The sequence below is a fragment of the Bos javanicus genome, chromosome 17, assembly GCF_032452875.1.
Source record: "Bos javanicus breed banteng chromosome 17, ARS-OSU_banteng_1.0, whole genome shotgun sequence".
NCBI lineage: Eukaryota > Metazoa > Chordata > Mammalia > Artiodactyla > Bovidae > Bos > Bos javanicus.
The window spans coordinates 71,872,373-72,110,500 of NC_083884.1; the positions used below are offsets into that span (position 1 = coordinate 71,872,373).

A 238,128-nucleotide genomic window follows, 5' to 3' on the forward strand; every position below is an offset into this window, starting at 1 on the left:
GCTCCTGGCGGCTGTTCAGAGCGTGGCCCAGTGATGCGTTAGCGCTCCCCCCAACCTGTCCCAAGGTTCGGCTTAGCCCAAAGGTCCAGCCTTCATGCAGCACGTATCTACAGCGTGCCAGGGACAGAGCTGGGCTTGAGGTGGACAGTGGTGAGAAAAGCACAGAAGCCCTGCCCTCCCGGTACCCCCCGGAGGTCTTGGAAGAGATGGGGTGCAGGCTTTAAAATAAGCACAGCATTAACCGTTCTAAGTCTAGACAGTGTCTTCCCATATCATTTTTACAGAGTTATATGTTTGCAGGAAAGTGTTCATGTTTTCAAAACCATTGGCGTAAAGTTGTTCACGTAATTCTCTGGTGGTTTTTATTAATATAAATCTTTGTTCCTTTTTTGCTTCTGAATAAATTTCTAATACATTCACATGTTTAAAAGTTCAGAAAGCGCCTTCTCCACCCCAACTCCCTTGCTGTAGTTGCTCTTCCCAGCTGCAACTAACTGCATTGAGTTTCTTGATACCCTCCTAAAAAAATTTTATGAATATAAGCAAATATCCAAAATAACCAGATTGGTTATTTTGATTCTCTCTTTATATATACCACAAATGGTAGTCTACTATGGGCTTCCCTGATGGCCTACTTTACATGATGATCTGTACCTTTTTAAAAAAAAATCGGAATAGCCATGACGGTTTAATAGCCTGGAGATAATCCAACATGTGGGTAGGACTTGACTCATGGTCCTCATCACCAGACAGCCTGGGTTTAAATCCTGGCTTCCTCACTTTCGAACCATTTGTCTTTGCATTTCAGTTTCTTAATCTACAAAATGGGAGCTGTTACGGGTTTTGGGGATTAAGTGGGATAATGCATGAAGGGAGCTTGGTGTGCAGCCAGCAAATGCCTGGTGACCATGAAGAACATTCGCGTTGCATCCGTTTTGGCCTTTACAGTTCAAACAGGTCTCAACATCATTTAGACCTAATGCCAGCCCTGTAAGAACTGCACAGAGGAGGACAATCTAATATAAAAGACTAATATATTAGACTGTAGTTCACTTCATGGGAAACAGAGGGGGAAACAGTGGGAACAGTGTCAGACTTTATTTTCTTGGGCTCCAAAATCACTGCAGATGGTGACTGCAGCCATGAAATTAAAAGACGCTTACCCCTTGGAAGAAAAGGTATTACCAACCTAGATAGCATATTGAAAAGCAGAGACATTCCTTTGCCAACAAAGGTCCGTCTAGTCAAGGCTATGGTTTTTCCTGTGGTCATGCATGGATGTGAGAATTGGACTGTGAAGAAAGCTGAGCGCCAAAGAATTGATGCTTTTGAACTGTGGTGTTGGAGAAGACTCTTGAGAGTCCCTTGGACTGCAAGGAGATCCAACCAGTCCATTCTAAAGGAGATCAACCCTGGGTGTTCTTTGGAAGGAATGATGCTGAAGCTGAAACTCCAGTACTTTGGCCAACTCATGCGAAGAGTTGACTCATTGGAAAAGACTCTGATGCTGGGAGGGATTGGGGGCAGGAGGAGAAGGGGACGACAGAGGATGAGATGGCTGGATGGCATCGCCAACTTGATGGATGTGAGTTTGAGTAAACTCTGGGAGATGGTGATGGACAGGGAGGCCTGGCGTGCTGCAATTCATGGGGTCACAAAGAGTCGGACACGACTGAGCGACGGAACTGAACTGAATATAAACGTATGCAAAATAAGCATACGAATCAATGAAATAGAAAAATCTGAAGGTCAGGAAAAAGAACTGGAGCTGTTTGCCAAGTCTCCCCTCTCCCTTGCCAACACTGCAACTTCCCCAAGGGTCACCACATTCTGACCTCTAACTTAGGGTGAATATGGGCCAATTTTGAACTTTAAACATGCGAAATTCTATCGTATTGATTTCCAAGGGCCGCAGTAACAAGTTACCACAAGCTGGGTGGCTTACAACTACAGGAACATATCATCTCACAGTTCTGGAGGCGGCAAGTACCAACCCCTAGGAGTCAGCAGCTCTGAGTCTCCTTGGAAGGTCCTTGTATCCTCTGCCTTCTGCCGGCGGCCTACATTTCTTGATGCTCCTTCGCTTGTCGCTGCTTCGTTCCGACCTCTGCCTTGGGCTGAGGTCTTTGCTGTGTTTGTGTGAGACCTCCCTTTGATTTTAGGTAAGACACTCATCCTGGTGTTTAGGGCCCAGCCAGATAGTCCGGGATAAACCCCCCGTCTCATGATCCTTAATCTAGCACATCTTCAAAGACCCTTCCAAATAAGCTAACATTTACAGGTCCCAGGGAAGCTCTGGGTATCTTCAGGGGACAGTGTTCAGCCTGTAGCAAGTATCCTCCTGTGTCACTCTGATTCAACATTAAGTCTGCAGGACGCATCCGTCTTGTTGCATGCATCTGTGGCATGCAAAATGAGTATCACTGCCCTGTATGGTTTATCTATTCTATCGATGGACATTTGGGTTGTCTCCAGTTGTGAGCTATTTGTGGAATGAACACTGAGCTAAGCAAAAAAACCATTCCTGGTGTCGCCAATAGGAAGCTATATGCATCCTTGGTACACACCCTTAGGTTATCTGGTTCTGAGTTCTGGGGTTTCTGGGCCTTATGGCTTCCCTGGTGGCTCAGGTGGTAAAGAATCTGCCTGCAGTGCAGGAGATCTGGGTTCAATCCAGTGCAGGATATCTGGGTTTGATCCCTGAGTCTGGAAGACACCCTGGAGAAGGGAATGGCTACCAAATGCAATATTCTTGCCTGGAGAATTCCACGGACAGAGGAGCCAGGAGGGCTACAGTCCTTGGAATTGCAAAGAGTCAGGCAGGACTGAGCCACTAACATTTTCTCGCTTTTTCACTTCCTGGGCCTTGTATTGTCTTTGAGCTCCTTTGCAATATAGAAGATTGATAGCAATGCAAATAATTCTCGTCCTGGGACAACCCTCCCCCACAGTGGAAAAACCAGTTTTGCCTCCAAGTTCATTTCAACATTTCTATTCCGTAAATGTGTCTGACCTTGTGTCTCCTTTCAACTGATGGTAACATCTTGCCGGTTCCCTCACTTAATGAATGAGTTCAGTAGACTCTTTGATATATGTTTATTTTATATTTGTATAAGAGTCACGATTTTACTTTTTTAAAAAATTACTCGTTAACATTAGGAATCAAGTTCCCATGAACCTTCTGATACACAGCAAATTACTTTTCATGAGTCAAAACCACGAAGTTAGATTTTCTGCCGTTGAAATTCCAAAGTAAAAGGGGCTGCTGACGTTTTCTGAGTAGCAACCAGGTCTGCACACCTGTGCAGGGCGTGGGAGGGCGTGAGAGAGGGCTTTGGCCAGGTCCCTAGTCTCCAACAGCCTTCTCCGGATAGGCAGCCGTGTAACTTGGTCCCGAATCAGGTGAGATGGGGCTCAGGTGTCCTGGAGGCATGAGCAGGGTTCCAGGAGGAGATGGCAACTGAGGAGGATCTGAGGCAGAGAACGCTTCCTGCGCTAGATCTCGAACTTGGCTTCTGTATTGTGGACAGAAGCCGGTAACTGCAGCTTTGGGACTGGGAAGTGACATGCGGTGAGATCGTCTTCAGGAAGACTGGGAGGCAGGCCCTGAGAGCCTGGGGACCTGGAGAGGCCGGGAGGCCTGGCGGGGCGCTGGGGTCAGAGGAGAGGTCACAGGTCTGCGGGTGGGGTGCACAGACCTGGCCAGACTTCACCCTGGCCTGTGGCTGGGCCTCACCACACCTTGTCCCCTCCTCCTCCTCGGCTCACCAGGAATGGAGTGGGCAGAAAGAGCAGGCAACTTGGGCCGCTGCTGGCCAGCAGCACGGGCTGTCCAGAACATCTGTCACCATGGGAACCCCTCCCAGGGCCCAGCCTCCACTGCCCCCAACCACCAAGTGGCGGGATCTGGGACGCTGTGACGACCAGCCTCAGAGGCGGACATTGCTCCCTGGTCAGGCCCTGTCGACCCTGCAGCTGAGATGGGCGGAGCTCTGCGACCTGGAACGCCCTTGAGCCCTGTGCTCTAGTTTCCCCGCTGACCACGCGGCTCCCCCAGACGCCCACCCTACTGGGGCCCAGCTGCTCCCTCTACTCCACAGCTGGAGGGGCCAACAGGCAGGGCCCACAGGCCAAGTTTTCATCAGAAAACAGGTGTCCCTAGCAGTTAGCAAATCGTCGGCTCCTAGCATGCCAGGACAGCAAGCCCGGAATTCTGCTCATGCCTCTCCAGAAGCCAGGGGTGCTCTGCGTCCCAGGAAATGTGCAGCTGTCAGCAGAGCGAAGAAGTGTCTGCAGACCGAGACGGGCTGCCTGGCCTCCGCAGCTGCATTGTTGGCCCTGGAAGGGACTCACGTACCGGCGGCCACACTCTGAAGCCTGGTGGGGAGGGGCGGGGGGCAGTCCAGAGGAGACACAGGAGGGACACCGACTCAGGACAAGGTGGCCACCCTTCCTCATGGCCCACAAAGATCAGAGAACATGAAACCCTCTTAGGGACTTCCCTGCTGGTCCAGAGGGTAAGACTCCACGCTTCCAGCACAGGGTGCCTGAGTTTGATCCCTGCTCAGGGAACTAGATCCCCCACGCCGCAACGAAAGGTCCTCCACGTGGCAGCGAAGATACCCCAAGTGTTCCCACTGAGACCCAGCGCAGCCAGAAAAAGAAAGAGGCCCCTTACTTCACAGTCAGGGAGACTGATGCCAGCAAGAAGGGGGCCTATGTAACAGCTCTGCTGGCCCCCAGACTTGAGCCCAAACTCTGGCCGGGACAGCTTTGTGACCTCGAGCATGGCCCTCAACCTCTCTGCACCTCCAGTTCTTTTCTGAAGAATACTGGTATTCCCACACCGGTCAGGGATGTTGGAGAACTAAATAATAGGTCCCCATCTCAAAAAGCACCCCCTGCACACTGTGTTTCTCTGCACACGCAGTCACACGGCTAGTAAATAGTAATGTCTGCGGCCCTGGAGACAGAGAGCGTCCCACGGGCAGAACCTGGCACACACCAGGGCTCCGAAAATGCTTCCTTTATGCCAGCAAACATGGAAACCTCAGCAGTGGCCACAGGGCTAGGAAAGATCAGTTTTCATTCCAATCCCAGAGAAAGGCAATCCCAAAGAATGCTCAAACTACCGCACAATTGCATTCATCTCACACACTAGCAAAGTAATGCTCCAAATTCTCCAAGTCAGGCTTCAATAGTACACGAACTGAGAACTTCCAGATGTTCAAGCTGGATTTAGAAAAGGCAGACAAACCAGAGATCAAATTGCCAACATCTGCTGGATCTTCAAAAAAGCAAGAGAGTTCCAGAAAAACATCTATTTCTGCTTTATTGACTACACCAAAGTCTTTGACTATGTGGATCACAACAAACTGGAAAATTCTTAAAGAGATGTCCTCCCTCCTGAGAAATCTGTATGCAGGTTAAGAAGCAACAGTTAGAACTGGACATGGAACAACAGACTGGTTCCAAATAGGAAAAGGAGTACGTCAAGGCTGTATATTGTCACCCTGCTTATTTAACTTCTATGCAAAGTACATCATGAGAAACGCTGGGCTGGAAGAAGCACAAGCTGGAATCAAGATTGCTGAGAGAAATATCAATAATCTCATATATGCAGATGACACCACCCTTATGGCAGAATGCGAAGAAGAACTAAAGAGCCTCTTGATGAAGGTGAAAAAGGAGAGTGAAAAAGTTGGCTTAAAGCTCAACATTCAGAAAACTAAGATCATGGTATCTGGTCCCATCAATTCATGGCAAATAGATGGGGAAACAATGGAAACAGTGAGAGACTTTATTTGGGGGGCTCCATAATCAATACAGATGGTGACTGCAGCCATGAAATTAAAAGACGCATGCTTGCTTCTTGGGAGAAAAGCTATGACCAACCTAGAGAGCATATTAAAAAGCAGAGACATTACTTTACCAACAAAAGTCCATCTAGTCAAGGCTATGGTTTTTCCAGTAGTCATGTATGGATGTGAGAGTTGGACTATGAAGAAAGCTGAGCGCCAAAGAATTGATACTTTTGCACTGTGGTGTTGGAGAAGACTCTTGAGAGTCCCTTGGACTGCAAGGAGATCCAATCAGTCCATCCTAAAGGAGATCAGTCCTGGGTGTTCACTGAAGGACTGATGCTATGAAGCTCCAATACTTTGGCCACTTGATGTGAAGAACTGGCTCATCGGAAAAGACCCTGATGCTGGGAAAGATTGAAGGTAGGAGAAGAAGGGGACGACAGAGGATGAGATGGCTGGATGGCATCACCGATGCCTGAGTTTGACTGAACTCCGTGTGTTGGTGATGGACAGGGAGGGCTGGCGTGCTGCAGTCCATGGGATCGCAAAGAGCCAGACACGACTGAGCGACTGAACTGAACTGACTGCCCGAAGCTTTGGGTCCCGGTCCACAGGAAGCACTCACTCTGGTCCAGCCTCCCGTTCCACCTCCACGAGGACCCCGAGAAACAACAACACGGAAGGGGCGGAGGGATATTGAACCGCATCAAGGGATTCCGTCGAAACGGGCCTGAGCCTCCACTCCTGTTCCTCCGCCTGAGGCCCTCTCCCGTGCCAAAGTGTCTGATTAAATCCCGATTTTACAGGTGAGGAGGGAGCTCCCTGGCGGTCCAGTGGTCAGGATTCGGCACGTTCCCTGCGAGGGTCTGGGTTTAACTCCTGGTTGGGGAACTAAGATCCCACAAGCCACCACGCGGCCAAAAAAACCCCAAAACAAATCCGCTTTGCGGGTGAGGAGAGTGGGGCCCAAGGACCTATGTGAGTGGCCCCCGCCGCGGCCTGTGGGCCCCGGAGCCCCTCCCTCAGCCGCCAGGGCCCGCCTTGCAAACTAGCCTCCCAACAAGCCTGTACACACCCCAAGGCTCCCAACACACCCGTGTCTCCTCTTTGAGAATCAATCTCGAGGCTCGCAGGCCTTTTTTTGAAAAATTCTCCCTGCGAGGGTAGCTTTCAATTTGGGGAGATGTTAAGCAAAGGGGTGAAGAGGGCGGACCTAAGAGTAAGAGCCCCTTACACCGCGTGGAACCCAAAGCACGGCTCTGTGTAAACACGCCGGGGTTGCAGGAAGCCCTGAAGGTGGTTCCGAGGAGTTCTGGAAAGACCCAGAGGAAGGACCAGCCTGTTGAGGAGACATAAGGCACCCTGGGGGGCTCATTTAACACTGGGTCAGCAGGCCCACCTGTAGCCACAAGAGGGGCCGGGAGTGGGTTGGCTTAGCCGCGAGAGGCCCGGGGTTCCAGCCAGAACCAGGCTGGCCTGGGCCTGGTGAGGGAAGTGGGCCGTGGCGGCGAGGGGCTGGGGGAGCAGCGGGCTTGGCCATGAGGCTCGCTGGCCTGGCCCAGGCCTGGGGTGGGGGTGAGCACTGCCCGAGCTCAGTTCGGTCACTTGCCCACCCTGGGGCCCGGTGAGACGGCCGTGCTCCCGGTGCGGCACGGGGAGGACACGGGTCCCAGGCTTGGGTCCGCAGCCAGGGGTCAGAACAGCCAAAGGCCTCCGGCCGGTGGGCCCGGGCAGACCCGGGCGGCCGTGACAGTGAGAACCGCGGCCAGGGGCTCGCGCAGCCGGCACGGGTGTCCCATGGATCTGGAGCCTAGGGTCAGAGTGCCGTCGAGGTTGGTTCCTCCCCCGGCATCTCTTCCTGGCTTGCGACTTCTCTCGTGTCCTCACACGGCCTTTCCTCTGAGCAGCGGAGAGAGAGCTCTGGTCTCTCACGCTCTTTTTCTCCCCCCGAGCCATGCCTCATGGCTTATGGGGTCTTAGTTCCCCAACCAGGGATCGAACCTGGGCCCTCAGCACTGAAAGTCCCACCAGTGGACGGCCAGGCAGCCCTCTCTCGTCCTCTTCTTATGAAGCCATCAGGTCTGTGGATCAGGGCTTCACCCTTAACCTCTGCTGGGCCTTAGGGCTTCAGCACTTGAAGCTGGGAGCACAGCTCCATCTGTAACCACCTGGAGCGGTGGAGTCTGGAACTCCCGGGGTGGGGTGCAGGGTTGGGGCGGGTGTCGGAGGCGGGGTTACACCAGGTGGCCTGAGACTCAAACGGGCCAGAGGCCAGCCTGCCTGGTGGATAGGCTCCTGTGGCTGCCGCCCACCGACCATGAGCCCCCGGAGTCTCTTCCTGGTGGTCACTGTAAAGCACCCTGCGTGGGGAGTGCCCCTCAGGGGTGCATTATCTTAACGGGGGAACACAGACAAAAGTCAGGTGTCACAGCTTCACACCCCCGAGTCCTGGGGAGGCCCCAGGTCTGGGCCGACCACCATCCAGGCACCCCCCCCACCACCCCGTCCCCGGGGGTGGGGGTGGGCTGCTCCTTTGTAAACCCCGCCCCTCAGGCCCCTTCCTCTGCCAGAATCCCATCTGAATCTACCCTTCCCCAGCAGCTGCGCTTCTTAGCTGGTGTTCCTGGTAAAAGAATCCGCCTGCCAACGCAGGAGATGCAAGAGATGCAAGTTCGATCCCTGGGCTGGGAAGAGGCCCTGGAGGAGGATGTGGCAACCCACTGCAGCAGCCTTGCCTGGAGAATCCCCGTGGACGAAGGGACTTGAAAATCCCAAGGAAGAGTTTCCGGTCAGGTCCGCCACAGGAGGGGAACGGAAGGGAGCCGGTGCGCAGATCGAGCTCTCAGTGGTCTGGCTGAACAGGCCAGAGAGGCTCCCAGAAGGTCTGTCCCAAGACACGTGGCCTGTGATACCGGGACACACGGAGGAGCAGCCCTGCCCCCGCCGCCCACAAGCAGTCTCCCTTCCCAGCCTGGGACATCTCAGATGCAGCAGGGCCCCGTCTTACGGGACCATGACTGTGGCCGCCTGCCGGCCACGCTTTGCCTGCTGTGGGCTCCCCGCCCCGGGGTGATGCACGGCCCCCATCCTGCCCGCTGACCCAGGGCATTCGCTCCGGGAGGCCGTCTGGGCCTCAAGAGCCGCTGTGTCTGTCGCCCCTCGCTTTTTCTATTTATCTTTTCAGAGCTGTTGGGAACAGCCCATCATTTGCTCCATCATGGAAATAATTCCTTTTAAGGCCACTGGGGCCTTCTTTTCTTTTTTGGGGGGCTGAGGGGTATACAGGCTCTCCTGAGGTCTCTACACAAAATACTGCCCGTCTTCATCAGCCCGGGGTACGTGCGTGACACCAGGCCTTGGCTCGAGGCCAGCACGGTTGACCACGTCTAGCGTCTAGACGGAGAGAGGGAGCTGGCCTGTGGGGAACATGGAGACATCGCGTCCCCAGCCTGTCTCTGCTCTTCAAACAGCAGAGACAGCGGCGGGGGGCCTCCGTGCAACCTCCGTTTACCCACCTACCAAGCAAAGGGATCGACTCCGAGGGTCTTTGAGGTCTAAGGCCTGACCCCACAGCAGCGAACGGTCCCACTCCCTGGCCGTGCCACGGGCCTGGGCCGGGCTGGACAAAGCCCCTGCTCTCAGCAACAATGGGGAACCATCAGCTTGTCCCCAGATCGATTCCTCGTGAGAGAGAGGTGTTGGAGCTTTTCATCAAAGGTTTTTGAATAGGACCCGGAAGGCAGGAGTAGAGAGATACAACTAGACTTTCGGGAAGACTCCCCTGAGGGAGGGAATGGCAAACCACTCCAGTATTCTTGCGTGGAGAATCTCGCGGACAGAGGGGCTGGGCCTGGCGGGCTACAGGCCAGGGGGTCCCAAAGAGTCAGACACAGCTGAGCACGCACGCACACACAGAGCTGCCTTTCGGGGGCCAGGTCCGAGGTGGGGGCCCGCGGTAGCCCTTTCCTTGTCAGCAGGCGTCAGGAGAGCAGCAGCACAGCGTCCACGCAGCTCTGCAGACGCCAACCCTCACGCCTCAAGGAAGGCGCCCCGGAGGAGCCTCGGGGTGACGTTGGCAGACGTCAAGGACGGCGATGCAGGTCCCCGTGGCTGTGGCCGTGTGTCCCCACCTGGCATGCCCATCTCCACGGGGGCACGGCTGCCCTGGACACTGGGTCGCTTTTTCTGAAGGCAAGGCTGGCGGCAGCTAAGGGGCCCCACGCCCCGCGGCCAACAACCCAAAGGCTGGGCCCGGGAGCACCAGTGGAACCCAGAGGCTGAGGGGCTCGGGCAGGGCTGGGCTGGGCGAGGCTGGACGCCCGCCCCCGGCACTGGGCAATGCCCGTGTCCCTGCAGCTGTTCACCCCGAACCAAAGGCCCCGCGCTCGGCAGGGGGGCCTCCTGGCTGCCTGCCTGTCCACTCCACCCGCTGCTGCTTCCAGCCGCAAGGCCCACCCCCGCCCTGACCCATCGGCCCGTCGGGGTGCTCCAGGAGCCCCTGGTCCCCGCGTTTCTGTAGCAGGCACCACCACAGACACAAATTGCCTCAAGGAACTTTAATGAAAGTGTCAGCAGTCTTTCCCTCCCCACCCCCAGTGGCGGGAGAGACGGCCGAGCTGGAGCTCAGACACGCGGCTGCCTAGAGACCCACCACCAGCCCCAGCGTGTGGCCGGGCTCCAGATGCAGGGCCCGGGCAGCGAGGTGGAGTCCGGCCACTGAGCCTCGTGTAAGGTCACATCCGGCCCCCAGGCGGTCACCCGCCCGCCAGCTTCGCTGACCCTCAGGGCCGGAACGTCAGACGGGCGACGGGGATGCCGGGGGACTCAGAGCGACCGCCACCACGGTGGGCCGGTGAAGGAGCGCCTTGACGGCCGTGGAAGAAACAACAGTCATCCCGCCATGCGACGGCGCGCATCCTAAGTAAAGAAAAAGCTCGAAGAGGGGAAAGAGGTGCAGCAGGGAACCGGAATTGGCACAGACGCTGAGAGACCGCTTTCCAGTTTCAACGCGATGGATGCAGATCACGAAGGCTCCGGGGGAACAGAGACCAGGCCAGGGCTTTCCAGGCAGAGCGCGTTCCCCCCACCCCCCCGCAGGGCTGGACGGGATGGGAAGCCAGGGTAGAAGAGGTCGGGGGCTGGAGGCTGGGAGACCCACCGAGTCCAGAGAACATTCGGGGACAGAGGACACCCCCCGACATCCGCTACACCCTCATCCCCAGGGGGACCACGGCTCTCCCCACGAGACCAAAGTACAACTAAAATACAGGACGAGGACGTCCCCCGTGTCAGCAGGTCCGCGAGCAGACAGGAGGGGCATGCGGCCCCACGTGCCTGGAGCTCCTGCCCAACAACACGATGGGGGAGAGCCTCCCGCCCCACAGGGCACACGGGCCGGGGCCCGGGCAGTGCCCCGCGTGACTGGTCTAATCGCATGACAAGCAAACGCCTTTTCCTGAGTCGTGCCTCCGCTTCCCTCCTCTGTTCGGCGCATCCTCTCTTCCACAAGTCCAGCCTGGAAGCTTTGCCTGTTTCTTTTCTCCTTGCCCCCGACCTTCTTAGAAAGGAGCGATGCAATTCTTCACAGACGCGCGTGTTCAAAATACCTAGAGGTGCCCCCAGTTCTGTCTCCTCTAAGTCAGATGGTCGGGAGGGTAACCAGCCACGTGCTGGCTTCAGCACAGGGGCGTGGAGTGTGTGAGCAGGGCGGGGTCGGTCCCTCTACCTGCTCTGGGGCGGGCGCCCCCACCTTCAGCCTGTTCCCAACCTCCCCCCCAATTCCGGGTGCCCAGGAGACTTCCGGAGCAGCTCCCGATGGAAAGAGGGCTGGCGCGCGGAGGAAGACGAGATGCCGCTGTGGACACCGCTTGTCCACAGAGTACATTCTAACATCTTAGTGGGTATCTGAATCTTCTTAGGAAAAAAAAAATTAGAAACTGTATAAAACTTAAAAATATTCAAGTATCAAAAAGCTATCCGGATCAAAGTTTAAAACAAGCTGTCGGCAAGTTGCCACCGCCACCAAGAGAGGAAAACCTTTACAAGAGTCTGTGGGGCGCGTGTGGCGAGGGGGCGCAGCCCATCTGGGTGTCAGGGGCTTGGGGGGGCCGGGGCGTGATCAGGGGAACGGGAGGGCAGGGGGCAGACGCGCCACGGGTCGGAGGCGGCCGGCCTTCTGAGCCGACGGCGACTGTGCGTCCCACGGGGCGGGGCGGTCTTCTGGACGGTGGGCGGGCCCGCCCTCCCCCGACGAGCGGCGGTGAAGTGCGCAGCCCGGGGGCTCCCCTCCCCTGGTGTCCGGGCCCTGCGCGCGACACGGGTCGGTGGGCGGCTGCCCACGAGATGGGAGGAGACAAAGCAACGGAGGACCGAGCAGGAGGGAGACCCGTGTCTGCCGCAGAGCCTTCTGCAGAGAAACAGGAGCCAGCAGGTGAACGGGGTCAGGCGCTGCACGGTGCAGGCTCGGCTCCGCCAACCCGGTTACAAAACAGGCGTCAGGCGTTCTGATCTGGGAAACCGACACGCTCCCACCGCACCGGAGGCCTGGCCGCCGGGCGTGAAGCGGCGGCGGCGTTTATTCAGGTCGACGACTCGCGGGTCAGGGAGTCCGCTCCTGCCTGCTCGCTTCGCCGCGAGATGCGCAGGTGACCCAGGGGAAGTCTTTCAACGCTCCCAAGTTAGGTTTCGTAACCACCGCGTCCTCCGCCTGGTCCCGCCCAGGCCCGCGACGGGCGACGCGCTGGCTCGGGGCGCCCTCTGGCGGTGGCGCGGACAGTCTGAGGCCGGCGCGGCGCCCGCGCGGGCGGGGGCGGGACTGCCGCGGCCGCTTCCGCCAGGGGTCGCTGTCTCGCGGCAGCAGCGTGGGCCCGCGGTGGGGGGGCCCAGCGACTCCTCCAGGAGGCGCAGCTCCCGCTCTGTGGCTGGAGGGCCCGTGTCCCTGGCAGGGTCCCGGGCCGTCCTCTGCTCTCTCGGGGCGGGCCGGGGGCCTCTAGACTTCGGTGGAGAAGAGGACGCTCTGCCTCCTGCTGTCCGGGGCGGGGATGGCCTCGAGCTGCAGGAAGTACAGCAGCACCTGGACCTGCGGGCGGCGCGGGAGGGGCCGGCGGCTCAGAGCGGGGAGCCCCCACCCCGGCGGGACCCGGGCCCTCACAGCAGGAGGACCGCCAGGTGGGGCAGGTCCCGGGAGCCCCAGCCAGGAGCAGAGGGCGGAGCCGCGGCCCTGTCCGCAGACCTCGGCCACCTCCCCTGCGCGGCTCGGTGGGAGCCACTGCCAGGACACGGGGGTTCGGGGCCGGCAGGCAGGGGCCACCGTACCTGGGACATGACCTCCAGGGACCAGCTGTCGGTCATGGAGATGGCCTGGCTGGGGTTGGCGGGCGGCTTGTTCTCCTTCTCCGAGGGCCGGAGCAGCGTGGGGCCGAACACCGTGGCGAGGTTGTGCAGGGACATCTTATTCACCGTCTCCTTTTCCGCCACCCTGTGGGGGGGTGGGGGGAGAACTGCCGTGACACCGCCGGGGGGATGGGGGCGTGGAGGTGGGCGGGGACTCCTCCCCAGCTGACGCACCCTAGCCGGGATGCAGAGGGCTGGCGGCCCGCAGGGGGGAGGCAGGGTGCGGAGGGGACACCCGAGCCGCGGCTGGACACGGCGCAGGGGGACGCGGATGACGGTGGTGCTGCTACCCGGAGGGGCACCCACAGATGGGGGAGCACCACAGAGGGAAGGCCCCGGGTGCCGGGGAGTCTGACGGGTGCAGGCGACCCACCAGAGCCCTGAGCACCCCGGAGGAGGGGGGCTACGGGCTACCTTTTCAGGTGTTCCAGGAGGAAGAGGAAGGTGAGCAGATTGGCTTCCGGGAGTGACAGCAGCAGGTTAAGCATGCAGCTCTCCTTCGCCACGGGGTCCGAGAGCGCTGCGGGGGGCGGGGGGTGGGTTACTTCTCACAGTCATGACCCGGGGCTGGAAGGCGCCCCCAGGGCCCGGGCCAGTCACCGTTCCGCCTCCCATGCTGGCCCCCGGTGAGGGCCCTGGGTGCGAGCCTGGCCACCCTGGACGCCTTTTCTGAACCTCAGAGTGGCGGATGGCACCACAGGGACCAGTGGCGAGGGTGCCGGGCACAGCTGCCCTCCCGGCCCCTCGGCCCTTCCCACGTCCTGCTCAGGGGAAGCGGGGGCCACAGACCCCCCATCACATGAGCCTCTGCACCTGGGTGGGGGTGGGTGAGGGCAGGTCCTCTGCTGAGCGGCCCTGGGGCGGGGGGCGGGTGCGGAGGCTGCAGCCACCCCGAGTGCCAGCGCCCCCCACCCTCCAGGTGGGCCTGGGGTCAGCGTGTACTCGAAGGCCCTGACCGAAAAGCCAGCGTCTGGGGCCAGTGAGGAGGACAGCGGCCTCCAGACCCCACACTGGCGTGTCCACAGCGGCAGCCCCCCTCTCGGCGACCTCCAGGGAAGAGTGCGGAGGTCAGCCTGTGGAGGGCTCCCAGGGCGGCTGGGTTCCTGGTCCCCCACCACTCGCAGAGTTTCTGCTGAAACTCGGGTTTCCTCCCACCAAAGGCGGACAGGAAGGGGGACGGGAGACGCCCCGCGCTCACCGATGCCCTCGGCGAAGTTGGGGTAGAACTCGTCGGTGAAGAGGGGCTCGGGCAGCTCGCGGAAGTACAGCTTGAGCGTCCCGGCGATGGCGTTCACATCCATCTCGCTCATCATCACCGACACGTCCTTGTTGTCTGGGGAAGAGCGTGGAAGTGGAGCGGAGCCCGCCAGGGACCCCGAGTCGGCTCCACCCTCTGAGCCCCAGCCGGCCCGTGCGGGTCACCTGACGGCAGCTGTAACTACGGTGGCGGTGACTCCCACCCCGCGCCACACCTCCAGGGCAGCAGGCCCCCGCGGAGGGAGGAGCAATCCACCGAGGACAACCCTGGGGTCCCCCCCCACATCTGGCAATCGGGGCCTTTCCACCAGCTTCTTGGCACCAGACTAGCTGACCCCTGGGCTTGGGTCACACCCACCCCCGGGGCGGGGGTCAAGCTGAGCCTCCGGGGGTAGAGCAGGGGGCCGCCCCACGGAAGCCCCTGGTCCGACTTGGCAGGAGCCACGCGCGTGGTCAGGACGGGTTAGGAACAGGCTTCTGCGGAACCGCCCTCCCCAGCTGCGCACGCACCGCGCCCACCCGCTGAGACACTCACTGACGTCAAAGGCCGCCTTCAGGGCCTGGATGTCCGTGGCCACTCCGGACACGCGGTAGATGCCCACCTCCTCCATGCCCCGGCGCTCGATCTCCTCGACACACTGGCGCACGATGTAGGGTACCTTGGACCGCTCCCTCCTGCGGGGGAGGGGGGGGAGGGGGGCCTCAGCGTGCGGCAGCCCCGCCCCCTCGCCCCTCAGCACGGGAGCCTGCCCTGTGTCCCCCTGGGCTCTGCGGTCTCACGATCGGCACTGCCTCCATCTCATCAGGGTCTTTCCAACAGTCCCGGTGGGCTGGACACCCTCCGAGCACACCCGCCCTGGGGGCTTGGTCGGGAGGCCTTTCTGAGCGAGGTCGGCTACCGGAGGTCAGTCCGGACTCCCCGGGCCCTGGGTTAACGGGCAACGGACAGCAAGGGTCCTGGGAAGCGGTCTGGTCTCTGAGTTGGGCGGGGGTGGGGGGACCCCTCCAGGCCTCAGGCAGAGGTGAGCCCAGCGCCCGGCAGGCAGCCGGGCCAGAGGACGGAGTCCACGGGACCGCCTTGCCCCTGCGCTCAGCTTGGAATCCTGTGAAGCTACCCCTCTCTCTTCCGCGTCCTAACGGGACAATTCTAGCCCCTGAAGGCAGGACGCCAGAGTAAGAACTCTTTAACTCTTCAGAGTAAGAACTCTGTCTGGAGGGTTGGTTTAGTCTAGTTTAGCAACTGGATCCAGGACCCAGCAGAGTCCTGTCCCCAGCCCCTCTCATGAGTGGTACTCATTCGGGGGTCCCTGCTCCCGCCCAGAGCCTCCCGGAGGAGCTGGGGGGACGGCTGGGGTGTAGCCGGGGGCCAGGCTGTAGTCAGGTGTCCTGCCTGACCACCAGTGAGGTCAGGGCCAGGCCAGGCTCCAAACCGGGGAAAGTGGATTCCGGAGGAAGCGGCTGTGTCCCCAAGGCCCGCCCTGAACCTGCACACAAGTGTCTCCTGACGACTGACCCATGACGCGCCGGGGGCAGGACAGGAGCTCGGATCCTGAGAAATTCCAAGGCAGGGAAGGGAACCCTGGCGAGCCCGGCTCTGGGGGCAGCACAGGCAGGGGGCTGGACAGCCCCGAGCTGCTGGGGACTCGTCCGTGGTCAGCTCGGGAGGCAGCCACGCACAGAGTGCTCCACAGGCCTGTGAGGGGCGACCGCGCACAGAGAGGGAGACCCATACCAGGTCCGTCCTGCACAGACACGCGGGGAGGGAGCACCCTCCGCCCCCGGGGATGAGACGTGGGCGCCCAGGCCACTCACTTGGTGACCACGGCGATCCTGACTCCGAAGACGCCTGTCTGTTTGCGGGAAGGCATCCTCTTCAAGCTGAGTTCCCTGCTGGTGAACTTGATTGACAGCTTCACTTCGATCTGCAGGGGAGGCAGGGGGCACGACCCTCTCAGCCTTCTGGTCCTCAGAGCCAGCTCCCAGGGCCCCGCAGGCTAGGGTCCAGGTTGGGGGCGGGCCCTGGTCCAACTCAGTGGCAGCCGGGCACAGCGAGGGCCGTCTGAGGACCCGCTTCTGCACAACCTCCCCCCAGGACCCTGTGGCTTCTGCTTCTCATTTAATCCTGATTAAAAAGAACGATGAGACTCCGTGTTGCATGGCAGCCTGGATGGGAGGGGAGTTTGGCGGAGAATGGATCCATGTATCCATGTATGTATCCACCGACTCAATGGACATGAGTTTGAGCCAACTCCGGGAGTTGGTGATGGACAGGGAGGCCTGGTGTGCTGCAGTCCATGGGGTCACAGAGAGTTGGACACGACTGAGCGACTGGACTGAAATGGACATACACATGCGTGTGGCTGAGTCCCTTCTGTGTTCACCTGAAACCATCACAAAACTGTCAGCTGGCTACATCCCCAGACAAAATAAAAAGCCAAAAAAAAGACACTAGAGAAAATGTATAGAGAAGGTAACAAGACGCCACCGATCGCCTATCAGATGTGGCACTGTGTCCTGCATGCTAACTCGCCTCAGTCGTGTCCGACTGTGCGACCCCAGGGACTGCGGCCCGCCAGGCTCCTCTGTCCATGGGGCTCTCCAGACAAGGCTATAGGGGTGGGTTGCCACGGCCTCCTCCAGGTATGCCCTACGCGCCCAGAGCTCTTCTGGTGAGCGGCGGGGCTTTTTCTTAAGGTCTCATTCTTACGGGGCACTGGAGTCTAGTCAGGGGTCTCAGTCTCTATGGGCAAACCCCAGGGTCCAGGCCCCCTCCATCCCCATGATGCCCCTGAACCCCCACTTGAGGAGGGACGCCCAGTGCCTGGCAGGTGACCCGCACTCCAGCCACAAGACTCTGGCCTGCGTGGACTCGGGCCCGCACGCTGTGGTTTCTCTGCCTCCTCCAGCCCCGAGGGTCTCAGCAAGGACTGGCACCCCCCCAGCCCTCTGCAGGAAGCGGGAGCCAGCACAGCGCGGGGGCACGTACCCCGTTCATGGCGATGGCGGTCCGCTGCCAGTCTCTGTCCTGCAGGGTCTGAGGGTCCAGCTGAAAGCAAGGCGTCGTGATTACCGGGAGCCCTGGGCGTCCGGTAGGGCCTGGCCGGGCAGCGAGCCCAAGCCCGCGACTCCCCCACGTCCAAGCAGAATCAGCGGCAGGCCTCGGCTGGCACTTCTCCAGGGGCCAAGCGGGGTCCCGGTGGAGGGCCCGCTAGAAAAGTCCTGGAGCCTCAGAGCCCTCCTGCCCCCAGAGCCTCGCGGCCTGCAGCCCAGGCTCAGGTGGGGGGCAAGTCAGCGACCACTCAGGCCCTGCACCCTGCTCCCCCGGGAACCCTCCCTTCCCAGTGGGGCTCACGCCCGCCCTGGCAGCCTTGGGGGCTGGGAGCTGTTCTGCTCCCCCACCTCCCAGCATTACAGGGGGCTTCACACAGCTTGGAGAAGACTGCCCAGTCATGTAGGCGACACTTTGGGAAGCCTGGTTTCAACAGCATCTTCTTCTTGGGGGTGGGAAGGTGTGCTGTGTCATCTAAGAGCTGGGGACCCTGTCTTCCCCTTAGTGTGGCCCTCTGGCGTGGGGGCCTGTGCAGGCAGGGTCTTTAGACCAGGCCAGGCCACCCACGGCGGGGCCTCCCCTTTCTGGGAGGTTCTTGGGGCCATGCTCTGGGGCGGTGGGGACCCTGGCCTGTGGGGCGGGTGTGCGAGCAGAGAGCCGGCACAGACCACTGGCCCGTAGGGCTTCCCCGCCCCCAGCTATGGTCACACCCCCTTGGAGGCACCTGCGGGCAGGGGCAGGAGGGCACTCAGGGCCCTCGCAGCTCGGGGGCGAGTGGAGCTCCCGGGTCCCAACCAGGCCAGGTGTGGCGGGAGCAGGGAGGTGCCGGTGTCCTGGCCACCCAGGAAGCCAGGGGGCAGGCTCAGTGCCCCCTGCTCCTAAGGAAAGGGACAGGGTCCCTCCACTGAGGCAGTTTTATTATTTTAATTAAAACAGAAACTTGTCTAGCCGTGTTGTGTAGCGTTTGGATCTTAGTTCCTTGCTTAGGATCGAAGCCTTGCCCTCTGCAGTGAAGCGTGGCATCCGAACCACTGGACCTGCCGGGGCATCCCTACGGGCAGCTTTAAAAGGGGAGACAGAGCAGCAGAAAGACGCCCTTTCTGGTTCCCTCCAGAAGCCGGCGACCCCTGGGCCCTTCTCCCCATCCCTCCCCTCCCCTCCTCTTCCAGAACTGAGACCAGCACAGCCAGCAGGGGGACAGGGTTGGGAGGCGGGGCGACAGAGCCCGGACCCTGCCTGGTGCCGCCCACCCCAGGGATCCCCGGCCCCCGCAGGCCCACCTTGCCTTTGCGCACGAGGCTTCGGATGTGGGTCCACAGGGCGGTGCCGCAAGCACACACGTGCTCCTCCACCGAGGCCGCCCGGCTGCGGCCCGCCAGGCCAGGGTGGAGGTGCCGCAGGAGGGTCTGCAGGGCAGCCATGCCCGGCGTCTCCCGCATCCTGGGCCCTGCTGCCCGAGGGGCTGGCGGCGAGGCAGCGGCGCGGTGGGTGGGACAGCGGCCGGGCAGCAGCATTGGGCTGGAGTGTGCCGGGCTCCCGCCCCGCAGCCTTTTGACCCGGTTCTCAGGAAGCCCCGCCCCCGCAGGCTTGCCCAGTCCCATCGCGAGGGTTCTCCGTTTTGTTTGCGTGGGAAAAACACCCCCACGGGCGGCCCGTTGGTTATGGGAATCCCGATGCGTCACACTTTCCCTCCAGAGCCCAGAAAAGCCACGCTTCCTTCTCAAGTGGCCGGTTTCCTGCCGGGCAGTTTGGAGACGCTGAGTAACCCGTGTCTGCCCGGCCAGCCCTCCGCACGGATGGACGGGCCCCCCGCTCCTAGGTCCTGCGAGAGCCACAGCCGCGACCGCATCCATCCCTGCCGGGGCCGGACTCGGGTGGGAGAACGCCCACAGCCCCCAGAACTGGCCGCTTGGCCCAGGGACCGGGGGCTCAGCGCCGCCGTCCACCCCTCCACCTGCCTGCCCTCTGCCCCGGGGGTGGGGGGCAGACAGTCCATAGGCTGGCCCGGCTCCAACAAACAGAGCGGGCGGAAGCCACGTGAGGACGCCCCCCGCGGCCGGGCTCCGTCCACAAACAGCGCTCGCGGCGGACGTGCTCCCGCCTGGGCTATTTACAGTACAGGGAGGTAAACAAGCGGGGAGCCCGGGCTGGGAACGGAGCGCTCTGGGGGAGGACCAGGAAAGGGCCAGCGCCTTCGGGAAAGCCCAGGGCGCGTGGGGTCCCGGGAGGAATGCGCCAGCCGCTCAGGACAACGGGGCCGGGCAGGCGGGGTGCCTCCCCAGACGGAGGTCAGCGTCTCCACTCGCCTCCCCCAGGGCTGGGCACGGGGCACCCCCAGGGAACAAGGGTGGGTGGCAGGCCTGGTGGACGGCTGCCCCCAGCGCTGCCTGGAAGGCCGAGGCAGCCTGGCGGTCAGGGATGGACGGCCTGACGGACACTCTCAGAGCATTCTCTTGTTCACCTCCCCGGGCAGAGGCAGGACCAAGACAGGGCAAGTGCTCCCTCCTCACCCGCCTTCTTGGAGACTGCGGCTTCCTCCGGGATGTGCTCAGCACCCAGGACGGGCCAGCAGGGCCTCCCCGGCCCTCCAGACCGAGCCCCACATGTCTCACCCTGTAACCTGCTCCCAGGAGTGGTCCCAAGAGGGGACCAGAGATGCCCCCGCCCCCAGAAGGGGACACGGCCCTCCAGCCTCTGTCTCTCTAGTGCATTCCTGGAGCTCTGACCTCTGTGTCCTTAACTCCTTCCTGCCCTCCCCCGACCCCAACCACACTCCAGCATCACCCCAAGACCCAGAGGACAGCTCTGATCAAAAAAAAGACAGGGGACCTCCCCGGGCAGTACCATGGTTGAGAATCCGCCAGGCAAGGTAGGGGATGCGGGTTCGAGCCCTGGTTTGGGAACTAAGCCCTCAAGCCACACCTAGGGAGTCCACGTGCGGCGATGCAAGAGCCTGCATGACGTGGCGGGGACCCCAAGTGTCACTGCAAAGACCCGACGCACCCCAATAAATAAGAAGCAAACAGTAACGGGCTTGTCAAGGATGCTGAGAAACAGGAGCCCTCGGGCACCTCCACGGGGACGTGAACTGCTGCAGCTGCTCGGGAAGAGCAGGTCAACAGCTCAGAGCGCCAACCTTGGCGGCGACCCAGCGACTCCCCCCCGGCTCTCCACACAGGAAGGAGGAAGCCGTCTGTTATCACGCCGACCATGCCACACTCGCAAGGTGCTCACCGTCACGGCCACGAATGGGAAGCGGCCCAGGTGCCCCCCAACTGGAGAACAGACAGAGGAGCTAAACGTGCCGTGTGGACACATGCGTGAGGCAGGGCCCAGCCAAAAAAGGGAGTGTGGTGAACGCACCATGAGCGCGTGACCCTCAGAAATGTTTTGCTAAGTGGGGGAAGCCAGTCACGGAAACCACGTCACAGAGCGCGTGTGTTTACACAGAACACGCAGCGTGAGCAATCGTTGAGTCAATATGTCGTGTGCGCCTCTTCGCGAGCCCATGGACTGTAGCCCGCCAGGCTCTCTGTCCGTGGGATTCTCCAGACAAGAATGCTGCAGTGGGTTGCCATGCCCTCCTCCAGGGCATCTCCCCTCCCCAGGGATCGAACCTGCATGTCCTGCACTGCAGGTTGGTTCTTTAGACTGAGCACATCCATACACAAAAAGCACATCAGCCTGGGCCCGGGGGTGGGAACAGGGAAACCGCTTTGAGAGGACAGAAATATTCTCAAACGCGATTGTTGTTAACGGTCGTAAAACACTGTAAATTACTAAGATCACTGATTATCTCCCTGGTGGCTCAGACAGTAAAGAATCTGCCGGCAATGCAGGAGACCTGGGTTTGATCCCTGGTTCGGGAAGCCTGGCAGGCTACAGTCCAAGGGGCCCCAAAGAGCCGGACACGACTGAGTGAGTAACACTCTCACTTTTCACTGGCTGCTTCTCTACTTGAAAGGGAAGCGGTGGATGTCAGTCAGTGAAGAAAAGATGCAGAGTCCCACACGGGACCGCAACTGGAGCAAGGAGGGCCCAGGCCTCGCCGCACCGCTCCTCGCGGCGGCAGAGGCTCTGGGAAGCTGAGTCCCCGAAGGGCTCTGTGGCTCCACACCACTTCTACAGCCTAAAACCGGCCTCAAATGGTTAACAACCATCTGCACCCCTCACGTTCATGGGGCCGGAGACCCCGCAGACCTGCCCACTCCAAGGGGCTGTCACCGTTGATGCCCTGAGACACGTTCGCACCTCATCCATCTCTGACCACCCCCCAGCACCCCCCGACTTCCCAGCACCCACGTGGCCCTGGCACGTGAATGACCATGGGGAACAGATCGTGGCCAGCCCTGAGATAACCCTGATGGCAGGTGGGCCTGGGGACTCTGTGGCACTTATCTGATGCCCACTGCCCATCTTCCTCCTGCCCAATGCGTCTCCAGGGCTTCCACCCGCACTCTGGCTGGCTGGGGTTAGAGGAGAATGCAAGTGCCCCAAGGACCGAACGACAGCAATGTAAAGTCACCCTCTGAGCAGAAGAGACGAACACTGCACACAGAGGCGAGAGAAGGAAAACGGAAGGAAGGGATTCGCGACGCCTCGAGGCTCCACCTTCCCTGGGCTCTGCCGACCCTGCGACGCCCCCTGCTCCCAGGCCAGTGGTTCCTGAACCCAAGACTCCCCAACACAGTCTGGGGGATCGGGTGGATCCAGAACCCTGACCTGGGGGGCGAGGACCCAGCTCCCCGGACGACTGTGACGCCTCCGGGCCTGACAGCGTGTTCGGTTTCCGCCCCTGGCCCCTTGGGGCCCGCTGACCTGGGCTGGCTCCAGGTTCTCCCCACGCCCCCCTCGGACACTGCGGGGTGCTGTGCCCGCCCTCTGCTCATGGGAAGGGCTTTGCACTCAGCTTCTGAGTTGAGGTGTGTGTGACGGAGGGGGAGAGGACTCGGGGGGTGGGGGTGTGTGGTGTAGCCACCCCTCCCCCACAGCAGGACAGGCAGGGCCACCCGCCCCTCGCACGTGGCCGGGCTGGGAGACCACCTGGAATTGCTGGGAAAGCCCCCATTTAGGCAGGCTGGGCCCGGGAGTCACCGACAGCCTCCCCGAGGTGCCCCCACAGAGATACGCGTCCACAGGGGAGGGGGGCGGCTGGCTGGGGTCCCGGGCTGTCGTCAGCATGACCGGCCTCCCCTGACTGCCTTCCTTCCTCCTGCTGAGGATCCAGACTCGTAAACAAGCCCGGCCGCCCCCAGCCTGAGTCACAGACCCCCTCCCGCCCCTCCCGGACGTCCCCGGGACTGATGACAGCTCTGAGTCACCCCAGGTCCCAGGAGGGAGCGGGGCTGGGGGACCCGAGTCTGCAGGCCCCTCTGACCCGCTTTCCAGCTGCAGACAAGCCCTCGTTTTCTGTGCTCCGCCATTCGCGCTTTCACAAGCTGAAGGTCTGGGGCAACGCTGCGTTGTCAGACGCTGGTTGGCACTTCTCAGGAATGAAGTCTTGTTTTTTTCACTAAGGCACCTACACTGCTTTTTCCAGGCGTGATGCTATTGCACACTCTGACCTCAGTACAGTGTCGACACACCCTTTACACGCACTGGGAAACTGGAAACCTCACGTGACCTGCTTCCCTGCGGCACCTCTGAGGTATGCCTGCAGGTCTTGTCCCCAGGAGACGGGTTTTAGCAAGAACCCTGCTAAGACAGAGTCGGACGTGACTGAGCCACTGAACTGAACCGCTAAGTCAGTGAAGAAAAATCCCCTGCCCTGGGGACTTCCCTGGCGGTCCGGTGGTTGAGAGTCCGCCCTGCCGTGCCGGGGGTCGTGGGTTCAAACCCTGGTTGGAGAACTAGGATCCCCAAGGGCCACAACACAAAGTCCAGGCCCTGAATGAGAGCTCTTCTGTGCCGCAACTAAGGCCCCACGCAGCCAAATAAACAGAGGGTAAAAATTTAAGAAAAAATTAAAACAAACAAACAAACAACCCACTGTCAATATTTAACCATCCTCAACCTGTGACCACGCTGTTCGTCCCCGCCTTCCTGGTGACGTCCGAATGACCCGGGCCTGTCTTCAGCAAGAATCCCACTAGAACAGCGCAGCCAGAAACCCCCTCAGTCCCGCTGTTATCTGACTACCACCGCTCTCTCCTGCTGGTTCAGACGGTAAAGAATCTGCCCCCACGCAGAGACCCCGGTTCGATCTCTCTTTCCAGAGAGAGCTTGACTCCATAAAGGAGGAAGACGACTGTTCCCTTTCCTGTCTGAGACCCCCGGTTACCCAGCAGCAGTGCTCGGAGGCCGCGGTTCAGATCCCGCCACCCCCAGGACCCCAGTCCTGCAGGAGGACGCAGAGGAACCAAAGTCAAGAAAAGGAATCGGGCGCCCAGCCTGCCAGCTCACCATGGGCTGGGCAAGGCGTAGGCAGAGCCTGGGTGTGGGGGCGGACGCTGGGGCAGGGGTACAAAGAAGGCCAGTGGTCCTCGAGCGCGGAGGCGATGGCGGAGGCCCCGAGCGATGACCAGCGCGAGGCAGCTGCCTGAACACCACCGCGCTCAGAGGCGTCCGGCTCGGGACGCCCACGGAACAGCCCTGCCTGGGCAATGCCCTGCCGTCCATCAAGGCCACCGAGGCGGCCTCCTGCCAGGGCGGGAGACACAGGTTCAATCCCTGGTCCGAGAAGACCCCACTTGCTGTGGAGGAACGTGTTGCGTGCTAGCGGCTCACGACCACCAAGCTTGTGTTCTAGAGCCCGGGGGACTGCAGCCGCTGAAGCCCCCGCGAGAGTCCGCGCTGCTCCGAGACGAGAGGAGCTGCGGCGGCGGGGAGTCCGTGCCCTGCAGCCACCGTAGCCCCTGCTCACTGCCACCAGAGAGGAGCCCGAGCTGAGACGGAGACCCAGTGAAGCAAACGATATGTACGTATATATAATAGTAACAAATTAAATAAATGTTTTTTAAGTAACCACTTAGAAGAAAACAAAAACGGGATGGTCAGCAGTGAGGTTGGAATCCCTGGGATTCCACGCAGAGTCACAGCCACCCTGGGCTGCCCCTGCCCGAGGAGCACCCAGCCCCAGGCGCCGTCAGCTTCCTGTCCTTGGGTCTCGGCTCGGCGCAGCCAGGACTGTCCGTGCCAACCCCCCACCTCCCCCAGAGCCCTTGCCCTGTGGTGCCAGTCCCAAGGCACAGGGGTTCCTGGAGGCCACAAGCTGGCCAGTTCCCTAAGCAGCTTCTCAGGCACCGTGCCCCTCCCAGGAAGCCAGCCAGACAGCCGTGGCAGGGACGGAGCCCCCTGCCAGGCGAGGACTCCCCAGGGTCGCAGCGAGACGAGGAACTCGCGGAGTGTGAGTCACCTTCTCTGCCTGGAGGTTTTCACTTCCTGCACCGGGGAAGGGAGCCCTGTCCTCCCACGGCTACCTGGCACGTCCAGCCACTCCCCCAGGAGGCCTCATGGCGGGGGGCTTCCCAGGGCACTGGGGGAGCAGTCAGGGCCCACCTCCAGGGCGGGGCAGGCAGGAGCCCCCTTAGCTGGGTCTGGTCAGCTGCCCCGTAAGGAAAGAGGGTGCTGGGGCTTCCTTCTGGGGTGCAGAGCCGTGCAGGTGAGGCTGTGAGAAGGACAAGGCGGGTGGTTCTGCAAGAGCTGGGGGGCACGTCCTGTCCTTGGAAGGCTGAGGGCCCAGAGGGCTTGGACCTGGGGACCCCTCCCCAGTCCTCTGTGAGACTTCCTCCTGACCCACCAGGGGCTCCTCTGCCAGCTCCGGGGGGCTGGTGGGGGGACCGGCGCCCGCCCACAGAGGGAGGCGGCTGCAGGCCTGGAAGTGGGGTCTACACGCCAAAGAGGGGGCGCCAGGCGGGGAGACTCAGAGTCTCAGGTTTTTCCAATTAGAGGTGGCTCCTGACTGCCAAGGGCAACCCTGCAGGGCGCCACCTCAGGCTCTCCAGAGGCCAGGGTGGCACAAGGCATCCTGGAAAAACAGGTAGAGCTGGAATTCCTTTGGGGACAAGACGCTGAGTGACAGACAGGCTGGGGCGGAAAGGGACCCACGACGGCGCCAGCCCAGGTCTCCCATGCCGACGATTCAGAGCCGGGACTGCCTCACTGTGTCCCCCATCCCCCGCCTTGGTGTCTCCGGGCGTCAAACAGGAAGAGCACAGAGCACCCGGAGGCGGGGAGCCCACGGGGAGCGGAGGGGCCACCTCACCTGTGCCTGGCCCTTGCCCACAATCCGGTCCGTGCTCTCCCCACCGTCCTCCTTGGCGAGCCTGGTCTTGTGGTAACACTTCTCGTAGCACAGGATCCTCAGGGTCTGCGAGCCTTCCAGCTCGATCTCAAACTCCTGCGCCCCGAGAGAGGAGGAAAGCCCCCAGGTTACTGGGCAGGCCCCACGGAGGGGCGGCCAGCGCTGCTGGCCAAAGGGGCCTCTGAACAGCAGCCCCTTCCCGCACAGACAGCTCCCCTGAGGCCCCGCGGCGAGACCCTCCCCACTGTCGCCCCACAGTGCAGACCCTCAGCAGCCGGTGCCCCGTGAACATCACACCACCGGCTAGTCTGGGAGCTTCCGGAAGCTCTGGGCGCCTCTCATGCCTAACCCAAGCTCCGGGAGCCGGCATCTCGCACAGGGTGGTCCCCGAACCACCTGCAGCAGAGGCCCCGGGGCGGGGTGTGGGAGTGGGGGGGGTGGCTGGTTACAAACGCAGACCCGCTGTGGGCTCTGGGGGCCCACTGATCACGACCAGCGCCCTCCAGGTGGGTTGACACCTGGGGGCCAGGGTCGGCGGGCAGGGGAGCGCTCTGTCCTTTGCGCTCAGCTTTGCTGAGCTGCTCCGAGGACAGTCTATTTGAAGGGAAAAAATAAACATCGACCCAGGGAGGCGACCCAGGCGAGGCGAAAGAGGGACCCGGGAGGAGGGCTCTCCTGCAGGCTCTCGGTGTGTCTGCCGTGGGTGCGTGGGGCCTGCTTCCTCCTCCATCATCCCCACGGCACCTCGGGAACTCCAGTGCTTCCCAGCAGGGTTTCACCGGCATGGGTTCTTGGTGGGGAGACGGGGGTCGGGGGTTGGGAGAGCAGGTATTTCTGAGTCTGAATTGGGGGGAGGAACGGTGCGTGTGCCGGGAACCTGCGAGGACCTAGACAGCCCACACGTGCAGCCAGGGTGGTGGGCCGCCCAGAAGCCCCTCAGCCCAAGCTCGGTCTCTGCAGCCCCTCGGTGGTGTCCAGAGCCCGGCATGCGCTGCCTCTGCAGGGTCACGCCCTCCTGCATGGGTCCGCCTGGCTCCGACACCCCCTGCCCCACCCCGGACAGCCCTGGCGCCCGGTGTTCTCACGACCAGGCAGGTCCGCCGGCTCCCCAGGCCCGCGCTCTGAGGGCGGCGTGTGGCACGTCTAATGATCACAGAGACCAGGGTCCTCTCCAGCCCAGCGAGGCAACCCCCACCCCAGGAGCAGAGCTCCGGCTTCCGGGCCTCGAGTGTCACGGCGCCCAAGGCTCATTCCAATTTCCAAGCAAAAACACCATGGAAACCTTCCAGATAAACACTCGGCAATAATAGGGGCCTTAATGCTAAGAAGCCCTTCGAAGCTCTTTTTCCAGATGCTCTGCCAGCAAAACAAGTGTCTCCGTCACTGGCGGTGGGGGGAAGAGGGGTGTGTGTGTGCAGGCGAATTCTCAGGAACACGGAGATAAAATCTCCTGGCCCGCCTGCTCCCTCGGGAGATTCCGGGAACGGCTGCTGGCACAGAGGCCGGCAGGGAAGCCCTCAGGGTCAGAGCCCGTGGACGGAGCACCTCGTTTGCCGGGAAGTGGGGCCTCACCTCGTTCCAATTGGGCTCGGCTGTGTCCCTGTAGACGCGTGTCTTGGCTTTATTTACAAAGTAGCCGAAGGAATCCACCTCCAGGGTGCAGTACAGACCTAGGGGGCACACGGAGAGCGGGACTGACCACATGGCCCTTTGTCAGCCATCTCTCTCAGAAAAGCAGGTGTTATTTTCTAAATCATAAAGAAAAAAAGTGTCTTGGGTTTTTTTGGTAGCGCTCTGACGTCTGCGGGATCTTGGGACCCCAACCCAGGATGGAAGCGGTGCCCCACATGCCCTGCAGTGGAAGCGCGAGACCACCTGGAGAGTTCTCGGTTTTCTTTCTAAAACAAGACACCAAAATGGTGCCATCAAGACAGCCTCACGTCACACGGGTGCAGCCAGAAGCCAGCACCCGTCACGACACTCGCTCCCCTGCTCACGGACAGCAGCTCGGCGCTGGGAGGGAAGTGGGGTAGGGCCGTGGACGGGGGCTCGGTTCATTGGGGTATTAATGAAGTTCTCCAGGCAAGAGTACTGGAGTGGATAGCCCTTCCCTTCTCCAGCAGATCTTTCCTGACCCAGGGATGGAACCTGGGTCTCCTGCATCGCAGGCAGATTCTTTACCGTCTGAGCCCCAGAGAAGCCCTATTAATAAAGTTACTATAGGGCAAAGCGAAAATGTGTATTTGAATAAGTATTCAGGCTTATTCAAATCTAGTTATAGTTTTAACTTATCCACCAGAAGTTGTGTTGCTTCCTTTAACGAATGGCTCTACTGAGGTATGAACGACTGTACCTTCACACTCACCCACTGTGAGCGTCCAGTGGGTGCTCTTGGGTGAGTTTACGGAGTTCTGCAGGCGTCACCGCCTTCAGTTTTAGTGCACTTCCATCACTCCTAAAAAGACCTCTTCCCATTTTTCCCATTCAACCACAAATCTATAAATCTGCTTTTTCCGTCTATCCAAATCTTTTGTTCATTTTTAAAAGGCTGGGCTGTCTCAGGCATCGCACTGTAAGCCTTCTCGATAGATCCTGGATACAAAGCCCTGATCATATCCACCCGGCCTGGAAACAGCTTCTCTTCTGGGGCTCGTCAGGCACGTCTGGTTCGGTTTTGTAGTGACGATGGCACGGTCAGAAGGGTGCCTGCCCCGCGTCCTCCTCCACGGGGCCCTAAGAGCTCGGGGGTCAGGCTGGCAGGCGAGTGTGTGCCGAGCCTGCGCCGCAGCGTGACCAACCCTCACCGCTCCCGAGTGGCTGGGACAGATGGCCCCGAGGGGAGGGATTAAAAGGGTACCCCTTTGGCACATCAGAGCAGCAAAATCTCTCCAGCACCAGGGTCAGGGTGCCAGCCCTCAGCCTCCTGGAGACCTAGGCTGCATTGTGTTGATGTTCAAGTCGCTCAGTCATGTCCAACTCTTTGCAACCCCATGGACTACAGCACACCAGGCCTCCCTGTCCATCACCGACTCCCCGAGTTCACTCAAACTCATGTCCACTGAGTCGGTGATGCCATCCAACCACCTCATCCTCTGTCACCCCCTTCTCCTCCTGCCCTCAATCTTTCCCAGCATCAGAGTCTTTTCCAATGAGTCAGCTCTTCGCATCAGGTGGCCAAAGTATTGGAGTTTCAGCTTCAGCATCAGTCCTTCCGAGGAACACTCAGGACTGATTTCCTTGTCTGTCGCGAAACCTGACCTCTACAATTGCACGACCTGCCTGCAGGGGGCAGCTCCCAGCTCCCAGAATCTGAAGAGCCAGAAGCAGGCAGAGGCAAGGTCCACCCTGGAAAGCAACCCCACTCCCAGCGGGCGTGAGCGAGCACCACACCTCCGGGCGGTCAGCCACCTCCCGGGTCCCCGCGCCCTCCGGCTCAGGGTCCGGCCACCTTACTCCCCACACCAGCCACCTACTTGAACTCTGCTTAAAGCCGCTGGCAGAGTGGACGATGACATTCAGGAACCCGTAGAGCCCAGGAGATTCGTCATCTGTGCAAGAGACCAGAGAGGTGAGCGCCCGTCCTCCTGGGAGGGGCAGGCAGGAGCTGGGCTCTGCTTCAGGGACCCTCTCGGGGCTGGGGGGGGGGCACCGCGTGACTGTCACTCGGTTAGCGGGGGACCAGGCGACAACGTGAGCAGAAACACATCTGCTGTGGCCTCCACTCGGCCTTAGGATCGAGTGCTACGTTCACAACGTGGGCAAACCAGGGACGGAGACGAGACGTGACGGGCTCTCGGGACAGGAGAGGGGCTGGGGAGCACGTCACGTGGATGAGGCGCAGTGTGCAGAGCACGATCTTGTGTGCAAGCGCGTGTGCACGAGTGTAACAGTGAATGCAGGTGCGGCACGACCACACGTGGGGGGATGGGGAGCAGGGCCAGACCGGAGCACAGAGGGTCTGAGGAGCCGCTCGGGACTCAGGACCAAGTCTCCGGTCCCCTGGGTCACCCCAGCTTGTCCTGTCCACTCCAGGGAGAAGCCGACAGGAGCACACACAAGCCCAGGCATGGAGGTCCCCGGCCCCAGGGCAGCTCCAACAGCAGTAAGGAACGGCGGCCTGGAGGGTGTGGGGTGGGGCAGCCCACCTTCCTTGTTGATGGTCAGCGGGATGCTGTGGACAGTTTGCAGTTTGACACACGAGTTCGTCAGCATCTGCAGCTCCACGGACGTCAGCGAGAAGCTCTTGAAACCTGAGATGGGGGCACAGGGGTGCCAGCCAGTGAGTCCACCCGGCTCCTCAGAACCCCGGGACCCCCTGGAGCATTTTTTCCAGCTACCCTCGCAGCGGGCCCTCAGCACACCCCGGTGAGGAGGCCCACAGCGTCCACGTGCTCCCAGGGAGGAGCCGCTAAGGGATGGGGAGGCGTGGCCCGGGGGGTGTGGAGGGAATCTTAGCAAGATGCTCACACAGGGTCGCCTGCCACCTCGGCTTGGCCGTATGGCAGTCGTGAGGGGCGACCCGGGGCAGCTTCCTGTGGGGTCTCCCCAGACACCCAGTGCAGCTCTATCCGCTGCGCCCCCGTCTCTCCACCAGGTGGGGGAACAGAGCTCACTTTTGAGCAGAGGACAGACGCTGTAAGTGGTCTGGACCTCTGGTTACAACTGGACACCCGTGATGGGAACATGGGCCGGGTCCAGGCACCAGCTGTCAGAGCTGCCAGGAGCACCCCGTCCCCAGAGACGGTGCCCTGCGAGGGACAGGGCAGAGGCGTGTGGAGCCCCCCGCCTACCCGGGATGCAGGGCTCAGCCTGGCTGCCCCTGCAAGAGGCACAGGTGGGAAGCTCTCAGCCAGAATGGCTCAGGAGTCCCGAGTCACGGGGTGGGGGGCGGCGGGGAGCAGAGGAGGGAAGCAGGCGGCCGCAGCCCCAGGTCCCGGGCAGGGCCTGCCCTCCAGCCCTGAAGGCAGCCAGGCAGCATGGGACAGCTGTGAGCTGAGCAGAAGAGACCCGCTAATACACAGGGAAGCGCCCAGAGAAGGGCCCGTCCTGGCTCGGGCTGGGCGCCCCGGCCCGACAGCGGTCAAGCACAGGGGAGCAGGGCCAGCAGGGTGTGGCCGCCCAGCGGGCATCTGCGGGGTGGGGGGCAGGTGAGGCGGGGGTGGGGGAGCCCCAGGTGCAGGCAGGGTTCACAGGTCAGAGGGCAGGCTGGCGGTGGGCAGTCATGGAGAGCACGGGGTCCTTTCAGGACAGCCCCTCCTCAACCATCTCGTGTGTCAGGGCTCCAAGGCACACCTCACTTGGATGAGTCCCACGGCCCAGCCCGCTGGGGAAAACGAGGTCAGAGACCACAGTGCCAAAGTCCTGAACCCACACCTGGAGCCCACAGCCCGGCCCGGGGGCCACTCACATTTCTTCTGCTGCTCCCGGATGTTCTCTCTCCACTCGGCCCGCTCGTAGTCGGAGGAGATCAGGAACGTGTAACTCTGGGGGCAGCAGGAGAGCACACCCCAGTTATCGCCACCTCGCTGACCGGGCACCCAGGGACCGGGCTCCGTCCCGGCCATCACGTGCAGCCGGCAGCGAACCCACTAGGGGCGCCCACAGCCCCGCGCTGCCGGCGTCAGAGCTGGGGGGTAGTGGGGTGCACTTGCAGCCCTGCTCCTGCACGCCCTGCCCGCCTGGGTCAGGGCGACGCATCGCAGCACAGGGCCACCGGGTCCCCAGGATGGATGTGCCGAGGGGAGGGCTGATGCCCACCAGCCCGGGCCCTGACGCGGAGGCAGCGGCCCCCGCAGAGCCCCTGGGCAGGCGCGTGATGCCCACAGAGAAAAGCCCTCAGGGTAGAAGTGAAGCGTCCCTTCAGGCCCACGGGCTCCCAGACTGCATCCTTGCGCTGAGAGCCTGTGAGCCCCCAACGCTATGGAGACGCCCCTGGAGCCCCCGCCATCTCCCAGCTGTGGGGGTCCGTGTGCCAGGCCACACAAGCTTCTGGGGCCGAAGAGGGACCACAGGCAACCGGAGGGGTGGGGCGTGGGTGTGGCTGGCGAGTCGGGCGTGGTCTGTAGGTGGGGCGTGGCCTACAGGGTGTGATCGGCAGGTAGGGCTGAGACTGGCGGGTAGGGGCTTGGCCTGTGGGCGTGACCGGTAGTGGGGGGGCGCGGCCTGTGGGCGTGACCTGGCTGTCATATGGGCGTGGCCTGTGGGCAGGGCGCGGCCTGTGAGGGGCATGGTCCGCAGAGTGTGGCCGGTGGTCACTCACCTTCCCGTTGCGGCTGTGCACGCGGAAGGCCATATTCGGGGACATGAGGAGCAGCAGCGACTCCTGCTCCGAGAGCTTCTTCCTCAGCCTCTCGATGGCCTTGCTGCCCTTGTTTGCTCTCTGTGGGGAGAGGATGCGGCCACGTGTCCAGCCCCGACCCAGCGCTGTGCGCTCCTGCTCAGCCTGCCCAGGGGCCTGGACCCTCGGTCCGCAGAGGACAGAAGCCCGTGGACAGGGCCTCGGCCGCACTGTCCAGGCCGGGCCCGGGCTGCCAGACGTGCTCAGTGCATGCTCCTTGAGGGTTACAGGCCTTCCCCTCACGGACCTCCCTTCTGTCACTTTGCCCAAACTTAGGACAACATCCAGGGGCCCGTCGTGATCCTGAGGGCCCCTCCCTGCTCCCGGGTCTGCACATTTTGACGTCACGTCCCCTGGGAGTGAGGGGCCTGTGCAGGGCGAGACGTGTCCCCAGGACCTGCCAGGGAAAACCCTCTCTTCTCCCAGCCGTGCACCGCCCTCCTGAAGCCTCCAACCCAGGGGCACAGCCTGGATACGCGCAGCAATGGACGGGGCTTGACAGCCCTTGGGACACTCTGCCCCGGCCAGACAAACAGACAACCCAGAGTTCACGCCAGCCTGGAGCTCCGGGGACCCCCCATCCCCTGGGGTTTGTGGTGCAGCAGGGCGGGCAGGGGCGGGCTGCGAAGGACGCCTGTCCCGCTGCACCCACCGCAGCAGCTGGTGTCCCTGGACATCAACCTTCTGGGGACCCACCCCGTCCTTGGCTGCCACACAGTGCCTACAGACCGACCCTACAGGTTGGGGGCTCGCCCTCGCTGTTCCTTCAGAACACTGCTCCTCTCCAGAAACAACCAGGGGTCTGCCGGGTACGGGTCAGACCCTCCGGAGGGGCCGTATCCCGCACCTGGGACTCGCTCCCCATCGGGGCAGTTGTAACAGGGACAGTGGGGCGACCGCCCCCCGCCCCCCACCCGATCCTGGACGGCTCCACGTCTGATGGGATGCCTGGTGCTCTGAATGCTCTCGGGGCCCCAGCAGGTCCCAGAGACCCGCAGTGGGTCAGAGGCCCAGCAGAACTCGCCCGCTGGGAGGTGCTGCTGCCCCTGGAGCTGCAGAGCCAGCCTAGTGCCCACCCCCCGCCCCACGCACCTTTTCTCTCTGGATGTCACTCTTGATCTGGGAGATCTTGACCTTCATGGCATCCAGCTCCTCGTCCAGCACCAGGGGGATGCTGGGCGCAGCCTCCGACTCGTCCACCGTCTGGAAGCTGAGGTCCGTGAGCGGGATGTACCACTTACAGTCGTACTGCTGGGCTTTGCTGGGTGTGGGGTGGGGGGGGCGGGCACGTGAACAGGCTGCCCACCTTCCTCCGCTTAAGTCACTGTTTCCAGTCTGGGAGCCCTGAGGTCACGGCCATGACATCTACCTGACCTTCAAACCCTGCCCGTGGTCCCCGAGACAAGCGGACACTGGCGACCGGGCCCCGGTGCCCCTGTGCTGGGGCACTGCTCGCGTGGGACCCAGGCCCAGGGTCTGCCACGCCTCATCCACTGTATCCTGACGCGGTAGACCTTCCAGGCCCCCAGTGACAGTCAGGACAGGACTGCAGACGCCCCCAGGGCTGCAGTTTGAGGGGCTGCAAATCCACCCAGTATAAGCCCCCTCTCGACAGACAAGACAGGGAAGGTGAAGCTCTCTTCTGATTGAACCCACCCAGCACAGCGACAGCAGGGGGGCTGAAGAGCCCAGCTGAGTGACTGGTCTCTTCCCCCGTTGCTGCCCCTGCACAGGCCACCGCGTTCTCGGCCATCAGCTGGTGATGTCTGCCAAGGGCCGGGGCGGGGCAGGCACCATGCATGCCCCACCTACAGCAGACCCTGCACCCCCAGACCTCTCTGGGTCACGACCTGACAGCCCCCCTGAGGTCACAGTCAGGCTCCCCTGTTCCTGTTAAGAGTCAACAGCCCAGTCACTCACGCTGACCCAGGACATCTGCTAATGATGACCTCTGACCATGAGCCTGGCACCGCGTTCCAGGTGGAAACAGACTGTAGCTTAACGACAGTGGCCTGGCCCACAGGGGGATGACCTCTGCAAGCTGACTGGCAAGAACACCCAGTTTCCTTCTGTAGAAACCGCCCCGGGTGCCCTGGACCCTCCGCCGGGCCAGGGGGCCACACGGTCACTCACCCCCCGCTCTGCTTCTTGAGCTTGGTGCAGAGCAGCAGGTCTGTGAAGAGGAAGACGTGCCGCAGCTTGCGGGCCCCCTCCACCAGCTCCACCATGAAGCTGTCCTTGAGCAGCTGCCGGTGCTGTGGGCAGGGCGAGAGGGGCATGGTCAGGGCGAGGGGGCGTGGGCAGGGCAGGGGTCGGGGCTTCCGACCCCCACCTCCACCCCCCAGCGCCCCCTCCACCTGCAAACACCTCAAACCCCTTGCCCTCTGTCCATTAAAGTCCCCAAGCGCCCGGGGCACACGGCCTGTGGGGGAGGGTGCGTGGACAGGGTCTCGGCCGCCGGCGTAGAGGCTGGAGGGCACGGCGCAGCCCGGGGGTTGGAGAGCCCGTCTGAGCAAGGGCGGCCCGGGCCTCCCTCCCCAGAACAGCCCTGGACACCTGGGCGGGAGGCAGGCCAGAAGAGGGGACAATCTCGTGTGGGGGACCAGCAAGAAGGGCCCGTTGCTGAGGGCGGACAGCCGCCTGGTGAGTGGGGTGGGGCAGGGCCGGGAGGACTCAGAGAGGGGGGCGGTCACGCTCAAGGCCAGGCCCGGATTTGCGGGCATCAGAAGGCCGGGCAGGGGTCCCCCAGTTGGGACCCTGCATTCCAGTCCTTCTCAGGTCACAGCCCGCTGATGTACAGAAGCCCACACAGGGGTCACGTGTCTAATGCAGGCCCCGAGCCCCAAGGAGGCCTTGAACAGCAGGCGGACTCGAGGCACCGGTGCCCCGGCAAGCCCTGCGCCTCTGCCCCGGCGGCTTCCCTGAAACAGAGGGGCGGGTGTCCCTAGCTCGCACAGGTCCAGGGCGTGGGGTGGTAGGTCGGTCGCCAGCCGACAACCAGCGGCCACCACCTCGTCACCTGGACCAAGGCTGTGCCGTGCCGAGGACAGGCGGAGAGGCTGCCCCACCACACCCTGGGGGAGGGTCCTTGTGCCCATTTTACAGACAGGGAGCTCCGCCACCCACCCCCGCCAGTGCAGAAAGCAAGCAGGGACTCAGGGCTCTGTGCCCAGGGGGAGAGGGACCCTGCTCACCCAGCCTCAGGGAAGGCCCCTCAGAAAGCACAACGCCTCCCCCCAAGTCTGCAATGGCTGGGGCGGGTGTGGGGCGGTGCAGAGTGTCAGGCCCGCTCATCATGCAGAACTCCAGAGCCGCCTCACCACAGCCCCCCAGCAGGTCCGGGCACCCGAACCCTAGATTCTTCTTGGGGAGGCTGTGCCTCTCTGAACCCCCTGCCAACGCTCAGCCAGAGCCCCCCCAGAAGCGAGTGCAGCCTGGGCTGGCCCCCCCCCCCCAACACCCATGTCACCATCACGTTCGGGTGGGCTCACAGCAGCCCGCCAGGCCCTGGCACAGAGCGCGGATGGTTCACACGGGCACTGCCCATGCCGACCGCACCGTATGTGCAAGGGCGGGAGGGCTGCCTGCGAGCCAAGCCACGACATGGGGTCACCGCCCTCCGCCCACCTGTGCCCCCGGGGGGTGTGGGGGTGTGGGCATCTGACGGCGGGGTGTGTGCAGGTCCCAGATGCTGAAGTCCTCGAGGGACAAACGGGGCGATGTCCCCTCGGCAGGGACTCGGCAGAAGGTTCTCCAGCCCAGGAGGCAAGACTGGGGGACCTTCTGTGAGTTGGAGGGGGACCTGAACGGGCTCAGCTACTGGACGTCGCCAGCAGAGGGCGCCCAACCTCCAGCTGAGAGGCGGACCGTCCCCCAGCCGTGGTCCCCGCGGAAGGAGGCCGTGACTGGAGACCCAGGAACAAGGGCCAGACTGCCGGCTGCAGGCGACACCTGACCAAAGGCAGCTGCTTCCAGCGATCGAAGGAGCAGGAAGGCTCGTCTCCTCGGGGATGCCCGCTGCAGCGGGAGGCACGGCACAGACTCGACGTACCCTGAAGCCGCTTCCCGGGAGGGGAGACAGCCATGGCAAGGCTGTCTTGGCGGAAGCAACTCTCATGTCTGCTGAGGTCACGTGAACTTGTGACCAGGGAGGCTGGGCACGCATGCACGACTTCCCCCAGAGATTAGGAGCTTCGGGCCGAGAGCCACTTGCTGGCTGCCCCGAGTGCCCGGTGGGTCAGACTGGGCACCACCGAGCCTGGGGGACTCAAAGGAGCAGGAAGGGGAGGAAGCGGCTCCCAGCAGTGGCGACGGTCAGGTTCACCGCCCGGCCCACATGCCCCGTCCCTGCCTGCTCCCACCCCGGCACATGTCCAGCAAAGGGTGCTCACGCTGGACGCCACCCCCTGACTGGCACACCTCTGCCATCTTACTGCAAGCTGCCTGGCATGGGCAGGCCCCTCCTGGGAAGGGTGGAGGCAGCCAGGGCGGCACCTGGCCCCTCTGCGCCACACTCTCGCCTCCAGGGACAACGGAGGGCAAGAGGGGCTCTCGGTGTGGCGGGGGGAGAGGAGGGGAAGGGGAACCCCCCAGAGGACGTCAACCCCGTTCTCAGCTACGAACATACCACGCCCCGCTCCCTTTCTTGCCCGGGAAGTCCTTAAACCCGCTGTCAACCGTCTCATTGTGAAAGAACACCCAGGGGAGCACGGAGCGGTCTCCAGGCAGACAAATGCCATCTGCCTTCTGGCCCACCTCTGGGACCCCGATCCAGCAGAAGTGTGGGGGGCTCTGGACACAACCCCCGCAGCAAGGCCACCACATCCCTGCAACCCCACCTGGACGCCCCGCCCGCCGGCCGGGGTCCACCCTGCCAGGGTCAAGGGCCCCCAGGGTCAGGCGTCTCTGCTGTGCTGAGCTGCAGGGACACAGTGGGGCCCGGTGTCCCCCGCCGGGGCAGTGGCCACTGCACTCACCTCTCCCTTCTTCACGGTCATGGACTGCCGGCGGGGCGTGATCTCCTCGTTGATGCTGGACAGGAAGTTCTGCGAGATGCGGAGGGCGTCCTGCAGCAGCGGGTGGTCAGGGTGGCTGGGGGGCGTGTGTTTCAGCAAGTCCTGCATCGGGGGAAGGGTCGAGTCAGAGCCGCTGGGTCCATTGGCCGTGCGAGCTGCAGACACTCTGGGGCTGGGTGGGGGGGGGACCCGGGGCCACCCTTCTGACAGCCGGGGCCGCGTGGTGGAGCACCACCCCTAGGGGAGGTCCCGAGCGGAGCCCACAAGCCAATGCTGTTTGCACGCTGCTGAGAGAGGCTCCACACTGCGGCTCTGGGGCAGGTTTCTGCAGCCAGGGCCAGGAAACTCTGGGTGGGGGCGGCCCCATGCCCTGCAGGAGACTGGCACCATCACTGGCCTCTGCCCACTCGATGCCAGTGGTGCCCCCTCGTGTGTGGTGGCGTCAAGCGAAACCGCCTCTGGATGTGTTTCGTGTCCACCGAGACCACCCGGGGGGCGCTGGCCTGTGTGAGGTCAGCAGAAAGCCCCCAACCTTCCCGACTCCTGCTCTCTTAGATCAGAGCCTGGGAATTCCTCTCCATGGGGGATGCCCATAATCTGAGCTCAAAAGTCAACGGCTCTCTGGTCCAGAGACACAGAACCCTCTTGGCTCCCAAATCCTATGGCAACAAGAGCCTGGGGAGACGAGACAAGTCAGGGGAGACTCCGGCGTGGGGGTCCCAGGCCAGCCCCTCCGCCAGGCCTGAGCTCATCGCTGCCAGGGGGTCAAAGGAAGGGCCTCCAGGGCTCCAGCGCCAGAGCCTGGCAAACGTGTGCAAACCGCCAATCTCAGCTCGTCTGCCTCCATCCACGAAGTCTCTGAGACGTAAGACATTACGAAACGAGCAGTGCGTGGGAAACCGCGCAGCTCGGAGAAGAACGAGGCAGAGCTGCCTGGGGCGCCACCGGCCTGACGCAGCACACGGGGGCCGACAGCAGGCACGGAACGGCGGGCCCAGCACGTCTCCGAGCGATTAAAATACGTCACGTGTGTCAGCATTAAGGACCCTCCGGTGGTGGGTTCATTGTGGGCAGGGAGCAGGAAAGGAAACGCACACTTTTATAGGCTTCTGCGAGCTGGTCGTCCATTTTTTAAAAAATGCGTGCGTAAGACTTGCTCTAAAGACCTATGGATAGGGTCGCCGGGCAGTAGGGCTGGGGGCCTTCTTTCCTCTGCTTTTGTTTCTCGGTATTAAGATGACCAGGCTGCCCAGGCGGCGCGAGTGTTAAAGAGCCCACCTGCCAACACAGGAGATGTAAGAGACGTGGGTTCGATCCCTGGGTCGGGAAGATCCCCTGGAGGAGGGCACAGCAACCCACTCCAGTATCCTTGCCTGGAGAATCCCACGGACAGAGGAGCCTTGCAGGCTACCGTCCAGAGGGTCGAAAAGAGTTGGACATGACTGAGCACGCACACACTGAATGACGGTCACTTAACAACGTGTGAGTGACTCCCCGCTGTCCTCAGGAGCAGCCCTGCTGGGCGGGCCCCCTCACGCACTGTCCATCTGGTGGAGGGTGTGGTCCGACCGCAGCCCAGGCGCGCACCTGGCATCCGTGCCCTGCCCCCTCCCTCGGGAGAGCGTCTCCATTCTCGAGCCCCTCCCCACCTGTGCCTGCTCTGATGAGGCACCGGGAGCCCCGGACCACCCCCACCCCAGGAGCCCGGGAAAGGAGAGGCGCCTCACTCCTGCATGCTCAGTACAGCTGCAGGGCAGGAAAGAGGGCAGGTGAGCAGAGCTGACCAACAGCGGCTCCAGCCCCAAGACAGCAGAAGCCAAGAGCCCTGGGGCACAGAGGCCCCGGGCCCCGGGGACTCACGTGCAGGACCAGCGTGCTCCGGGTCACCCGGTCCACGGGCTTGTACAGCAGGGCTGTGGGGAGACAGGCAGGGGATGAGAGGTCGCATGTGCAGGAGGCCGACCGCCCGCCCTGGCTGCAAGGGTGGAGGAGGGGGTGGCCCCCAGCCCACATCCCCAGGGTACCCCACCTCCCCTCTGCCTGGGGACCGGTGGGGAACCTGGCGCCTTGGAAGGCTGGGGATGTCACTGTGGGCTTTCGGTCCGTGACGTCAGCGCCGGGTCTGGGGCTGATCCGGGACCCAAGCCTGAGAGGCTGCCTCGGCAGCAAGCACTCAAAGGCGGGGGTCAGGGAGCCAGGCGGCTCCCTGGGAGGATGGGCCAGCGCAGGTCCCTGGGAGGATGGGCTGGCGTGAGTCCCTGTGGGCAGAACAGCCAGCTGGTCTCCACGCGGACCCAGGCCTGGCGCTGAGACACAGCTCCCGGTTGAACCGGTGGGTCAGCTCATTTGCTTTCTAGTATTCACGCGTGCAGACTGTGCCGGCCTTGGCCGAGCGAGCAGCATCTTCAGCTGCCTTACGGGCATTTTTGGACCCCTGGACGCAGCGGCCTGGAGCCCCAGTGGTCGGGCTGCCCCCTCTGCTCCGTGGCTGGCATGGCCCGTTGCGGGCACGGGACTCGCTGTGTTTTCCTGTGTCGGGGGCACCTCTGCCCGTGACCCCCTCGGGCAGCGCAAGCTGTGCACTCACCCCATTTCACAGACGTGGGGGAGACCGGCTCGGAGCGGGGTGGAGCTCTGGCCCGGCTCCTATCACACGTGCTGTGCTCTGTGAGTGAACATCCTCCCGAGACCCTAACAGCCAGGAGTGAGGAGGACCTTCTCATTCCTGAGCCCACTCTGCCCAGAGGGAGGAGGGCAAACACCGGCCTGGGGGCCTTGCCGCTCGGCTCTGACCCCTGCCCAGCCACTCGGGACCCGCCCTCTACACGGGTCCTTCTATCCTAAACCCGCTGCGTCATCTGGAAGAAGGGACAATACGGTCCCCCACAAGGTTGCTGGACGACACCATGGCGCTGAGAGGCCCGGGGGGCGTCCCGCGTGATCCCTGGCGGCGGCCACAGGTCCTGCCCACTCCCTGCTCCCTTCCTCGTGACTGGAGGTCTGCAGCAGCACAGGGGGGCCCGGCTGGGCGCCCTGTCCCCTCGCAGCAGCCACCCCCCACAACTCCCCCAGGGAGCACGCAGGGGCCTCGGCACTGAGAACTCACTTTCCAGAGAGTTCTTGGTCGTCTGGTCCTTGGCCTCCTTGTTGCTCCTGGCTCGCAGGTTCTGCAGAGAGAAGAGCGCGTTTTCATGCGGGGTGAACAGAGCGGCCTTGATGGTGGCAGCGAGCTCATCCCCAGGAACCTCGGGCAGAAACCTCAGCATCCTTTCAGCCACAAACCTCAGGGGTGTGTCTGGGTCACAGCATGAGGGGCGAGGCCGACTTCAGGATCGGAAAGTCTCTTTGTGAGACGCCCTGGAGGCTGAACAGCCCCCCTCCTGCTGGGACGTCCCCAGGCGTTGCTAGGCGTCCCCAGGGGACACAGTCGGCCCTGGCCAAGGCCTCTGGCGCAGAGTGTCTTGCAAACCCAGACCAAAGGCAGCACCTGTCCTGGGAGCGCGGACCGGCTTCCTCGCCTCAGTTAACAGCGTGCTTGGACGCAGGGGCCGGGGCAAGGGCGGTCAGAGCACTCCGCCTCGGGGCAGTCACCAGCAGGCAGGCTGCCTCCATCCCTCTCCAGACTTTGCAAACGTCCTTGCCCAGGAAGCAAGCACAGCTTTTTTAACGGGTGGGTCATTTTTCAACTTAACTGCGTTCACAGGAGCTGCCGATTCGGTCCGAGGTACCAAGAGAAAGGGAATGAAAGGGCCCTGTGTGCCTGAAATCGTCCCTGAAAAGACGCTGTGGTTAATCCCAGGGCGAGGACTGGGAGCAAGAGAAACCCCAGCTGGAGACTGCGTTCCTAACCTCTCGGGCCACAGGAAACCTCCAGGGCCAGCCGCCCGATAAGCCCTGGTGCCCCTCCTGGGCGTTTAGTTCTCCGCAGGGGCTCCTCCATCACCTGTCTCAGCAGCTCCCAGAGGGCAGGGGAAGGGGAGTGGGGAGCGTGCGTGAGAGCTCAAATCTGCAAAATTCAGGTGCTGCTCCGGTGAGCCGGGGCAGCAGCCCACGCTTGGCGCCCCTGGAAGGCACGATGCATGTGGGCCCCTTCATCGTCTGGGAGCTCGGTGGGGGGAGCGGGGGGAGTTTAAGTTTCCTTAAGGAAACTTACAAGTTTGGTTTAACCCCGCATCTCCCAAACCAACTACAGACCCCAGAAGCCCTTTGCACTTGATTCCCGTTACCTATTTATCAGGGGCTTCCCTGGTAGTTCAGATGGTAAATGCAATGCAAGAGACCTGGGTTTCATCCCTGGGTCGGAAGATCCCCCTGGAGAAGGGAATGGCTACTCGCCTGAGGAATTTCACGGACAGAGGAGCCTGGCGGACTACAATCAATCCACGGGGGTCACAAAGAGTCGGACAAGACTGAGTGACTAACGTTTTCACTTTTTCCCCTTGTCACACTGGTTTATTATCCGGGGAGCTCGGGCTCATGGAACCCAGGCGGGCAACTCCGGTCTGACCGGACGATGACGAACACGGATTTCTCAGGCTGGTCCCGGGAGAGATGAAGGACCACTGCTGCATGTCCTTGGAGGTGGAGCTCCCGTCCCCACGGCCGAGCTCTGACCCCCAGCCCTGAATGCACCCCTACACCTGTGGCCTGCTCCTTCCGTGTCCCTGTGGCTCATTCCACGTTCCGTGTGGTTCTAGTTTCTCTGGGCCTGTTTTTCTGCTGTTTGTTATCTGGCTCAGTTGCAGCACACAGATCTTCATTGCGGCGTGTGGGATCTAGTTCCCTGGCCAGGGATCGAACCCTGCATTGGGAGCACAGAGTCTCAGCCACTGGACCCCCAGGGAAGTCCCTCTCTGGGTCTTTTTTGAAACAGGGATGGAGAACCCGAGTGGACACTGCCCGATGGTAGAAAACTTCACGGCAGCCTGGCCGCTGGCTGCCCCCGAGCGCAGTCCTGTTTCCTGTGCCCGGGTGGGGCTTGGATCCCCTCCTGCACGTGGTCGGTGGGACCCCGTGAGCCCCGGGTGGTGTCCACCATCACTTCCTCCTGTTTCTGTAGAAACCTGTCTGGGTGGATGTGAACGCGGCCCCATTTAAGTGCAGCCGATCTTAAAACGTTACGACTCTTAATTTGTCAAGGTCACCTAGGGACTCAGCGCCCGCACCCCAGCTGTTGGGGGCGTGAGGGCTGCTAGTTTAATGAGTGAACGAGAGAACAGACCCAACGCTCCAGGCCAACTGGGGCAGCTGTGGAGGGCAGCGTGGAGCCAGCCTGCGGCCCTGCGTGCGGGCTGCATCTGCGTGACCAGCACCACCATGTTTCTGGCTTCCGTTTCTCTTCCTAAAGCTGAGTTCTTGGGGCTTCCTTGGGGGTCCACTGGTTAAGACTCCACGCTACCAATGCAGGGGACACGGGTTCGATCCCTGGTCGGGGAACTAAGATCCCACAAGCAGGCAAAAGGTAAGAAATTGGAAAAAAAAAAAAAAAGGGCAGCCGAGTTCTCACTCAGAGGTCTTCCCACGCAGAATCCTTGCTTGGCGGAGCAGGCAGGTCAGGGCTCTGAGGAAGATGAACCCCAGGAAGAGGAAGGTATCCCCCCACTGCAGGGAAGAGCAGGATGGGCAGGGCGGGGAGGACCCAGCACGGTCACCAGCAGCCCCTGGTGACTGGTCTCCTGCCTCCGGGGGCTCTTCCAAGGCCCCTCCTTGTACTGAGACTCCAGGGATTGAGGTTTCAGAGCTGCTGGGCTGGTGAGGCTGGCAGCGTGCAGCTTCCCCCGTTGTGGGTGGGCAGCCCACCCCGCGCTGGCTGTAAGCCCCAGAGGAGCAGAGCATGAGGCCCCCACCTGCTCTCCACCTGCAAGGTGCAATGTCGGCCTCTGGCTTGGGTGTCGAAACCCTCTGTTCCTGGGGACCTCACAGACAAGCGCAAGACAGCATCCGTCCAGGCTGCCCAGACGGACCCCCGAGCCGGGCCCTCGCGGCTGGGAGGGCAGGGAGCGTCCGAGGCTGCTCAGGACTGCAACCCCACCCCGGCTGGGGCTGACAGGGCCCACCCGCAGGCATCCGGAAACAGAGGTTCACGACCAGACCTCGGTGTGCAGTGCGTGTTCTCTGGGGTCACGGCGTGCCCACGATCGCCCACGGCGCTCCACCCCCCCGGCCCCACCCAGGGAGGTGCAGGGGCACACCTCTCTGAACAGCATCACGCGTACCTCAGAGATCTCTGCAAACTGAGCACTGGCTTGACAGCACTTCTCCGCTGTTTCCATGGCAACTTCATAGTTGTCCACAAAGGCCCGGTACACACCCAGCTGGCTGGCCTGCGGGGAGGAAGGGAGAGACAGCGGGACGGGTGCCGGGCAGGAGCGGGGCAGGTGGTCTCCGACCCTCAGTGCTGGGCTCCCCTAAGCCCAGGTGCAGCAGCTGGTGCGGGGCTGCAGGGACCTCAGCTCCCCGCGCGCTCACCGCCGCCCACCCGCTTCCCCTGCCCACGCGCTGAGCGCACTTCTGCTTCCAATGTGACATGTGGGGAGGTGACTCACAGCCCCAGGCAGGTAGGGGCTCTCTTCCCAGCAACCTCCTCCTCCCACCCTGTTCGTTTAAACTGGGCCACCAGCAAACGGCTGGTGTTCCAGGATGTCAGTGAACAAAGATGAGCGTCTCCAGCAGGTGGGAGGGGGCGGCCCCTGCTCGTCCCAGCTGCAGACGCCTCGGCGGGACCCATCCCTGGCCCGACGGGCTGCACTGCTGCTGCTGCCGTTCAGTCGCTCAGTCATGTCCGACTCTTTGCGACCCCATGGACTGCAGCATGCCAGGCCTCCCTGTCCATCACCAACTCCTACAGTTTGCTCAAACTCATGTCCATTGAGTCGGTGATGCCATCCAACCACCTCATCCTCTGTCGTCCCCTTCTCCTCCCACCTTCAATCTTTCCCAGCATCAGGGTCTTTTCCAATGAGTCAGCTTTTCTCATCAGGTGGCTAGAGTATTTGAGCTTCAGCTTCAGCATCAGTCCTTCCAATGAATATTCAGAGTTAATTTCCTTTAGGATTGACTGGTTTGATCTCCTTGGGTCATAAAGAAGGCTGAGCACCAAAGAATTGATGCTTTTGAACCGTGGTATTGGAGAAGACTCCTGAGGGTCCCTTGGACTGCAGGGAGATCCAACCAGCAAGGAGGGGCTACACAGCTCTGCTACTCTACAACCTCTTCAGACATGTGAGAAATGCGCAGTTTAGCTGCCCACGGAGAAGACGGGCTCCCACTGCCCAGTTATGAGCTCCATCCAGACCTGCGACGGGGCTGAGGTGTCACTCGGCACCCTGGCAGGCGGGAGGACTCCGCTGCCAGCTGCAAAGCAGGGGCGCTGTCCTGCTCTCGGCCAAAGGCGTTAACAGGAGGTCTCCTGCCCCAGCTCTCAGCTGAGTCAAGACTTCCAAGGTCGGGGCAGGTTTGTCTGCGGCCACCACCATCACCAGGGCCTGGGTCACCTCCAGAGGCAGGAGGGAAAGCCCAGCCTGGGCAGGTGAGGGCAGACCCCGTGACCGGCTGGGTGGGTCTCCTCCACTGCAGCCCACCGGGAGCCGGAGGCCCAAGACTTCTGCTGATCCTGGCGTTTGCTCTGCATCGAACCTAAATTTTATTTCCACGTGCATTTGCATTTGTATTGAATTTTAGGTTTCTTCAGATGGCAAGGCCAGATGCCCTCCGCACTGATCTTCTGGCCCTGCTCCCTGTGGGGGTTGCACCGAGGGTCTGGGGGCACGTAAGAAAAACAGCAGCTGGAGGAGGCCCCGCTCGGCCCTGGCCACAGCGTTCACCTGGACAAGTCGCTGCGTCCAAGACCCCAGGTCCCCCGCCACACGGTGGGACCCAGAGCCCTTTCTCCCCCGACTGCCCCGCTCACTGAGGGTCTCCCACCCAAACAAAGGCCCTGCTTCAGGCACTGTCACCACCAATCATTCAGACAGTGCGTGTGGCCGGCTAGCAGAGCACACGATAAATAAGTCAAGAAACGCGTAATGACAGGTGGCTGAAGGCAGAGCAGGGGAGAAGAGCAGGGCTACAGTAGATACTGTGGCCGGGGTGACCTCTGGAAGAGGCCACGGCTCAGCCTAGTCCCGAGGGGATGTTACTACTGAAGTGTGTCCCCTTGGAATCCCTAAGTCGAAGCCCTGAGCACGGAGAAAGTGACTGTAGCTGGAGATGGGCCTAAAGAGGTGATGGGGAGAAAATGACGCCGTCACGGGACTTCCCGGGTGGTCCAGTGGTTAAAACTTCACCTTCCAGGGCAGACGGTTCACCCTCTGGTCAGGGAGCCAAGATCCTACGTGCCTCGAGGCCAAAAACCCAAAACATAAAAGCAAGAGGGTAACAAATTCCATAAAGAATGTAAGAACGGTCCACATCAAAAACAATGTTTTAAAAACCACGAGGCTGTTCGAATGGGCCTGATCCAATCTGACAAGGGTCTTTAGGTGAAGAAAAGATTAGGACACAGAAACAGCGGGACGACCACGTGAGGACACAGGGAAATAACAGCCATTGACACGTCGAGGAGAGGCCGTGGGAGAAACCAGCCCTGCCAGCGCCTGGATCTGACTACCAGCCTCCAGAAATGGGAGGAGATAGACCTCTGTTGTTTGAACCACCTGGGCGGTAGCAGCCTAAATACATCAACACAGAGCCGCTTGTTGGTTACTTCTGCCCGCTCTTCCAGGAGCTCACATCTCCCACGTGGCTTTAGAGAGGTTTAGGCAACTCATGCACCAATCAGAATCCGAGCTGCACGGATAACCAGACAGATGGAGATCAGGTGCACCAATCAAAACCTGAGCTGCATGTAACCAGGTGCACCAATCAGAACCCGAGCTGCACGGGTAACTGGACAGATGGAGACCAGGTGCCCGCCGTGCACCATGTGAGGCCCTAACAGGACACAGTGGTTAAACACAGAACCTGAATCTCTTCTGGAAAAAAATCCGACCCAAACTGGTGTACCCTTAAGAAAAATGTCAAGGTTGTGGGAGACCAGCACAGGTCAAGCAAGCGGTGCAGATGGTAAGAAACTACAGAGACCTGACGACCACATCCGGACTCAGAGGAAAACGGCCACAAAGAACAGGGCACCTAACCTGGAAGAGATCCGTAGGATCGCGTATTAATTAGCAGTACCACATCAGCATGAGCCGCCCCTGATGGAGCACTGTCCTGTGGGCTGTGGAGGAGCATGTCCTCAGCAAATACACGATGATGTACTTAGAGATAGAAGGCAGGATCAGCACTTTTCTCTCAAACTATTCACCGTGTGTGTGTGTGTGTGTGTGTGTGTGTGTGTGTGTGTGTGTACAAAGGAGAGGGAAAAAGAGAAAGATAAAGCAAAAGAGAAAGAAAGATAAAGCAAAATGTTACAAGTGGTGCAGCCGGCACAGAGACTTCTTTGTGCGATTCTTGCAACAATTCAGGAAGTTTGAAGTGATTAGGAACCAAAAAAACTGAGCTAATAAAAATTCAGCCAGAAACAAAGCCCCAGTTGGGTAGTGATTAACCCACAGGAAGGGAGTCAAGGCAGCGGCAGGAAGGGGCTTCCCAGCAACGAGGTGTGGCTCCTGAGTTCCTGGGGAGCGGTGGTACCAGGGCTGGGGCATTGTGGGCTCCTGGGGGGGTCCCGAGACCCTCCCAGCTGGGGAGCCCAACCCCACTGTGCTAATCTGAAAGTGGTGGGGACGGGGACCCGTCCACCTGTCTGTGGGGATGCCCAGCGCCCGGCCCCGGGGGCACACAGGTGAACACACGGCACAGAGCTCCCCAGCCTCCCATGGCGGCTCCTCTTCCGTAGGGCCGCGCCTTCCCTGTCTGCCTGTTGCAGCACCTCATGCACGAAGGTAGCTCCAGGACACCAGGGAGACCAGAGCAAATGCTGCAAATTCCCGTGTTTGTCAGACTATTAAACTTTTTTAAGTTTCTGCGTGACTTAAGTGTTATTTGGGGAAGAGAGTGGTTGCGGTTTCTGCCCACAACCTGGGTCTTCAAAGATGGGGGTTTTGAGGATGGGCAGTACCGGTCTCCCTGCTCTCTGGCCCTGGGAAAGGGGTCCCAGGCGGGGAAATCTGAACCAAAGAAGCATTCCTCCCCTTCCTGAAGCCCCGAGCAGTGGAGGGAGGGAACAGCTCACAGGAAAGCCACACCCGAGCGGAACGCCAGGGTCTGGCATGAGCTGAAGCAGGCCAGCTGGGCATCCGGGCGGCCCAGAAGGGCCGGGGACTGGTGCTTGGTCTCCGTGCACTCTGGGCACTTAGAAGGGGGCCCAGTGACCTCAGCCGCCCCGGCCCACAAGGTCGGGTTCCCTCTCAGGGAAAGGGCACACATACAGGGGGCCGGGCAACCCGGGAGCTGGGATTTCAGGTCCCTGCAGGGGGAACTCCGGTCACATGGGCCAGCCCGGCACCTGCCTTCGAGGAGTCCCGGGGCGAGGACTCGCAGCGCTGGGAGGCCGCCTCTCTGCCGGGCCGGCCACACACAAACCAGCCCTGCTGCCTCCCCACCCCGTCCACGGGATGTGCCGCGTCTCCAGGGCGCTGCGACCACCGTCCCTAACGGTAAATACGGCTCCAGGTCCTAAAACGGCTGCCACGGGAGCTGGGGCCACACAGGAGCTCTGTCCTCACCACGTCCTCAGTCAGGGATCCCCCTGGGGACCAGAGGGCTCCTCGCCCATGACCAACCTTCCCTCCCCAAACTGCCTTTCTCTCGTTCTTTAAGAAATCCTCGACTAACCCTTTAACTCAAGAGAAGTGCAGACACGCAACGAAGCTCGAGGAGCCCCGCTGTCCCACTTGCAGGGGCGGCTCCCGGCTCCCCGCCCCGTGCCCGTAACCTCGGTCTTGCTGCCCGGTCCGCAGCCTCTTTGTGGTCCAAAGAGGGCCCCGTCTGGAGCCTGGGAACCCTGAGCGGAACTCGGGCGGAGCCGGAAAGGACCAGAGATGTACGCGGGGTGGGCCCCGGGGAGAGAGCCTGGCTTGGCGTCCTCGCCTGGGGTTTGCTGCACAGCGCCCACTCCGCGCGGCCCGCCCTGGGCGTCTGGGGCGTAAGATGCGCCTGGACTCCCCCTCCCCACCACGCCTCTGGCAGGGGGTGGGCGTCAGGCTCAGGGAGAGGCCGGGCCCTGCCGCCCTCCACCCCGTCACCCCCGAGGCCCCCGGGTTCCTCACCAGCTTCTGGAAGAGGTCGCCCACGCGCTGCTGGCGGCTCCACTGCTGCACGCGGGGCAGGAGCCCGTCGTAGAAGTCCTTGTGGATCTCGTAGAGCTCAGGCACTTTGAAGAAGATGGTCTCGATCTGCTGGCTCGTCAGCACGGGCTGAGAGGTGGTGGCAGCCGCCTTCAGAGGCTTCATGGGCTGGAAGAGGGCACAGGTGGCGGGTGGTGGGGGGTGGCAGGGGACGGGGCTCGCCACGTGCCAGGTGTGCGGCGGTCACGTGAACGCACACACGCTTCGGTTTTTAAATTTCAGCAGCCACAAAAACGTGAAGCCGGCTCGGCTGGGCACCGTGCCTCATGAGTGCACCCACCGCCCCCTCCCCCGGGGAGGGCCGACCTCGGCCGAGGCCGTGTCCCGCCCTCCTGCGGGTGTTGGCGGGGATTCCAGGGGGCAGGAGGGGCTGCTCCCAGGCCTCCATGGCAGCACTGCCTGCCCGCCCGGCACCCCTCTGCCCCCTCACCAGCAGCAGCGCCTCCAGATGGCTCAGGTAAGTCTCCTCGCTAGCCAGGATGCCAGACAGGACCCATTTTCTCATCTCTGAGCCCTTTTCCAAGTCCAGCTCACTCTGCAGGACAAAAGGACAAACGTCAGGCCCGAGGGGGCGGGTGGGGGTGGCGGGGAGAGCTGTCGAGGTGGAGGAAGCCGGAGAGTGGCCCTGAAGATCAGCTTCCCGAGAAGGTTCTGGGTGGGATGAGACTTGGGAGGCCTGGGGCCCCCTGGCAGGTCAGCCCCTGGTTTCCGGTCCTTGCAACGTCTGGCCAGTCATCCAGCAAAGCCGGGGGCCACGCTTGGCCTTGACGCCAGGCAACGGGCAGTGGGGAGCTGGGCAGAGCGGCAGGCGAAGCCCTCCTACGAACCTTGAGCCCGTGAGCAGAGGAGTTGAGCCCAGGGGGTGGGGGGGAGGGGCATCGGGCCCAGCACACAGCCGCCGCGGCCTCTCCGCCACAATACTCCCTGGCCCGGCACCTGCCCAGCCAGCCTCACTGGACCTCTGGACCGGCCAGGGCTGGGCAGCCCGCCTCGTGCCCAGTCACAGGGCGAGGCTGGGCTGACGCCACCTGCCCAAGGGAAACCCCATCTCCTGGGTCCAGGGCCTTTGTCCCTTAAACCTGCTGTTCGGAGCCTGCTTTCTAGACGCTGGGACCCACATACCTGTAGGCTACAGCAAGGACCCCCTCCTCCCCACTCTGAGGTCTTTGCCTCGAACACAGAGCTGGCAGGGCCCTGGATGCAGACAAGGGGGGCCGGGTTTGGAGGCTGCAAGATGACACTGCCGCACTGGGTGTGACGGTGTCACGCCAGGGATGTGTCCCCGGCGCCCCAGAACGCGACTGTCCTCGGAGATAAGGGTCTTTAGAGACGTAATCAAGTTAACACGAGGTCAGTGGGCTGGGTCCTAGTCCAAAACGGCTGGTACGCCCTTCTAAGAAGAGATCAGGTGATCAAAAGGCACAAACTTCCAGGAACGAGCCAAGCAAGTCTTGGGGATGTATGGAACAGCTCGGTGACCGTGTGTTGCCGCTCGGGTGTGGCCGACTCTGCGACCCCAGGGACTGCAGCCCACCAGGCTCCTCTGCCCGTGGACCTCCCCTCTGAGCGGGTTGCCACAGTCAGTACCATGTCGTACACGTGAAAGGTGCTCAAAGAACAGATCTTAAGAGTTCTTAGCACACAAAACATTTATAACCAGGCGTGGTGATGGATGTTATAACCAGGCGTGGGGATGGATGTTGAGTCATGGCCAGCAACCGTTTTACAATATACACATATACCCAACCACTGCCTCGTACACCTAGGATAAACACCAAGTTATAAATCGATGCCTCGAGAAGACGAGGAGGAGGGGATTAGGACACGGACATACCCGGCCGGAAAGACGCAGGGGGAAGACGGGCATCTCTGAGCTGAGGAGAGAGGTCCCGGGAGAAACCAGCCCCCGACACCTTCACCTCAGACGTCCCGCCTCCAGAACGGGCAGAAATCAGTCTCTCTTGTTTAAGCCACACAGTCTGTAGTGGTTTATTACAGATGCCCGGAAACTGACACGGAGCATGATTCCCAAGGCAACCAAACTGCTTCTTCATCAACTTCCGGGCTGAGGTCCTCTGCCTGCTCCCTGACCGGCAGTGAGGCAGTCTGGGGTCAGGGTGGCTGTGCCCAAGGCCTGCGCCCCACCTGGCTGGGGTTTTCCTCCCTACGTCCAGCCTGTGCTGGCCGGCCCCACTGCAGCCCGAGGGTGGTGCCAGGGGCCTGAGGCCCTGTGTCGCTGTGTCCAGAGAAGAGGACACAGCCCTGCCCTTTCCGCCACTGGCTCCCCAGCCTGCAGGTGAGCAGAGACAGCCCTGTCCTTGGGTGTGGAAGCGGAGCACTGGCCGTTGGTCACTCGGGGGGACGTGACGGACGGGGCAGGTCCCAGCCTTGGCCCCGCTGACATCTGGGGCTGCAGGGTTCTCTGCTGGGTGCCAGGGGGGCACCCTGTGCCACACTGAGCGTCAGGCGGCACTTCTGGGCTCCGTTCACTTCACCAGCAGCAAGACCCCTGCCCCCGGTTACGACAGGGCAAACGTCCGTGGGCGTCGTCACCCATCATCCCACGCCAGCGCAGGCCTCCTGGCACTCCCGTCGTTGTTCAGGCGTGTCCAGCTCTTTGTGACCCCACGGACTGCAGCACGCCAGGCCTCCCTGTCTGTCACCAAATCCTGGAGCTTACTCAAACTCATGTCCATCGAGTCGGTGATGCCATCCAACCATCTCATCCTCTGTTGTCCCCTTCTCCTCCTGCCCGTAATCTTTCCCAGCATCAGGGTCTTTTCCAGTGAGTCAGTTCTTCGCATCAGGTGGCCAAGGTACTGGGGCTTCCGCTTCAGCATCAGTCCTTCCAGTGAACATTCAGGGCTGATTTCCTTTTGGATGGATTGGTTTGATCTCCTTTTTCTGTTGTTATAATTTCACTTGTTCATTTATTCCTGGCTGTGCTGGGTCTTCGTTGCTGTGTGGGCTCTTCTCTAGCTGTCGCGAGCAGGGGCTCCGAGTCTCTAGTTGTGCTCGGCCTTCTCATGGCAGTGGCTTCTCTTGTCGCCGAGCAGGGGCTTCAGGAGCCGCAGTCATGAGCTCAGCAGTTCTGGCTCCCGGGCTCCAGAGCACACGCTCCACACTTGTGGTGCCAGGGCTTAGCTGCTTCGAGGCATGAGGGATCTTCGTGGATCAGGGATGAAACCCATGTCTCCAATGTTGGCACGCAGTTCCTTTATCACTGACACGCCAGGAGAGCCTGGTTTGATCTTCCTGCTGTCCAAGGGACTCTCGAGTCTTCTCCAGTACCACAATTTGAAAGCAGCAATTTTTCAATGCTCAGCCATCTTTAGGATCCAACTCTCACCATCTGTACGTGACTACTGGAAAAACCATAGCTTGGACTATACGGGCCTTTGTTGGCAAAGTAACGTCTCTGCTTTTTAATATGCTGTCTAGGTTGGTCACAGCTTCTCTTCCAAGGAACAAGGGTCTTTTAATTTCATAGCTGCAGTCACCATCTGCAGTGATTTTGGAGCCCAAGAAATAAAGTGTCTATTTGCACTGTTTCCCCATTGATTTGCCATGAAGTGATGGGACCACATGCCATGATGTTAGTTTTCTGCATGACGAGTTTTAAGCCAGCTTTTTCACTCTCCTCTCACCTTCAGCAAGAGGCTCTTTAGTTCCTCTTCACTTTCTGCCAGAGGTGGTGTCATCTACGTATCTGAGATTACTGGTATTTTTCCCAATAGTCTTCATTCCAGCTTGTGCTTCTTCCGGCCCAGCGGTTCTCATGATGTACTCTGCATAGAAGTTTAATAAGCAGGGTGACAATAAATAGCCTTGACGTACTCCTTTCCAATTTGGAACCAGTCTGTTGTTCCATGTCCAGTTCTAATTGTTGCTTCCAGACCTGCATACAGATTTCTCAGGAGGCAGGTCAGGTGGTCTGGTATTCCCATCTCTTTATGAATTTTCCAGTGTGTGTGATCCACACAGTCAAAGGCTTTAGCGTAGCCCATAAAGTAGTATGTTTTTCTGGAACTCCCTTGCTTTTTCTATGATCCGACGGATGCTGGCAGTTTGATCTCTGGTTCCTCCACCTTTCCTAGATCCAGGCTGAGCATCTGGGAGTTCTCAGTTCACCCACTGTTGGGACTTGAAGGATTTTGAGCATCGTCTTGGTGGCCTGTGAGATGAGCGCCATTGTGTGTTCCCATAATACCTGGAACAGGACCTCCCAGGGCAGCCCCTCTGTACCCCCAGCCCCACTGGCCCTTCCCACCTGCCTGGCCTGGCGGGAGGGAGGTACTTCGTGGTGGAGAAATGGCAGATCTGACAGGAAGCACCGGGGCTGAGCCACGGGGTGGGGGTGCGGCCATCAGCCAGGCCCACCCCGTGAGCCCCACTGTCTCAGGCCCCTGCCCTCCTGCCCTGAGCCTTGGCTGCCCAGGTGCGAACTGGAGAAAAGGAGCCCAGCTCCCACTTGCCTCCGTGTCTGCTTTCTGCATCCTTGGGATTTACAGCGCATCCTGGCTGCCCGCTGGGACCACCCAGAAAGGCTGCCTGGACCACCACTCTGCTCTGGGCATCGCTGTGTGTGCACAAGCCAGGTGCTCGTGTGTGTGTGTCTCGTGCGTACACGCACGTGTGTGCTTGTGTATGTACACGTGTGCTCAAGCATGCATGTGCGTGCTTGTGTATGTACACGTGTGCTCAAGCATGCATGTGCGTGCTTGTGTGTATATGCACACGTGCGCTCCCGTGTACATGCACATGTGTGTGTGCGCGTGCGCTCATGCGTGTGTGCACGTCTGCGCTCATGTGTGTGTTCATGCGTGCGCGCACATATACGTCTCCCCCAGGTGCCTCCTGAAAGCCCGCGTGCCCATGCGTGTTCCTGTCTGTGTCTGTGTACACGTATGGGGGGTAGCCATCGGATTCTTGGCTTTCAGCCACTCTGGGGAAAGGACACCCAGGCCCCACACCACAGCCCTGTCCAGGCCATGCTGGGCAGCGGGAGCCTCCGGGCCAGGGCGCCCAGAGCCCCAGGTTCTCCACCAAGATCCACGGAATAAACCGACCAGCGAGAGGACCCAGAACCGCGGGCCGGGCCCTGGCGTGGCCACACCTTCACGAAGGTGCAAAGGTCCCTCCAGGGAACCCTCGTCCATCAGATGAGCAGGTCCCGGGGTCCAGGACCATCCGGGCAGCCGGCTCCGGGGCCCCCAGCACCATCAGCAGAGATGTGCAGGTGGGGGGGCCCAGCCACCCCCTCTCCTCTCAGACCACGGAGGTCACGTCTCGAATGGAGGCACCCTGGGGAAGCTGCTCCCAGGGGACCCTGCTCGCACCTCCCGCCATGGCCGGGGTGAAGGCTTGTGTGCCCGGGGGAGCTGCTCCCCAGCCCTGCGGCCTGGAGAGCCGGGTGGAAAAGGACGGCGCCCCGTCCTGCTCTCTGCTCCCAGGGGCCTGGCCGGGTAAAGGAACGTGTGAGCGAGGCCCAGGGCTAGACTAGAACCTTCTCCTGAGCCTCAGAGGGGCTAGGGGCAGCAGACAGGGGCCTGGGTCCCGGCTACCCCACCCAGAGGCGAGAGGGCGGAGGGGACAGGCGGAGGGGGCAAAGGGCAGGGCGGGACTGCGGTGTTGACACCTGCTCTGCACATGCGCAGGCTCTGGGAAGGGTGTGTGCAGGCGCCCGGGACGCGGAGAGGGCAGGAGGAAGCTGGAGGAAAGAGGCCTCCACTGCCCGGGAGCGGGAGGGGAAGACAACACAAGCCCTGGGGCCAAGAAAGCGAAAAAAATAAAACCCCCGGTGTGACAACAAGGTCGGAGAGCGGAGGGAGGGAGCCAGGGGAGCAGAGGGGCAGCCCGCCAGCCAGCTGCCAGGCCCAGAGCTGCAGGGCCCCCACCCCAACCCCGGGGCAGTCACGGCCTGCTGGCCAGCGCGGCTGCAGAACAAAGGCTACCCCCTCCCAGGACAGCAGCTGGGGTGACGCCTGGACGCTCGTCTGCACCCCCGACGCGCTGGCCGGAGGCCCTGGTCCGGGCTCCCCGGGAGCCTGCTTGAGCGGCTGACGAACGCGTAACCTCGCTGTCCCTCGCAGAGACGAGGGACGTGTGTCCACTGGCACTCACCCGGGCCTTGGGTCCCCAGCTGGCACTGCACAGTCGTCGTTCCAGGGGAACGCAGACACGCCCAGCGGCCCCTCTGAGGACGAGCGCCAGGAGGGAGGTGCTCACTGATGCTCCGCGCCGGGACAGCCTCCTCGGGTCACAGGACCCACCCTACTGCCCACCTGGCTCCTCCCCCAGTGCCCCGGGCAACTCCCCGGGAACCCCTACTCACCCTGCGGGCATGTGTTCCTGGAGCTGACCTGCACCCCCAGTAGGCCAGCGAACCCCCGCATTGCCATGGGGTCCCCAGGAAGGTCCTCCTGACCCCCCACCACCCGCCACCCTGAAAGGGCCCAGGCTCGGCGGCCCCCACCCTGGAGGGGCGGGATTGAGGGGAACAGGCAGGCAACCCGGCCCTGGCGGATGGGGGATCGGGCGGCCATGACCGCAAGACCACAGTGCTTCCTGTGGGCGCCAGGAAGCCCCAGCCGCATCGTCCTCAGACCCACAATCAGAGACGAAAGAGGGATGTGTCCCTGCATGGCCGACGGGGCCCCAGAAAGCCAGAGCTCTCTGCCGGTCTCCAGGGCCTCGAGCCCTGGACCACGGGGCTTCTGGAACAAAACCATGCATGCCTCATCCGGTCCCGTCCCCGTCTCCCCCAGGTGCCTCCTGAAAGCCCCCTGGGCCAGGTGCCCGCTTGGGGCTGGAGCCCCCAGGCCCGACAAGCAGGTGCAGCCCTCTCGCCGCGCGTGTAAGGCGAGACGAGTCTGAGGGCTCCTGGTCTGGACAGGCTCCCCAGCAGGTGGGCCCCCAACTGGGGGTAAATGGTGGGGGGGCACAACCCCAAGTCAGCGTGCCGGGGGCCTGAGGGCAGGGGCCCGGGCAGGGGCGGGAGGTCATGTGCCAGGGGAAGACAGCCCTCAGGGACCACAGACAGACAGGGAGGACCGTCCCGAGTCCAGGGATCGGCCGTTAGGATGCTCGTCTGTCCCAAGTCACACCCGCAAGGCAAGGTGAGAGAGGAGACCTCACGAAGGGCAGGGCAGGGGCCGAATGGCTGAGCTGAGGGCGGGGAAGGCTTCAGAGCCGCCACGGTATGGCCTCGAGTAAGTCACTCTGCCCCTCTGAACCTCGGTCTCTTCGTCTACGGAACGCCGGGGCTGGCCGTGTGGGTAAGCCGCACCAGGCAGGCATGTGTTCACACGGGCGCCCACCTACCGCCCCCGTTTCAGGGGGAGAAGCCTGCCCGGCAGGGGGAAAGCCAAAGTGTCAGTGGCTCAATCACGTCTGGACTCTTTTGCAACCCCACGGACCGCAGTCCGCCAGACTCCCCCACCTGTGGGATTCTCCAGGCAAGAATCCTGGAACGCGTGGCCATTTCCCGTCTCCAGGGGAAGCTTCCCGACCCAGGGACTGAACCCAGGTCTCCTGCACTGCAGGCAGATGTTTTTACCGTCTAGGCCAGCAGGGAAGCCAGAAATCACAGAAGCCAAAGGAAAACGGCAGTCCTGAGTGAAGGCGCCGGCCCCACGGGGGGGCCGCGTGGTGAGGAGATGTGGTTCCAGCCACGGGGGAAACCTCAGCCCTCGCTCTCATTGCTAAATCCGGGGTGGAGACGCCCCAGAAACAAGCTGAGTGGGAGGAGGGAGGTATCGGTCATCGGGGGCAACACCCGCGCTCAGCCCAGCAGGGCGGGCCTGGGAGGTCAAGCGGGTGCCCGGCCGGGCCCTGACGCCCCTCGGGGGCACCGGCCTGAGGGGTGAGGCCACGAGGACCAGGAGTCAGGCCTTCACGGCCACTGCCCGCGAGGGAGGGCACTAGGGTGGTGCCAGCTTCCACTCGCCACGGATCTCGGGGCCTCAGTTCCATCGCAGAGCAGAGGGGATGGCGGGAGGGTCACTAAAGACGGGCAGGCCCCCAGAGAAAGACCCCAGAGAGCGGGTGAGCCATCTCAGCAGCTCCTTGGGCAAGAGGGGGGGCTAGTGTGCTGGGGGGGGGCCTGGACCCGACCCGCCGTGCACCCTGCCGGCCGAGACAGAGCCCCGGGACCCCCGCGTCCGCCCTCCGCCCCCCGGGAACCCCGCGTCCGCCCTCCACGCCCGCCCCCCCGCCCCATGCACCCAGATCCGGGACGAGGGCCTCAGGGAGACTGGACCCTCGGCGGCCCCCTCTCCCACCCTCCCGCCCCGACTCACCGCTCTGCTGGGCTCTGCCGCGTCCCTGCCACCCCGGGCCTTGCTGCTGAGGTGGGGTGAGGAGGCGGGCGAGTCGTCGATGTAGGGCAGCCCGTCCTGGGGCCGGCGCGGCTCCTCCGCCCGATCCGAGGCACAGCCGAACCCCGGTGGCGTCCCGAACAACGCATCTGCAAGTGCAGGAAGCAGGGGCGTCAGAGGCAGGGAGGGGCCGAGGGCTGCCAGCCTGGGGGGTGGCACCCCACCTGTCCCCTGCGGCCTGGAACAGGGGCCTCGTAGAGCCGGACCTCACCTTCACAGCTGACTCTGCAGGTGGGCGGGGTGGGGCGCTCCCCACACAGCGTGAGGCTGGGCCTTTGATCCCCAGGTGGGGCAGTGGGGCCTGAAGGGTGGACCCCAAACGCTAGAGTCCTGCTGTCCAGGGATGTCTTTCAGCCCCATCTGGGGGGATCCTAAGTGAACCCACCGACCCAGGTGCAAGGCCAGGAGACAGGCTGTGCCCCCCTGCCCCCCAGCTGAGAGTCCCCACGAGCAGAGCATGGCTTGTCCTACAGCAAGCTCTCTCCCCAAACTGGGGAGGGGGCGGTACCTGACCACAGAGCCGACACCCTGTTCCTTCAGGCGCCAGTCAGCGCTCCCCACACCCCGCCCCCACAGATCACAGGCCACATGGGCTCCAGAGCCCGCTTCCCAGAGCCGTTCTTACCGAGCGGACTCCCTGGCTGGGCCATCAGCCCGCAAGGGCCCGGCCCGTTCCAGCCTCACGTCACGGCCGCCCGTCCACTCCTCCTTTCAAAGGGCGCCCGGGCCTTCCAAGAGGTCATCCCAACGGGGCTCGGTCACGTCACCGTGACGCGCCCGCTGGCAGCCCAAGGTGACGGCACAGGCGGCCTCCGGGGCGGTCAGCCCCCAGGTGGCGACACCTTCCGGCACCAAACGTTCTGCGTGCTGGCGGCACCCAGACCGACCCGGCCAGGTGGGGCCCAGTGCCTGGCACCGGCTTTCCGGAGCCTATTAGAGCAGAGGACAGGCCTCACTGCCTTCCACGGGCGCCGCGGGGACGAGCTGCAGGCCGAGACGGGCCACCGAGCTGCGGGCGCCTGCAGGCCAAAGTCCCCACTCCCTGCCCCGCCCCTGCCTCGCCCCACCCCTCCAGCTCCGCTCCCGGAAGGTCACCATCCTCCAACAGAGGCCCTCAGCCCTGGCTACCCGCCAGCGTCACCCAGGGGCTCAGAAAGCGTACCCCAGGCGGGCCCCACACCTACTGACCGAGTCAGGGGGTGGCCTGGGCCCTGGTGGCTGCGAAGGACCCCCGGGGGCTCCAGCCAGGGCAGAGAGCCTGCCCCGCCGCCCCCCGGCCCGGCGCTGTGCCTGGGGCCCTGGGGTCTGCACTCGGGGGCCCGTCACCAGGGCCAGGCTGGGCTCTGCCTGTGGGTCCACAGGAGGGTCCCGGTCCTCAGGCCGCTTCTGGGGCGAGAGCCGCAGAGGACGCTGCGGGCTGCACCAAGGCACCCTGGGCCTCTTAATCCACCATCTGAGGGGCTTCAGGGACCAAGATCACTGCGCTGGGTGTCACCCTCCGGCCCTTGGACTTTAGGGTCTCAATTTTTATTATTTTTGGCCGCACATCACAGCATGTGGGATCGTAGTTCAGCGACCGGGGATGGAACCCACGCCTCCTGCACTGGGAGATGGGAGTCTTAACCACGAGGCCACCAGGGAAGCCCCTGGACGGTGGGTTCTGTACCGTCCTGAGGGGGCAGCCCGAGGCCATAGTCAAGCACTGCCTCCTGAGAAGACCCAAAGGCCCAGCTAGCTCTCACTCAGCGTTCCTGAGGACGGGGCGGGGCGGGGGCAGGGGGCACAGAACCCTGGTCCACACCCACCCCCCAAACAAGTCTGATCCTGCGTTCCTCTTCTTTCTGGAATCACATTTTTTTTTTTTTTAAGGAAAATAAATGTCCTCCAGCGGGGGGGCGGGGAGGAAGGTCGCAGACTCGAGAGGCTCCGGTTCCACCCAGGTGGCAACACAGCTGAGACAGCGCCGGTCACCCAAGCCATCCGCGTCTCAGGTTTGCTGACTTGAAACTGGGCCCAGAAACTAGACCACGGACAGAGCCTGCCTGGCGCTGAAACGTCCCTGTCGCCCAGCCCTCCCCGCTAGCGCAGAATGGCCAGCGTCCACACGTCCCAAGAAACCTTCAGCTTTTCTTTTTTTTTTTTAATAACCATGTTGTAAAAAGTTACCATATTCTTCCTTTTGTGGAAGAACATGACCCAAGCGCGTCACCTGATTTCCAGGCCTGTGAACGCACTGAGCTCACGTCCCAGGTCAAGTCAACACGGAATCCCCAGTGAGAACCTCGGGATATCAGGGTCAGGCTTGGGACCCCAGGGCTCACCCTCAAGAACCGCAAGTGTTCACATGTGTGACTTCCTCACGTGCTGGTTCCACAACAGCATCAGGGCTAAAGCCCGGTGTAAACCGAAGTCCTCGGTGAGGGGCCGCTGGCCCGTGTCAAGAGGGGCTGGCTGTCGGTGCTGCCGTGGAAGCTTTGCCCGGCCAGGCCAGTCCGAGGGGCCAGGTCTGCAGCCAGACGCCAGGGGTCACAAGGTGGTGCCCTGGAAACTGAAAACCCAGCCGTCTCCCCACTCTGCACACATCTCCCCAGTGGACACTGGTTAAGGGAAGCAGTGCCATCAAGCCTCGGTCGTGGCCAGCCGGCCACCCCTTGTGTCCTCAGCCAAGGGCTCAGTCTGCCGCCCTGCTCATCTGGACTTGACACCCCTCATTTTGATGACTGCCCCTCCCCACCCCGTCCCAGGCTGTTCTGATGCAAGCGTATCACAGGAGGAAAGCCCCTCGCCCCCGCCTCCTGCTTCTAAGCAACACGCGGGACCTGTCTTCCTCTCGCTCTGCAGCTTCCACACCCGACATCCCCCCGTCTTGAGTGTAAGGCACGATTTGGGATGAGAAAGGCCGCTGTCTGCCCAGAACCACAGCAGAGCGAGAGGCAAGGCATGCCCTCCACTCCTCTGACTCCTGCGATCCCCTGGACTGTAACTCGCCAGGCTCCTCTGTTCATGGGGTTTCCAGACAAGAATAACTGCAGTGGGTTGTCATTCCCTCTTCCAGGGGGATCTTCCCGACCCAGGGATCGAACCGAACGAACCGGTGTCTCCTGCATTGACAGGCGGATTCTTTACTGCTGAGCCACCAGGCAAGAGAGGAGGCTCAGCTGAACAGCTCACAGTGGGGAGGGGAGGAGGAGGGACGGAGTGGGGCTGAGTCACAGCTCCGGCTGAGTGTGGAAAAGCTGAGTGTGGAAAAGCGTTTACACAGTGAAACCTGAAACCTCCTCTGCAGGCAAGCAGCCCAGCACTCTGCGAATCTACAATCCATTCTGACACCTGGAGAAAAGGCAGCCTCCCTCCCCACCCCACAGAAAAGGCAAAGGAGTAAGTCCGGGGGGTGCCAAGTTCACGTCCCCTTCTTACACCTGAAGGGCAACACTGGTTTTTTAAAAAAAAAAAAAAAAAAGAGTCCTTCAAAACGTCACACACAGAACACCTACAGGATCTAGCAACCCCACTTCCGGGTATGGACTAGGAGGAATTCAAAGGAGGGTCACGCCCAGGTATCTGCAGGCCCACATTCACAGCGGCCAAACGGGCGGGAGCACACGCCTGCCCGCTGAGGGACGACAGACACAGGATTCAAAGCGGACACCGCTCGGCCTTAGAAAGGAAGGCTGTCCAGCGCCGGCAGCAACGCGGCTGAGTAACCCCGGCCAGGCCCGGAAAGGCAGGTTTACCCTCTGACCGCATTGCTCTTGTTCAGTCGCTCAGTCGTGTCTGACTCTTCGGGACCCCGTGAACTGCAGCGTCTGTTAATTTCATGGCTGCCGTCCACGGGGTCGCAAAGAGTCGGACACGACTGAGCGACTGAACTAACAGGCTGAACTGCAGCACACCAGGCCTCCCTGTCCTTCACCATCTCCCAGAGCTTGCTCAAACTCATGTCCATTGAGTCGGTGATGCCATCCAGCCATCTCATCCTCTGTCGTCCCCTTCTCCTCCCGCCTTCAATCTTTCCCAGCATCAGAGTCTTTTCCAATGAGTCAGCTCTCTGCATCAGGTGGCCAAAGTATTGGAGTTTCAGCTTCAGCATCAGTCCTTCCAATGAACACCCAGGACTGATCTCCTTTAGGATGAACTGGTTGGATCTCCTTGCAGTCCAAGGGACTCTCAAGAGTCTTCTCCAACACCACAGTTCAAAAGCATCAATTCTTCAGTGCTCACTCTATGAGGTCCCCAAACAAACTTGTATACACAGAACAAGGAACAGGGGTTACCAGGGCGGCAGTTAGAAGGGAATGGAGCGATATAGTTTAACAGGGTGAAGTCTGGTTCAGGAAGAAGACGACTCCTGGAGCTGGACAGCGGGGACGGCTGCACAGCGATGAGAACGTGCCTCGTGCCTCCGTGCTGGACACGCACAAGCACTCAAACGGCACACTTGACTGTAGGCACACACTCCTGGGGCCCCTCCTGCCAGTGGAGGAGACGCGAGACCCGGGTTCCAGCCCCGGGTGGGGAAGATCCCCTGGAGGAGGAGATGGCAACCCACTCCAGTGTTCTTGCCGTGAAAATTCCATGGACGGAGGAGCCTGTGAGGCTACATGCAGTCCACGGGGTGCAAAGAGTCGGACACGACCGAGCGCACACACAGATACACACGTGCCTAAGGGCCCTGCCGCCCTGCCCATCCCCCTGGCGATGTCGGGGGAGCGGACGAGAGGGGCCTCATCTCTAGCAGCCCCTCGGCAATCACAGCCAAAACTAGCACGGAACGGGGGGTGAAGTCAGTCAGAAAGAGAGAAACAAGTATCGCAGACACATGGAATCTAGAAAAAGGGCACAGATTAAGTTCTTGGCAAAGCAGAAATAAGAGTTACAGACGTTTACAGAACAAACCTGTGGTTACCAAGGAGGCGGGGGGCAGGCTGGGAGACTGGGACTGACATATACACGCCATGGCTTCTTAGACACAAAACCCACAAGGCCCTCCTCGACAGCACAGAGAACCCTACCCAGGAGTCTGTGATGACCTACGTGGGGAGAGAATCTAAAAAACAGCGGATATTTATGTAGAACTGATTCACTTTGCTGGGCAGCAGGAACCTAACAGTGTAACGCAGCCGCACTACAGTAAAAACTAAAAAGAAATCAGCAGAAAATGAGCACAGAATCGAAACATCCAAGGGGGTGCTGCCTGAGCGGCGGAGAGAGGCCTGGGTGAGGGACATCGGGGCTCCAGGACACCCCCAACCTGTGAGCTCCTTCAGCAATAAAGACGATGAAGGGAAGGCTGGGCCTTCTCTGTAGAGCAGATCCGGGCGTCACACAGCCCCACTGTCTCCGCTGGGCTTGCATGCCCCCCGCCCACGCGCACACCCCCCACCTGGGCTGGGTGCGATCCCCGCGCGAGGGCAGGACCTGGTCCATCGCAGACCACTCCCGGGAACCGCCCAGCACGTGCCTGCAGCCCTCAGATGCTGCGCCCCCTGGCCTGAGACAGCCTGGCCACAGCTGCCCGGGAAGCACCAGCAGCCCCAGGAACTTCGACATGCCCCTCCCCATTTCCACATGGAGCGAGACCCCCTCTGAAGCCTCTGCCCGGCCCCCTGGGAACCCCGCCGCAGGGTTCCGTGGGAACATGTGCAAAACGGAGCTCGGAGCTCGGACCATGGCCGTTCGTGTCCTGGGGGCGGACGAGCAAGGCGGGGGGCCTCCTGGACCCGACGTGCCTGGAGTGTCCCCAGCTCCAGCCTGGGTCGCCTGGCGGCCTCCGGATCCCAGCCTAGGTCCCGCCGTCAGGCCAACGCGCCACCGGGGGCGAGTCCGCAGGTGGGCGGCCCTCGGTTGGGGGAGCAAAGGTCCGTGGCCTTCCTGCCCAGAACACACCAGGGAAGGACAGAGTGCGGGGAGCGGCCCAGCTGATAAGACACGCCCCCGGGCTCAGGAAGACACAAGGGCTGGGGTGTGCAGCAGGAAGACCCCAGCCAGGACGTGTTTATTTACGAAGGTAAAAGCACCCCAGACGGCCGCTTCCTTCCGGCGGTCAGCTCAGAGAACCGCTCCACCAGGCCCCTCAGGCTTCCGCCCTCCCCGCCCAGCCCCACACCCCGCGGTCCTGGCCCCTGGCCCAGCCCGGCGCTGGCGGTGCTGGGCTGGGTACTCTCGACGCTCGTATTCCCGGTGGCTAGCGGTGGGGCGGGGGCCCTGCAAGGTCGGCTCGCTCCTCTGAGAGAGGCTCAGAACGCTGGGGTGTGGGGGGGTCAGGGGCCCACAGTCCCCACGGGACACAGCTGGCCCTGGACCCACAGTCATCCTCTGCTTTGAGCCCTCCTGGGGGCTCGGTGGTCAGGAACCCGCCTGCAGTGCAGGAGACTCGGGTTCCATCCCTGGGTGGGGGAGCTCCTCTAGAGGAGGGAATGGCTCCCCTACTCCAGTGTTCTTGCCTGGGAAAGCCCACGGACAGAGCAGCCTGGCGGGCTACAGCCAGCCCCTGGGGTCGCAGAGTCAGACACGACTGACCGACTCAGCAGCAGCAGCAACCCGCTGTCCCATGCGCTGAGAGCAGATTCGGGGTCCAGGCTGGCTCCTGTACTTGCGGCAGCGCCTGGAGCACAGTCAGGGAATGCCTGTGCTGCTCAGGAAAGTAAGTTTTCCAAACAGTGGAAAACTCTCACATCTTTGATGTAACAAGTGGGTATTTTTGCAAAATTCCCGCTGACCTTTGCCCTACACTGCCTCTGGGCCAAGCACAGGGCTGGCCACTCATATCAGCTCCTTGAACCCCCCCCACCTCCGTCCCCTTAGGAGGCAGGAACTTCCAGACGCCTGTTTTTCAGACGGGGACACTGAGTCCCAGAGAGAGAGGAACTGCGTCCGGGTCTGCCTGTGTGAGCTGCCCAGTTCAGTCAACTTACAAACACTTCAAAGCAAAGGCATTTTTCAAAAGCCAAAGTGGCAGCCACGTGACTCCGCGATTCTCGTCCTGGGCATGTGTAACGTCCTGGGTATGTGTAACTCAGGTGAAAGCAGGCACCCAAACCGAAACTTACTACCAGAACGTGCACCCGGTCTTTCGCAACATTTCCAGAACAATCAGAATGTAAAACAACACAGGCATCCATCAGCGGATGAACGGGTCAGGAAGGACCAGTCAGAAGCCTGGGGCGTGCGCGCGCACCCTCTGCCTTATGAGATGGAGACCACCGAGACGCTGTAGAGCACAGACTCGACTCAATGTTCTGGAGATCACCGAGACCTGCTGTAGAGCACAGACTCGACCCAATGTTCCGTGACAAGCTGGACGAGCAAAGGACCCGAAAGAGTACACAGGGACGTCCCGAGTGGGAAAGAACCCGCCTGCCAACGCAGCAGACGCGGGTTTGAGCCCTGACCCAGGAGAGCCCACAGGCCTCAGAGCAGCCACGCCCGTGGGTCACAACCACAGGGCCGTGCCCTGTGACGAGAAGCTGCCGCAAGGAGAAGGCTGCGCGCCAGAGGAGCCCGGCTCACCCCACCAGAGAAGAGCTCACGCTCGGCAACGAAGCCCCAGCACCGCCAGAGCAAAGGACGGATTCGATTATAAACCAGAATAAACAAGTACAAGCTCAGCCGAGTCGCCTCTGTGGTACGCCCGGGACTGACACGACCTCGTAAATCGACGACGTGAGAGCGCCAGTCGCTCCGTCGCCGCTGACTCTTCCCGACCCAGGGGGCTGCAGCCCGCCAGGCTCCTCTGTCCATGCGATTCTCCAGGCAAGAATTCTGGACTGGGTTGCCATTTCCTTCTCCAGGGGATCTTCCCGACCCAGGGATCAAACCCACGTCGCAGGCAGATTCTGTACCGTCTGCCATCTTCACTTTAAATCTATCATACTCTTGTAAAAACAAAACAAAAAAACCCTGACTTGTTGATAAATACATGGACATACCAAAGGGGTATCCATAGAAAGGAAGATTATTGGCTTAGGAAGACCACAGCGTGGACGAACCTCCCAGCTTTATGGCAGGAAGTGAAGTGAAGGTCGCTCAGTCGTGTCTGGCTCTTTGGGAGCCTGTGCCCTGTACAGTCCATGGCACTCTCCAGGCCAGACCACTGGAGTGGGTAGCCTCTCCCTTCCCCAGAGGATCCTCCCAACCCAGGGACTGAGCCCAGGTCTCCCGCATTGCAGGCGGATTCTTTACCTGCTGAGCCACCAAGGAAGCCCAAGAATACTGGAGTAGGTAGCCTTTCCCTCCTCCAGAGGATCTTCCCAACCCAGGGATCAAACTGAGGTCTCCCGCACTGCACGCGGATTCACCAGCTGAGCCCCAGTGAGGGCAGCCCCCAAACGCCAGGCAGCGGCCTGACCCCATGTACACGAAACGTCCACAACAGGCCGGTCCACAGAGGCAGAGAGCAGGTGCCCGGGGGGTGTGGGGCTTCCTTGGGGTGATGAAACTGGGAAGTGGACAGGGGAGGCGGCTGGCTGCCCAACACTGCACCCCTGAGCCGTTCACGTGAAAACCTTTCCTCTTCTGTTACATAATCTCATCTCCAACGTACAAAACGGAAAAACTGTTTTTGTCTCTTAAACCAGGAACCTGGGAACATAATCCAGCTGTTTCCTGACGAGCTAGAGCGTCGTTCCGGACAGACGTCAGGACGGCCTGGCACCGGGACCCCGAGCGACCGCGGGCAGAGAGCCGGGGCCGCGCGTTCTGACGTGGCTGGGTGGTTCCTCTGTTTTGCCTTCTTCCACCGGCAGGCTGGCAGCTGTCCCTTCCTGCAGCCACACCACACGGGTCAACATCCTTTTCCAGAGAGATGGCCCCTGTCCAGTCGGCCCCTGCAGCCCAGCGGGGTTCTGTGGGAGGAGGAGGGGCAGAGAGGGCACCCCAGGAGCCAGCCCTGCCAGCCCTCAGGCAGCCACCCAGACTGTGAACCAGCCTGGCAAGTCCCTGCCAGGCACAGAAGGCCCCAGGCTGGCTATGGACCACCCCCAGGCCAGAAAATGCAGTTGGGAGGGGCCTGAGCTTGCCCCACCCTCCAGGCAGCCCCAGGTGCCCTGAGCCAGGCTGAGCTCTTGAGGGTGAGGCCACAACAGCTTGTCCCACCCAGCTGGGTGGAGACCAAATTATCAGGTCAACTTGGCTAGCCTTCCAGCACCAAAGCCCACATGCCCCGAACAGCACCCACCACATCATCAGAGGACTTTCCTCTGTCTCTGAGGACCCACCCAACTGTGCCTTTGGCTCCCAGATCCCCTGGGGGGTGGGAGGTGGAAGGTCACCGATGCTTCGGGCCCAGACAGAGGCTGCAGGACCAGCTGGGAGCAGCCGCAGCCCTCGGCCGAGCCGTGACCCGGACTCTGCATAGACTGACTCTGTGACACTGCGCAGTCTGGCTCCAGACAATCAAACTAACATTTATTGAGCAGCCCGTCCCTCGGGCCGGCACAGTGCCGGACGCAGGATGGCAGGGGCACCCAGCCCCAGCCCTGAGAGCCGCAGAACCCCAGGAATCGTGTGACGAGGCCACCGACGAGGGGCGGCCGGACCCCCTAGGCGGGCAGCAGAGAAGGAAGTCTCCCCCAGGAAGTAACCACGGGGTGAGGGGGCAGATGCCAGGTCCCCTGGGAAGGACAGAGGAGGAGGAGGCCAAGTGAAAACAGGGGCTGAGACTGGGAGGGTGAGGCCACAAGCCAAGGGGTGCACAGGGCCACCCGGAGCTGGGCGTGGAGGAAGGACTTTCTCGGAGCCTCCAGAGGGCCTGGCCCTGCCCTGCCTCTGTTCCAGAACTGGAGACGATTCACATCTGTCGTCTGAGCCACAGCCTGCGGTCGTTCTGTTTGGGCACCCACAGGAGGCTGAGCAGACACAGCCTGTGGCCTGGAAGAGGTGCCGCAGAGCCAGCGGAGAGAGGGCTGCCGAGGAGACCGGAGGGCTTTCCAGGGGTGAGGGCCGGGTGGGACAGAGGAACCAGCAGGGACACCCCCACGGAAGGAGGGGTCGGAGCCTCAGGGGACCCACGCTCGGGTAGGGTGACGTGCCGGAACACAGCAGGGGGCCGCAGTCCTGCTGGGAGAGCCGGGGGCTGCGGAGGTCGTGAGGGTGGGCCCAGGGGCAGGCGACGCTGGCGGCACGTCTGGGTGAGGAGCTGGACTGCGGCCGGCTTGTGACGGTCACTCCAGGGGAGCGGGTACAGGGCCCGGCTTCAGGGAGAAGTGACACTGACAGGCAACAGGAACTGGCCGACGGCTCGGACACGGGAGGAAGGGCCAAGAGGACAGCGCATCCCCACTGCTGGCGTCTTGGGCCCGGCCACGGGGAACCAGCCACCGGGCTGTGGTCTGGGCGCCCAGCCAGGAGCTGCGAACCTGCTTTGAGACCCCGCTGGGTCTGCAGGCCCCGCTGGACCCTCTCCCGCAGCAGCCGCCCAGGGCTCGTCTCCTCTTCCTCCGCAGCCCTGGAGTGGGGCCTGGCCCTGCCTTTCCCAGGGGCAGAGGCCCTGGCGCCTGGCCCCAGGCCGCCCAGAGCGAGTGCCCGGGTGCCCTTATCTCAGCTGCCGGCCCAGTTCAGAGGAAGCCCGTGGCCTGTACGGGCCGCTCGGGCACAGACTGCACAACAGGAAGACATGTGGGTGCGGAGCCCTGGGCACCTGCCGCCTCGCAGTCACTCCTGCGCTGGGCACCACCCGCCCCGGGGTCCCCAGGACGCTCCTACCCAGGCTGCCTCCGAGCGGGCATCAGCCCTGCTGACCTGGTTACCTGTCTGCAGGGCTCTCGGGAGACTGCGGGTGGCGGCTGGCAGCCCATGGGGTGGATGCTGCTCTTCCTGGGCTCAGCTTCACCTCTGGCTCTGGCAGGATCGGGCATCCCTGACTCTGAGCCACCCTGTGATCGGCAGGGTGGGCAGAGGCTGCGAGGGGGCCCACCTGCCCACCTGCCATGGTGCTGGGTCTGCCCAGGGATGACCCTTTCACTCATCGGGGTGGGAGGGTCCCCTCGCCCCGGTGATGAGCCCAGGGCAGGGGGCTGAAGCCCAGCCCTCGCTGGTCCTCTGGGCATCCGTGCGTGGAGACGGTGCCCTCGGAGACTGGGCATCAGGGGGCCGGCAGCCTGGCTGCCTGCAGCGGGCCCAAGGTCAGCTCCCCCGAGCCACATGTGGAGCAGTGAGGGAAAGCAGCTTTCCCCAAGTCTCAGGCACCCTCCTTCCGTGCACACACGGGGGACATGTGACCGTGAAGGGCCTGGACCAAAGGTGGGCTGGGAGCCCAGAGCAACACACACGCGTGTTACTTGGGGCTTCTTCTCTGTGCACCTCCGGGCTCCACCCACTCGGTGGACACCCCCCTACCCTGCTTCTCTGACCAGGCCGGCAGCCGGCTGGCCACGACCCCCGCCAGGTCAAAGGTCAGACTCCAGGGCCCCAGCTCCCAGGTCTCACGCCAGGGACTCAGGGGCATGGTCTGAGCGCCTTCCTGCCCGTCTGTGCTGGTGGCTGATCGGGGCTTTCCCTTGGGGGGGCATCCCTAGGAGTCTGTGAGGCAGCCAGGGGGACCCAGGGTCCTCATTTTCAGCCTCTACGGTCTCCTGCTCCAGCCAATCGGAGGGTTGGGGGAGAACCCTTGTCTCAAGGAGGCCAGGGTGTGCGACTGCCAGCCGCCCGGTCATCCTGCACCCCAGCTGCCCCCGCCCCCGACAGCAGCGGGCATGCGGGTCGCGTCCACCTTCCCAGGCTCTGCCATCAGGAAGCCTGGGGGACCGTCGGTGCGGCTGGTGCACCCCAAGGGCCTGAGACCCTCCTCGGGCCTTCACGGTTCCCCGCCGTGGTCTTGGTTCACGCCACGCCAGTTCTGACGGCTGCCCCAGAGCCCTCTGGAACCAGGCAAGCAAGGCCGACACAAACACAGCCTCCACCCAGGCTGGCAGGCTCCTGGCCCACATCCTGCTCTCCTTCTTTGGGACCTGGAGGCCCCGCTGCAGTGGGGCCCCTCCCCGGGCGGGGCAGGGCGCGGCGTCTCCTGAGAAACCCTGCAAGCCGCCTCCTCAGGCTCCGTGATTCACTTCCTTCAGGCGCCCCGTGTGCTGTTTTCCAGCACAATCTCTCCTTACGTATGAATCAAGATCCTGGATCAGGCCTTGTGCTGCCATGACTGACGTGAATTTTCCCTTTAGAAAACGTTCTTCCCACAGGACCCAGACGTTCTCCCATCGAGAGTGAGTGCACGTGAGGCCGCGGACGTCTCTGTCTCATGGCGTGTCTCCTGTGTCAGTGCGTTCTTGGCAGAGATGAAGAGGCGACCAAGCCGTGTGACAAATTCCTCGGTCTATGGTGACGGCAAGGAACAGCCAGGTTATGAAACTGAGGAGAGGAAGGTGGCGCCCCTCCTGGTTACTGGGGCCAGGGTCAGCAAGCTACAGCTTGGTCCGGCCCATGGCTTGCTTTTTTGTAAATAAAGTTTTATTGGAACGCGGCACTCTCCGCAAGAGGGACAGGTGCTTTCAATCTGGGCTGGTGAGGCTGAGAAGCTGCAACAGACACCACCTGGCTTGCAGAGCTGAAAATGTTTAACAGCTGGCTCTTTGCAGAAACAAGGTGTCCGACCCCCCCACACCCTGTTCAGGATATAAAGCAGAGGTGCAGAGGCCCCAGCAGAATGGCTGTACGTACAGGATGGGCAGTTTTATCTTTCGAGTTAGGTTTACCATGAAAATGCCAGCACCCTCACTTCCACCTGAAAGGGGCCAGAAAGAGTGAGTCCGGAGACCCAGGTCTGGCGGAAGTGACGTTAGACCTGCCTGGAGACCAGGCGCAGGTCCGGCGGGTGGTGACCGGAGGCGGCCCTGCATACGCCTGAGCGACAGGACACTCTGAGCAAGGAGCGGCCTGCTGTGTACACATCTTCACCTTGAGCTTGGAAAAGTCCCCTCGAAGCCAAAAGCCACGCAGTCCCGGAGCTGCCTGAACATGCCGAGCGCCTCAAGGGGCAGAGAGCAGGGCCTGGCAGAACGCACTGGAGATGCGGCTTTGGACAGCGTGCGTGCAGACTGGGACTGAAGGTGCCTCTCGCTGCCGGTGTCCACCCGGCAAAGCAACGGGCGCTGTCTTCAGGCGGAGGCGGGGAGGGAGCCGCCGGGGGTGCGTCGCCCTGGGGTCCAGCCTCGCAGAGAGGATGGGGCATGAGCAAGCATCTGAGCTGCCCAGGGGCCAGAAGGAAGGACATCTTGACTGCGAGCTTGCTGAAACGTGGACGAGCTGTCAGGGAGCGGGACACAGTCGCATCCAGGGAGGCTCTGCGAGGAGAAGCCGCTTTCACGTGCGTCCTCAGTGCTGGGTCTTCGGCTGCCTCATCATTAGTGCTGGCCTCGTCGGCTCCCCCACCCAGAAGAAAACCTCTCCCCCTTTTGATTCAGCATCTCGCTCTCTCCTGAGATGCCCCCAGATCGATGGCTGGTCAAATCCCAGGAGCATGGAGCCCCTTGAGAACGTCCAAGGTCCTGAGTTATTGCAGGTTTGGTCTCTGGGATGGCTTTTATTTTTGGCTGCACTGGGTCTTCACTGCCACACACAGGCTCTCTCCTGGTTGCATCGAGCGGGGAGTACTCTCTAGTCGCTGGGCATGGGCTTCTAATTGCAGTGGCTTCCCCTGATGCAGAGCAGGGGCTCAGCACAGGCAGGCTTCAGCAGCTGAGGCAAGTGCACTCAGCGGGTGTGGTTCCGGGGCTTAGCCCTCCGGGGCCTGTGGGATCGTTCTGGATCAGGAATCAAACCTGTCTCCTGCATCGGCAGGTGGATCCTTTACCCCTGCACCACCAAGGAGGCCCCGGAACAGTCCTTGAACTGAAGGCTCTCTGCAGAGGCGGAACCATCTCACAGGGTCCAAGCGCTGTGCTGAGACCCTTGCTAGGTCAGCTCAGCCCCTGGCGGCCTTGTCAGCCTGGGAGTGGGGTGGGGTGGGGTGGGGGTCCCAGCAGGTCCCGTTGACAGGAAACCAGACTCTGCCCATCGATGGTAACAAACGTCCCACCCGCATGGTGGGGGGCTGTGCCCGTGTGGGGGCATGCGGGAAACCTCCGGACCTTCTTCTCAAAGCGAAGCCGAAACTATTCTAAGAGAAAGTTTAAAAAACAAAAGAAAACAGACACTCCCCACCCCGACCAAAGAAGTCACTGCCAGGATGTCCCTCAGGTCGTGAGATCCCTATCCCGCCCTCCGGGCCCATCTGCCTTCTGGACCCCTGGACGAGCCCCCTGCACGCGCGCTGTGCAGAAAGCACGGCCGTGGGGAGTGGGGAAGGGCGGCGGGCGTTCACACCTCTGCCCAGGAATCTCCCACGTGTGACAGTGCTCCCGGTATTCCCGCCCCACACCTTCCGAGGGTGCTGGTGACTCCGCCGCCCCAACTCTCCAGTGGCTTCTCCTGCGGGAGCCCCCGAGCCTGGCCCAGCTGACTGCTATGGGCCGGCCCTTGGGGAGCCCCAGGGCCCCGACAACTCAGTGTCCAGCTCGCGATGCCGGGGAGCACCTCCCTGCTGCCCTGGGCCATGCCCTCCCCGCTCAGCCTCGTCTTTGCCCCATTGAGGCCTCCTCTATGGATTCTGCCGTCCCAGCAGGGCAGCCACAGCTGCACGTTAAATTCCTGCCCGCATTTCTGGGGTGGGGGGAAGGCTTTGGGCTCCCCAAACGTGGACATCTTTGCCAACACGCGGATTCCTGGGGCTGGAGGATCCCAGAAGCTGCCCCACGTGCCAGACCCGCCTTCCCGGTCGCCTGGAGAGCCCCACCGCCAGCTGTCACCCACCCCGCACAGCAGGAATCCGGCAGGAACGTGCCCCGCGCCCTTCCCTGGATACCAGGGCACATGCCCCTAGTGGTGTGGGGCTCCTGCCTCTCCGCAGTGGGGGCCGTGGGTGGGTGGGTGGTGGGGGCAGAGGGTCTGGGACCAGCAGACGGGGCAGCGGAGGGCGTCAGGAGCCGACCGTTCCCCTCTGTGTTCTCGTTTGTCAGCTGGGAGTGACTCGAGGAATCTGTAGGGCTGGGCTGGGACCCACAGTTAGGGCCGTAACAGCCGGTACGTGGCAGGCACCTCGCAGAGGAGGGCCTTTGCATCTGACTTGATCCGCCCCCTCCCGTCCGCAGAAGGCTGGGCCATGCACCCTGGACAGGGCAGCCGGGTCGGGAGGGGTGTGTGTGTGGGGGGTCCGTCCCGGGGGCTAAGCTAAGCTGACTGTGCCCGCCCCGCCCCGCCCGTGGCCGTGGGAGCAAGCCTGGAATCCAGCACCCTGCGTCCCTCCCTGGACACCGAGGAGCGTGCGGGCTCGCCAGTCACGCCCCGCCTACGCCTGCTCCCACGTCTCTGCTCCGGTTTCAGAAGGGGAGCCGGACACCAGGCTAGAGTGGCGGGAGGAGGGGGCTGGTGGGGGAGGAAGTCCCAGGAGAGGAAGTCTTTGGGGTCTTCCCCGTCCCTCTGGGATGCCCCCAGCCTGTCCGAAGGCCGTTCGTCCCCTGCACGCCGCCCTGCCTGTCTCCTCCAGCCTCCTCTCCCGGGGACCTGCTCGCCACCCACCGGCCCATACCTCAGCGTGACGTGACCCCTAGTTTCCTGTCACTCTCCGGCAGCTAGGAGCCAGGGGAAACAGGGCTCAGCCCAGGCTGGCATCTGCAGATCCCACAGGCCCGGGGCAGGCGCCTTCTGGATGCTGCTTTGCCAAGCATAGGGCCTCGCACCTCCTCCTCAGGACTTGTGGCCAGCAGACCGGCTGAGTCCTCTTTCTAGCAATGAGAAGCCTGGGGCCCAGTGAGACACAATCAACAGCCCAGGTCACCCAGCTGGGCGATGGCGGGGCCTGGCACGTTGAGTTCTGCACCAAGCCAGACGCTCAGGTGCCACTCAGGTGCCATCCTGCCAGCCGGAGAGGCTGGGACCTTGGGGCGGACAGGGCCTGACCTGGCTGGGGGCTGCCAGTCATCTCTGGGACTCTCTGGCTGGTCAGCAAGCCCACCTGATGGGTTCCAGCCTGTCTCGGCCTCAAGGGGAGACACCGGACTAGGGGGACACAGCGCCACCGTACTGTGGGAATGTCTGTGCCTGGATGGCACTGGTACCCAGCCCGTCACCTCCTGCGTCCAGGTGCCCCCATGGGCCGGGGGTCACCCGTGTGGGTGTGGCGTGTTTCTTCTGATCCGGCCCTGGGTTGGAGGGGTGGGATGGTGCCTGCAAGGCCCGTGTCCCACCGGTCGGTGGCCGGAGCGGGGAGAGGACTTGCATGTGGGTTCTGGCATCTGGAGGCAGGTTGGGAAGCAGGTGGAAGGCCAGGGGGCTCTTAGGCACAGAGGGTGGGAGAAAATCCAGCAGAGGGCCTCCTTTCGGGTTGGGGGCGGGGGTGTCAGATTTTTCAGGGAGGGGCATCTCAGAGTGCCTCCCCCATCAAGGCTGAGGGGTGGTCCTGCAGCTGACTCCCCAGGACCGAAGCGGGCAGTGGCAAGGGGCTGGCACGTCACCCGGCTCTGAGGCGCCCCGTGACACTTCGCTGGACACTGGCCAGCCCAGGTGCTGGCCAGGTTCTAACCCGTCCCCCCCGAGAAAGGCTGGTCCCATCACACGAGATCCTCAAGCCACTGTCTGGCTCCACGCGGCTCAGGGCTCGGCCGTCTCCCCGCCAGGATGCACCGTGGCCGGGTAGCTAGCAGGCCAGGGGCTGCCCATCTGCACTGCCCATGCAGCCTCTCTGGGGGGGCCTGCTGGCCTGAGTTCAGCCGCTCAGATCGGGCCGCTTCCCCATTAGACCGCCCTGGGGGACGTGCCCTGGTCTCAGCCGGGAGCAGGTGCGTCTCAGGCTGGAGCGAGGTGAGACCCAGAAACGGCTGGGGCTGACTCTGGGCCTTGGAGACGCTTTACAAAGTGTTCGATGTGGGAAGGGTCTTTTTGCTGGCAGGGTACTGGAGAACGTGGTCGGGTTCCTTCCTGGAGGAAGTGGCTGGAAAGGGCCTGACACATGGAGGCCTGCGGCGGGTACCAGGCCACTGTGCGGGTGGGTGACCTGGATGGTCTCCACCCCCACTCCCGGCAGGGAGTTCGCAGTGCCCGGTCGGGAGGGACAGAGACCTCGGGGTCGGCAACCTGAGGTCCAGGAATCGGGCTTGTCTTCTCCAGGCCTGTCTGGCAAGTCCGAGCCCAGATCCCGTGGCTTTAAAACAGGACCCTAGGAACTGCGAGCCTGCGGCATGCGTGATCTGGGTGAGCCGGGCTGGGATTCCACCACGCGGGGCGTTTCTGGAAGATGTCCTAGGTACAGCACTGGGGTCAGGCACCCCTGGGAGCACCTCCAATTGCCGTGTCCTCCTGATTCTTGCGAGAAGGGCCTCCTCCTGGTGGGCCCGGGACCTCCTGCGGCGTGGGGGTCCACTCTGCCCATGTCCATGGGCTGAGTTTCTCTGCAGGACTCGTCTCTCCCCAAAAGTGTTCAGAACTGATGCCCCAGACCCCCGTGGGGACCTGCTCTCCAGGCTGGCCTGCAGGTGGGCCCCCCGCCTGAGTCAGGGTCTGGCAGCTGTGCCTGTCGTGGGCATGGCCAGGCGGGCTGCAGAAGCAGGATCAGCGCCCAGCTAGACTGGGGACTGAGCCGCAGGGCCAGGGCAGGCTGGCGCTCGCGATGACAACTGGGATTATCACCGGAGGCAGTAATTCCCACGTTGACAGTTTCAAGTTTCAGGTCAAGAGCTGAGGCCAGTCCTCCCATGGCCTTTGGATGAGAGCCTCGCGGCTTGTTTCCCGCCTGCTTCCTCAGCTGCTTTTGAGACCCCGAGCCCCAGGGGGTGGGGAAGCCCCTCTTGGGTCTGGGACGGTGTGTGGGAGAGCCACGCCTTCCTGGTGGGAAGCTCTGAGACCAGGGTTGGTGGGGGGGATGCGCGTTCAGCCTTCAGGGTGGACCAGAGGGACGGGATCGCCAGGCCAGGGTCCCCCCCAGACTCACGGAGGCCTGACGGGTGCCACGGGCCTGCGGCCATGTGACCCCAGCCCCCAACACGGGGACGACACTTCCCAGCACTGCCCGCCCCCCCCAGCGAGTGGCCCCCACCCTGTCCCCCAGAGCAGAGCCTGCTGCCTGGCATGGACGCGGAGGGTGGCACTGAGGGTCCTGGGCAAGCTGGGCTGGGGCGGGGTGCATGGTGCGGATCTCGGGGACACGGAGCCGGCAGCCCTCATGGGCTGCACCACGTGAACAGCTGAGGCGTCGGATAATTATGAGCAACGATGCCTGTGCTTCTTGACGCTTCCTGCTCTGGCAGGGGAACCCCCACGGCCTGCTAGTCACCCCCAGGGTGTGCGTGTGGGGTGTCATTATCCCCACTTCACTGGTGGGAATGGGGAGATGGGAAGCCAGCCGCCCGGCCCGCGGGGACCCCAGCTTGTCCGCTGTCTCTCTGTTCCGCAGGGATGACTGGAGGAGCCCCCTGGGACGGGAGTGTCAGGGGCTAGGAACGGGGCATCACACTTCCTGCTCTGAATGTGCAGGTCCAGGTGGGCGAGCTCCTGGGCCTCTCGGGACTCAGGGGGCACAGAACGCTTTCCCAAGTGGAGACAAGACTTCAGCCCTGACTTCTGCTCAGGTGGAAAACGCCTCAAATTCTGCTGTCAAATACCAGGTATCAGCACCCCCCCCACCCACCCCCAGCCCACTCTGAGTTCAGTCCCAGGGCGTCTGAAACTGGTCCAGCTCAGGGTGTGGCTTTGGACCCGTGAGGCTCTCCAGGAGCTAGCCTCGGCCGGGCAGACCTGCCGGCGTGAACCCCACTTTTGCAACTCGACTTACCAGCTCTGGGGCTCACGACACGGGGGCTTCCCCTCGGAAACTTTCAGCTTCTAAGAACAAGGTGCCTACAGTTCCGCTGAAGACACGAGGACCAGAGGAAGTACACCTGGCCAGCACCTGCTGCCACTGCTGGGTGCCGCCTCGAGGATGAACCCCCGCCCCCCAAGGGGCCGAGCATGTGCTGTCTCAGGATTTCAGGAGCCCCAGGCCTCAAGGATGAACCCCCCCCAAGCGCAGGGCCAGGCACGTGCTGTCTTGGGATCTCAGGGGTCCCAACCCTCAAGGATGAACCCCCTCAAACGCGGGGCCAGGCACGCCCTGTCTCGGGATCTCAGGGGCCCCAGGTCTCGAGGATGAATCCCCGCCATGCACAGGGCCGGGCACGTGCTGTCTCAGGATCTCAGGGGCACGGGAGGGAGTCAGTGCCCTCATCTCCGAGATGAGGCTCAGAGACACCCGTGCGGACGGGCTGGGGCAGACACACACGTTCACGCGGACGTGCACACGTCAGGACCCGCGCGTGGTCGAGCCCTGCTCCCGCTGCTAGGGGATCCACGTACCCCTGCTCGACACAGACCTGCCGCCCAGACACCCAGGGGGACCAGGGCCAGGGCGGGAATCCCACCCACCCAGGTCCCCGCCCCACCTCTGCCCAAGGCTCAGGCTCGTGAACCCAGCGTCCCGGCCCGACAACCTGGCTTGGGCCTGTCTGTCCTGCTCACGCGATGTCGTTGGCCCGGTCGGGGACACGAGCAGCCCCCTTCCACCCGGGCCACATGTCCTCGCGCCCTTCACCCTTCCTTCGCCCCATCCCACCTCCCCTACCCTGCTCCAGGAGACCCCCACCCCCGGCCAGCGCCGGAACAAACCCCTGCTCCCAGCTTTCCCGGCACGTGGCAACCTCTGAGCTTTCCGGGCACTCAGCACCCGCGCGGTTCACGGCACTCGGCACCCGCGCGCTTTACGGCTGTCCACAGGCCCGTCCCGCCGTCTGCAGAGAGCCGCCCTGTTACACGTCCTTTTTACCTTCCAGGGTTGGAGTCTCCGCCTCCCACTCAGGCTGGAGACAGCCCGTCTCAAACTTGCCCAGGGCCTCACTGAGCCGTGGAGGTGGCCTGGGACGAGGTGGGCGGGTCTCCTTTCCTCCAGCAAATGTTAACTGAGCACCTACTATGTTAACTGAGCACCCCAAGTCACTCCAGGGGATGGGGACACAGGAGTGACCACGGCAGGCAGTGACCACAGGCCTCGGGGAGCACAGAGTGGACGGACGGGTGCGGGGGACCCTGGACAAGGGTCCCTAGTCATCCTAAAGAGGACTCTACCACCCACGAGGCTGCCACGGACGGCAGAACATGCAGCGATCTCAACCAGGAAGAGGAGGACCCCGTCTGCCACCACCTGGAGGGTGTCTGTCCTGAGTCTGAAGAAATGAAGTGCTCTTCACCTTGGAAGTGAGACCCTCCTTAAGAAGCACTGGGTAGGGGCGTCCCTGGGGGTCCAGCGGTTAAGAACCCGCCTGCCAACGCAGGGGACACAGGTTCGATCCCCGGTCTGGCAGCTAAGCCCGGGAGCCGCAGCTGCTGAAGACTGCATCCTCCGCATGGGGCAAACCCACCGCAGAGAGAAGCCCACAGCCACAGCCAACGGCAACCCCTACTCGTCGCAAGGAGAGGAAGACCACGCGGAGACCCAGCCCGGCTAGCGATCAGCACACAGACACCCCGAGCAGCGCGGGAGCCTCAGCCGGCCTCCGTCTGGGGCACGTGGACGGCTGCGAGCGGGTCTCTGCTCCCCGCCCCGCCTACAGCAGCCCCTGGGCCCCTCGCTCTGGACCTGGCACCCAGAACTCCTCCCAGGAGGACCTCACCCACCCGCCCTGGGTGGGGGCACGGGCAGAAGCAGGAGGCCCCCCGCTCAGAGGGGCTGGGGCCGGGCTCTCCATCGGCAGGCTCTGGGTGTCTGGCCGCACCCGCCCCGGCCGGCGGGCGGCATGGGAACGCCCTTCCTCCCCACAGCCAAGCACCCCACGTGGAGGTGCAGCGCAGTTTCCCGGGTAGTTATTTGCTTAACTTTTAATTCTGAAACAATTTCAAACTCACAGGAAAAAAAGCCTGTGAGCAAAGTACAGAGAGCCCTGTGTTTAGGACAGCGACGACCTAGAAGAGGGAGCCCGGAGGACAGCCGACCAGACAGCACTGTCCTCAGACACCAGGCGCCCGCGACAAGTACACGCGGGGCCCACGCCTGCCTCCCAGAGGTGGTCGACCGAAGCCTCCAACGGCCCAGGCCCCTCTGTGCGGTCCATCCACCCTCTGCCAGCTGACACGGCACCCAGCGCCGGAGGGCGGCCACGTGCTTTCTTCTTCCCAGAGTCCAGGCCCCAGCGTGCTGCACCAGCGAAGCCTGTTCACTGAAAAGACAGAAGGGTTGGGCCCCCACCCCGTCAGTCTCAAGTCAGGCGCCCCACGGTCAGCATGAAGAAAACTTTTATTTTAAACCTATGCCATAAACACGGCAGCGGTGAAACTCTAAAGACGACTTGCCCGTGTCCTCACCTCGGTGACCCATCGCCGAGGTTCGTTTCCCCAAGATCCCAGAAGTTCCTCCCTGTGATCACGTCGGGAAAACCCCAGAGAAGGCAGTACCAGTGGGGCACCGGGAGTCACACCCGCCCGGGCCCACACCCCCTGCCAGGGGGAAGCTGCCTGCCCCTCCCGTCGAAGGACAAGCATCCGGTTCTGGTTCTCCACCACCCTGGGGCCTGCGACCGACGCGGCGGAGGTGACGACTGAGAGCTCCATGGCCCAGACCTCAAGAGGCCTCGCTGCCTCAGCCTGTGTCCGCGGACCCCAGCCTCCCGCCGTGTGAAGGTACCCGGGCTGGACCACGGAATGAGGGGCTGACCCAGAGGTCCCCACCGAGTGACGGCCGACAGAAGAATCGCCCGCCAACACGGAGTCAGAAGAGAGAAACTGTGCTGTTCTAAACCGCTCAGCGTGGGGACGGCTTGTTACGCGGCAAAAGACAGATACAAACCCTGAGACGCTCGGCTCCACACGTCCCTCCTCCTCACCTAGGAGCCTGGACCCCGCGTCCCTCCTCCTCACCTAGGAGCCTGGACCCCGCGTCTCTCCTCCTCACCTAGGAGCTTGGACCCCACGTCTACAGAATTTTCACTGTCGCCACGAGCTGATTATATCGCAGTCCAGCCAGCCCATGTAACCCCTTTCCTACTGGGAGACTAGGTTAGTTTCTTTCCAGCTTTCCACTGTTACGGATACAATGAATCAGCTTGTACAATAATATCAAAAGGAAAAGGGAAAAAAAAAGTCCTATTTCCTTAGGAAAATCTAGGGTGGGATTCCTGGATCTGAGTTTATAAACACTGCTAATGACTCCTGAACAATGTGGACGCTGAGAACTCAAGAGAAAGGGGCTGGGAGTCAACCAGGCTCTGCAGAAACCAGGCGTCCGTGTTCTGAAGCCAGGCCAGGCCGGCCAGACTTCCTGAAGCTGGCAAAACTCAATGGACTCTGGTTAGTCTAGAAAAGGAGCCAGGTTTCCAGGAAAGGGCAGACGCCCGGAGTCTCAGTCTCTGCCTGCTTTCGAGACTCCTGGTCCCTCAGTCCCCTCACACATCCCTGTCGGCCAGCTCCCACCCCGATTCCCGACCTGCTGACTGAGGGGCAGGACCCCAGTCCACTCCAGGGCCAGGTTCAGCGCCTGCCAGCGCTGGTGGCAGGAGGGCACCCACCCACCCTGCTCCCCTCGGGAAGCAGAGTGTCAAAAACACACAGGCGCCGGAGTGCCGGCCCACCTCGACGCCGGCTTCATCGCTGACTTGAACAGGTGGCTCACCCAGAAAACCACCCCACCACCTCCCGGGGACCTGATCGGAGGTTTGCCACATCCAGGAGCGCCTGGCTCAAGTTTTCTTGGCAGGCAGAGAAGGTGGCTGGCGACACTCACGGGATGCGCCATCGGAAACACGGCTTTCCAAGGACCCCTGCCTCTCATTAGCCCCCTGCTCCACCCCCAGAGGGCTGTGCCCAGCCCCATCTCTCATCCACGGCCGCCGCGTGGTGCTGGGCACTCCCGCAGGGGTACCAGGTTGCAAGGGCTCAAGCAGAAACATGTTCCAGCCATGTTCACAGCAGCCAAAGCGGGAAACAGCACGCTGATGGACGCATGGGTAAGCAAAACGCGGCCTCTCCACACATCCTTCAGTCCTAAGAAGGAAGGACGTTCTGACGCCTGCCACAGAGTGGACCAACCCCGAAGCCACGATGCTGAGCAAAATAAGCCAACACGAGAGGACAAACGCGGCAGGGTCTGTGTGGCACCTGGAGCGGTCAACCCAGAGACACACAGTGGAGGCGGGGGTTCCAGCGCTGTCAGCATTTCCTGGGGACAGAGTTTAAGGAGGCAGGTGGTGACGACCGCAGGACAGTGTGAACGTACGCGCGCGCTAAGCTGTCACTTAATTCTTCGTCATAATTTTAAACGAAAAGAAAAAAAAAAAAACCAAAACCAAAAAGTTTCGTGACAACCAGAAACCTTGCCTTTAAGCCCTCGCACATGCAGGTTCGGACCCCCCCACACACACACACGCAGACCCAGGTTCCCAGCCGGCGCGCCCCCTCAGCCCACCCCACGCCTGCCGACAAAGAGCTGGGCGTTCTGGAAGGCAGGTCTGTGTCTCGGCCCCGAGGAGGAAGCTGTACCAGGCTCCCTGCCCAGCTGACTTCTCCCTGGAGAAGACGCAGGAGCCCGACCTCCAGGGATGGCTGCCCCCAGCCTGTCCCCAGGACAGCACACACCTGGATCCTCCATGCTGGTGGGAGGTGGATGGCCCGGGAGGGCGGGAGGCTGGGCGGGGCAGGGCCCGGGACGCTCTTCAGCTCTTTCGTGTACCGAGGCGTCACCTAAAATGTCATTTGAAAAGAAGGGCTGTGCTCCTAGAACAAAGCAGACCGTCTGCTGACCCTGCCCGGTGGTCTGGCAGTTAGGACTTTGCCTTCCCATGCCAGGGGTGGTGGGGGGGGAATGCAGGTTCAGTGCCTGGTCCCAGAGGTAAGATCCCACAAGATACCAAAACATGAAACAGAAGCAATATAATAACGAGTTCAATGAAAGGCTTTAAAGATAGTATCCCTGAACACACACACACCCCAACCCTGAAATATCATAAAAAAAAAGAAAATCACTGCTTGGAAACAGGACCCTGGGTGTTTCTGACTCTGATGGGAAACGGCGGCTTCTCAGCTTCCGCCGTGGCCCCCGTAAAATGTCCAGCCGGCCAACGCGGCCGATGTCCTCCCTGCTGTCCGTCCAGACTGCGACGCGCCCCGCCAGAAGAGCCGGGCTTCCGAGGTGCCAGGCGCACATGCCAGCAGGCAGGCCGTGAGCGCATCTTCCCCAGTGCTGCCTCCCCGGGGCTCCACGCCAGCCACCCAGCTCACACACGGGGAGACCCTCCTCCTTGGATTTGCAGGCAGAGGTCTCTTGCCCCTTTCAACAGGACCGAAGGGGGCATCTCTCACTCCTCCCTGACTCAATGATGCTAAGTGGCGCGCAGCCCTCGGTCGCTCCCTCTCTGCGGCTGCCACCGCCAAGCAGGTGCGGGGTGAACACAGTGGGTGGTGATGGGTGTCCCCGGCTCTGTGTCTCTCCAGGGAGGGGCTCTCCACACCCCTCAGCCCAGGGCCACATGGGTCGGGGCACCGCCTCCAGGACACCCGGGCCCCACCAGGGCAACAGGCAGATAAGCCCATGCGTGAGAGGGTCCCACGGGGGCCCCCCACCCCACCCAGGATGCCGCTCCCCCCAAGAGAGCATCCTGCCTCCTCGTACCTTCTGTGGTCCCCAGCCTCCCGGCGACAGAGAGAAAGCGTCTGCCCTCACGTCATCACCAAGTCCCTCTGTAGACATGACTCTGATCTAGGACCCGAGGCTCCATCCTGCGGTCTGGGTAAGGCTCAGCACAAGGCAGCCAGCCTGCAGCTGCTCCGGCTGAGAGCAGGGGCCTCCACTTTGCTCTTCAAAGGAGGGGATCAGCCCAGGCACGGAGCCATAAGCACCCCCCGCGTCCATCAGAATCAGAGCCTGTGGGGGTTGGCAGGGGGCAGGGAGCGCGGATGCTCAGAGGACGGCACGACCCCTGCACGCGTGTCTACACTGCCGCCTTGGCTCCAGAAGCCCCTACCCTCCCAGAGGAAGGACGGAGCTGCCGCTGGAGAGAGCGGCGTCGGGGGCTCACCCGAGGCTGGCAGCCCGGGAGGCCTGGAGCACCCGCGGCCACAGCCCTGGCTGGTTTCTGGAAGCCGGACCCCGGACAGTGGGCGTCCCGACAGGCGCCAAATGCCACAGCGGCTCCCAGACACACAGGTCAGCTGTCCAGGCCGAGAGCCGTGGGCAGCAGTGGGATCCGACTGTGGCCACAGCCCACCCGGCCCGTCTTCAGCCTGCCCGGCCGTGCGTCTGCCAAACCCGACCACGGTCGGCCCCCGGCCCGGCCCAGGCTCCGCTGGGGACCTTCCTCCCAGGGCTGGCTATTCCAGCAGCCACAGTGACAAAGGGACCCGGCGGCCGGACTCACAGGGGAGGGGGCACTGCAGGGCCCGGGCCCCTTGAGGAGGCCACAGAGTCCAGCCTCTCAGGCGCCCGCCCCCCGCCGCCTTGGGAGGCAGGACAGCAGGGCCCCCCGTCATGGAGGAGGGGGGCCAGGAAAGGGGCTTGCTGCCTGGTCCCCGGTGGGGAGCGGCCCCCAACCCAGGGAGCAGGGCGCCGGGTGGGGAGGAGCTGGGGACACACGACAAGGAGAAGCTCCTCACCCTCACCCCCACCCCCGGCCAGGAAGCGGGGCGGCCTGGCGACAGGCCTTCCAGAAGAAACCAGGAAACGGGGCCGCGTCCACCCGGAGCCACAAAACCGCGGGCCTCACTCGTGCGCAAGGTGCAGAAAAGGCCACACAGAGAAAGCGTGCGGACGAGCCGCGCCGGGCTGGGGGCGGGGCGGGGCCGCCGGGGCTGCGGGGTCGAGGCTGTGGGGTGAGCGCACGCTGGACGCTGCTTCCCTCGGTCGGTGGACCTAGAAAGGCCACGGGACACGGGCAACGTGGGGACCGGGCGGAACGCAAGGGTCTCGGGAGAGCGGCAGAGCAGAACGGGAGGGGAGACGACCGCGTCCCCCGCCCGCGTCCCCCGCCCGCGACGGGCCGAGACGAGCGGTGACAGACACAACCGCTCCACTGGACGCGCTGCCCGCCACCCGCCCCGCGCCCCAGCCCGGAGCGCAAGGAGCTGGACCCAGCAGGCCCCGCGCTGCAGGCTTCCAGCTACTGCACGCCCGGGAAGGAGGAGACCCAGCACGCGCGGCAGTGCGGCCGGGGCTGCAGGCTGCGGCGGGGACACGGGCCGGAAGCCTGGGGGTGGGATGGCGGTTTATGGGACGACAGGCCTGCTGCACACCTCAACTGTGGCAACGCCACCCTCATCACTCCCGGAGCAGGGCCCGAGGGGCGCATTCTATGCCTCCGAAACCGCATTTCAACGCACATGCACCTCTGCTGAATCTTTAAAGGGATAGCTTACACGTGCTTTTCTTAACCTCTGACTCAAATCTTCACTTTCCTAACGTGGACAAAAATTCCTCTAATTGGAAATCTGTTAAACGAGAATAGGAAATTGGTTGGAAACCAGAGGCAAAAATAAATAAACACATGTTAACGACGTGTGGAGAGGATGTTAAGAAAACTTTACTGCAGTGACCATTATGCAATACATACATATTAACAAACTGTTAACTCGGGGCAGCTGGAAATGAATACAATGTTAAATATCAACTGGGTCGCTGTTCAGTCACTAAGTCATGTCACACTCTTGCCGCCTCACAGACTGTAGCCTGCCAGGCTCCTCTGTCCACGGGGATTCTCCAGGCAAGAAGACGGGAGTGGGTTACCATTCCCTTCTCCAGGGGATCGTCCCAAGCCAGGGATCGAACCCAGGTCTCCCGCATTGCAGGCGGATTCTTTACCAGCTGAGCCACCAGGGGAAACCCTAAATGTAAATTACATTCTGATAAAAATGAGTAAGGGCTACAGTTCACAGGGTCGTTGAGAGTTGAAAACAACTCAGCAACTAAACCACCACCAAAAATGAATAAACAAATCAGACAGCTGAGGGAGGAGGCAAACAAAGGTAGGATTCAGATGTTACAATAAAAAGACCGCTGAGCTGGGAGGCTCGTTCACGGCGGCAAAAGCGGAGCCAACCCAAGCGTCCAGCCACAGATAACGGATGAACAGAAGGTGATCCATCCACACAAGGGAACACACGAAATTCCGCCTTAAAAACGAAGGGCATCCTGACACCCACTGCGACACAGACGAGCCCTGGGGACACAAAGACAAATACCGCAGGAGTCCACTTACAAGAGGCCCCTGGAGGCGCCAGAGGCACAGACCCTGAGAGGGGCCGGGCCAGGGTACAGGGGAGGCGGGCACTGGGGTTTAGCGGGGCCAGAGCTTCCATGCGGGAAGATGCAAAGTTCTGGAGGCGGACGGCGGAGTCGACGGCTCAACGCTGAACGCACTCGATGCCCGAGTCGTGCGCTCAGAAATTTAAAGATGGTCAATTTTATGCAGCGTGTATGTTACCACAGCTAAACAAACAACCCCCGGGACTCTTTCCCACAGTCCTAAGTGACCACGCACCCTGGGGCAGGCGGGGTGCTGACATCGTGGCCCAGGTCCCGGGCTTCACGCAGCCACAGACCCGCCGCACCATGGGAACACACGCTGCATGGACTCGGCCCCCAACAGGGAAGGGGCCTGGAGGGGCAAGGGCTGCTGTCTCTGCCCTTCCAGCCACGGATCTGTGGACAGCCACTCCACCGGGGCCCGGAAGAACCAAGGAAAGCACTGAAGTCCACCCACGCCGACGCGCAGCATGTCTGTCCTGCAGGCGGGACACCACCCCATCCAGACAGATGCTTGCCAACAGGGGTCCCTGAGTCAAGAAGCCAGAGCCAAGGTCAGCACCAGGAGGCCACATGCTGAGGCCGAGCCAGGCTGGCAGCCACCCAGTGGGGAGGAGTTCTGTGCAGAAGGGGCCCCAGAACCCACAGAAGCCTGGCTGGGACACCAAGCAGGGCCGAGAGCTGCAGCCTCGCTCTCCCACCCCCTCGCGCCCCCCACCCCCGCCCTCCATTCAGGCATCGCCGGGGCTTCCTCTGGCTGGGGGCGGGGGGCACACCAGACCTCCCCACTCCAGCTGTCCCGAGCCCCACTGCTCCACCTGGAACATCCTCGGCCGCCACAGTGGCCTGACACGCTCCGTCTCTGTGGGGTCCATTCAAGACCCGGCCAGGGGGCCGTCCTCCTCCCTGCGAGCTTCCTCGAGCTAACCTGGCAGTCACCGCTTCTTGGTGCCCACCTGGTACTGACTCCACTTATCAATGTCTGTGGGCTCCTTGGGGTCAAGGACTGTGTCGAGGCCTAAGCACAGAGCTTGGACCCCAGCAGGTAAGTGTTACATAAACCTCAGATGAATAGATAGCCAGGTGGCTGAATCACGAACGGATGGAGGGACGGAGGGGGGCTGAAGGGACAGAGGATGATGGAGGGATGAACAGACAGTGCATGGATGGGTGGATGGATGGATGGAGGGGTGCATGGTGGATGGCGTGGCTCAAGTGCGGCTTGGCTTTCCCAGAACATCTGCTACCAAGGAACAGATGAGTAAGACTTGACTCACACATATTTGGAGCTTGAGAAAGAGTCAGGATTCCAACATCCTGCTCTCCCAAGGTGAAGGGATTCTCTCTGATAACTGTGAGCGATAAGTGACTATTTTCTTAACCTTTTATTAGGGGAAATTTCAAGCACACACGAAATCCACAGCACAGTGTCACATTCCGGTCGCCCCACTTCAGCCACTGTGAGCCCGCAGGCAGCCTGGCTCCAGGGGACAGACATCTGGGAGCAGGAAGATGGGCGGGGGGAGACAGGAGCTGTTGGTGACCACTCCCCACCCCTGCGACATTCTGGGGGAAGCAGGCCTCCCAGGGACAGGAGGACCAACCCTACCTGCCTCCCGGGTTCTGTGAGGAAAGCTCACAAGGGCTCCCAAGCACGGAGGAGGGACACCCACACGCAGCACCGTCATCTTATTTCGCATCGGCAGCCAGGACCTGGACACACCGCAGTGGGAGACGGCCCGCCAACAAGGGGGCCTCTCGCCCTCTCCTTTCCGCCCCGAGCCTGTCACACCTCGCTGCCCGACTCCCAGAGGTGGCCTTGGGGCACATATCTTCTCCGACCTAGCCTACAGGACCACACGACCTACACACTCTTGAGTCCTCAGAGGTGTTTGACCCAACAACCCCAGCAGCATCCTGCTGCCTGAGCGGAGCCCTGTAAAGCGGGGAAGAAAAGAAAACTTCCCTTAACGCTTGCTTTCCTGAAAAGTGAAAGTGAAGGTTGCTCAGTTGCTTCTGACTCTTTGCAACCCCATGGACTATACAGTCCATGGGATTCTCCAGGCCAGAATACTGGTACGGGTAGCCTTTCCCTTCTCTAGAGGATCTTCCTAACTCAGGGATCAAACCCAGGTCTCGCACACTGCGGGCAGATTCTTTAGCAGCTAAGCCACCAGAGAAACCCAAGAACACTGGAGTGGGTAGCCTACCCCTGCTCCAGAGGATCTTCCCAACCCAGGGAGCCAACCCAGGGCTCCTGCACTGCAGGTGGATTCTTCACCAGCTGAGCCACCAGGAAGCCCTGTTTCCCTGAAGCTTCCAACAATTAATATCAGATCAGCCTCCCAGCTATGACCCTAAAGAAACCCATTCCCCCTTCCACACAGCAACCGTTCAAGACCCACAGCCAGGGCTCGTGGATTCTGCAGGTGGACAGTTCTCGGGCTGCATAGGAGACGGCTCAAGGAGACCTCCAGAAAGCCAGGCTGGCTCAGAGGAGATCAGTCTTCTGTGCGGAAAGTGCTTTATGAAGGCGGGAGGCCTCTGGGAGCCGTCGACGGACAGCAAGAAAACAGGGGTGTTCCCCTACAAACCACCAGAAACTGATTCTGCCAACAAGCTGGGCTGTGCAGTCCCAGAAGGGGACGACCCTCTGGGAGACCCTGAGCAGAAGACCCGGTTGAGTCAGTCAGCCCCGGACAGCTGACCCACGGAAACTGATACAAATTACAAACAGAAGGACCTCAGAAAGCAGACTCGCTGGGAGTGACGAGGCAGGGGCGGCTGTGTGATTTTCCCAACCACGGTAGAGGCGGTCCCCGAGGCAGCCGGGACACAGGGGCAGCCTCCAGTCTCCGCCAGGCCCGAAGCCCCGGTTCTGGCTGAGTCCTCGGGCCCAGCGGCACCACACCGAATAAAAGCTAAAGCCTGGACGTGTCTGCGGACGCCAGGCAGGACTTGGACAACTAGATGTCACGTGCCACCCTGCTGACCCACAGGAGGCCCCAGTCAGATGAACCTGCAGACCCTCCCCACCTGAAGCCCAGCCCCGCCCAGCCTTCAGAAAGCCCCCCTGGAAGCAGCCGTCAAAGGGGACCTCCGAGGGACCATACGTGGGTCCTGACCCCCTGGTCCCACCTGGTCTGCACACCCGGAGCCCCGTGGGGACAGCGTGGGCGTCAGTGCACCCCACTGACAAAGGGCGCGCCCAAGGAAAGCCCTGCCTAGCCCTGTGATGCCCAAGGTCTTTTTACGGTCATGCCCCGTCACGCTCGCCTTAGAACTCAGTGGACAGAGAGTGACCCTCCTCCCTTAGGACAGGCTCTGATCCACTCATGGGCTCAGGGAGCACAGTGCTCTGGGGCCAGGGAGGCAGGAGAGGGATGGGGGGAGACAGAGGAAAAGAGGGTGGAGAAACAGCCACGGCCTGCTCTTCTCCCAGAGGTCCCGCTCGCTCTCAGGGAGACCGGCGAGGCACTGGGGCTCTGGCAGCCACGCCCTTCCTGCTGCCCCCCGTCAGCCCGCTGGGATGGCCCCCCGCCCGCTGCCTGGGGGAGCTGCATCCCAGCCCAGCGCCTGGGACGGGCTGCCTCTCCCAGGCGGCCGAGTCTCAGCCCGCTGACCTCCTTGCTTCCCTGCTGGGGTTCCTGCACCCAAAACCGCACACGTGGCAGAGATGAGCAGCCGCACGGGGCCCGCGGGCCGGGAGAAGCCGGGCAGTGGTGGGCAGGGCTGGGACTGGGTCTCCCAGGCCCCCCCGGGGTCTCAGGGGCCCCTCCGCAGAGAAGAGTCGGCTCTGCGGCAGGGAGTCGCGCCATGTGGCTGCTGACAAAGACCGCAGGAGGGCAACCCGCACCGACGTGCGTCATCACAGCCCGGCTGCTTCAGAGCCGAAGGGGACCAGGGGGCTGTCAGGCAGCCCCCTCGACAAGATGCTGGCCCTCCTGGCGGCTGCCCAGAGGCATGGGGGTCCTGGATCCAGACCCTCCCCGCCACGTGGCAGGGCCCCGAAGCAGACAGTTTCACCCTTTCGTGTTCCTAGGGGAGAAAGTGCAAAGCTTTCTGCAGTGGACTTTCATGAAGGAGTTATACTTTCCGTTTTGAGATCGGAGCAGACATGAACCCGGCTGTTTGCACACACTAGGCCCAGAGGCTGAGCCGCCGTGCTGAGCGCCACCGAAGACGGTTCACAGGTTGGGTCGCCGGGGCTTCCGGCCAAGAGGACAGCGGCAGGGCTCTGAGGCCGGTTCAGGGACCCCGCGCCTCGGGGTGGATGGGCGACGGGGGCACGGGCCTGGCTGGCCCACCGGTGCGTCCCCAGCCACAGCCACAGCTACCCCGTGACACTGGGAACGGGGGGGTGAACGTCACCCCATCTCTTCCACCAGGAGTCTGAGGGTACCCCCCAGAGCCTCCTCAGGGGCAACAGGGGGCAGATAAAACGAGTGCATGGCCCCGAGTGCCCTGGGCAGAGGGAAAAGCCCAGCAAATACAGCAGCTGGCTTTCCTCTGAGGCCACAGGGCAGAAAAATACACACAGGAGGCACCTTTCACACCTGGAACGGCTGAGCCCAGGACACAGTGAGAGAGACGGGGGGCCCGCAGGCCCCGGCCCCGGAGCCGCGCCCAACGGGTGAAAAGGCCTGTACCGGCCTTAAAATCGCTCACCACGGGGCGTTCAGTAGACTGACGCCAGCTGCCTGAGGGGGCGGCTCTGTGAGACCACAGAGGGGGCCACTGTCCTGGGCACTCAGAACCCCCCCAGGCCCCAAGACGGGGGCATCCTCGCCGGCCGACAGAGCCCAGTTCCTGCACCACAGGCCACACGCAGGGCCTCGGGCGCGTCCAGGTCTCCAGCCTTCAGGGTCTGCGTTCTTCCCGCGGACCAGGTGGACATCCATTCCAGAAGGCTGCCCTTGCTCCACGCAAGGGTGCGTCATGTACGTCACCTGCAGAGCGACTCTCTCCCCCCCGCGCAGACCAGCTGACCTTGCAGCATTCTTTCAAGGGAGGTCAGGCCTGTAAAAACGAACCTTCAAAGGCCCTTCTGACGCCAACAGAGGCACCTGTGAGGAGCACCCCCCAGGCTGCCCGTCCCCCGCCCTTGTGGAAGCGGCAAGGACATGACAGAGCGCCCCGCTCCCTGCAGAGTCCACATGCCAGTCTCTCGGCCAGAGACGGGGCCTTCCTGGCGCCCCCTGGGCCGTGTGCTGACCCTGCCTGTGCACACGGCCGAGCGCCTTGGTCACCTCCTCCCAGCCAGGCCCTGCCCAGAGCTGGCCAGCGTCACGACCCCTCCCCAGCTGGATGGACAGGGCGGATGGGTGGGCAGCGTCGCCCCAACACGCCTGTCCTCTCGGGCCCTCTGCTGCCCAACCTGCGGCGGAATCTGAGCCGGGTGCCCCAGGAGGACGGACGGTTTCAGGATATTTTGCAGCAGATGTTTTGTTTGTTTGCTTCCGTCATGACTCATCGGGTCCCCCCAACCCTAGTGGAAGGGTCCTTCACTCGGGGCCCACTCTCATGAGCCAGGAACACTCACCAGCCAAGGAGAGTGCCCGGCGCCAGGCCCCTGCACCGACCACGTGATCTTGGGCGGGGGTATGGGTCCCACGCCCCCGCAGAGCCAGCCTGACGAACAGCATGTAATTACGATAATAACTGCACTCCAGCTGCTGCACAAGAATGTTCCGAGGGCACATGAAACAGCCTCCTCCAAAGCCAGGTTTTCACTTCCCAGGTTGGGCCTCGCGGTCCCTGCCCGCACCCCAGGCACCAGCCACCGCCCCATCCACGCTGGGGGGGATTTGGGAAGCTCTTAGGATTGAGCAAGACGAGCCCCAGCGTCAGCAAAGAAGCAGAAAAGGCCTCGGAGGTCACCTTCAAAGCCAACAAGCTCCCTTTCTGGGGTACCTGTGCTGTCGGGCCCCCCAAATCAGTGCCAATTATCAGAAGGGGGGGTGGTGAGCCCGGTGGGGTCAGAACACGGAGGGCCTGAGCAAACAGGATCCTCAGAGACGGAGGGGCAGGGTCGCGCTCCACCCGGGACCCCCAGACACCGCGGCACCTGAGGTACAGACGCCACAGCAGGTCTCTGTCTTAAGGACGCGCCACGCGGAAGGAGGAAGCCACGCAGAGGCAGGACTAGTGGGAAACCGCGGCGAGCGCGTGGGTAAGGGAAGACGCGTGGCCGCGGAAGGCGAGGAAGGGTCACAAGGTTCTGTCTGCCCCGCTTCTCAAAGACAAGGTGCAGCGGGAGCAGCCTTCCCACAAACCTGTGGATACAGACACCAGAGGCTTTCCGGGGGGCGGAGGCGGGCAGTGGGCAGATGCCCAACAAACCCCTCTGTGGGTCCAACCGGGGAGAGGTGGCTGCTGTGGTAGAGGGAACGCAGGTGCAAACGGGCATAGACAAGAAAGACCTACAACGCTGTGTTCATCAATTTAGAGGAAAAAAATCTCAAGCGACTTCTCTGGTGGCCCAGTGGTTAGGAGTTGGGGCTTTTTTTTTTTACTGCCGTGGACACCCAGGTTCAATCCCTGGTTGGGGAACTAAGATCCTGCAAGCAGCAAGGCCAAAAAAAGAAAAGAAAAAAAAAAGAATGGAAAGAAAAGATCTTTTAGCAAAGACAGGGTCCAACCCCTAACTTCTAGATGAGGAAAGAGATGCGGCCAGCCCACGGTCCCAGCCTCAGTGGGCCGCTCAACGCCTCACCATGAATTCCTCCTAAAACCCGGGGGCGAGGCTGCTCACGCACCAACTCTCTGCTGTCTGATCAGGGACTCGCTGAGTGCTGGGGACCAACCTGAGTCCCTCCGCCCCCAAAACTCACACACCGAGGGCCTAGCCTCCAGCATCTCAGCAAGTGGGAGGCAGGCTTCTCGTGAGGTGATTAAGTTCAGGGTCATCAGGGTGGGGCCCTAAGCCAATTAAGCCAATGTGGCTGTGTCCTTATAAGCAGGTTTCAGAGATACACAGAGCCATCCGGGTCCATGGGCACAGAGGGCCCACCCTGTGGAAGGGCATCAAGGGCCGCCCAGCTGCCAGCCAAGGAGAGGTCCCCGAGGAAGCTGTGCCCGCTGGCAGCTTCATCCTGGACTTGCAGACTCCAGGGGTGAAGGGAAAATAGGTCTCTGCTGTTGAAGGACCCCAGTCCGTGGCAGTCTGCCCCGAGGACACGAACACACGTGGGGGTGAAAGTCAAGGAAACACGGCCACCACCCCCAGGGGTTCCCTGAAGAGACACGCCCATGAAGGAGCAGAGCTGGCGCGTGCAGGGCGAGGGCACTACGCAGCAACATCAAGACCCCACTGAGGGAGACCAGGGAGACCCCAAGGACGAGCATTCCGTGATTCCACTCGCAGGAGGCACGGGGACAAGTAAATCCACAGAAACGGCCGGGGAGCCCCGTGGCGGGGCCAGGGGCTGGGGGTGGGGGCGCGGCGAGCGCCTGCGCCGGGAGCGGCTTCCGGCTGGAACGACGGGAGCGCTGGAGATACGGACGGTTACACGACAGCGTGAGCCGCCGAGTGCCACCGAGCTGGACGCTGGAAAAGGAAACACGCCAGATTCTCTTACGTAGATTTTGCCAGGATGGGCTTCCGAGGTGGTGGCTCAGTGGTAAAGAATCTGCCTGCAAGGCGGGAGACGCGGGTTCCGTCCCTGGGTCAGAAGATCCCCTGGAGAAGGAAATGGCAACCCACTCCAGTATTCTCGCCTGGAGAATCCCATGACAGAGGAGCCTGGCGGGCTACAGTCCGTGGGGTCGCAAGAGAGTCAGACACCACTTAAAGACTAAACAACGTTTTCTAGGAGAAAGAAAAACCTGTTCCGTGTCACATAAGTAACTCATTTTAATTAAAGTTACTACTTTTTTTTTTGTCAGAAAGAAGGAAAAAAAAAAAATCCAACGTGAACCACAGGAGCTCTAATTCTAGTCGGCGTCCAGACCCCCAAAGGGCTCCTAGTTTATTAAATCCTCCACCACCTCTTGAGCCTTCATCTAAAAAGCAGACTCAGCCAAAACTCAGGCCTATTGTCCGGCAACTTGAGAAGAGGCCTGTCCATTCGCCGTGAACCTGGAACCTTCTAAAAGCAGGGGGTGGGCTGGACCACAGGACTCGTGGCCAGGGAGGGGAGGCCACACTGAAGCCATAACAGGGAGGAATGAGGGGCGCTGAGTCCTGGACCCACAGGGTCTACAGATTTGTAGACCCACAAATCTACACCTCAGCTCCTTCCTTGGGGAAAGGTCCAGAATGCTGCCTTCTGTTCCCCAAACCAGAAGGCCATCCTTTCCGAGCTAGAGAACCCTGGTACAAGTCCATCGAGACCTCCTTTCCAGCCTGTCGATCAATGACTTCCATGGTCTCAGACTCTGCCTCCGTCCCCGGGAAGAAGGCCGCACTCAGGCTCAACTTGGAGGCGCACACAGGCTCTGTCTGGTCTGTGAAGCTGGTGGAGGCCTGGCCAGGCCCGAGACCCTTTTCTGCCAGACAGTTACTCAGGCAGGTCACCAGTTCACTCAACAACCCAAGTGAACAACAAAGCCATGATCGCTCTGACGATAACATGTCACCAGGATCCAAAGGGCAAATTCACCGCTTAGTAGAAACAGGAGAAAACAGAGCAGCTGCCGACCGGAGCCCAGGGAGAAACACAGACCTGGGCTCCCCGCTCATGGGGGACGCGCGGGGCGGGGGCGCCTCGGATCTCCGGAGGAAAGGCCCTGGCTGAGCGGCCTTTCTCAGGAAGGGGCGGCCGGAGTCCCCGAGAGGAATTTAAAGGACGAGGGTGGGCACAGCCGCCTTCCCACCCTCCCGACCCTGCCCTGGGCTGTGTGCGTTCCTGTCTCCCGCTGCCTTTTTAAGCTCCCAAGCGGGGGCAAGGACCGCGCTCCCTCCTTCCACTCAGCTTGCACGGTGGGAGGGGCGGGCTTGCACACAGCGGGGCTCACAGCCCGAAGGACCCCGGGACCTACCCGGCCCCGTTTCTCGGGGGTGTGAAGGGCAGCAGAAAGCAACAGGGGTCTGCGTCCCCGAGGCCCGGAGGCCCCTCTGCCACTTCCTGGCGGGATCCTTATCTGCAGATTGGGGGGAGGGGAGTGAGGCCGAGCTCCCGGGGGACACGCGTGTCAGGGCATAGTCACCGTTCAGGCTGCTTCCCTCCCCTCAGACACAGAAGCTGCCGCAGCAGGGAATAAGGTGAGGTCCCCTCCGTCCACACTGGGACCTTCCCCACTGTCCCACGTCAGAGGCTCGGGCCCTGGCCGGGGGCGTCCAGGGAACGCGGGCAAACTATTGGGAAGGAGACACATGGCCTGGCCCCGGCGGTCCCACAGTCGCCTCCAGCCACACGCCTCAGAGAGCCCTGAGAAGCGGGCTGGGCAGGCTCCCAGAGCTGAAACTGCCAGGAGCTTCAAAGCCCAACAGGAGATACCAGGTGGGACCCTGGAGGGCTTTCAGAGCAGGATTCACCGAGGGCCAAAGGGGCGGGGGTGGGCCAAGATGTCAGATGACCTCCTTGGCTGGGAGCCCACCCTGCGTCACCCACAGAGCAGAGGCTGAAGGCAGGCGAGGGGCTGCGATCTCCGGAGACGGCCTGCGGGGAAGCCCCCCAAACACAACCAACGGGGCCCTACTCGCTGGAAACTCCCACCTCCCCCAGCAAGAGAACACAGTTTCAGACGACAGGTCTCCACGAGAAGCTCTCCTTTTCTCCTTTGTTGACAATGTTCACACGCTCCCTTGCGGGTGCTGAGGGCCAATCCAAGCTGGCTCGCCTGGCTGACAGCTAGCCAGACGGGACTGGTGCCTGGCGACCACAGGGCAATCCTCCAGAGCCCAGAGGAGCTGACCTGCCTGCAAAGCGGTCTTCTCAATAGTACCGGCTTCCCCGCACACGAGGGGCCTGGGGGATGGAGGCTGGGCCCCGCCACAGGTCCCAGCAACACAACACAGACAGAACCAACAACGAAGTGAGCCCAAAACAAACAGGAGGGAGCGCGGATGGCAGAGAGGCCCTCCACAGAGCCAAAAATAGCCTCCCTTGTCTCAAGAGGGCTCTGACCAACCAAGAACACGCAACTCCATCGGCAGAAAAAGTCAATGGAGCGGAAAACCACATCAGCTCAGCAGGGCCCAGGACTCTGAGAGGCTCCCAACTGCCTCACCTGCTACAACCCCAAATCCCTGTCCTGACTGCCATCACAAACTGCGCCCGGCTCTCGAAACACAGTCCTGTTAGCCCGGCGCCACAGGGCGTCTGTCCATAGATGTGCATACACATTACACCCATTGTCCCGCGGGCTTAATCTCGGGGCCAGGAGCCGGACCGTGTGACTAGGAGCCGAACATAAGCGTGGGTGGGCAAGGGGCACGATGGAGCAGGGTGAGATGCCCAGCGGTGAGGTCTCCCATCCAAACCGGACAGATCAGCACGGGTGTGGCCCTCCTTCAGCCCCGCACAGAGCTCCTCAGCCCCGGCTCTTCGGTGGCCCACTGAGTCAGAACTGCCTGTGGCCTCCCTTCCTCCCGGTTTGTATTTTTCACCTGCTCTGACTTGCGCTGGGGCTGCCGGCCAGAGAGCGAACCCGACACTCCTCCGGCCTGGGAGCAGCTGGCATCCCGTGGATGCCCCGGATGTGTCGGGCACTCTCCCAGGGCAGGTGGCGGCGACTGCCCAAGACATGGATCAATCAGTCCCTGCTGAAGCATCCACCCAGAGAGCAGAGGTGACCAAGGCAGCCAAGGCGCTCCTGGCCCCGACCCACAGAGAGGAAGCACTCTCGCGAGAAAGCACAGGCTCCAGACCCAAAGGAAGGAGCCACCTCCACCATCCCGACACACCACCCCTCCCACCCGAATCCCACTCCAGACGCTGGGAATCTGCATTCAGGAGGAAAGCAGGGATGGAATTTGTTCAGCTGGGGGAACGGGCGCGAATCGTTCCAGCCCACCACTGGCGCTTGAGAACCACTCCACAAAGTACCTACCTGCCCCTGCACCCCCAACCTCGCAGGTGTCCCCACCAGGCTGGCAGAGGCACTTACCTGCGTCTGCGTGTAAGGCGCCATCCTGAGACAGTTTGCCGGACAAGCTGTCCCCATCGCTAGGCCAGATCTGCCCCGTCTTGCGGACGCCCACGATGGTGGCCTCGGACACCACGACGGGGCCCTGACGGTGCCGCTTCTGGCACTGGGGCGTCGGGGGGCTACTGCTGTCGAAGGACTGCTGGGAGTTCTGCGAGGGCGAGCGGCTCTTGTCCCGGAAGGGCCGGTAGGTGGTGGGGCTCGGGGACACGCGGCTGGACTGGCCGGAGGAGAAGTCCTCCTCGCTGGACGTGAGGTTCTCGTTGGAGCTGCAGTCCGGCGTGTAGCCGCCTCCGCTGTCCTCGAAGCTCCGCGGGGAATAGGACCTCCGCGGCCAGGTAAGGCGCTTCTCCTGCTCCGAGGTGCTCTGGCTGCGCTGCAGCGAGCCCTTGGCCTCCCCTTCCACCATCATGCCCCCGACGTAGATGCTCTGGTAGGGCTGGTACTCCAGGGGCGGCCAGGGGGGCCTGCCGCTGCCGTTGGCGTTGATCAGGTTGTCCTTCAGGAAGCGCGGGTTCAGCTCAACGTCCTCATAGTCGCCATCGAGGCCGCCGCAGCCGCTGCCCTCGGAGGCGCGCCCGCGATATGAAGGCCTAGGAGTGTCTGCGGGGCCCGGCCCGGCGCCCTGCTGCTGCGACTTCTTGCGCTCCATCTGCATGGCCTGGCTGCCCAGGGAGCTGATGCGGTCCGACACGTCTTTGTCGTTGACCTTCACCAGGCCACGCTCGTGGTGGAACTCGACGTTCACGTAGAAGGGCTTCTCGGCGTCCGCCGCCGCCGCAGGCTGGCCGGGGCCCTTGCGGATCCTCTCGAAGTTGGAGCGCAGCGCCGCCACGCTGGTGGGGGGCCCGCGGTCGTCTCGCTCGGCGGCGGCGGCGGCTGCGGGCCCGGGCCTGCGCGCGGCCGCGGGCCTGGCCTTGCCGGGGGAGCCCTCCCCGTCGGGCCGGGCCTCGGGCTCGTCGGCGGCCGGCAGATCGGCGCCCTCAGCGGGCGCGGGCTGCGCGCGCGGCGCACGGGGCTCGGCCGCGCCGTCAGGGGGCTGTGCGGCGCGCCGGAAGCCCCAGCGCTGCCGGTCGTAGCTCTTCTTCTCCTTGGCCAGCAGAGTCTGCAGGTAAATCATGCGGAAGCGCTCCTGGTTCACCTCCTGCTCCAGGCGCCGGATGGAGGCCTTGCAGCGCTCCAGCTCCTGCTCGATGTCGCCCACCGAGCGCAGCTCCATGCGCGGAGGCTCCGAGTCCGGGAACTGCGCCTTCCACGCCTCGGCGAAGCCCACTGGGTCCACCATGGCGCGGCCGCGGCTCCTCACCTGCGCAGCCTGGCTGCGCGCGCCAGCGGGGCCGGCTTCAGCGACGGCGCGGCGGCCTCACCAGGCCCGGCCCGGGACGCCGGGCGGCCCCCATGCCCACGGCGGGGCGGCGGCGGCGGCGGCGCGCGAACAATGCCCGCCCCCTCCCGGGCGGCAGGTGAGGCCGCGGCCGGGCGGCCGGCGCGCGGGGCGGGGCGCGGGGCGGGGCGCGCGCGGGGGAAGGGCGCGGGGCCGCGCGCCCGCTATTGTGTGCGGGGCTCCCGGCGCGCGCGCGCGCGCGCGCGGGGCGGGGCAGGCGCTGCCTCCGCTCGGCCGGCCGGCTAGCCCATGGCCGCCGCCCGCGCGCCGCTGTCCTCGGGCTCCCGCGCCGCCGTCCGGCTACCCGCGCTGCGCTCAGCCCGCCCGCTCCCGCCGCTCTGTCGCGCGCCGCCCGCGCTCGGCGCCGCAGGAAGGGGCGGGGCGGGGCGGGGCGGTGGGCGGGGCCTCGGCGCGGCTGATGGAGCGGTGGGGGGGCGTCTTAAAGAGGCCTCTCCCCGCGCGGCGGTCGGACCGCCCGCTCCCACCGCTCTCTTGCGCGCCGCCCGCGGTCAGCGCCGCAGGAAGGGGCGGGGTGGAGGGCGGGGCCGCGGCGCTGATGGAGCGGGGCGGGGCCTCTTAAAGGGGCCGCCACCCCTCCCCCCGCCCCCCCCCCGCCCCCTCCGCTGCGGCCCTGCGGGCGGCCCCCGCGCCTGGGGAAACTGAGGCCGAGACGGCGACTTCTGCACTCCCGGGAACAGGTGCCCTGGATCCCGGCGAGCCGGATGGCCCCTCGCTCCCGTCACTGGCTGAGCGCGCTCCCCAGCGGACAGGTCGCCCGGCGTTCGCCAACGGGCCTCCGGGCGCTGGGGTCCCGGCGTGACGGCTGAAGCATCACGTAGAGGGTCCAGAGGAATGTCTCCCCGCCGGGCCTTTCAGCACACACGTCTCCCTTCCTGCAGCCCTGACTGGGAACTTATCTGTCATCTGCCTCCGAGGGGGGCCCCGGCCTCCACGGCCGGGGGGACAGTGAAACGGAGTCTGTTTTTGGTCCGCCGGAGAAGCCCGGAGATCTCAGACGCACAGCGGAGTGGACCCCGGGGGTGCGGTGGGGGTGGGGGGACCCGAAGGCCGAGAAGACCCCGACCAGCCTGCTGGGTGGCGTGAAAGGAAATGGGATGTGTCAGCCGGAGACCCCGGCTAGAAGCCAGGCGCCTCTGGGTCGCTCGCGCCTGCTTCCCCGGGCGTTAACAGGAGAACCAGAATGCACACACACGCCGGCCCCCGCCTCGTGAGGGTTCTCTTACCCGCCCACCCCCCAACTCCGGTGCCGCCCTAAGCGGATGCCCGGGCGTCTCATCTAGAGGGAACGGAGCCCAGGGCGGCCTGGCTGGGCTTCAGGTCTCTCCCCCCGCGGCTTGTGTGACCTTGGCAGTTCCCTTTCCCTCCTCTCTGAGCCGGCTTTTCGTCCTCACGTGGAACAGTGTTGGGGGCACCGTGGGAAGCTGCCCCAAGGGGACAACCATAAAACCTGTGCTGTTCTTCCCGTGGTCGCCTTTCACGCTGGTGCCCTGGGAGCCTGGCAGGAAAAGCCCTGGGGCTGTGGGGGGTGGGGAGGGGGACTGGCAGACGCTTCCAGGCACGGCTCCCTGCAGGTGCTCCGCTGTGTCCACCCTCGCACTCCTCTGCCAGCGGACAAGGCCCCGACAGTAAAAAAAAAAAAAAAGCCTGTTTTGTATCTGAGGAAGGAGAGCTTGAGGTCCTGACTTGGCGGCCGGCAGAGCTAGGCAGGAACCCCAGCAGCGTTTACATCCTGAACACCTCTTCAAGTCGGGAGTAACAAACCCTGACCTCCCAGCCTATGGCACATGGCAGCTCACCATCTGCATTAGTGCCTTCCTCCGGCAACCCTACCAGTGGATCTGGCAGAACCAGAACCCAGTGCCTCTGGAGCCCCATTCCCTGACCGTCAGCAGGGAGAATCCCAAAAGCATAAACTGGTTTTTTCCCCCCTGCTAACAGGGTCCCTGAGTTTCCAGCGGGTACTTGTGGGTTCATCTGGGACAGTATCATTAAGCACCGGGAGGAGAATACTTTGGGGGGCGGGGAGCTGCTGCATCTATCAGTGAGGTGTTTCTCCCTGGTTTGCAGGCCCCCAACTTGGCCCCACCTTCAATTTGTGTGCATTGGAAACTGACACTGCAGTTTGGGTTTGTACGCCCTGTTCTCTTGGCAGAGCAAGTGGCTTGCTGGGCACAAGGACACTGCAAGATAGTGGCTATCTCCCCGTGGGACAGTTTCTTCTGGCCCCAAGGACATTCCTCTCCTCCCCGGAGTCTCCCCCGGAAGCACCCTCGCCCTGGGTCTCTGCTCCTTCCCCATGAGCTTTCTTATCATCCCTCCCTCCAGAGAAAGGGAGGGCTGAGGAGGAACATGGGATCCATATCCATTAGCAGTCTGCGCTCCCCACTCAGTGTGTGTTCCCAGCTAGATCTAAACTTCCGAGGACAGAAATCTGTCTGTCTTTTTCCCCAGTGAACTCTGAGTGCTTAGGACAAAACAGGTGCTCAGTCAGTCCCGCCCGGGGGGAAGAGGCAGTGGTGAGCACACAGGAGGGAGGAAGCAGTGAGGCAGGCAGAGCCAGGCCGCGGCAGGCACAGGAGCTGTGTGAGTGGGCATCCCAGAGGATGCAGAGGTCTGGGGAAGGCTGGCTGGCGGGGGCGATGTCTGAGCTGGTCCTGGAGATGTGGAAATGCGGACGGACAGGCAACGATGGGGAGAGTTCAGAGGTCCAGGTGTGTTTGAGGAACAGCTGGGTTAGGGGCCAGGCTGGTGTGGACTGCAGGTCAGATCTGGGGTTTCACTCACGAAAACCATCACCACCGTCAGTTAACAAGCATTTCCATCGCTCCTGACAGATTTTTCCACCCCAAAACTAAAATGGGACAGCAAAGTGGGATTGTCGGTGATATTTCCCTGTTACCACTTCCATCATTTTCCGGGGCAAGGCTCTGTAATTCATTTCAAAATCTCAAAATCTCTCTCTCTCACACACACACATACACACACACACCCTCATGTACCCTCAGCAGCAGCCCTAGGGGTTCTTGAACCCAGGACCTCGTTCGGGCAAGCCCCTCCCCAAAGGCTACCTGGTCCCTTTGCTGCAATGAGCCGCTGGGACTCAACAGCCCCCTCTGCTGGACAAAACTCAGAACTTCCGATGCCTCAGAACCCGGGGGGATGGAAACCTGACGCTGGAATATTATTTGACCATCAAAGAAAATGCAGTCCCAGTGCATGCTGAATATCCACGAACCTTGAAAGCATTATGCCAAGTGGAAGAAACCAGGCATAACAGACCACATATTGTGTGACTCCGTTTACATGAAATGTCCAGAACAGACCAAGCCTATGGGGACAGAAAGTTGGCTGGTGGTCGCCTGGGGACGGGGATGGGAGGCGTGGGGAGTGACTGCTGATGGTCTCACACAGCAGGAAGGGGGACTGTGTTTCGCTGCTTCTCTGCTGTGTGCGCCTTCATCCCCACCAGCTTTGGGGGCCAGAGGAGGGCTCCCTTCACGTGGGGATGTGGCCTCATGACCCCCCAGCTGTCATCCATCATCCTTCAACCCCAGGGAGCTGCAGGCAAAACCGGAAAACGGGGTGATCGATACAGCTGTGCTGTAGCCCTGCTCGTGGCGCTGTGCCGGAGGGCGCCTGGCGGGGCGCCTGCTGCAGGCCCCCAGCCCCGGCCCACAGTGGGGAGCAGGGCCTCTGCAGGGCTTCGCTGGCCCCGGGCTCCGAGCGAGCGAGCCGTGGACCTTTTCTCCTCTCTTGGCTGGACTCCCCCGCCTTCTGCAGAATCAATTATTGATGAGGCCCTGCAGTGGAGGGTGGGGGTGCAGATCCCTGTGAGTGCCTCAGCTGCGTTTTCAGCCTCACAGAGAGTGCAGGGGCCTGGACAAGATGGGCTGGGTCCTGAAGGCCCGGCCAGCGACACGGTGCGGGCTGTGGCTTCCTGTGGTCAGAGACTCAGGGCAACCTCAGGCAGGGGTGGGGGGATGCCACCCTTCCGTTGGGGACCAGGGGGCGGCGGGAAGGGCCTGTGAAGAGCAGCCTGTGGACAGGAGCCCCCGCCCTGCTTCCTCCTGGGGGTGCAGGCTCAGACAGGTGGCCAGGGGCCCAGAATGCCAGGGTGGGGGTGTGTCTGGATGAGGGATGGAGGCCTGGGAGGAGGCCACGGGACCCCATGCTACTCCCCATCGGCTTGACACACGGGCAGTGGGAGGGAGGCCGCAGCAGATGGCAGGGGAGCCCGGGGCTGCTGGGCAGGTATCGTGTCATCTTGGGGCCCCCAGGTCCTCTGCCCCGTCTCCAGGAAAACGGAAGGCTCAGAGGACGAGGGTCCTCTCTGAGCTGTGGCTGCTTCTGAAAGCTCCCATGCCCCATACCCGCTCTTGTCTCTGCCCCAGGCCTCCTGGGTCCCGAGCACCCTCAGCTGCTCACAGGCCAGGAAGGCCCGTCCCCGCTCCCCACCGGGCCCGCTCAGATTTCTATCTGCGTGACTGTGAGCAGAGCGGGCCCCCCGCCCATCGCCACGTCCCCTTACCTCCATCTCAGGCGACCTCAGGCGTCCGGCTCACGCGCCCAAGGCCCTCAGGAGCCTGTGGCCCCTCGGGAGAGGCCTGTGTCCCGTTGCCAGGCTGAAGGGGGCTCTGGATGCGTCCGAGGCCCCCGTTTCCTCCAGACGCCTCGGAAGTGCTTGCACACGGCCCTGCGTCGGCCCCCAGACACGTCACTGTCTCTGTGGACTTGTGGGATCAGTGGGCCCACGGCCGCTTCAGAAGAGACGCCGTAACAGCCGGACACACACGGGGGGCCACAGGAGGGGGGTTTCCCACAGGGCAGCTTAGAGGGCTGGGTGCACACGAGACAATGGTCCTGGCTCAGGGGCCAGTGACAGCCGGACACAGTCCCCAGAGTGGGGCAGGGAGCCGGGAGGGTGCCAGCCCACCTGAGCAGACTCACCCGTCCCGATGCTGTCTCTCGTGTGCCCCAAACCCGGGCCTGGCGCAGCCGAGGCTGGGTCTGGTGGGCCAGCCCACCGGAGGCCCAGCTAGATCTCTGCGGGGAATCCCGAGTGCGGAAAACTGCCGCTGTGAGGACGGTCATCTCAGTGAAAAGAAGTAAAAAGCCGACTGTCCCAGGTCCGGGCGGCCTGAACGGACTCTGGCCCATCTGCAGGAAGTCAAATCTGCAGCCCTGAAGGGACACGCAGGCTCAACCAGCCTGGGAGGAAGAAGGCCGCCCGGTGGGCCAGGGAGAGGTCATGCCGGTTTCACAGCAAACAAGGAGCAGGAGGCCTGCGCTGCTTATGTCGGCCCATGGGGGGCGCCTCCCTCCCGTGCGGGAGTGCTTTATTCAAAGGAGTACCCTCCATCTACGAAAAGGAGAGCTGAAGACATGGGGAAGGCGGGCCAAACAGAAGACGCGGCATCCCCCGGCCGCTGCCCACCGGCTGCCCGAGAAACGCTCGCGGTCCCCAGGGACGGAGGCTAGACATGCGCCCGCCCGTGGCCGTGGGGTGGGGGCTCAGGAGGCCCCGTGGAGGAGCCCCACGGCAGCCTGGACTGGGCCAAGCACTCTGGGCGGGAGCTGGGGTGGGGAGGCCGGGGCACCCGCCTGTTCCAGGGGTCAGGAGGGCCATGGAGCCGGGGAGCCTGCCTGCAGGTGCTGGAGCACCTCCGGTGTGCTGCAGACACGTGGGCCATCACGGGGGTCCCCGGAGACCTGCACGCGGCACCTTCTCATCCCCAGGGGTGGGTGGGGGTGTCCGTGGCCTGTTCTGCCCATCCTCAGCCCGACCCAGGGGGCAGGATGTCACGGGTCACGATGGAGCCAGAGGTGGCCCCTCGGTGGCCAGAGAGGGGACACACAAGTCCGTGGTGGAGGGACGGTGGACGGTGAGGCCCAGCCCTGCTCATAGAAGAGTCAGGGCTGGGAGAGAAACCCGGCTTTCCTTGGGCTTCTGCTGACGTCGGCGAGTCCCACTCTCCTGGGCCCCTGAGATGAGGGGGACTCCAAGGCCAACCCAGGAAGGCTGGGGAGGGGCCTGGGGAGCCCTGACTGTGCCCGGGGTCTGGGACCCGGGAGACAGGTGCCATGCCTGCAGTCACGAGCCTCTGTGGCTGGGCTGATGGGCAACTCTGTAGGTGCGACTGGCCTTCCAGCACGGGGCCCTGGGTGGCAGTGGGGGCCTCCTCTGGCTCCCGCCCCGCTACGGAGAAGAGGAGGCGGGGGGCCCTGGAGCTCAGCACAGTGGGCGCTCCGCGTCCCCCTCCATGTCACGGAGGCACCACCGGCATGCCTCGTGGAGGGTGGGGAGGCCTCTGCCGCAGGCCTGGCTAACAACAACTCGGGCCAGAGGGCCTCCTGCTGTCCGGGGTCTCGGGTTGACGTCCCTCCATCCCTGCAGCAAGGGGAGAAGTCACCTGGCGTCAACTGGGCACCTGAGCTGGCCGGCAGGCAGGGGGCCTGCAGCCGGAGGTCAGCGGGATGGGAGAGGGGCCCAGACAAGCCTGGCAGACGGTCGAGTCCCAGCAGAGGGTGGTGGATGCAGATGTCGGGCGTGAGTCCCTCCCCAGCCCGGGGGCCCTGCACTTACGGATGATGTCCCCGCCGCCGACCTGCAGCGGGCTGCTGCTCCTCCGCTCCAAGTCCTGCAGTACCGAGCGCTCGAAAGCCAGGGCGGCCACGCGGCTGAAAAACGCCTTCACATTCTCTCCTGCGGGCAAGGGACAGTCGTGACCCCCGCCTGCAGGCATCCTGTCGGGGGCGGGGGGAGCCGGTGGGGCAGGAGGCAGGACGCTCCCCTCCCTGTGCAGGGGACAGGCTCCCAGCCCGGCCATTAGCCCTGGCCACTCCTGACAACCTCTGAGCCTTGGTTTCCAGGCATCTAGTCTTTCAGTTGGGTTTTCCAGGTGGCGCTAGAAGTAAAGAACCTGCCTGCCAGTGCAGAGACTTGAGTCCTGGGTTCAGTCCCTGGGTCGGGAAGATCCCCTGGAGGAGGGGCAGACAACATACTCCAGTATTCTTGTCTGGAGAATCCCATGGACAGAGGAGCCTGGTGGGCTGCAGTCCATGGGGTCACAAAGAGTCAGACGTGCCTGAAGCGACTTAGCATGCACTGTTTCAATCAATCGCAGCTGAACGCCCGCAGGCCAGGTGCTGGGCTGCACAGAGATCGCAAGTGAGCCTGCTTTCTTGTCACCTTTTTGCATCTGTGCAGCCACCAGGGTTAGCGCCCCTGGCGCCCACGTGGAGCCTTTTGTGCCTCCTCCTCCAGGAGGACAAGGCCACCCATTGGGCACAGGGCCAGGTGAAGCCCTCGACACACACACTGCATTTGTGCAGTTAACAACCTATACAACCGCACAAGGCGGTCCTGCTTGGTCCATAAGAAGCTCTCTGGGAATGGGCTGTTACTCCAACAAGAGGGTGGGTTCTCACAGACTTGGGGGTGCCCTCAGGAAGGGGCAGAGGGAACTGGGCACGGCGACCACTTTGTGCTGGGCCAGAGGAGGTGGTGCTTCCACCTGCACCCCGGGCAGGCATCCGCAGCGGCCCCTCCCCTGGGGTGAGGACTCCGAGGTGTATTCCTGAGTCCCCACAGCCTTGGCGCCCGCGGTGCGCCAGCCACTGCGAGTTATTTCATTCCATCCCAACAACCTGTTTGCAAAGTCTGTTCTTTGCTTCTGTGCGTCTGCTCGTTTTTCTTCAGTGAATCCTGTGTCTTTTATCATAAAAAGCGTGTTTTGTATTAAAAATAAAAGACTGACGGCATCGCCCCACTTCCCGGGTGAGGATGCCGAGGCTCAGAGATGTTGGGAGCTGCGGTAAGCGGTGCCCGTGGGTGCGGTCAGCTCGGGGGCCGGGGAACCAGTGAGGCCGGGCAGACTGGGAGGGGTGTGGGTGAGAGCCGGCGGGGGCGTGGCCGCTGTCTCCGCCTTCTCTGAAGACGGCTGGGGAAGGGAGGGACCTTCCAGTGCGCATCTGTCCAGCGGGCAGAGCTTGGCCTGCGGACGCTCAGCCGCGATTGGTTGAGACCGTGCGTGCTACGCCCGCCTCGGGTAGGGGGCGGGACGACGCTGCGGCTGCCCCTGCCTCCCTGAGACTCCGGCCAGGACCGCGGGGACCTGCCCCCACGCGCAGGAGTAGGGGTCTCAGTCCTCCCACCCACGGGCCGGGCCCCGCCCCCGATCGCCAGCCGCGGCGGCAGCCCCGCGCCCACTCACCGGTCACTCCTCCCACCCACGGGCCGGGCCCCGCCCCCGATGGCCAGCCGCGGCGGCAGCCCCGCGCCCACTCACCGGTCACTCCTCCCACCCACGGGCCGGGCCCCGCCCCCGATCGCCGGCCGCGGCGGCAGCCCCGCGCCCACTCACCGGTCTTGGCCGACACGGACCAGTACTCAGCGCGCATCTCGTTGGCCAGGCGCACAGCCTCCGCCTCCGCCTGCTCGCACGCGGCCCCTGACTGGGGGAAGCGGCCCTGCTGACCCAGCACCCTCGTCCTCCCCGGCCCCCCGCGGGGACACCCAGCCTGGGCACCCGCCTGGAGGTGATCCTGGGCGGGTCTGAGCTCCAGCGTCCCTCCCTGACTTGACGGGGATCGGGGACCCGAGAGCTCCTGCCTAGGCCCTGGGGGTCACCCTCTGCTCCGCGTCCCCCGAGGCCGCCTGGCCCGCCTGGCTCCGCTCACCAGCAGGTCCTTCTTGGTCCCCACGAGGAACACGAAGCAGGCGCCTGGCTCGTTCTCCCTCAGCGCGTCCTCCAGCCACTGCCTGGAAGGCGGGCGACAGGCTGGGATGGACCCACCCCACCCCCAGCGGTCGAGGGAGCCCAGGGCCCCCCAGGGCCGGGGGTGCCAGGAGGGGATGTGGACCGTGCTGCCCACGGGCGTCTCCAGTGGGCGGGGACGCAGGAGCGTCAGGGAGTCAAGGAGCCCCGAGGCGTCCCGCACCCTGGGTCCATCCCACGCTGCCACCAAAGGGACTGACCAGCCCGGCTCCCCTCACGGGGCTGCAGACGCGGCTGTGAACGCCCCAAACCAAAGTCAGGGGCAGGGGGCTCTGGCCCATCAGCCAACGACCCCCGGCTCTCGCCCAGATCTCTGCCCGAGAGAGCAGGTGCCCAGTGCTGTCCCCACGCCTGGGGCCCAGGAGTGGTGAGGACGCCAGGCCCTTCCCCCCAAAACTAGTAAGGCTTTCGAGCTGAGCCCTGAAGTCAATGCAGGCCGCTCTGAACTGGCCGATGGATAGAACGGCAGCCGCACCGCCACTGGCCCGTGGGCAGCTGGTACTGACCGGCCAGCCTGGTCTCCTGCACGCACCGTCGGGCTCCAGCTCGTGGCCCAGGGTCAGGGAGTCCTCCAGGCAGCCTCCCAGCCCAGGGAGCCCACGGTGGCCACTGAACCCAGACTTGCCTGCTGTGCTCCAGGGTTTGCACGTCAGTGAGGTCAAAGGCCGTGATGATCACTGCGGGCACGGGGGAAGCCAGGGGAAGCTGGTGAGCAACAGGGAGGCAAAGACAGCGAGACAAGGGGGCTCCCACACAGCTGTCCCAGGGGCCCCTCAGGCATGCAGCCCTGGACCGGTGACATGGGGACCCAGTCCCCACCCCTCTGATCCGCACCCAGCAGCCCAGCCGCAGTGGGGTCCAGGGAGGCAAGGTGAGCTCCCTGCCTCAAAGTTTCTCTGCCTCTGACGGCTGTGGGGCGCACGGGGGAGGCTGGACCGCTGAGAGATCAAGCGGCCTCCCCAGCTGTGACCCGGTGGGGACCGACCACGGCCACCTTGGGCCCTCAGGGTGGCCGAGGGGATTAAGCTGGAGCAGCGGTGGGAGAGCTCTGGGACCGACTTCCCACACTGGCGCCTGGGGCCCAGCGGCCACGAGCACCAAGCAGCTTCGGGGCCCGTTGCGGAGAGGCAGGCTCGGGGCGTGGGGGACCTGGCAGTGCAGCTCCCTGCCCTCGACTCCTCCATCACTGCCCTGCCTGCTCCCTCGTGCCCTGGGTGGCCGCACACGGAGATCAATCCAGAAGGGCAGGACACAGGCCGCCCCCTGCCCAACCCCGGCTAGGGGCCAGCGTGAAGGAGCACGCTGGTGATGGTAGTAACCAAGGCCGGGCGGCTGCCTGACGGGCTTATTCCCGGGGGGAGGGCGCACACCAGCCCCCCACCCCGAGAAGAGGCCACAGTGGGCGTGGCAGAGCTGTTACTCCAGGCCACGGCTTCCTGGTTTTGCTCTTCTCCAGCCTTCGTGAAAACGCGACTTCTGACAGCAGCAGAGTGGACGCGGCTGTGCCTCATCGCCTGAGTCTAGATAGGACGCCTGCGACCCGGGGCCCCCACCTCCCACGGGAACCCCTCTCCCTTGTCTTCCTGGTCTCGGTAGGGGGCTATGCTGCCACCGTCTGCCACCCAGGAGGCCTGCCCAGTGCTGGGGTGCCCTCAGCATGGAGGCAGTGGGCAAGGAGTCTGGTCTCCACGGTGTGCGTGGGGGTGACGGGCACCCCCTCTCCTCCCCTCCGGCCAAGCCCTGGCCCCTGCTTTTGAGCCGACCCGCTCTTCTCTGTGGGGTCTCTGCCCAAACACTCCCCACCCTGAGCATCTTTCTGAGCTGAAACGGGCTGAGACCTTCAGTGGCGGAGCACATGCCACCCAGGGCCCCCTAGAGTGTGTGGCGGGTGAGGCCCACCCAGGCCCGGCTGGAAGGCCAGGACTGGGCGCCCCGTGCTTCCTCCGTGTCTCTTGGAGGACTCGGCTTCTCAGGGTAAGCCTGCGGGGAATTCACGGGGGACCCCCAGCTGCACGTGGTTGAGGCCCCGCCGGTGGCATCAGCCGGCCACTCACCCTGGGCACCCCGGTAGTAGGCAGATGCGATGCACTTGAACTTCTCCTGCCCTGCTGTGTCCCAGCTGTGCCGTGGCCAAAAGAGACAGGAGACCAAGAGGTGGCAGGTTTAGCTATGCTCGTGGGGTCTCAGCCAGCAGGCTCGTGGGACCCCCTGGTGGGAGACCCAGAGCCCTTCCCAGCGGCATGGGCATCGGGAAGTGCCTGCTGCCAGCCCCCACCTGCTCCTGATCCCTTCCTAGGGTGTGCCCCCGGTGGGGCAGGGAGAAGAAAGACAGACAGACAGATGGAGAGAGGCAGGGGGAGGTGAGCAAGGGCGGGGGTAGGGGGATGTCCAGCCCCAGGAAGGCCTGGGGGCCACGTGACCTCTGCTCGAGCCTCGCACGCAGAGACTAGTTTTGGCCCCGTTTTCCAGGCGCGAACAGCGGCTCAGAGGCCTGAACTGACTTGCTGGAAGCCATGCCCAGACCCGGTGCATGGGATCAGAGGGACACGAGGCGCATGGGGTAGGGGGTGTGGGTGTGCCTGGGGCCTGGGTCTGCAGAAACGGGGAGCCCAGCCTCACACAGCTGGCCAAGGCCCCCTGCTCCCTTGCTGGGACCTTCCCCGGGGTCTCCACAAAGCCCGTCCATGACCATCGGGAGACGCTCAGGCGGCCGCCAGCAACTTACATCTGGAGACTGAAGGGGGTCCCAGCGACCTCAAACCGCTCAATCTCGAAGTCCACCCCGATGGTGGCCTTGTAGTCATGGTCGAAGACATTCTTGCAGAACCTGTGGGACCCGGGAAGCTGTCAGAGGCCACGTGTGGGGCTGCAGGCCACGGGAAGTCCGCCCGCGTGGGGAGGCCACGTGGCAGTGGCCACGGAACCGGGCCATGGGGACAGGCCACATGCGGACGGAGCCTCCAGCGAGAGCTCCATGGGCAGAGGCTGCCGCAGCCAGAGGCCACAAGTGGGGGTCAGGGCAGGGAGAGGCCCCGTGCCCACCAGCAGGGGGGCGGTGGGGACCACCTGACCATCGCCAGGCTCCCGGGAGGCCACACTCTCTGCACGCCTGCCACCTCCCTGATTTCCTGCATCCCCTCCCAGTGGCCACATGGTCTCCGCTGTGACCTGGGACTGGGCCTCCCGGGCGGGCCTGACAGCGCTGCTGGGAGGGGCGGCCGGCCGCCCACCTGTGGATGAGGCTGGTCTTGCCCACGTAGAGATCGCCGACCACCACCACCTTGGAGAGTCTGAGCCTGAGAGGGGCAAGGCGTGGTCTTGCAGGCGTGGTCACGAGGGCATCCTCACGCACACAGGCCCCTCCTCCCCTGTGGTCCCCACTTGTGACGGGGACAGGCCACCTGTGAGACGCTCTGTGGTGTGTGACCCCGTCGCTGGCCCAGGGGAGGGGCAGAGGGCCTGCCTTTGTTCTGGGGCCATCGTACCCCTGACCCCACCAGGCCCTCGTCCCTGTGGTGAGAATCAGAAATGTGCACCACGGGAAGCAGAGTCTTGGGCTGAGGGGCAGGCGTGGTGGGGACTCAGAGGCGGCCCCGGGGCCCGACACTAAGGCTGAAGCCCGAGGGAGCAGCCGCACTCAGACCTCAGGCACCGGCCTCCCCAAGGGCAGAGATGTTCCTGCGGCAGGTGAGGCGGGATGACTGGCCCAATGGTCCCCGGGCCGGCCGGGGTGGCACCCGCGCGGTCTGCTGTCCGAGGTGCGCATCTGCCTCCATACACTCAGGCGTGCGCTGGGCTCTCCCCACCCTCCCCCGCGGAGACAGCGCTCACCCCACAGTCCCCGTGTTCCCGCGCTGGCAGGCAGTGCTGACCTGCCCGTGGAAGTGCTCCCGGAGCTGCAGGCAGGCGGCGGGTGTGTACCACTGCAGAAAGACAGACAGGCGGGCATGTCCCCCTGCGGAGCTCCCGGGCAGGAGCTGGTGGCTTACTTCCCAGGGTCCCCTCCCTCCCCTTCCAAGCCTCCCTCCTTGTCAGCACCTCACAGGCTCCAAGGCTCTAACGTGCCAGGAAGCCCAGGCGGGGACCCAGAGAGCTGGGTCTTGTTGGGGGAGGGAAGCTGGGCCCTTGCTGTGGGTGCGCCACACCTCTGTCCCCTCTGGTGAGAGGAGGGGTGGGCTGTAAGGACACTTTTAGCACCAAGACCCTCCTATGCTTTCTACTACGAATCTCTGATGCTGCTTTCGTTTTTTAAAAATATGTATATTAGTGCATGGAAAATGTCCTAGAAAGCACTTGCTTCGTCCACATTTTTCGCAAGGCAGGACCGCATAGTGGCCCGAGAGCACGGACCCTCAGGTGCTGTGTGACCCTGGGCAGTTGCCTCACGTCTCTGAACTTCAGTTTCTGCATCTGGAAACCCTTCGAGACTTGGGGGCGTGAATGAGGTCGTGTTTGTAAAACCGCCAGCGCAGAGCCGGCCTGGCATATGCATGCTGGGTGCTCAGCAAAGACGCCCTGACACTCGGGGAATGCAAGTTTGTTCTATAGGCTGAAAAAAAAAAATCATATTCAACAAACAAAGTGAAAGTCGCTCAGTCGTCTCCGACCCTTTGCGACCCCATGGACTGTAGTCCCCCAGGCTCCTCTGTCCGTGGAATTCTCCAGGCAAGAATAGCCATTCCTTTCCTCCAGGAGATCTTCCTGACCCAGGGATCGAAGCCGGTTTCCCGCATTGCAGGCAGATTGCCTACCCGCTAAGCCACTCGGGAAGCCCAAACAAACGCAACGTGACTATTAGGTTTTGCGGTCAGATTGGCCGAGGTTAAGCGTGGGGCGTGGCCGGGGCATGGGAGGAGCCTCGCTGCAGACGGCGGCTGCGCTTTGCGGTCCGATTGGCCGAGGCTACGTGGGGCGTGGCCGGGGCATGGGCGGAGCCTCGCCGCGTTCCGCAGCTGCGCTCTGCCGTGTCCCCAGCCACCTTCTTGGCCTGTGCCCGGCGGCTCTCTGCCCTGGCCCACCTGCCCTTTCGGCCCCGTGTGACTGCACCAGGGCAGCGAGGAGAGTGAAGCAGCTTTGCAGAGGGCGAATGCGGGGCCTCATGGCGCCCATGTCCTCAGCTGTGAGGTGGGGGCACTCTCACCGCGCCTCTTGGTCTGCGGGCTGCAGGGGCAAACGGGCAGCTCAGGCAGGCGCTCAGCCCAGGGCCACGGTCACGCGGCCGTGGGTGGGCCCTCTTTTCGGGAAGGCTGGCTGCTTTTCTGTCCGCTTCTCTCCCTGTCGGCATCAAGTCGCGGGAGGAGCGGGGTGAGGGATGCGGCGCGACCAAGACACGGCCCACCACTAGTCCAAAAGCAATGAGGAATCTGGCCGTGCAGTGCGGCAGGAAGGAAGGCAGCCGAAACCCGACACAAAAAGTGTAGCTCAACTGGTGACGGTAATAAGCCAATGGAAGGACACAGCCTGGTGCCGGCCAAGAAGAGGAAAATGGCAGAAATGTTGGGGACAGAAAGAAGAGGGGAAAAGAACAAAATAAGAACGATGCAGTGGATCCCAGATTCTTCCTAAGAGAAAAACTTTCAAATGTACTGTTTCTGTTGTCCTGAGTAAAAGCTAGGAATTTCTTCTTTTCAAGAAAACGTACAGCTTAAAAATCACTTTCATGTGTTTCTTTTTTAAAACAGTGGTAAAACTTTGTGATAGGCAATATTAATTCTATATCACGTTGATATATAGTAGGTTGATGCATAATATGGGCTTCCTAGATGGCTCAGTGCTAAAAAATACACCTGTCAAGGCAGGCGATGCAGGTTTGATCCCTGGGTCGGAAAGATCCCCTGGAATAGGAAATGGCAACCCACTCCAGTATTCTTGCTGGAAAATTGCATGGATGGAGGAGCCTGGCAGGCTACAGTCCATGGGGCCTCATAAAGTTAGACATGACTGAGCGACTGAGCACACACTGCACCACTTGGGATACAGATTAGAGAAGTGTGCTAAAGGAGGCTGGTGGGCTGCACATGGAGCCCGGACATGTGGGATGAAGGAAGGACCTGCCCGCCTGACTGCAAACTGCTCAGGCCTGAAGTGCTGCGGCCCCCAGGGTGCAGGATAAACCTGGCCACAAGCAGATGGCAGAGAATCTCACCTTCTGTGGGAGCAGGGGTGACCCAGGCTGCCTCCCAGGGCGGGGGACAGTCAGAGCTCGGAGTCAACCATGGTCGGTTCAAGTCTGGGCTCCCCCACGCACAGCTGTGTGACCTCCGGCAGGCAGCCCTCCCTACCTCTCTGAGCCTTGCTGTCACGCTCTGTAATTGAGGTCCTTCGTCCCATGAGACCTGTGCCAGTCACCCCTCCCTTCCTTCAGCTCTTCAACCCCTTCATCCCCGGTCACCACTGACAAGGGAAGCAGTTGCTGGGCCTCTGATGAGATGGAAAGTCTTTCGCCTGCCTCCACCAGTCAGAGGCACCGAGGCTTTCTCTGTGCGAGCTGGAGACAGAACTCAGAAGGGAGGAAGCAGAAGACAGGGAGGAAGAATCACTGCAGACTCCAAACACCCACAGTCTACCCTCCTTCGCCCCCTGGCCTGAGCACAGATTTCAAGACTCTTTAAAAGGGAGGCTTTCTCCCGCACACAGGGCAGCGACCACAGATGGCAGGGTCTCAAGCGTGCTTCCAGATACTCTGCATGTAGAAGCAAACACGCGTGTGGAAGTGTTTCTTTTCTGCACCTTTTCTCACATCTGGCGCTCAAGCACTTACTTTGGCCCTCATCATCACGCATCAGCCCGAGAGGTGCTCGTTTCTCCTGCGCCTGTGTCGGGAAGCAGCATCTGCTGTCTAAGTGGTCCCCTCTCGAGGACATCGTGTTGTGTCTGACCTTCTGTGTTACAAATTGCTGCAGAACCTGGCCCTGAGCGGCGGCGAGCAGAGGGTAGGTGGACCTTCTGCAGGGCTGGGAGACACTGGTCCTCCCACCCACTTCAGGTAGTATGGATTTGTGTCCCCTGCTGTGATTAAGGATGGATTTTAAGACAGCTGTGAGTTTTTAGTAAGGACAGAAGGGTAAGGGGTGAGAACCTTCGATTTGGTCCCAGGAAACTGGAGGTACTGTTTGATAATGTAATAATAATTTTACAATATTGATTGATTTTTGGCTGGGTTGGGTCTTAGGTGCAGGCAGGATCATTGTGGCTTCACAATGGGCTTAGTTGCCCCAAGGCATATGGGATCTTAGTTCCCGGGCCAGGGATCAAACCCATGTACCCCTGCATTGGAAGGTGGATTCTTAACTACTGGATCACCAGGGAAGCCCTGATAATGTAATAATTGTAATGAGAAAAGCAGCAACCACCACCTGGGCAAGGGAGCTCCCGTTCACCATGAACCAGGCGTCCAGCGTGAGCAGAGCTATCCTTGTGGGCCAGCAGCTCTGAGAGGTCGAGTACCTTGTCCAGGGTCACACAGCTTAATGGCACGCAGGACTCACACCGCCGTCTTACTACAAAGTCTGTGCCCTTAACCTCCACGTCACACTGCCTTCCAGTGTCACCTTTTGCCTGCCAGCCCACCCTGGGCAAGTCAATGCCAAGCTTCTCAACAAGTCTGCTGAGTCCCTGGGGTCTCTCTGCGAGGGACTGGCCTCCCGATTCACCTGCCTTGTTTCCAGTGGTGAGCGAGGTGGGGAAGGCTGGATGTGGGCATGCTGTCACTGGAGCAGTGCACACATCAAGGGTTGGCCTAAGGCCTCCCTACCTTAGGGAAGCTGCTGATGACACGGTCCCGGCTCACAGAGGGCCCCAAAGGTGTCAGGGAGGACCTCATCCTTCCAGGAATCCTGTGCCCCCAACAGGGGAAAAAGAGGGTTAGGGAGTCCCTGGGGATTCCCCAGAGTTGAGCTGAACATGGCTTTTGCTCTGAAAACAGTCCAAGCCTCCTTCTCCGTGGGGAATGTCAGGGGCCATCTCCCCCGTCTGCAGGCAGTGTGTGCAGGGCTGCGGGTGCAGGCCTGCGGCCCGGCCTGGGAGAGCTGGAGAGCAGGGTCTCCTGCCGGGTGTCCTGCCAGGAGTGGCCCCTCCCTGAGCTCAGCGCTGGGCTCTGAGTGACTGTGGCACAGCAGGGACCCAGAGTCCTGGCAGAGGAAGTGGAGTAGCGAGGGGGACCCTGCTCCTGGCCTCAAGGGATGAAGGCTCTGGGTGCGCCGGCCCTTAGGGTGCAGCCCACAACCCTTTCCCAGAAGCACCCCACCCGGCGCTGGGCCCCTCCCGCCGATATCCACAGGCCCGGGTCTCCTCCTCCCAGTCAGCGCCCTCCCCACTGAGTGCCCTCGATCGAGGCCTGTGGTCCTCCGCATCGGATCTTCCCTCTCCGGACCAGCACCTGGGGGCCGGGGTGGGCGGTCAGGAAATGGGGAGGCCCGGGGGCCCTGGCCGCGTTCAGATCGTGAGGTGGGAGGGTATCACGCGGGCTGGCGAGGGTGACACCCAAGGGGAGTCTGACTGACCTGCGGCCGCTGACACAGTTCCTGGCGCTGCCTAGTCCCGGAGGGTCGAGGCCGCGATCACCATGGCAACGAGCACCCCGCGGGACCCGCCTGCTTCCGACCAATCCTGTACGCTGGGGGCGGGGCTCACGGCCAGAAGAGTCCCGCCGGCGCCCTGCGCCGCCATCACCATAGCAACCAGAGCCTCGCAGGAGACTCCGGGACGCCGACCCAAAGCGGCAATCACCATGGCAACGAGGGCGGGGGAGCTGATGGGCGTGGTCAGGACAGCCCAGGGGTGGGGCCTGGGCGGGGCTGACGGTGGAGAGACTTGCGCACCTGACTTCCTGACGTCACCATGGTAGGGGAGAGGATTAAGTGTTTATTTTCATAGTATGTCAAATATGAATTGTTTCTGGTTATCTAAATATTTCGTGTTTTGCTTTATATCTGGTATGAGATCCCTTGACTCCTTCCCGTCACATCCCATGTCTGATCTATCAGTAAATCCTGTAGGTTCTACCCTGGAAAATTGACCAGTATCTTCTCTCTCCGTCTCACTTTCATTGGGCTCGCGGTGGTCCCAACCATCATCGTCTTCTCTCCCCTTAACTGGCCTCCCCACCTTCCATCCTTGGTCCTACCCTCTTCCTAGTTCAGCAGTCCCCAGGGACCCCTCGTTAAGACACAGATCAGATTATGTCAGTCCTCGGCTGCAAACCCTCCAGCGCCTTCTCATCGTCCTCAGAGTAATAAAGTCTTTCCAGTAGCCCAAGAGGCCCCACGTGATTTGCCCGTTTCTTCTCTTAGCTCGCCCCCTACTGCTTCCCGCCTCCCCACCCCACCCCCCACAGGCTCCATTGGCATCCTTGCTGTTCAACACGCCAAGCACCGGGGATGCTTGCTCTGCCTGTCTCCTCGGCCTGGAATGCCCTGCCCCAGACAGCCACGTTGCTCAGATGTCACCTCTAGATGAGACATCCTATTTACAAAAGCTGCATCCTTCCAGCCCCTTCTTCTGCTCTATTTCTCCCAGGCACTTCCTATTTTCTAAGAGATTATATAACTTCCTGTTCGTGCGGACTGTCTGTGTCCCTCCACTGAGCTCAGTGAGAGCAGGGGTTCAGCCCCTCAATTGACTGCATTGGCAAAATGCCTGCACAGAAGCAGCATGGAGTGAGTGTTACATGAGTGAAGGAATATTGCACTTAAAAAAGGAAGGTGGAGAACACTGTTTGAAGTATGCTGCCATTACCTTAAAAGGCAAATAAATTGTATTTACTTGTATCAGTGTAGTGCATCGCTGGAAAGACTCCAGTGGGTCCTACAGATGAGGACAATCCATTGGCTGGGGGCCAAGGAGGGAAGGAGACATACTCTCATACTTTCAGGATTTTACTCTGCGTGCATATACCATCTATTTGGGAAATAAATGAAAAGAAACATTTGGAACTCAGAGAATACAGTAACAGCCTCCATCTGGGCCCTTCGGGGTCAGCCGCCTTTCCCAGACACCTCCTCCTCGCTGTAATCGTGGCTAAGACAGGACTCTCGCTGTAGTGCTGCAGCCAACTGCCCTGCAGTCACAAGGGGTGGACACGCCTCCCATTTCCTGACCTTCATTTGCACAGCTCTGAATCTAATGATGCCTGAATATCATAGGCTGCCTTCCAGAGCTCATGCTACAAAATTAATTTCCATAATTAATGGCTGTGTAAAGGCTGACCTGAGTCACGGAGCTTCTGTGAGCTAGTTTCTGTTTGCAGAGAGAGGCAGGCGCGGCTCGATGCCTGGCGCGATGGCCTCCAGAGGCGTTTGTGAGATGCTAATCACAGAAACGAGACGGTAGCTTTGGAGAGAAGCACAAAGGAGGGGACGAGGGTACTGACGATGTTCTCACGGTGAATTCACAGGCACCTGTTATATTTTTGGTCTCATAGGTGAACATATATGCTACATAGAATGCTGTGTATGCTTTCAAAGATAAGAAAAAGGAGATTGGAAAACAGAAAATGGAAGGACAATTTTACAAAAAGACTCTGTAACGGAGCCCTGAGAGATGTGGAGTTCCCAGCTTTGAGAACCTACTTGATTCAGCTCCCTGATTTCACAGGGAAATGAAGGCTTACATGTTCCAAGGATTTGCCTAGGGAGTCAGAACTAGACCTGGAACCCAGATCTCCCAACTCCCAGCCCAGGGCTCTCCACACCAGCTTCATAAAAAAGCTCCGATGCTCTGGGTTAGAGAGTCCTTTGAAAGACAGCAGTAGGGATGATCTCCGTGGCACAATACCGGGTCCACAGCACAGAGATGGAGGCCAATTACCTTCGTGTCAGAGCGAAATGTGCTGGAGGCTGTTGCTTGCTGCCTTGATTAGTGGGTTTCACTGCCAAGGGCCCAGGCCTTGGGGTGAACTTCCCTGAGTTGCTTAGTGCCTCAGTTTACCCCACTGTAAAATGGACTATATACTTCAAGGGGTTTTTGTGAGGATCACATGAGATGGTGGAAGTACTTTGATTACAAAACTTGACTCAAACCCATGAACCATGCACTTCGTCTACACTTACTGAAACCTCCCGGTATATTCCTGGAACTGGCGGGGCTGGGGGTGGGATGGGGGCTGTGCTGTGGAGCAGGGGGATGGAACCAGGCCCGACGTGGGCTCCAGCCTCAGGGAAATCTGCCGGGGAAACAGACGCAAGCAGACAATCAGAAGAGGGACGCGGGCACTGGGGCAACTGAGTCCTAGCATCACTTGCTAATTTGGAGCTGGGGAGACGCTGGGCTTCCCGGAGGAAGAGTACGCCAAGCTGTGTCCCGAAGGACCGAGAGGTGGCTAGTGTCGCAAGCAGCCCAGCTGCAGCAAAGAGTTAGCATCTGGGGGAGTAAGATCCAGCACGGCTGGAGGAAGCCATCACCCAGGGCCAGTGGCAGGCCAGGAGTCTGGACTCTGTCCTGAGACCAGCGGGGAGCCCTGGGAGGGTTTGGTGGAGGTGACGGCTCAGTCTGGCTTGCTTTCAAGAATAACTGTTCCTGCCAGCAGTGCGTTGAGCCCACTGCAGGGTCCGACCTGCGTCCTCACGAGCCAGTCAGCTTGCCGAGGAAGGAGCCGATGCTAGGGCTAAGCAGTCCCGGGATCAGGCCTTTGTGATTCCGGGAAAGCTGCAGAACCTCTATGATGCTTGTCCGTAAAATAAGAGAATGCATCACCTCCCGGGCTTATGCTGAGAATTAAAGGCGTGCCAAGTGCCCAGTACAGAAAAAGGCGCACACAGTCACTTGCCTTCCCTTCTGCATTACGAACAAAGCTGAGCCCGCCTTTGTTCTCCCAACAGTAACCCGGAAAACAGCACCAACCCCACTTTACAGCCAGCCCTGGCCTGGGGCTGTTCGCGCCTGCGCAGTGGGCGGCCGGTGTGCGGAAGGCTGCCCAGCGGACGCCGCCCAGGGTCGCCTGGCAACCGGGTTGCCTGGCAACGGGCGAGTGCTACAGAAACTCACGCGCTGAGGCAGGTGAGCCGGCGGCCGCAGACTGGGGGCCCCGGGGACAGGGGCTCCCCCAGACTCACCCAGGCCCGATCAACAGGGCCCGTGCCCCTTGGAGGGCGGCAGGCGCCCAGCGTTTCCTGCCCGGGGAGCCCCGATCCCAAATAGCCGGGTCCCACCTCCTCTTCCATCCCCACCTCCTCGCCTCCTTCCCTAATTACCTGCTGCCAGGAATCGAGAGTCCAGTTCACCACCTCTCTTAGTGGGGTGGATTCGCACAGGGCTGGGGCTTGTCACTGCCAACGAAACGCAGTCACAACCACCATCCGCATAATAACAATGGCAGCCAAAGTATCTACTCCCTGGTGAGCTATGCTCCATTCTCAGCGAATATGCCAACTCTGGGCGGGGCTGGGGGGCTGGGGGTGGGATATTAGCCTCTCCCTTTCCAGCTGCTTGTTAAGGGCCATCCATTGGCTTGGGTCTGGAGCCCATTTTTAACTACTCAGCCACACTGCTTACAGTTGCTCCAAGTGTGTGCGTAATAAAAAAATAAGTCACACTTTAACCTTGATTCCGTTCTCTGTGGATGTGCTGGAGGCATCCGACTGTGGGTCCCTGATGGGCGAATGTCCCAGACCTGGATTAGGACATTGGCTCCTAGCCTAGCTCATGACCTCCAAGGCTCCTTGTCCTGAAACCTCAATTTCCTCCCGGGTCATAGCACTCCCCGCCTCCTCCTGGGGGAGCTGAGTTGCATATTAGGTATTGCTGGCACAAGATAAGCTCTAAATGGAGCTGTTCGATCACTGTTTGCTTGTTTGGCTTAGTTTGTCTTTTTCCTTTTTTAAATTCATTTTCATTGGAGTACACTCAGTTTACAACGCTGTGTTCGTTTCTGCTGTACAGCAAATGAATCAGTTATACACGTATCCACTTTTTTAGATTCTTTTCTCATATAGGTCATTACAGAGTATTGAGTAAACTTCCCTGTGCCACACAGCGCGACCTTAGTTATCTGTTTTATATACAGTGGTGCGTGTATGTCAGTCCCAATCTCCCAATTTACCCACTGCCTGCCCACCCCCCCCCACCCCCCCCCGCCCTGACCCAGTTGGCTTTTTCCAATGCCTCTGTCCTGAGGCCCAATCTATGTAGTTATCGGCAGAACCCTGAAGTTTGCGGTCTGGGCTGCCACTTACCTTTGCTGTGACCTTGAACAAATTCCTTCACTGCTCCTAGTCTCCGTTTGCTCATCTGTAAAATGGGAGTAAAACAATGCCAGATCACAGTAGCAATGACGATGACGTCTGGGTTCTTTTAACCAGCAGTCTCCTTGCAGCTTCGCTCTGAAAGCTCCAGAGTCTCCCTGAGCAGGCGCGGGACGATGGCGGATGCCAAGATCTCCATGTACCTGCCCCCCAACGTCAACCCTACTCAGGCTGCCATTGCCTACGGCTGCCGCGCGCTGCCCAAGCTGAATGAGGAGCTGCAGTCGGATGACCTGCTGACGAGGCAGAAAGCTCTCATGGCTCTGTGTGACCTCATGCATGACCCCGAGCACGTCTACACAGCCATTAGCATCGGTGAGCGTGTCACAGCCCAAGGGACCACGACTGGGGTCTGGATGGACAGCCACAGAGCGGCTGGAGGCGAGGGGGGGCGTGGGTGGGGGGAGCTGACCTGGCCCCTTCACAGCAGCCCTCCCAACTGGTCAGTTGGTCCTCAGCTGGACGCCCCAGTAGTCAGGCCATCTTGCCAGGACTCAGCCCGGTGGCCACACATTCTCCAAAGAGGCCTGTTTATCTGTCTCATTCAGAAGGTTGTCACAGAAGCTAGGCGCTAGCCCTACTGAAGCCACCCGGAGGTGGCGACCTCTGTCCATTTTCTCCCACATTCCTAATTACTCATATATAGGGGGCTTCCCTGGTGGCTCAGTGGTAAAGAATCCGCCTGCCAGTGCAGGAGATGTGGGTTTGATCCCTGGAGAAGGAAATAGCAACCCACTCCGTGTTCTTGCCTGGGAAATCCCATGGACAGAGGAGCCTGGCAGTCCATGGGGTCGCAAAGAGCTGGACCCCACTTAGTGACGAGACAACAATTAGCCACATAAGAGCTAAGTTGACATGAGTGGCCCAGTCGCAGCTACTCCAGATGAGGTCCACAGTGCGTGATCTGCCGCTTCTCCCACCGGCCTTACTTATCCGAAGGGCTAGTTTAATCCCATGGAGAAGGCAATGGCACCCCACTCCAGCACTCTTGCCTGGAAAATCCCATGGACGGAGGAGCCTGGTGGGCTGCAGCCCATGGGGTCACTAAGAGTCGGACACGACTGAGCGACTTCCCTTTCACTTTTCACTTTCATGCACTGGAGAAGGCAATGGCAACCCACTCCAGTGTTCTTGCCTGGAGAATCCCAGGGACGGGGAGCCTGGTGGGCTGCCGTCTATGGGGTCACAGAGTCGGACACGACTGAAATAACTTAGCAGCAGCAGCAGCAGCAGCAGTTTAATCCCAGAGGTGGCAGCAGTGGTCCCAACCTGGCCTCGGAGGCTGGGTGGAGCTTGGGTAATAAAGGCTGTGACTTAGTGAGCCCGACTCCGGGCCGGAACCACGACGAGCGCGTGCATGCCCGTGTTTATCTCAGTCCTCGTGGCACTGGCCTGGCGAGGGAAGGAGCCTCCTCAACAGAAGAAACGGAGTCTCAGCGAGAAGGACTATGAGGCCAGGGGGTGCCCCACGAAAAGGCAGGGTTTCTAGGTGCTCGAGCTGGCGTGCCACGGCGTAACCCTTTCAAGGGTGCACAACAGCTGGGGACAAGCTGGAATTTGACCTCCAGTCTCTCCAAATAAAAGTGGTTTTTTGAACCCCGGGGAGGACCAGGGTGGCACCAGCAAGAGGCATGCACAGAAATCGGGGGGGGGTGGAGACAGGGTCCCCGGGGTGAGCCTTTCTGGCACCCAGAGGCCCCAGCAGTGACTCTGAAGCACTCGGTCGCCCACCCGGCGTCCCCGCACCCGCAAACAGCAGAGCCCTGGTGCTCTTGACCCCGACATCGGCGCGCCCATCGACTTCTGGGTCGGCTGGTGTCTGAGCCTGGAGGACATTCGTTGGTCCCTCTGCCCTGCAGGCTGCCTGGAGAGCCTGAAAGCCTTGCTGAAGGACACCAACGACCTCGTACGCATCAAGACCACCGAGGTGCTGTGCATCATGGCCACCCACAACGTGGGCAGGTGAGCCTCGTGCCCTGGGTCCCTGCCTGCGCTGAACCTGCCGCCCTCCCGGATCCACACGAGGGGAATACATGAGTGTGGGGGCCTGGTCCCCGGTCACCGTGGGGAGTTACAGCTTACGGAGCTGACTTACCGTCGGGGAGACTCGGGGTGGGCACCCAGGCGCTGAGAGAAGAGGCCTAGACACCTCACTCGGGGTGCAGAGAAGGGTCTGGCCACGTGGGGGACCCCCGTGATCTCCTTCTCCCGGAACGAGGCTGACCTCAGGCCGAGCACAGCTGGGCACTTCCTGTGTGCCGACCTGGGCCAGGCCTCACACCGAGCTCTCTCTTAGGCCCAACCGCAGCCTGGAGACCCTCACCAGGCATGACCGGGCCTGCAGTTAGGCGGCTAATCAAATAGAATGGCTAAAAAGCCAGAAGCGGGAGAAAAGCCGGGAAAGAGGGACTTCCCTGGTGGCCCAGCATTTCAGCCTTCACCTTCCAGCGCGGTGGGCACAGGGTTAGTCCCTGTTCGGGCGGCTGAGACCACACATGCCTGGTGTCCAAAACACCGAGACATAAAGCACAAGTCAGATCGTAACAAATCCAACCAAGATTTAAAAAATGGTCCACATTAAAAAAAAAAAAAAGCCAGGACAGAAACCGTACATTCCCTCTCAACGCTCGGCCTTTGTGTAGAAACCGCACATTCCCTTTCAACGCTCGGCCTTTGCGTTTGCCGCCGTGTGACTTGGGGGACCTCGGTTCCCTGCAGCAGCAGTGCTGTGCGTGCACTCCACTGTGTCTGACTCTCGCGACCCCGTGGACGGCAGCGCACCAGGCTCCTCTGCCCGTGGGATTTCCCAGGCAAGAACACCGGGGTGGGTTGCCATTCCCCCAAGGGGTCTTCCTGACCCAGGGATCAAACCTGCGTCTCCTGCGTCTCCTGGCAGGCGGGGTCTTTACTGCTGAGCCACCTGGGAAGCCCGACCACCACAGATCAAGCCTGTGCCCTCAGCAGTGAAAGCTCGGAGTCCCGACCACTGAACCATCAGGGGGTTCCCCAAACAGTTCATCTTAAGCCCAAACCCCTGAACGATTAGGCAGCCGCCAGTCCCTGTGCCCAGCAGACCATGTTTCCCGTCATCTTTTCTGCTTAAACCACGCCTGTACCATCATGAATCAGTAGCTTCACTTCTTTAAAGTTAACCAAGAACTAAGACATTAATGAAGTAATCTGCAGGCCAGACCCTTCTAGAATCTTTACAGTCATCTCCCTACTGTTTCAGACATTCATTTTTAAGTATTTCCAAAGCATTCAACTTTGTTTTCACGAGGAAGTTTAAAAAAAAAAGAAACCCAGAAACTAACAACTCTTCTGTCATCGAATTGGCTCACATGCATGCTGAGTCGCTTCAGTCGTGTCTGACTCTTTGCGACCCCATGGACTGTAGCCCAGAGGCTCCTCTGTCCTTGGGGATTCTCCAGGCAAGACTCCTGGAGTGGGATACCATGCCCTCCTCCAGAGCAGAGCAATCTCCCCATCTTCCCCACCCAGGGATCGAACCCGAGCCTCCTCTGACTCCTGCATTGCATGTGGGTTCTTTTCCGCTGAGCCGCCGGTAAAGCCCTTCAATGGGCTTACCTGATAGTTAATGAACGTATGTCATTATAATGACAAGCACAACAGGCTTATGTGGGTTTTGAGGGACGGGCCTGCCCTGGACGGAGGACAGGTGTGTGTCCGGCAGGTGGAGAGAGGCTCAGTTAGCCCAGCCCAGTGCTCAGGGAGGTTGGCCTCTGGCTTCTGTCGCCCGGAGTCCTCCACCACCACTCAGGTACACCGGATTCCAGGGCCACTGCAGCCTCTGCCTTCTCCTCAGAGGCTGCAGGGATGCAGTCTGTCCCAGCCGGCCCAGGCTCAGGCTCCAGGGAGGCGGGGGGGGGGTGGTGCGGACCCCCTGCCTCTAGGTTCTTACTGGGTCCTCTCCAGGCACAGCCTTCAGTTCAGTTCAGCTCAGTCACTCAGTCGTGTCCGACTCTGCGACCCCGTGGACTGCAGCATGCCAGGCCTCCCTGTCCATCACCAGCTCCTGGAGTTTGCTCAAACTCATGTCCATTGAGTCCATGATGCCATCCAACCATCTCATCCTCTGTCGTCCCATTCTTCTGCCTTCAACCTTGCCCAGCTTCAGGGTCTTTTCCAATGAGTCAGCTCTTTACATCAGGTGGCCAAAGTATTGGAGTTTCAGCTTTAGCATCAGTCCTTCCAATGAACACCCAGGACTGATCTCCTTTAGGATGGACTGGTTGGATCTCCTTGTAGTCCATGGGACTCTCAAGAGTCTTCTCCAACACCACAGTGCAGAAGCATCAATTCTTTGGTGCTCAGCTTTCTTTATAGTCCAACGCTCAGATCCATACATGACCACTGGAAAAACCATAGCCTTGACTTAGACGGACCTTTGTTGGAAAAGTAATGTCTCTGCTTTTTAACATGCTGTCTAGGTTGGTCATAACCTTCCTTCCAAGGAGAAAGCGTCTTTTAATTTCATCCCTTGGCCGTGTCTAAATCTGACTTTTCTTCCCCAGAGAGGGCTTTCTGGAGCACAATGTCATCCAAGCCCTGTCCTTCCTGCTGAGCGACGCGCAGCCAGCCTGCCGGGAGAACCTCTACATGGCTTTCAAGCACCTGGCCCAGCTGCCTGCAGGTAAGCCCGCCATGGGCGCGGGCGGCCCGGGGGCGCTTCTCCCGACAGGCACCTGCTGTGCTGATCACAGCTTAGAGCACGTCATGCTTTTACTGAGACACAACATACCTGTTAAATGGGACTTCCCTGGTGGCTCAGACGGTAAAGCATCTGCCTACAGTGTGGGAGACCCGGGTTCGATCCCTGGGTCGGGAAGATCCTCTGGAGAAGGAAATGGCAACCCACTCCAGTACTTTTGCCTGGAAAGTCCCATGGACGGAGGAGCCTGGTGGGCTACAGTCTGTGGGGTTGCGAAGAGTCGGACATGACTGAGGGACTTCACGTTCACTTTTCACCTTCATGCCTGTTAAAAAGGCCCACGTTGTACATGAACGCTTGATTAACTTGTACCAAGTGAGCCTGCCACTTCTGGGCACCGCTGCTACCCAGATCAAGACACGTGCCAAGGGTCTACTCCCAGAAGTCACCGCCCCTCACCCAAAGGTCGACACTTCAATCTGTCTCTAGTTCAGAGGCCGTAGGTTGATCTGTGCTACTTTAAACTTTGCATGGGGCTTCCCTGGTGGCTCGGACAGGAAAGGATCTGCCTGCAATGCAGGAGACCCAGGTTCGATCCCTGGGTCGGGAAGATCCTCTGGAGGGGGAATGGCCACCCACGCCAGCATTCTGGCCTGGAGCAGGTGGACACAGTCTGCAGGATTCTGTCTCTGGCTTCTGTGTCTCTGTTGTGCGGTCGTGTGTGGCTGGTTTTTGCCCGTTTGCGGTGCAGTGTGGTATGCACACTATATGAGTGTTATTTGTCCCTTCTGTTGCCCGCGTGGGTTTTCGTTGAGAACGTATGAATTGTTTCTGGTGTGTGGCAGCCGAGAATACCGCGGCCGCTAACAGTCTTACCTGTCTTTGGACGGACACGCGTATGCGTTTCTTTTGGGATCCTCCTTGCAGAGAACCGCTGAGCGCAGGACAACTGACGTCCAGCTTTAGAAGGTCGTAGGAGTGATGTCCTAAACGAGTTTCGCCAACATGCGCCCCCACCAGTCGTGCGAGGGAGCCCCGGGCGGCCCGTGCCGTGCCCACACGGGCTCTTTGAGCTGAGCTGGCGGGTGCGTGGCTGTGTCTCACTTTGGTTTTTGCTTGTTTCTCCCTGGCGATGAGAGCCCCGTAAACACCCTCTTCTGAGAAGCACCAGAGTGCGTTTTTAAGGACGGAAGATCCCACCCCTGGGTCACCATCCCTCCAGCTGACCACTTCCGCTAATCCAATGCGAGTCCAGGGTCACGACCACCCGCTGACCGCGACTGGAGGGTGGGGATTCGCGTCAGAGCTGACACTCGACCCGGCACGTGACGCAGTGAGCATTTGTAAATGAGGGGCTCGTTCCGAGAGGCAGGAGGCCAGGCCTTGGAGGGAGGGCCTTAAGCCTGACCCAGGCCTTAAGATGTCAGGCACCAGGAGTCAGACAGGCCAGGTCCGTCTGCTCTCCCCTGGAGCCCCGCGTGCCCCGGGACAGGCTGTCTCCTCGTGGGGAAGGGAGGCTGATGGGACCTGTCCCCACCTCGGACGCCCGCATTGAGGACCAGGTGGGGCCCTCCCTGAACCCCGGCCCAGAGACAAATGGCCAAGGGAACCAGTCAGTACAGAGGGGCCGGCTGAACAGAGCGGAGCCCCGGGGCTTCAACTGCGGCCGGCGGGGACCACGCCCTCCTGCAGCTGGGCTGGGCTGGGCACGCCAGGCCGGAGGGCACAACCCCGGGGGTCTTTTTAAAAAGTCCGCTCTGGGACGTCCCTGGGGGTCCAGTGGTTAAGAACCTGCCGTGCAATCCGGGGGACTTTTGTTTCCATGCCTGGTTGGGGAGTTAAGATCACACGTGCCGTGGAGCAGTGAAGCCCACGCGTGTAACTAGAGTCTGTGCGCCACACCTACCACCCAACGTGGCGGAATAAACACACAAGTCAAAGACTACCCTGCCCCCGACCCCGGCCCACGTCTTCCTGAAACACCCCTTGGCTAGCTTCTCCTAGGCGACCATGCTCGAGGGCCTCTGGGAGATCGGGGCGTCTCCAGGAGTAACCAGTTCTGGGGCCGAGCTTCACCTTTGCTCTCTGCGCCGGGGCACCCCTGCTCGGGGTGTGGAGACAGGGGATTTGCCGTTCTCACCCGGGACTCTTAAAATTACTGTGACCTCTGTGAGCATTTGGGGGAACAGAGAGGCGATGATAACGAACATCAGGAACCACCACCAGCTTCGCTGAATCTTAACATCCAACTGCCCTTCACATTTGCTTGAGATTTCTGCTGAAAAAGTACAGTACCCTGTGAACCGCAACACCGCCCCCACCCAGCATCACCCTCCTTTCCGCCCTCCCCGGAGCCACCGAGGGTGGGCTACTACACCCGAAACACACGTCTCTGCGTATTACCACGGTCGTAATTATATACATTGGGCTTCCCTCGCGGCTCAGCTGGTAAAGAATCCACCTGCAATGTGGGAGACCTGGGTTCGATCCCTGGGTTGGGGAAGGAAACGGCTACCCACTCTAGCATTCTGGCCTGGAGAATTCCATGAACTGTACAAGGGTCGCAAAGAGTCGGACACGACTGAGCGACTTTCACTATCATGAATTATATATAGATCTTGCCTCACCTGATTTAAAAGCTGTATATAGGTGGATCTTGCTGTACGTGTCTGCCTGGTACTTTCTACACCGAATGCCGATGGTCATGTATCGATGTGGGATGTATCGATGTGTGTCACGGGCTCTATTTCCTGATTGTAACCTCCGCCTGCCCATCCCGTGTTGGAACCTACAGTTACATTCAGTAAACTCACCCCAGCCTGGCTGACTTGCGTGTGCTGGTTTCCCCTGGGGATGGTGTCTTGGGGCTGCAGATCCGGTCGCTTCTCAGCGTTCCTGTCCCAGCCGGGAGGGCTGGGCGTGCCCCCTTATTGCAGGGTGCTGGCTGCATAGCCTTAGCCATCACTGACTGTGGCTCTGCAGAGGTCCCCAGGCTGGCAGAGGGGCGTCTTCTCTCCAGCCAGAGCCTCTCGGGAGCCCGAGTCCATCTGTCGACTTGTTTGCTCCGTGTCTCATCGATTCCAGGGAGTGTTTCATTTCTCCCAGATTCTACCCTCAGCTGGCCACACACAGTGCAAACACCATGTTCTAGGCAGTCTGATAGATTTCCACTGTTTGTTCATTTGAATAAAGTCACTTTTTATTTAATAAAACAGCAGTTTTTCATTTGAATGGTAGTGAGCTTCCATCAATCTTTTCCTTTGTGGCTTTTGATGGGGGGTGCCATTTAAGACTTTGGCGCTAAGAGCTCATGGAGGCATTCTGTCACATTTTTTTCTAAAAGTTGAGAAAGAGTTTTGCTTTTCACACTCAGCTTGAGAAGGGACCCGTGGTGGATTTCTGTTCTGAAGCCAAAAGTCCCTTACCAGCCCAACACTGTCTTCCTACCTTCAATAAGCAAGCGCTGTATGGCCTCCTGCAAATTTTTCTGAAATTCACAGGGGCTAGGCTCTCCCGGAGAGCAGGGAGGCCAGAGTTTCACCCTTTATCTCAGGATTTCCTGGGCTCTGCTCAGCCTCTGTGACCAGCCCAGAGGGAGGCCTGGGACACTCTGGGGAGGGTCGGCAGCAGGCGGTGCGCAGCTTGGACGGAGAGGTGGGGAGGGACACGGCGCGTGGCGGGCGCCCCCGGAGGACCTTCTGGGGGCCCTGAGCGCCGGCCTGGGGGGCCGTGTCCCGGGCGTGTCCTCGCTGGGGCCAGTGTTGGGAGGGTTTGAGTGGGCCAGGGCAGCTGTTTCTGGTACCCCTCCCCGCAGTGGCCGGCAGGGGGCGCCGCAGGACCGGCCACCGCAGCGCGGGCGGCTCCGCTTCGCGGGGCCCCGAGTGACCAGCGGCCGCCCCCCGTGCGGACACAGCCCGGGAAGCGCTCTCGCCACCCCCCTCCCCGGCCCTCTCCTCTGGCGGCAGGGGCGGGGGGCGGGCTTTCCTGGAGTCCGTCCTTGGGGCCAGACAGCGATGGGGGGCTGCATCCAGGGGAGCGCGGGGGTGGGGTTTGCGGGCGTCCTCAGCCGGACAGCCCGGGGGCAGCACACGCCCCCGGCCCCCCGGACTCAGCCGCGGCCCCAGGGGACCCTCTCCCCGCTCAGGGCCGCCCTCCTTCAGCTCAGCCCCCTGTCCCAGCTCCCGCACTGCTAAGCGTGGGCCTCTCTGCACCGCAGCTCGTGCCTTCCCGGAAGGAGGCGGCTCCATCCTCGCAAACGCCGCAGCCCTGTCTGCCCGGCGGAGGGGACTTCCGAGGCCCCGGGGGTGGGTCTTGGGCCCCCTCAGCAGAGGGATCAGTTGGTCAGAGGAGGAACTGAGCAAATAAAAGGTGGAGGTGGGGAGGCCAGGGGGCTGTCCCAGGGAATCCTGTCTCTGCCTTGAACGCATCAGGGCAGGAGGCAGACGCCTTGTTTCCCTCCAGCTGTGTGCTTTTAGTTAAAGACGCTCGCGGTGAGCTTACCTCCTATCCCAGCTGGCATGAAAGCACAGAATAAGCCTGCAGAGCGGGTTCCGCTGCTTGGGGATGAGCAGGGGCCCTGCGCCACTGTGTCTGCGTACCTCCCTCGGGGCTTTGGCTGGGTCCTGGGTTTGAGATGGTGCTCTGGGGTGGCTCCGTGCACCCCTCCCCCCGGGCTCCTGCCGCAGCCGTTCGGGGGCAAAGCTGAGCAAAGACCCAGGCCTTGGGAAGCACTGGCCCTCGGCCCCCTCTCTGCCCACCCTGGAGAGGATGGCTCCGCCGCCCCCGCCCCCGCCCCCGCCCCCGACCTTGGGCACGTTCCCGTCCTCTGTCAAATGGGTCGCCACTGACACCCTGAGCACCCCGCCCAGTGAGGATGAACTTCCCTGAGGAGCGTTTCCCACCCTCGGCGACGCTGCTCCCCACCCTGGCGAGGCAGCCGGCGCTGGGCCGGGGACCCTGCTCCGTACGCCAGCCTGCCCTGCAGGGATGACTCTGACCCTGGACACGGTGTCTTTGGGGCAGAGGGGGTCCAGGTGACTGAGCAGCTTGGGCTGGAGCCCCCACTGTCTCCAACTGCAGCACCTCAGGACACACAGGCGGGCGGGCCCCCGCCTCCGTTGGGCTTGTTGGTTCTTGACGTTCATCTCCAGACGGTTTTTCTAAAGGCGTGCAGGGAGTGGGCAGAGAAGAGGGACCTGGGCATGGCCACCGTCCCCCCGACCCCACGCCGCACACAGAGCACTCGGGGACGAGGCCTGGCTCATTCAGGGAATTTTATTTTCATAAAGGAGACGATCTCGGACTTTCGCGCTATCCCCCGGCTCCTTGCGCCCCCTTCGACAGTCCTCGGCTGTGACTCTGGGCACTGACCTCGGGCTCGGGGTCCCGAACAAGGGCCCAGAGGGGTTCCGCCCGGCGAGGGCTCTGCGGGCAGCCCTCGGCCGGGGCCGTCCACGTGGCGGGGGGTAGCCCCGCGGGCAGGAAGGGCCCCCCTCAGGCGGCCGAGCCTTCACAGGAGGCCGGCTGCCCCTCGGGCCTCCCGTCCCTTCACACGCGGAGACGCCACAGGTCATTCCCGTTTTAAACACCGAGACGCCAAGCTACTGCTCGTCCGCTCCCGCGGTGAAGGGCCTTCTGTGAACACAGCACGTTTATTTTCTGAAAGAAAAACGAAGCGGAGGCCGCACCAGGGACAGGGGACGCTGCACGGGCGTATGTACAACGCGGCCCCGAGGCTACCGCCGGGCAGACGGATAGATGCGTCCGGTGACGACTTTGACACTCAGCAAGCCAAGACACGAGAAGGGCCACCCGGAGTGGGGGAGAGAAAAAATAGGTTTTGAAAATCTGCGTTTAAAAAAGAATACTCAACTGCATTGGAAATTTTCTGTATCTCTGCGAAACACCACGAGATTTGGCCCAAAAAAAAAAAAAAAGGATATCAGAGGAGAAAAACCAGGGTTTGGTTTTATAAAACGTCCAACTCGTAGGAGAAAAGCGGGAACCCAGCGGGCCGCGCCACGCGGGTCACCGTGTGGCTTTGCTGCATGGTCCCCAAGCGCGTTAAAAAGGGCGGTGAGTGGCCGGAGGGCTAGTCAGTGCTGTGGCCGGCCTGGTGCCCCGTGCCCACGTGGGCGGCACGGCCCCGGCTCTGGGTCTCCTCCCGGGGAGTTGGCCGCCCGGCCCTGTGGTCCCCCGGCACGGAGCGGGGCCGTGTCAGGAAGGCAGAGTGACGTGGCGGGAGGGTCTGGGGGTTGGGGGTGCGGACTTGGCGACAGCTCCTCAAGCCTTCATGGGACCTCGGCCAGGCGAGGGGCCTGCCCGTCTGCAGAGAGAGAGAGTGTGTGTGTATGCGTGTGTGTGCACGCGCGCAAGTGTGTCTACCTACCTAGCAACCTATCCGTATATAGTCGTGTTTGCAGAGACGAAGGCGCCGGCGCGGGGGCTGGGGGCACGCTCCAGCGCCCACCCCCGTCTTCCGCCCCGGGCTGGTCCTCCGCCTCGCCGCGGCCCCGCCGGCCCCCACCCCCGTCTTCCGCCCCGGGCTGGTCCCCGCCTCGCCGCGGCGCCGGCCCTCAGCAGAGGCCGATGTACTTGAGGTTGTTCTGGATGATGACGTCGGTCACGGCGTCGAACACGAACTGGATGTTGCCGGTGTCGGTGGCGCAGGTGAAGTGCGAGTAGATCTCCTTGGTCTCCTTGTTGCGGTTCAGGTCCTCGAACTGCCGCTGGATGTAGACGGCGGCCTCCTCGTAGGTGTTCTGGCCGCTGTACTCGGGGAAGCACACGGTCAGCGGGATGCGGCGGATCTTCTGTGCCAGCAGGTCCTTCTTGTTCAGGAAGAGGATGAGGGACGTGCTGACGAACCAGTTGTTGTTGCAGATGGAGTCGAAGAGGCGCAGGCTCTCGGCCATCCGGCTCTGGGGGGAGGGGGTGGGGGGCGGTCAGCAGAGCCGGGCCCCAGCAGGCCCCACGCCCGCACAGCCCCCCGGGGGGTCACTGACCGCGCGCCTTCGGGGCTGCCGGCCGGGGACCCGCCCCCACAGGCCAGGCCCTGCCTCCCATGCAGGACCGTCCTCGCCACACCCCTCTGCAGGGAGCTCGTGGTCAGCCCCGCCTGCTGGGGGTGGGCCAGCCAGGAGCCTCCATCCTGCCAGGTGTCAGGCTTCACGGGAGTCTGTGACATGTGGGTCCTCTGTTCCTAAAAGGCTCCAGGGCGGAGCTGGGCCAGCCCAGCCCCTGCTGGCTGCGTGCTCACCGGGTGCCACACACAGGAGCCCTCCGCCGCCCCCAGGAGGTGAGGACGGCCCCCCGGAGGCCCCGTGACTGCAGTGTGGCCCCGGGGGCCCCTTCCACCTCCCCAAGAGGACCAAGGATATGCTGCAGCCTGCGGGCTCTCGAGGAGCCCAGGGCCCTCACCTGCTCCTCCCCACCCCCCACGACTGATCACCTTGCTTCTAAAGGGACGCCTGCGGGTGGTGAGCTGCCCTGTGTTTTAAGGTGAATAAGATGAGTGTCCGGAAGGCAGGGCCAGCCTAGAGCTGAGCCATTAGATGAAGGACTGTTCTGAGCACGCACAATGAACAGGGACGCTCTGCTGACCACCCTTGACCTTATCATCCCATCCTGCAGACGAAGAAACCAAGGCAGAGAAATGTGCTCCAAGTCCCCAGGCCAGGAGCTCGAGGCTCGCTGACCCTCCGGGGCAGACGCGCAGAGCTGCTGGCCCCAGGGTGGGGTGCCCAGGGGCGCCCATGAAGCCCTCCCTCATCTCCCAGAGGCCTGGCCCTCTCAGACGAACAGGGTCTGATGGCATCAGTGCTGACAAGGCATCCCTCCCCACCGCCCCCTCACCACAGAGACACGGACTCCAGGCCCTGCGATCCACCTGGGAGGCTGGTCTTTCAAACCCTTCCTGTGCTTTCGTTAGAAAGAGCCTGGTCTCAGGTCTTGGGGACGGTGTGTGTTTGGGGGGTGATCATGTGTGTGTGTTGGGGGATGATCGTGTGTGTTGGGGGGTGATTGTGTGTGTGTGTATTTGGGGGGTGACCATGTGTGTGTGTTGGGGGTGATCATGTGTGTTGGGGGGTGATCGTGTGTGTTGGGGGATGATTGTGTGTGTTGGGGGGTGATCGTGTGTGTTGGGGGGTGATCGTGTGTGTGTGTGTGTTTGGGGGGTGATCATATGTGTGTGTTGGGGGTGATCGTGTGCGTTGGGGGATGATCGTGTGCGTTGGGGGGTGATCGTGTGCGTTGGGGGATGATCGTGTGCGTTGGGGGGTGATCGTGTGCGTTGGGGGGTGATCGTGTGTGTTGGGGGGTGATTGCGTGTGTGTGTGTTTGGGGGGTGATCATGTGTGTGTGTTGGGGGTGATCATGTGTGTTGGGGGTGATCGTGTGTGTTGGGGGTGATCGTGTGTGTTGGGGGATGATCGTGTGCGTTGGGGGGTGATTGTGTGTGTTTGGGGGGTGATCACGTGTGTGTGTTGGGGGTGATCATGTGTGTTGGGGAGTGATCGTGTGTGTGTGTTGGGGGGGTGATCATGTGTGTGTGTGTTGGGGGGGTGATCATGTGTGTGTTTTGGGGGTGATCATGTGTGTTGGGGGGTGATCGTGTGTGTTGGGGGTGACTGTGTGCGTGTGTTTGGGGGGTGATCATGTGTGTGTGTTGGGGGATGATCATGTGTGTTGGGGGATGATGGTGTGTGTTGCGGGGTGATTGTGTGTGTTGGGGGATGATCGTGTGTGTTGGGGGGTGATCATGTATGTTGGGGGATGATCGTGTGTGTTGGGGGGTGATTGTGTGTTTGGGGGGTGATCATGTGTGTTGGGGGTGACTGTGTGTGTGTGTGTTTGGGGGGTGATCATGTGTGTGTGTTGGGGGATGATCATGTGTGTTGGGGGATAATCATGTGTGTTGGGGGATGATGGTGTGTGTTGCGGGGTGATTGTGTGTGTTGGGGGATGATCGTATGTGTTGGGGGGTGATCATGTGTGTTGGGGGGTGATCGTGTGTGTTGGGGGAGTGACCGTGTGTATGTGTGTGTGTTGGGGGGGCGATCCTTCTGCAGACAGAAGCAGGATGCCGGCCCCCAGCGTGTCTGAGAGCAGGATGGAGTCCCCCTCGCCGAGGCTGGTGGTCCAGGAAACCACCTGCCACTGGGTGGCAACGAGCGCTAATGGACTCCTGGAAGCCACGTGGAAAGGACCAGCGGCGGAGCTGTCTGTCATTTCGCCGGAACGATGTCTTAATCAGGGTGCTCCCGACCCCAGATCTCACACGTACGATAAACAACAGATGTGGCCAGAGGCACGTATTCACCAAGCACTGAGCGCACACTCGCTGAGCAGGTCTCTGGTTTCGGGCAGGTGCCGAAGCCCAGAGACCGGAGGCCGAGTGGCCGGGGGGGCCCTGTGTGTGGCGGGGCTCCAGGGTGGGCGGGCCAATGCTGGGCAGGGGCAGCAGCTGTTCGGATATCCAGGCATCTGGGCCCTGCTGGGTCACCGGTGTGGGCAGACAGGCAGCTCCTGCGTCCAGCTCACCTGCCGAGGGGTCACTCGGGACTCTGCTGGTCTGCCCTGCAATGCTGGGGGGTGGGACCCCATTGGCACCAGTGCAGTCTGACCAGCCCCTGGGCAGGAGGGAACGGGGGCCCGCCCACCCGCACAGGGAGAGTACCTCCCTGATCAGCTCACGGTGTCTCTGGCCTCTGGGGGGCGGGGGGGGCATGGAGGAGGACCAGGGCATGCGGGCCACTGGCCACCTGTCCATGGGGGCCCCAGCACCTCCTCCCACCCCTACAGCCCCTCCAGGGGCCCCTAGAAACCCCGGCCCGTCAGCATCTCCGCACCCTCTGCCACTTGAGCTGGCTTCCCTCACGCCTCCTCAGCCTCCCCGGGCAGCCGGCACCCCACTCTGCCAGCCTCCAGCTGTGCTTTGGGCCTGCCGCACCCCTGGGAAAGGGGGCTCTGTTGGCCGCCCTCCTCCAGAGGTTGGGGGCGGAACGGGACCCCTATGGGAAGCTGAGAGGCCCCGCGCCAGGCACCAGGGCCAGCAGCAGCCATCATGCGCTGACTTGGAGACCAAGGCCAGACGTCCTGGGACGGGGGGCCCTGGTGGCCAGGATGGGGCGGCGGGCAGGCCAAGCAGGGCGGAGGCCCCAGGTAGCGGGGTGCGGCCTGGCACTCACTCAGCTCCTTGGGGCCCAGCACAAGGTCCTGACCCAGAAGGGCCCCAGTCTGCCTGCTGCAGGACCAGCCTGGGGTGTTTGTTCTTGGGAGCCGTGAACCCGGCTTTTCACGCAGGGAGGCTGGGCTGCAGGCATGAATGAGCTCCATTCACCACAGTGCCAGGCTCTGAGGGCGCCGAGGGCGGGGGCCGTCAGTGGGGATGCCTGGCGGCACCCGGCTCAGTGGGCCGAGTGGGCAGGGTCCATCCGGGGCTGGACGTCGAGGTGGCACCGGCCGTCCACGGGATGTGAGGGCGCTGCTGGCCGCAGGCCCGTCGGGGGGGCCCATGCTCAGCGTGGCACTGACCGCCCCCTCCTCCATGGCCTGCAAGGAGCTGAGGCCCAGACAGCCCTGTGCCCTGGGTGGGAGGAGCCCCCCGGGACCTCCCTGGCCCACCCTGAGCCCTGCTGCACGGGTCTCCTCCGCTGAGGACAGGGCAAGTGGACCCCAGCCTCACACCCCATCTGTCCCGAGGTGCTGGCAGGGGCGCCGGCGGGGGGGACCCGTGTAAGCTGCACCTGCAGCTGCAGAGACAGGCTTGTCACCCAAGAGGGGGCTGCAGCCTGTGGCTGAGTGGGCTGTGTCGTCTCCATGCAAAGCTGCAGAAAAGTCTAGCAAGCCTGGGGTGCCGGGGGGCCCTGCTGGGAGGCTGTGGGTTGGGGGGGGCAGGCAGAGGCTGCACTTGGGGCGCCCCTGGCCCTGGGCTCCACAGGAAAGGGACCGGGCCCAGATCACAGGCTGCCTGGCGGCTTGAAGCCCTGGGTTCCCCCCGACCCATTCCTGCCCCCACCCCCCACATCCACTAAAGGTCCTCAGCCTCTGCTGTGCGCTTCCCTTTGGGATCTAGTTGTCGTGAGTCAGAGGCGGGGTGTGCTCAGAGGTGCAGGGCCCGCTTGTGGCTATAGCCCTCAGGCTGAGGGGCGCAGGCGGGAGGGCCCCCTGGGGACAGGGAGGAGGCGGCCAGAGGCAGAGGCTGGAGGCCTGGGGCAGCGACTCAGACCTCCACTCCCGGGGATCGCGCCCCTCGTGGATGAGTCCGTGGGAGGGCAGGGCCCGTGAGCCTGGCTCACCCCGGCAAGCATGCAGTCACTACCGCCCTGTGCAGACGGGTAGGGGGGCAGGCATGGTCCTGGTCGGCCTGCCCACAGGGGGCCTGGGAACGCCTGTGGCCCCTCGGGCCCTTCCCACCGCCAAGTCTCTGCCATTAGGGCGACTGAGCGCGGTCCTGCCGTTTCCACGGCAACTGGGGAGGCAGCTCCACCCTCAGCCTTGCACAGCGTCGCAGACCCAGACCCTCAGGCTGGACCAGGCGGCCCTCTGGGAGGGGCACGGAGGACCGGGCTGGCTGGTGGCCAGGCAACACTGTCCACCGCCGTCTACTTGCTGGCAGCCAGGGAGCGCACCTCGGGGTTCAGGAGACCTCACGGCCCCCCGGGGCATGGGGCAGGGAAGGGGGCAGTCCTTCTGGGGACCTGCTGCTGGTGGGCGGGGGACGGGGCGGTTACCGCAGGGCGCCCTGTGGCTGGGCCTCGCTCTTCCCCGCGGCCCCCATTTACACCATGTGGGGGCTGGGCTGAGGGCCCCTCTGCCCCAGGGAGAGCCTCTGACAGCCGGAGCCACCTGCGGTCCCCGCCGGCCCCCACCCTAAACCCTGCTCCGGGTGCCTGGGGAAAAGAGCTGGACGACTGGGTTGCGTCCAGGCTGATCGAGTCAGTGCTGCCCACGTGTTCCTCCCGCAGGGCTGGGCGCCGGCTGCCCCGGACCCAGGACTGGGTTAGCGAGGCTGATGGGCGCAGGAGCCCCACAATGCCCGGGGCTGGTCTGCGGGGATGGCTGGAAGCCACGGTCGGCGCGGGGGCAGCGGGGCAAGCGGGCCACCCGCTGCTTCTCCTTCTGTCCGAATCCGCGAGCCCTCGAGGTGCCCTGGCCCTCGACCCCTTGGGCTCCCAGGGCCGAGACGGCACGGTCCTGCCCGGGGTCGGTGCTATGGCCCCAGGATCCAACTCCATGACTCCGTGTGCCCTCCGCCAGGGCCCTGACCCTCCCCCAGCACCTGCCGCCCCCTGCAGACAGGCAGCCCCAGGTCCGGGTCAGGGGTCAGGGGTCAGGGGTCAGAGTGGGGGTCAGTGAGCAGCACTAGGATCAGCACTCAGGGGGGGATGTGCGTCTCTCACCCGCACCTCCCGGGTACTCACGGCCCTCGGACTCCACGCCCAGGGACCAGAAGCCGGCTCAGCAAAGGGCCCAGCCTGCCCCCACCCCAGGGGGTGGCTCCCTGCATCCCCGGCAGGCGGGGGTAGGCAGGGCGGGGATGCTGGGTCCCACAGGCCTGGGGCCATCGACAGATGGGGCTTCGCGGGGGACGGGGGAGTGCTGTGTTCTGGAGGCCTGTCCCCTGCCCACCCTCCAGGAACAATTGTGAGGCTCATGGTAACCGCGTGGCCAGGCCTGCCCCTTCAAACAGCAGTGCTGTTTAAACAAGATAACAGGCTGCGGAGAAGCTGTGCTCAGGCCCCGATGGCCCGAAAGCCACCCCGAACGTGCCAGGAGCAGCGGAAGCTCGGCCTGGGGCAGCTCGCCGGATGCCCCTGCCGCCCCGCCCAGCGCCCCCTCCCCAAGAGCAGGTCCCGGATCCCCCCCACGAGGAGGCTCAGCGAGCTGGGATGAGCCATCTGTGTTGAGGGGCTTAGAGGTCTGCATGAAGGTGCCCTCAGCCTCCCAGGGACCCTGGACCCTGGACAGGAAGGACCACAGCCTGGGTTCCACCGGGGTACCTCAGGACAAGTGTGCTCAACCCTCCAAGGCCACGGCCACGCTGGCCTGGGGGTGCCCTACATCCTTGGGGGCCGGGCGGGGACAGCCCGCGGCCACACGGGCACGCTGCGACCCCGCTCTCAGGACCAACGCGGGGGCCCTGCCCACCTATGCAGCAGGAGTCGCGTGAGCGGCCGGCCCCCATGCCCCAGACACATGCATCTGTGCCCTGCTCTCACTGAACCTCAAAGACCGACGGGATCTCAGCCAGAAACGATGGCTCCCGAGCCCACGGGTGGCCGCAGAGCCCCGAGCAGGGGGCACGGGGACAGTGGGTGGCCCATAACTTCAGTAGCGCGGGTGGGGAATGAGTTAGGGTCGACCCCCAGAGTCCCAAGGCCATGCGTGGAGCACTTGCCCTAGCGGGCATGGAGCCCCCGTACGCTGCTCCCCGCCCTGCCCGGAGTCAGGCCCAGAGGAGGCAGGTGCCAGCCTCCACAGGGCCCAGGCTCTGCGTCTCACCTGCCTTCACCTCCCCCCGCCCCCAATGCCCCCCACCCTCGCCCTGCAGGGAGCACACCTCCTTCAAAGCCCCCGTCCTTCTAGGCTTCCGCTGAAAGGAGACCTGCCTGCTACTTGTTTTCGTCTTAAACCTTGCCGGCTTGATCCACGTGCCCCCTCACTCCCTGACCGTCCGTCACTGATGAGAAATTAGCCGACGGCGGGATGCAGGTGTGGGCGGGCCTGGCCCACGCGCAGACCATCGCCGCTACCGCGGGAGGGCCGGCAGCCGCCCTGGGACCGGAAGGGGGACCCTGGGGGCCCAGCCCTCTTGCCTGATGCGGCCCTGACTCGGTCCATCAGGTGGGGCTCCTGCAGCCCCGGGCCACCCCTCCCCAAGCGAAAGCAGTGGGTGGGGAGACATCCCAGAGGGGAACCTCTTCCCCCGGCCGACAAGACGGTTTCAGAAGTGCTCACCCTTAGCAGGTACCCGGGTCATGACTGCCCAGCACTGGCTTCTCCATCAGCGTGGGTGCAGGGTGGGGCTGGGCCGGGGCCAGGGCCCTCAGCTCTGCCAAGAGACCGAGCGGAGTGACAGACCCTCTCCCGGGAAGGACGCCCACGTGTGGCCAAGGGCCTCCCGAGGACCCTGGGGCCATGGCAGGCCGGGCCTGGGAACACTGATCCAGCCGGGGCAGCGGCCGGCGCTCTGCCCGGGAGGCTGGCACCGTGGCTGACCCCAGGCCCCGCCCCGCAAGGTGCTCCAAGCCCCACAGCCCCCTGCCCGGGGGGAGGCGAGGGGGTGAGGAAGCCAGGCGGGGCCCCGTGTCTGGTTTCCAAGCCACAGTCCCCCCGAGACAGACAGGACGCACGTGCCCTTCACATGTCACCATCTTCCTGGTGGGTCCCTGAAACCTGCCCTCTCCAGCCGGGGCCCCCTGGATCACTCCCCGGGCCGTGTCGGTAAACAGTAGCGTGGCAGGAAGTGTCTGGGCCGTGGGGTCACAGTGGCTGTGCCTGGGGCCGGGCTGGACTTACACGCGGGGGCCCACCTGGGCCCTCCACAGCCCTCGGGAACGGTCTGCTCTCCCGCCCCGACGGGCTCCCGGCCCGTGTTCAGCAGAGTGCCCTGCCCTCCCTGGAGCCCCGCACCACCGCGGAGGGGCTGGGAGGCCCTTGGGGCAACAGGCCCTGTGCCGGGCCCCCTGGCCAGCCTGCTAGGTCTGGGCATCAGGGGAGCGCCCAGGGACAGTGCGGCCCAGCACCGCCTCCATCCCCGCCCGGGGTGGCCTCTGGCCTTGGCGATGCCGCACCGAGGGGCACTCGCAGCCTGACCCCGGCAGGCCTGAGCTGACTGCGGGGGGCGGGAGATGGCAGAATGGCCACTAACGGGCTTCGAGGCTCAGCTCGGTCACGCTGTGATGGGCTGGCCTTGGCCTTGGGGGGCGTCGTGCTGCGTGGGGGCCCAGCCCACCTGTGCGTCCAGCTCTCTAGTGTGAGAGAGAGGAAAGGAGGCGGCCTGAGGTTCCCACAGCCTTCCCAGCCAGCAGCCAGGCCAGGAGGAGGTTGTGGGGCTGTCCGGGATCTACGCTCCACTGCCTGGCGGCGTTCTCCATCCTAGCACCAGCCCCAGAGCCCCGGGCCCCGCGGGCACCAGACACGGGCGCCGGGAACGGCAGACGTCAAAACTGGGTCCTGTCCCCGAGTTGCAGGCCTGTCGCCCAGCTTTGCGGGCAGGAAGGTGGGGCTGGACCCGCGTGTGGCCGAGGCCTGCCCTCCCGCCTCCCAGGGTCCCGTCCTCCGGCGGGTGAGCTGGAGGGGGCGGCCGCACAGGAAGCGCAGGCCGCCTAGCTGCTGTGCCAGTCTCCTCAGGCTGGCCACAGGAGCCTGGGCCTCCTCGGTCAGGACTGCTGGCAGGGTCGCTGGAGGGCAGCAGAGGTGTGCGGGGCTGCGGCCTGGGCGAGCCTCAGCGGGAACCTTAGGGCGGACCCCCGGGGCCCGCTGAGCTCGGCTCCGGATGTGAGGACCCGCAAGCTGAGAGGGTTCTCTGCCCTGAGGTCCTGCTGAGTGCAGACGCGCTGACATGTGTGTGGACAGAGCTGGGGGTTATGAAGGCCCGGCGGCAATGGCCACCCCAGAGACTGGGCTGTGGGCTGGAGTCCCCCGTGGGGCCTCCCAAACCCCTTGGTCGTACCTTGAAGGGCTGCCCCCAGCCTCCCCGTGACCCTGGCGAGCTTGGCAAGGGGGAGCCCCGGCCAGCACCCCCAGCTTCGCCCCAGGCCCTGCCTCCGATGTCAGGCCCTTCTGCCCGCACGCTGGTCTCTGGGGCAGGAGACCCCCCTGGCTGCTACTTGGGGCTGCCTCCCTGCCAAGCCCCACGGAAGCCAGTCTCAGCCTCCAGAGGCTGCGCCATGCAGTCCCCGCATGACCTCAGGGGAGGAAAGGGGGCTTGTCCTCAGGCCGGTGGGGGGAGGACCCCAGGGCTGGCCACGAACACACTGACGGATGCAGCAGCGCCCCCAGCTCCCAGGTAGCCCCTCTGCACACAGCATCGATTTCCCTGCCCCCAGAGAGCGTGAACCGCTCTGGCAAAGGGCCGTCCCCCAGTGGGGCAAGCGTGAGCAGAAATGACGTGCACGGCCGCAGGCCCAGAGCAGGGGGCTGCTGAGGGGTCGGGGGCGGCCGGCCTGGCTCTACGAGGAGCCGGCAGCAAGCGCCGTTGTTCACTGAAGACTGAGCCTGCCGGGCAGGGACGTGGGGGAACCACTGCCTAGAGGAGGCGGGGGCCGCTTAACGTCCGCCTCGGGCGGGGGGTGGCCGTAGCATCTGCTGATGTCCGCAACATCACCGCTCTCACCTGGCTGATCTCAAGCTGCTAACGTGATGTCCACCAGTCTCAGAGGACAGGGGTGCAGTGTGGCGGGGGCAGCCCTGCCTACACAGCCCAAGACCTGGCAAGAGGCTGACCCTGACCCGCCTGTGAGGCGGAGTGACACGTGGACACCCCCCGGCAGAGTCCACCAGGTCACGCGGCGAAGGCAGAGCGACCAGGGGTGGAGGGGAAGGGTGGTGTATCCCTCCTGCCCTGCTGTGTCCAGTGATGGCCTCGGAGGGTGGGCGGGGGGCCTCCAGGGTCATGGCAAGAGGCAACCACCGTGGAGGGGCGAGTCCACGAGGGCCCAGAGTGAGGAGCGGGGCTGCAGGAAGGCCCTCTGCGTGGCGGGCATCCTTCCGGCCAGCTGACCGCTGGTGGAGGACGGACTCTGGCAGACGCTGAGCGCCGAGGGAGCAGGAGGCAGGGACCCTGGGAGCAGCCGGTGGGGCGGGGCAGGGCAGGCCCCATCCGGCTGAAATGTCAGCAAGCACGCACCCACCGAGGGCTGCCCGTGGGCACCGGGGAGGCTGACCTGCCAGGGGAGGGTAGCCATGGGTGCTGCCTCTCCACCCACCCTCCCCCATCCCAAGTGACGCCCAGGGCTCGCGACAGGAGGACCGGACGCCCCCGCCACTGAGGGGGGCTGAGACAAGGGCCGGGTGGAGAAGCAGGGGCCCTGGGCAGAGGCGGCCAGTGCCCACGAGCCTCAGCAGCAGCTCCCAGCAGTGAACGCGCGACTGGCCCCACGGGCTCCCTTGGGAGGGGTGACGAGCCACAGAGAGACAGGGCCGGGCCAAGCACGCCAGGGACATCCGCAGGGAGGGACAGTGTGGTCAGCTGAGCCCTGTGCCTGCTGCAGCTGGGGCCAGACGTGCTGTCACAGCCCCACCAGGGACTCAGCCCCTGGGGCTGCCTTCACCTCGGGCTCCAGTCCAGGGGGCCTCTGCGGTCCCAGGGTCAACGTGGTGTGCAGAGGTCAAGGCTGCATGTGGCCCTGGCATCCCGTGAAACCGGAAGCAGCTACAGGGGAGACCGCAGCCTGCTGGGGAGGCGGGTGGCCTCCAAATGTGACCTCAGCCGGGTTGGGGGCAGGAGGCAGACGGTGGGGTGTGCTCCACTGGGGCTTCCTGGGGGTCCTGCTTCCGAGGTCGGTGCTGCTAGGGCGGTGCCAACCCCAGTGGCCGCTCAAGCGCCCCCAGGCCCGCTCGCTGTCTGCACCCTGGCTCCCAGCCCCGGGCCCACGATGGTGACCTCAGCCTCGGCCTCCCCGTCTGCAGAGCTGGCTGGGTACAGGCCCTGGAGGCTGCATCAAGCCCCCTCCAGTCTAAGCGGGGTGTCACCCACGCCCGCGGCTCCCCTCTGACTGTCTGTCGGACACGCGCCTCCTGCTGCGTCCCAGCGGGTGGCAGCCTGTTCACCACGCTCCCGGGCAGCACTGTTTTGCGACGACGATCTTACAGCACTGAAACGTGCGCCCTTTGGGGCTGAATGACACAGCGTGGTGTTCGGGCGGTGGGTCACAGGACTTTTGTAGGACAGCCTGGAGCGGCCCCCTCGGCAGCACCTGCAGGGGCTCCCTCTCAGCTGCGCCCTAGAAGCCAGGGCCCCAGACATTGGCTCTTCCCGGCCCTGGCCACGTCTGTGGCATGCCACTGTGTGCCAGGCCCTGCCACCATCTGTGGGTAGGGTGGGGCTCCCCAGGACCAGGAGGGGCCGCTGGGCAGGGCTAGGCACACACTGACCCCTAAGAAGCATGTCCCTGTGTCCTCTGCTCCTGAGACCCTCAACACAGATGACACAGCTGACCAGCTACTGCTGGGTAGCAGCGGGGACACCAGGCCTCCTGCAAGGAGCCCTGTGAGAAAGTGAAATCACCCCTGGGAGATGTGCCTGCCACGTCCCGGAGGAGGGGCAGAGTCCCTAGGCAGCAAGAGGGTCTGCAGACGTGACACTCAGCTGTGCTGGGATGAGTGCCCCTACCTCAACCCCTGTACCCCTGACACTCGGGCTCACCATGGCATCTGGCCCCACCTGGGCCTCGTACCCACAGCAGGCACACAGTAGGTGTGAGGCAAGTATATACGAGGCATACAGTAGGTACGCAGAAGCAAACAGCAGGCGCACAGCAGGTATACAGCAAGCGCACAGCAGGAGCACAGCCGGTATACAGCAGGAGCACAGCAGGAGCACAGCAGGTATACAGCAGGCGCACAGCAGGTATACAGCAGGCGCACAGCAGGAGCACAGCCGGTATACAGCAGGAGCACAGCAGGAGCACAGCAGGTATACAGCAGGCGCACAGCAGGTATACAGCAGGCGCACAGCAGGAGCACAGCCGGTATACAGCAGGCGCACAGCAGGAGCACAGCAGGTATACAGCAAGCACACAGCAGGAGCACAGCAGGTATACAGCAGGCGCACAGCAGGTATACAGCAGGCGCACAGCAAGCCTGCTGGCAGCCCCACAGCCCACAGCACAGGGAGCCACTGAGGGTGCTCCCGTGAGAACCGACACCTCGTGGCCGCCTCGCCCGTCCCTTCTGGGGGCCCCGCAGTGCAGAAGCCCTAAGTCTGTCAGCAGGCCCCTGGGGCGAGGCCGGAGCAGGCTGACAGCAGGGTGCTGGGGTCCCACCTGCAGGGCGCTCAAGGGAATGCCCTGGGGGCTGTCCAGGCGGGTGGGCACCCACGGGGCCCACAGCTGAGCTCCTTGTCTTTTCCACCCGGGTGGAGGCCGGCAGCCAGGCGGCAGGAGGGGGGCTCCACAGAGGGCTGGTGGGGCGGGGCGGTCTGGCTGGGCTGGTGGGCTTGGTCTCTGAGCTGTCCTCATGCCAAGACAGGGACCTGGGCACCACTGCCGGCCCACAGCGCCCACGGGTGACGCCTGGGCTGAGCTCCGGCAGCCCTGCACAGGGGACGGGGCCCAGGCCGACTCAGGACCCGTGAAATCCTCCTGGGACGAGGGCCCAGCATCACGCCCGAGGCTGGGCACAGCTTCTGCGACCCGCGGGCTGCCATGGTCCACGGACACCCCGGAATCTGCCCCTGCCCAGGGGCTGCCCTGCACGCGCCCCAAGCCCAGCGGTCTTGACGTCACCCTTGGCAACATGCTGACGCAGAAGCCGGCGGGGGCGGAAGGGGGCCCTGTCTGGGGGGGGCGGAGACGAGGCTGCAGACGCCTAGTTGGGGGTGGGGGGAGCTCCGCGGGGCCGGTCCAGAGCCTGGCACTGGATCCCGGGCCCCTCTGGCTTCTCGGAGCCACCCGGCCTCCACCGGGGCCCTTGGAAAGGCAAAGGCGGGGCAGGGGAGGGGGCAGCCCTGCACCCCACTCCCTGGCAGCCAGCCCCGCTGTGGCCAGCAGCGGCGGGACTCACGGGCGGCACTGTCTCCGCCCGGCAGTGTTTGTTTTCCATCGAGATACTGCTGGTGGAGCATGAAAGGTCAGAACCACTTGGAATCCAGTGAATTTCCAGCCCTGCTTGACTTTCTCATTGAGAATCTCCTTTTCTGGTGAACAGGCATCTCCCCAGGCCTGCCGAGCCCAGGCGGGGTAGGCTGGGGGTCTCGCTCCAGGAAACACTGTGACGACCCACAGGCCTCGGAGAGGCCGCTTGTCCACCTGGCCGGGCACTGGGCTCAGCCAGGAGGCCGCTTGCCCACACACGACGGGGCCCTGGTGTGCGGAGCGGCAGCGTGTGGGCGCCTGCCGGGCGGGCGTGATGCCTGAGCTGAGACCTGGCGGGCAGGGTGGGGGGCAGGGGACAGGGTGGCCGCATGCCTCCGTGGAACACGGGACGCCCCGGGGCCTGGCCCCCCATGCCCCTCTTGACCCAGCACTCCTGCAGGCCCAAGCTCCACGGCAGGATGTGCTGGCCGACAGCCTGGGCACCCTGCCTGGTACCCAGGGAATTCACCCCGCCTGTTCTCTGGTCCTGGAGACGACAGAGGAGGCGGCCCGGAGATCCGGGCCTCCGGAAGGCCTCAGGGCCTGGGGCCACCACCAGCCAGCCCCGGGGGAGCAGAACCAAGCTGGTGAAAGAGAGCTGGAGGACGGAGCCCGGGTGGGTGCACACGCGTCCGGGTGGCCCCACGCCATCGGCCGTGCTCGGCAAGGAGCCTGGCCTTGCCCCACCGCTGCCCAGGACCACATGCCAGATCCAGAAGTGGGGGCGGGCAGATGCAGGCACAGGGCTGGGAGCGAGATGGGCGGGCCCTGGGGGCTGCGGGGCTGGCCAGGCCCCCCATGCCGGGATTGGAAACCTCTTCAGGGCCAACTCCAGGTCTCTGCTCAGGGGTCCTGCCTGACTCAGGCCCTCCCAAGGTCCTGCCTGTCTCAGACCCTCTGCTGGGGGGGGCGGCCCAGCCACACCCACCCCTGTGCAGCTGAACGGCCTCCAGCACTGTGGCTCCTGGCGCCTGGGGCCTCCTGCCTAGCTGGGCCTGCGGGGTGCTGCCCAGCCTCCTTGCCAGGGGCCTGCCTCCCAGCTTGCCCAGAAGCTCCCGTCAAGCCCCAGTGGCTTCAGCCCCGGGCCCAGTCCCTTGGCAACCTCCTACACTTGCCCACAACACTCGAGGCTGAGCCCTCAGCCCACAGGGCAGTCCTCAGCCTGGGTGGAAGGCCTAAAAGAATTCCCATCCCGTCCCCGACCCCAGGGATGAAGCCTCAGAGGAGCTTCTTCACCCTGCGGCTGACGGATGCTCAGGACTGGGTCAGGTCGTGGGGCCGAGGTTGCCGGGACCGAGCCCGGTGCCAGGCTGGGGGGAACCGCCGCACGGGCCCACGACTGGCCGCCCGCCCCCCTTGGTCCTGCAGAGCAGCCAGCCTCCATCCCGCCTCCCGGGGGCCTCCCCACACACCTGCTGCCCCCCAATCTCACCTGCAGCAAAGCCTCTCGGGGTGCCAGCTCCCTTCCTCCCCGCCCCGGGAGGTCCACGGGCTCTGAGGGCCAGGGAGCAGGCCCCAGCCGGCCCTGGCGCCCGAGAGCAGCAGGCACGGGGTGTGGCCTGCTCGTGGCACCAAGGTGCAGGCCCCTGGGCACTGGCCCCGCTAGCACCCTGAGGTCACCGTGGCCCAGGGCAGTCTCCCTGCCCGCGCTGCGGGGATAGTGGTTACTTGGTCAGAGTGGACCGCGGGGCCTGGCCTGGAGTGGCCACCGAGAGCTGCGCTCTGGGCGGACGTCCTGACGGCAGCGCGACCCCGAGGTCCTCGCTGGGGCCGATGGCCGCCGGCTCCCCTTGAGTGAGGCGGCGGCTCCCACCTCGCCCCAGGGGCCTCACGTGCCAGGGCCGGCGCACACAGCGGCGGGAGGACCCGGCGCGCACTCACCGTCTGGTTGTCCTCGTAGAGCTTCAGGTCGTAGCCGCTGAGCTCCACGCAGAAGATGATCGCGGTGACGCCCTCGAAGCAGTGGATCCACTTTTTGCGCTCCGACCGCTGGCCGCCCACGTCCACCATCTTGAAGGTGAGCTCCTTGAAGGTGAACTTGTTCTCCACGATGCCCGTGGTCATGTCCCGGGAGCGCAGGATGTCCTCCACGGTGGGCACGTAGTCGGGCGCGGCGATGCGCTCCAGGTCGTTCAAGTAGTACGCCGCGTTGTCCTCCAGGTGGTACTCGCTGGAGCGGCCGAAGCAGGCCTGCGCGCCGGGGTCGGCCCACAGCCGCCGCATGACGCCCAGCAGCTCGGGCGTGATCTCGCCCTTGCTCTCGGCCGGGCCCGTGAGCGCGAACAGCTGCACGGCGTCGTAGGCGCGGTCGGGGTTGTGGAAGTCGATCTTGAGCGCGGCCAGGGCGCGCACGATGCGCGTCAGCGAGTCGATGGCGTTGTAGACGATGAGCGGCTTGTACTCGCGGCAGGCCTCCAGGTTGAAGCCGCCGCTGTGCAGGATCTTCATCTGCTTCACCACGGTGCTCTTGCCCGAGTTGCTGGTGCCCAGCAGCAGCAGCTTGATCTCGCGCCGCTGCCGCTGGCTCTCCGAGCGCAGGTGGCGGTCGATGCGCCGCGACCGCCGGGCCGCCTCTTTCTCCTCTGAGCTTTGCCGGCATCCCATGGTCCGGCCGGGCAGCACCGGGGGCCCACCAGCCGCGGGGGGAGCTCGGACGACGACAACGATGCTGAGACTGGAGGCTCAGTCCCGGCGCACGCACGCACGCGCGCCCCGGCGGAGGGAGCCGATGCCCGCGCACCCCGCCGCGGAGGGAGCCGGTGCCCGGCGGCGGCGCTCAGCGCGCCTGGGGGGGCGAGGCCGTGGCCCGCTGCAGCCCCTGCCCCGGCGCCCCCGCTCCAGTTGGCATGGCGCTCCCGCCGCGGGAGGCGGCCCAGCCCCCCCTCAGGGACACTCCGCCGACCCCCGGGCCCGCGGGGCCACCACCGTCATTCCCTGTCCTCCGGCTGGCGGGAGGCCGGTGCGCTGCTAGTGGCTGGGGTGCGGCTCCCACGTGCGTGACTGGAGGGCGGGTCCCCGGTAACGATGCTGACGTCCAGGGCTCTCCCTGCGGCCCCGGAGGCCTCGATCATCCGATCATCCGCCCTTCACCTGCCAACGAGAGAACAGCGTGAGCCTCCTCCCGCACAGGCCAGCGGGGCGGGGAGCCCTGGACGGGCCTGGTGCGCGGGGAGGAGGAATCAGAGCCCTTCCCTTCCGTGGAGCTCACCCCGCAGCCCAGGGCAAGGGGCGCACCTGGAGACGCGTCTGCTGAGGGCAGACGATGACTGGACGATGGGCCAGTCGGTGCAGCCCCAGCGAGGCTGGCCATTTGGCTTAGAGCAGAGACCCCCAGATGGTCTCCGCTGGGCATGCAGCAGCCTGCAGATCGAGTGCTGAGGACAATGTGAACACTATGCCGGCAGCAACCCCATGCGTGAACCCCCAGGGCACACGTGTGCATGTACATGTGAGCAAGGGGTCTGTGAAGTCGCTCCGAGCAGCAGTGAGCTCTAGGCTGTGACAGTTCAAGGGGCTCGTGCCTTTCACCATGTTTTCTGCACTCGCGCCTTAAGAAAGGTCTGCAGACAGGAGTCGCGCTTGGAGCGGGGCGGGGCCGGGTGGGTGTGCTGCTGCTGACTCCGCCAGGCCCTTGGCCGGAGGCTCTGCATGTCTGGTTCCAGCCAAGCAGCCGCCAGGGCTCCCGGGGGCCCAGCCTCCTAAAGGGAATGCCTGCCACATTACCAGGTGCCTGGTGTTGTCAGTTCTGATTTTCTCAATTTGGGGTCATTAAGTCTCACATGTAGGCCCAAGTGACCAACTCCCTCAGCTGGTCGGTGACAGGGACAGAGGTCACCCAGGAGAGCAGGTCCCTCCCGCTGTCCGGGGCCACCAGAGACACGCAGGCCCCGGAGGTGACCCCCACACCCCTCAGCACAGGCAGGTGACGCGGCCTGGGGTCCAGCGGGCCAGTGCCCGCTGCGTGCAGGGCGGCGTCCTGACAGACAGCACCGACGGCACCTCCTCGCGGTGCTGCGCACAGCCCCTCCCTGGGGGGCCTGGGGGGCCACCCGAAACCCACCTGCTCCCTCGTGGGCCCCCTCAGGCCCCCGTACCCCCCCGCAGTGGGCTCCCCCCTCCCCACCACGCCTGCCCCTTCTCAGGTCTCTCCTACCGGGTTGAGATCCTTACCAAACACCACATACAAAAATTAACCTAAAAAAGACCAAAGACCTTAAACTATAGGACTCTCAGGAAAAAGCAGAGAGCAAAAGCTGCCTGATACTGGGTCTAGGCATTCATTTCTGGGGTGCGACACCAAACACACAGCCAACGAGAGAGACAACAAACTGGATGTCATCAAAAGGTAAACGTTCTGTGCATCAAAGCTGGCATCAGCAGGCCGAGAGGCAAGCCACAGAAGGGCAGAAAACGTCTAACTGTGCCCCTACTGAGGGACCGGCTTCGAGAGCATCGAGAACTCCTAAAGTTCACGGGTAAACACGATGAGTCACAGCTAGCAGAGGACTCGAGTGGACGCTTATCTAAAGGCACGCGAATGGCCAGAAGCACGTGAGAAGACGCTCAGAATCGCTGGTTACAGAGAAACATACATCAAAACCGCACGAAGGTACCAGCTCACAAGCTATAAAGGAGTCACTCCAGGAAGAGTGGAATCCTTGCGGACTGCTGCTGGGAAAGTCAACTGGCGCGGCTGCCGTGGCAAACAGCCCGGAGGGCCCTCAAAAACTAAGAACAGATCTACTCCACGACCCAGTGAGTCCACTTCTGGGTGTAGACCCCAAAGAACTGGCAGCCGGGTCTCAGCAAGATACTCGCTTACCCGTGTTCACAACAGCGTCATCCGTCAACGGCCAAGAGGCGCAAGCAGCCCAGCGTCCACTGACGGGACCGAGGGGCCAACAGACTGGGATGGAAACATACACGGGAACGATATTCAGCCTCAAAAAAGAAGACACTCTGACGCGGGCCACGACATGGATGAGTCTCGGGGACACGACACTCAGCGAGGCAGGCCTGGCCCTCAGGACAAACGCTGTCATGATTCTAATTCTCGGCAGTCCCGACCCGGGTCACAGGCATAGAGGCCGGAGGTGACGGTGGTGTGGGGCTGGGGGTGGTCCCGACCCGGGTCACAGGTGTAGAGGCTGGAGGTGACGGTGGTGCGGGGCTGGGGGGGCGGCGCGGGCTGTGCTTACAAGGGAAGGCGTCTCGGTTTAGGAAGACGGGCAGGTCCTGGAGACGATGCCGGTCGAGGTTGCATGGCGTGAGTGTGCTTGATGCCGCGGAACTGCGCCTGTTTACACACGGCTGAAGGGGCTTCCCCGGCTGTCCAGCAGCGAGGGATCCCTGGCAGTTCGGGAGATGTGGGTTCGACCACGGGCTTGGACCGAGAGGGTTTAGTGTGCCGAGGAGGAGTGACTAGGCCCGTGGGCCACAACTCCCACGCCCAGAGCCCGGCTCCGCCAGGAGAGGAGCTGCCGCAGTGGGACGCCCGCGCACCCCGACCTGGGAGGGGCCCCTGCTCCCCGCACGCGAGAAGAGCCCCCCGCGGCCAGAGGACCCAACCCAGCCAAAAAGAGACGAGTGAAGACACGTTTAAAGAACGGTTACACGGATAAATCTCACTACGCGTATTTTAACACCTCTGTGAGAAAGGTGGGGCTGGTCACGCGGTCCCTGACCGGGGTGGCCACAGGGCACCGCGTGGGTCAGAGGGAGACGTGGTTGGGGCGACCGTGCCCTAACGGCTGAGTCTGGAGCTGCTGCAGATGGGCCATGCACAGATCGTCAGAACCAGGCCCAAGGCCCCTGAGAGCCTCCCTGCAGCCCACGGGTCTCAGCCACAGCCCTGGGGGTCTCCGCGGTGGGTCCAGTTGGGCTTCCCGGGACCCCCGAGGGCGCCTCCAGTCGGCCCAGAGGCACAGGCCCGGGGCCGACGCCACGTCCTGCCCTGGCCAGGAGCCGCTCTCCGGTCCCCAGCACCTGACACCCGGGAGCCCCGCTGGGTCCGCCTGGATTCCACTGAGGCGTGGGGCTGGGAGAGGCAGGCGGGGGGCGCAGGGGAGAGACTGACCAGGGAACTTAGAGGGCAGGACCCCGACAGAGAAGGGGAGGCGCAGGCGGGCGGGCAGGCCGGCCAGGAGCCACGGTGCACGCCGGGGGCCGCGTGGCGACATGCCGTGTGCTGAGGGCACACGCACGCAGGCCTGTGCTCGCGTCTGTGTGCCGCGTGGGCTGTGACGAGACGGCTGCACGTGGACTCCGGGCCCTCACCCACAGTTACTCACTGGGCTGGCCGGCGGGCAGTGGCGGGCCTGCTGGAGACCCTCGACCGAGGAGGGCAGGCATCGAACCAGAGGCGGCACGTGAGCAGTGATGGGGGCCCAGCTTTAGAGCGCAGGCTGGGGCGGGGTGCTGGGCTGTGGGGGTGCACGGGCCGGCCTGGGGGAAGCGGAGGACGCAGGGAGCTGGCCCGACAGCGGGGGGCGGCCTGCTCTCCGGGTCAGGTGGGACAAGGGCCGCACTCCGTCTGGGTGTGAACAGCACCCCTGGATGCAGAACGCTCTGCACGCAGCTGTCCCGGGGTGGGGGTGGGGGACGGCTGCAGCTGGCTTGCGGGCGCCCCGGGGTCTGGCCCAGGCTGGGAGGGGGGACCCTGGGGGGAAACGGGCTCAGTGTACACAGGTGGACCAGCCCGGGCTCCCCGACAGCTGTGAGGGCAACCGCGTCCTCTGAAGCTCCACCCCGGCCCCCTCAGTGGCCTCGCCGACCCATCTGCCTGTGGACCCAGGGGCCACCTGGGTGGGACCCCAAACCCAGAGCCCACTCAGGACTCTGCGGCTGGAACCCGCCCTCCCCCCCACAGCCTTGAGAGAGATGCTTCCCCTTGGAGCCGCCCTGTCCCGACCTCGACCCCCACCCTGGCCCCTTCCCCGGACACGCCCCTCTCAGGCCTGGAGTCACAGAGCGCGGTGCCACCTGGGGCCAGGGCTGGGGTCACGGGCTCGGTGGGGCCCTGCACGTGCAGTGCGCTGCCCCTGGACGCCCCCCGGGGCCTGGCCCGGACCTCCAGCCCCGTGACTCCCGGGTCTGCTGCCGCCCTCCCCGTGGCCGTGTCAAGAGCTGGAGCACGACTGGGATGGCAGCCCCCAACTGCGTGCCCAGCGGCCCCCTGTGGTCCCCACCTCTGATGCAGGCAGGGAGCCCAGGGCCAAGGTCACCTCGGGTGTCGTGCCCAAGCCGGCCTAAGCCAGAGGGTCCCTGGGACGGAGAATGGCTTATCGGCTTAGGGGGCCAAGGAGCCCTGGACCCAGCGGGCGGGGCGGGCTTGTCCTGGGGCCCGGATTCCTCCAGGGAGGCAGAGATGAGACAGGGCAGCCCCTGCCCCCAGGAAAGCCCGCTCCACGCTGAGCCCTGGGCTCCCAGGCAGGGCTGGGTTTGAGGGGGCGTGCGGGGTCTGAGCAGAGGTCACTTGGATTGGCCAGCCGTGCGGGGGGTCAGGGAAGGACCCCAGGGTGGAGGGCAGCCCAAACCCCAGGGCCGGTGTGGTCAGGCAAGACCACCCCAGCACCGGGCCACCAGGCTGACGTTCTAGAGAGCTGCTCCTTGGCTGACACCTCCATGGGGACCTGGGGGTCGCCAGCCTGAGCCCCAGTGCCCGGGGCCTGGCCACGTGCCTCTGCCACGGGCTCCCGGCCAGGATCGTCTCTCACACAGGCCCGGCCCTGCCCTCGCGGACCACGGTCCCTGCTGGCCCCAGCCCTGCCTCCCAGGAAGGGCGAGTCTCCGCTCCCACGCAGGCTCGCTCAGCTGCGCTCCCCCGTCCCACAGCGGGTGGACATTTGCGTCTGAGCACCGGTCCGCGCGCGCCCTTGCTGGGCCTGCTGGAGCTCGGCCTGGGCCCGTCCACAGCCCCACAGGCCTGTGCCCTTCACCTGCGGCTCTGACCCGCCTCCACCCGCTGAGCGGGAGCTGCGGCCCAAGCACAAGGCTTTGACCTCAGGGCTCATGGCCCTGCCCGGCTGGCCCAGGCCCGCAGACACATGGGGCGGTCTGCTCGCGTCCTCGAACTCAGGGCAGCTGTGGGCTGGGCCTCAGGGACACTGTGTCCCCGGGAAGCCAGCGAGGTGGGGTCTGAGGGAGGGCCTGGCTGCACCCTCGGTGTCTGGGGCCCGTGGGGCACGGCCTTCACCGCCGTCCCGCGAGCGCGGCTCCCGCATCAGCCTCGCAGGGTGCTGGAGCTGGGCATGGGGCCCCGGGTGTAGGACTCAGGTCTGGGGAACGGGCAGCGCCCTCAGGCTGCCTGTGGGGTGGGGGGCCCTCCGACCCCCCAGGACCCCTGGTGCCGACACAGCCGGTCACCTGTTCTTGCTGTATGTGGCCCCGTTTTCTTTAAGCTGACTGCCTTCTCACTGAGACATTTCTGCTTTAAAAGTGCCCTCTTGTTGTTCCTGCTTCGAACGGAAAGCCCGTCGCAGCTCCGACATAAGGAACGAGACCAGCGGGGTCGTAGCTGCCAGCCCGGGGACTGCCGGGAGGCCATGGGCCCGCTGCCGCTGGACAGTGGGGTCAGCAAGGCCGGGGGGTGGGAGCCAGGCAGCTCACGGGGCTTTCCCCTTAAGGGAAAGGACAGAGGAAGAAGGCAGCCGACCCGGGTGGAGGGTACTTCTCGCAGCTTGGGGGTCTCAGGCCCTCTCCATGGCCCGGCGACCACCCAGCCCCCAGCATGTAGAAGGGCGCACCCAGGCTGAACCCCTCCCTGCTAGGAACCCCGCGGTGGGGGTCAGTGCTGCTCCCTTGGCCTCGCTCAGCACGGATGCTGTCTCAGAGAACTGCTGCCCTGACCCCCTCAGCCCACTTCATCAGACCACAGCCTGAGGCCCTCCCAATGGGCGACCATCTTCACCCGGACCCGTCTGACCACTGTGGTACCGTCGGGGGCCTGAGCTGGGTGTCAGGCTCCGCTCTGGGCTCGGGGACACGGGAGTGAGCCTGTGCACCGAGGGGCTTGTGTTCTGGTGGGGGAAGCAGGGAAGAGTACCTGGGGGCTTGTGTTCTGGTGGGGGAACTGGGGAAGAGCACCCGGGGCTTGTGTTCTGGTGGGGGAACCAGGGAAGAGCAGCCGGGGCTTGTGTTCTGGTGGGGGAAGCAGGGAAGAGTACATGGGGGCTTGTGTTCTGGTGGGGGAACCGGGGAAGAGCACCCAGGGCTTGTGTTCTGGTGGGGGAAGCGGGGAAGAGCACCCGGAGGCTTGTGTTCTGGTGGGGGAAGCGGGGAAGAGCACCCGGAGGCTTGTGTTCTGGTGGGGGAAGCGGGGAAGAGCACCCAGGGCTTGTGTTCTGGTGGGGGAAGCGGGGAAGAGCACCCGGGGCTCGTGTTCTGGTGGGGGAAGCGGGGAAGAGCACCCGGGGCTCGTGTTCTGGTGGGGGAAGCAGGGAAGAGCACCCGGGGCTTGTGTTCTGGTGGGGGAAGCGGGGAAGAGCACCCGGGGCTTGTGTTCTGGTGGGGGAACAGGGGAAGATCACCCGGGGCTTGTGTTCTGGTGGGGGAAGCGGGGAAGAGCACCCGGGGCTCGTGTTCTGGTGGGGGAAGCGGGGAAGGGCAGCGCCATGGAGACGGGAGTAGGGTGTGTGTCGGGGAGCTGCCCCAGGGGTGTGGCAGCAGGTCCAAAGAGCTGACGCTGGAGGAGACAGACCATCACACAGGGCGGGGACACCTGGCCTGACACTGCCCGAGAGAGGGCTCGCGGGCAGCGGGCACCTGTTGGACCTGGTTAAGGGCAGGCCCACCGCAGCAGCGTCCCTCCCACAGTTCCCCAGGGGGCGGCTCGGTGTGGGCTCCCTGGCAGGGACCCCCAGGGGCCAGAGGGCAGAAAGTGCACACCTCCCACCGAGACGCCCATCCTCTGGAGGCGGCGCTTGGCCGACATCACTGCAGCAGAACCAGACTCTCTGCTGCCTCTGGACACGACAGTACCTTCTGAGACGACCCCTGCATGCCCAGATGCCAGGGACACTGGACAGGACAGGGACAGGCCGCCCTCCCGGCACCTGCCCCCTGGGCAAAGCCGGCCTCCCTCAGCGTCCCCCCCCGGTGCCCGTAGCACCCTGCCCATGCCCCCCCAAGGCCAGGGAGACTCTGCCCCGCAGCGCGCAGCCGTAGCAGTGCCTTTGAGACCTAACACCTTTCCCAGGGGACCCTGAGCCGAGGCTCCGGCCTCCCACCCCAGCAGCAGGTCAGGACCTCCCCCAGGACAGGGCCTTCCTCAGCCTCGCCTGGCCCCCGCCCCCTCCTTCCTGCAGGCCGAGGCCCCAGGCCCTGCTCTGGACTGGCCCCCGAACAGCCAGCGGGTCCCGGCTCCCTGGGGACACGAAGGCAGGGCCGCTCTGAGCTCAGCGCCCCCGCCCCAGCGTTATTTATGACCCACACACAACACTGTGGCTTCCTAACCTGTGGCAGTGCCCTCGCGCTTATGGGATGCTGGCTCCGCGGGGCGGGGCGGGGGCTGTGGGCAGGTTCTGTCACTAAGGTGTCCCGCGGCCCACAGGTACCCGGCAGGAAGCAGGTGCCAGATGAACGCACCCGCCCTTTGTACCGAGCGAGGGAGGGGCCCACTCGGGGCAGGGAGCGGCCGGGGACTTCCGGGAAGCCTTCCAGCAAGGCCGGGGGCGTCCCCACAGTGATGGACAAGGCGTGTGCCCGGCTACACCCTGACCCGGCCTGCCTGCGAGCCCCCTGCCCAGGCTGGCCCCCCGAGCCTACAGGCCCCACGCCCCCCGCCCCACCCTCGGCACCCAGACACCGCTCACGCCCTTCCCTTCCTCCGTCTCCTGCCCCAGAAGCGCCCAGGACAGCCAGCAACAGGACTGGGGCACCTCTGCGCTTCCAGAGCGGGGGCTGTGGGTTCCACCCCTGGCTGGGGGACAAAGATCCCCGCGTCTGCGCGGCACGGCCGAGAAGCAGGCCAACGCACCTGGAGAGCGGGCCACGGGGCCGCGTGGGGCAGGGCCCAGCCCGGGACGGGGTGGCTTCCCGGTGGGGCCCGCCTGGACCCTCCTCCCAGCCGCCGCCCGCCGGGCGAGGCCGGGCATGGGCACGCGTGCGTGGAGTTATCACAGAGGAAATCAATGCCTGGCACCGGCCCAGTGTTTCAGGGAAATGAACAGATTTTGGCCGAGAACAAAGAGAGTTTGATTAATCAGAAATTGGATAATGGAGGCAACACTCTAATTATTTTTTTCTTCCCGGCGTTTTCTGGAGAAATATGTTTGCACAGCGCGTCAGAGGTAACGGAGAGGGTGAGGGGGCGGCCACGCCAGGGGACAGCCCCGCACCCACACGTGCTGGCCAGGGCTGTGGGGGGCGGGCTGGGTCCTGGGGGTCGCTCTGAGGGGCCCCAGGAAGCAAGGGAGGACAGGTGGGCAGGCCGGAGGTACGCACACAGCTCAGGACAGCTGGGCACTGAGCAGGAGGTCAGGCCAGCACAAAATCAGGAGAGGCAGGAGCTGGAGGAGCTGGGGAGGGCTGCTCGACCACAGGCGGGGCCGACGTCTGCGACCCCACCCCCCACCCCCACGCAGAGGATTCTAACAGGCTCACTCCTTAGCACTTTCACAGATCCTCCAGGGACTTCTCTGCGAGAGAGCACCACCCCAATTTAGAAGCAGGCAACTCCAAACTCTGTGACGTGCAGCAGGTCCCTTTGGAAAAGAGACGAACTCCGGGAAGCCATTGTCTATGAGGCTGCACACCACGTGTGCCCGCTCCTGCCAACGGGCGGCCCAGGCCGCCGCCATCTGGCCGTGCCTCCTGCCCGAGGGCCAGGGCCCACAAACAGAGCGGGAGAAGCACCGCGCGGAGGGCGGGCGGCAGCCCCTGCGGCCCCTGGTGCCGGCTCTGGCCCCGCCGCCCACGGGCTGGGGTGGGGGCAAGGGAAGCACAGGGTGGGCGCTGGCCCGGGGCACCGCTCCACAACGGGCCTCATTGGGCGCGTACACAGGGCCCGCCGGCCTGACGCTCTGCAGTCACGGGCCTCACAGACGCTTAATGACCTGTAACACGGGCCCCGCAGCTGGTGCAGCCGGTCCCCGCGGGGGACCCCACCCCTCCCGCCAACATGCTCCTCCGGGGCCCGCACCCCAGCTCCTGGTTCCACCCGTCCTCAACCCGGAGGAGCCTCGCTGACCCCCGTGCCCCGGCCCCTGGTGTACGGACCCCAGGGCGCCGGCGCCCGCCGGCTCTCCCCGAAGACCACCACGTGCGCCTGGGTCCACCCGCATCGCTCCCGCTCCCCACGCCCCACGCAGCCTCTGCGGCCGCCTCCTCGCCGAGGCCGGCCCCGCCCTTCCCCTGCCCCGCTGGCGGACCCACTTTCAGCTGACCCCTGCGTCCGACCCCTTCCTGGCGCCTGGCCCCGCCCTGGGTCAGCAGCCCCTGTCCACGAACACAGCGGTGGCCCCCGCGCCGTCCACCGGGTGGGTCTCTTTTGAAAGGGTGATCCCACCCGCCCGGCCCCCCACGGCAGCTCCCTGACCCCTGGGCCTTTGCAGCGGCCACCCTCCCCCTGGCGCTCTTCCCTGGGGGACATACAGCTCGACCGTCGCCTCTCCAAGGCGCTGTGTCAACAGCCCCGCCACAGAGACGCCCCCTCCCACCCGCCGCACTGGTTTCCTTCACGGCAACTGTCCTGCCTGATGTCGGTCACGGGGTGTCTGTCCGTCCTCGGGGCTGAGTGTGCTTGCACTGGGCGCTGCCCCAGCCCTCGTGTAAAGATCAGCAAAGGAACCCGCGGCTGAGCCGGGCGAGCGGGTGAGGTTCCGCTTCCCCTGTGGGGCAGCCCAGGGAGACAGGTGGTCCCTGCGGGTTGGTCCCTGTTAGCTCACTCACAGGAAGTGCCCGCCCTGGCAGTGTGGACGCCGGGGAGGGCCATGCAGGGACGGGCAGGGCTCTCCTGGATCTGCCTGCGGTGGGGACAAGAACAGGCTTGGGGGAGACGGGGGGCGGTGGTCTGCGCCCGCCGGCCCTGGGGCTCGCCGTGCCCCCTGAGGCTGCACAAGTGGTTCAGGGCTCCCGCCAGGGCTGAGCCTCAGTGTCTGCCCTGATGTTTCTGTCAGCTTCCAGGGGCCGCCTCCCTGCCAGCCCACAGAACCGGCCCTGGGGCTCGGCTGCCCTGGGCTTCCTTCCTGGGGGTGCGGGGTGGCTAATCTGCCTCCTCCAGGGTTCCTGCCAGGCCAGACGCGGCTGGCAGCCGGGAGCACGCCACACAGAATCCAGGTTCTTCGAGGGCCGGCATGGGGCAGTCAGGGAGGCCGTGTCCTCACAGCTGGGCAGGAGGGTGCGGCGTGCAGTCATCGCGTGTGCTCACGGGACGGCCTGGCAGTGGGGTCTGGGCCGCTGGGGCCATGCCCTGAGTTTGAGGCCAGCCTTCCCCGCCACTTGGCTCTGCGTCCCCTCTGCCCCGGCCTCCTGCAGGGGCCCTGGGCAGCCTGGCCACGTGCCCCTGGTTACCCAGAAGTTCCTGGGATCACCGGAGAAGCTCCAGACAGACCAGGAACCTGTCCTCCCGGGACTCCAGGAGACAGAAGAGCTGAGAAGCAGGGGGGAGGGCAGGGCAGAGAATTCATTCCCCGTGCCCCCCGTCTGGAGTTGCGTGGCGGGTCCCTGCAGAGGGGCCGGGCGACAGCACAGAGGCAAGCAGCTCCGGCCCCCGAGCACAGGCTGCGCCCTGCGAGGGCAGGCAGGCAGGCGGCCCCACTCTCCCTGTAGTGAGCTGGGCCTCAGCCAAGAGCTGGTGTGTGTCTGGGGGGGCGGGTGGGGGGCAAGGAGGGGGCGCACTGCATAGATGAACGACACACAGCCCCTTCAGGGGGAGGGCAGAGACACCCTCGGCAGCGGCAGGCAAATAGATCCAGAACAGAAGGTCACCCCGGCCTGCTGAGGGGGACGAAAGTGACTCTTCACCTCCCGTCTGAGAAAATCAGCATCTGTACAACACACGCGCTTTACCCCAGACGCCAGTGTCTTGTCCGTGAAGCGTGAGGCATGCTGAAGGCACAGCGCTGCCTAACTCAGAGCCTCCCCTGCCATCGGCCCCTCCCTGGAGACCCCCACGTCTCCACGGTTACAGCTCAGGAAGGTCCGCACCCCGGAGGAACAGAGCCACCAGCTCAACACCATCACCCTCCGTGCTGGCCAGGAAGGGGGAGCCGGTTACCCAGTAGCCCAGCCCTGCTTGGAAGGGCTGGCCGAGGCCGCTAGCACCTCGGGGTCTTCTGGGCTCTTCCCCGGTCCGGTGGGCTCTGGGCCATGCTGCTGCTCCTCGCTCGGGTGAGGATACCACAAGCCTCCCCGGAAGCGGCCGCCGGTGACGGTTGCAGGGGGTCAGCCATTCCTCCCGCGTTCCAGCCTCGGGCGGCCTCCGCCCTTTCCCGCCTGACCTCCGGTGCCCCTGCCAGACCCAACTGCCTGAGTGCCCCCCCAGCCCGGTCCGCTCCTCAGTCCACGTTCTGCCCTCTGCCCGCCAGGCCCACCCCAGCTGTGCCTATGTCCTTCAAGCTTCAGTTCAAATATCACTTTGCCCACGGGGCCCAGCTGAGTCCAGTCCCACCCAGGGGCCCCCTGACGACACCCACCCTCAGGGCTGAGTTCTCCGAGCAGCAGACACTTGTCCCTCCCGGGGCAGTGAGTCAGTCCCGGGAGGGCTGGGCCAGTGCACTCCCACCCCAGCACAGGGGCCTAGGGGAGCAAAGGCTCAGTAAACATTTGCTTAATTGAATTTGGCCAAGGAGCCTCCTCCAGACGGGAGCAGACTGCACGATCCTCGGTGGGGGTGCAGGGGGGAGAGACCAGCAGCCCTCCTAGCAGGTGGGCCCTGCGTCCCCACACAGACACAGGGCTCCCAGCCTGGGTGCCGCCCTCCCATCCCCTTTCTCTGCTCACAGAGAACCCCGATTCTCGGCCTAGGAGGATTTCTGCCACCGACGCCGGGGAGGCTCGGCTGCTACCCTGAAGCCAGAAGAACCCTTCGGGCCCCCGGCAGCAGGGCACTGAGCCCCGGCCCAAGGCCCTCCCCTCTACCGCCCCCCCCACCGCACCCCAGGGCCCCCACCGCCTTTTAAGGGAAAAAAAAAAGATCGAGCCGAGAACATATTGCAATCGCAGCGGGTCGATATTCGCCTCTCGCTCTAAATGCTTGCGAGGAACCTGCTCGGGTGCGAGAGCGACGACCGCGAGTCGTGCGTCCCCCGGGGGCCCAGGCCTCTGGGGCCCACGCCTTCCGCTTCAGCCCAGGCCACGCGCCGGCCCATCACCATCACCATCGCCGCCCCGGGAGGGAGACCCCGCCGCACCCGCAGCTCGCCGGCCCGCGCCCCGCGCCGGTGGCCGCCCGGGGCCCCCCGGCCCGCCGCACCCCCGGGCGCGGGCGCCCCTGCCCGCACCTGCCGGCCCGCGGCGCCCCTGCCCGGCGCGCGGGCATCCGCGGCGCGCCGCTCCGCGCCCGGCCCCCGCATCCCGGAGCCCCCAACCCCGGCCCAGGCGGGGCCCCCTCCGCACAGAAGGCCCGGGCGGGGTCCGGGGGCCGCGCGCCCCGACCGCGGGGCCGCCCGCTCACCTCAGGGCCGCGGCCGAGCTGCTCCGGCGGCGCGGGGCGGCGGCGCCCGCGCGGGGACGTGACCGGGCCGCGGGCGGCGCACACGCTCCGCCGGCCGGGCTCCCTCCGCCCGCTCTCCCGCGCCGCCGCCGCCCGCGGGTCCGCCCGCCCGCCCGCCCCGCGCCGCGCCGCGCCGCCGGCAGGAGGCGGAGCCGCCAGCGCGCAGTGTTGCCGGGCCAACCGCGGGCGGAGGCCCCCGCGCCCGCCGGCCCGCCGCCCATTGGGCGCGAGCGGCTGACGGACAGGCCCACGGCCCAGCGACGGCGGGCCGAGGGGGCGGTGCCGGGGCTCCGTGCGCTCCGCGGCCCCGCACGCGCGCCGCCCGCTCGGCCGGCACCCGGAGGGGCCCTGCGGTCTCACTGCGTCGAGGCCGGGCGCCCACCCCGCTCCCCGCTGCCGCCCGGGGAGGCCGAGTGCGCCAGCGGTGCGTGGCCCCGGCCGCGTCCGCCGTCACCGGCCCAGATGCCAGCCTAGCCTGAGCCCCGCGACCTTGGACACCCGGTTGACCTCTGTGAGGCCTGTTTGCAAAGCGGGACTAGTGGCACCTGCTGCCCTGAGTTGTCGCGACGGCCGCCTCGGACGTGGGAAAGGGCCGTGCGGACCCTGGAGGTTTACGCCGGCGACGTCTTGCAGCGATGGAAGGGGGCTTCGTCGTCTTTGCTGCTCGGGCCAGCAGGGTTAGGGCTCATCAGGGTCCCTGGCAATCCTGCCACAGAAGGTTTGCCTTGGAAGGGAGGATACTAGAGTGGGAGGGGCCCAGGAGCGGCGCCTCCAGACAAGAGAGGCGGGAGGGAGCCAGTTCTGTTGAGGCCAGGGCCCATGGGCGCCATTGGGAAGCTCACAGACTGCTCGGATGCTCAGCAAAATGCAGAGAAGGGCAGTCTGCCAGCTTCTGCTTTCAGTTTCAGGGGGAGCCCATCTGCGGGCCTCGGAGCCAGGAGCCCCTCGTCCCTGTGCTTAAAAAGACTCAAGCCAGAACCAAGATGTCAGTGCTCCTCTGTCCTCCCCTACGCGCCGTGCATCTCAGAGCCCCCAGGTAAATGTAAATGCTCCTGCAGATGCTCCTCACTAACCCTTCTTTATACTCCTACACCTCATTGTATGGTCACAGTACCAGGGTCAGACCACTTGTTGGCTGATGGAGATGGGGTGGTGGGCCAAGCCCAGGCCTGTGAAGGTGCCGCCTACACACGGTTAGAGAACGGACAGACGTCGGTGATGGGCATCCTCAGGTGGATGACTCACTGAGGTCTAGACTAGATCTAATACGTGCTGGCTGCAGGTGGCCCCTGAGGACCAATGGGAAGTGGCCGACCATCGGGGGCTCCTTTGTGTGCACGCCTGCACCGCCAGGCCGGGTCAGGATGGGCTTTTCTGCCCAGAGGGCCACTCAGAGGCCAGTGGCTGTGACAGACCCTGCTCCAGGGTGGTGCAGAGGAAGCTGGGGGTGAAGCACAGCCCCGACTCCGCCGCCGCCCCCTGTACACGCTTGACAAGTTACTTCACCCGGATGAGCCTCAGCTGCTGCTCCTATCACAGGGGACATGAGCAGGTGGTCCCGAGAGGGTGATTCTGACGGGAGATGCACGTTGACCCGAGTGCAGAGAGGGCGGGGCACCTGAGGGACCAGGGGTCCAAACTCAGCTGTTTGCAGAGGCACATGTAGCTGTGAGCGAGGGGAGACCCCGCAGGGCAGTCCAGGTATGAGATGAGGGGCCCGACGAGCCTGGCTGCTGCCCCCCAGCCCCCTGACTGCGGAAGTGAGTGCTTCCCCCACCTCGAGCAGTGACCTTCACCCTCCTTTCAGCAAGCACTCACTCCTCTGCGCTCAGGATGGAGGGGGCCCGCGAGCTGGGGCAGGAGGAAGCCTGTTCCGCGCTGGGGCAGACCGCTGAGCCTTGAGCCGTGTGCGGCCGGGACGAAGCCAGAGGGTCAGCACAGCTGGAGCCCCGAGGATGCCAGCCACCCAGCCTGGCACGGGTCAGGGGACGGTAGCAGCTGCTGGCGGCCCTTGGATGGGACTAGGGAGCTTGGCCTAAGAACCGCGGGAGAGTTTTGGGTCCTAAAATTTAAGGAGGAGGATGGCAAGGTCTTCACGTTTATTCACAGTAGGCCTGGTCCCACTGTGTGAGGTCGTTCTCAAGGGTAGAATCAAGTAAGAAAACGTCAGCTAGTCAGCCCAGGGACAGGAAGAAAGCAGAGTCCGTCTGTGAGGCTCAGGCCAGGCCGGGAGATGCCGGGTGACCTGGCATGTCTGGGAAAGGCTGGATGGAGGCTGGGGGCTGAGAGGAGCCAGTGGGAGGGAGATGCAGGAAGAGGCACTTGTGAAGCCCGAGGAGGAGCCGCTGGAGACGTGCACGCAGAGAGGGGGGCATCCCCGGGCCGCGGGGTGGGGGGATCTTGGGAGGAAGACGTGGTCACCATGTCAGGCGCTCCTGAGGGGCCGAAGCTGAGGACAGAGCAGGGTCCCCACGAGCCAGGGCAGGCACGAGGGTGGAGCCGGGGCCGCACGAGGCTGAAAAGACAGACAGGCAGGTGGAGGCTGGGCCTGCTGAGGTTTGGGCACCGGGGCAGATGCCAGGCCCTGGGGCCGGGTCCACACTGTCCCAGAGCACAGGATGGGAGAGCACAGCGCTGGCTCCATGGGAGAAAGGGGGACGGGGCACCCTGCTGCCTGAGCCCACCCAGCACTCGGGAATGGCCGAACCTCCACTGCAGGGGTTGCACACCTGGGGATCATGACCCTCGGTCCCAGCCATTCCGGGCCCAGCAGCCGCACTGGACCCGGGCCTCCCCTGGCTCACGCAGGCGTCATGCTGTTGCCCCACGAGGCCCAGCTCCCCCGGGCCTCCGGGGCCCCTAGGACCTGGAATGCCTCATCTACGCGGGTCAGCCCCATGTGGTGACGACTGTTCCGCTGACTTTCGCTCCGGCCTCCCCACCGTCCTAGGGCGCCCCCTTCTGGCCAGCTCTTCTCCCAGCCCCACCTGTCCATCCCGCTCACCCCAACCTCGCCGCCGGGCAGTCGGGGGTCCTGGTGGGTTTTCTGACGGGTTTCTTTGGGGTCTGTGCACCACCACTGCCCCCCCCCCCCAACTAGAACAAGCCAGATCTGGGTTAGTTATAAATAGCCAGGCCTTCCACTCTCCTTTTAGCTGAAAAGCAGCGAAGTGAGCGAGCAGAAAGGCGCACCCCGCACGCGTTTTATTTTTAAATCTCCCGTTTCCAAATGAGCCAGGCCCAGCAATGCTGGAAGGAAAGCCCTGGGCAGCTGAAGGCCTTGCCTCTCCCTCCTGCGTGATTCCCGCTGCTCACCTGTCCACAGCAGCACCCTCCCTGGGCTGGCCCGGGTGCAGAGACCCCACTCAGCCCTGATGGATGGTGCAGCCCCCAGGCAGGAACCGTATCCCTCCGACAGCCAGTGCCGTCCTTCTCAGAGGGTCAGACTGTCACCTCCACACTGTGGGCTGCGGAGTGGCCATCCAGACGGCTGTGGCCGAGCGGGACTGTGGCTGGGAGGCCCGAGCGGAAGGGCCGGGTATACCTGTCTGGTGGTGGCCAGGCCGGAGAGCAGGGCTGAGGGGGCGAGAGCACTCAGACCCCCCGGAGGGGCAGGCGGGGACCACCCAGAGGTGTTCCCGCAGGGCAGGAACTGTGCAGCCTTTGTCTGAAGCCCCCTCCCACCCCTCACCCACACCCACAGGCCTCGGCCTGCAGCTGGAACTCCGTGGGCTCTGAGCCCCTTGCTGTGCCAGGCCCGTGTCTGGGCACACGGGGATACTAGTCGCTACACTAGCCCCCTCCCACCCCTCCTCCTCTGACACTGCACTGCCCCCTGCCAGGTGGGCTCCGTGAGGGTGAGCGGCTTGTCTGAGGTCACACGCTGGATACAGTTAGGAGTGCACCTTAGCCTTCTTCTGCCTTTAGTCTGTGTCAAACCACGGGACTCCCCTGGCAGTCCAGTGGTTAAGCACCTGCTTTGCAGTGCAGGGGACATGGGTTCGAGCCATACTCAGGAAACTAGGGCTCCATGTGCTGCAGGGCGGATGCTGAGCCCGTGAGCCAGGACGGAGGCCTAGCACAGCCAAAAATAAATATTAAAAAAACCCACAACTTAGACAACCCAGTACTCTTGAGGCAACAGGAAAACACTTTTCCTGTGTTGTGAGTGCCCTGAGAAGAAATGGGCCGCGCTGGTGGCTCCACCTGACGCCCCAGGAGCAAGCCAGCTGGGGGCAACTGGGGGCCCCTGCACACGCTGCCCTTCCTCTCCGCAGGCCCCTGCCACGTGAGCTCTCGAGGACCGAGGGCGGAAGGCTGGGAGATGTCTTCAAAGAGGAAATCCCTGGGTGCTAATTGGCACTCAGAGACCTGTAGGCTAATTAACCTGTTTATTTGTCTCTCTGGAGTAAATTAGTGGGTTGAGCCGGGAAGGCAGGAGACAGAGGTGTCGGCCGGTGGCAGCTTCGGCAGGGGACCGTGGACGGCTTCACGGTGGGCAGCTTGGACTGCTGGGGAGGGGGTGGGCTGTTGGGCACCCTCCTTGGGGGCCCATTCCCTGCCCTGCGGGGGCTGCTCTGCCAGTAGTTCTGAGCACTCAGGAGCACCCTTGGGGTGCTGCCTGGCCGTCTCTGGGGTCTCCTCTGGGCAGCCAGCTGTGTGCTGACTCCCCAGGGTGGGCAGGCTGGGAGGAGTAAGGCAGAAGCTTTCACAGGGGTCGGGCAGGCGGCTCCAGGCGGGGCCCCTCCCTGCTGGGCACTGGGCCCCTTCAGACCCCTCGGCCGGAATCTATGGACCGTCCGCCCACTGTGGATGGGGGCGCGGCCCTTTTTATGTGAGACGCTGTGCTGTTAACTCTAAACCTTCCTCCTGTAACCTCCCCGGCCAGCTTTCTCTCCCATCCCCGGGGCTGGCCGGGTATCACAGAGACGTCGTGTTGTGGGTGGAAGGAGGGACTGATGCCCCCCGCCCCTACCCCAGGCTTCCCTCTGGTTCATGGTGGTTGGGGGAGGGGGAAGGCCCCCCGTGTGCCCGGGTCCCGCAGGGGCGGCTGCTGCTTCTCAGGCCGCCGTTCCAGGCGGGTGCCCCCCAATCCCAGGTGGCCAAGGGCTGGACTTTTTGGGGCCCTCCGTGACCTCACAGCTCCCACCCCTGCTTGTCAGCCGTGGTTTCAGGCCCCTGCTTGGCAGCAGGAGAGGGTGGGATTTGTAATTTATCTGGTCAGATACTGCAGCCTCCGCCCCCCCCCCGCCGCAGTCCTCCGGCTTCCAGCACACGTGACAGGTGGGGGGTGGCCACAGGCCCACGCTCCGTCCCTGCTCCTGTCCCACAGGGGCCCTGGGCATCGTCAACAGCGGCCTGATCCCCTCGCTGGTGTGGAAGCTGCAGCGGGAGGAGGAAGAAATCCAGGTGCTCCTGCTGGACACGCTGGCCGCCTGCCTCACGGAGGATGCCACCGAGGCGCTGGCCAGCCGCGCGGTGCCCTTCCTGAAGGAGAAGCTTCTGAGCACCAACTGCGACATCCGCAGCAAAGCCGCCCGCACGCTCATCGCCGTCAGGTGAGGCCCCGGCTGGCCGCCCCCGCCTGCGTGCCCTGGGGGAGTAGGACCCCTCCACCAGGGCGGCCCGACAGTCTGTGCCCCAGGAGGCCCCCAGTCCCGCCCCCTCCCGTGAGGAAGGGAGGCCCAGGAGACGCCTTGTGCAGTCAGGACCGGGAGCCCGGGGCGTCGAGTCGCTCGTGGGCCAGGGTGGCCGTGCTCACAGCCTGTGCCCGGCGCAGCGTCCCCCCGGAGGGCAAGATCCAGGTGTGGCAGCATGACGTCATCCCCATCCTGGTTCACCTGCTGAAGGACAGGGACGAGGAGGTGCAGGCCAACGCGGCGGGGGCGCTCATGAACGCCACGGTGACCACCGAAGGTGAGGCGGCCCGGGCGGGGGTCGCCGCGGCCCCGACTGGCCGGTGTCGCCCCCTCTGGGGCGGCCGGGCCCCTCCCTGTCATCCTCTCGGTTCCCTGGTTTTGGAAGTCCTGCCTCTGACCCAGTCCTTTGTGAACCAAAATTCTCGGACTGACTCGGTTGCCACGCCCAAGCCAGTCCACCTGAGGTCCCGGCAGACGATGGAGCCCAGCAGCGCTCTCCCCAGTGTGCTGGGGCGGGGCCGGGGGGTGAAGAGGAACTGAGGTTACCCTGCACCCCGACTCCCACACTCAAGTCAGTGCCCTGGGTGGTTGGAGGGGCCCGGACCGGTTCCCCAGGGCTGCCTGGGCCTCTGATCCTCAGTCAGCGGCAGACCCCCCAGCGCTGGGAGTCCTGCCGCTCCCCATTTGCTCTGAGGAGCCCCCGCAGCCCCCCGGCCACCCCCACCCCCGCCCGCTCTGGGCCACACTCAGGGTCCCCCCGGGCATCCTGGGTGCACGCCTGGAGGGCTGGGGGCTCTCAAGGGACCCCGGCAACGTGGGAATTTGGGGACGTGAGGCCACCTTCCCTGAGCTGGCGTTCCTGCCGAGCGACCCTGAGCCCCCGTGGCAGGCCAGGCCCCAGTGTGGGGGTGAGGTGGGCGGTGGAGACGTGGATGCCTCGGCCTCTGAGGTCTGCAGCTTGGGGACCTAGGGGCACGAGGCAGAGCAGACTGTCGGGGTGTCCTGGGGGCAGCGGGTGTGGGGTGGACCCACAGGATGACGGGGGCACCTGGGCCAAGGGGGCTGGCCAGTGTGACAGCAGCGAGAAGTGATTGACGCAGGAGGGTGGGGGCAAGCGTGGCATTTCAGCAAGCGGGGACAGGGGGCAGCGACTGGAGTTTAATTTTCAAAAGATCCTTCACGCTGCCTGGTGAGGCACCTGGTGGCTGGGCAGAAGCCGGCGCGGGGAGCTCGTGGGGCTCAGGCTGCGGGCACGGACGGCCGGGGGGCCTGGGAGGTGGGCAGGGCTGCCCCCACCCCAGGAACACTTGGCATCGGTGGCCGGCAGGGAAGTATGCGGCCCTGGACGCAGAGGCCACCCGCCCGCTGCTGCAGCTGCTGACCTCGTCTCTGAGCAAGGCGCGCCTGAACGCCATCAAGGCCCTCACCATGCTGGCCGAGGCACCTGAGGGCCGCAAGCTCCTGCAGCCCCACGTGGCCACCTTCCGGGCGCTCGAGGAGGACTTCAGCCCGGCCGTGCAGCGCGCAGCCCAGATCGCCATCAGAGTCATCGAGTGGAAGCCCTGAGCCTCCTACCAGCACCCCCGGCCCCATGACTCCATGCCCGAATAAACGCACGGAGCCTCTTTATCTTGGTCCGAGTGGTGGCACCTGATGGTTCTGTCTCCTCTCTCTCGCCAAGGGGAAATGCCCAGCTTGGGAGGACCAGGCCACAGGCTGACCTCGGGTCTCGGGGACAGGCGGGAGGCCTCTCTGCACCCCCCTGCTGCACTCGAGGCCCCTGGGAGGGCAGAGAGCAGGGACGGGGCGGAGGAGGGGGCTGGACACTCCGGTGAACAGGCCCTTGGGGTGCGGCCCTGCTCGCGGGTCAGCCAGCTTCCCACAGGGGTAGCAGGAAGGCAGGCCACAGGTGCCACCCCTGTGGGCTCCTGCTGGGGGAGGGTGAGTTGTAAGAGGCCCCCCACCTGCACCCCAGGGATGAGTGCTCGGCACAGGGTAGCCCTTAAGGCCTCCCCCTCAAACAGCTGAGCTCCCCAAAGCCAAGTCCCCTAAGTGAGCCTGGGCCGGCCTCCCCCAGCCCTCCCGCTGCTGTCTGCAGGCTAGAGCGTCTGCGGGGATGGGAGGTGACGTGGCGGGGAGGAGAAGCAGGCTGCTAGGATGGGCTTGGTGGGGGGCGGGGAGGCACAGGGGGCCCCAGGGTCCCCCCCAGCCCACCCTGGCTGGCAGTCTGGCTCCATTTCAGGTCTGGACTCGTTGGTCTGGGCTGAGCCAGGGCCTTGCTCTCCAGGACTCACACCAGCTTTTTTTCCCTCGTTCCATCCGCAAACAGCAGCCCCACTTCCTGCGGGAAAGAACCTCCCACAGAACCAGCACCCCCAGGGAGTGAGTGCCTTCCCCAAGTCCTTCTGGGAACTAGGGCCTTCGCTTACCCAGAAGGGACATAGGGACACCTGCCTCCCTGGGGCTCCCAGGGATGAGCCCCAAGCAGGCCCCCTTGTTCCGGGAGAGGCCGGCTGCCAGGCCCAGGGGGGCTTTCAGGTTAAGTCTCGTTCTCAGGAAAGGTCCTGTAAGAGGGGCGCTTTGCTCTGAGGGCTCCGTCGGCCTGCCCCGTCGCCCCTCCGCACGGCGCGCTGGCTCCAGCTCGCCACCTCCTGGCCACCGAGACCCGTGCACGGGGCCCCTGCCTCCCGTGGCGGCCGTCCTGGCCCTCTGCCCAGGGCCCTGGTTGCGCCCTGCTGATCTCCTCTGTAGAAAGACCCCCCTTTCCTAACCTGGCCGACCTGTCCCGCTCTCCTGCACGGTCTCGCCCACCTGGCGGGCTTCCTCTACCAGCTTCCCTTCTCAGCTAGGGCAGCCGGCTGTCTTCTCTCCCTGCAGTCTGAATCGCTAGCGCCAGCTTCTCTCCCGGGTCCCGGCCCCCTGCAAGGAACTTAATACCGACCCTTAAATGTCTCCATGCAAGAATTAATACCAACACTTCACCAACTGCTTTAAAACAAAGACAAGAGGCAGGGACACTTCCCAACTCGTTCCATGAGGCTAACATCACTCCCATCCCCAAACCAGGCAAAGACCTCACGAGGAAAGAAAACTACAGACCAATGTCCTCTATGCATAGAGACACAAGAACTCAACCAAATATTAGCAAACCAAATCCAGCCGCGTGAGAAAAGCCTCATATACCACGACCAACGGGCATTTCTCCCCATGATGCAAGGTGGGTTCAACGCGTGACGACAAACCAATGGAACAGCGTGCAAAGAGAATAAAGAACAGAAATCACACGGTCACCTTCACAGGTGCAGGAGAAAGCATTTGACAATCCAACACCCATTTCATAAAAAAAAAAAAAAAAAAAAAAACCTTAAAACTAAAACAAAAAACTCTGAGCAAAAACATCCCTGGTGCTCCAGGGGTCAAGAACCTGCCTGCCAGTGAAGGGGACGCGGGTCCCAGCCCTAGACTGGGGAGATCCTCCATGCCACAGAGCAACTAAAAAGCCCGTGTGCCAGAGATACTGAGCCCACCTGTCGCAAGTCCTGAAGCCCGCGTGTCCAAGAGCCTGAGCTCTGCATGGGGGAAGCCACCCCAGTGAGAAGCCCATGCAGAACGACTAGAGCGTGGCCCCACTCACTGCAGCTAGAGAGAGCCCAAGCATGGCAGTGAGGGCCCGGCACAGCCAAAACACATAAACAAAGCTTGAAAAACTCAGCAACACAGGGATAGGGTGGAATTTCCTCAACATGATAACATCTGCTAACATCATACTCGACCGTGAGACGCTCGATGCTTTTCCTCCAAGATGGGGAGCAAGACAAGGATGTCCGCTCTCACTGCCTCAAACTTGACGCTGTACCAGAGGTTCTAGCCGGGGCAGTTTAGGCAATAGAATGAAACAAAAGGCATCCAGGTTGAAAGAAGTTGTCTGTACTTGCAGGTTACATAATTTTATATGTGAAAAAATTCCAAGGAATACACTTAAAAATATAAGAATAAACAAATTTCACTAAGTTACAGGTTCCAAGATCAAGATACAAGTTTTGTTTTTCTGTACCTGAGCAATGACCCATCTGAAAATGCAATTAAAATAAAGGGTAGGGGACTAATAGAAACCGTCGTGTATAAAATAAATAAGCTACAAGGACATACTGTACAACCCAGGAAATAAAACCAACCCTTTGATAATAACTATAAATGGAGTGTGACCTTCAGAAATTATGAATCACTAGGTCACGCACCTGTAACTCACATAATATTGTACATTGACTATATCTCAACTTTTAAAAAAGCCTCATTTACTGTAGCATCAAAAAGAATAAAACACTCAGGAATCAACTTAGATGTGTAAGACTTGAGTGCTGAAGACAAAACACTGTTGAAAGAAGCGAAAGGGGCCCTAAATGAATGGGGGCCATCCCACCTTCACGGATCAGAAAGACCGAACATGGTCAAGGTAGCACAGAGCGTCTTCACGCGACTCGGAGCCCGTGTGCCCGCACGGAGCCCGCCTCGTCCGCGCCTGCTCCCGTCCTGCGGGCCCGGCGCGAGGGCTGGGGCGCCCTTCGCCCATGTGCTCAGGCTGGAGAGCCGTTGCCGGGCCCTCCTTCCAGAAGCCCAGCGACCCAAGCCCTGTCACTTCTGCTTGCTGGCTTCTCTTGGTGCTGATCGGCTCCCTCGTCTTTCCTGCCACTGACTTGCCTGGATCCCTCTAACAGCCTCCCGGTGGGTGTTCTCACCTCCTTTTCACCTCCCCGTCAGCACTCAGCAAACCGGGTCCTATTCCTTCATGGCTGAAGCTTCCAGTGACTCAGGGTCCCAAAGCATGTGAGGCCGGCAGGTCGGGCCCCTTCCCACCTTTGCCCTCCACGCCCCCAGCTCTGCGCCCGGGCCTGCTCACACCCTCGCCCTCAGCGCCCCCAGCTCTGCGCCCGGGCCTGCTCACACCCTCGCCCTCGGCGCCCCCAGCTCTGCGCCCGGGCCTGCTCACACCCTGTCACTCTGTCGCCCCGCTGGCTCGCTGACCTCCTGCTGTAGTCAAGGGAGGCCTCTTCCCTGGGGCGCCCCTGCCGCTGTGCGTGTGTGCAGAGGCCCCCTCTACTGGGTTTCCTGACTGAGCTCAGTCTCCTCTTCTGTGGAGTGTGGCTGATCCTGGTCCTTCCACCTGGGCTGGGTCCACCTGGGCTGGGTCCACGGCTTGAAGGTGGTGATGACCCCGGCAGGGAACAGCGGGCCCACCCTCCGCACTGGCCATCCCCACTGGTGCTTCGCTCTGCTTCCCGAGACCATGAGCCCTGCCCGTGACGGTTCCCAGCAGTGCTGGCGCACAGTAGGCACTCAGACATGTCCGCTGAAGGACTGAACGGGGAAAGACGGGCTGGTTCTGACCACACCTTCAGAGGGTGGTTTTTGCAATGCTGGTGGGCCTCCCCCAAACCCCTTTGACGTATCTGAGACTTTTTCTAAAGATTCATTTATTCTGGTCTGAGAAGAAGAAAGAGGACGGGGTGGCTGAGGGCGCCCCTGCAAGGACACAGCCCAGGAGTGGCCTCTACCTGACTGCCAAGGGGATCCAGCCCAGGGGCTCGCCTCCCAGGAGCAGGCAGACTGAGAGGGACCAGGCGGAGCTCGGCAAGGAGGGATGTTTCCTCTCCATCTGTCCCCAAGGGGCGCAGCCAGACAGAAGCGAGCTGCAGGGAGGCCTGGTCCTCAGGCAGGGACCAGCTCAGCCCACCGCCGTCCAGGCAGGTGCCAACGCCTCTGTCCATGCAAGCCCTGCCTGTGTGACCTTCGGCAGTGGGCTCAGCCCCTGTGGGTGGGCATCTTTGCCAGCAGCGTACCTTTCCAGAGGAGGAGAGGGCACTGCCAGTGGACGTGGGCACAGGAAGGAAACGGTGGCAGCAAACACAGGCAAGGCTCCCAAGGGTCTCAAGAGGCGAAACGCCAGAGCCAGCGTGGAAGCCAGCGCCTGTGTGCAGCCATCTGAGGGCGTGGCTCAGGAGCAGAGGAGGCGTGCTCGCCTGCGGGCCCTGCCCTCGCCGCGGGCCTTGCCGCCCTGGGGCTCAGGGCGCATGCTGGGCGGTGTGAGCCCGGCCCCTCATCCGGGGCCGCCCCGGGCCCCCTCCCGCGCAGCCGCTAGTGGAAGTAGATGTGGCAGAGCACCGTGAGCAGCACCAGGAGCAGCCCGCAGAGCCCGAGCGCCTTGCTCCAGAGGAGCCGCTCCTCCGGCGCCTCCCTCTTCTCTGTCCCTCCCGACGTGGCACCGTGCGCCGTCCCTTCAGCCATGTCATTCTGCTCCGTCTCAGGCACGCCCACCTCTTCCGGGGCCAGCTTGGGGCTGGGCAGCAACTCCAGGCCACAGAACACGTCCCAGGCCTTCCAGAGGCAGCCCCTGTCCTCTACGAATGTGTCTGGAACCGAGGGGATGGGCACAGTCAGGAGGCCGCACACAGGAGGGGTCTTCCCAGGGTCTGGCATCTCGTGGGGAGCCCTGAAGGGAGCCCAGTGGACCGGCTCCCCGTGCGGACAGTAAGCCTCAGCCCTGGCTGTGGAGTGCCTCCCACCAGCCTCAGGGGCACAGAGAGTGGAGCTGGGGGATCACGCTCGCCTATCATCAGCAGAGACTTCAGCCAGCCCAGAGCCCAGCTGGCACAGGGCAGGCCTCCCCTGCGGGCCTACACCGAGCCCAGCTCTGCAGGTCCAGGGCAAGAGGCTGCTCCTCGGAGGACAGAAGAGCCCCGCTGCCCTGCTCTCTCTGCTTAGCAGCCCTGGGAGTGTCTTCTCCAGGCAGTACCAGCCTCAAGGCCTGACCCAAGGACCTTCCGGGTCCTTGGAAGGGGAATGGTTTTCTCCAGGAGCAGGGGGAGGCCCAGGAACTATAGGCAAATTTCCATCCGTATCTCTGGGCCAAATCAGTGAAACGCCTCCCTCTGGGGCTTAGCCGTCCTTCTGGTGTCTGGCAGTGCGGCCACGCAGGCCAGCACCACGGCCAGCTCCGAGCGCACACAGCCGGGAACGGTGCCCTCCCTGACGACGACAAGCAGTGTGTCCAGCAGTGCGTGCAGCGACCTGCTCTGCGTCTCACTCCCTTGGGCAGCGGCCGCGCCAGCTGTGCCCCGAGGCTGAGGCAGCACCGGGATCGTGGAGCTCGCCGGCCGGTGTTCCAGGGGCCTGTGTCATGGGGGAGGGGCCGCCGCCAGGGACCCCAGAGACGAGGGCCTGCGTGGCGGTGAGAGGCCTGGCCTCTCAGATGCTGTTGTCAGCCGCCAGGCCCAGAGGGCTGACCCCCCATGCGGCCACAACCCAAGGGCTGCCTGAAGGGAGGCGGGACAGGCCAGTGGCCGCGAGCATGTGCTCTGCAGTCAGCCTGCCCGTGCCCGACCTCCCAGCCCCGCCACTGCTGGGTGGTGTGCGGAGCCGGGGCAGACACTTCTGGGTGGGGCCGCAGTCTCCCCATCTGTGAACCAGGACGACAATGGCCCGTCACACCCAGCGGCTGGCACATTCCACATGCACGGCAGGTGTGCACCAGCGTCCTCGTGGTCGTCCACCCACGACTGAGGACAGGACTGCGAGGGGCCCCAGGGACACACCCTGCACATGTGGCCCTGACGAGCAGTTCCCCCGTCCCCCAGGGAGAGCACTCCCGAGAGCCTGGCACCCTCCAGAGACCTGGGGCCGCCTGGCTGTAGGTGTCAGGAGAGGGTCCCTGGCAGGAGTGGAGGTGGGGCCCCAGGACGATGTCCCCCAGACATGCCTGCCACAGTGTCCCCTCGGCCCCCCCGCCCCGGTCCCTGGCTGCAGACTCAGCGCTAATCCCGTTAGGCTTTATCTGCTTGCGTCAGTGCTTCAGGAGATGCAGGTGCCCTCCCCGCGGCCCCACACGCCTCTCTGACCCCCCTACTGAGCGCTTTCCCCTGGGCCTCCTGGAGACCCGGACCCAAGCCTCTCCTGGACACTCTCCCTGCTGGGACTGAAACTCAGGTGTCCGCAGCGGTGTCCCTGGCGCCCTCGCGGGGGCAGCTGCCCACCACTCCTTGCGGACAACGCCCGCCTGCGCCCAGGAGCCTCTGGCTTGAACCGCTGTGAGAGGTGCCGTGACCCACTGTCCCTCCCCCAACCCCATCCTGGGGCACACGGTGTAATCCGTGCATCCCTCCCGCCCCACCGCAGACACTTCTAGGTTGCCAGACGCTTCTGTTTCTCCGCCCCTCGCTTTGTGCCAGACCCTCCCCCGCTCCCCCTGCACCTGCTGACGCCTCCCACCTCCATATTCCTGGGCCAGAACCCCAGAGAGGGGTCTCAGAGGCATCACGGGGCCTCCGCCTCGAGGCGCTTCTGGGCGTGGAGACCGCGGGCTTGTGGGTGGGAGCAGGCCCCTCCAGTCGCTGGCTTCCGGCCTCTCACCTGGCTGTGCCTGGGGCTCGGGGCTCTTCACCTCTGTGTCCTCGTCCAGGTCCACCCTCTCCTCCTGGCTGTTCCGCAAACTCCAACAGAGGCGGTGGAGCTGAGGGGAGACAAGGGGCCTGTTGCCACCAGGGCCCTATCGTCGGGGTTTATGGAGTCACAGCTGGGCACCAGGGTCTCCAGGGACTGAAAAGAGGTGTGGTCATTGGTTCCAACAAGGGAGGAAGGAAGGGGTGGGGTGGGGAAAGCGTGGTGCTCGGGAACCCCGGGTTTCAGTTCTGGCCTCGCAAAGGGCGAGCTCAGTGTCCTGGGCTGGACACTGGCGGCACGAGGCACATGCTCAGCGCACCTTCCGGCGACCGAGGTCCAGGAAGCTGTGCCCTCCAGGCTGGGAGAAGCGGCCCCGCACCCCTGGTCTGCTGCTCCTGGGTCACCCACAGGGTGGACCCAGGGGCTGATTTCCTGCTGGAAGAACCTCCTGGCTGTCAGAGACGAGCGCTCACACGCAGCCCAGGGGAGGCTTGGCCTGCCTCATCTTGGGTACTCGGTGTCCTGGCCCCGGCAGGGCTCTCCCACTCACACTCTGCAGGTGTCTGCAGGTGCAGAAAGCGGCCGGAGCAGAGGCATGTTCCCGGCCCAGCTCCCATCCAGACCCCAGGGCGTGGGCCTCACAGGCCCCTCCCTCCAAGCGCCGCCTCCCTTCTCTTCCCCGGACCCTCCCTGCTGGCCTCCAGCTCAGCCAAGCCTGGGGGTCCTGCTGGGCCCACTGGCCACGCCCGTGCAGGTGACACAGCGGCGTCTGCTCAGGCCCAGCAGGCCGCTGGCTGGCTCTGGAGTCACGGACAAGTGACCGCGCTCCTCGGAGCCCAGGCATTTTATACTCCAACTAGAGTGGCAGACGCCTCTTCCTGGGCAGGGCAAGCGGCCGGACAGGAGAAGGGGCGTGCGGGCCGCTGGCCACAGCTCTGCGGGCATTCCTGTCGCCCCACCCCCACCCGCACCCCCACTGGCCAACCGGGCGGCCAGGACGACCCTGCTTCTATGAACTCACACCAGAGTGAGCGACCTCAGCGCTTCACAGAAAATTTGTATTTTGAAAGTCAAACGTCTCACTCTGGGTGAATGCTTCATTGGAGGATCGCCTTTTAGTTCAGCTCTGTGCTTAAGGCAAGGAGGTTACTTGCCTGTTTCTGACCCGTATGTCACCCCGACCCCCAGCCCTCCCGCTTCTCTTCAGCCGCTTTTCTCCCAAGCTGCTCCCAGGACGCAGGGCCCGCAGGTCGGCCCCGGAGCACGCCCACGGCAGCACTCACGTGTTTGTCTGGAATTGGCACGGTGAACATGGAGATGCCCAGGACGGTGATGAGGCTGATGGTGAAGAGGATCATGGCGAAGTAGAGGTAGTGCACGCCGCAGATGATCCGGGGGCACTTCCTGTTCATGGAGCAGCTCCAGGGCCCGTAGGCAAACTCGGACAGCATGCGACAGGAGCCGATCACAAGGCCGCTGGCCAGCCCCCAGAAGGCGCCCTGCAGAGGAGGAGCCCAAGTCACCGGGAGCAGGGTGGCCTGAGCCGAGTCATCTGGGTCTAAGCTGAGCCCAGCACAGCAAGGGCTTCACGCGCCCCGCAGAGCCGTCTCGGCAGCGGGAGACGACACCGCCCGGACGAACAAAGACCGAGAGGCGCGCACACTCTACCAAGTCCGTCGGAGAACTCAGGGAGCACTGGAGACACGTCTAAGTCAGATGATGAAGACGCATCCCAAACAGTGTCCGAGAAGACCTGTCTCGCCTGCCGCGGTGGGGGCACCTCCATCTCCCCAGCTACTCAGGCACAGACCCCAGGAGACGTCCCTGGCCCCTTCCCCCCCAACCCTGCCCTGCCCTCGATCCACCAGTGAGTCATGCTGTCACTCCCACGGAGACCACCTCCGTCACGATCGTCTGCTGTCTCTCACACGGGGACTCCCTTCCTGGTCTCTCCTCGCCCGCAGTCCGAGGAGCCCGCGTGAGCTCTTCGAAGCATGGGTCAGGGAGTGCCCTGTCTCTGCGGAAGCCCTTGTGGCTTCTCCTGGCCGCCCTGAGAAGCAAGGCTCAGCTGCTCCGCTGACCTCACCTGGCTCCGCCCTCCTGTCGGTCCCCTCCAGCCACCAGGCATGCCGTTTCCCTGTCTGCCAGGCCTCTGCATGTGCCCTTCTTCCTGCTTTGGTCTCTCCCAAGATCTTGGTGGTTCTGGCTCGCCCTTCAGGATGCAGGTTCTAGGCCACTTTCTTAGGAGAAATCTCCTCCCACGACCTTGGCTGATGTCCTTGTGCCCCACGCCCTGCCCCCAGCATCTGCCCTGCTCACCTCCATGCTTCTTTACTTTCCCCTCCCCTTCTTTACTTTTAAGCAGCACTACCCCACTCTCAGAAATCTTATCTGTTCACTGGGTATCGTCTGTCTCCTCCACAGAGACACTGTACTCCTTAGCCTAAGGACTTGGGCTTGGAGCCAGTCTCAGGGACGGCTGGATGTCGGAGGAGGCAGAGGATGCAGTGTGTGCGGGAAGAGTCCTGGAGAAAGAACTGAAACCAAAGGCCAGGAGAGTGGTCCACAGGCCCCATTTATTGAAGGAGACGTGCAGGAAAGGGAAGACCGAGGGACAGATGAGGGTGAGAGAGAGGGCCTGGAGAAGTTCTCCAGGCCAAGCAAGGGACCCACAACATGCTGTAACCTTGGACCAGGGTAGCCGGAGAGCCACTGACAAGCTCCCCAGTTTCCCTTGGTGGCAGCCCCAACACCCTGAGAGTGACTCAGAGGTGGGAGGCAGACCGTTCTGACCGCCTGCTCCTCTTGCCCACGCCCCTCCCAAGCAAGCACAGGGAGGAGCATTTTCAGAACCCAGACGCCCCCTCACCCCATTCTTGGTGCTAAACTGAGTCCTGGTGAGCTGAGCCGTGGCTTGGTGGTAAAGAATCCACGCCAATGCACGAGACTCAGGTCTCATGTAGGTTTAATCCTTGGGTTGGGAAGATCTCCTGGAGAAGGAGACGGCAACCTACTGCAGTATTTTTGTCTGGAAAATCCCATGGACAGAGGAGCCTGGTGGGCTACAGTCCACGGGGGTCACAAAGAATCAGACACAACTGAGTGACTGAGCGTGCACCCACAAGCTGAGCAGAGCAGAAAGCTCTAGCCAACTGGCCTGGAGGACTGAACACCTGGCCTGAGCCTGCAGGAGGCAGCAGCCAGATGGAGGTGGACAAAGAGTCTCACGGCAAAGCAAAGACTCCGTGGGGAAGGACAGGGGCCACAGAGGGCAGGGGACAGGCAGTCAGCACTGCACGTGACCAGCAGCACCCAGGCCCGGGGGCTGCATGCGGAGTGGCCAGGGCTGGTGGGCAGGCAGGAGCCAGGTCTCAGAGGCGCTGAGCTCAGAATGCGTGCAAGGCAGGAGAAACAAGTCAGGATGTGACTCAACTAACCAGTGAAAACGTTCTGGCAAACCGTGCTTCCAGTCTTACGGGTGAGATGATCGAACCGTTAGTTGGGACCTTTATCTAGTTCTACATGTGGTGAAGAGATGGTCTTCGTGAAGGGAAGGTGGTAGGAGCCTGGGGCTGAACATCCCCCTGAGCGTCTGACATCTCTGAGCAGGAAAGCATCCTCCTGCAGAGGCCAACAGCAGAGGGCCCTCCTGCGGCTAGACAAGCGTGCAGGAGGGCCCCACGCGCTCTGCCCCGTGCAAGGCAGGGCCGGAGGCGGGCGGCCTTGGGAGGGCGGAGCCTGCTCCCGCCCGCCCACCCCGAAGTGTGAGCCACCTACCTGCTCAGTGACCCTCTTGCAGAAGACGGCCAGCAGGAACGTGGCGGCCACGGGCGGCGTCAGGTAGCTGAGCAGCGTGTGCATGTACTCAAACAGCTGCTCCCTGTGAGCCACCTGCAGGGCGGGCACCCAGGCCACTGAGACGGCGAGCAGGACTATAACAAAGAGCCTGCAAGTTCAACCGAAGGTCAGCGACACTGAGGGGTTTGTGCTTGTCTGTTTAACCTGCCAATAGAACACCTGCAAACCATAAACTATGAGCTAGTTCTGATCACTCCTTAGGGTACATTTGGATGCCCGTTCCTTAAGTGTGGCAGAGGAGACAGCATACCCCTAAACACTAACGGGGCCCGAGGGTTCTTAAAACCCCTTCAACTTCTGGACTGGATCGTGCGTAGATTTTCATCACATTTGGAGGGTGTGTCTTGAGGTGGTCATGCTTACAATATATAATACATGGGAAACGTTACTTCCTTGAGGGATAACGCACTTGTACACACTTCAGATGGAGCAGTGATGTGCCTGACTTTACAGACTGCTGTCAGCTCCCTTACGCCCTCGGCTGCTCATGCGGGAAACTGCCCAACAGTCCACAACGAGCAACCAAGCAACTGGTGAGAGACAGAAAAGGCTGAGTAAAGATTCCATTGCCCGCAGAGGGAACCGCCTAGGGCTTTCCACTGAAAGCAGAGAGTGTGTCCGGGACTAAGAATTCGCTACACGACTAGAGAAAACTGACGCAGAGTCACACTGCTGCTGCTGCTAAGTCACGTCAGTCGTGTCTGACTCTGTGTGACCCATAGACGGCAGCCCACCAGGCTCCCCGTCCCTGGGATTCTCCAGGCAAGAACACTGGAGTGAGTTGCCATTTCCTTCTCCAATGCGTGAAAGTGAAAAGTGAAAGGGAAGTTGCTCAGTCGTGTCCAACTCCTAGCGACCCCATGGACTGCAGCCTACCAGGCTCCTCCGTCCATGGGATTTTCCAGGCAAGAGTACTGGAGTGGGGTGCCATTGCCTTCTCCGCAGAGTCACACTGACCAAGCATGAATGCCAGGCCCCCTGTGTCAGCCTAGAGGGGTGGGGTGGGGACGGAGATGGGAGGGAGGTTCACAAGAAGGGGAGACGTGTATACCTATGCCTGATTCATGCTGAGGTTTGACAGAAAACAACAAGATTCCATAGAGCAATTATCCTTCAATAAAAATTAAATTAATTTGAAAAAAAAAAGAGGCCTCCTTAAGTTCAAGGGAATCGGCTAGGAATTTACCTGCATACTTGAACAAAAGCCAATATTCTTCAGAGGAACATGATCCAGAATTTCTACTATTATCTACAATGTTAAGTATATAATACAACTTTCCTATGAGTGGGGAGAAGAAAGAAAATGTAACCTACAGTCAAGGAAAACAGACGTCAAAAGAAATCAACCCCAAGATGGTTCAGGTATTAAAATGACCACAGGCTTCAAAGCAACTACTACAGTTATCTTAAAGAATTTGGACGAAATGATAGTTATGAGTGAATAGATGGGAAATCAAGGCAGAAAATGGAATACTAGAGAAAATTTTAAAACCAACAAAACAGACACTCCAGAACTAGAATTCCAGTTGAAAATATGAAATGAAAAATTCACAGGTTGGCCTTAACAGTAAATTGGAAATGGCAGAAGAAAGGGCCAATATCCTCAAGGGAGACTGATGAAAATCGAAACTGAAGAACACAGAGAAAAAAATTTTTTAAATAAACAGTGCCTCCATGAGCTGTGGACAATATCAAAAGGCTAATATGTGTGTAAGCAGAAGAGGGACGCAGCAGACAGACATGCAGAGAGATAGTGGTCAACAATTTCCCAGATCTGGTGAAAAACATTAATTTGCAGATTAAGAATTTCAGCAAAACCCAACCAGCACATCCATAACAAAACTGCTGAAAACCAAAAATGAAGAGAAAATTGTAAAAATCCAGGAAAGAAGACGCATTACATACACAGAGCAGTACTATGAATTATAGATGACTTCTGATCAGAAAGAAGAGGAACTTGGACAACTTTAACAGCAGCAATAATAGAATTACAAATGCACAAGGACCTGATAAACATTGTTCCAAAGAAGATACTCAGATGGCCGACGGGCACATGAAAAGGCGCTCACCATCACTCATCAGGGAGAGGCAAGAACTACAGTGAGGTGCCGTCTCATCCCCGCTAGAAGGGCTGCCGTCAGAAAGACGAGAGATGACACGTGCCGGTGGGGAGGGGAGAGAGGGGCGCTGGGGACGCTGGTGCGAGCGTAAGCTGGTGCAGCCGCTACGGAAAACAGGACGGAGGCGCCTCAAGAAACCGAAAAGGGAACTACAGCTCAGGCTAGTTCCAGTAGTCGCCCAGTCCTGTCTGACTCTTTGCGACCCCATGGACTGCAGCACGCCAGGCCTCCCTGTTCATCACCAACTCTCAGAGCTCACTCACACTCATGTCCATCGAGTCGGTGATGCCATCCAGCCATCTCATCCTCTGTCCTCCCCTTCTCCTCCCGCCTTCAATCTTTCCCAGCATCAGGGTGTTTTCCAATGAGTCAGTTCTTTGCATCAGGTGGCCAAAGTACTGGAGTTTCAGCTTCAGCATCAGTCCTTCCAATGAATATTCAGAACTGATTTCCTTTAGGACTGACCAGTTTGATCTCCTTGCTGTCCAAGGGACTCTGAAGAGTCTTCTCCAACACCACAGTTCAAAAGCACCAATTCTTCGTCACTCAGCTTTCTTTATAGTCCAACTCTCACATCCATACATGACCACTGGAAAAACCACAGCCTTGACTAGACGGACATTTGTCAGCAAACTAATGTCTCTTTTTAATATGCTGTCTAGGTTGGTCATAGCTTTTCTTCCAAGGACCAAGTGTCTTTTAATTTCACGGCTGCAGTCACCATCTGCAGTGATTTTCGAGCCCAAGAAAATAAAGTCGCTCACTGTTTCCACTGTCTCTCATCTATTTCCCATGAAGTGGCGGGACTGGATGCCGTGATCTTAGTTTTCTGAATGTTGAGTTTTAAGCCAACTTCTTCACTCTCTTCTTTCACTTTCATGAAGAGGCTCTTCTTCACTTTCTGCCAGAAGGGTGGTGTCAGCTACATATCTGAGGTTATTGATATTTCTCCTGGCAATCTTGATTCCAGCTTGTGCTTCCTCCAGCCCAGTGTTTCTCATGATGTACTCTGCATATAAGCTAAAAAAGCAGGGTGACAATATACAGCCTTGACGTACTCCTTTTCCTATTTGGAACCAGTCTGTTCCATGTCCAGTTCTAACTGTTGCTTCCTGACCTGCATACAGGTTTCTCAAGAGGCAGGTCAGGTGTTCTGGTATTCCCATCTCTTTCAGAATTTCCCACAGTTTATTGTGATCCACACAGTCAAAGGCTTTGGTGTAGCCAATAAAGCAGAAGTGGATATTTTTCTGGAACTCTCTTGCTTTTTTGATGATCCAGCAGATGTTGGCAATTTGATCTCTGGTTCCTCTACCTTTTCTAAATCCCACTTGAACATCTGGAAGTTCATGGTTCAGGTACTGTTGAAGCCTGACTTGGAGAATTTTGAGCATTACTTTGCTAGCGTGTGAGATGAGTGCAAACGTGTGGTAGTTTGAACATTCTTTGGCATTGCCCTTCTTTGGGATTGGAATGAAAACTTAACTTTTCCAGTCATGTAGCCATTGCTGAGTTTTCCAAAATTTGCTGGCACATTGACTGCAGCACTTTAACAGCTTCATCTTTTAGGATCTGAAATAGCTCAACTCGAATTTCATCACCTCCACTAGCTTTGTTTATAGTGATGCTTCCCAAGGCCCACTTGACTTCACATTCCAGGATGTCTGGCTCTGGGTGAGCGATCAGACAATTGTAGTTATCTGGGTCATTGAGATCTTTTTTGTATAGTTCCACTGAGTATTCTTGCTACTTCTTCTTAATATCTTCTGCTTCTGTTAAGTCCGTACCATTTCTGTCCTTTATTGTGCCCATCTTTGCATGAAATACCACATGACCTGGCGATTCCACTTCTGGGTATATATCGAAAGGAAACACGGATCGCTACCTTGAAGAGATCGCTGTACACTTTACCTGTTTTTAATAGCCAGGACATAGGAAAGCCTAAATGTTTGTCAACAGGTGAATGAATAAAGAATACGTGGTACATGTACACAGCCTATTTTTTTCTTTTCTGTTTCCCCCCACACCTCAAGGCATGTGAGATCTGTTCCGTGACCAGGGATTCAACGTGAGCCCCTGCATTGGAACCAGAGTCTTAACCCCTGGACCACCAGGGAAAGCGCTCGATTGTTTTCTGCTCGACCTTAGCTTTCGCTTAATTTTTATTCTTCTGACTTCTTTTGGGCTAATCAAATATTTTATTGGCTAGTTCGTATTTTACTGACTTGTTACACACCCTTGAACTGTCCTTATATCGCTCAGTCTAGAGGCCACACATGCACCCTTGACACGCCTCAGTCTGGTACCAGAGAGCCTGAGGCTGTTCACACTCCGTGCAGCCCCTTCTCGCTCCCTCTGGGATTCCTGGTGTGTCCTGCCCCCCTGTTGCTGCCCCACGGACGTCTTTGCTTACTGCTGTCAGCACCCGCTCTCTTCCATGTCGCATATACTCACCCTTTATGGTACTCTCCATCCTTCTCTGAAGGTCAGTCTTCCATCCGGGTTATTTTTCCTGCAGCCTAAGACTCCCCTTTCAGTTCAGTTCAGTTCAGTCGCTCAGTCGTGTCTGACTCTTTGCGACCCCATGAATCGCAGCACGCCAGGCCTCCCTGTGCATCACCAACTCCCAGAGTTCACTCAGACTCAAGTCCATCGAGTCAGTGATGCCATCCAGCCATCTCATCCTCTGGCGTCCCCTTCTCCTCCTGCCATCAATCCCTCCAGCATCAGAGTCTTTTCCTTTGGTATTTATTATCATGAAATTCCAATGGAATACATTCTCTCAACTTGCATTTATCAGAAAACATGTTTGTTTCACTTTCACTCCGGAGGCTATTCTGATGGGTACTGAGCTTCAGGTGGGCAGTGTGTTCCTAGCACTTGAGGACGTCATCCCACTGTCTCCCAGCCTCTACAGTTTCTGCTGAAAACTCCACTATGCGTCTCTGTCGCCCTTTGGGAGGCGATGCGATTCACTTCCTTCTGGCTGCTCTAATAGGTCTCCTGTCTCCATCTCCAGCAGCTCCACCACCACATGGTCTGGGTACGGTCTCCTTTAGATCTATCCTGCCGGAGATCTGTGGGATTTCTTGCATCTCTGGATAGTTGTCCAGACATTTGGAACATTCTTGGTTGTCATCTTTTCGAAATGGCTTCTGCGGTCACACATATATAATCCCAGAGACATAACGTATCACAGCCATCTGTGTCCCCCATGCGCCTTTTTTCTTCATGCTTTATTTTGGATATTGCTGACTGACCCATTTTCAAGCCACTTACTGTGTCTTCTGCTTCAGCCAATCCCTTGTTAACCCATCGAGCTGTCTTCTTTTCTAACTCATTCGTTTGGCTGCATCATTGTTCGCTGCAGCGCACAGGGTCTCTGTGTAACGTAGGATCCTTCATAGCGCGTGGGCTTAGTTACCCTGAGGTATGTGGGGTCCCTGACCAGGGATCAAGCCTGCCTCCCCCGCTTTGCAAGGGGGATTCTTAACCACTGGACAAGCAGGGAAGTCTCCGCCACTGAGTTCTTAATTTCAGATACTTGTTTTTCAATTCTAGACCTCCTCATTTTTACAAATTCTAATTCTTTGGGAAAGTTCCCAATTCTTTGCATCTATTTTCTTGTACATATTAACCCTGGTTATTTCAAAGTCTTTGTCTGCTAGCTTCACCTATAGGCCTACGTTCACACGTATGATCCGCTGCATTTCACACATGTGGTAGTATAAATACAGCGGTGAGCAGGGACATTCTCTCCTCTTTTCTTTCTAGCTCCATCAGACATGACTTGATTTTTAGGGTGATACAGATATATTTTACTGGGTTGAAAGGTACCTACTTTATGAAATACTTTTTCATCATCTGGATATATATGATTTTCCTCTTTTGATCCATTAATACGGTGAGGTGTGTTACCACACTTTCTAATATTGAACCACTCTTGCACTTCTGGAAAATAACCACAGCTGGCAATGAAATGTCATTCTGTTCTTTTTAGTATTTTGTTGGATTTGTGTCCACTATTTTATTAACCATTTTTGCATTGGTATTTAACAGTGAGATGAGGCTTTAGTTTTAATTTCTTCTGTGCTGTACTTGTTAGGTTTTGGCATCAATATTTTGAGCTTTATAAAATGAGTATGTCTTCTCTTTCTCCCCATGTCCTATAACAATTTACATAAAACTTGTATCTGTTTCTTAAAGTTTCTCACAAAAGTGCTTTTTAAAGAGTGAAATGCTAATCAAAATGTCACAGCAAACTCAATTTGCAGGGGTCACACAGGTAAGACAGTGAGCAAGAGGCGCGGAGTGCAGAGAGCATTTGAGGTTCAACGCAGGCCAAGTTCAGCGTGTGGGGCTCGAGGTGGGTCACCCTACGGAGATGACAAGGCCTGTGTCTGCACGTTCGTACCCCTGTGTTATGCCCAGCATTTGTGGCCTCCTGGTGGATGGTGTAGCCCTGAGACGGGTGAGTTCTGCTTACCACGTGGTCAGGCAGACCAGCTCCCTTTTCTGAGCCACTACCCCCATTTGTACAGTAAGAACAAGAACTAAAATTTACCTTTAAAGGCTGTCCTGAGGACTGAGAGAGACCCTGGAATAATGAAACACGCTCGTTCATAAGGACTACTTTGGGGGTACGTTAATAAACTATGCTCATTATCACTGTCTCACCACTTAATTTTCTCCCAAGTATAAACACTTCCCTTTGTGATTATAAAAGCAATACATCTTCACTGCAAAACTGCAACAAAAACAAACAGCACCATACCACGTGTAAAAGCGCTAGCTCTACACACAGTTCAGCTCAGTCGCTCAGTCGTGTCCGACTCCTTGCGACCCCATGAACCCCAGCACGCCAGGCCTCCCCGTCCATCACCAACTCCCGGAGTTTACTGAAGCTCATGTCCATTGAGTCGGTGATGCCATCCAACCATCTCATCCTCTGTCGTCGCCTTCTCCTCCCACCTTCGATCTTTCCCAGCATCAGGCTCTTTTCTACTGAGTCAGTTCTGAGAGCCTAAATGTATAACGTAATGAGTTATCGGGGGCATCATTTCACTGACAGCAGAAACCCGTGAGATTAGAGGAGTACTTCACCTTCCTGTTATCATGAGCTCCTTTTTAGTGGCCGTCGGCCGCATCTGGGGGTAGATGTCCATGGTGAACACGGCGCTGGCACTACTGTATACGGCGGTCAGGGAGGACATGAGGGAGGCCCAGAGGGCGGACACCACCAAGCCGCGGACGCCTGCGGGAGAAGGACACCGCCTGGGCCTCCAGCTCCCCGGCCGCCCAGACATGAGGGAGGCCCAGAGGGCGGACACCACCAAGCCGCGGACGCCTGCGGGAGAAGGACACCGCCTGGGCCTCCAGCTCCCCGGCCGCCCCAGGAGGTGCCCGAAGCCTGCCGAGGAGCATTCCCACACGTTGAATCTCGCGCAGGGTGGCAGTCCAGCCAAGATGGGTCCATGCATGAAGCCTGCCCTTGCTCGGTGACAAGCCTCGCAGTCTCCGGCTGGGTCCTTATAACCAGAGTGGTCACTCTGGACATCAGCCTGACGGCCCCCCTGCAGCCCTGTAGAAAGGAAACCACCGCTGTCCCCCTTTAACACATGAGACCCAGAGGGCCAGGCCATTAAGCAAGTGACGCAGCTCCTGGGCCTCACCGTTCCCACCTGCAAGGTGGGTTTAAAAGCGCTTCCCACACAGGGCTGTTTTTACGGTGAAGACAGCGCCCAACACCAGGCAAGCACCCAGCAGACGCTAGCTGTAAACACGACGAGCTCAGCTTCTGGCCTGAAAGGCTGCTCAGCAGCAGGGACTTCTGTGAGTGAGTCCCTCCTGCAGTCAGGAGAGCCTGGGGGGTAACAGGGCCCGTGCAATAGTGCCCCCACCCCGATTCACCAGGGACGTGGGCAAGGCCACGCAGCCCTCCCATTGCCCCATGGCCCAGGCCGCAGCACCCGCGCACAGACAGAGGCTCAGCTGGAGAAGCCAGGTAACCTCCTTCCTGAGCTGTGGGGCGGCTGGCGCTTCCTTCAGTGGGAGCTGTCTACATCGTATTTCAGGGGAATCAATGTCTCCATGTTGTTGGCCTGCTGGTACACAAAGCTAATGTGGAATTTTAAGAAGCCTGTACTCTTGGCTTGGCTCCTCTGGAGGTGGGGAAGCAGGTGAGAGGAAAGCCACCCCTCTGTCGTCCCACTGGCCCGAGCTCCCTGCCAGCGGGATGCCGCCTTGCTCCCCTGTGTCTCCAGGAACCATCTGTGGTGGCAGCGTGGGGAGGGTACAGGCTCGGTGGGTGCAGATGCCCGTGAGACCCGAGAGTCCAAGTGAGGAAGCAAGAGGAGGCCCCGAGGCTCCAGCGACGCAGAGGGCCTCTGCCACAGCCTCACCTCCCCTGGGGCCCTTACTTCGGACCGTCCGCTCCCGGCCCCGGGCGCAGCTCCACTGCTTACCGCTAGGCAGAAGCTCCACCACCAGCAGGGGGTAGGCGATGGGGCTGCAGCTGGCCTGCATGCCACAGTACTTCTTACACTCTGAAGGCACAACACACGCCACCTCATCTGCAAAGAGAGACAATCGCACCAGCACAGGGCCCGGCTCACCAGGAGCTCGGGGTGGAGGGATGGTCGCACCAGCACGGGGCCCGGCTCACCAGGGGCTCAGGGTGGAAGTCAGGGGAGGCGGGGCTTCTGCCAGTTCACCGCTTAACCCGCAGCCAGTCCTGAGACCCCAACAAGCCTTCTGGTAACCCAGTCGGGTGTTGGAAAAGCAAACAATAATTCAGCCTCACACTGACTGGAGGGCCACTCGACCTTCTCCCTTCGTCTCGCAGGGGCTGTTATTTCAGAGGGTGTGGGGAGAAATGTGGACAAAGGCAAGTAAATAAGGGAAAGTGATGGGCCATCGAGAGCTTAAATGGGATAAAAAGCTACCACCTGAGAGAAAAGCAGAAACGAGGAATCCTCGTGGACTAGGAAGAGGCAGGTAGGCCTAGGTTCACTCGGAGAGCAAGCAGTTTCACAGGGGAGGTCGGGGGAGCACGGGAAAACCAAGGGGCAGCTTGTCCTCTGCCTGGCCCCACCCCCGGCCAGCAGGCCCCCAGTCCCCCTCAGTGTGGTCCGAGAAGGGCCCCCGGGCCCCTGGCCATTCTGGACACGCCTTCCCCCACAGGGACCGGCCCCTGCCACTCAAGTGGGCTCCCTGAGACTCGCCTGGCATTTATGCCCAGGCGCAGAAAGGAAGCACTCTTTCCGGGGCTTTCTGGGCTGGAGGCTGGAAGCCTGGCGCCACTGGTGGTCAACTCACAGCAGAGAGAGACTGCGAGAAGGCCAGCTCGAAGGAGGTAAAACGCACATCATTTTCAGTCTAGAGCCCTAATGAACACGGGGACCGCCACAGCAGACCAGACTGACGAACCACCAACGTGGGGGCGTGCAAACCCCAGCTCTGGCCGCCTGAGACCCAGAATCTAGGCCAGAGGCCTTCGCGTTACTGGAAAGCCACCCTCTCCCAGGAAGCGGGTGGAGGCCCAGCTTTCGTGCTGAGCGCCCCTCTGGCTCTATTCAAATCCCAGGCGTGTGGATACCATCCCAGAGTCTGGCTCTTTCTAGGACTGAGAACAAGTGGTCCCAGGCCCCTCGCCTCCCAGGCCCCAGTGCAGTCCCCAGGGCACCTGGTGGGTAGGTAGAGGTGGGGGGGGGCGGGCGGGGGAGGCTGGCTCTTCCTGCATCCTGCCGCCCTCCACCACCCCCCAAGCCACCTCTAGAGTCCAGGAGTTGCAGGATTCTGCCCAGTCTTCCTCCTCAGTAGGTGGGGTGGTCTGTGCTGTGCAGGGGGACTGTGGAGGCAGGGCTGCCAAGCCCAGGAGACTCGGGTCCTAGGGAGCATGGAGGAGGGGACTATTTTTTTTTTATATAGTTTACAAACTTTTTTTTTTTTAACGCGGATCATTTTTTAAAGTCTTTACTGAATGTGTTACGATACTACTTCTGTTTATGTTTTGGTTTTCTGGCTGAGAGGCACCGGGGATCTCAGCTCCCTGACCAGGGACTGAACCTATGCTGGAGGGCAGCGTCTTAACCACTGGGCCACAAGGGAAGTCCCATGGGGCCTGTTTTCTACCCTCTGAGGGGGCACCACCTATGAGGCTCCAGAAAGCGCCGCCTGACAGCCAGAGAGCAGGCCTGGGATGCGGGGATGGAGCACGCCTCTCTGCTGGGACTGGAAGGAGTCAGCGCTAAGAGCAGCAAGTCTCCGGGGCAGACTGGCGGCTGGACCACGCTGAGCCACGTCTCCCGCACGTGCCCCTTGGTCTGCCGGGGCTGTCGGACACTGCGGCAGAACACCGCGGCAGAAGACTCGAGGGAGCGGCGGCTCTGCCCAGTGGCCGCGCTGTCGGAGTACGTGCGCCATGAAGGTGTAGCACGCGTTCGTCGCTCGGTTGTGTCCGACTCTATGTGACCCCGCGGACTGCAGCCTGCCAGGCTCCTCTGTCCGTGGGGTTCTCCGGGCAAGAATGCTGGAGTGGGCTGCCGTGCCTTCTCCCCATAAAGGTGTAAGGGATAAACAGACCTCGTGCCCAGAGGCAGTGCAGCCAGTGAAACGGGGCTGGAGTTGGGTAAGGGACATCACAAAATTAGGACGCTTCTTCATGGAAGCGGGGACGTTTGCGTGGTGCTGAATGGAAAGAACGTGGGTTGTTCTGGGGTTCCACAATGCCGCCCCTGGGCTGAGAGGCTGACGCACCTGGCACCCAGGAGGGCTTGCACGTGTCGCCCACGGCAGCCTCCCCGAGGCCGGGCCTCAGCCCCACACAGACCCAGCCGCGGCTGCGGGCAGCGTCAGCCTCTCCCCCCTGCCGATGTGCCCCTCTGCCATTTCTCTCTTGCCACCTGCCTCCACAGTCCCTGCCAGACTTCTGCTCAGCCACGCCCCTCATCTAAACCCATCGCCCCCAAGAAAGCACCCTGGGGCTCCCTGACACCAGCAGGCTGCGGGGGACCTGACAGCCCCAGGCCCTCCCGAGGCCGGAGAGCCAGGAAGTCGCTCAGTGTGAGCGAGCGCAGCAGAGCAGGAGTTACCTGTGTACAGGACACGGCTGATCATCCCTGGCATGACGATGCTGAACATGGGCAACAGCTTCAGGAACCCGCACAGGACGCAGCCGCCCTTCACGTGGGACAAGTTCTTCCCGGCCAGGCAGCCCTGGACGAAGATCTGCAGAGGAAACGCGGGGGCACGGGGGGCTTTCTCAGACTGTGTGAGCCTGGGCTGCCTCTGCACAGACAGGACAGGACAGGACAGCTGGGACCTGCAGCAGCAGCAGGGGGTGCCCTGGGGCGGGAAGCGGGGTGCCGACCGCTCACCCCACTCATCCGGCGCCCCTGGGCACGCAGGGCCTCAGGAGACACGTGTGACAGAGCAGCGCGTCCTGCTCGGCGCACAGCTGCCCGAGCGGATGGGGGCAGCCTGCCCTTGGCCTCATTGCTAGAGCTGCACGCCCAGCGCAGCGGTGCGGCGTTTACCAGCTGCCGCCGGCAAGGACGAGACTCCCGCCCAGAGGACACAGAGCGCCTCTGCCCGTGACATCAGTCCCAGCACAGGTGCGTCCCTCGCAACAAATGGGCGTTCAGAGCTAGGGCCAACCTCACTCGTCTCAGCAGAAACCAGCCAGTGTAGACCCTGACGTGCGAAGTCTCCTGGGGGCACATCACGGCCTGTGTCACGGCACTCTAAGAGGCGGTGTGCGCTCAGCCCAAGCAGGAGCGCACGCGGGCAGATGGAGAAGCACGTGAGAAAGAACACGCAGACGTGGTGTGCTGCATCGAGAAGAGGCAGCATTCTGTAGGAGCTGAAATGATGTGCTAAAGCATACTGAAATAATGGGGAGAAACGCCCGGAGTGTGACGCTGACTAAAAGGCACAGAGTGCAGCAGAGCCGCTGACACCGTGACTCTGTGCCTAGAGAAAGTCCACGGGGTAAACCGGGGCGGCGACAGCGGCTAATCCTGACGGGTAGAATTTTCCTGTTTTTCTCTAATGCTTTCTTGCTTTTCCAAATGCATTACTTTATGAGTAGGACGAAGAACCCAGACTGGTCCTGCCTCATGCAACAGGCACTGCTTCTCAGGGGGCCAGGCGGCATCCTGCTGCCCGCCCCCGGCACCCTGGGGGCCGCTGCTGGGCTGCTGGGCTGCACTTCCCTTGTCAGCTTAGCCCTGCACACAGAAGAGATGGGCTCTAAGCGAGGGGCGGGAGGAGGGCTGGGGCCGAAGCCGACTCTTATTCTGAGGACAGGACAGCCGTGAGGCATGAAGTCGTTGCAGGCAGAAAGCCCTCAGCACTCACGTACGTGGTCATGTGTCACTAAGTGCGGCGATGGACAAACTCTTGTTTAAAACGGCGGGCACTGTTGTTCAGTCAGTAAGTTGTGTCTAACTTTGCGACCCCATGGACTGCAGCACACCAGGCTTCCCTGTCCTTCACCATCTCCTGGTTTGCTCAGACTCATGTCCACTGAGTCAATGATGCCCTTCAACCATCTCATCCTCTGTCGTCCCCTTCTCCTCCTGCCCTCAACCTTTCCCAGCATCAGGGTCTTTTCCAGTGACTCAGTTCTTCACATCAGGTGGTCAAAGTGGTGGAGCTTCAGTTTCAGTATCAGTCCTTCCAATGAACATTCAGGGTTGATTTCCTCTAGGACTGACTGGTTGGATCTCCTTCCTGTCCAAAGGACTCTCCAGTCTTCTCCAGCACCACAGTTCAAGAGCATCAATTCTGTGGTGCTCTGCCTTCCTTAGTTTTCAACTCTCACATCTATACGTGATTACTGGAAAGACCATACCCTTGACTACACAGATCTTTGCTGGCAAAGTGATGTCTCTGCTTTTTAATATACTATCTAGGTTTGTCATAGCTTTCCTTCCAAGAAGCAGGAGTCTTCTGATTTCTTGGCTACAGTCACCATCCACAGCGGTAGGCAAAGGAAAACAGTTTTCCTTCTGTCCATTTCTTTGCCCCTTTTTTAAATAAAATTTTTTCTTAAATCATTTTCTTTACTTGTTTGGAAGTTAGAGATTCTACTTTAATGCTTTTAATAATTACCTGTAAATTTTTAACATGGATACAACTTCATATCTAAAGAAAACCAGTATTCGCACACTCAACAATTTCAGGCGCACAGACAGATTTAACTCCAACTGTGGTCTCCGAGTTTAGCTCTGTCTGTTTTACTTCCCGTGAGCATAAGTACAATGACTTTCAGGCACTGCTTTAGATCTGTGCGTGTGCTGGCCAGCATCTCTAGCCATCCATCCCTTCTGCTCTCCAGGACTTCCTTTTCCCTTATGCACCTCGTTCAGTATCTAGGGACGGTTATGCCTTTACTTTTATTATGTTTAAAATATTGATTTGGCTGTGCTGAGTCTTAGTTGCAGCATGTGGGATCTAGTTCCCACACTAGGGACTGAATCTGGGCCCCCTGCATTGGGAGAGTGGAATCTCAGCCACTGGACCACCAGGATAGTCCCAGTACGACTTTATTTTGCCCTCAGATCAGATCAGATCAGTCGCTCAGTCGTGTCTGACTCTCTGCGACCCCATGAATCGCAGCACTCCAGGCCTCCCTGTCCATCACCAACTCCCGGAGTTCACTCAGACTCATGTCCATCGAGTCAGTGATGCCATCCAGCCATCTCATCCTCTCTCGTCCCCTTCTCCTCCTGCCCCCAATCCCTCCCAGCATCAGAGTCTTTTCCAATGAGTCAACTCTTCTCATGAGGTGGCCAAAGTACTGGAGTTTCAGCTTCAGCATCATTCCTTCCAAAGAAATCCAAGGGCTGATCTCCTTCAGGATGGACTGGTTGGATCTCCTTGCAGTCCAAGGGACACTCAAGAGTCTTCTCCAACACCACAGTTCTAAAGCATCAATTCTTCGGCCCTCAGCCTTCTTCACAGTCCAACTCTCACATCCATACATGACCACAGGAAAAACCATAGCCTTGACTAGACGGACTTTTGTTGGCAAGGTAACGTCTCTGCTTTTGAATATGCTGTCTAGGTTGGTCATAACTTTCTTTCCAAGGAGTAAGCGTCTTTAATTTCATGGCTGCAGTCACCATCTGTAGTGATTTTGGAGCCCAGAAAAATAAAGTCTGACACTGTTTCCACTGTTTCCCCATCTACTTCCCATGAAGTGGTGGGACCGGATACCATGATCTTTGTTTTCTGAATGTTGAGCTTTAAGCCAACTTTTTCACTCTCCACTTTCACTTTCATCAAGAGACTTTTGAGTTCCTCTTCACTTTCTGCCATAAGGGTGGTGTCATCTGCATATCTGAGGTTATTGATATTTCTCCCAGCAATCTTGATTCCAGTTTGTGTTTCTTCCAGTCCAGCGTTTCTCATGATGTACTCTGCATATAAGTTAAAAAAGCAGGGTGACAATATACAGCCTTGACGAACTCCTTTTCCTATTTGGAACCAGTCTGTTGTTCCATGTCCAGTTCTAACTGTTGCTTTCTGACCTGCATACACATTTCTCAAGAGGCAGATCAGGTGTTCTGGTATTCCCATCTCTTTCAGAATTTTCCACAGTTTACTGTGATCCACACAGTCAAAGGCTGTGGCATAGTCAATAAAGCAGAAATAGATGTTTTTCTGGAACTCTCTTGCTTTTTCCATGATCCAGCAGATGTTGGCAATTTGATCTCTGGTTCCTCTGCCTTTTCTAAAACCAGCTTGAACATCAGGAAGTTCATGGTTCACATATTGCTGAAGCCGGCTTGGAGAATTTTGAGCATTACTTTACTAGCGTGTGAGATGAGTGCAATTGTGCGGTAGTTTGAGCACTCTCTGGCATTGCCTTTCTTTGGGATTGGAATGAAAACTGACCTCTTCCAGTCCTGTGGCCACTGCTGAGTTTTCCAAATTTGCTGGCATATTGCGTGCAGCACTTTCACAGCATCATCTTTCAGGATTTGGAATAGCTCAACTGGAATCCCATCACCTCCACTAGCTTTGTTCGTAGTGATGCTTTCTAAGGCCCACTTGACTTCGCATTCCAGGATGTCTGGCTCTAGGTCAGTGATCACACCATCGTGATTATCTGGGTCGTGAAGATCTTTTTGTACAGTTCTTCTGTGTATTCTTGCCATCTCTTCTTAATATCTTCTGCTTCTGTTAGGTCCATACCATTTCTGTCCTTTATCGAGCCCATCTTTGCATGAAATGTTCCTTTGGTATCTCTGATTTTCTTGAAGAGATCCCTAGTCTTTCCCATTCTGTTGTTTTCCTCTATTTCTTTGCATTGATCGCTTCTGAGTAATACTTAGCTGGGCACCTAATTGAAAGTGGGCATCTTCCTCAGTCCTTCGAAAGGTTTCCTCCTCTCCCTCAGGTTATGCTGCTACTAAGTCTGTTCACCAAGAGGTAACTCTGTGTAGATTTGCACGGGAGTCACTGTGATTCCTGAATCTGAAGAGTCCTGCTGTTACGACGACTGTAAAAATTCTCAGTTATTTTCTCTTCAAATATTGCTTCTCCTCTTTCCTCCTGGAATTTGAAGGAAGTATTTCAATTCTGTCATCCATGTCACAATCTCTCGTTCACACTTTTTTTGTGCTGTTAGGGCAACTGCTTCAGTTCTCTCTTCCAGGTTGCTAACTCTTTCCTTCAGCTATGTTTAATCTGTTTCTTAACAGTTACTGAATTTTACATTTCAACAAGGATATTTTGCATTTCCAGGAGTTTGAGTTTTAAATCTCACTGGTCATTTTTGATGGAATTGTGTGTTCATGTTTTCAGGTCCACTTTCACTTCCTTATATGCGTATTTTGTGTTTGGTATCTAACACCTCGGTTTTGTGAAGTATGGGGGTTTCTTGCTGTGGTGGTTAGGCTCCCGCCTGTTTTCTATCTTTTACAGAAGGATTTTTCTCGTCTTCGAGGCAAGGCAGCATAACGAGACACGTGATAAGCAGAAGAGGAGGAATACAAGCAACAAGGCTGCGCCGCATCACAGAGCACGCGGGGCGCGGGCGCTCTTCCGGCTTCCGGGCCCTCCAGTCCGCACAGCTTGGCGCTCCGTCAGTGCGGCTCCGGGCACGGCGGCCCCGCGGCTGACAGGTGCGAAGCAGTCCCCAGTGTTAGCTTCCCCCGCCACCCAAGCCGGTCTCATCCTCCCACCTCAGTGCGATCGATGCGGTCATCAAGGCCTCACGTGGTCCCTCGTGAACCTGGATGAGGATTTGGGGGTGCATTCTGGGGAACATGCCTGCTTGGTCACAGAGCACAGCATACCAGACTTGATTCAACACGCAGTCCTCCAGAGCAGGCTACCCCGATCTGCACTCTCACCAGAACCGCACGAGGACCCCTATACATCCATGTCCTCCCCAGAGCTTGGCATCATCAGGCTTCCTGATTTTTGCCAGTCTCATTGTGGTTTTAAATTGCACTCCCCTGATAATACTGGGCTATATTTCATTTTCTACAAATTGCCTGTCGCTGTCTTTTGCCCCCGTGGCTGTGTGGCTGCTGGAGTGCCTTTTTCTTATGGGTTTGCTATTAGTCTGCCGCTCACTGCAAACATTTCTAATGGTCTCCTCTGGCCCATCATCCGTCAACTTTGTCTAGAGCATCTTTGTTAGAAACACCCTCCGTGCAACGTGGTCAAACCGCTATGACTTACACTCCCCACAACTAATAAAGTATTCACCAGTGTTGCCTTCCCTTATTAGAGTATGCGTTTCCTTTTCACAGTTAAGTCTTTAATTCACCGGAAGTCTCCCCTGTTGATTGGTGGAGCCTCCAGAACATATGTTAAATCCCTGCAAGTATGTGAGTCTGTCTCTGAGCTCTTTGCTCTGTTGGTCTGTATGTCGATTCCTGGGAATTTCAAACTGCTTGCGTTACTGCAACTTTGTCGATGTTTAAATATCTGGTCGGGCAAGTTCTCCCACTTTGTTCTTCATTTTCAACCTCGGGTTAGCTATCTGTGACATCCCCTTTCATAAAAGGCTTAAACCCTTTTTACTGTGATATCACACACGGACGCATGCTATAGCACGTTACGGAGCGCTGTAGTTCCGTTACCGTGGAGCCACCACCCAATTCAAGAGGTGCAACTCTGCCGAGCCCCAGAAGCCTCTCTCCGTGATCCTGTTTTTAAATATCAAGGTAAAATTCACGTAGCGTATAACTATCCGTTCATCTTCTACTTTCGGGCATGCTGTGCAGCATGTGGGATCTGTTTCCCAGCCAGGCATCAATCTTGTGCCCCTGCGCTGGAGATGAGGCGTCTTAGCCCCTGGCCTGTTGGGGAAGCCTCTGTGATTACCATTTAAAGTAAACAGTTCAGCAGCGGTTGGTGCCTCCCAATGTCGCACCATCTCCACCTCTTTACAATGTCAAGACCTTCTCATGACCCAGAACACCACCCAGGCCCACAGAAGTGGTCACTCTCCATTCCTCCTCCACTCGTCCCCTGTGAGGCACTAATTGGATTTTCGTCTCCATGGATTTGCCTGTTCTGAATGTTTCATATAAAAGGAATCATACAACAGGTGAACCGCTGAGCCTGGCTTCTTTCACTGAGCATAACGTTCTTAGATTCATCAAACATGTAGCATGTAACAGAATTTCATTTGTTTTTATGGCTGAATAATATTCCCATACACAGGCACGCGTTTTGTTCATTCACTCCTTGGTGGATATCTGGGTCATTTCCACTTTTCAATGATTGTCGGGAACGCTGTCATGTGCGCTTCTTTTTAACCTCAGCTCTTCCCCTTGCTTCAGAAATGACTCTTATTTCCTCCTTGCTTTTCTTTAGTCTTTTGCTACTTAATTGTGTGGGCTGAAACGAGGTAATCGGCACTGCCCGTGCTCCACTCGGTGAGCATGACCGCACAGCCCCTGGCCTTCTGCTCCAGAGGCTCGCTCCCGGTGTGCTGTGCAGCTGCACTTCCTTCTCTTTATTGCCCTTCCACCGTATGAACATTTCACAACTCAGTGATCGACCACTGATAGAACCATGTCATCTTTAGAGTAAGCTTTGAGTCCTGACCAAAAAATCCAACTGAAATACTGATTAGCAGCATTTAATTTTTAGGAAAACTGACATTTTTCATGAGCAAAAAATTGTGCTTTGCAGATAATGAGAGGGAAGAAGAAGTGAAAACAGGTGCTGTGCCACAGATGGGACTGGGAGAGAGACCCCTTTTTAAAATGTTATTATTTTTCAAACATGCTACATTTTAAAAAGTTTTTTAAAAGTTTTTTGGCCATACCCCACAGCATGTGGGATCTTAGTTCCCCATCCAGGGGTGGAACCCACGTCTCCTGCATTGGAAGGCAGAGTCTAAACCAATGAACCATCAGGAAGTCCTCCACCACCACCTTTTTTTTTTAACTGCCACATTAAACTTTTTTCCCAAATTTTAGAGACCTCTTTTAGACAGCACACGGTGCTGCGGCATCTGGGCACCGCATGAGGCTGGGAGGGAAGCCTGCCTGAGGTCCCCCCACCCCCGCCCCCACCGGCCGCAGACCCATCAGCGCCACCTGTCTCGTTACCTGGTCAGTGCACCAGTAGTACAAGGAAATGGTGGAGAGGCCAAAGACGACCCCAGGCCAGGGGACGTCTCCGGTGACGGGGTCTCGGAAAACGTGGAAGGCGTCCGCACGTGGTACGAAGCACTCCATCGGGGCGGTCCAGTTCCCTTCCTGGGTGACGGTCGGCTTGGCCTCCGGGTACCTGCTCTCTAGCTCCTGGTATCCGCCTATCTCGTTAAAGGCTTGAAAACACCACACAGTCGCTCAGTATCTTCAACTGCACAGGAGCCGAGACAGCAACGTGCGACACGACAGTAGCCGACACTGTGCGTGCTAAGAGAAGAGACCCCCTCCTCCAAGGCGAGAGCAGAGCAGAGTGGACACGGGGTCAAGTGCCCAGCTCCCTGTCCTCCTGCTGCTGGGGACAGATCCCTCTCTCCAGTTGCACTCCACCCTGCATGGCTCAGGTGGGCCTTGTCAAACCGCCCACCATGCATTCTGATCTGGCATGTGACCTAGGCCTGGCCAGTGCTCCCTGTCTCCGGGCAGCTGACGTGTCAGGAATGGACTTGAGACCCAGGCCCAACTAATTTAAACAGAACTTGTCCCAGGAGCCTTCTGCTTAAGGCACCAAAAATGCCTGCTTCCTTGCTTTGGGGTGCTAAGCAAGAATGGGAGTGTGAGGTCCTTTTGTCCACCTGGCTCTTGCAGAAGCCTGGGTCAAGCCATGCTCAAAAGTAAGATGCCCTGGAATTTCCAGTCATGTGAGTCAAGGAAGTACTTAATTTGCTTCAACTGGCTTTGAACTAGAGTTTTATCACAAGTTACTCAAAGAATCTCGACTAAATCAGAAATTAACATTCATTTTCCTGCCATCCTGGCAAAATGTTTGTGAGACTTCATGTTTGGGATTCTCCTCAGTGCTCAAAGCATTTCTTCCTCCGTATCCTAACCAGTGTAAAACCTTATTATTAAATAAAAATGTCTTTAAAAGGCACTAAAACACACGTAATCCCACCCACATAACTAAAAAACACCCTGTGAAAGTGGAAGTCACTTAGTCGGGTCTGACTCTGCAACCCCAGGGGTTATAGTCCGTGGATTCTCCAGGCCAGAACACGGAGTGGGTAGCCTTTCCCTTCTCCAGGGGATCTTCCTAACCCAGGGCTTTGGCATAATAAACCAAGTTCCTTTGAATTTTGAAATGGATCCCGAATCATTTGGAGTCAAGACTAGTCAATGAAAGATACTGAGTGACTATAAAATGAGTAAGACACCTCATGGCATTTCTAAAAACAATCTCCATGGGGATTTTTAAAAGGTGAGCTACAAAGCCACGCAGATATTAGAAGAAAACAGGAAAAGTATCTTTATGAAGTTGGGTGAGGGAGTAGAACATTCTTAAACAAAGCACAGAAAGAAAAGAGAGGTTGATAAATGTGATGTTAAATTTTCAAGTTTATATGACAGAAACCAAATAAAAAATTTGTTAGACTGCAAGAAGAAATCTGCACCATGTATGAAGGATTCACACATCCACAGCCAAGGAAAACTACAGGAAAGAAATCCGTCAGTGAACACGAACGTGCAATTCACAGAGCAGGAGTCCGACGGCCGTTAAGTGTGGGAGAGGACGCCCAACCTCACTCGCGTCCGGAGAATTCAGATTAAAACAAAAATGAGACACTTCCACCCCTTCACTATTAGGCCTATTTTTATCAGTTTTAAAATGTTATGCGTTTCTTTGGCTGTACTGGGTCTTGGTTGCGGCAGGCGTGATCTTTTTAGTTGCTGCGTGTGGGGTCTAGTTCCCTGAGCAGGGACTGAGCCCAGGCCCCCTGCACTGACAGGGGAGAGCGTTAGCCAGTGGACTGCCAGGGAAGTTCCTGGGCGTATTTTTAAAAAGTCTTAAGACATCAGGTGTTAGACGGGAGGTTAGGAAACACACATTCTCATACGTTTCTGAGAATGTAGGTAAAACTGCCACTTCGGAGAGGAAATTGAGGGATTTCTTGACAAATCCAGGAATGCAAGGTTAACATTCAAAACCAAGTTAATCTAATGTGCTATGTTAACAGAAAAAGGAAAAAAATAATCTGATCACCTAAGCAGATGTGGAAAAAACATTTGATACAGTTCAAAACCTGCTCATGATAATCTTAGCAAACTAGGAACAGAAGGGAACCTTGTTAGGATGACAAGAAGTATCCACCAAACAGGAGACAGGGAGTATCTAACGGTGGTGCAGCCAGAGCTTCACTGCAGACGAGAAAAGAGGCGGGGCCTGGCGGCTCCCTGCGCCATGTGCGTCCCGCCAGCGTAAGAGGCAAGAAAAGGACACGAAAGGCGTAGTTTGGAAAAGGAGGAAACAAAAAGCCAACTCTCCTCCTGGGGGCTGGACGCACTGTGTTCACTCTGTGATACTTCACCTCACTACCCACTTTCATTTGTGCCCTTTGCAATAAGAAGTTAGTAACAAGCACAGAACAGACGCAGTGGCTCTCTCTCTGCCCATATAAAAACCTGCCTGAGATACAGTTCCAGTGGTGAAAAACAGAGGCAAAATGTTCTCATTCTATTAAGATGCGTGTCTCACAGATGGATGCACTTGCACAGGCACACAGCTCACTTCGTGTTTTGCTTTCCTGCACTTTGCAGGTACTGCGTTGCTTTTGTGTTTTACACACTGAAGGTCTGTGGCCGCCCTGCAGTGAGCAAGTCTGTCAGTGCTCCTCTTCTCCCAGCATTATTCCTAAAGTAAGGCATGCACCTTGCTTTTAGACATAATACTACTGCACACTTAATACAGTACTGCACTACACTATAAACGTAGCTCTCGTATGTACGGGAAACCAAAACACCGTGTGACTTGCTCTGCGGGGTATCCGCTTCATTGCTGTCATCTGGAGCCAAACCACACTCTCTCCAAGGCCTGCCTGTACACTGTTTCTGGAAGGATGTACACAAGACTTAGGATACTGGTTGGCTCTGGGGAGTCAAACCGAGAAAATGAGTGATAAATACCTCGCCTGGTACCCTTTTGTTTTCCTTGTGTATGCACGCGTACACGCGTGCTAAATTGCTTCAGTCGTGTCTCTTTGCGACCCTATGGACGCTAACCCGCAAGGCTCCTCTGTCCGTGGGATTCTCCAGGCAAGAATACTGGAGTGGGTTGCCATGCCCTCCTCCAGGGGATCTTTCCAACCCAGGGACTGACCCTGCGTCTCTTATGTCTCCTACATGGGCAGGCAGATTCTTTACCATTAGTGCCACCCAGGAAGCCCGCCTTGTGTATCTACTAATTAAAAGTTGACAATTAAAAAAGCTGTATGTGCATCAGTTCCCACAGTGACTGGTTTGAAGACAACATTCATTTGTAACTGCAAGTTTCTGTGTATTTTAAAAAGAAAACAAGCCCCACAACAGTTTACTTACCAAAAGAACCAGCATGGACACCCCAACTAAAAAACCGTTAAATTTCTCAGAACGTGCCATGGTCTGTTTGGGCTGCTGTAACAAAACAGCAGATAGTGGGCAACTTCCCTCCCACAGTTCTGGAGGCCGGGACTCCAAGCTCGAGGTGCCAGCCGCCTGGGTGCTGGCCACGTCCTCAGGTGGCAGAAAGGACGAGGAAGCCTCTGGGGTCTCTCGTAGAGTACTAACGCATTCATACAGGTTCTTCCCTCAGGAGCCAACCACCTCCCAATACCATCACACTGAAGGCTAGACTTTCAACTTACGAATTTTGGGGGGATAGAAAAATTCAGCCTGTAACAGTAAATGATACATAATTATTTAGAGATATAACTCCTAGCATTAAATGGATTATTCTACCTGCCCCCAAAGTTTAACTGGATATCATTCTCAAGTATTGGGATGGTCCTGGCAGATTTTAATAAAGTTTATATTTAATACTAGCACACAAATAAACACAGGGACTTAAAGAGTATTTTATAATTTTGTCACTCAAATCGGTCGTTGCTTCCCAGATGCTTTAAGAAGTCCCTGGACCATGCCTGAAATGTGTTTTGTGTCCCAGAAGCACGGTGCTGAGTAGACAAGGAGCACTGACACTCCCTGAATGGTGAGACTGCGGTTTGTGACCCTGTGGGCCAACATGTTCTCCTTCCATGGGGCTCAGTGATCTGCCCTATGGAACCATAACCCTTCAGCTCAAGTATCATTTCAGTAATTTTCCAATACCTGAGCCCAGAGCTTTTCCTTCTAAGTTTCTGCAAGACAAACCTGTGACCCACCACCAAGCTCAGTACGGCTCCCCCAGCCAGGGGTGCAGGCGCCGTAACAAGCGATCCGTGTGTCCAGGGCTTTCGTGCTTGAAGGATGCGGCTCGGACTTCTACCCCTGGTGTGCTTCACCAGCAAGTCATTAGCCGAGCAACTCGGCTTCCTCCTCAGTCAACTAAGGACAGGAAAAGTAGCGAGGCCTCCTGGTGGCTGTGATGCTGGAGGAGGCAGGACAGCCAAAGCCCTGCCTGGCACCTGGTCCTCACTTCGTATCCGCTGTCACCCTCGTTCATGGCTCTCACTAAGCACCTACTGTGTGCATCAAACTACCCACTGTGTGAAGGATATGATGGCTCCGGTTCTCAGAAGCTCTAGATCTGGGGGTCTGACTTATTTATGTAATACAATGAACAATCAAGGTAAGCACCAACAAAGAAATGTCGTGTTGGAAAAAAACAAGTGTCGTGTCGCGTGGGTAGTGATGCAAGTCCAGAGAACAAGGATGCAGAGGTGTGACAATCACGGAGTCACAGGTTTGGGGGCGGGTTTCCACTGAGCCTGACAGATGGATTTAACTCAATGGGCAGAAGGAGAGGGGCTTCCGATGGAGAGGAAGGCCATGGCTCCAGCGTGGCGGGCCACTCCCCACTGCTGCTCAAAGCCCTGGGGTCTGGCGCCACCCTCTGCTCCTCGACTCTTTCTCCACGAGCAGAAGTTTCCACCCCAGGTGGTCAGCACGACCTCAGACAATGCTCACTCATGCGTCCTGAGGGCCTCGATCCCGTCTGTGAGAGGACAGTGCTGAAATGGCCCCAGGCAGTGGCCAGAGCCCCCCAACCCCACCATGGTGCCCAGCAGTCTCTAGATTTACTTACCATAGCCCATTAACAAGACAGAGCCCAGAACCACGAAGCCAGCGTGTAAGAGATCAGTGTAAACCACGGCTGCAAAACCACCTGCGTGGGCGAGAGCGGGGCGAGGGAAGCCTGCCTGACTCGAGGGCGTCACTGTGCGTGCCCAGCGCACTCGCGTCCTCGTCTCCACACCCACAGCTCCACCTGCGGTTCAGCGGGCCTGGCTGCCGGCTCCGCGGAGCCAGGTGCGTACCTGGCTGAACAGCCTCTGTGATCTGCTGCTGGAGTCTCACTCTGCCTAGCTATATCCCAATTTCCTTTTACTCCCATCTTCTGGATGAAAATCTGGTAGTTTTCCTAAGCAAAAAAAGTATACAGGTCTTCCCTGACTTAGATGGGGTTAAATCACGAGAAACTCATTGTTAAGCTGAAGGGATCACTAGATTGAAAATGCATTTTCTGTATCTCACCCCCCAAACATCACAGCTTAGCCTCGCCTGCCTTAAATGTGCTCAGAACACACACACTAGCCTACAGCTGGGCAAAATCATGACCACAGCCTATTTTATAATGACATGATGGTCATCTCGGGTAACTTACTGAAGACCATGCCGTAGGCTATCTGGGCAGAGGATGGTCACTCACCCCATGGTCTTGTGGTTGATGGGGAGTGGCTGCCACCCAGGACTGTGACTGTATCATGTCACGTGTTGTTAACCCAAGATGGAATCAGTATTAAGAATTGAAGTGTCCACCTAAAAGGTCTCATCCGATGGCCTGCCCAGGTCACCAGCCACCAGGACGACCTAAAGCGGGTGCCTCCCTTCTCCCCGTCTGCACCCCGCCCTGTCATTCCACAGCCTGCTGCGTCAGGCCGGCCCCACCCCAAACACAGCCGCTGCCAGCCCTGCCCAGCCCCCTGGAGAGCCCCTGCCAGTCTGACGAGACTTCCGGGAGCAGGGCCCCACGCGGGCACCCCTGCCTCGTTTACGTTCAGGCCTCAGTGGTGTGACTCACAGTCTCAGGGAAAGTGCAAAAGCTGGACCTATCTCAAGTCTTCGGGTCTCCACTAAGAGGCAGAGCCTTCGTGTCAACACAAGTGCCTGCGGGGTCAGAGTGACCTCACCTGTGACGGAGCATATGCCGGTGACTGACAGCAGGACCACAGTGGCCAGGTAAACATCCAGCCCCAGAACCAGCCTCATGAACACGGCGCCCGTGCAGATCTCCACCTGAAACGAGTACAAAGGCGGTGGGCTGCACCTGCATTCCCCAGAAAGACCCCGATCTCAGAGGCCGTCTTCAATCAGCAGGTCAACTCCATCCCCAGTGGACACTAGGGGAGGTCTCTCCACGTTCTGCTGGGTGACACAGCTGGTGGCCGTAAGTTCAGCCAAGGTCAGCACTTTTAAGGCTTGGGTTAATCCAGTTAATGCAACTTAGTCTCTTCCTACTTGGAGCCTCAGAGTGGGGAGTGTGCTCAGAGAGCGGGCTTTTCCCGCAGTTTCACCAGCGGGGCAGGCAGAGGGGACAGCTTACTAGGACTGGCGAGCTTTTTCTGTAAAGGGAAGATGCTGAACGCTGTGGGCTTTGCGAGACATAGACTGCTTCTGGTTTTTACGGTCCTTTAAATGGTAAAGACCATTTTTAGTTCAAGCGCTGTACAAAGCAGACCTCTAGGCTGACGGCCTGCGGGCTGGCTCTGTCGACCGTGGGCTGTGCTGACGCCGACTCTGCAGCGTGTGCACTTCACTTACTGGCTAACCTCCCGCCCCGCTCCTCTGGTCACCACACGCAGGGGCACGATCGGCAGAGGTCTTCCCAATGTATCCGTGCACACACTGATTGTTCACGAAGTGCCAACCACACGGTAGACACACAGCAGGGTTCAGAGGGCCCTAGGGTTACCAAAACTCGGCCAGTCTTCAAGGAGGACTCCCTCCTAATGTTTAGGAGGGAGGCAGACCACCAGATAGGCAATTTTCATGCAGTGTGATAAGCGACGCTCATTCAGTCATTCAAAGAACGCTTCTCTCCGTGTTTATGTGCTAACCATGTTCTCAGCACGCTTCCAGCCCCAGAGCTGGCTGGGAAGGCAGGGAGCAAGCCAGGCAAGGCCCAGGGGCTCAGGAAGCTCATCGGGGAGTGCAGACAGACAGTGAGGAGGGAACAGATCCGTCTTCTCACATGCTGGCATGTATCAGGAAACAGAAACAGTAATAGAGCGGAGAATGAATGGGTACACCCAAGGAAGGCCTCTCCCAGGAGGCAATATGTGAAAGATCTGGGGGAAGAACGCTCCAGACGTAGTGCAGAGCAGGTGTCAAGGGCTGCAAGTGGGAATAAGCTCGTAGGATCCGAAACACAGTATGGGAAGGAGACCACGTCAGAGGCAGGGTCTGGACTGGCCTCACAGGCCACAGCTGGGGGTTCTGGTCTCTGTGAGGGTGGAAGGCCGTGGACTGTTTCAAGGAGGGGCGGGGCACCTCCTGATAACATGATGGGAATAAGCCCAAGGTTCTCTGGGAACACAGGCTCGGGAGCAAAGAAGGCGCTCTGCCGCTTCTCCTGTGTACTACCCAGCTGCTTTTTCTCTGCCTTAGTTTAGACAGTGGAGGCTGACATGTGACTCAGGGAGCCCAGAGTAAACTCCTGGGGCTCATCTAGTCCCGCCTATCGGTTTCCATGTTTCCCTTCCCTGGACTCGCCTTTACACAACTCACCGAGATCTTACTGAAGATATAGATGACTAAGTACAGAATAGCGAGGAGGAACTGGATCCGGTAGCCACCAAACCTCTTCCTCAAGTATCTGGGCAGCGTCACTACCTGAAGAACAGTAAGAGAAGCCCCTGTGAGGCAGAGGGCTCACGGAGTGCCGGCTGGCACGGAGACACAGCCCGGGAGCTCGGGTGCTGTACATGAACACCTGCGGGGGCACGGGAATCAGGAAGGAGAGGTGATACCGCTGTCTTCAAGAAGCTTGGAATCTAGCTGCTGTTCAGTCTTTGGAAAGCGGAAGTAATGACATTGCCTATGATGACAAATGACTTTCGTGACATAATCATACAGCAAAATCGAATGTTTTATCAGATACTACAAATATACCACGCTGTTGAGAGACACACGACCTGACTCCACAGCTCTCCGGGTCCTCCGTGCTCATGCTGCTGGTGTGCGTGCGGGTGTCCCCAACCATCCTGCTCATCTCTGCCTCCACCATCTCACGCTGCATGTGCCCAGGGGCAGGAGCACCCCCGTCGCTCAGCAGACGCCTGGCCCCAAGCACAGGGGCTCACGGAGGCAAAGGCGCCCCCGGTAACCGAGTGTCCTCCTGTGCACTCACCCCGCCTCACACGTGCGCGTCCTGGCTGCCCCCTGCAGCCCTGGCTGGGGGTGCGACACCCGCAGCTTCTACTTGTTTCCCTCCAACTGGTCCCAATCACGCCTGACACAGTCAGTCAGCCCCAAGCCGTCCCACACCCAGGGCGCCGTCACAAGGTATGGCACAGCAGCTCACAGGGTAGAGACACATGGTGGTCGTGCAGCCCCAGGGCTGGACGCGTGCAGTGTCGGGAGGCCAGTTCCCTTGGGCCGCGAGGAAGGGCGGGCCCGGCCCCTCCCCTCGGCTGGCGGCCGTCTTCCTGCGGCTGCCCAGCCTCCCCTCTGTACGCCTCTGTGTCCAGTGTCCTCTTCTCATAAAGTCATGCTGAATTAGGACCCGCCCTCACGACCTCATTTTAACTCAGTTACTGCTTTAAAGACCTTATCTCAAAAGATGTCACAATCTAGGGTGATTTTCCTGGGATTACAGCTTCACAACTGCAAGCGTTAGACTGCAAGGCAAACCAAGCCTTTCACGGTTTTAATGCCCTCTCTACAAGTATTTTAAATGCTTAAGTCTTATGAGGCGTGGTTTACACACAGTAAAACGATCCGATTTTAAAATCTGAGGAGTTTGGGTAAATGCACACAGTTGTGTGGTCACCACCACACACAAGATATAAGGCACTGCCAACGCCCCTCAGAGCCCCGAGGGCGTGTGGTCACCACCACACGAGAGATACAAGGCACTGCCAACGCCCCAAAAAGCCCCGAGGGCGTGTGTCTGGGACCTTCTCCACCCGATCCTGGGTATCCAGCTCACCTCCCCTGGAGCTCAAATCCTGTCTGGCTACTTTCACCTGCCACCACGCCCTGTAGGTCATCCATGCTGGCACTTGACTCCTTAGGGCCACCGAGTGCTGTGCTACAGGCTGTCTGTCCGTCCCCCACACAATTCAGGTTATTTCTAGGTTCGGACGTTATGACTGGAACTTCCTGCGCAGTCTGGGTGTGGACCTGCACCTTCATGTCTCTGGGGTTGGGGGAAGCGCCACACCCAGGCACAGAGCAGCTGGGTCCTAAGGCGTAACTGGGCAAGAAACTGCCAGCCTGTTTCTAGAGTTCTCTCTGAAAAGGCAGGGGGTCCCCGAAGCTCCACAACCTCTCCTGCTCTTGACGCATCAGCCCTCTTTATCTCAGCGGTTCAGTGCATCTATGTGGGATCCTAAGTAGCGTTTCCCTAACCATCAGTGAGAGCGAACACCCTTTCATGTCATTATCTGTCATTTGTAGTGAAACGTATGGTGAGATGCTGTCTTGTTATAAATTACAAGAGCTTTTTAAAAAAATGTGTATATTCAGGACATAAGTGTTTCATTATGAATCATTTCAGTTTAGTTCAGTCGCTCAGTCGTGTCCGACTCTGCGACCCCATGAACCACAGCATGCCAGGCCTCCCTGTCCATCACCAACTCCCAGAGTTTACTTAAACCCATGTCCATTGAGTCGGTGATGCCATCCAACCATCTCATCTTCCATCGTCCCCTTCTCCTCCTGCCCTAATCTTTCCCAGCTTCAGGGTCTTTTCCAATGAGTGAGCTCTTCACATTACGAATGTGTTCTATAAATATTCCTCTGCAGTCTCTAGCTTGACTTCTCATTTTCTTAAAAATCTCTTTCGAAGAGTAAAGTTTAAAATTATACTTTGAAGTCCAATATATCAATTTCTCCCTTTATGGTTTGTATAAGAAATGTATACCTAACCAATAACCTTCATTTTTTTCTTTGCAATGGTTCTTCTTTAAATTGATGTCTAAATGACATATAACCTTATATCAGTTTCAATATTTGTATATATCTCATCTTCTTTTTGACCACACAACTTGCAGGATCTTAGTTCCCAGACTAGGGACTGAACCTGGACCCTGGGTAAGGAAAGCATAGAGTCCTAACCACTGAATCGCCAGGGAATTTGCTCATCTTCATTTTAAAAAATACTTCTGCTGGGCATAGAGTTTTTGGTTGACAGCTTGTTCTTCCTTTCAGCATCTGGCTGCATCATTCTGATGTTTTCTGGCCTCCACTGTCCTGAGCAGAAGTCGTCTATCAAGCATATCACTGTTCCCCTGCATGTAACGTGTGATTTTTCTCTCACCGTTTTCAAAACGCGCTCTTTAGCCCTGCTTTTGGCATTTTCACTGCGATGTGCGCCTACGTGTAGTTTTGTGTTTACTCTATTTGGTAGAGGCTAAGCTTGCTGAACCTGGAAATTAACGTTTTCACCAGAGGAGATATTTCCAGTTATTATTTCTTCAAATAATGTTTGGGGTTACAATTTGGGGGCACCTGTGAGCTTCACAATCTTCGCTCAGATTCGGGAAGTTCTCAGGCTGTAAGCGACCTTTCTGCCTGCCTCTCCCCCTCTCCTCCCGGGGCTCCAGGAGGTGCTGACTGTTTCTTCCACGGTGGCCCATCGTCCACACGGGCTCTCTCCACTGTCTCTCATCCCTCTCCCCTTGCTCTCCTCTGACTGTGCGTGCTCAGCGACCCCAGGGGCTGCAGCCTTGCCAGGCTCCTCTGTCCCCAGGCAAGAATACCGGAGTGGGTTGCTACTTCCCCCTCCAGGGGATTTTCCTGACCCAGGGATGGAACCCACATCTCCTGTGTCTCTGGCACTGGCAGGCAGATTCTTTACCACTGAGCCCCTTGGGAGGCTGCTTCTCCTTGACTGGGTCGTTTCGAGTGGCCCGTCGCTGAGTTCACAGGATCTTCCTTCGCTTTGCTGAGTCTGCTGTAGACGCTTTCAACTGCAGTCTTCACTTCGTTCACTGCAGTCTTGGGTCCAGAATTTCCATTTGGTTATTTCTATGGCTTTTCTCTGTTCAACTAGTTTCCTTTACGCACTGTTTTCTTTACTCTGTTGAACTGTCTTTCTGTGCTTTCTTGTAGCTCACCAAGTTTCCTTCAGACAACCATCCTGAACTCTTTACCAGGTAGATCTCTGGGGTTCGTCTATGTTAAACTACCGTGTTTCTCTGGTGGTGTCACATTTTCTTGATTGTTCCTGCTCCTTGTAGTCGTGTGTTGCTGCCTCTGCACTGAGGCAGTGGTTACCAGCCCTTTCCCTGACTGCTTCTTGAGAGAGACAGCTTCCATCAGTCCTGCTAGGGCTTCTGAGACTTTCTCAGACCTTGTCTATGGATGCACTGGCTTCTCATGCCCTCTTCGATCCTACAAAGCCAGGCTGTGTGCTGACGGCCTCCCGAGGGTGGGCCGAACGCTCACCTGCGGCTCTCCCAGCTCCACAGTCAGGCTGGTTTCTGCACGTGCCACTAGCTTTCCGCCGGGGCTCAGCACCCGCCACTGGGGATAAGCAAGGGGAGCCGGCTGACGGGTGGAGGCGCACGTGGGTGATGCTCGCAGCACGGCAGGGGTGTCCGTGGGCAGCTGGGCAGATCTGCAGGTGAGGAGCCCCCAGCAGCTCGCTGGCAGTCTTCCTGAGAAGAGTCTGTGAGGGGGCTCTGTGTTTCTCTGATGCCGTCTGAGAGCCCTGGGAGCTGCTCTCCAAGTCACGCCCTGTCCCCTGGTCCCACAGCGCACTGCAGCATTCCGGAGGGAGGGAGAGCCAAGAGGGCACTCTGGCAGCACACTGCACGGCCAGTGCAGCCAAGCCCGTTCACGTGCTCCCTTCCCTCACGGGAGACACCTCAGGCTGAGACGCGCTCTCCTGGCACAGAGCTGTGCCGCCTTGGGGTGGCGGGTGATGTGGGTAAGTAGGCCCGCCCGGCTCACCCTCTTCAGTGCGTCGAGTCTTGGATGTTTTTCTCCAAAAGAATGACTCCTGCACTTCCACCAAGGCCCCTGTGTGTGGTTACCGTCTAAAGTGGGATCCTCTGACAGGAAGCTCTGCCTGCCGTGCTGGTGACACCGCTCCAGGCAGCCCTGTGGACGCTGGCCCTGGGCCTCTCTTCTCTGCCCCCTCGCCAGGCGCTGACACGCCTGCCCTCAGCTCTCGTCACACTTCACAACCAGCCTGTCAGGTTCCGCACAGCCTGTTCTGGATTTAGGGAGACTAACACCGTTAGTTCTGACAACATTGTTGGGCTGCTGTCTTCCAACTGTTAACAGAGTTGTTCCCTTCATTAATTTAGGTCTTATTTTTTAACAAAGTTTTAAAATGTTTTCTATAAAAGCCTTCAGAGGGGAACCCTTGAATAAGATCCAGAATGAAACACTGGCAGTTACTGGCTCCTGTTTATCCGTGTCAGCTGATATTATTTCAGGCATTTCTTAGGATTTAGGGATGTCAGTACAAGGATCAAAAGATTGAGAAGTTTAACTTGTCCTCTAAAATGTTTTTATGTACAACTATAATATTTGTAAGAAAAAATACTGCAGAGACCAGACTAACTGATCATGGATACTCACCCCAGACTTCATATAAACAGGAGAAAACACCCAGCCAAGAGCACAGAGGATGAATGCGGCCTGAAACCAAGAAGAGAAGAGCGATTACATCAGCGTCCCATCTTGAGCAGGCTCTTAAAGGGGCGGCAAACTCAGTTACTAACTGTTTTGAGCCCAAAAGCTGCATCACTCCTGGGAACCCTGCAAACAGCAGCCCGAGAATAAGCCTCCAGGAGGAAATCACCTTACAGACAAAATCACCTTACGGGCCTTGGTCTTTGCCTGCAAAGGCGCATTCTTAATTTTTTCGGGGTGGGGGGGGGTTGTGCTTAACTAAGCCAATCTTCAAGATATTTATTAAAAGTTATGTTTGCTTAGATCCAGATAGGATCAAAGATAACTGATCATTAAATAAAGAAAGACAGGTTGAAAAAAATCAGAAACCATTCAGAGAAACAGTAGAGAAACTATGCCAAAATTTACACAAGTTATTGAAATTAAGTAATACACTTTGCTTCAGCTTTCTTTACAAAGAAGGCAGCTGAATATAAGGAGACGCTAGTAAATTCTGACGGACAAGGCAATGGCACCCCACTCCAGTACTCTTGCCTGGAAAAATCCCATGGACAGAGGAGCCTGGTAGGCTGCAGACCATGGGGTCGTGAAGAGTCGGACACGACTGAGCGACTTCACTTTCACTTTTCCCTTTCATGCATTGGAGAAGGAAATGGCAACCCACTCCAGTACTCTTGCCTGGAGAATCCCAGGGACGGGGGAGCCTGGTGGGCTGCCGTCTATGGGGTCACACAGAGTCGGACACGACTGAAGCGACTTAGCAGCAGCAGTAAATTCTGAGAGGTAAACTGCGGTAAAGGCCAGGGCTCCTTATTAGGATTGGAGCTGACTCTGTTAGAAGTGTTATTTCTTTTTGTAATCTACCAGGAGAAAGATGAGACCCAGAAAGAGGGAGGTTTCTGATTTATAAAAAAGGTCAGGTGATTTATATAGATATAGGTTAATTAACCCAAAACTTATAAATTCACTTATAATTTAGGTGAACAAACTCTACATCCTACAACAAATATATCCATATCCCACAGATTAAAAATAAATAATCCATTTTATAAGTTTTATAGTTGAAACTGGTATTCATAGACCAATTAGGAGTTTTACAGTAATCACTTGAATGTCTCAAAGAACTCAGCTGACCCTATTCTCAATGTACAGATGACTGACTCCCATCTAGTGAAAAATCTGCATAATGCTAAATCTGCCTCAAAAACAAACTGAAAAATGACTCACCCAAGGGTGAAGCTGAAGGAGTTTGGACAGAATCAGCACTCAAACCCTAGTTCTTTTGATTCCACATACGGTGATCTCTAATCAAACACAAACTTGTCCCCACTTCCGTCAATTTAAAGATCTGTGAAATGAAAATGCAGGTACTGCATTTTCGGAAAAAAATCTGTGTGTAAGTGACCTGCACAGTTTAAACGTGTGCTGTTCAAGGGCCAACTGTATACCGCAAATGTGAATACCCAGACAAATACACACACACATGTATACACACGTATCTGTGTGTATATACACGAATGTTTATGTTTGTATATATTTGTTACTACGATCCTACCTGACTAGTCTCCTAACTGTACTCCCATGGTCCCTGGAATAAAAACACTCTCTGTCTCTTTATTACTTTACTAAGAAGAATGAAAACTAGCACAATCCTTCTGAGAAATGAAAGACTTGGTTCCTTCCTTCTATGACTTCCCAAGGAGTCTTTCGCGTTTACTCAGGCCTTTCTGAATTTCATCTGGACACACAGAAGTGGAGGCTTGCTGCCGCCAAAGGCACTACTCACGTTCCACTCGAAGGCCCCGACAGCAATCCCCGAAGACGCCCCTTTTCCAGCCAGACCCATGAAGTGGCCAGTGCCAATATTTGAGGCAAAAAGAAAAGCACCTATCTGAAAATCAAAAGACAATTATAAAAAAAAAAAAAAAGACAATTACAGATCAGAACTCTTATCCAACTCCAAACACTAATTTTCACAAATGTAACCTCAAGCTGAATTTCACATTTCCTCAAAAGAGAGTACACTTGGGCAGAATTCCCATTTGCCCTTTTTCTATACTAAAGCCTCACCATAAACCAGAAGCCAAGTAAGAACAGGATGAAACGAAACAAGCAGCACCGCCGTTCTTACGCTGCCCTAACCCCAGACTTACTGCAGCTGCAGAAACACGGGCAGGAGTATGACCTCATCACTGTTCGAGGTTAACTCAGAGACCTTAACTGCTGAGCTGACTGTAAGAGCGTGGTGAGACTGCTAAGGTAGTGAATGCGATGAAACACAGTGTAGCCTAAAGGAGCTCTACCAAGTGGTGCGAACAAGGTAAACAGCATTTGTACTTCAATCCTATTAAAATGGACTGTGTGCATACACACTTGTGCACACGTGTGTTTCTACACAGATGGGTGTGATTCTGGTAGTACATATATAAAAAATACTTCTGGGGACTGGAATCACTGTTACAGAAATAGAATAGGGAGAAAATTTCAAGTTCTATAATTGGATTTTAACTTCGTGTGTTTTTTTTTTTAACAACCAGCATCTGTTACTTTCAAAATAAAAAATCCCAGAGGCATTTAAAATGAACAAAATCCCTCCTAAACCAATAATAGCTTTTTAGTTGAGTAGAGAGAGCCATAAAAATCCAAACCCAAATACTGCGCTGTATGTGACAGAAGATCACTGCAAACCAAATTATTAAGAGAGGCTGAAAATAACAAGGCCTTTTAGGTAAAAACAAAGAAACAAAGCACTGACAAAATAACATAAGATAAAGTAGCATTCAGTACCAAGGGCATTAACTATGACAGAGGTTTATTTGTTTGTTTGAACCACCACTCGCAGAGTGTACTAGTTGGAGGACACAATTGAGAACACGCGGCACCAAACGTCTTAGCAGCCAAGAATAGACGGCAAACGAACCTCAGGAGAGGCACGCAGTGATTACTCAAGCAGTTATTTTTACTTGCTACCTTTATCATAATAATGAAGACCTACATACAGTTTAAATTGCCCAAAAATATGGCACATAAATAGTGGACTGTCCATATGCTGTATCACTATGCAACTGTGCATAAAAGTCTATCTATCTACCAACATTTATAAAGACTTAGGGAGACCTTATACATTATTAAATAAAGTGTTAGTCACAAAGTCACGCCCAGCTCTTTGTGACCCCGTGGACTGAAGCCTGCCAGGCTCCTTTGTCCATGGGATTCTCCAGGCAAGAATACTGGAGTGGGACGCCATTCCTTCTCCAATTAAATGAAAAGGCAGGCTAAAAAGGCATCATTTATTAATTAACTATAAATAAACGTCCACTGCGAAGTATGTGCCAGGAGCATTGCAAGTACTAGCCATCAGCGAGTGCAACAGACCCTTGCCCTCGTGAAGCTAACGTCCTGTTACACGAGAGCATAAACAAAGTAAGTCAGGGGTTATTTTGTAGCACAGAAGCCGGTGGTAAGCAGTGAATTCCTACAGAGAAGGAGAAGGTACGAAGGCAGACAGAAGTGCTGAGCGGTGGGGCGGGCGGCGCCGGCCTTCCTGAGGAGGGCTGAGGGCAGCCCGGGGGCCTGCGGGAGCGGGGCCTCCAGGCCACGGGAGCGGCAGGGTCAGAGTCCCTGAGGTAGGAGCACGGCTGAACGTCTCAGGGTCATGCAGGTAAGGAGGTGCAGGTCATCCATCTGTGGCCCGACAGACTGGGTGACATGCTGGGTGAGCAGGAGCCCCCAGAGGGCCGTAAGCAGTAAGGCGGCACGTCCTACCCCTTGGCTGCCTTGCTGAGGCTGGAAGTGGAGGAGCGCAGGTGGAAGGAGGGAGTCCAGACAGAAGCTGTTACAAGGAACCCGCATGAAGGATGATGAGAAGCGGTCTTCCTGATGGACTCCCTGATGGACTAGAAGATGGGCTGAGAGAGAATGGAGAGTCGGATGCGACTCCCCGTGTATCAGCCCGAGCAGCTAGACGGCTGAAGCTGCCCTTCAGGGACGAGAGACGGCGGGGCGGGTTGGGGGGCAACCGCGAAGAGGCCGTGTTGTGTGCAGTGGCTGCCAGGCCTTCCAAGTGAGGGGCTAGATGGGCAGAGGGACACAGGACTGGAGTGTAGGCAGAGAGCTGGGGCTTGCCAGCATTCCAGCAAGTGGTCTTGAATGCCAAGTCGCCAGGTGTGGGAGTGTAACTGCAGAGTTAAGAAGCCAGGGAGACGGGAAGGAAGCAGCCAGGGGACCTCGAATGACTGGCTGGTGAAGCAGCAGTAAAGGTGGGAAGCCCAGAGGCAACACGGGGCAGGAGAGGGCACTGAGTTTCAGTCTCACCACCATGAAGCCAGGTAAGAGGAGGCCTGAGCACCAAGCCAGGGATAAGCCCCATGGAGGCCCCGATGAGAGCAACTCATACCCACTGGACACTCACTGCCTAAGTAGAAGTATAAAAGAAAGAAAGCTGGAGTGGCAAAACTACTCTTTTATTGCAATTCCTTTTAATAATACCATACCACAGTTTATTCATTAAGCAGTAACTCTAAGAATGAAAACAGGAGTCACATCCAACCCCCAGTCTGCACTGCGCACTTCAGAGAGCAGGGCTCCCTCCACCTCGTCTGGGCCCCAGAGCCCAGCGCAAGGCTCTGCACCTCCCAGGCACCTAGTGACGGCTGTCGGACTAAACTGAGCCAAGGGAACACTTATGTCAGCAACTACTTGAGAGCTGAGGGAACGACTACTGAGGTGGCTTTCCTGATTCAGCAACTCTACATTGTGTGGGGTAAAGGGCACCTGCGTGGAAGTAGTAAACAAGCCCACACGCAGCCCCCGGGGCCACACAGGGCACGCTCACCTGCCACCACACGAGGCTTCGTCCCGCCAGGAAGAAGTCTTCCTCTGTCCCACGGCTGCACGACATGATAACCTTAAAAAGGGGTGGGGGAGTCCAAGTAACCAGTGATGACTTCATTTACAGGTAAACGTCCTTTGCAGAGATCCCATTCCCCTCTTCATTTTTTTGTTTGTTTGTTTGTTTAGGAACAGAAGTCTTTGCCCACTGAGTTAGAGGAGGGCCCATGGTCCCTCCCAGCTGTGAGACTGCACAGGCATATCCATTTCTTTACACTCCTGTGAAAACAATATTGCCTTATTTCCCGCGCTCCGCCCCGCCCCGCCCCGAATGGTTAACCAGCGCTGTGGTTCCCATCAGTCTGGGAGATGAGTGGTCTGCAAATGCCTTAATCGACTGGGAATGGAGAAGGTGAACACAGCCCAGCTTCTTCCAAGAGGACAGTCACACTGCCAAGATTATGGTGTCCTCCCCATGCACCCAGAGGCTCTCTCCCCCGGTCCCCAGCTCTGATCCTCAGACTCCAATATGGTCAAGGGACAATCCCAGGGTTTCTTGGATTGCCTAAAACAGCAGGACTCAAGGATGACCGCTGGTTGACAAAAATGTGTTTCTCTGGAGTGAACTTATGACAGCCATCCAGAGTATCTGTATTATAACCAAGTCCCCTCACAGCACCAAAGAAACGCTCTCTAAGTCAGGCACTTGAAGCCAGTCTCAGTCGTCCATCCACTGAGTGCTAGTCAGGAGCCTGTGACGCTCAGAGCCGGCCTTTCCTAAGGAAGCATCAGCAGGGTGTAAGGACATGCGCATTAGGACTTTCAGAAGGAATTTACAAAATGGTCTAAGGTGAATAAAATCACACCAGACAGGGAGAGAGGAGGTCCTGGGAAGAAAGTGGTTACATACATCTTGCCTCTTTGTTCTTCCCTGCTCTCCTTCTAGAATGATCCACCAACCACGGCCCCTTCCTTCCTCCCTGCTCTCCTTCTAGAATGATCCACTGACCACGGCAGGAGGGCTGCTAGAGCAGAAGGTGCATTCACTACTTTCTCAAAGATCTCAGGCTGAGACTGATAACAGAGACAAACAAACAAACATGTAAATGTGTTCCCCGTAAGCATCTTAAAGGACCCAAGACACCAGCAACAAAGACAAGCTTTCCCTGTGGGGCTTCATGGACAGAAGCTGATGAATGATTTCAGAAAGGAGCAAATGTGGGCAATTCCTGTCAGTAAAGAAAAGGGTGGTTTGCTTAATAACCAGAAGAAAATAAAGCTCGAGTCTTCCATCACATCATATACAAAAGCAAATTCCAGATGTTCAAGAGATTTATATACTTGTAAAAATCCATAAAATATTAGAAGAAATTTAGAATAATATTTGTATATCCTTGGAGTGGGGAAAACTTTGCTGAGCAAGCCAGGAATGAAATCTAGATGTAAAAGAAAAGAGAGATATTTGACTTATTGAACTGTCAGAAAGATGCCAGTAACAGTCTAGACCGAGGGTTCTCACCCCACCCTCCAGGGGACAGCTGGCACTGTTTGGAGATACTTCTGGCTGTGCAGGGGTAGGGCTTGGGGCGCTCCTCAGCATCCTACAGTACGCAAGGAAGACCCCACAACAAGGAATCATCTGGTCCCACACGTCAGGAGTCCTGAGGCTGAGAACCGCTGGCCTAAAGAATGACAGTTTGGGAAAAACAAATTAGCCAACTCAAACGACAGACAAGCTGATAAATGCAAGGTTGAACAACCCAATTCAAAAATGGGCACATAATCTGGCTATTCACAGAAAAAGAAAATCAGTGGACAACAAGCTCGAGAGGAGATGGTCAGCTTCACAGGAGGCTGTCTAGAAAGTGCAAATCAAAGTTGCGGTGACTTATCACTATTCCTTCATCAGCCTGCCCCCACCTCCTTCCCAAAATTAAATTAGAAGTAACACACCAGGTCATCGAGAGCTTGGGGCAAGGGTGTGCTCATATGCTGCAGAGCAATTCCAATTTCAGGAATCCATGCTACACAGATTAAAAGCACAACACGTTAAAACTACGACCTGGCAATAGCCTCAGCGTCAGTGAGTAGGGAAGAGCTGAATCACACACACTTCTCTGACTATCGTGCAACTGACACAGACACGAGCTAGCTCTCTGCTCAGGCCCAGAAGCACTTCACGTCTCGGGGTGAGGGGAGAATCGAGCTGCGGAGTGACGTGCATGACACGCCCACGTTGTCGGCAGAACCAAAATCACAGACTCTGCCTGTGTGTCTGTGCCGTTGTTTAGTCGCTGAGTCGTGTCCAGCTCTTTGGGACCCACGGACTGTAGCTCGCCAGGCTCCTCTATCCGTGGGGTTCTCCAGACAATACTGGAGTGGGTTCCCACTTCCCTTTCAGGAGTGTGTCTCTGTAAGCACTGAGAAAGGGGAGGAGGAACACATGGCCCCTGGGGATCTCAGGAGCTGGGAAAGGATGAGGAAGAACAGTGACTGCTTCTGACAGTTAACGGATCTTTTTACTTCTTATAATTAACATGTGATTAAAAACAATATATGATTTTTTAAGAAGACCAAAGGAAAAATAACAACACAGAGAAGGAAAGAGATGAAAGCATTCTGGACAGCAGCGCATGCTTTCTGGCTCCTAGAACAAACGGAACAGCGGGTTTCCTTTGGAAGCGTCCAGAAGGTTCACAGGTCCTCTGAGCCTGGCCAGACCTAGGCCCCTCCTGGGCCGAGAAGAAAGCTGGGTGGGGCTTCCTGATTGAGGGCAGCTGGGGGAAGGATCCCCAACAGGCGCCCACCACTAGAGCGCAGCCTGGGCGGCCTAGGAGCATGCTGCCCACTTGCGTGTGCGCTCAGCCATGTCCAACTCCTCCTGACCCCATGGAGTGCAGCCCACCAGGCTCCTCTGTCCATGCGAGCTTCCCAGGCAAGAATACTGGAGCGGATTGCCATTTCCTACTCCAGGGGATCCTCCCGACCCAGGGAGCAAACCCTCACCTCTTGCATCTCCTGCACTGGCAGGCGGATTCTTTACCACTGCACCACCTGGAATGTTTCTCATAATGGAAGCCAATTTGAAAAAAAAAAATCATTCATTTGAATGATCTAGATAAATCTCAGACTTCTTTCCACTTGGAAGAGATACAAAAAATTCTCTTAAAAAGATGGAGACCATATTTCCATTACTCCATCTGCCCACTCACACAGCATGGTGAGCCCTCAAGAGTCTGTCCAAAGATCCTGCATGGAAGGGCCAGATTCTGCACACTAAGATCTGCTCGTAACCTCACGAAGCACTCCGCTTAAAGGTCAAATGCGCAGGTAAGCTCCAGCTGGGCGGGAGAGGCCCAGAACGAAGTCTCCCCCTAATCAGCAAACTGTGACATCGTCACCAGGTACTCCTGCTCATAAAGCAGGCCAGGGAGAGGCTTCTGATGGTTAACAGCTTAGCCGAGGGGCCATACCATGACCAAAGCCAGAGTCTTCTGCCCTGCCCTCTGACCTTCTGCTGTCTGGCTCTGAGGGTGTATCTTCAGGACATCTCTGTGAGTACTTACAAGTTAAGCGAAGAGCCAACTCATTGGAAAAGACTTTGATGCTAGGAGAGGCTGAAGGCAAAAGGAGCAGGGGGCAGCAGAGGATGAGATGGTTAGACAGCTGCTGCTGCTGCTGCTAAGTCGCTTCAGTCGTGTCCAACTCTGTGCGACCCCATAGACGGCAGCCCACCAGGCTCCCCCATCCCTGGGATTCTCCAGGCAAGAATTCTGGAGTGGGTTGCCATTTCCTCCTCCAATGCATGAAAGTGAAAAGTGAAAGTGAAGTCGCTCAGTCATGTCTGACTTGTAGCGACCCCATGGACTGCAGCCCACCAGGCTCCTCCGTCCATGGGATTTTCCAGGCAAGAGTACTGGAGCAGGGTACTGGAGCGGGGTGGTTAGACAGCAACACTGACTAAATGGACACGAACTGGAGCGAATTCCAACGGAGAGGAGCTTGGTGTGCTGTAGTTCATGGCATCACAAAGACTCGGACACGACTTAGTGACTGAGCAACAGGTGAAGCGTTAGCAGGCAGATGGCGGTACCACAGACCCAGTCTCCAACCCATTAAGAGAACTTTACACTAGAGACTATGTAAGTGCTCAATTCAAATTCAATGGGATACTTAGGGCCCTGAAGTGGATGTGACCTTTGAGGTTTCGCAGCCAGGGCCTCTGACGGTTCCCCTCATGCCTCAGGAAGGGGCAGCTCTAGGTTCAGAGCCGCACTCCATCATTCCCTGTGGTCACTCAGCCTCTGCCAATCTGTTTTTCCTCATCTGTGACCCACAGCCTGGTTTTGAGGATGTGCCACAGTCAAAGCCCTCAATACCCAACCCGGCCCTGTAGGGGCCTGCGGTCACTCCTGCGACCATCACTACAGCACCTCCGTATCACACACAGCGTGGGTCCCAGGCCGTGCGCACTGGGCCATCTGACCTGTTTATCTGGGCGGGCGGGTAGGGGAGATGGGCTTGCACCTGCTTGCCCTTCTTCTTGGTGGAGCAGCTGCACAGGGATGCTGGAGAGCTCCCGGCAAAGCGCTGCGCAGGAGCGGGACAAGCGGGAGGCGAGGCGGGGGCCGGGGGACAGGCAGGTGAGGGTCGGGAACGGCCTGGGGTTCGCTCCTCCCCTCCCCCACGCCAGGCCCCACTCACCCACAGCGCGATGCCCAGAACCAACAGGAAGTACAAAACTATCACCAGGACGTCCAGGGCGCTGCTGGAGCTGAAGAGCTGAGCCGTCCAGCCGAAGCCCTGCCAAGGAGACAGCATGGTGCTGCGTGCCAGCGAGTGAGCACCACCGGCGGACTGAAGGTTGTTGCAACGGCCTCAGTGGGACTCTGGCGACTCGGCCGCGGGGCACGCTGGGAAGGGCCGCGGGGCACGCTGGGAGGAGCCGCGGGGCAGCCTGGGCGTTCCGGCAGGCCCCGCGCGGCCCGATGCCTACCTTCTGGAGGCGGCTCTTCGAGGGCAGCCCATTGGCTGCCAGTCCAGGCACCGCGCCGTCCGGCCTGTCGCCAGAATCGCTCTGCCCTGGACCGAGAGCTGGTCGTGGGGTGGGGCTGGCTCAAGGCTACCGAGCCGCGTGGAGCCTGGGGTGGTGGAAACCAGCGATACCCTCCTGTCTTTATTTACCATTTCGATCTTCTATACCTTGTGGGTTTGGGACATTGACTTGGATTTACTAAAATATTGCATTTGAATATTATGTACCCAGAGTCCTGAGTTTTCTTGGTTCCCCCCTCCTCTTAAATTCTGCTTCGAGGAAACTGCCTTGCTCGCCTCCCCCAAATCATGGCCCTGAGTGGACCAGCTGATCACAGAGGGTCCTCAGCTCTCTGTAGTTTGATCTTTTATGGGTGATATGTGAATTCTCAAGCTGGGCCAAGCCTTAATTTCCTTGGTGTGCGTCTCTGCTGAGTTCAAGTTCTAGAAATCTTTGTCAATAATACAAATAACAGTAACAATAATAAGAGCTACACATAGACTTACTTCTGTGCACTTTATATGTATTAACCCCTTTGTACGCATGCTAAGTCGCTTCAGTCCTGTCCGATTCTTTGCGACCCCGCGGACTCTAGCCAGCCGGGGTCCTCTGTCCATGGGACTTTCCAGGCAACAATACTGGAGTGGGTTGCCATGTCCTACCCCAGGGGATCCTCCCCACCCAGGGATGGAACTGCATCTCTTAAGTCTCTTGCATAGGCAGGCGGGTTCTTTACCACTAGCTGCCACCTGGGAAGCCCATTAATCCATTTGATTCTCCCCCAAAACCAGTCAGTCTGTGGCTAGGACTACAGGGCATGAGGCTTGCAGCTGGTCAGAAGTCTATGGCCTCAGCTTCTTGAGCAGAACTCTTGTGTCCTAGCTTAGATCAGTGCTATTCAAAACATATAATGGGAACCACAGATCTTCATTTTTTCCAGCTTGACTGAGGTATGATTTGCAAATAAAAGTTGTACATTTAAGATGTACAATGCAATGTTTGGTATAAGTATACAATGTGAGATAATTGCTATAATCAAGCTAATATCAATCACCTCAGTTGCCATTTTTCCTGTGTGTAGTGAAAACGCTTGAGATCCCTCTTAGAAAATTTCGGGTATACAATATGTTATTAACAGCACAGTAATCGCTGTGCTGTACTTTAGGTCTCTGTAATGTGTTCATCTTATAACTGAAGGTTGGTATCCTTTGATCCGTATCTCCCTTTTGCTCCTAGTCAACCATCCTTCTCTTCTCTGTTACTATGAAGGTTTGGTTTGTTTTGTTTAAGATTTCACATGTAAGATCATGCAATATTTGTCTCTCTGTCTGGTTTATTTCACTTAGCATAATGTCCTCCAAGTGCCTCTCCATCGTTGCAGAAGGCAGGATTTCGCATTTCTTCATCCGTTCATCTGTTTGTGAACCCTTAGCCCTTTCCATAGCTTGGCTGCTGTAAATAATGCTGAAATGAACAAAGGAGTGTAGACATCACTCTGAGATAGTGATTTTATTTTCTTTGGACATACACCCAGAAGTGTGATTCTTAGGTCATAGGATACTTCCATTTTTTGAGGAAACTCATGCTGTTTGCATAGTGGCTGTACCAGTTTACATTCCGATCAGCAGTGTACTGGTATTCCCCTTTTTCCCACACTTGCCGATACTTGTCATCTTTTGACTTTTTTGCTAGAAGCCATCCTAACAGGCGAGAGGGGATATCTCACCGTGACTTTCACTTGTATTTTCTTGGTGATCAGTGATATTGAGCATCTCTTCATATACCTGTTGGCCATGTTTATGTCTTCTTTAGAAAAATTTAGGAGCTATTTAGGAGCTTTGCCCAGATTTTGATTGGGTTGCTGTTCTGTTTTTGCCATTGATTGTATGAGTTCCTTATACATTTTGGATATTAGCCCCTTATTGGATATATTGTTTGCAAGTGTTTTCTCCCATTCTTTAGGTTGCTTTTTCACTTTCTGTATTGTTTCCTTTGCTGTAAAAATTTAAATTTTCCAGTAGCTACATTTAAAAAGTAAGCAGGTGAAAATAATCTAAATAATATACTTATTTTAGTTAAGCCAATATGTCCAGTAAGTCAAAATATTAACGTTTCAATATACAGTCAATGTAAAAATTGTTGGACTATTTTATACATATATATTTCCACATTAAGTCTTTGAAATCTGGTGTTATTTTACACTTACCGCACACCTCAATTTGCATGCTACCTTTTCATCAGAAATACTTGATCTGTCTTTAGATGTAACAAAATTCACAGTTGAAAAAAATAGATTCACTTACTACATTGTTCTAAATCTACGTGAAACTTTTCCAGGAGCTGAATATAGTCCCAAAATTTCATTTTCCCTTGTCAATGGCAAAAACAGTTCATCTTTTTAGATGAATTGATTTGACTTTGAGCAAAAGCCCATCAGTTTCAAAATTATGTCTTTCCAAATTAAGTAATTCACTAACTCTTGTTGACTGAGTATCATTAACATTGAATTCAGAGGCATGATATAATTTGAAAAGTGTCTCTAAATTGATCAATATCACAAAGCATTCTTCCTTCAAATTTTTCTTTGATTTTTTGCTACCAATTACATAACACAGCCAGTTAAAGTTAAAATCTTTAACATATTGACTGGACAGAAGAATGTGTAAAATAATTATTACTGATTTGTATTATGGAGCTTCTCAAGTAAAAATTCATATACCCAAGTATACATTTTTATACTTGGGTAGCTAGCTTATGGGCTTCCCTGGTGGCTCAGATGGTAAAGAATCCACCTGCAATGCAGGAGACCCAGGGTTTCATCCCTGGGTTGGGAAGACCCCCTAGAGGAGAGCATGGCAACCCACTCCAGTATTCTTACCTGGAGAATCCCATGGACAGAGGAGCCTGGTGACCTACAGTCCTAAGGGCCTCAGAGAGTCGGACATGACAGAGACGCAGCACAGCACAGCTAGCTTACAAATAAGCATTTCCTGTTTTCAACTATTCAAATTAACTCATTCACGCTGCTGCTGCTGCTAAGTCACGTCAGTCGTGTCCGACTCTGCAACCCCATAGACAGCAGCCCACCAGGCTCCCCCGTCCCTGGGATTCTCCAGGCAAGAACACTGCAGTGGGTTGCCATTTCCCTCTCCAATGCGTGAGAGTGAAAAGTGAAAGTGAAGTCGCTCAGTCATGTCTGACTCTTAGCGACCCCATGGACTGCAGCCCACCAGGCTCCTCCGTCCGTGGGATTCTCCAGGCAAGAGCACTGGAGTGGGTCGCCAGTGCCTTCTCCAAGCTCATTCATATATGGTGCGTATTAGTGAGTTTAAATATGTATAAATACAGACTGCTGGTTTTGGACCTTCGCTTATTGAACATTCAACAAGCATTCCTTTCATTTCTAGAAGATCTTGAATTGAAATTGACATTACAGTAATTCTTTGTAAAATTTCCAAGATTCGGCCAATGAGCATTGGCAAAAGCACATCAGCAAATTCATAGCCTTCAATTTCTCTCAACAGTTCTATACAATAGTGGTGATTTGTGTTAGTTGCAAATATACACAGAGTGATTTAAACAATCGTACCTATCTATGATGCTTTTCATAAAGTCTGCTATAAAAACTAAGCACAAAATTTTTAAATATATATCACAAATTTGAATAAAGCAGTTTACCTTTTGTATTTTATAATCCCATTAAATCTGGAGTTTTAACCTGAACGCCGGTAGAACAGTGTCTGTCATGATAAAAACAAACAAACAATACAGCTACTATTTTCCCTTCAGATTTAGCTGAAATTCTTCTTTGACAACATCAGAGGTTTAAAAGATCCAAGCCACAAATTCAATCTTTTTTTTTTTTAGCTCTGCAGCTTGTAGGATCTTAGTTCCCCAAACAAGGATCAAACCCAGGTCCCCTGGCAGTGGAAGCAGGGAGACCTAACCACTGGACCACCAGGGAATCCCCAGAGTTCAATCTTTTAGGTCATCGACTGGCCACATTTCTTCCTAGGTCTGGATGTCCTTTGAGACAAAAGGTATTCAAAATATTAACTGGGCAGGGTCTCATGTCACATAACTCAACTAAAACCAAAGAGAAATACTTGCAAATTTTCAAATTTTGAATCCATTTTTGGTGTTATTGGAAAGACCTTGTATTCCATGGGCAACTGTTTTGAGGCTTTAATTGAAAAATCTCCCACTTTTTGTAAAACATCTTTTGAATAGTATTTTCCTCCATTTCCTAACACATTTCCACAACCAAAACAATTCCCTTTGTCATCTTTCCATCTAAATTGTTTTTCTTGTTAGTGCAAGATTCCAAGCTATTTTAAATCTGGCCAAAGTTACAAACTCAAATGCTGCTAAAAATCATCACGATGTGTTTTGGATGTTTGTTTCTGATTCCAGGCAACTAACTTTATATATATATATTTTTTTTTTTTTACCGCAGAGCAAACATTAAAAAAATCAAATCCACTATGTAGTTTTTAAATTTTATATTAGTGTTCACTGTATTATCTTTATTTTTCACACACCCAATAAATATGTCTACCATGAAGCGTGAAAAGTGAACGTGTCAGTTACTCAGCTGTGTCTGATTCTTGGCGTCCCCAAGGACTGTAGCCTGCCAGGCTCCTCCGTCCATGGGATTCTCCAGGCAAGAATTCTGGAGTGGGTGGCCATTCCCCCTCCAGGGGATCATCCCCACCCAGGAATCAAACCCAGGTCTCCTGTATTGCGGGCAGAATCTCACTACTGCGCCACCAGGGACGTCCAGGCCTACCACGCCAGGACACATGAACGCGGTGTCCTTTAGACGGATGGATTCCTTCCTGTTATGAAGTGACCCCTCTTGGACCTGGCAATGTTCTTTGCTCTGAAGTCAGTAATGTTAATATAGCCTCCTGGAGCTTTCTTTTGTTTAGAGTTGCATGGTATATCTTTTTCTATCATTTTATTTTCGATCTATTTGCACTGTTTTATTTAAAGCAGACGTCTTGTAGCAAGTGTAAACTGGGTCTTGCTTTTTTGTAATCGGAAATCTAGACTCTAATCAGCGCGTTTAGGCCGCTTGCATTTGCTGTGGGTGCTGGTGGTGGTTTCAACACAGCATCGTGTGGTTTTCTGTTTGTCCCGTGTTTGTGGCCTTTTGTTTTTCATTAATCGACGCTTTAGGGCTTATATTATATACACATCTTCAACCTAACCAAGCTCACCTCCAAGTGATACTTAATCCATGTCGGCTACAGAGTAAGAACTTTATAATAGTATACTGCCATCTCTCCCCTCCTAGGCTTTGCAATATTTTTGTCATATATTGTCACGCACTTTGCATTTTTATTTATAAATGGTACTGCTTCTCTTAACAGCTTCTTATCCTTTAACAAGATGTAAATAATTTTAGAAGTCTCTATATTTGCCCACATTGTTACCATTTCTAGCTAATGGGAATGCTCTGGACACAAGTCCCTTGTTGGACATATGAATTGGAAATAAGCCTCATTAATTGCAGCTGATTGCTCTAGCATCTCGACAAAACCCTGGGGCATGGGTTACTTCCCAGACTGTTCCAGTTAAATCTGGGCTCGTTTGCGAGGATCGCTTCTGAGGTCAGTGTTTGAGATTCGTTCTGACCTCTTTTTAGCTGTCCCTTTTTCTCTGGTAGATTAGCAGTCTGTGATTCAACTTGCACCTAAAGACACTACAGTCTCCTTTTAATCTCTCTTGACCTCAAACTCAGTGGTTTTGAACTTCCTCGTACTCTGTTGCAAATAAAGTCAGCTTGTTTATGGAAGGGCTTAGAACAGTTGTTTTGTCTTTCCTCTCTGCCCGGAAAAAACCTCTGAGCCACCACTCTGAGGATGGGGCAGGGGCAGCGGTGTCATCTCTCGGGATGACAATCCTGTTTTAGGAGTGGCCGTCACCAGGGTGCCTTTGATCTGCTTGACTCGCTTCTTCCAGCGTGGAATGCGCACTTTACAGGTGAGTCGGGCTAGGCTGATGGATGTCCTGGTGTTTTTGGCAGCAGAACCTCTGTGTCGCAGACTTCACTCACCTGGAATGTAGCCTCTGCAGCGGGTGGCTAGGGGTGGCAGGGTGGGATGAAAACCACTGCTGACCGCTCCTCTCAGGAAGATGGCACTTTGGTCTGGATCTGGGTGGGGAGGGTGCCGTGAGTGTGACCTTGCCTGCACCCAGGGGGAGTGGAGGTGGCGGGGGGAAGAAGGAAATAGGTCATGGCTGCAACGTTACAGACTGTCACTGCCTTCGCCAAGTTTTAGCAGATTTTCTTGAATAAATATTTCATTTTTTGTATGCCTTTAGGCTCATTTCCAGAGACATTAAATATATAGAAACTTTACATGTATATAAAGATGGTATAGGAGAAGGCAATGGCACTCCACTCCAGTACTCTTGTCTGGGAAATCCCATGGATGGAGGAGCCTGGTGGGCTGCAGTCCATGCGGTCGCTAAGAGTAGGACGCGACTGAGCGACTGCACTTTCACTTTTCACTTTTCACGATTTGGAGAAGGAAATGGCAACCCACTCTAGTGTTCTTGCCTGGAGAATCCCAGGGACGGGGGGAGCGTGGTGGGCTGCTGTCTATGGGTTCACACAGAGTTGGACACGAGTGAAGTGACTTAACAGCAACAGCAAAGATGGTATATATTTATATAGAAACAATATATTATTTCTTAAAATGTATATGTATAGATTTAAAATGTGTAAATAATAAACTAATAAATATACTTGTATATTACATCTATATGGTATATATTTGGTATTATATATGGTATATATTTATATAGAAATAACATGGTGCTACTGCTGTTAAGTCGCTTCAGTCGTGTCCAACTCTGTGCGACCCCATAGATGGCAGCCCACCAGGCTCCTCCGTCCATGGGGTTTTCCAGGCAAGAGTACTGGAGTGGGTTGCCATTTCCTTCTCCATATAGAAATAACATATTATTTCTTAAAATTCGTATGTATAGATTTAAAATATATAAATAATAAACACAAACAAATACATAATATTATACATATATAACTATAAACCTATATTTATAGGTTATGTAAGTATATAACTAATAAATGTATTTATATAGTATTATAAACATTTGTATATGATAAATATGTAATTCTAAATATACAAATAAATATATTTAAACACCATAATAAATTTAAAAATAATTTTCACACTTTTGCTGGGGAGTGTGTCTGTGGTTCACTTCATGCTGTTTCAGAATGGGAACTGTCCGCCTCCCAAATGGGTTTTTGAGATTCCAGAAGTGGACACCTAACTGGATGCTTAGAGGACTATTGGGAAGGAAGGAACAGGGAGACTTGAGCTTAGACATTCCTAGTGAGTCAAACCTACTTCTTCTTTAATTAAAATTTTTTTTTTTTTTTTGCTGGTCACACATTAGTTGATAGACTAACACTCTTGTTACCTTGAAGTTTAACTTTCTGAGCCCTTTGGGGTGAAGAACACTCATAACCTCATGCCACCTCCCATTCCCATCTCCCACTTCCCTCTGGAAGGTGTCCTCTGCTTGGCTTTGGCAAATATATACATATATTTAATTTTTACTTCGAATCCACATCCCCCTGTAGCAGAAGCTGGAATCTTAGCCACTGGACCACCAAGCAAGTCCCAGTCCTGGCTTTTAGATCCGTGGCAGCACAGCCTGGAGAGGACCCCTGTTTCTAGGCCACCTTTCGATGCTGTGTCGTGTCAATCCGGGTTGCGTCAGAAAACAAACCACACTAGTAATTTGAGACCCATCGAGGGTAGATAACGCCTGGAAGGGTAACAGAGGGCGCTGAGGGGCCTACTGTGCTCTAGGCAGCCCTGCCAGGGAGAGGAAGGCTGGACGGTGAGGAAAGCGACTCACACAGGCTGAGACTGCCCCCTTTCCAGAGGCAAAGCCACGAGGCCAGACCTGGACCCCGGAGGTGCCACCACTGCGGGGGGTGTGGGGGCGATCGGCGGCAGGAGCGGCTCCGATCGGCGGCAGGAGCGGCTCCGGGGTGGGGACACGTGGCCTGAGAACGCAGCGGCACCAGGAAGACAGAAACGGCAGCCGGGGATTTATACGTGGATTAATAACCTTTCCCCCCACTGCAGGTCCAGAATCTGGAAAACGGAGGCCTGGGCCTTCTAGAAGATTCTCTATTGCAGGGAGTCAAAGACAAACTTTTGGTGGTCAGCAATCTGTGGGGCGGTTGGGAGTACGGAGCGCTATGTAATAATGGTTTTACAATTGTTAAGGAACCTGGGTTTATCTTCTTTTTTCCCCCATGGGCAGCAGGCCCAAACACTGAAACACCAGAGGTTTGCAGCAAAGAGCAGGTTCATCCACAAGGCAACCAGGCAGGGAGACCAGAGAACGCTCTGGAATCTGCCTCCCTGTGGGCACGGGCTGGGTGCTCACGGATGAAGACCAAGCAGCAGGTGGCGTGGGGCGTGGGGAGCCTGCGGAAAGCGATGGACAAGGTGCGGGACCGCGGTCCGCGCGGTGGACCCAAGCTCCGCCTCTGCGCTGCAGCGCGAGCTGGGGGCGGAGCTTCCAGGGACCCGCGACCACGCCCAGTGGGAGGGTCCGCGGTCCACCCAGTCCTAACAGCTCAGCTCCAGCTAGACGCCGCTGAGTCCGGCTTTCTAGAGAGCAACCCCGGCGGGTATTTTATGGTTCTGGCTTCCTGATTGGAGGACACGCGAGTCTTAGAACACCCTTGATTAGTGCAGGCAGGCGGAATGGATTTGACTAATCATGACCCGCAGTTTCACCATCTCAGGGGCCGCCCTCACCCCCACCTATCCTGCCAAAGGGGGGGCCTCGGTGCTGAGATCGGGGCCACACGTGCACTAGACGGTCGGTCAGCGCTGCTGCTGAGCGGACCCGGGCCATCCTCACACCGCCACTGACCCCTGTGCTCAATAAAAGGAAGGAAAGCGGGAAAAGCGCTTTCTGGCCGCGGTGGCCTTGCGCGTTCCTCCATCACCATCTGCTGGCAGAGCCCGGCATGGCACCCGCTGCACAGAAACCTCCGTGTCCGTTTGGGTGCCCCATCCTTGACCCCGAGAGAGCACCCTCCTTCCAAAATGAAGGACACCTGCCTCCAAGGGTCATTATAATCACAGCCAATTAACTGTGTTAATTCCTCCTCAAGTCCACTCACAGTTCCACGGAGGAAGTGTGCTGCTGCTAAGTCACTTCAGTCGTGTCCGACTCTGTGCGACCCCAGAGACGGCAGCCCACCAGGCTCCCCGGTCCCTGGGATTCTCCAGGCAAGAACACTGGAGTGGGTTGCCATTGCCTTCTCCAATGCATGAAAGTGTAAAGTGAAAGTGAAGTCGCTCAGTCATGTCCGACCCTCAGCGACCCCATCGGCTGCAGCCTTCCAGGCTCCTCCATCCATGGGATTAGCCTCCAACAACTCTATATAAAATAATACTGAGAAGAAGAGAACGTGCATTAATAAATGCAGATACACCTGCAAAGGGGCAAAGAAAAAAGACGCAGTCTCCTCAGTTCTTCCTTTTCCACGGCTCATGAATAGGGCTGCAGATAAAACAGGATGCCCAGTGAATGATTTTTTTAGCATAAGTATGTCCCAAACATTATAGGGGACTGGAATGCAAAAGTAGGAAGTCAAGAAACACCTGGAGTAACAGGCAAATATGGCCTTGGAATACAGAATGAAGCGGGGCAAAGACTAATAGAGTTTTGCCAAGAAAATGCACTGGTCATAACAAACACCCTCTTCCAACAACACAAGAGAAGACTCTACACATGGACATCACCAGATGGTCAACACTGAAATCAGACTGATTATATTCTTTGCAGCCAAAGATGGAGACGCTCTATACAGTCAGCAAAAACAAGACCAGGAGCTGACTGTGGCTCAGATCATGAACTCCTTATTGCCAAATTCAGACTTAAATGGAAGAAAGTAGGGAAAACCACTAGACCATTCAGGTATGACCTAAATCAAATTCCTTATGATTATACAGTGGAAGTGAGAAATAGATTTAAGGGCCTAGATCTGATAGAGTGCCTGATGAGCTATGGAATGAGCTTTGTGACATTGTACAGGAGACAGGGATCAAGACCATCCCCATGGAAAAGAAATGCAAAAAAGCAAAATGGCTGTCTGAGGAGGCCTTACAAATAGCTGTGAAAAGAAGAGAAGCGAAAAGCAAAGTAGAAAAGGAAAGATATAAACATCTGAATGCAGAGTTCCAAAGAATAGCAAGAAGAGATAAGAAAGCCTTCTTCAGTGATCAATGCAAAGAAATAGAGGAAAACAACAGAATGGGAAAGACTAGAGATCTCTTCAAGAAAATCAGAGATACCAAAGGAACATTTCATGCAAAGATGGGCTCGATAAAGGACAGAAATGGTATGGACCTAACAGAAGCAGAAGATATTAAGAAAAGATGGCAAGAATACACAGAACTGTACAAAAAAGATCTTCACGACCCAGATAATCACGATGGTGTGATCACTGACCCAGAGCCAGACATCCTGGAATGTGAAGTCAAGTGGGCCTTAGAAAGCATCACTACGAACAAAGCTAGTGGAGGTGATGGAATTCCAGTTGAGCTATTCCAAATCCTGAAAGATGATGCTGTGAAAGTGCTGCATGCAATATGCCAGCAAATTTGGAAAACTCAGCAGTGGCCACAGGACTGGAAAAGGTCAGTTTTCATTCCAATCCCCAAGAAAGGCAATGCCAAAGAGTGCTCAAACTACTGCACAATTGCACTCATCTCATACACTAGTAAAATAATGCTCAAAATTCTCCAAGCCAGGCTTCAGCAATACGTGAACCGTGAACTTCCTGATATTCAAGCTGGTTTTAGAAAAGGCAGAGGAACCAGAGATCAAATTGCCAACATCCGCTGGATCATGGAAAAAGCAAAAGAGTTCCAGAAAAACATCTATTTCTGCTTTATTGACTATGCCAAAGCCTTTGACTGTGTGGATCACAATAAACTGTGGAAAATTCTGAAAGAGATGGGAATACCAGAACACCTGATCTGCCTCTTGAGAAATCTGTATGCAGGTCAGGAAGCAACAGTTAGAACTGGACATGGAACAACAGACTGGTTCCAAATAGGAAAAGGAGTTCGTCAAGGCTGTATATTGTCACCCTGTTTATTTAACTTATATGCAGAGTACATCATGAGAAATGCTGGGCTGGAGGAAGCACAAGCTGGAATCAAGATTGCCGGGAGAAATATCAATAACCTCAGATATGCAGATGACACCACCCTTATGGCAGAAAGTGAAGAGGAACTCAAAAGCCTCTTGATGAAAGTGAAAGTGGAGAGTGAAGAAGTTGGCTTAAAGCTCAACATTCAGAAAACAAAGATCATGGCATCCGGTCCCACTACTTCATGGGAAATAGATGGGGAAACAGAGTCAGACTTTAAAAAGTGTCAGACTTTATTTTTCTGGGCTCCAAAATCACTACAGATGGCGACTGCAGCCATGAATTTAAAAGACGCTTACTCCTTGGAAAGAAAGTTATGACCAACCTAGATAGCATATTCAAAAGCAGAGACATTACCTTGCCAACAAAGGTTCGTCTGGTCAAGGCTATGGTTTTTCCAGTGGTCATGTATGGATGTGAGAGTTGGACTGTGAAGAAGGCTGAGCGCTGAAGAATTGATGCTTTTGAACTGGGGTGTTGGAGAAGACTCTTGAGAGTCCCTTGGACTGCAAGGAGATCCAACCAGTCCATTCTGAAGGAGATCAGCCCTGGGATTACTTTGGAAGGAATGATGCTGAAGCTGAAACTCCAGTTCTTTGGCCACCTCATGCGAAGAATTGACTCATTGGAAAAGACTCTGATGCTGGGGGGGAAGGGGACAACAGAAGATGAGATGGCTGGATGGCATCACTGACTCGATGGACGTGAGTCTGAGTGAACTCCGGGAGTTGGTGATGTACAGGGAGGCCTGGCATGCTGCGATTCATGGGGTCACAAAGAGTCAGACACGACTGAGCGACTGATCTGATCTGATCTGATCTGATGTCCCAAACATTGCACGGGACATACTCTTTAATCCACCTTTAAAAAAATAAACTTTATTTATACCATTTCATTTTTGCAGGTCACACAGTTTACAGCCTAAAGACCTGGTCACTCTGAATTGTAATTTTTTGAACCCTTTTGTGGTGAAGAGTACCTGTAACATCGAGAGGTCACCAGACAGTCCTCCTGAGGCTGGACCCGTCTCTGCCCATCACCGCACAAGGGGGACCGGGAAGGCCCGCCCGGCCCAGCACTCACACCGCGCCCCCCCACCCCTGCAGGCCGGTTTTGTGAGGCGCCCCCGAAGCCTGGAAGGAATTCCACGGTCTCCCGCGCCCTCTAGCGTTGAAAGGTGTTTCGCGTTCAGTTCAGTTCAGTTGCTCAGCCGCGTCCGACTCTTTGGGACCCCATGGACTACAGCACGCCAGGCCTCCCTGTCCATCACCAACTCCCAGAGTTTATTCGAACTCATGTCCATTGAGTCAGTGATGCCATCCAATCATCTCATCCTCTGTCGTCCCCTTCTCCTCCCGCCTTCAATCTTTCCCAGTACCAGGGTCTTTCCAAATGAGTCAGTTCTTCCCACCAGGTGGCCAAAGTATTGGAGTTTCAGCTTCAGCATCAGTCCTTCCCATGAATATTCAGGACTGATTTCCTTTAGGATGGACTGGTTGGACCCCCTTGCAGTCCAAGGGACTCTCAAGAGTCTTCTCCAACACCACAGTTCAAAAGCATCGATTCTTTGGTGCTCAGATTTCTTTATAGTCCAACTCACATCCATACATGACCACTGGAAAAACCACAGATTTGACTAGACAGACCTTTGTTGACAAAGTAGTATCTCTGCTTTTTAATATGCTGTCTAGGTTGGTCATGGCTTTTCTTCCAAGGAGCAAGAGTCTTTTAATTTCATGGCTGCAGTCACCATCTGCAGTGATTTTGCAGCCCAAAAAAGTAAAGTCAGCCACTGTTTCCCTGTTTGCCATGAAGTGATGGGACCGGATGCCATGATCTTAGTTTTCTGAATGTTGAGTTTTAAGCCAACTTTTTCACTCTCCTCTTTCACTTTCATCAAGAGGCTCTTTAGTTCTTCACTTTCTGCCATAAGGGTGGTGTCATCTGCATATCTGAGGTTATTGCTATTTCTCCCATCAATCTTGATTCCAGCTTGTGCTTCTTCCAGCTCGGCATTTCGCAAGATGTACTCTGCATATAAGTTAAATAAGCAGGGTGACAGTATACAACCTTGATGTACTCCTTTGGAACCAGTCTGTTGTTCTATGTCCAGTTCTAACTGTTGCTTCCTGACCTGCATACAGATACTCAGGAGGCAAGTCAGGTGGTCTGGTATTCCCATCTCTTTCAGAATTTTCCACAGTTGTGATCCACACAGTCAAAGGCTTTGGCATAGTCAATAAAGCAGAAGTAGATGTTTTTCTGGAACTCTCTTGCTTTTTCCATGATCCAGCAGATGTTGGCAATTTGATCTCTGGTTCCTCTGCCTTTTCTAAATCCAGCTTGAACATCTGGAAGTTCACAGTTCATGTACTATTGAAGCCTGGCTTGGAGAATTTTGAGCATTACTTTGCTAGCGTGTGAGATGCGTGTTTCGTACACAGGTGGTATTTATTAGTGATCAGGTGAGGATGATGGTCCTTTACTAGGAAGCACATTTGGGTCATGTTGGCTTAGGGGCCGAGCTATCAGCCTGCATCGCGCCCAAAGGCATGGCGTCCCCCTGGGCCGGGTCAGCTGTGGGCTGTCCTGACATGGGCTTCCCCGGACCTCTAGCCCCGTGTCCCTCCCAGGTCAGTGTCCAGCGTTGCCCTTCTGGTTGTGGACTTGTGCAGCGGTCTCAGCAGATGCAGGGGTGACCCTAAAGGATGTATTGCGGCATCCCAGCACCGTCCTCATCCCAGGTTTGCTGGCCAGCAGCGATGTGACTGGGGAGAGGGGCTGCTTTGGGGACAATCGCTTTACAGTCAGACCTTAAGGGCATAAAGCATCTGAGCCCCTCCTTGTGGGGGTTCCCACCATCTCAGGCCCATCTGTCCCCACCCCCTGAGCATCAGAGCCAGGGATCCTCACCAATTGCCTTCCAGCAAAGGACAGCCACTGCAGTCGATCTAATTGAAGGTGTCCCAGCACCCCAGCCCTCTGCTGGAGTAAAAATGACCCGAGCCTGTGACCCAGCGGTTCAGAAGCCTGTTGTCCTGTGTCCACTCCGAAGCTGTGACCCGCCCTCCTGGGCTGGAACCGCTGCCACATTGAGCTTAATTATCTGCTCTGTGACCACCGTCCTTATCTTACACATGAAGGATCTAGAAAAAGCCAAATGCGGCCTCCTTGGGGGCCGTTTGTCCTGGAAGGTTGGACTTGACCACGGCAGGCCTCACCTCCACTGTCCTCTTACCTCCCTTGAGGTTTCTTCTATGAAAAGCCCTAAATTGAGGATAGTCATTTTTCAAAAACGTGACATTTTTGAAATTCAGAGCTACTCCTGAAGCCAGCGTGTCTGCCCTCGAAGCAGTGGTGAGAGGTGTGGGAAGAGGACCAGGTCTCCTCCCCTCCTGACACTCGGAACCAGGAAATGTTCAGGGGACACAGAGCTGAGTGTCCAGCCTCCCTGTCACAGATGTGGCCTCTGGGAGAGGTGAGGGGGAAGGAAAGCTGGTCTCCCCCCTTGCTCACGTGCCTACAGGGTTTTTGAGGGCCTGTGCATGTGGTCCCAACCTGTCCCATCTTCTGGGTCCCTGGGAAACACACGATTCCTTTACACACCCCTGGACGGGCCCCTCTGGCCGCACTGTCCTGGGGGTGAAGCTCGCCAATCCTGGAGACCCCACTCTGCATGGCGTGGGCTGGAGGGAAGAACTTCAGCCTCCTTCTGTGTCCCCCCCCCCAGAAAGGCCATCCCAGAGCAGCTGCCTGTGTCCTCACGGCTGGCCCCTCCCCTCCGGTCTAACCCGGTGTGGGTGGGCCGGCCTGGGGTCCCCACCTGTCTCCTGCTGTTCCCTGGGCTGCTGGCTGTCTGCAGGTGCGGGGCCCTGGCCCGGAGAAGCCCCATCAGAGCCCAGAGGACGGGAGTGGAGCGGGGAGGTGAGCCCCAGAGTCTCGAGGAGCCAGAGGCAAAATACTGGGCTGTGTCCCTGGAAGGCAGTTTCCCATGAAACCTTCAATATAGGCCGCCCCAGACGATCAGCCTGATCTGCTACGTGGATTCCTCCCCGTAGCGAATGGTGATTGGGTTCTACATGGACCCGGGACTTCTGTTTGAATTATAATCTTTCCCCCACTGCCCCTCCAGGGATCTGGAAAACGGAGGCCTGGGCTAGACGGAAGCTTCCTCCAAGATTCTTTATTGAAGGGATTCGAAGAGAAACAGGTGGTCAGTAATCTGTGGGGGATGGAGGGGTGAGCGCTACGTGTAACGGTTTTACTGTTGCTACGGGACCAGTTTTGATGTCTTTCCCCTTCAAGAAGCAGACCCAAACACCGAGACGCTGAGGTTAGCAGCACAGAGCGGGTTCATCCACAAGGCAACCAGGCAGGGAGACCAGAGAACGCTCTGGAATCTGCCTCCCTGTGGGCACGGGCTGGGTGCTCACGGATGAAGACCAAGCAGCAGGTGGCGTGGGGCGTGGGGAGCCTGCGGAAAGCGATGGACAAGGTGCGGGACCGCGGTCCGCGCGGTGGACCCAAGCTCCGCCTCTGCGCTGCAGCGCGAGCTGGGGGCGGAGCTTCCAGGGACCCGCGACCACGCCCAGTGGGAGGGTCCGCGGTCCACCCAGTCCTAACAGCTCAGCTCCAGCTAGACGCCGCTGAGTCCGGCTTTCTAGAGAGCAACCCCGGCGGGTATTTTATGGTTCTGGCTTCCTGATTGGAGGACACGCGAGTCTTAGAACACCCTTGATTAGTGCAGGCAGGCGGAATGGATTTGACTGATCACGATCTGCAGTTTCACCATCTCAGGGGCCGCCCTCACCCCAACCTATCCTGACAAAGGTTTTGGGGCGGGGGGGCCTCGGTGCTGAGATCGGGGCCACACGTGCACTAGATGGTCGGTCAGCGCTGCTGCTGAGCGGACCCGGGTCCATCCTCACACCGTGACTGGCCCCTGTGCTCAATAAAAGGAAGGAGAGTGGAGTTGGGGCCCCAGCGCCACCCAAACGTCTTCCAGGACAGTACGGCCCCGGAGGAGACACAGACTCCGCCCCTGGGCCCGCATCCCTCCTTCCTGCAGGTCCGTTGGCTGAACCAGGTCACACCTGCTTTGAGACACTCTGTTTCCATCTGTTTGGTGTGGATTTTGTCAGCACAAGTTCATGAACCAGCGAACTGAAGATCCTCTAGGGGAGAGAGTCAGTAGAGGTTTTTTGGGGTTTTTTTTAAATTGTAAAATTCATATCACAGGAAATTATCCATTTTGAAGTGGGTTCAGTGGATTTGGTACAGGCATCATGTTGTTCCAACCACCATCTGCATCTACTTTCAAAGTACTGTCATCGCCCCAAAGGGAGGCCCTGAACACATTACATGCTAGCTCCCGGCCCCGCTGGCTCCAGACCCTGGCAGCCGCTAACGTTGCTGTCTCTCTCGGGACTTCCCTGAATTCTGGCTATTTCATGTAAATGGAATCCTACGATAGGTGACTTTTGTGTCTGGCGTCACGCGCTGAGTGTGTTTTTGAGGCTCATCAGTACTGGATCAGCCCTCCATTCCTTTTAATGGGCAAATGAAATTCCACTTCATGTATATCAATGTTTGTTTATCCATCCATCAGTGGATGGACTTTTGAGATCTTTTCACCTTCTGGCAACTGTGAAAAGCACTGCTGTGAGCATGGGTGGGTAAGCGGTTATGTGCGTACCTGCCTAGCCGTGGAGTTGCTGGACTATATGGTGATTCTAGTGTAACCTTTGGAGAAGCTGTCAAGCTGGTTTCCACAGCAGTTGCACCGTTCCATATCCCACCCTCAGTGTACAGAAGTTCTGATTTCTTCACATCCTTGCCAACACTGGTGATTTTACATTCTTTAAACATTACAGTCATCCTACTGGGTGTGTGACGTGGCATCTCATTGTGGTGGTAATTGTTGTTTTCAATAATTGCTAATGATGTTCAGAGCACCTTGGACTGCAAGGAGATCAAACCAGTCCATCCTAAAGGACATCAACCCTGAATATTCATTGGAAGGACTGATGCTGAAGCTGAAGCTCCAATACTTTGGCCACCCGATGCAAAGAGGTGACTCATCGGAAAAGACCCTGATGCTGGAGAGATTGAAGGCAGGAGGAGAAGGGGACGACAGAGGAGGAGATGGTTGGTTGGCATCACCGACTCATTGACATGAGTTTGAGTGAGCTCCGGGAGTTGGTGATGGACAGGGAGGCCTGACGTGCTGCAGTCCACGGGGTCGCAAAGAGTGGACACACCTGAGCGCTGAACAACAATGACTTGGGCATCTTCTCCTGTGTAGCTGGGGCTCCTTCACAGGAGCAGCAGCTTTTCCTTTGTCAATGAGGGTGCTTGAAGGGGGAGGTGAGAATCCCTGTGGTCGGGCCTTCCAGGACCCCAGGACCAGGATGGGGAGGACGTGCCGGGGCGGGCAGGCCAGACTAGGGCTGGGCAGGGGCTGGAGGGGCCTCCGCTACCCCCACCTGCGAGCTGCACAAACACCCGACATCAGCCCTGACCCTGGCCCGTCCCGCCGCGCGGGCCTCACCTGGCCGTTTGTCCCCTGTCCCACGCCCCGCCGACCACGGGCTCGGTTTCTCTTCCCCTTCCGGCTCCCTGCTGTCTCCCAGAGTTCTGTTTAGGGCAAAGTTAGACTTAGCTTTAGCCTGGAGATTCCCAGGGGTAGCCAGCTGCGTGGGGTTGAGGGTACAGGGCCCGCGGGGAGCCCGGGGCTGCTGGCCTGAGGCCGCTGGGCCCCGAGCAGCTGGTCGCCAACGGCAGCAGCAACTGTCAACCCCAGAGGCCACAAACGTTCATTTTCCACCTGACCGGCCCTCCCAGCCCTCCAGGGAGTGAGGTTCCATTATCTCCAACCCCAGCTGCAGGGAGGGGACCCTCAATCAGGGCTATCCTGGCCCCTGGCCACCTCGAGGCCCGGGCGGGCAGGGAGTTGATCTAGGGGCTGGGGGACGCAGGGGCGTCAGCGGTGGACTCCTTGGCCATCCCCCCAGCGCACGGGCAGTTCCAGAACAGGTGGTCCTGACTCCTTGCCCCCAGCACTGGCCCACAGCGGTGCTCACTGAGGCTTTCTGAATGAGTGAGTGAGTGAGTGAGTGAGTGAGTGAATGAATGACTCCTCACGGCTGAGAGGCCATGGAAAGAGTGGGGGGTGGCGGTGAGGTGAGGGGGCGCAGCTGGTCACCCAGCAGTTCCCCTGTGTCCCGGGGGCAGGTCCCAAACCCCCTCCTGCTGTCTGAACCTCAGTTCTCTCCTCTGTGAAATGGGCCCACAGAACCCGCCCTGCTTTGCTATATGGACTCAGAGGGCCCATGACCCCGTCCAACCTGCCCCCCTACCCCATACCAAGTCAGCATAGATTGAGGAACCCAGGACCCCCACCCCACGGAGCCTCAGGGGGCCACTGACGTCCAAGGGCTGCGGGGTCATGGGCTCAGCTCCTCGCTCCTGGGGATGGAGGTGACCCCGGGAGAGGCCCTGGGTGCCCACTGCGGGTGTGTGGTCCTGAGCAGACCCCAGGAGGCTGCCTCGGCTCTGGGGACCTCAGTGTCCTCACCCATGAGGGGAGCACCCTCCTCCCAGGGTGGCCTGGGGACCCAGGAGGGAGAGCAGGACCCCCGGGTGGCACTGGCCAGCCCCATCCTCACGGCAGAGAGATGACGCCTGTGGCTGAGCCCGGGACAGTCAGCCCCCGCTGGGCAGAGCGAGGAGGGGCGGTGGCAGTGCACTCAGTTGGCCGCCATCATCGGGGGGCTCCGTGACACCCACCCAGCGCCCAGCAGGGCCCCTGGGACATGGAGGGGGGCAGCCAGCATCCCTGACTCCCCGTTGCCAAGGACCTGTTCCCAGCTGCACTGAGTGGGTCAGTGGCCGGCAGCTGGTGGGGCCCAGGCCTCGTCCCCGATCCTGACCGGAGGTGAGAGAACCCGCCTCCGGCGGCCCGGGGGAACCCAGGATCAGGAGTGGGGGGCATGCCGGGGAGAGGCTCCTCTCAGCCCGCATGCACTCAGTCAGCCCAGATCGCCGGGGTTCAGGGCCCCCAGGAGGGTCACGGAGGGGGAGCAGACCTCGGGGCGCTGGGGGGCGGTGGGCCCGCCGGGCAGGTGGGGACCGGGTCAGTCAGCCCAGCGGAGGCGCCGGCAGGATCGGAGTGCAGGGAACGTGAAGCTGGGGCCTCGGGGGATGAAGACGCTGGGCTGGGGGAGCTGGCGCTGGGGGGCCAGAGGCAGCAGAAAGCGGGTCTGGGGAAGGGACAGGGACCCGTCCTGGGGGCTTGGCCTTTGAACTCTATCCTCAAGATGCTGCCACTGGGCCAGACAGGCCTATGCCAGGTTGGCCCCTCTGGCGGCAGGATGCAGGGAGAACCTCCGCGCCCCCCACTGCCCCAAGCCTGGAACCGGGACTGGGGCAGAGTCTCCAGGAAGAGGCCGCCCTCTCCCAGCCCCTCCCCGAATGAGCGGGCCCTAATTCCTGACCCAGAGGAGGGGCTGGGGGATGAGAAAGCCCGTCCCTCTAACCTAAGGCCCCACAACTCCGTCCCTGAGGCCGTGGGTCCCAGGGGCCAGGAACCTGGGTCCAGGCGGGCTCTAAGTGCTCAGGGTAGAGGGAATCTGTACCCCAGAGCCAAAGCTAATGTCCAAGCCCCCTCCCCGTGAGCCCAGGAGGCCAGGGAGAAAGGAAGGGGGAGACGGGGCTGGGAGACCCCCAGGAGTGGCCCAGCCTGGAAACCCAGCAGGACACGGAGAGACGGATGCAGGCCAAGGTCCCGGGTCAGTTACGGTGACAGCCATCATACCGCAGAGAAAGGACAAGCGGGGGG

At 59.7% G+C, this 238,128-nt stretch overlaps 5 protein-coding genes and 1 long non-coding RNA gene across 14 annotated transcripts; 2 read left to right on the forward strand and 4 right to left on the reverse strand.

Annotated features, from left to right (window-relative positions):
• Window positions 1-10,345: 10,345 nt before the first annotated feature.
• BCR (BCR activator of RhoGEF and GTPase) lies at window positions 10,346-96,499 on the reverse strand. Of its 2 annotated transcripts, none has more exons than XM_061385561.1 (23): window positions 95,092-96,499; window positions 56,688-56,854; window positions 48,818-48,922; window positions 48,310-48,495; window positions 43,312-43,419; window positions 40,203-40,263; window positions 38,957-39,009; window positions 37,058-37,198; window positions 34,215-34,336; window positions 33,174-33,342; window positions 32,004-32,123; window positions 31,152-31,227; window positions 29,890-29,994; window positions 29,218-29,292; window positions 27,317-27,414; window positions 25,706-25,840; window positions 17,440-17,499; window positions 16,266-16,375; window positions 14,989-15,128; window positions 14,395-14,529; window positions 13,611-13,716; window positions 13,119-13,281; window positions 10,346-12,882 (listed from the first exon to the last, which is right to left on the reverse strand). In XM_061385561.1, the coding sequence occupies exons 1-23, from the start codon at window positions 96,413-96,415 to the stop codon at window positions 12,793-12,795; spliced, it is 3,849 nt and encodes a 1,282-aa protein (XP_061241545.1). In that variant the 5' UTR covers window positions 96,416-96,499; the 3' UTR covers window positions 10,346-12,792. The 2 variants fall into 2 exon arrangements, with proteins under 2 accessions (XP_061241545.1, XP_061241546.1); XM_061385562.1 differs by lacking the exon at window positions 95,092-96,499 and adding an exon at window positions 57,391-57,471.
• Window positions 96,500-99,818: 3,319 nt separating this feature from the next.
• On the reverse strand, window positions 99,819-113,897 carry RAB36 (RAB36, member RAS oncogene family). 6 transcript variants are annotated; one of them, XM_061385570.1, is made up of 13 exons: window positions 113,813-113,897; window positions 113,066-113,154; window positions 109,144-109,235; window positions 108,543-108,608; window positions 108,038-108,139; window positions 107,367-107,431; window positions 105,934-105,989; window positions 105,215-105,292; window positions 104,899-104,989; window positions 103,119-103,238; window positions 101,483-102,923; window positions 101,064-101,371; window positions 99,819-100,335 (listed from the first exon to the last, which is right to left on the reverse strand). In XM_061385570.1, exons 2-11 carry the CDS (start codon window positions 113,132-113,134, stop codon window positions 102,859-102,861), a joined length of 804 nt encoding a protein of 267 aa, XP_061241554.1. In that variant the 5' UTR covers window positions 113,135-113,154; window positions 113,813-113,897; the 3' UTR covers window positions 99,819-100,335; window positions 101,064-101,371; window positions 101,483-102,858. The 6 variants fall into 6 exon arrangements, with proteins under 6 accessions (XP_061241554.1, XP_061241560.1, XP_061241555.1 ...); XM_061385576.1 differs by having other exon boundaries at window positions 113,066-113,147; window positions 113,814-113,893; XM_061385571.1 differs by lacking the exon at window positions 113,813-113,897 and having other exon boundaries at window positions 101,064-101,265; window positions 113,066-113,220.
• RSPH14 (radial spoke head 14 homolog) lies at window positions 113,876-165,950 on the forward strand. Of its 3 annotated transcripts, XM_061385565.1 has the most exons (7): window positions 117,132-117,306; window positions 118,622-118,865; window positions 120,410-120,512; window positions 123,086-123,204; window positions 164,009-164,234; window positions 164,456-164,592; window positions 165,643-165,950. In XM_061385565.1, the coding sequence occupies exons 2-7, from the start codon at window positions 118,667-118,669 to the stop codon at window positions 165,879-165,881; spliced, it is 1,023 nt and encodes a 340-aa protein (XP_061241549.1). In that variant the 5' UTR covers window positions 117,132-117,306; window positions 118,622-118,666; the 3' UTR covers window positions 165,882-165,950. The 3 variants fall into 3 exon arrangements, with proteins under 3 accessions (XP_061241550.1, XP_061241549.1, XP_061241551.1); XM_061385566.1 differs by lacking the exons at window positions 164,009-164,234; window positions 164,456-164,592; window positions 165,643-165,950 and adding exons at window positions 113,876-114,153; window positions 132,294-135,554 and having other exon boundaries at window positions 117,129-117,306; XM_061385567.1 differs by lacking the exons at window positions 117,132-117,306; window positions 118,622-118,865; window positions 120,410-120,512; window positions 123,086-123,204 and adding an exon at window positions 159,027-159,712.
• GNAZ (G protein subunit alpha z) lies at window positions 128,481-158,722 on the reverse strand. The gene is made up of 3 exons (XM_061385569.1): window positions 158,638-158,722; window positions 144,906-146,114; window positions 128,481-130,142 (listed from the first exon to the last, which is right to left on the reverse strand). The coding sequence occupies exons 2-3, from the start codon at window positions 145,626-145,628 to the stop codon at window positions 129,798-129,800; spliced, it is 1,068 nt and encodes a 355-aa protein (XP_061241553.1). The 5' UTR covers window positions 145,629-146,114; window positions 158,638-158,722; the 3' UTR covers window positions 128,481-129,797.
• Window positions 165,951-168,226: 2,276 nt separating the features above from the next.
• LOC133229170 (sodium/glucose cotransporter 1-like) lies at window positions 168,227-218,443 on the reverse strand. Its single transcript, XM_061385564.1, has 15 exons — window positions 217,729-218,443; window positions 213,029-213,100; window positions 209,981-210,085; window positions 208,141-208,200; window positions 203,113-203,217; window positions 201,516-201,621; window positions 200,411-200,491; window positions 195,313-195,533; window positions 187,819-187,954; window positions 185,191-185,298; window positions 183,830-183,980; window positions 176,526-176,694; window positions 174,032-174,247; window positions 172,719-172,818; window positions 168,227-170,722 (listed from the first exon to the last, which is right to left on the reverse strand). Exons 1-15 carry the CDS (start codon window positions 217,843-217,845, stop codon window positions 170,448-170,450), a joined length of 2,022 nt encoding a protein of 673 aa, XP_061241548.1. The 5' UTR covers window positions 217,846-218,443; the 3' UTR covers window positions 168,227-170,447.
• A 7,342-nt stretch (window positions 218,444-225,785) lies between these two features.
• On the forward strand, window positions 225,786-226,829 carry LOC133228476 (uncharacterized). Its single transcript, XR_009730213.1, has 2 exons — window positions 225,786-226,022; window positions 226,195-226,829. It is a non-coding gene; the product is annotated as an uncharacterized LOC133228476 (long non-coding RNA).
• The last annotated feature ends 11,299 nt before the right edge of the window (window positions 226,830-238,128 follow it).

Excerpts from the sequence above, each read along its gene's own strand:
- BCR (XM_061385561.1), bottom strand. The coding sequence starts at position 96,415 with ATGGTGGACCCAGTGGGCTTCGCCGAGGCGTGGAAGGCGCAGTTCCCG. Across the intron at positions 48,923-56,687 it reads CGGCAGAGCCCAGCAGAGCG|AGTGAGCTGGACTTGGAAAA; the intron begins GTGAGTCGGGGC and ends TTTGTCCTGCAG. Across the intron at positions 33,343-34,214 it reads CTCAAGAAGCAGAGCGGGGG|CAAAGCCCAGCAGTACGACT; the intron begins GTGAGTGACCGT and ends CCCCACACCCAG.
- RAB36 (XM_061385570.1), bottom strand. The coding sequence starts at position 113,134 with ATGAGGTCCTCCCTGACACCTTTGGGGCCCTCTGTGAGCCGGGACCGT. Across the intron at positions 108,140-108,542 it reads AAGACCAGCCTCATCCACAG|GTTCTGCAAGAATGTCTTCG; the intron begins GTGGGCGGCCGG and ends CGGGTCCCACAG. Across the intron at positions 103,239-104,898 it reads GTCCGTGTCGGCCAAGACCG|GAGAGAATGTGAAGGCGTTT; the intron begins GTGAGTGGGCGC and ends CCTTGCCCGCAG.
- RSPH14 (XM_061385566.1), top strand. The coding sequence starts at position 113,876 with ATGGCAACGAGCACCCCGCGGGACCCGCCTGCTTCCGACCAATCCTGT. Across the intron at positions 117,307-118,621 it reads AAACTCACGCGCTGAGGCAG|CTTCGCTCTGAAAGCTCCAG; the intron begins GTGAGCCGGCGG and ends GTCTCCTTGCAG. Across the intron at positions 118,866-120,409 it reads CTACACAGCCATTAGCATCG|GCTGCCTGGAGAGCCTGAAA; the intron begins GTGAGCGTGTCA and ends TCTGCCCTGCAG.
- GNAZ (XM_061385569.1), bottom strand. The coding sequence starts at position 145,628 with ATGGGATGCCGGCAAAGCTCAGAGGAGAAAGAGGCGGCCCGGCGGTCG. Across the intron at positions 130,143-144,905 it reads TCTACGAGGACAACCAGACG|AGCCGGATGGCCGAGAGCCT; the intron begins GTGAGTGCGCGC and ends CCCTCCCCCCAG.
- LOC133229170 (XM_061385564.1), bottom strand. The coding sequence starts at position 217,845 with ATGCTGTCTCCTTGGCAGGGCTTCGGCTGGACGGCTCAGCTCTTCAGC. Across the intron at positions 185,299-187,818 it reads CAGCCGTGTCCTGTACACAG|ATGAGGTGGCGTGTGTTGTG; the intron begins GTAACTCCTGCT and ends CTCTCTTTGCAG. Across the intron at positions 172,819-174,031 it reads TGCCAATTCCAGACAAACAC|CTCCACCGCCTCTGTTGGAG; the intron begins GTGAGTGCTGCC and ends GTCTCCCCTCAG.